The sequence below is a fragment of the Ruditapes philippinarum genome, unplaced genomic scaffold (genome assembly GCF_026571515.1).
Source record: "Ruditapes philippinarum isolate M1 unplaced genomic scaffold, ASM2657151v2 ctg2475_1_1_1_1, whole genome shotgun sequence".
Classification (NCBI taxonomy): domain Eukaryota; kingdom Metazoa; phylum Mollusca; class Bivalvia; order Venerida; family Veneridae; genus Ruditapes; species Ruditapes philippinarum.
The window spans coordinates 1-263327 of NW_026866903.1; the positions used below are offsets into that span (position 1 = coordinate 1).

The 263327-nt window shown below is 32.9% G+C and overlaps 13 protein-coding genes and 1 long non-coding RNA gene across 17 annotated transcripts; 9 read left to right on the forward strand and 5 right to left on the reverse strand.

Annotated features, from left to right (window-relative positions):
• Positions 1 to 73: 73 nt before the first annotated feature.
• Positions 74 to 4355, forward strand: LOC132734166 (uncharacterized). Its single transcript, XM_060720881.1, has one exon. The coding sequence runs from the start codon at positions 2479 to 2481 to the stop codon at positions 4123 to 4125; it is 1647 nt and encodes a 548-aa protein (XP_060576864.1). The 5' UTR covers positions 74 to 2478; the 3' UTR covers positions 4126 to 4355.
• A 2552-nt stretch (positions 4356 to 6907) lies between these two features.
• LOC132734159 (lysosomal Pro-X carboxypeptidase-like) lies at positions 6908 to 13415 on the reverse strand (the record flags this gene model as incomplete). The annotated part of the gene is given in 7 exon segments (XM_060720875.1): positions 6908 to 7069; positions 7755 to 7927; positions 9183 to 9340; positions 10514 to 10695; positions 11938 to 12039; positions 12610 to 12750; positions 13249 to 13415. Coding segments are annotated over 7 exon segments (1062 nt in total), but the record flags the coding sequence as incomplete, so codon positions are not given.
• A 3089-nt stretch (positions 13416 to 16504) lies between these two features.
• Positions 16505 to 37009, reverse strand: LOC132734158 (proteasome maturation protein-like). Its single transcript, XM_060720874.1, has 6 exons — positions 36939 to 37009; positions 23373 to 23458; positions 21994 to 22054; positions 18876 to 18977; positions 18009 to 18102; positions 16505 to 16765 (listed from the first exon to the last, which is right to left on the reverse strand). Exons 1-6 carry the CDS (start codon positions 36939 to 36941, stop codon positions 16698 to 16700), a joined length of 414 nt encoding a protein of 137 aa, XP_060576857.1. The 5' UTR covers positions 36942 to 37009; the 3' UTR covers positions 16505 to 16697.
• Positions 37010 to 37147: 138 nt separating this feature from the next.
• LOC132734157 (vascular endothelial growth factor receptor 1-like) lies at positions 37148 to 126323 on the forward strand. Of its 2 annotated transcripts, XM_060720872.1 has the most exons (24): positions 37148 to 37611; positions 89385 to 89590; positions 93916 to 94102; positions 95138 to 95440; positions 96023 to 96174; positions 100328 to 100342; positions 103937 to 104123; positions 104393 to 104567; positions 106246 to 106367; positions 109342 to 109707; positions 110477 to 110657; positions 111232 to 111371; positions 113398 to 113578; positions 114032 to 114132; positions 115026 to 115162; positions 115711 to 115840; positions 116141 to 116245; positions 116816 to 116935; positions 117282 to 117625; positions 118243 to 118371; positions 119529 to 119599; positions 120208 to 120345; positions 121032 to 121137; positions 121983 to 126323. In XM_060720872.1, the coding sequence occupies exons 1-24, from the start codon at positions 37527 to 37529 to the stop codon at positions 122694 to 122696; spliced, it is 4395 nt and encodes a 1464-aa protein (XP_060576855.1). In that variant the 5' UTR covers positions 37148 to 37526; the 3' UTR covers positions 122697 to 126323. The 2 variants fall into 2 exon arrangements, with proteins under 2 accessions (XP_060576855.1, XP_060576856.1); XM_060720873.1 differs by lacking the exon at positions 100328 to 100342.
• LOC132734160 (uncharacterized) lies at positions 53357 to 59412 on the reverse strand. Its single transcript, XR_009626273.1, has 2 exons — positions 58510 to 59412; positions 53357 to 54331 (listed from the first exon to the last, which is right to left on the reverse strand). It is a non-coding gene; the product is annotated as an uncharacterized LOC132734160 (long non-coding RNA).
• Positions 126324 to 135783: 9460 nt separating the features above from the next.
• On the forward strand, positions 135784 to 139685 carry LOC132734162 (uncharacterized). Its single transcript, XM_060720876.1, has 2 exons — positions 135784 to 135883; positions 137816 to 139685. The coding sequence occupies exon 2, from the start codon at positions 137826 to 137828 to the stop codon at positions 139344 to 139346; it is 1521 nt and encodes a 506-aa protein (XP_060576859.1). The 5' UTR covers positions 135784 to 135883; positions 137816 to 137825; the 3' UTR covers positions 139347 to 139685.
• A 4897-nt stretch (positions 139686 to 144582) lies between these two features.
• LOC132734163 (uncharacterized) lies at positions 144583 to 151418 on the forward strand. Its single transcript, XM_060720877.1, has 2 exons — positions 144583 to 144688; positions 145987 to 151418. Exon 2 carries the CDS (start codon positions 145996 to 145998, stop codon positions 147763 to 147765), a length of 1770 nt encoding a protein of 589 aa, XP_060576860.1. The 5' UTR covers positions 144583 to 144688; positions 145987 to 145995; the 3' UTR covers positions 147766 to 151418.
• Positions 151419 to 155721: 4303 nt separating this feature from the next.
• On the forward strand, positions 155722 to 160418 carry LOC132734165 (uncharacterized). The gene is made up of 2 exons (XM_060720880.1): positions 155722 to 156286; positions 157498 to 160418. The coding sequence occupies exon 2, from the start codon at positions 157506 to 157508 to the stop codon at positions 159255 to 159257; it is 1752 nt and encodes a 583-aa protein (XP_060576863.1). The 5' UTR covers positions 155722 to 156286; positions 157498 to 157505; the 3' UTR covers positions 159258 to 160418.
• An 11866-nt stretch (positions 160419 to 172284) lies between these two features.
• Positions 172285 to 181366, reverse strand: LOC132734155 (vacuolar protein sorting-associated protein 37A-like). The gene is made up of 8 exons (XM_060720869.1): positions 181215 to 181366; positions 178591 to 178732; positions 178109 to 178209; positions 177311 to 177438; positions 174889 to 174947; positions 174325 to 174487; positions 173529 to 173578; positions 172285 to 173105 (listed from the first exon to the last, which is right to left on the reverse strand). The coding sequence occupies exons 1-8, from the start codon at positions 181364 to 181366 to the stop codon at positions 173040 to 173042; spliced, it is 861 nt and encodes a 286-aa protein (XP_060576852.1). The 3' UTR covers positions 172285 to 173039.
• A 6056-nt stretch (positions 181367 to 187422) lies between these two features.
• On the forward strand, positions 187423 to 205762 carry LOC132734154 (CCR4-NOT transcription complex subunit 7-like). Its single transcript, XM_060720867.1, has 7 exons — positions 187423 to 187555; positions 192620 to 192795; positions 193678 to 193871; positions 195436 to 195597; positions 196518 to 196695; positions 197200 to 197277; positions 200216 to 205762. Exons 2-7 carry the CDS (start codon positions 192682 to 192684, stop codon positions 200432 to 200434), a joined length of 945 nt encoding a protein of 314 aa, XP_060576850.1. The 5' UTR covers positions 187423 to 187555; positions 192620 to 192681; the 3' UTR covers positions 200435 to 205762.
• A 2337-nt stretch (positions 205763 to 208099) lies between these two features.
• On the forward strand, positions 208100 to 216452 carry LOC132734151 (uncharacterized). 2 transcript variants are annotated; one of them, XM_060720865.1, is made up of 8 exons: positions 208100 to 208240; positions 209599 to 209679; positions 211012 to 211205; positions 211245 to 211501; positions 211984 to 212106; positions 212366 to 212785; positions 214595 to 214882; positions 215220 to 216452. In XM_060720865.1, exons 1-8 carry the CDS (start codon positions 208190 to 208192, stop codon positions 215750 to 215752), a joined length of 1947 nt encoding a protein of 648 aa, XP_060576848.1. In that variant the 5' UTR covers positions 208100 to 208189; the 3' UTR covers positions 215753 to 216452. The 2 variants fall into 2 exon arrangements, with proteins under 2 accessions (XP_060576848.1, XP_060576847.1); XM_060720864.1 differs by having other exon boundaries at positions 211012 to 211501.
• LOC132734153 (S-acyl fatty acid synthase thioesterase, medium chain-like) lies at positions 216452 to 220463 on the reverse strand. The gene is made up of 7 exons (XM_060720866.1): positions 220228 to 220463; positions 219404 to 219565; positions 218597 to 218835; positions 218067 to 218145; positions 217737 to 217830; positions 217254 to 217339; positions 216452 to 216816 (listed from the first exon to the last, which is right to left on the reverse strand). Exons 2-7 carry the CDS (start codon positions 219543 to 219545, stop codon positions 216683 to 216685), a joined length of 774 nt encoding a protein of 257 aa, XP_060576849.1. The 5' UTR covers positions 219546 to 219565; positions 220228 to 220463; the 3' UTR covers positions 216452 to 216682.
• A 1430-nt stretch (positions 220464 to 221893) lies between these two features.
• On the forward strand, positions 221894 to 244159 carry LOC132734156 (nucleoside diphosphate-linked moiety X motif 6-like). 2 transcript variants are annotated; one of them, XM_060720870.1, is made up of 7 exons: positions 221894 to 221963; positions 222964 to 223203; positions 223709 to 223912; positions 224483 to 224541; positions 225215 to 225269; positions 232577 to 232624; positions 243231 to 244159. In XM_060720870.1, exons 2-7 carry the CDS (start codon positions 223017 to 223019, stop codon positions 243554 to 243556), a joined length of 879 nt encoding a protein of 292 aa, XP_060576853.1. In that variant the 5' UTR covers positions 221894 to 221963; positions 222964 to 223016; the 3' UTR covers positions 243557 to 244159. The 2 variants fall into 2 exon arrangements, with proteins under 2 accessions (XP_060576853.1, XP_060576854.1); XM_060720871.1 differs by lacking the exon at positions 243231 to 244159 and adding an exon at positions 236754 to 237770.
• A 15553-nt stretch (positions 244160 to 259712) lies between these two features.
• Positions 259713 to 261915, forward strand: LOC132734164 (uncharacterized). The gene is made up of 2 exons (XM_060720878.1): positions 259713 to 260105; positions 260438 to 261915. The coding sequence occupies exons 1-2, from the start codon at positions 259902 to 259904 to the stop codon at positions 261623 to 261625; spliced, it is 1392 nt and encodes a 463-aa protein (XP_060576861.1). The 5' UTR covers positions 259713 to 259901; the 3' UTR covers positions 261626 to 261915.
• The last annotated feature ends 1412 nt before the right edge of the window (positions 261916 to 263327 follow it).

Genomic DNA, 263327 nt, shown 5'->3' on the forward strand with positions numbered 1-263327 from the left:
TTTCATACACTGACTGCATGGTTTCATATCTTGTAACTGAGGATTAATATAATGGACTCCGGTTAAATAAGAAGGTGTTTTCAATTCATATATAGTCGAAGTGAACTCATATATTATCCAAATGGTTACATAAATTGAAAAAGAACAATATCAGACAGCCATGGCTTTCCACAATTTGTACAGCATTAATAAAATATATGTATAAATTTGCCTCACAGGTACTATCTTACCCCTGATTGAAGTGTTCCCTGATAACTATCAAGTATGATAAATCATGTACTTAAGAAAATACCTTTTGCTGATCATACTTTAAAACTTATAAAGTATAATCAATAAAACCTCATAAATCAGGCGTTATCTTTTATCCAATTTTAACTTTATAAAATTTAAATATTTGATAGCTAGATAATACATTGTGCAAAATTATACACATCCGACCAATGTAAAGGTGTGCAAATATTAAACAACTAGAGCTATCACTGAAGTTGATTAATACCCCTACCAGCCACTTTGACTTTTTAAAAAATATAACTGGTTTGAAGAAAAATTTGAACTTAACCTATATTTCATGAAGTTTCAACTGTGTACAAAGTAATATTTCAATTAATTACAATACCAACTGGGATCTTCATATAAGCTTGCTATACACCAAGTTTATTCCAAAGTCAAGTGATTGTCATTCTATATCTAGTAACAGTGACCTTGACTTTGACCCCAGGAGGTCCAAATGCAATACCAACAAGTGTCTTCATATAAGCTTGCTATACACCAAGTTTGATTACAATATCTCATTCCTAACTCTAGTTATTGTCCGGGAACCATTTTTCTATTTTCAATAACAATGACATTGACCTTGACACCAGGAAATCTAAACGGAATACCACCCTGGGTTTCCACATTTTAGTTGCTATATACAAAGTTTGATTACAATATCTCATTCCTAACTCAAATTATTGTCCAGAAACCATTCTTCTATCTTTAGTAATGGTGACCTTGACTCCAGGGGCGTTCAAATGCAATACCAAACGGGGTTTCCACATAAGGTTACTATATACCAAGTTTGAATACAATACCTTATTCCAAACTCTAGTTATCATCAGGACACCATGATGTCGACCGACCAATTGACTGACTGGCCAACAAGCTGACTCCTATATACCCCCCTAAACTACGTTTGTGGGGGTATAATTACATAGAGGATTTTGAATGAGTGTAGTTTAATACTTAATTTATTGAACGAGTTGAATAAAATCATATTATGCGAGCTTCTGGCGAGCATAATATTGTTTTATTCAATGAGTTCAATAATTTAGTATTGAATCTTCACGAATATAATATTCTATTTATCACATATATGTAGCAAGAACAGTAAACTGTTAAAATGGTAATTTTTCAATGACGCGCCTATAGTGTAACGCTAACATTAGCGCGCTTTAACGCTATGTTTATATATAAGGAAAATGACGTCACGTCAAAGTGTTATTACACTAGTGTAATATCGTTTTTATAAAATGGCTTGATTACACTCGTGCCCCGCGGTTTATGTGATAAATTGAAATTTAAAATTGCTCTGACACCCAAGATCCAATGCTAGAAATGTCTACCTTTTCTAGAAGCAGAAGTACATTGTAAGTCACTGAGAAGTTAGATTCCCATACAAGTCAACATTACAAAAGTGTAATGTGGCCATCTTTTATATAACTTTTGTAGATGTCCTCTATGTAATGCCACATTATATAGATTTAAACTCTAGGTCAAGTTGTTTCACAATGAATTCAATGACATTTTCTAAGTGATGTAAAGTAAGTAGACATTTTTGAAGCAATGAGCATGATTTTAAGAATCACTTATGTAGAAGGTTTCATCTAAGTTTTGGACATTTCAGTTTCTTATGAGAAACTTTTATTTTCCAGGAAATATTATAGTAGTGAAAATGGGGCATTGTCATTTTTGAATAAAGGGACAGAATTTAAATTTTACTGGTAAAGGTTCACACGGAAAATGCTATATATTTGATATCTTTGCTCTATATCATTGTCCCTTCACAAAATATTTTTTTATATTCTTTCCAATATCAGTCTATGCAACTTGTGTGACCCATGAGTGCAGGGTCAGTTTGATCCTAGGGGTGCTTTATATAACTTGAAAAACAGATGCTAGAGTAACATGTGTACAACATTGTGCATTAATTCTCTCATAACGCTTGGTTAATGTGCCCCTACATTTTGTAAAGAAGTATATTTTTCTATACTGATATCCCATAAACCATTGCTGGATTTCTTATCGCAAATAAACTTTATTTGTAGAGCACTTTACCCACAACAGCCATCATAAACGTTTCTGATTTCAATACGGTCAGCTTTGGAAACATAAAATAAAAATTATATATTAAAATGCGACAGATTCTGCTTCAAATAAAAGTGAATTTTAGATGGAAAATTTAATAGCATATATAAAGAAAGACTTTACATAAACAAGATGGCTGACAGTGTACCTGGGAAACTTGTAGACTTTACAAATCAACCAAACAAGGAAGTAACAAGTGGCTTTATATATTGTGACCCTTGTTACCAAGATGGAGAGGAAAAGGAAGCAGAAGGATTCTGTGTGGAATGTCAGCATTACCTTTGTGATCAATGCTTTAAGTATCATTGCCTTCCGAAACCATCAAGGCATCACAAATTGCTAGGGAAGTCAAAAATGCCAAAGAGAAAGATTGATGAAAGTCTCTCTGAAACCTGTTCACATCATGAGGGAGAGACCATTAAATTTTACTGTAAAACACATGAGACAGATGGCTGCAGCTCTTGTATGATCATACACCACAAACCATGCCTTGAAATCTGCACCCTCACAGATATAGCTAAGGATGTTGAACTATCATCTGCATATAAAGAATTCTGTACAAGAATAAAGACAGCCAAGACCAACCTAAAGGATCAAATAAAAGCTGCAAGAGAAAACATAGCAATAAGTAGATCTTGCAGAGAAATGGCTCTTTCTGAAATCAAAAAGCAACAGCAGAAAATCAACATGCAGTTTGAGTTGCAAAAGCAGGAACTTGCAAAAGAAGCTGAGGAAAAAGAGAACAATGAAACAAAAAAACTGAAAGAAGTTGAAGATGCAGCCAATAATACAAAAAATGTTCTAGATAACCTGAAAGAAAATGTTCATATACTGGAGGAAACTAAACAAAGCAAACAGCTATTCATTGCATTAAAGAAAAATCAAGAAAAACTGAACTCTCTTGAACAAAAAGTGGCAGATATTCAAAAAGAAAACAAAGTGGACAAATATTGTTTTATTCCGAACAAGTTTCTAACAAGTATGCTGAAAAATGTTGATGCTCTTGGTGAACTGCGTGTACAAAATGAAGAAGAGTCAGAGGAGGATCTGAAGGGTTTCTATGGAAACTATCCTGAATATGGAATGACAAGAGGATACTATATATCAGATGAAAATGTAATTGAACTAGATACAATTTACAATCGTATAAGGCTGTTTGCAGCAAATGAACAAACATTCGTAACGGAGAAAGAATTAACATCATGTCCATGGGATATTACAGCTATTGATGAAAGCAAGTTTGCCTTAACATTGCCAAATGAAAATAAAATCAAAATCATGTCTGTTGAAGACAAAGACATTACAGAAGGAGCAGAAATCAGCGTTGATGCTAGATGTGAGGGTATACACTTTGCATTGGACAAGCTATATGTAGCATGCAGTAAACCAGCACAAGTTTTAATTCTGAATACAACAGGAAAAATAATCCAATGTTGTATAAAAGATCAAGCAGGTGAGCAGTTGTTCCAACAACCAGCTTATATATATTTCGATACTGAAAAGCAACTGATTTGTGTCTCTGACAGAAAAGCAAGCTGCATTGTAAGTATGGCAACTGATTGGAAAGTGCAAAATGTCTTCAGAAAGGAAGATTGGAAAATGCCTCTAACAATTATTATAAAAGACGATAAGATCTCAACTTCAGACTTCGAAAAAAGAAACATGTCAACCATAGATTTAACTTCTGGTAAAATTGACATTGATGAAAAACTTGTATTCATGCTTTGTAGTTCTAAAGGAATGTCCAAGTCATTAGTATGTGCAATTGGTGTAAAATGATAAACATTGACATTTATAACATGATGAATAAAATGTAAACTTTGATGTACATCACATGATGACAAATAGAACATATATATTAATTATATTAACTGATGATCAATAAAACATGAACATTGACTTATATAAGAAAAAACCAAGTTTTTTTCTTAAATATACATGTATAAGTAAATTACTGCATATTATTGTTAATATTACTACTTTCTGATAAGTAGTGAAAAAAAAACTTAAATTACTCTAACAAATTATTTTCAACTTAATAAACAGTTTTAATTTGCCTGCTTTTATATTGCTTATATAACACCATTTTTAGTTAAAGTAGACTATTTAATCAATTCAGTTTGTCAAATATTACAAAATCTTTGCATTACAGTAGCTACAAAAACAAGCAAAATTGCTGTATTGATATCAAACACTTAATGCTTTTAAATGCAATATAGCATTATGTACCTCAGTTTTGAGTGAAAATGAATTTGAATTTTATCAGATTTTATTGCTATATATTCATTTTAATATTCACAGAAACAACAGGCTTTCCAAATGATACATAGCAAAAGGGTTAGACCAAATTTCTTTCAACATTAGCGATTGACCCACCCTAAAATGAAAATGAATTTAAAGTCTTTACTTTTAAAATGACAGAAAGCCAAATAGTTGTAACTCCAAATAGTTGTAACTAGAATGCAAATTTATGCTACAGTCATCAAATTCAAGGAATTGATTTAGAAATTAGATTTAGACTAGAAATAAAAATAATCTAACTATTAACTATTGTTTATTTAGTAATGCTTAATGTGAGATATACATGTACATACTGGGTTGGATATCATTAAGAATGAAACGATATAATACCAATACTTGTGAAACAATACTGTATTTTATCGATATCGATACTTGATATATACTTTTTAAGTTGTTTGAGCAGCATTATTCATTATGTCTATATTATTTCTGTGGGAATCCTATTTTGATTTGTTTTATTATTAAATTATCAGCCTAAGATGTTCAACAAATTGCTTTCCACCCTTGTCTAGGAAGGCAGTTTGACAATATATACAAACTCCACCTCTGTCTTGAGGAGTGAAATGAACGCTTTGTTCTAGAACCCATCATCAACAATAAGTATATTATAAAATTCTAATATTCTTATGCAAATTGCAAAAATGTTTAAAAGCATAACACGTAACTATAATTTTTAAAAATAATATATCAGAAAGGTTTCAACAAATGCAGTATCAAGTATGTGAAATTTATACAGCATGTTATTAGTAAAGGTTTTTTTGTAAATACGAATACCGACACTACAGCGAGCACTTGGTAGTAGTAATATCCCTTGACATAGATTACGTACAATTTGGACGACTATGACCATCTCGCTTTCTTTTTGTGATATTACTGACGTAAATAATCATTGATTTTATTTGTTTTCTTTTGTATTTTTGTATATATTCTTTGCTATTAATTTTGAAAATACAGTTTAAAAAACCGGTACTTTAAGAATCGGTATTTACAGATAAATTATGAAACGCTATTCGGGACCGTCTAAGTGCCGGTTATCGGTATCCAACCCTTAGTACATAATACATAAATGAAAGACATATAAAAAATCACAGCATCACAATTAAGTTCCTGAGATGTAAAACATTACAGTTTTATATAGTCATACAAACATTTTGAAAGAAAATTGATATCCACAACTAAGTATTTAAGATTCACCAGGCCCTCATAAAAATATAAATTCATGTCCCATTTGATTAAATAAAGATTTACACTATTGTAAGTTCAAGAACGCATTGTTTATAAAGATTACCGAATTTAACATTTCATGTAAATAAAGGGAGGTAATTAGAAATTAATTTTCTATAAAGTCTAAGTCAAATTTTTCAATAAGAAATGATTGCATATATTTCAATGATTACATATAATGTGCACAAATATTTGCAGTATATATTTTACATATTCTTCGATGTTTGAAAATTGTTTTATAAGCATAATTATATACATATATAAAATTTCAATGAAGTCTGCTATGCAACCTCAATTATAACATACAGGATCTTTAACAACTATAAAACAGTTTAATGTTTTAATCGCACTAAACACAAATTTAGAGCTACAATGTATGGGTAAGTTATATGCTATGCACACAAAATTGAAGTGGGATGGCTTGATCTACTAAGGCTCAAAATCATTTGAATATGACAACAGAATGCGAGCCAGTAAAGTTTGCAACAAAACAGTAAGATGAATAAAATTCAATTTTAATTACGTATTTTTGTTCTTTTATTTTTACTGTTTTCTTTTAATAGCGCTTTAAGAAGCACAAATAACTAATATTGTACATAATGCAGTTTATACATTAAATCCAGCTTCAAAACCACAAGGTATCTCTCTACATGCAATTACATTATAGCTTTATTCAATAAAGATTTATGAAACTTTGGCTTTTAAGCATCTCTATGACCCATAAAGGTCCCTCTAAAATATGTTTTGTGAGGGTATAACCAGCAACACACTTGTAGTCTTACATTATAATGACTGGACCAAAGATTCAACATTGTATAATTATCCTATCAAGGTTTCTTATTATAATAATACAATGGAGAAAGTCGGTGTGTTTTTTTTTCATTTGATAAAACTTGTCCCTCTATTATTTGGTAAAACTTCTATTTGATAAAGAGAGTTAAAGAGAGTTGTCTCCTTTACTTCAAAATATGATTATATCAATTTTACATGATAATTTTCTCAAAACTCTTAAAAAATCTTATAATTAAGAACTTACTTGATAATCCCATCCTAGATCTCCCAGGTCAGATGTGGCTTGTTGTGTGGTATTTAGACAGCTAGCCTGACCACTGTAGTTGAAATATATCTTTACAGCTTCTGATAGATCTGACAATAGCTGCTTACCTTCCACTGGCAGAGTCAACTTACTGCAAACTGCCTGATTAAAAAAAGCACAGATGCAAAATTTACATTTTTTGAAAAATGATCAAATTGAGTAAAGCAAACATGCAATTTCTTTTTTCACAGAAATTGAAAGAATTAAATGCATTGACACTCATATTCATACCAGTGAACATGTACTGGCTACCTTGACATCCACTGGTTCCAAGAGGCTGCAGAAGTCTATTGTCATTGATGTAAGTGGCAAGACCTTGTTTCACAATCAAGCATAAATAAAATTATCACATAAACCGTGGTGCAGTAATGTAGTACAGCCATTTACTAAAATCGATAATACATCTACATTACTGTAATAACTTTGCAACATGACATCATTCGAGTTATACAAACATATCTTAAATGTGTGTTAATGTAAGTAGTGTTCCACTATAAGCACACCAGCATGTCAGTACGACAGCATGCTTGACTATTCCCATAGCTTGATATTGAAACAAAAGTCTGGATGATGTAGAATTTTTCTAAGTTCAAAAAGGGCTACAATAGAATCTTATACTGTATTCATGTAGATTCATTACTTTTTTATTGACCTCACTGAAGAAAAAAAATATCATTCAACACTTTCAATACATTGAGTATTGAACCTACTGTAATTTAATATCCACAATATGTGTTTAAACAAAATAAATATTTAAATACATCAAGTGATATATAGAACTACTCACCTTAACTGGCCATGCTGGAAGAGGTTCAAGGAAATTAGCAGGGTATGGATAGTTGACCATGGACAGGTCAGTCCAGGCATTAGTCAGCCAGGCTTTAAAATTGTCCACATCAGAGCTGTGTGCTAGTGGTTTACATAACTTGAATGTTGTGCTGATAAAATCTCTACCTTCCCCTGTATAATACAATAATTAATATACATGTAATAATAAAATACATGTATAACTTTCAGTATACATTTTGTTTAAATCACTGTAAATTCATTTTATTATACCGTACATGATTTATTTACAATAAAACTTTATTTGACATTCGAGGCTAACAATCCATAATGTGACATTGCAACATTACATGTCATATCCCCAATCCCCACAAAATTCCCCGAGTTTTGACCTTGTTTTCATGATCTTCTACCATGGAATCAAATTCCCTCGATTTTCAAAAATCCAACCAACAAAATATTTAAAACAGTATTTTTAACAGTAAAATATAATTTTATGATACACTTTGTATTACCTATTAGCACATCATCTGAAGTAATGTCTCCCTATAAATCCCCTTATTTTTGGTCCAAATTCCCTGCTTTTTTTTACCAATTCCCCACCTATCTGGGTGGCTGGAAATATGGCATGTATGTGATTACCAAACAGCTATCACACTCAAACTAGAGGCTGGGTTTAAGTTATTATATTTGATATGTCTTTCTAGAATATTGGTAGGATTTGTTTGGTAAAATGAAATGAATTTCACACCATAATGAGGGTCACCTCTAACTAACTATTCTTCCATTACAAGATATGATATCATGCCTTTTCTCAGTGTCACCATGATAACAGACCCATTCCCAATGGCAAATATGCTTATTTTCCAAATCTTAAAATAAAAATCCCAATCAAACTGAAATTCTCAATATCAAAATTGACAAATTTTCTGGAGCTCATTCCAGTTTGGTATCAGACAAACATTTCACTGTCAAATTTTACTGTATTTTTTATGCTTTGAATGTTATTTGCTATTGGCTGGATTAAAAATTTTTGCACAATTCAAGATACTATGCCAAGAGCATGAAAGAGGTTTTAAAAGGTAACAAATATTTTTCCCAATTAAGCAATTTTACAATTCAAAATTTCTCAAACTGGGCATGGTACTTTTTCCCAAAATGACTAGGAAAAGACCTGGATATTTTGTGTTTTTATGTTGTTAAAATGTTGACTGTATAATTATTATATTACATTGTATGTTAATGCTAGGACACACATGGATGACCAGGAAACCAAATGTGTAAGCCTCATCAAATATAAGTTTTTTTACATACTTACTAAACAAACAGCTGCAGAAACATTTATAAGAAACAAAATAAAATCATGTTAGTGCTATTCATTGATAGTATTTCTTTAAAATATCAACTTATCAAAATTTGATTAAATCACCTGTCTGAGCTACTGTTGAAATAATCTCCCACGATTTTTGTATATTTTCGAAACATTCTCTGTTCACTGATGTAAACACATTGGCTATAACTTTGTTGAATGCCTCACATGGTGTTAAACCTGTGAATTGCCAGATTGGTGCAGATGCAGCCAGTGCTCTATAAAATATACAAGTTCTACAATTATACAATATTTATGTCATTTTATTACAAATCAGCAAGTTTTTAAAGAAAATATGATAAATCAACAAGTTTTCTGAAGAAAATACTTAAAATCAGCAAGTTTTCTGAAGAAAATACAATCATTTTCAACTGCAAAAATTCATAAATTTGAAGCCATATTTGTTACTATTGTATTGCTCCAGTCATTGAATCAAAAAGTGTATTGACCTAATATTGATCAAATATTAACATAATCTATTACCAAAACAATTTACAACTGCATCAGCAATATGTTTACTTCAGACTTTTGAAAAGCAGGGCTATAATCTATTTGCAAGTATTATGTCCAACTGGAAATGGAAATGATGTAATTACATTTTCCAAAAGCTATGATGCCATGCATTTCATAATGATATTCTTAGAATTTCTCACATCTTCTGGCAAAAATCTAATAAAGTTCTTCCAAATAAATCTCTAAGAATGTGCATATTGGTTGGTTGGAAAATATCATAAAAGAAAACTTGTAGTTTGTGTGTTCATTTTTATATAGCCAATTGATTGAGCAGCAAAAATGCTATAACTGACATTTTGCACTAATTTTTTTTTGTCACTAGACTGACGTAACTATTCTCCAATAATATAGCTAATGAAACTCTGTCAAACTTTGTATGTATTGCAAAATGTTACTGCAATGATTGCCAAAAAACAAGAACATTTCATGAAAACTAAACACCATTTTTCCTTCTTCCTGAAAAAGTACATTTCTGTATTTACAGAATAGATGTTATCCGAAACTCGGAAAATGTGGGTTTTTCCATGCTAATCCCCCAGTACAAACAAACTTTTATCGTAATCGCTTCATGATGCACTACCAGTCATAATAGATAAGCCGACCTGTTGCGTTTTTTTGGAAGCCATTTTTTTAAACTTTAAAAGTTTCTTTGTACCCCCGGATTTGCTGGGAAAAAACGAATTTTTTCTTAATTCTGAGTAAGTCTTTTCACAACTGAGGGTTACTTTAATAAAGAAATGATATAATTATGTGATTCAATGCATAATAAATCCTACATGTTCAAGTTATTCTTAGCTTGTCATAATGTACATATTTAAACTGAATATACTTGTAACTCAAATAAAAGTACATATCTGTTTTTTCCACGTTCTACCTACCCTACAACAACATTTGGATATTTAATTCTCAGCCAGGCAGAAAGCATTCCCCCATAAGAGCCCCCAAATGCCACAACTAAGCTGTTCTGTGCACCAGGTATAGTCTGTTTTAAATTCTTGATGAGTACTACAAAATCTGCCAACGCTTGTTCTGATGTTAAATAATTCATGTGTTTTGGTGACTGTAAAATAACGTAAACAAAATGAGTACATTTATAATGATTATTATCTTCAACATTGTAGAAGCAAGTACTATCTAGTTTCTATACAGAATTTATTTTCTGCAACATTTTGAAGGATTAAGCCCTTTTTTCCAAAGGGAAACACAAAAGTTTACAAACCACATCATTGTATTTAAACAAAGAAAATGACATCAATGATGTTCACAATTACAATAAGTTGATGTCATAAATATGTTAGCATATTGCCTAATTTTTTTTATATTTTAATTAAATAGTACAATACTATATACAGTACAACTACTACAAAGCATCCTTAAGTAAAGCAATAAAAAACACCCTCTTTATAGTCAGTATCAATTCCCTTTTGCCCAGATTTCTGAAAAATGTGTGGAATTGCAATGTTTTTACTGAAATTTTTATGCAAAAATGAAGAGTATTCAACGCAGAACATTTGATGACTTCAGCAACAATTTCTTGTTTGATGCAAGCAAAATACAGAGTGTTTGACAAAGAAATTTTGCACAAATAAAAATCAGAACATTGCCATGTTTGATGTGGAATTCGGAAAATGTCTGTGATTAATCGGAAATATTGAATGCGGAAATAATTTGCAAAATTCGAAAATCTGGGCTAAAGGCCTTCTAAATGAAAGTCTTAACAATAAATTAACCCCTCAAGTTCAACATCTCTGCAACAACCAAAATCTGTGTCTCACAAAGGGTCTTGCTCTGCAGAGGTTTTACTGTAGTGAACATTGATGCAGAAGGTGTATGGCTGTATGCTACATTCAAAGTATAAATGAGCCGCGTCACGACAAAACCAAAATAGTGCGTTTGCGACCAGCATGGATCCAGACCAGCCTGCTCATCTGCGCAGTCTGATCAGGATCCATGCTGTTCGCTTACCAATTCTATTACAAGTAGAAAAACTGATAGCGAACAGCATGGATCCTGATCAGACTGCGCGGATGCACAGGCTGGTCTGGATCCATGCTGGTCGCAAACCCATTATGTTGGTTTTGTCATGACGCGGCTCAAATGTACATAAATAGAGGATGTTGTATGAGTGTTAATTTAATACTACATTTATTGAACCAGTTGAATAAAATCATATTATGTGAGCCTCTGACGAGCATAATATTGTTTTATTCAACAAGTTCAATAATAATAATATTGTTTTTATTAAATGGCTTTATTACACTCCTGCACCGTGGTTTATGTGATAAAATCTGTGTCAACATACTTTATAAGCATCAGGCCCATATGGAATGGATTCACCATAATATCTGTGTTCTGCAAACACCAACAATGCATTGAATTCACCAGCTATGTCCCACATAAAGCCCTGTCAAATACAAAAGAAGTAGAAAAATAGCTGTCTGATAATAAAATACTCTATAACCCTTTAACTGCAGGAACTGAAGGTATTATCCTTTGCCATCAGTGTAGAGCCAGGCCAGTCTGCACTGCACTACTGTGCAGTCTACCAAGCTCCACACTGTTAACTATTTAAACCAACTTCAAATTTTCACCATGTTACCACCAAGAATGATAATGGACAGTTTCAAAAATAGAAGCTAGACTGGCGTTTGTTAGAAATACATGTACAACAGGTTAAGAGTTAAAATAGACCATTGGCAATAATTTAAAAACAATGTGCATTGGTACCTAGGGTAGAGGGTAGTTATTTTCTGAGTTCCATAAGCAGTAGAGTGAAAGACACTTTGAACAAGGGGATGACAGTTGGACAGTTCTAGAATTTCTAGTAGTCCCATGAACATAGGTAAAGCATGTGCATGAAACCTGAACTTTAAAATGCATTAATTTATTTCAAAATAAGTCTTGTTATTATCAAAACATGTAAACATGAAGTAGTCATACTGTTAACAGAATAATAACATGAATAAAAACATACTGTATTATTACAGAACCAAGCAATGTCCCCTTCATTCCCAGTGTAAAAAAATATTGGCCCACCATTCTTGTTCCAATATTGGTCCGCTATCAGGTACCGTTGCTTGTATGTATCATCATTTTCAAAACCAAAATGGTCAACCTGAAATAAAAGCTAAATTAAAGTAAAGGTTTTACAAATTACAGTTGTAATAGATATTTCATATTTACATTTGTATAGTAAGAGTATTTATCAGTTTAACTTTACTTTTATACAATAAGAAAATTAAAACATTAATCACATACTTTCATTTGCTCACTTTTTAACCATCTTTCATTGTTTGTTTTACTTGCTCATTAGTCTCTTGTTTGTAATTGTTAAAAGAAATAACACTAAATGTATTCTTTTTATCATATGAAACATTTTGATACCAGTACACCTCTAGGTAGGTGGAAAACACTGAAAGTGTCTCTGAAAAATCCCAAAGGTGTAACCCAGGACCTCAGGAGTGATAATCAGTGGTTAACCAACTGAACTATCGCGTCATCTGTTATTGTGGTGAACCGTTACATTGCCACACAATGCCTGGCCCTGGACGAATTATTTGGGTCGAAAATATTCGGCAATAATTTTATTGTTTAAAACTTCTCCAAATATTACCTTTTGAACAAAATATTCGGTGACATAAGTGTAGTTGCTCTGTGCAGCTTGTTTATAACGATGCCGATGAGGAAATCTTACTTTACCAGTCGAAAATCCGACAAAGACTATGCTGACAATCAAGAATAAGTACGATTGCTTCATTTTTATAAATCACATGACAAGCACGTGACCAATCGCAACTTTTCGGCCTTTTCCGTCAGTATTCGGATAGATCCGATTGGCACGTGACATATTATTTTAGTAGTTTAAACAAACGCCACGCTTTTCGCGGAAACCCTTATAAAAGCGGCATTTCAAAACATTTCTCTATTCACTTGATTATCATATCACATGATATTTCATTCATTCCAGGCAATTCAATGGTTATTTAGTTGTCAACAAAGTGAAATGAGACCATTAAATATCATACCCAGTCATTTGCAAATGCACAGATCTAGATCTACACCTATTTCATTAAATGTCTACGTTTAGATTAGTACAGTAGACTAAAAAAACATGTAGATCTACAGTAAATAAAAGTTTGTTTTTTTCCTGGATTTACCTTTTTTAAGGAAAACAACCATGTTGCCTTTATATTATTAGTATATATTGAATTATCTCCCTGAATTGATAAAATACATTTGTTGGACTACCATACACAGTACGTGTCTGATACAGAATTAAACTACTATAAAAGAAATTTAGCCCTGTTCCCATATATATATATATATATATACATGAAAAAAAAGTTTAAGCAATGTGGCAGACCAGACAAAAAAATATCTAAAATATTAAAACACAACATATACGAAACTTTCAGCAATTTGCTGAAGCCCAGTTAATCTCTTATCAATTAAATATTAATTACCAGTTCCTTATTTTTTCAGGTAATCTAGAAAATCTAAATCAACAGATGGTACAATAAGGTTCTGCCATGCAACTATTTCAGCAAGTGTGGGAATATCAAAACATCCAAATCCTATACAAGTGTTTGACAGACAGTCAATTCATTGAATAAATAAAAAAAAATCTTGCAAAGCCACTTTTTTTCTTTAAAATTATTTTTATGTGAAGTTTTAATCATCTTAGAATAAACACTTTGAAAATTATAAAACAACTTATCTTCAATACAGGTGCATCTGTATGTGAGAAAAAACTCGAGTTGGTTTCCTGCACAACTTGAAACCAGCTTGCAATTAGCACTTCAAAAACAAGATCAATTAATTCCTGCTGAAATCCAACTGATTTCAATTTACTTTGAATTTATATATCTTTGTAATGCCAATAATTGGTTTAACAGATTTTTGATGTTGAAGTTTTAAATATCAAGTTATAAGTACCGGTACTTTAAATATAAAGAAAACAAGAGCTTCTTCATGATCTTATATCGCTCACCTGAATTCTAGCATTTGTATAAGTAATTAATTATTATATACATGTAACCTTTGGCTTGCCAGTGAGAACAGATTCAACCTATGCAACTAGTACAGACCAAAATCAGCAGGCACATCAATTAATTATGTATGTGCTATCTGTTCATGGTCTTCACTGTTTGCTATAAAAGTACATACATTGTATATCAACTTTCCTTAAAACTGATGAATTGTTTTATCCAGATTGAAAGATGGTCAATTCTATCTTAGATATTTAGAGTGTTATGGTAGTCTTACTGTAATGCTTTTCTAACATCGGCCAATATCGTAGCAAATTGTGTTTTTTTCTGGAACTTAATTATATATGTCGAATAATATATTTATTATCTATAACTTTATTAGCGGAATATGTATTTATAAGTTGTATTGGATCATGTATCTAACACTTGCCAACAATATCCATAGATAATTCTTTTTTTGGTTTGTTTTCACATATAATAATACTTAATACTATCAATATAATTATTTATGGTATAAGAGATCTTCCATTATAGACTTTTCACTTTATCAATATATCATCAAAATATTTGAAAAATCCAATTGTATGATGTGATGGTTTGTATTGATCTCATTCTTAAATTAAAATTCTATGAATTTTACAGAAATTTATTGTCCTGGCATTATTTTACATAACATTGTATTATCAAGGTTTTTATATTGTAAGTTTTCTTTTCTCCTTTTATGCATATAGCGTCACAACTTCTTTTATAACTTGTTCTTCCCTTAACACATACCGCTATCAAGATGTAATTTTCGTTTTCATCTTAAAACTTCATGCATGTAGGGATGTTTTTTTTTTTTTGTATATATATTATCTCTTACATGCATAATTATGGAGTTGTAAGTTTTCTTGCCATTACCTCCTTTCGTATACATTTTCTTTTTTACTATCTCGTCTTATGTGCAACAACAGTCCTCATCCCTTGTCATCTTCGTTTATGCACATAGGTTTACATTTCATATTATACATAACATAAAACACTTCAGTTTCTTCTCATTCACTATCCATAGACTCTACCATATTATTGCCTCCAATGTCAAAGTATCCAGCAATTATTGTATTCTGTGCATACCAGCAGCTGCAGTGTTGACATATTTATGCGGCCACTATATAGCTGGGCATATCTAGGCATAAATATCCATGTAGTCTGGCTAGGCTTCATACCATTTGCTGTTCACTTTAAGCATTTTGATATCAAAATCCGTTCAACCATTACCATGCCAAATATCTTATATGGACTTGTCCATCTTTCAAGCTGGACTGAACTGTGTATCATATTTAGAGAAAATTTCAAAATATGTATCAACTGAATAATGTACAGCTGATACCATGACCAGACAGACAGACAGTACAGACATGAAAACTGATCTTGGTCTGCACTGGTCACACAAGTAGAATCAGTCACAACCAGCAGGTTCAGTGTGAAATCAACAACACATCGTTTAAGTTTATAGCATGGCAAGTCCATAGAACAGATTTAGCATGGAAGGGTTATGGAACTTTATTTAATAAAGGAAATTTAAGTAAAATATTTCATATTTGATAATACAAACGAGAGCTGTCCATAAGACAGCATGCTCGACTTTTATGTTCTTGTCAAGAAAAGGGGCATATTTCTGTAAAATGAAACTTAAAAAGTATGGGACCTGTGTCCAACATATGAGATGATCACAGAAGACAAGTTTGTGAAGTTTCAACCCATTCCCTTGAATGGTTTTTGGAGATATCAACTCAAAACCTTAACCAAAATGTGATGATAACACCGACACAGATGCTGGGGTGAGTGCAATAGGTCAAACTATTCTTTGAACAATCAAGTTAAAAATAATAAAGTCAAAACAAAGTTTTATTACATTTAATATGCTCCAGACAAATGAGAGAACACATACTAAACACAGGCAACCTCCAATCATTCACAGTTTCATAACAAAGGGAGCTAATCCACTTAATATCAGTCATAATTTTAAGAGTTTACTCCTTTTCATAACTTATGGAAATTAGGTCATGAAATGTATGTAAAAGTTTGATGAAGATCACAGTAACTTCAGATCCTTTTCTATCTGTAAATGAGGCATCTGCATGTTCATTCTCTCATCCCCATCTGAAATGATATACAATTTGAATCAAATGTTTAGGAATATTTATCTTAAAATAGCATAAAATGTAACACAATCCAGAACAACTCTCTTGTAAATCTAATTTCAATCCAACCACGAAAAGTGTGAAAGACTTCTCTTCACATGTAAACCCCCTAGCAAGTCACTTGTCAGAGACCTTTGGTCAACCCTGAACAGTGAGAAACAATCTTACATGTTAATTGGCCGGCGACAGGAAACCAACTCTTACCATATATAGAGCTAATACTCCTTCATAATGAAGAGTTATTGCAAAAACACATATCAATTAACCTTAATTTTCAATAGACCTACTTGAAATGTTTTAAATCTACTTCTTTTATGAACACTTGTAACAACGTATTGTAAAGGAACTATACTCGCTTCCGGGCTTAATTGTTTCATTGTTAGTATTTTCCCGCCGGCTTAAAATAGGTCACTGCTGAAGGATACAATCTGATGATGTATCAACTTGAGCTTAAAAGTATAATAGTGGAACAAATTTATTGACTAAATCCTGTAATTATATAAAATCCTAATGTTAAAATCAAATTCCAAATTTTAAAAATTTTAAGTTGCATCATAAACAAGTGCAAATAGGCAGTGGTAGCCAAATGATTTCAGGTGTCTTGCTACAGTAAATAGACATTGTGAACTCAAGCCAAACTGGGGTCAGAACTATGTTCCTCTTTATGACCCAAGTTATGCTTAAAGGAACTCCACTGAGGTTTTTTGACATGTCGAGACTGGAAGTTGTTTTCTGAGACAAGAGTACTAATTGATGTAGGTGTAGACCAATAGCTTGTGTGCAAATTTTCAGGTCATTTTTTACAAAGAATCATTTGTACTGTGTAAAATGACCCAAAAAATAAAAAGTCTTACAACGCTTTTCACTCTAAACCTGCTAATAATCACACATATACCGATTTTCACTTACATTTCTTTGTTGTCCTTTGTAGATATTCCCATTTTAAATAATACATTAAAATTTTTGATATCTGTAAGTTTTGCAAATTTTATGTTTTTAAGTCTTCGGACCTCAGTGGAGTTCCTTTAATTTTTAAGGAAGCAGACTTGACAGCTGCTTAAATAAACTACTTTTATTCATAATCAAGCTGAACTAAATAAGACCCTGAGTAGAAACAGCAGGACCTTTTATAACCTGGCTGGGTAGCCCAGTTATAAGAAATATACATAACCAAAACTCTTACCAGCATATTGATTACTTACAGTTAAATATATCATCAAACTCTATAAGTTCATCTCTGCCAGTCAAACTATCTTCTAGGATGTTAGAGCTAGGTAGTCCTGGTAACCTCTTCATCTAAATATAATTATATATATGTATATAACAAATCTTTGTTTAGTAGAACTGGGTATATTTTTTTTAATTCAATATATATTTATTCAAAGAAATCTAAACAAATGTAATAATTAAATATAGTTTTTGTTGTCACACAGCATTGTTAGTCATACATGGCAACTTTCCAGCTTTACTGGCAGGATAAAGTCCCTTGCAGGATTTAACCCCACAGTCTTGTGGAGAAAGTGTTTTAAAAATGGCAATCTTAACCAAACAGTTAAACATAACTATAACCCAACCTAATGTGAGTGGTGGTGGTGTTGATAGTTTTCACTCCGGATCACGGCAGTAAGTCACATTGAATTTACCAGATCACGGTTCAGCCACTTCATCGTTCCTGGGCAGGCAGTCAAGCAGTTTACCAGTACTAGTTGCCTTCACTTTTGCAAAGAACTGATAACTTCTGTACATACAAGAGCAGAGGTACAGTGTGAATGACCATAGAAAGGATTTCATGAATCAATCACAATGAAAGTGACCTGCACCATCCAGGAATCGAACCTGGGTCGCCCGATTCACAGTCCAACGCTATAGAGCTAACCGAACGGCTTTACCTAATGTGAAACAGCAACGTTGCAGATTTAAAGGAGAGACATTGCAGACCAGTCTAAATCTAGAGCATCTCAATGGTTGATTCAAATTTGAAATCTTAAATTGACCAATAAAAATGCAGCATTATTTCGACTGGTTCTCCAATTCAAATTTATAATCACAGAACCTAGTCTAAATTTTACCTTTCTAACAATATTGTGCTCCATCTGTAGTTTGAGTGGGGCATGGATACCTTGTGTATTTCTCAGCATACCAAAATCCATGGCCATCTTGTTCTCTTGCCACTGTGAATATACATTATATCAACATTTAGATTGCACCTATGCAATTAGCACCTATGCAATTAGTGCAGACCACGAGTAGTCGACATGGCACATCCATGCCATCTGATCATGGATGCACTGGTTACTATTTAGTTAATAAATGTTATGAAATTTTCTCTGAAAAAGATGATTTTTTCCAAATTGAGGAATGGACTAATCCATTTAAGATATTTAGCTTGGTACAATCACACATCCTACCAATTACTGATGTCCCCGTCAGCTTCAAAGCCTTTGCAGGGATTTTAATATATCATAATGAGAGTACTTTGCCAGTGACTTTAAGCAATTATCCATGAATGCCATAAAAATTTATCAAACCATTTAAATTCTAACTTTGTAATAATAAAATGCAAAGCTAAGTCGAAAATTCATATCCTTTTCATATCAATTAACTTTTAAAATTCTCTTTAAATAATAAGTACTTAAAATTTTAACCTTTGCCCCCACTCTTTAAGTATAATAAACATGACCTGTTCACCTTCACTTAATAATAACACTGACACTGGAGTGTTTATAACAATAACTTCATATTACTTCACCCAATGTCACACATTCTTTATTTTCCTGTTAAGATTTTTTACTTAAGTGAATGACAAAACATCTTAGATTTAATTGTGAATTAAAATTGATATATGCACTCTCTAAATCTTTCAAAGCTAGATCAATACTAGTTTGCTATTAACATTCTGACAATTCTCAAGATTTTTAGGACCAATTGTTTAAAACAAATTATGATTTCTATCAAAGTATAGTCCATAAAATGTCAAATGTAAACAAGAGATCAAAATATCCATATTGAAATACATGTACCAACTTTACAAGTGGTCTGACTGTATACTATTATTTCATTGTATATTTCGTAAGTGAAGAAATGTTGGCAATGATGGTACAAAATATATTATATTATCTTCAGGCTTTCTACTGCCTCTACCAAAAAAACTAGGGAAAAAGTAGGGAATTTTTTTACCAAAAAGTAGGGCAAAGTAGGGATTTCTGATGTTAAAAAGTAGGGATAAAGTAGGAATTTCTTACCGTTTTAGTTAAGACTTACCATCACCAAGACCACATCAGGCTGTGTGTATCTTTAGTTCAGTCCATGCTTGAAAGACAGGCACCTGAAATTGTTTTTTTATTTCTCTTTAAATATAAGTGCACCAATACAAAATGTTATTTACAATGATAAGGACAAATATAATCAGCGAAACAAACATACAATGAGTATATCTAGCACATAGTTTTAAGAACATTCACATTAGTAAGGCGAGAGCCACTAGATCCTAGTCTGTTACATAGTCAAGGTAATTGCAAACAAGCTGTGAATATCAACACCAGGATGTACACTTAAAGCTTTATGAACAGGACTGCATGTTAATGTATGAGCTACATGTACATGTAGGTTAAACTGATGTATATTCATGTTAATATGTTGCATAAAATTATAATATATTGCAAGGGCAAAGACTATGTCAAGCATGCCACAGTGTAGTATTTTAAGGAACAATCTCACTACAACAAGAGGTACAAGTAGGTTACATGTATGCATGCTTTAGTACACTGCCAAATGTTAATGTTAAATGTTACATGTACATATACATACAATTTGTGATTTATTTGCCAAACATGCATAGTTACACCTGTAAATACAATCTAGCTGAGAAACAAGCCTAACCCAAGCTTGCTACCAGATTGTTGTGCATTATTGCCAACAAGACAATGAAATGATTTGAATTTTTAAGACCTGTCATTTTCATGATTAAGTTTAACATTATATCATGTTGTGACAAAATGCACAACCGTCTGATGGATAGTGATGAAGCAATACCAAGGTATTTGCACATGTTAGATTTTTGTTAAGTGGCAATTAAAAGCTTGGAATCTAAATTGATAAGTCACACTGCTGCAACTCTACTCAGACACAAGAGCAATTGGTCAATGCAGTGTTTGATACCCACAGCTGCCAATGCTTTAATCACATTTCAATGTTTTATTTAAACCTTGTAAATTTTTTGATTGATGTCTTTGATTAAAAAATACAAGTAACATGTACATATATGGTCTAACAGACATGGGGAAAATAACACAAATACAAATGAAACCAATAAAAAATATGTTCTTTTGAATCAATACAGCATGGCAACTGTGGAATCCCTCAGCTAATGCATCATTGGTAATATTTATAAACCTAATTAAATTTAGACATTAATAAGCACTTGGCAGTGTCAAACTAGACTGAAGCATGCATTCATTTACAAGAGGAACATGGAAATTATAAAATATTTATCATTTAAACAATCAGTATGGTTTCATGTATTTACCTCATAGCCAGAATGTTGCTGAATGTTTTGCCAAGGCACCATGAGTCTTTCAAGGATGGACATCACAAGGAGACACACACACACACCTGAACTACTCATCAATTGCAACTGAAAATACTACTGAAATACCATTTTAAATATCTTCTTTTTTTTCATTTCATTTCAAAATGAAAAAGTAGGGATAATAGGGCTATTTCAGAAAAAAGTAGGGCAAAGTAGGGATCAAAAGAAAAAAGTAGGGAAAAGTAGGAAAAGTAGGAAAAGTAGGGACCAGTAGAAAGCCTGTATCTTATTTTTCTATTAGAAAATAAATACACTCATATGACCAGTGCAGACCAAGGTCATCTGGCACATCCATGCCATCTGTTTATGACTGTCTGCACTGTTTGTGATTCAGTCTTTACAAATTTTGAAATTTTCCCTTAAGCAATGAATGGTTTTGTCCAGAATCAAAAAATAGACAAGTCCATTTAAGATATTTAAGGAGGTGAATGTTAAGATGAAATGAGAGCACTGACAATAGCTTCAAAACAAATAAATATCCAGTTTTGGTATTTCAGAAAGTCTCTTCATTCAATGTTGCCTAGCAAAGATGAATTGAACTTAAAATATTCACACTTTACTATTTACAATATACTGCAGGTATTTACATTGACACCTACATGTTTTTCTGAGTATTCCAATGGATGGACAGCACTGTTTCCTCTCTGTGCATTCTGAAACCTGCAAAAACAAAAATGCAAATTTTCATGAATCATTACGTCAATAAAATTGTATAATTTTATACTTGACAAGTATTGACAAATAAAAAATATTTATAAATTAAGAAATAAACAGTAAAAGATACAGTTCATCTGCATGGCTGATCCCGCACAATATTTTGTAACTTGTCAGTACCACTTGTCACACCAATGTACACTTCTCAAAATAAATCTAACCTTGGCTGAATGGTTTACAATCTTCGTATTAAGCACTGCAACCTTGGACAAATTGCTGTAAAAAGATTTCAAAGGGAAGCGGCTGCCTTGTGGTAAAGGTGTTTGCCTCTTAAACCCAGGGACCTCGAGTTCACAGGCTGTTCAGATGACTGAATCACAATCATGGTTTCCCATATAAAACTGGCCAAAAATATTTTGTAAATGGGAGAAAAGGTGGAAAACTCTTGTTTGTGTTAAGATCTATAAACTTACAATTAACCTTGCAAATGATTCTGAATATCACTAACAATTCAAAAACAATATTTCTGTACAATGACTATCATTTCCAGCTACTTCACTCAGAAAATTTTTACTTTTCAGATCAGATATTATATAGAAGGGGAAAAACTGTAGGTATTAAAGTTACCACACATAAAGCAGTCGATTCTTTGGATAAACTTTATTGCTAAATTGCATATCAATCATATATAATCATGGGGGGGGGGGGGAGTCTTTTCTGACTATATTTTAATTAACTTCAAATGAACCTGTTTGATAATATGGTTTATATCTCCAACTAAATGATGTGCTGCCAATTTTGTGCTTTCCAACTTTTAGTATCAAGTTTAATGTTTGTAGTAAAAATAAAGATTTCCTTTTCATACAGGTGCATGAAAAGCAATCTTTCTATAAACCAGATGAGAAGGAAAAAACACTTGCCATTAAACAGGATACCAGATTTTAGCATTAAATTTTAAAAGTTGATAGAAGATGCCTAATTCTGTCATCACGACCTTGACATTTGATCTACTGACCTAGAAATTTTTTTTCGAAATCTTTTCTTAATGCAAAATTTGCCAGAGAACACTAAGGGCTATCAATGTCAACAAGTTTCACAATGCAAACTCAACCGAAGATACCTAGTTTTCAGCTAAATCTAAGAAACTGCTTGACCTAATGACCTTGAAAAAAAACCCCAGAAAGTTAATAAATGTATATACATGTAATTTAAATAAAAAAATTTTGTTACACCATTAAATGTCATAGAAAGTAGGTGTGAAAAGTAACCAATACACCATTGTTTTACCATTTTAGGACAATAGTTATGGCTTTTTACTACATACCCATGCAACATCATATCAGGAACACCCATGTTTCCCTCTGGTAACTTTATCTGGAAAGTGCCTTCCATATCTGGTCGTATTGAAGCCTGAAAATAGAATAAAATGTATGTCTAAATGATTTAATAAATTACCTCCCTTTTATATATAAGCTTTATTTATAATCTCCCTTTCATTTAAATACTTTAAAAATTATCTCCTTTTCATTGGAAAGCTGCATATGTTATCTCCATTTCATTTAAAAGTTTCATATATCATCTCCCTTTCATTTAAATTATCTCCCTTTCATTTTAAAGTTTCATATATTATCTCCCTTTCATTTAAAATTTTCATATATTACCTCCCTTTCATTTAAGTTTCATTATCCATAATAGCTCCCTTTCATTTAAAAGTTTCATATATTATCTCCCTTTCATTTCAGCATCACCCATTATCTCCAATGTCTTTAGTTAACCCTTGCATAAAACATTATTCCACTTCTATTATATGAATACTTCTTGAAACTGAGAAACAAATAAAATCCCCTTTGAAACTGGGCACTGCCTCTGACATTGGAACTGAGGCTGCCCCTTGATATCATAACTGAGGATGCACTCTGACATCAAAACTGGGAATCCTTTCTGAAATTAGAATTTTGGACCCCCCTCTGTTTCACACCAGATCTCATTAATGTAAATTGCAATTTTCAATGCATACAATGCCAAAAACATGTTTGCATGTAAGTTTGAAGTTTGTAGGAATTCCAAAATTACAAATATAGCTCAGAAAATTGTTGACACAGCTTGTCTTCAGCAGTTTTCATTGTGTTCAAATGCCGAGAGGTTTGGACCTGCCACAAATATTTCAAATTCAGCAAAACATTGCAATGACATAACCAGACTGGCAGTGCATCTAGAATGAAAATATGTAGAAACAACTTTTTTGAATAATGCTAAAAATTTCTCACAGACTTTTTGTTGAAATTTAATAAAAATCCAAACAAATAGAAATTTTAATCAATTAAATATATGATCAGATGCATTCATACCCCTAAATTAATATACCTTAACCCTGCTCATCCAATATAAGGCATGGTATAACACCAAGGTCAATATGTTTCTGGAGTCTGGGAATCAAGATGTCTCGCTGCAGTCAGTCCTTATTTCATGTGTTTTTTTTTTACTTTTGTTAAATAGTAAAATTTCAGTCACAGTGTCAGGACAATATATACTGAGCTTTGTTCTACGCTTAATTGTTTTGTTATACTATATCAGTAGGTAATTAGATAAATTTTAATTTTCTCGATTTCACACCTGAATACTAATTAACCCGTTTCATGTACCAGTAATTGCCATCTCTACACATGTGTTATTTGGAACAGCCACAAAATACAGACAACATCAAACAAATTTTTTTAACTGGTCAAAAAACATGCCAAACCAAGAACTTAAATTCAAGAATCTTATGTTTGTTGAGCTATTTCCCTTCATACTAACAAGCTTACTTGGGTAGTTGTGTCATAAAAACAGTAGACTGGTTATTATCCAATGTTGCAGTAAGATTTTAACGAACTAACATACATAATTATTGCACCATAAAGCTCATTTTGCAAACAAATTTGAAAATATCCTCATTTATGTAGAATGTCCTACTTTCAAAGAAGTGAGAAGTCCTTCAAACTTGATTTGACCTGGCTCTAAAAGTAAGACCAATCACCATCAGTTTTACCATGTCAGATTAACTAAAGTAATTATTAAACATTTTTACAGGCAAAGAAAAGCAGTCATCGGTGCTTCAATTTGAAATTTTGTGTAAAAAAAGTAAGCCCTGAGGTTATCATATTATTAAGATATAAATAAAATACTAGAATTCAGAGATGAGTTGTATTTTTAGCTTGCTTAATGTATACATATAATATAACACAGGTTTGACTGTGATCATTATATATCATTACCCCTCCCATCTTTGATTTACTTAAAACGTGCCAGGGGTATAAAAACCTACACCCTCAACCGTTAAACAAATAAAATATACAGACAGGAGATGATCCAACATTTATTAACAACCATCTCTGCTGGATGTAAAGTACTAAACCTTTTCTCGGTGGTCTGTTATAGTAATCAAAGATGATTATATTGAAGCTGTATTGGCAGTCATCTACAAGCATTCGGAGTTTTGTTTTACAAACATTATAAGAATTAATGGTAAATTGTTGAAAGATCTTCCATACACTATACACCTATAACACAGGTGTATACAACTGTTGAATTCTGGCAATAAAATAAACTTATCTATTATATATAAACAATTCAGATCCTAATTCTGAAAGAATAGTAGCACAACAAAACAGTGAAAATTTGGCTGACTGTAAAGACAAGGAAGTAGCATATTGTTTAATATCTTCTTTGAAACAGATTACAGTTTCTAATTCACAGGGTTAAAGCCAAAAGTTAAATAGATTTTCAGCAAGAATTTTTTTACTGGAAATTATATGATTAAGTTTTTTTTTAGGATAATGCATACATCCAACTATATTATCATTCCTTAATGTAACAAATTTCTTCTTCTTCATTATTTCAGATTATTAGAAGAAATTTGTTTGACACTGCCTGATTGATTGTTGATCATAAATAAACTTCATTAAAGAAGTCATTACATATATTTTTTTACAGAGAAAATACCTAAAATTATTCTAATTACACTTGCTTATTTTTGCAAATACTAGAAAATTTTCAAAACACAAAGCCCTGTCTTAGAACATGCATAATTTGAAGCATTTTATGTAAAATTTATTGATAAAAGATGTTACTTTGTAAAAATAGATATACATTCTTAAAAATTGATGAAATTAATTTGTGAAGCAACATACTTATTTATATCATACATAAAATTTGCAGTCAAATTTGAGCTGTTCAAATTCAGCTACTGTTACAACCTTTAGACAGCTATCAAATATAACAGCAGTTTTTGAGAAGCTATCTCATGTACTCAAAAAACTGTTTTATATGTAATCTTTGCGAAAAATAATGATACCGAAATACTTGGAAAAAAACATAAAAAAATTGTGAAGTTCTATTACAATGAACTTGATGGGGTATGTATTTCTGCACCTTTACTTAAATGAAAATTAAAATTATTTAATCAACACAGGCATAATAATTGACTTGGTGTACCAACAGGAATATCACTTTCATAACTAAATAAATACAGCATTGACCCCTGACAATTTACAGGGATTTTCCCTTGTTAATCCCCAAAGGGTTTTTTAACAAAATTTTTTGAATTTTTTCTTTTTGGTCAAAAAAAAAATTCTGTAAAAAATTTTAACATTTAAGTGACCAAAAAAACATTTTAATTTTTAAAATGAAAGGAGAGTTCTTTTAAGATTTTGAAAAAAGGAGAAAAAGGTCAAATTTTAAATTTTTTGAAAATTGTTAAAAAAAAAAATAAAAAAATGAAAAAAAAACCTAAAGTTTTAAATTTAAAAAATAATAATTTTTTTTTATAAATACCAGAACTTTTCCAGATCTGATTAAATATTTACAGTGCAAACAGGATATTTCTGTTATAATGTAACAGACACCTGTTAAGCAAGTTGTGCAAGCTGAATTTAACATTAAAAGTACTGCATGCATTCAAATTCCCTTCCAAATACTTAGTCATTTCTTAAATTATATTTATTTACAATAGAAAGATCCAAATTCAAAGTAGTCAAATTGCCAGACAATATTCAATGCCAACAAACAATGATGCCAGACTTGAATTGGGAAAAAACTCACACAAACTAACTTTTACAAACAAACATTATGATGCCAGACTTGCAATATAAGGACCAATAACTTTTACCAACAAACAATGATGCCAAACTTGCCTTTGTAAGGACCAATATCTTTTACCAACAAACAATGATGGCAGACTTGCTTTTGTAAGGACCAATATATTTTACCAACAAACGATGATGCCAGACTTGCAATGAAAGGACCAATATCTTTTACCAACAAACATTGATGCCAGACATGCTTTTGTAAGGACCAATATATTTTACCAACAAACGATGATGCCAGACTTGCTTTTGTAAGGACCAATATATTTTACCAACAAACATTGATGCCAGACTTGCAATGTAAGGACCTATATCTTTTACCAAAAAACACTGATGCCAGACTTGCAATGTAAGGACGAATATCTTTTACCAACAAACATTGATGCCAGACTTGCTTTTGTAAGGACCAATATCTTTTACCAACAAACGATGATGCCAGACTTGCTTTTGTAAGGACCAATATATTTTACCAACAAACGATGATGCCAGACTTGCTTTTGTAAGGACCAATATATTTTACCAACAAACGATGATGCCAGACTTGCAATGTAAGGACCAATATCTTTTACCATCAAACATTGATGCCAGACTTGCAATGTAAGGACCAATATCTTTTACCAACAAACATTGATGCCAGACTTGCTTTTGTAAGGACCAATATATTTTACCAACAAACGATGATGCCAGACTTGCAATGTAAGGACCTATATCTTTTACCAACAAACATTGATGCCAGACTTGCAATGTAAGGACGAATATCTTTTACCAACAAACATTGATGCCAGACTTGCTTTTGTAAGGACCAATATATTTTACCAATAAATGATGATGCCAGACTTGCAATGTATGGCATTATATCTTTTACCAACAACATTGATGCAAGACTTGCAATGTAAGGACCAATATCTTTTACCAAAAAAACATTGATGCCAGACTTGCAATGTAAGGACCAATATATTTTACCAAAAAAACATTGATGTCAGACTTGCAATATAAGGACCATCAAACATTGATTTCCGGCTTGCAATGAAACATGCAATATCTTTAACCAAACTGCACTTGTGGCTCTATCAATGAAGGCCATTTTCATTTTTATTATCTTATATTATCTTTTATATTATCATTAAAAATAAATTGAGCGACACAACATCATATCATTTTAATGAAATTTCATTATACTTCTGACTGAGGCAATAATTTCTTATCACTTTTTTTCCTCTCTAGCAACCTAGTAACCTAGAGAAAACAAAATTCTTTAAAATCAGTTAAAACTTAAAGTACATCTTCAAAGAGCGAATAATTTAGTGCAATTTTGCACAGGGGTTACTTTTTCAAAACTTTTTTTTTATTCCAGAGCAAAATATAATTCATTAAAAAAACAAACAAAAAAAAACAGAAAAAAAACAGCTGTAAAATATTCTGAACTATTTCAAACTAGCCTAGTTACCAACCAAGAGAAAATTTATCATGATCAGATCTTACAAAAAATTTCAATATTCAGATCTCCAGCTTTTTCAATCAGACACTTTAATAAAGCCATAAATTCTGTAACAATCAGAATTTTCGCCTACTTTTCGATGTTATGTTTCAAAATTCTGAAACAGATTTCAGTTTTTTTTGTTTCTTAAGTGAAAGATTTAATTATCTATTTATGCTATTTTCTTTCCAACATTAAAATAATTGAAGATCTGGGATTGTCTGGAGTGCTAAAATTTATGAAGTTAGCAAGACTCTAGAATCTATAGCCTACATTTTGAAATAAGTCTTTACTTTTATTTTTACTGTAAAACAATGATTTTCATTATATAATAAAAGAATCTCTCATTCAGTTTAAAACAGGTAGAAACAAATATTTAAAAGCACTGAGAACTTGGCACAAAGTTACCAAATGATTATTATACTTTAAAAGATCATTAAAATGATCATCCTGCCATATTTTTTGTTTATTAATGGTACAACATGCAAATCTATATATAAATTAAAGCGTGAAGCATTATATTATCTTCTTGTAGTGCAATTTTTTTTTTTCATTAACGTCAGAGCAGTGCTTACAAATACAAAGCTAGGTTAATCTATTTAAGAAATTCAGCAGGTTTAAGAAACTTTATCACTATATTAATGTATGGCTGGCTATGCATCAAACTTGAGGTTATATTCTGAGTTCTGTCTCAAATCCTGGGATTTTCATCCATTGGTCAGTGAGTGTACATTGCAGCAGTTTCTGACCAATCAAATACCTGATTTCAGTTTAAACTCAGAGAATTTCTTTATAACCTTGGAACCTAGACAGCCATTTTGTTAGTGTATGAAAAATCTTCAAAATGTGCCCTCTTGCAGTTTTTTCATGGTTCACTATTTTAGTATCATGTTAATGGAAAGTAGTAAATACAATGTATACTAAATAATCAAGAAATAGGCAATTAAACCAAAGTTAGGGAAATTTTAATAAGGAAAATAACCATTTTATATTTTTTTTCATTTCTCATTAAAATAGAACGTTATTATCTCTATACTAAGTATTTTACTCAATGATTGGCAGCCAGCACATGTTTACTATGATAATGAGAGGCAATCAAAATGTGGCGGGTGGTTACCTGAGGTTTTACACTGAGCTATACCATACTACTAAACTCATGTCTGCCAAAACAATTAAACACCAAAATGATAATTTTCTCAGAAGTATAGATCTAAAGCAATCATTTGACTGCTGTTAAGCCATAATTAAGACTCTAACAAAATCACTTTTTTTTTGGTCGAGTTTTTTTTATATCACATCTAAGCTGTAATGACCATATTGTGACTTAGAGCTGTCATTGATTCTGTGCAAAGCATATCAACGATATATCGATATCAAGTGACTAAAATCAACGATACACCGATATATCGATAATATCCTAAACTCACTTGTCTGTCATTCACTTTCATACCTGTTTCAATGATTTCAGTCAAAAACATGTTCTGTACAGTGTCTTGTCCACTGCATGATTTTTTCCAGACAATATTATTTGTCACCATTGCTATGAAATAATTCCACTATATAACAAAAGCATAACATTAGATATAAATAACTGTTTCTGCATATATTTTGGGTGAATTGTATAATTTCTAGACATTTAATTTATAAGTCAAAAGTATCGATTTTTTAAAATGTGTATCGATTATTGATCGACAAAAAAATATCAACGATACATCGATATTGTCGATATCGATGACAGCTCTATTGTGACTTTCCTGCTTTACTGATGGATGAAGACCTTAGGTGTCACTATGCCCTATTTCAAGCAAAGGCTGTCATCTAACTCTAACCACTGAACTTCTGTAAGCAAACTGAATAGTTTCCTCACATGCTCGTCTCTTATGGGATGAACCACAGCAGTAAAAGCAAGTATGAAGAAGTCGGTATTCTAAACCACTCAGCCTAATATTCACTAATAAGCATTTAATAATGCCCAAATGAAATTCCCCTAACAATGATGAAAAGTTTTGACCAGATTTTCTAAGATATAATATAATTTTAACCCTTACCATGCTAAACATCTTAAATAGACTTGTCCATCTTTCAATCTGGTCTAATTCATCCTTTATTTCCTTTCTTTTTGTTGGATTTTACATCTCACCAACACACAGTATAGGTCATATGGCAACTTCCCAGCATTTACTGGTGGAGGAAGATCTCAGATGCCCTTCTGTTTATGCAACTGAGTAGATTACAAGAACCACACGTGTTCTGAGACTCTTCACCATTTTTAGGGGAATTTCAATATATCTACCAACTGTATAGCAAACAGTGTAATTTGACAGAACACCACAAATATGACAGTAACTGAGTAGATCTTGGTCTGAATTGGTAAAGCCGGGTAAATATAAAAAAGGAAGATAGTACTTTAGATAGTCCAGGAAGAGAAACTAGATATCAAAATATTTTCATTAATAACTCTTCTAACAATTATCAAATTTGGGCCAAATTATCACCATACATCTATACATTTTTACACATTAAGAAAATACTGTTATCTATCATTTGTGTCTAGGGGTAAATGGTGTATCATTTCTAGGAAAAAGGCATGCTGAACAAAATGATTTATTCCATAGGTAGTTCCTGGAGTAAAAATTCTGAGGTAAATAGATTCATGTCAGAAATAAGGTACATAGTAATTTATTTGGAATCTTATCACATAATTTTCTGATGTTATAAAGAGAAATATCTTGCAAGTCCATTAAACAAAGAGGTCCACTTCCAGGAAAGCAAGTCAGGTTTACCAGGAAATTATGTGTAACACTTTGACTTCTTAACACCCCACACCCTATTTTGATAATGCTAATTCTTTGAAAGTTTGTTAAAATTGGGTTCTCATTCTTGATTGTTGTGTGTTGAATTTTTATAAATAATACCTGTTTCTACCTGCTCAATCTGAAACAACACCGCTTCCACTGCCCCTCCCCCTCAAAAAAATAAAAGCCCAGCCCAACCCCATCCCAAGCATAATCATAATATATATTATTTGCAGACCGTTTTATTTGTGTTTTTATCTCATAATGACATGTTTTATTTTATTTTTATGACAATTCATATTCTGGCACAAGTTATTTAAAGTTAAATGCCATGCAGATACATCTAACATCATCATATCATCACTAGGTCATGCATGTAAATCATATTCAAGGTTTTATTAATAGCACGGTATCCAAAACCAACTTTAACTCTTACCCAGCTCACGACCAGAGCCTTTGCCACCAGTATAGAGCCAGGCTAGTCTGCATAACAGTATTGTGTATCCAGGCTCTAGACTGTTGGATGACCAAGTTCAAATCTTCATCATGATATCCCTTAATCCATGCGATGAGATATTGAGCTATTTTGTGTATGGGCACATCTAGAAACCAGATTCTAACCCAGAACGAAAATATATCAGAATCTAGCTTTGGCATGTCAATATATTTTGATTAGATATCCCCAAATTAATAATGGGCTATTAAAAAAAGTGGGACAAGCACATTTAAATAACAGTTCAACATGTTATTATAACTTACATTAAATACAGAAAAAAATCAAAGACACATAATGTTATGACCTATTTAAAAAAAACGCACACATTGATAAGAAGCGCGTGTTTTATGACATTTTAGATCAGCTAATCTAGACGGCACCACACCAGTGCCGATGCCAACAAGACAATTACCCTTTTCATACTGGCGTATAAACTTTAATCATATCTTGACCCGAAAAGTGTATCATAAAAATTACTGTATCACAAAAACCACCATTGAGTGATTTATCTACTAGATTCCAATGCTACTGTTTTCTTTCATCGAATCTCTGAACTTCAAAACCAATGAATCCACCTAAAACTGAAAGAATAGGGATGTGGTGTCTTGGCATAGTGCCAAGTTTGATTAAAGCTAGATAATATAGGTAAATTGAGTATAAAACTTGTGTAACGTCAGGTACAGTCAGGTACGTTTCACAAATAAGCATCCCTTAGCTAATTAAATCATTCAGTTTTTTTTTCTTTGGCGAATATTTCAATTATGCCGATGTTTTGCCAACAAACTTACAACACTCTTCTGACATAACTACAATTTTTTATACTTTAGAAAAGTGATAATGGCCTTTGGATGGTCTGGAGGAACCTATTTAGTCTGTAAGAATCACTTAAATGATTTCTCTACAAACCTCACTTGCCATAAGGCTTCTTTCACAGGAGATTTTAATCATCGTTTCTTCAATTATCATTATAGACAGTGGTTACAAAGGTTATTACAATTTTCGTTATTCCTGGTGAGCTTGTAATTACCAACTTTACCATTATACTGCTGAATTTTTATAATACACTTGTGCTGCTGTAAAATTGGAACAGTCCAATGTGATTTTAAGGTATTCAAATAATTCAAAATACTAAAATTTATATCAAACAGAAGAGAGTCTGGTCAGACAGACTTGAATCAATGCTTGTATCATAGGCTGGCAGTGGTAAGATTATCTGATCACCTCTAGAAGTCCAATGATTAAATGAAAATGAATATCCCTGAAGGTGATGGATGCTCCCCAAACATGCACATTTGTCAATGTATTCAATGTACAATTAAAGAAATGTTCTAAATATTCTGTAATATTTGAAAGATGACATAGTCTTAAAAGGGAAGTTAGTATTGTGGTCAAAAACTACTCTAGTCTCCTTTCTTACTTTCTGAGTAAAACGCTGCTCAGACTCTTTCTCTATACAAACCTCTTGCTGCATACAAGTTCCATTATTCCCACTTTCTTTTTAATGTATTAAGACACTTGCTATTTTGTCTAAAATGTGCCAGAAAAGACATAGATCTTGACTATGGAGAAGTAGAGCCACTCCTTGCATCTTCAGTAAGCACATTGGATACCCCGAAGGAGAAGAAGAATGGTACTTCCCTCTACTTTGTTCTCCATTGCCCCCTCTCTAGATCAAAATAGTCTTTGTAAATTTAAGTTTCAATCACACACTTGTTGTGTCAGATTCTACTGAACAGAGACACCTTGCTCCATCTGTCTGTGACCAATATGCTGAATCAATGTTAGCCAGTCTTTATTCAGGATTTGCAATGAGGATTCAGCTGTCATGAATGCCCTCAAGTGGAAATCTTTTCAACCCCAACACTTTTTATGTTGGCTCTGATCTTGACAATGTGTCTGACTATTTGGGCAAAGTTGGTTTTGAAGGGAGAAACTCAGAAAGAATGAACTCCTCAGCTTTGGCCATTACTCTAGAGCTTTAGGGTCTGGTTCAAGCCCTTATTTCAAACAGTTGCTGATTCTACTAAACATGTCAACAACAAATCAAGTTATCTTGTTGCTGCAGAGGCTGCCCAAAGATTCCTCATTCTGCATGTTTCAACAGCAGCTGACATGAGATGGGCTTCGCCAAATAAAACCAGTTCAACCTAATCAAAACCTCACTCAGAAACTGTCTCTAGAAAATTTTCTTTAACTTTCTGCTGATGGCCTTTCTCTGTCTAACTTTTTATATAAGAGAGCATCAAACAAAATAAATTTCCTAATTCCCTTCCAAATGCTGCCCAAAGCTTGACTGTTACTTCAAACACTTATGTAGAAGTTCCAAGTCCCTTTTCCTGATGCCTTACACAGTCTACTGCATGCACTTCCAGCCACTATTACATTTACATGTATTTGTAAACTGTTAGTAATAATAGCATCATATGATATTGTGAAGCTTTTAATGTAATATTCTGTATGGTGAATGATAATGTGATAGCCTAATGTTCAAATGTAAAACTTGCCCATAAAAATAAATGGTTAAATGTGATATTCTTTGTTTTTGTTGACATCTTAAATGCTTTTTAAAGAGTACTGTGTTCAATGAATATCAGAAATGGACCAATAAATGTAAAGACATGGTAACTTTGTGTGAACATAATGTCAACCACACACCTTGGCCTAAAAGAGGTAGCTAGTGCTAGCCCTGAATTGTGTGAAGTTTGAATTAATTACATGTATCATTGATAGTTTTAATGTTTAGAAGTTATACTCAAGATACGCCCCTCCAGATAAGCAATATTTTACATTTTTCAGTATCATTAAGGGAGACAATTCAAACCTGAAAAAGGTATATTTATGGTTCCTTGACACTGCACTTCCTTATCTATCACTGTGTGAAGTTTTAATCAAATTCCTTCAAGTTATTCACTGAACAAGCATCGTTAAGTATTATAAAGAGAAATAATACAAAAACTAAACAATGTAGAAACTGAGTTATAGTTCTTTAACACTGCACTTCCTCTCTCTACAAGTTACAAATGTGTGTAGTTTCAATGAGATATCATTGATAGTTAAGAAGTTATAATACTCTGGACAAGCATTTTTAACTTAAGGGAGATAATTCAAAAGTTTAGAAAGGTTATGATTCTTAGACACTGCACTAAAGTCTTCCTCTCAATGCATTCTAATCTAACTCCCACCAGATGTTGCAAAATGTAGTCATACAAAGTCTGAGTAGGGCCACAGGCCCGTGAGGGCTGAAGAGCTCTTACTTAGATAACATGTATGACTTGTATTATAAGTTAAATTAATGTATGACTTGTATTAAAAGTTAAAATCAATAAAAATATTTGTCCATGTCCAACAAGTTTGAGAAAGATGCTTCGTTACTAAGGTAGCAGGGCGTCACCATTTTGAAAATCTTGGACTGGTTCTATATTTGCTTATATGACAGTACTTAGGCAAAGCCTATGAATTGGGAAGTGAGATAAAAAAAAATTATTCCTTTTTTTTTTAGATTTAAAAGGAAATTAAATTTTTTTTAAAAAAAAGAAAAAATATATAGAATTCTTTACCTATCAGTGAAATTTTTTCAGTATCATTTCATTTTGGACGCCGTAATGGAATGATAAACGGCGAGTATTTTGATAATGGACCAATAGCAACTAATTGATTTACAAGTAAACAATAATAGCCAAGACATTCTCCTTGAAAAGTTCAAATCAGAAGCATTCTGGTTCCCAAACTATTATGTTCAAGATGAAGTGCGCTGGGGACTTGTCAAAATGGAAGCAGTGCATAAAATTCCGAATGACACTTTCAAAACAGAAAAATATGAAATGAACAATTCGTTTTTTATTTGACATTCCCAATCATAGACTTCACAGACACTTGGAATAGACTCTGCCCTTCTCCCCCCTGAATATAAAAAAACTATAAGTATTATCTTTTACAAGAATTAGTTTTAAATTTTTGTTTATATTGGTATGGACAGTTAAGTGTCTAACACTTGAACAAGTTTGAATAGAATTTCATAAAGTTTTTAAAAAGTCAATTTTTTACCAACGCTTCAATTTCCTGAAGATACCTAGCTTTGAAATGTAAACAAAACTCAGAACTGACCTACATATATTTCAAGTATTTATGTTATCGCATGCCATTTTATGCCTGTGTAAATCAGTTGATGCATATATTCTTTTAATAAATAAATGCATGTTATTATCTGATCATACCTTTCCTCCAAGCTTTGCACATTTAATAACATTTTCCTAACCATGTCACATGCTTCTTTACGAATTCATGACGACTGGAATGTTTCCCCATTACAGCGGAAAAATCGCTGGGAAAAGAAATTCAATCGCAACTATTCGGCCCTTTTCGTCAGTCTTCTTGATTTGGTTTTTTTACCGATTAGGGGATGTAACCGCTGCAGGGATTTTGGTTTTGGCATTAATGAAAGCGCAAAACAGTGCCTAAACTCATTACAGTCGTCTCGCATCAAAGGAAAGCGTACATTGTTATCTTAGATGTGTGACCAGGTCGTAATAATATGCAAAAATATTTTGACATACAGTTTGCCCGATAAAAAAAGACATGGTCTATACAAGTGCGGATCAAGAAGGGGACCACGCACATAACCCCAAGTGTCTGTGATAGATTTTGCCTAATTTCATATTATCATTAATGATAGATAGATATACATGGAGCTGTCTATTTATAAACTGAATAAATAATCACTGAATAATTTCAATCCTAAGACTTATTCTCATTATTACCAATTCAGTTTGTCAGTTACTCATCATGTAGCTGTACCAACAAGCGGGTGGGGTAAGGATGATTAACAAGTATTTTTGGAATTTACAACAAATATAATCTTATGAGTGATTAAAACTCATTCTGTTTCAAACAAATATTTCTGTTTTTGCTTATTCATATCAAAATATTAGAAAATTACAGAAAATAGTCCTTAAATTTAAAGTAAATTTATGCTCTGAATCGGCAAATTTTATTTTCTTACCATGTTGATATCCCTGTTTCCTGTCGCGCATGTGCAAACACAGGTGTTTCCCAAATATGACGTCGGCTGCTAGGATTGGAATAGTCGTTAAAAATTTAGATTTGTGCGCCTAACAATTATTTTAAAATTTCCATTTTCAATGACATCTATACAGTTTTATAATTATACATATGATATATCTTTTTAAATTGGTACAAGTGTTATTTTTTTCATGAAATATTAATTTATATTTAATTTTCGATAATTACCGTTCTGTTTATATCAAGTATTAGATGGAACAGCCAATCTTCATTTTAGAGAGGAGGTGAAGTGACTCAAAGGAGAAAATTACAGGAAACATCGAGCTGTTGAAAAATAAATATTTTGTAAGAATTAGTTACTTCAAAATGGAGTAAGGTGAAACGCAGTTATTGTTGTGAATATTTATTAAAATTTTGTGAAATGACACATTGAGAAAATGGTGTAAACATAATGTGAATGTGCCCTAATTGAAGATTACAGAGGAATTAAATATATTTTACCAATGATTTCAATGAAAATATTGTGATAAAAAAGTATTCTATAAAAAGTGCTTTTTACAGTTTTAATATGGATGTAATTCTCGTTCAAGTTTTAGTATTTTTTGCGTCATTATATGCTAGAATTTTATATATTGGATGTGAAGAAAATGCAGGTAGGTGACTGTCTAATTATAGATAAATACATGTAGCATTTTAGGTTGTCGCAAACTTAATTTAGGTTATTTCAGGTGAAATCTTTATCCACATGAAATTTATATTTTTTGTTTGATTTACATTGCAGTATATGCCAGTCTGAAAAGTTACTTGTTGCATTGTTTTCCCTTTTTACAGTTTAGTCTGAGAATTAAGACGCATTTACACTTTTGTAAATTATAATTATACCCAATTTAACATTATAAATATTGATATTTATTGAAGAAGTATTTATATTTAGATATATTCTTATAATGATTTTTCCCCGTATCAATTTACTGAAGAGAAATTTATGTGTTAAGGTGTTAATTAGTTTCTGTTTCTGTATTTAGTAACAGCCAAAAATATCCTTTGATAATTTGAAAATGTAACGCAGTGCATACTTGAGAGCATGTTAATGTGCAGTCATGCATTTATATTGTTATACATGTAGAGTTGTATAATAGATTTAGGTATATACAGTATGTGTACTATCAAAATAACAAAAATAGGTTAAAAAGTAAATGTCCCTCATTAAAGTTTGAAATTTAGGTCAAGTATTAACTTTTTTTCACATTCCAACTTGACAGTGTTAAGTTAACACCTGTTTGTACTAGAGAGACAGAAATAACAAACAAAAACCCGAGAAACCTTTACACAAATTTGGTGATATCAGTGAAAGGCCAGGTTTTTTCTCCCTAGCAAGGTTGATGGATATTTCAAATTGCAAAATAAAAGATGATACATTTTTTTACTGGCATGGCAAACATTCAACTACATGTACATGTGTGTTATGTACATCAGTTTTTGTTAGACACATTTTTATATGACAACAACAAATGTCATGGAGTTGTGACATGTCTATATTGAAATATGGGTGATATTAACATGTGAAAAATAATTGTGAATTGTGACCAACTCTGGAAACTAAGTTTTATACAAAACTTTTTTTTCTGGTATAGGGAAAACTTCCTTTTACCCAAGATAACTTTACAATGAAAATAAGCCCATACTTGTAATATCTTTCAACCAAACAAGTGTATATTATATTAATTGTTTCCTGCTGAATGTTTTTTTTGTTCAAGTTTAAAGCAGGCATATTTAATTTATAATAAATTTAACTTTAAGAAACTTTAGCGTAATCTGACATTTCTAATAAATCAATAATGAGCTAACACTGATCAATAAGTTATATATAAGCAAGGAAGAAAATGTTTAAAGTTTTTAAAAAGAAATTCATTCTTCATTAATTTTGCTTTGATAGGAAATATTAGGAACCAATCACTATAACCATAAATGTTGCGAATTTTTTTTGAAAAATTATATTTTACTGATGTGCGATAATATATATAGTAAATCATTATAAACATACTTAATGTTGCAAATGTCTTTAAATTATATATCACTGATGTGCGATAATTTATGTTTAAAGTTAAAACAGTTTCAAGATGAGTGTGAGATGTATATTATATAATTTATTCTGATTATTTAATTAGTTTGTAATAAAGTTGTTTAATATGTAGTTCAAAGGGTTGTTCATAGAAGTGATGATATTTTATGATGATGTTAATAGAGAAGTGAGAAATGTAGCGCACAGAGAGAATTTCGTTGATTAATATGATAATAATGATGTATACATATAAACTAAAAAATTATCCCATCAGAGTTTTTAAAAATTTTATTTCGATCAAAAGCAGTTTTGTTTTTTTGTGTGTGTGCGTTTTTTTTTTTTACTTTAAAAAACATTCTTGAATCAGAAAGACTCCTGGAAAATCTTATGAATTCATCTATCTACCAGAGTACTCATAAACACATGCCGCAGCTAAGATAGAGGTTATAGATAAGCCGCTGAAGAATACATATATTTTTTGAGGTCTTTATATACCATCCTTGAAGTTCTTCAAGTACTTTGATTCTGATCATAGGGAAACTGAGAGCACCTGCTGGCATATCTTTTACCAATTTAATGACTATTATCAATGTTTGTCAGTCATCGTTGCCCTTGTTTCTTCTTTTTTTCTTCACCAGACTGCTTGTTTTTTTATCTGGCTGGAAATGTTGGGTTTTTTTGCATAGAAAGATGGCAGTTACAAGTAGCCTTAATTCTACCTATGTTACACTTTAAAAGAAAATCTAGGCATTTCTGTTCCTATGCATAATCTTTTATGTAAGAAATGAAGGACCAGCTTTTGCTTTGGATATAATTAATTAACTCTTTAAATCCTTTGTGATAATGTATATTGAAATTATCCAGAAGGAAGCTGGGTCAGATACAGTTTTGAGGCCTAATAGGCTAGTCAATAATTCACCATCAATATTTTTAACTAATATTTATATAACACTTTTGTCAGATTCTAGTAGGTCAACAATTTAATAGCTTAACATCCTGATTCAAATTATATATAAAGAAGTTTATATAATGTATACAGTGTATTTCTAGTTTCATATTTCATTTTTATTGTAATGTATTCAAGAGTAAAATGATAGATGGCAGATATGCATACTTTATGTCGTTAAAGATTAGCACATTTCAATTCATAACAATTTAAAGTGCTATTTCCTAGTTTGTTTAAGGATTGTATATATATCATTTTGTTTATATACTGTAGTTACAAAAATTGCCTTGACTTGACAACTAGCTTTTTATTGTGCATACAAAGCACAAAAACTGTAGCTACCAGAATATATAATTTTAACGCTTTTCTTTTCCAATAAAATACAACTTTGATTTTTTTTGTGCAAATATTTCACTCATTTCTACTTTAAAGAAAATGGTTTTATAATAAATCTATAAAGATTTTATAATAATGACTGTTGAAGATATTACAGACAATTCGCCAGTCCTTTATTGTGAACAAGTTGGGTTTGTTGAGGTGTCCTATTACCACAACGGAATTCCGCGTTGCTTTGATCAATATTTGAAAAGATGAAGAGACCTTTTTATTTTGCAATAATAAATCACAATCATTGTGAAATGATTACAAGTGTGTTTATTTTATGTCACAGAAGTGTCAATCCAAAATATTTAATTCCCATGAATAATGTAGAAAAAGTTGATACACTTTTTTTTCTTTTTTTTTGCTGAACAATAAATCATATGAAATAGAGTATGTGTAAATTGTTTTCAACCAATAGCTTTTAGCTTCAATAAATTTAATGGAATAAGGTATATGTAATTGTTTTTAATTTAATGTCTATAACAAGTGGCATGTATAATTTGTCTTGTGGACCAGTCTGGTTTAGTCTGCAGAATGAGAGCATCAGACTTGTAATAGATATTTGGCTTTATATCTGATTTCCTTCACATGCCCTTCTTCCTGTTCTTCTTTTTGTCCATGAAATACTGTATTCCTCAATGGACTTTCTTTTATCCATGATATACTGTATTCCTCAATGGATTTCTTTTGTCCATGAAATACTGTATTCCTCAGTGAACTCTTCTTTTGTCCATAAAATACTGTATTCCTCAATGGACTATTCTTTTGTCCATGAAATACTGTATTCCTCAATGGACTTCTTTTGTCCATGAAATACTGTATTCCTCAATGAACTCTTTTGTCCATGAAATACTGTATTCCTCAATGGACTATTCTTTTGTCCATGAAATACTGTATTCCTCAATGGACTTCTTTTGTCCATGAAATACTGTATTCCTCAATGGAACAGAACAGAACAGAACAGAACAGAATTTATTGATTTAGGCCACCAGCCCATAACATATACAATTGTAACATTAAAAAGATACAAAGTTATGTGGATACACTCATCAATACATTATAACAATTCACACAAATTACAACGTTAATGATAAAATATAGACGTATCTAAATCAAAACTGCATAATCATCTTTTTTCGAATTGTTGCATGATAAACATAATTGGCAAGACTTTTTATAACATTTTCATTTTTACACGATAATAATATATTCAATTTGTGCTCTGTTGCACAAGTATAATATTTCTTAGCAATATAGTTTGCTCTTAAATCTGCGTATACAGGACAGACTAGTAGAAAGTGAAATTCATTTTCAAATAATCCTAAGGAACATACTTTACAATTCCAATCATTCGTGTTAATTTTTCTATATGACTTTTTAGTCACTTCTAAATGTGAAAGCCCTGAACGTAATTGAGCGTAGCAATGTCTGAATTTCCTGATATTTAAGATAGATATATAAGTTTCCTGGTCATAATTATTTTTAATACGATTATACAATGAGAGACAATCACTAGAATCTAACTTGCTATACCATCCTTGCAAATAATTATCCTTAAGTCTTTGACAAAACAAATGGAGAAACAATCTTTCATTTTGAACTCCTTGGTTCAACCAAACGTGCCCAAACCCATTACTACATAAAAGATGTTCAATTTCATTTGCCCAATTAAAATATTTAGCACATGTTGTACTTGAAAGCATTCTATAACAAATTTTTACATATCTGTCATTAGGTAATTTCAATAATTTGAACCAGTACTTTATGCAACGCATGGCAGATTCTACATAAATTGGATATATAACGACCACAGTCGCCTAATACTACATTATTACTAGATGTTCTATTTACGCATAAAAATCGTTTACAAGCTAAACGATGAATAAGCTCACAATTTTCACGGGGTTTAAAACCCCATATTTCGGATCCATACAGAAGGATCGGTAATATTTTGGTATCAAATAATTTAAAAAATATGTTTGAAGGCAATTGTCCATAATCATACAAAGAAGAAAGTAAAGAAAATAATACTCGTTTAGCTTTCATTGCAAGTTCACTGCTCATAATATTTAACGACATAGTGGATGTAAATGTTACTCCAACATAGGTAAAAGAATTAACTATTTCAAGTTGCTGATTATTATAATAAAAACATTCATTACGCGCTAATCGACTGCCCTTTTTTAAAAACCATGACTTTTGTTTTTGATATATTTACTTGCAAACAACTAGACTTGCAAAACGTTTCTAATACATTAAGTTGATATTGTAAATCTCTAATTGTTTGTGCAATCAAGGCTACGTCATCCGCAAACATTAGCAGCCATATTGAAATTTCATTTGGCATTATCTGTATACCTTTAATTTTATCGTCATTGTTCATCATAACTGATAATTCATTTATAAAAAATGAGAACAATTTCGGCGAAGCCAAACATCCCTGCTTGAGGCCCATCGGGCAATTAAAATAATCTGAGATTTGACCGTTAGAACGTACACATGCTTTTACATTATGATACATAGCAATAATAGAATTTAAAAGATTTCCCCTTATATTAGCATTGTAAAGTATTTGCCAAAGCTTGTTACGATTGACAGAATCAAATGCTGTTTTGAAATCAACGAATGCAACATATAATTTGCCCCTTTTCTTTGAAAGTGCCTTAGAAATAAGTGATTGCAGAACAAATGCATTATCTGTTGTACTATAACCAGCTCTAAATCCAGATTGGCATTCGTCTATTTTATTAAAACATTGGCATAAAAAGATAGTCGTCTATTTAAAATGGATGTGTATATCTTACTAAAAATATTAAGCAAAGAGATTCCGCGATAATTCGCTGGATCATTACGATTACCCTTTTTGTGCAATGGTATGATAATAGCGGTACTCCATGAATCTGGAAATTCCCCTTTAGCAAATAGTCTGTTAAATAAAGTAACCATTAATGGCATTATTAAATCAAATGTGTATTTAAAGAAATTTGGTGGGAAATCGTCAAGTCCCGGCGCCTTGGCAGATTTCAATGAACGAATGCTCATTAATATTTCTTCTTCTGTGATTTCTGCGTTAATTATTTCATTTTCAATTTCAGTTAAATTTCCATCAACTAACGCAATTTCATCTGCGTCTTCATCAACTAGGCCTTGAAATAATTTCTCAAAATGATCTTTCCAAGAGTCTAAAGGAATACTACTCTGAGCGCTACCATTTGAAGACGGAGACAAAAAATACTTAATTTTTTTCCAAAACGATCTAGGGTTATTTGAATCTTTTACTAAATCATCGAGCTTGTTATTAAAGAAATGTTTCTTTTTATAATCACAAAGATTTTTGAATTGATTTTTAACTTGTATGTAATGCTCGAGGTTAGAATTCGATCTACATTCTCGATAGCGACGTAAATGATAGTATTTACTCTTTTTCAGTACAAAACATTCGTTATCAAACCATTTAGGTTGATGCTTAAGAACAGTACGTTTTGTTTCAGTCACGCATACTTTAGATTTGTTAAAAATATCCATTATGGAATCTAGTACAGAATCTATATCATTTGAGAAATCTGTAATATAACAAATCATGTTATGTAACTTTTCATTATTTAAAGTGTAAGTTAAAGTTTGTCTCAGATCTGCTACAGTCTTATCACTGAAATTATAAACGACACGTTCTTTATTCTTATTATTTCCGGGTAGTATATTTGAGAACACAACAGCACTAGATAGATTTACTTCAATTGGTAAATGACTCGATTCAGTTCTGTCCCCAACTTTAAAATCTGACATAAGATTGAATATAGATTCTGATGCAACTAAATAGTCGATTACGCTGCTGCCATTACTGCTAATGAAAGTTTCATGACCTACTCCACAATCTTGACCACAGCGTCCATTTGCTATATTATAAAGAATATTTTTTACAAAAATCTAATAACTGAACGCCAAACCTATTAATGACTGAGTCACACGAATGTCGCGTCGGTAAAGAATTTGACAAAATGTCATCATAGTCCGATAATATGGGGATGTTTGAAGTATTTTCAATATAATCTTTATGGTTACTAGTTCGTGCATTTAAATCGCCTAGTATGATATAATCAACCTCGGAAAAATTTACATCGAGTTCAAATAGGTAATGTTCTAACAGTTCTAAACCTTTAAATGATTCGTACATATATGCCGGAGAATTTTCCGGGGGTAAATATACAATGCATAAAATAATATCTCGATTTGCATTAAACAATTGCTTACATATTCTCAAGAAAATGCAAAATTTACAATTTGACTGTAATCGTGATATATATCCATTAATAGATTTATGTACATAGACAGCAATACCTGCCATACCTCTTCCTTGAGTATTATACTTAAATGCATTATTGTAATAACAAATATAGTCAGTCAATATATCAACATAATCATCGAAACACAATTCCCAGGTTTCTAATAAACATATAATGGTAAATGTTCTAAAATAGTCTATGATATCCTGATATGAAAATTTATGTTTACACCTTCAATGTTCCAAGATGTTATTCTCAAAACTTTACGATTGTCAACTTGGCCTCGGCCTAACCCCTATTGATGTTCCATTTCTTGACCATAGGATGCTGGATACACTGTTGGTTTCACGGCACGGTGCGCCTGTCTATAAACCCTGTTTATTTTGTCCTCCGTATTATGATTATCCTCCCGCACGCACAGTTTACCTCTAAAGAAATATCCAGATTTCCCCTCATTTGTTTTTAAGCTTTTTGAGCATTTGCCTTTGTTTGTATGTCAAATCATCACCGACACGAATTGAATATTTTCGAAGTAGATCACGACCTTTAAACAACTTGATACTTGTTCATCATCATGTCTAAAAGTAATGATAATAAGGGAAGAAATACTTGTATCAGAACCTGGAATTATGCGAATGTTTTTTATGTCATCTGGTTTCCATTTAAATGTCGGGCAAGCGATGTTCAATACTTTATCAATTACCAATTTAACTAAATCCGGATAAGTTGAGTCATTTCCGACGGATAGACCAAATACCCTCATATTATTTGAGATACTCTTTACGTTTAACTGTTCAACTTCTTCGTTCAATATTGATACGGTGTCATTGTACCTGCCTACAATATTATTAAGATGGTCCGTGTCTAGACGTAAATTTTCTGTGATTTCATTCAAAACATCGACCCTTTTGACTAGTAGACTTAAGGGCTTCCTCATAACTAGCTTGTTTTATCCCAATATCCTTAACTTCAGACCTTAATTTGATATGGTCATTTCTTATGGAGGATATGTCATTCTTGATATCTGATATATCTGTCTTAACCGACATTATTTTGTGTTAAAACTTTATTTTTCTGACTGTTTAATAGCATCCAGTATAGTTTCAAAATCAACAGGTCCAGGATTTAGTTCGACATCCGACGCCAACAACAGCTTAAGTCTGGCTATGTTATAGGTTATGTTAAACGGATTGTAGTGGTCGCTTGTACTTACGCATGTGACACTGGAAGGGTACATCAAACTTATCATTTGACACTCTTCACGATAAACAATATCAAGTGATTTCATCCAGGCATTTACAACTAAAATGCTTTGAACGCATAATAGCATGAACATGATGACGAGACATGGAGCTAATACTCTAAGGTGAATATCCGACTTTGAAGAATAAAGTTTGAATTTACTTTTTGTAGTGTTTCTTCGAATGCCGTTTTCGTGTGGGTATGAATAAACCAATGCGATATCTGTATGTTTCTACGTCAACACCCATAATGAGTGTTGCTTAATTTTTTGTTATACGTAATGTCCTTTACTCGCTTCCGTAGATTTATTAATGCAGCGGGGGTGTACTATATATGTGTATACATCGACTTTACACTTGGTTGAACACTCAGACCACTGGACGATGGTTAGTAATGGCCGCCAAATGTTAGATAATAACACCGAAGTTTTATGCCTACATTTCATCAATATCATATAATCTCAAAATACGACCTTTCCACAATTCAAAAGTTAATATATTCCAATATATTTCCAAACACAAATATTCCTATTCACATGTCCGGGAACGACAAAAACAATCATTTAAACTCAGCCATGTAAAACATGTCCTACTACGTGTATCCACTAATATCATATTTCATAATGGACTATTCTTTTGTCCATGAAATACTGTATTCCTCAATGGACTTTTCTTTTGTCCATGAAATACTGTATTCTTTAATGGACTTTTCTTTTGTCCTGATGAAATACTGTATTCCTCAATGGAATTTTCTTTTGTTCATGAAATACTGTATTTCCCATTGGACTCTTCTTTTGTCCATGAAATACTGTATTCCTCAATGGACTTTTCTTTTGTCCATGAAATACTGTATTCCTCAATGGACCATTCTTTTGTCCATGTAATACTGTATTTCTCAATGGACTCTTCTTAGTTGTCAATGAAATACTGTATTCCTCAGCGGACTCTTCTTTTGTCCATGAAGTACTCTATTCCTCAGTGGACTCTAATATTAATGAAAAACAATTTGAAATTATTATTATTACAATATTGAGTAATGATGTAACTTTTAACTTAAAAGAAAGAATAAGTTAAGCAGTTAGACAGAATTTAAATTGTTTATCACCCGCAAAGCAATACAAAATGTGGAGATTTTATTATCACTCAGATTTTAATTCTAATAATTATGGCTTCTAAATTTATAATCACAATGTTTTTTTGCGATCTTTTTTCAAAAGTCCATGTATATGTAACCAATTTATACCATTTTCTGTAATGTTTTGGCCTTCTTCACATGTTATGCTATTTTGCTTTCAAACTAAACAATACATGCATTATCTCTTCTCCTTTTAAGCTTATTTTAGAAATGAGATAATTTAATTACGTAATTTTACTTACTGGTAACTGAGCGTTTTTATATGTATTTGCGGGTACGGGAAATATGACATTATTTCAAATACTTTAAGATGAAGATAAAAAAATGTAAATAGTATAGATATTGATTTTTTTTGGCAAAAGATCTTTTTCCTGATCAGCTTCAGAAACAATTGTATAAAGGAACAGAAAGGCCGAAGTGATGGGTAAATACAGATTTAGTAAATGAAGATTTTATGAATGAAGTTAAAATGTACAGTATTATACGGATGCATCCCATTTGTTTTAATGGCTGACTCAGTTACACATATACTAGTATGTAATTACTTGACTGTAAATTTTGATGAGGAATGCTCCAGGGATTTTGAAGGTTACAATTTCAACTTTAAAAGGTGATGTCATGTTATGCTTATGGAAATTACGGCCATATAATATATATGCCATCACTCACATAGAGCCATATATATAAGACTATTTACATAATTTTTATGAACCTTGACCAAAACTGAACATAGGCCACCAACCCATAACATAAGGCCCATAAAAAAGGGCTTATATTTACCTTTGACATGAGCTGTTACTACTTCAGTCCAAAGTATATTGACAATATATTGATATTTGGTGATTGGTGACAAATATCGATGATACATTGATATATCATGTATCATTTATCAATTCCACTTTCACACCAGTCTTGTTTTCATGATATCAGTATTAAAAAATACATGTTCTGTGTGTTAAAATTATGATGTGTATAATTTTATTTTTCTGACCTTTTATCAACACTGCTAAGAAGCTATGATCATTCGCCTAAAGAACAACTTAAGACAAGTTTATACATCTGTTTAGTCTGACCAGGTCACCAGGCTTGTTTACGTCTGCCATGTTGAATTATCCAGCTCATAAAACCCTACTGAATTGTCTTATTATATTGTATTATCATTATGTATTGGACTGTACAGTTGCTAAAATTTAGCATTTTGAAATCAGAAACTGGTGGCAGAAGACTGAAGGTGCCCCACCATGACTAAAATATTTCGGGCATGTCAAGGGTGCCTGAGTACATCCATCCCTGATCCGTATTAGCTATCTGGATAGCTTCCTAACATGAAATAAATGTAATTAAAAGTCACAGGTAAGATTCAACAATAGTGAGGGGCAAGTGGATTTAAGACATCAACCGTTACCACTAAGCCACAGATGCACCTAAAAATATACACGGAAGTTTTAAACAAAATACTTTAACAATGAAACAAAATTTGAGATCATGTATTTTTCATGATTTGATGATGATAGGTCTAAATCTTAAACTTTATTTATTTGTGAGATTACGGGATCAAGATCTTAGATTGTGGAATGTACATAATTTTCAGTATTTTTTACTTTGAAGTTGTAGAAATTAACAATATGAAGTTACAGGTATAAAGGTCAGAGTTCACAAGATGACATGAAAGTTAGAAGGTGAAATTGTGCCTTTTAAGAGGCAATAAAAAGGTTGACAGAGAGGCTTGGTTTTCTTTTTAACATTGGTATATTAGGTTTTTGTTTGATATACAATAGGCAGTAAAGATTGTTTATTGCAAATATACATCATATATAAAGTGTTGAATGCTAAAATGATACATAATTTATGCTCACCTGTGAAATATAAGGACTGGTTTCCTGACCTTATGGGTTTTTTGTGAGGCTAAAATTTTTCATGTGTGACCATGTAATTCATTTGTTTGAATTTACATTAATTCAATGTTAAATATATTTTATGTGTGCTATTGTTTTGAATGCATATAATCCATGAATAATTGATCTATCTTCACTTTTTGTCTTAGGAGGGGCAGTTGCCGGGTACTGTTTGATAATGTATATCTGTTTCCACTTTGATGCAATGAGGAGAAGTTGTTGTATTTTTGAGCACTAATATATTTATTCCCACATTTAGGTGATGAAATTACAAGTTGTTATAATTGTGAGTACATTCATCTCAACTGTGGTGCTAAGAGGGGAAGTTATCAAATTTCTGAGTACACCATTTTTATGTTGTGCAAGCTGGGAAATGGTTATACATTTGTTTTCATCTTCTTTGTTAAGATGAGAAGTTGTTAAGCTAAATGTGTTCACTTACTTAATTGCTATATTTTCCCCCCATTTCCCACAGAAGTATTATATTCTTTTCAACAATTTAAAGATATAAGATTGGAAATACAAATGTATAGCATTTTTCCTTGTGTTGGATACACTATAATTGTTCAACAGTAAGAGATGTGCATTACATTTATAATGGAAAAAATTAAGATAATTAACATAAATCTTCTATACAGTAAATCATCTAAAAGCTAATTAATGTAAGGTTCTGCTTCTTTTTGTTTTGTGCTAAATGACAAATGCCAAATCTTAGAGCACCAACATGCATTATCATTTTTGTAAAAGTTTAAATTACGTTAATGCATTGTTATATTGTTCTGGAAGGTTGCATAAAATACTTGAATGGCAAATCTATTTGTTTTCTTTTTTGTGTCGCCTCTACGGAGTAGTGGCTACATATAGGGATCACTTCTCCGTCGTCTGTCTGTCCGTCTGTCTGTCTGTCTGTCCGTCACAAAACTTGTCCGGACTACTCCTCATAAACTACTGGTGCAATTTCATCCAAACTTTACAGGAATGATCAGTACCAAGTCTAGTTGTGCATATTGTCAGCATTTTCCGGTTCAATGATTTTTGTCAGAGTTATGGCCCTTTAATAATTTTTAATTTTAAAGTTTGTCCGGACTACTTCTCTTATACCACTAATGCAATTTCAATGAAACTTTACAGGATTGATCTGTAGCTCAAGTCCTTGCGCATATTGCACGGGTTTTCCGGTTGAATGATTTTTGGCCGAGTTATGGCCCTTTGATAAAAAGGTGTTTTTTTTTTCTGTGTGTTGCCAGATACACAAAAGCTTGTCCGGACTACTCCTCATAAACTACTGGTGCAATTTCATTCAAACTTTACAGGAATGATCAGTACCAAGTCTAGTTGTGCATATTGTCAGCATTTTCCGGTTCAATGATTTTTGTTTGAGTTATGGCCCTTTAATAATTTTTATTTTTAAAGTTTGTCCGGACTACTTCTCTTATACCACTAATGCAATTTCAATGAAACTTTACAGGATTGATCTGTAGCTCAAGTCCTTGCGCATATTGCACGGGTTTTCCGGTTGAATGATTTTTGGCCGAGTTATGGCCCTTTGATAAAAAGGTGTTTTTTTTCTGTGTGTTGCCAGATACGCAAAAGCTTGTCCGGACTACTCCTCATAAACTACTGGTGCAATTTTATCCAAACTTTACAGGAATGATCAGTACCAAGTCTAGTTGTGCACTGTCCGTCTGTCTGTCTGTCTGTCACAAAATTTGTCCCAACATAAAATTGGCCATCATGAGGCGACACATGTGATTACTGATCGCTCTTGTTAAATTGCAGCCATTACTTTTTCTTTTTTTTCATAATTTGTTTCGAAATTTATGTAAAGCCTTGTTACTTAAAGATGAATCATTTTATGTTTGAGGACAAACATTTGACAATGACATATTATGATATTTTCTACAGTTCATTACGGACATTATTAAGTTTTCTTCTCTTCAGGTTGTGCTTCATTTATACTTTAACATTATTATACATACTCTGTGTACATTTGATTATTATACTTGTGGTTAAAGAATATGTTCAATTTGAATATAAAATGCAATTTTTTTTGTGTTTGCGGGTGTTTTGCGGCATTATTTCCTAGCTAGATGTAGAAGATAGCATATCTATTTAAGTAAAATGATATGTATTGCAGGAAATTGATATAAAAGTGTGCATTATCTGCAGGGACAGGGTTGTTTAAATTGCACAAAGAGTGTGCTCATTGGTCAATAAATGCAAAGATATACATTTCTGTCAAAACTCAGTTATTAGAAATGCTTATTACATGCTTTTCGGTGGTTTATAGAAATATATCAGTGAAATAAAAAACTGATAATTTCACAGTTTCAAACAATGAAATTATCAATTTGATAATTTCACTGTTTTGAATTTAAGCCCGTTTCATTGATCCAGTGAAATACCAGCGTACACAATACTGGAAACCAACTTATTGATGTGACGTCATAAATTATGTCACGTTTTATTATTATTTGGCGCGCTTTTCATTTAGTATTAGGTTAAAATGTCTTTTTAAACATTTCTCTGCATATAATAAAAAGAAAATTTGTTTAGTTTAGTGTAAGATCGGAATATATTTTTCCTCAAGAACACCAAAAGTTTATATTTCATTCGTGGCTGCGCCACTTGTGAAATATACCTTTTGGTGCTCACTCGGTGAAATATATTTCGATCTTACACTGAACTAAACAAATACCCTCTATATAAATATTTTGTCAGCCGCCACGTATAAGAATAAATTTTAAAAACCATGGCAGCACACTTTCATATTTTATACAGCTTAGATATTTTCAGTGACAAACTTCAGTATCTTTAAACTGAAGAAACTAGTCTGTCAGTTCATCCAAATGTTAAAGGTCTCATCTTGAAATGATTTTTTTATTGGTTAATTATTAGTGTCATATTCTCTATAGAAACACCTTGGCATTTTAGATACAAGTTTTATCAATTTTAGGTGATTATAAGATTGTTTGAATCTGCAAGCTGATATTGTCTGTTTTGTACAATTGAAAGAAAGGCTGCAATTTGTAGATGGTTCTTGGCATGCAACTTTGCAATAATAATTACATGCTAAAACTGTATGCATATTATGCAGCTATTGAATTTTTTTTTTGTGGTTTTGAAAATTAAAATGAATAATGATTGTCATTGCATTGAATAATCAATACTCAGGCCCTAGCGAAAAAGAAATCATGTTATATGATTAAACATGATAAGATGTGTACAAACATGTTTTTTTCCTCATTAACCATGTTGGTCAATCATGTCTTATAAACATGTTTGACCATCAAACATGATTGTGGATGAAAATTACAATTTGTTCAATAAAACATCTGTATTTATTTCAACTAATATTATAATGACTTTCAGGGAGAGGTAAAAATCATAAAGATTGTTTTTTTTCTGCAAACAATCTTACAAGAAATCAACATATTCAATCATGAATAAACATGATAAATTTATAAAAAAAAAAATCAAACAAATCTCTCTTTTTTCTTGTTACTTTCATCAAATAAGTTATTCTTTTGGATAAAAAAGTATCCATACATTTCAACTTTGTGTATAAATAGCCTTAAACGCTTTAATAATTACTGACACATTGACCCATTTATTACTAAGAGAATAACATAGTCATACATGATCAAACATGGCTGAACATGATAAATTCAAAGTCGATATTTTTTAACAAATAAGCATTTTTTAAATTACATCTTACAACAGGATTTTACTTTCTGTGAAAACATTGATAATAAGAATAGTTTCAGTTGTTTTGTTTACAAATTTTTTTATAGGAAAGCAAACATGTTTAAACATGACAGAATTTTGAATATAACAAAATTTTCAGACAGCTCAGAGCATGATTCAGCATCTCCTTGGTTATTATCCTAGAATCCATCTGCTAGGCCATAAATGGAGGTTAAACATATTGTCCCCATTTTCAACAGTTTTACAGCATTTATCGGAATACAAGATAAGCATTGATATAAAGCATCAAAGGGCACTGGGAAGAAGTACATGTAGCAAAATTAATTAAAATGGTAAATTAAGGTGGGATCTTAATGTCAGAAGCCGGGGATTATGTGCATAAATTGATAGTGGGATATATTACCCTGTATTGTAGCCATAAAAGCTAAATTACTAGGTAAGCTATAAGTTTAGGTACAAAAATCACATAATTATGTTCCTACCAGTTACAAATATACAACAGGCAAAATAAAATATTCCATACAGGACGCTGAACTTCAGTTTGGCCCAAGTAAAAAAAAAAACTCAGTTAAGAATAACCAATTTTTCCATATGAAGGTTATGGTTGCAAAGCAGAGCTCAAACTCGCCATCCACCATTTTTGGCAGACAAGAATTACTGAAAAAACTACTTAAACTTGAAAAAATTTATCAAAACAAAGGAAAATATCTTGGAATAGAAAATATTTTCATGAAATTGGAACACCTATTCAAGAATCTGAATTTATTTGTATCCAAAATCAATGCTTTTTAGTTAACATATCATTTTAGTATCTATTATGAAAGACAGATTTGAAGAAGTGACCCGTAAATCACTCTACCACAGGGATTGTGCCTATAATAATTAACACTAAATGTCACATTAAAGTTGTATTTTGTAATATTAGACTTATATTTTACTGTCTCAAACTGCGATTCAAATGATGTAATCTAAGATACGCCAGTCACTTGAACAAATTTGGAACACAACTAACTTAAAAAAATGTATTTTCAGTTTGAATAACAAACACTTCTTCAATTATCTTATCAACATGAACATCCTCTTCAGTTTTCATTCTTAACAGATGGTATCCAACATCACAAAAAGGATGTACTAGTTCTGTTATTGTACATATATGTCCAACAGCAAACAACTTCTCATCCACAATATTTTCTATGAAATATGATAAAGCTAATATCACACTATCCAGGCACAAAACAGTGTAACAGTTTTTTTCATTTGTTTGTACTTATCGGAATAAAGAAATTTTCCTTTGTCGTAATAATCTGTGTGTTGTTCTATAATCTTTTACATTGTTCAAACCAATCTTAGCAAGAACATAGCATTGTTCTTCTTTAGATGCAAAATTTCCTTTTGAATATTCAGTGCCAGAGGGTTTTTCATCACCTGACATAAGTTGACCAGTATTATTTGGACAGACTCTTGATAGAAAATCTAACCAACAGGGTTCGCATCAGCAATCATTTCAGTACTTTTAGTTCTGATATACAGATCTGTTAACTTGTAGTTTATTGTTTACATCCAAATTTATGTCCGAATTACTCTTCCTTGTATTTTCATGGTCATAGAAATTGTCACACTCATACATGTTTAAGGTAGCACTCTACAGTTAATTTCAAGTTCCTCAGCCGTCAATGTCCTACAAGCAATACGTCTATTTATTCTGATACCAAACTACACAACCTGGAAAAAGAAAACACATTTTGTTGAGAACATATATGACATAAGATTGCAAATCTACAAAGAAATTATCCCATCTGCAATAGGCAGGCAGTAAAAAAAATGCAATTCATTCCGTTAAAGCCCAAAATCTACAGTGGACGGAGACCCAAAACAACACATTTCGTCCCTCTGGCAAATATACAGGCTAAAGGAATACCGTCTCTGCTTTAGCAACTCTCTAAACATGCAAAATATCACAAAGTAACTGGTGCTCAACCTTGTAGAATTTTTGCTACTGCTAAAAGTTGTCCTTATAAAATTATATTAAAAAAAAATAATATGATGGACACTTGTATGAAATAACAACAAAATTATACCCTAAAAATTTAAATGTAGACAAAAATTTTTATCATATCTTTAACGTAAATTGCAAGTATATTAATTAATGAATCTAGATCAGCAAATCAAATGTCACAAGTAAATTTTCTTAAAAATGTAAATGAAAGAAAGTTACAGCCGGCTTAGTCAAGTTATTTTATAGAAAAAAAATTATTTTCTCATTACAAAAATATATGTTAGGCAAACAAAGATGAATATTACTATATTTGCCTTTATTTGGGTATAGACTGGGTACTTCGTGTGGGTCGATTTGTGCCGCCGGTTTCCCATGTTTCCGTAGCCAAATATCCCCATAAATACCCCTCGGAATTAATTTCATTCAAAGACGGCCATCTCCAATTATTTGCAACTTTGCTTTGTTTCTCTAGGACTTTGGTATTTTGCCTCGCGGGCAGAAACTTCATGATGAGAATTACTTTTTTGTTGTTTTTTTTTTTTGTTTTTTACGGAAGTACAAACTAGCCGGTCACTCGTTTTCTATAATCTGATTCGACAATCGAAACTTGTCCGACCAATCAGAAGCGTTGTTTCACGGTACGTTACGATACCGAAATCAACTTGATTTCGGTAAAGTTACCGAAATCAACTTTTCATTACCGAAATCAACTTATAAAATCACAATTAAGCGTTTTATTATATTTTTTTCATTATAATATATTACAATAGGTTAAGTTTGACTTTCATGCAAAAAATCAGTTCGAAATAATTATTAATAATGAAATTAGAAACAAATAACTAAATATCAAGATTATTCCCTGATTTGTCACGAACCGAAATATATGTTACAATACCTAAATCGACTTGTAAAATCATAATTATAAGCGTTCTATTATATTTTTTTTCATTATAATCTATTACAATAGATTTAGTTTAAATTTCATGCAAAAAATCAGTTCGAAATAATTATTAATAATGAAATTATAAACAAATAACTATAAATATCAAGATTATTCCCTGATTTGTCAGGAACCGAAATATATGTTACAATACCGAAATCGACTTGTAAAATCATAATTTAGCGTTCTATTATATTTTTTTCATTATAATCTATTACAATAGATTTAGTTTGACTTTCATGCAAAAAAACAGTTCGAAATAATTATTTATAATGAAATTAGAAACAAATAACTAAATATCAAGATTACTTCCCTGATTTGTCACGAACCGAAATATATGTTACCATACCGAAATCGGCTTGTAAAAGTTAAAATAAACATTTTAATAGATCTTGTTTAATTAATTAATATAAAGTCATTCAAACTGAACCATAAACAAAGTAAAATAATATTTGATTATAAAAATGATGATGTTATACCTCTAAATAATTTGCATGAATTTCAGAAATAGTTGATTGGAAATTATCACAGTATTTAATTTAAATCCAATGATTATGATTTGATTAAAATAAATACAGTTTATATAGTTTATTTTGGCTAAATCGGCATGAGAAAATGCCTTTGGCCATTTACAATAACTTTCATGATGGCCAAGACAACAGAAATATATACAATATAAATATAACATACAAAAACATATATACATCAAACGATTATTTTAACAATATTTCTATATCTTGAAAGTACTTTAAACAGATATTTCAAGAAGATAAAAAGACGTAGCGGTAGCCATTCATCATAACACCTTTACTAATAAGGAGCAAGCATACACGTGCTCGGACAATGGAGGTGTTAGTTGACATAACATACTCGTTCACCGCAATCCTTTAATATACATCGGCGCATGGAAACTTTAAAGTATCCAAACAACATAATTAGACATGATTATTTTTAACATGAAATTAAAGCTGCTTGTCTCCATTAAGACAAAAAGTACATTACAGTTTAATATAAAATGACGTATAGCGACCATCCCTATATAATATATATCAAAAGACTTTCTTTTTATAGTTTTATAGTATAAATATTTCAGATCTAGTAAGCTGGTAAAAATATAATATTATATTAAATAAATTGTCAAAAGATCTGTTTTAACTAACATATAGGGGTGGTCGCTATACGTTTCCGTAGAAAACATTTCGGTATACATTGTATGAGACAAGGTGCTTTGATATTATTGTTACCAAATTGTATCAGTTGTTCCAAAAATGTATGCAAGTTTTGATGTCCCGGATACTTAACTACATATTCTACTTATTGAAAAAGTGTTAAGTCATGATTTTATGTTGATCGATTTAAAATCATTTTAAATTTCATATCTGTAAACAGCATAAATTTATGGAATGACTGGTATATATTTATATGATGGAAAAAATGGAACACTTTATACTGACAAATTTCAATTATGAAATGTTGTAACTTGTACGATTTGACATGTTGTGTATTACTGTATTAAGTAAGGTGTGAAGTAATTAAGACAGGAGGTACAGTTGGCATACAATGTATGTTAAAGATAAAAGATTATAATGAACCATCTGTTTATGTCGTAATAAACATTTAAATAAATGACTAAAATTTAAAAATATTATGATAAAGAGTCCCCATAACATATGTTAGCGATTTGTTAATATATAGTTTAACTGTTCAATAAAAGAAAGACACAAACTTTCCAATTTCCAATTTTACTGCCTGATACATTATACAATTTTTATGGAACATTTTTAGAGCAGTCGAATTATATATCTGTATTCAAATTTATAATAGAAAACCATAAACTTCCGGTTGAAGTTGGATCTTTTTTCTTCATAAAACATAAACATGTACAAAATTTATAAATATCTTTAACTCATATTACAGAGTATTTTATTTAGTCCGATCATAGCTTTTTAAAAATACGATTTGATTAGAAAATTGTTATGCACGACAATCACGTGCATACATATATATAACATGCTAATATGGCGGTATCAGACTTTTTCTTAAATCATTATATACATGGCATTCTAATATGTCATAATGAAATGGTATTCGTCTTCTAAGACATTACATGAAAAGCAATTTCTATCATTAAAATTGTACTATTTGGTTTAGTTCATCTACCTGATTCTATGTGCAATCTATGAGACGATACTCTTAACCTAGTGAGATCTTTACAAAACCGTTCAACATTGATAATATTTAGATATGGTTGAAACTTAAAAACAGAAATATGTCTATAAAATAGAGCTCTACTAGAGTTATCTAATCTATTATCTACTAATTATAGACATAATTTAAACTTCACAGCTGATTTCGGTAATGCTAAACACATAACGGGTTGTTTAGAACAAAGGGAAGTAACTCAATAATTACATTTTTGTTAATAACATCATTAAAATAAAATATTTTCAATAGATTTTTTAACTGAAAGTCTATTTCATTATTTTTCATCAAATAATGAAGAAATAATAGCAATATTTTAACTAGTTTGGTTTTTACGAGTTCATTTCGGTAATGAAAAGTTGATTTCGGTAACTTTACCGAAATCAAGTTGATTTCGGTATCGTAACGTACCCGTTACTTCATACCAAGGTGCGTGATGCACACAATCGCTCATAATGGCATTAATGCACACAAAAAAACTTTTTGAATTTAACGAAACGGACAAAAACATCACCTGTTTATAAAATTAAATGGGCAATAGAGTTCTTTCAGTTCTCACTCGAGATAAGAGGCAACCTATACCCCTCAGAAATCTAAACGGATTTACGCGATTCACAAAAATGATCCTGGAGACTGTCTAAAATCCGGAACTTCCGGACTATTCCGGATGTTATTCTAATAATAAATATACAGCTAGCAAACGGGTTGTAGCACTTGCCGTGGTGTTAGAACAAACATATTGTTAAATATAATGACATTTACCTTCTTCAGCTTCTGAAAACCTCGAAATCCACCAAAATCGCATGTTTACAGTTTCTTCAAGTGTTATCTTTCTATACTTCCGGTTTAGAAAATCACGTTATCTTTAGCGCCACCTAACCCAAAGTTTATATTTAGCAACCAATAGATAACACGAATACATGTGCGGTTAGTTTTAAACGAGGGAAAAATCAAAATGGCTGAAAAGTGAAAGTGCTTGTTTATTGGACTTTGGAGAACAACTGGTCGTTTGTCAGCACTGCCGCTGATCGGGAAGGGTCAATGCCTGGGACAAGAACATTTGCCAAGTTCCAGGAGAAATGGTATCCTGCTATACCCATCGCAAGTAAGTTCTTCATCTGCACGCATGCTTCCGAGCACAAGGACAGTCTTGATAATTAAAATAAGATTTCTCTTGCTTTTAAGGAACAATCGACCATACAGTATATCTGGAGATTTTGGAGGAAATTATTTAAATTCTCATATCCACAAAATTTCCACTTATAAATGAATGAAATTTAACTTAAAAAGAGATTTTAACTGTCAAATTATTAAGTTTTTTTGTCATTTATTAACATTTTTTCGGATAACACGAAGTCCGGATAAGTACAAAAATAAAATGATTTATTTTGCTTGTGTAGCACACGAATTTTGCCCGTTCTAACTTAATACAATTGAAAATACATTCTTATATTAATATGTATTGATTAATGTACCCACTTCTCGAAATCAGCATTTAATTTAAGCACCCACTAATTTCAATTGTCACATGTTGTCGCAATCCGATATTTTGAAGTTAAAACATTTTTTTAAATAATAAAAGGAGAAAAAGTATGTAGGTGAATAAAACTGAATTAGCAGAAAACATTATTCAAAGTCGGTGCTTCTTTTGGCAGGTTTGCAACATTTGATCATCTGGAGAGGTATGTTCTTCACCATCGAAGAAATTCAAAACCATAGTGCAACTGGTAAAAAGGCCAACAAAGATCAAGTTTGATCCTGCCAAATTTAACTTAATCAGCAAGCTCGTTCAGAAACATTTTGATATCACTGACAAGGAAGTGGTCATTAAGACACAAAAAGTGAAGCAGAAGTATTTCAAGTGACAATGTTAATAAAGTATTCATAATGAAAATTACCTTTGTGCTGAAAGAAAAGAAATAAAAAAGAATTGTGTCCAGGGTTCTGATCTCAAAAGGTGTAATTTAAAATTTACCTCATCTGAGCAAACACGAGATGAACTTTTGTAATTGCCTTTGTCTGTTGACCTGTGCTGATGTAAAACAATGTCAGCTCTGTTCCTTTGACCTGTGCTGGTTTAAAACAATGTCAGCTTTGTTCTTTTGGAAATGTTTGAACATGTTTGAAAATGTTAAATGACCCCTTGATTTGGATATATTAACATGTTCGACCATGTTATGGGATCTTGATTTGTATATGTTTAAACATGTTTAGATGTGTTTGGATTGTGGTGCCATTTAATGTGAATGTTTAAACATGTTCCATCATGTTTTGGGGACATTTTTAATCATGTTTAGATGTGTTTGACAGTAAAGTAGTAGTTACATGATCAAACATATTCAAACATGTTCTGTGAACGTTTTCAAACATGTCTAAAGCATGATAGCTGGATAGAACAAAAACATGTCAAAATGTGATTGACCATGTTACTCTTTTTTGATCATCAAACATGACTAATCACGATTGTTGACTGATCCTGTTAGATCATGGTGCCATTTCACGTGCATGTTTAAACATGTTTAAAACATGTTCAAAACATGTTCAAACATTTCGAAATAACATGTAAGAACGTGTTTAAAACATGTTAAGACATGTTTCAATCATGAAATTTTCGCTAGGGGGTTTATCTAGATAAACCAACAGTTGATATACTATCAATATCAGTGCTTATATTATAATACACGATAGTAAAGTTTGATCACTTGCTCTAACTTACCGGTAACTGTCAATACTGAATTTTGGTATCTCTTTTGATAAATAAGTACTTACCAAGCTTAATATCTTATAGATTTTCCATCTTCTATCTGGACAAGATCAATGCATTCATCATTTTCAGGGAAAATTTCATAAAATGTACTGACTGAATAGCAAACAGAGCAGACCTGATGTTCAGATGACACTCGACTTGTGCGTGCTGATCTTGGTCTGCACTGGTTGCCTGTGCTCCAGCTGAGGTTTGGTAAATGTTACCCCTTAATTTTGGCTATCAGAAAATCAAATCAAGTCTTTAAAACTATTAAATTAGCTGAATGAATGTCAAGGTTAATAAAAGCACTTTGTAATGTCAACTTCAGTGTATTAAATGTTATAAATAATAAAACAATTTTCTTGTAAAACAATCATTTAAAGCTTTCTACTTGAAAGTCTTCAATTTGAGACAACAAAGTTATTATTTTGCAATGAAATTTTGCCATTCTCCTGAAAAATGTACATGATAGTATCAATTAATTTATAACAATAGGTACTTGCTCATTCTATTTTGCAATTATCAACTATGTAGGTATTTCAGAATCATAAAAATCAATCTCAATAAATTTCCAGGAAAAATATGCCCAAAATGTATGTATTAATATAACCTTCTAAATCTTGATTTAATCTGAAAATCATGGCTGTAAACATCAATAGATTAAGTTCATAGATACTTCATTAATGAATCCAACATTTTATTAATGTACCTTTGAGGTTTAGAACAGGTACCACCTTGTAGAGAAATTCTATATTTTGATGAAATTTTCAATCAGACTCCAGAACAGCCTTTCTCTGTTTGTACTATATGATACAAAACAAACTGTAAGACAAAACAAACTACAAGCTGATTGAATTGAAGATTTTTGATTCACCTGATGCCATTGAGTATCTAAGTCTTTAATATTATATAAGATCTGAAGAATCATATACTGTGTTCTCTAAAATTAACTATAATATTTGGTATGTTATAACATGGAGGTATTACAGGGGTTTCTGATGTAATTTAACCTTTAGCCAGGCAATGACTAAATCCACCCATGCAACCAGTGCAGGTCAAGCTAAGCTCAGATGTTCATGGTCTGCTATTTTCACTATTGAGACAGTATTTATTTTGAAATTTGGAAAATGATGAATGTTTTTGTTAACATGGACAACAAAGTCCATTTAAGATATTTAGCATGGTAAAGATTTGAGACACATTTAAGATATTTAGCATGGTGAGGATTATAGACAAGACTGATGTGATCTCTACAAATTATAAACTGGTTGGGTTTGAATCTCTGGTGGATATAATGGCTTGATACATCTGCGGATGTTTCAAAATTCTAAATTTTACCAGTTGTTACCATGTTAAATGTTGAATTCTGCTTAACCCTATTCAAATGCTTGCCTGAATGAAGAACAGTGGCACCAATATTAAAATATATTGAAGTGGCGGAAATACACTTATATAGTTGACAGAAGAAAAAAAGGAAATTCTACTTAAGGTCTCAAAAGAAAATATCTTAAGTGTAAAACACTTTTTTTGGAAGTTAATTGTACTTGGTTATGTTTGACAGTCCCATTTATTAACATGCATATTTCTGAATTTGTGTGTTCATAATATTATGTTTTGTTACTTTGTAGCTCATTGTGGTTCTATTTAGGGGAGTGGTGGCCTAGTGGTTAAGGTGTCTGTAAGGCAGCCCATGGATTTATGGGTTCGAATCCAACTTGGATGAATTAGCCATGTTTCTTCATATAACACTCAAGTTAATTGGTGCTATATTCTTAATTTTATGAGGAAGATTTTCAACAAGTTGACATCACAGGTGTTGTGGGCATTAATTGGTCAAAACATTTACCCCTGTGACACACCTTTGCCCCCAAAAAAGTTACATTTACATGTTTAATTTTTAGTTTCAACTTATAAAACTTACATATTTTAATTCAAATATGGTGATGTCAGAAACAAAATTCATAGTTTAATTTAATTATAGGACATTTATAGGCATGCATTATAATACTGAATGCACAGCATGAGTGCCTAATGGTGAAATTTAATATTTTATTATGTCGTTTAAATTGCCTCAAAAACATAACATTTATTATTGTCAAGCATGCCTGATGCTGTATGCATTGAATTTAATGTCCCCCCACAAAAAAACGATGTACATATCCCTGTTAGTGGTTAAGAGAAAACAGTTTTTGTTTTTGCATTGAAAATGCATGTTATAGTTAATTAAAATAATATTTCAAGATCATAGAATATTTTTAGGTGCACTGAAGTGGTTTTCTCGAAGATTTAGATTACAGACCCTCATGAGCAAGATTGAGAACAGACATACTAGAAATTTTCAAATGATAACTTCTTGCAATTGTGACAAAAATTTGCACAAAAAAAAAAAAGAGCCTATAGTTAAAGGGATGTTTGGTCATTTGTTATTTCATAAACGTCAAAACAAAATGTTGAAAACTAGAAAAGCATTTGTTTTTATGGAAGTGATAATATATAATATTCAAATATGTACAAGAAATAGGTCATATGAAATCTGTTAGAAACAAGGCGAGTGCAGCCGAGGGTTTCTGAAATTAGTCAATGTTTACAAATTCACTCTTTAAAACCGATAGATTTTGTCCAATTTTCAATGTAAAGCAGGGTTATCAATTGTAAAAATTGGAAATACTCGTGAGCAACTGTTATAATCCCCTGATAATCATAGAAAAGGGGGGGGGCCTAGTGATTAAGATGCTTTTAAAAACCGGGATCATGGGGTTCGAGCCCCTCAGGTCACGGCGTGATTCCCCAAAATTGACACATGCAGTACTGGTTAGCAGGGAGCAGACCTGAAAGTGATTAATAAAAGTCACAAGAACTTGTTTCACAATCATGGTAAGAAAAATATGTTGAAACTAGGTTTGTAAGACTGCATAGGTGTGTTACTGAAGTGACCATTTTTGTATCCATTTGCATGGTCGCTTGATACAAGTTTGGCTGTTCTTTCTAATATCGGTCCAATATAAACCAAGTTCCATTTTGTCAATGTTTCATATACATGTACCTTGGAAACATTTTGTTACTAGAATTGAACCCATAAATCATGCAAAGACAATAAATTACATAATGAAATAGGACATAGCACTTATATTACAATTTTAGAATTTAATTACTGTATATTGATTATGTTTTCTTGTGCCATCCAGATTGAAACAGAAAGTTATAAAAAATATTACGTTAAAAGTTTAAAACGAAAGGAAAAAAGCAAGAAAAAATAGGTCAGAAATTTTTAATTATACCACACTTAAATATCAGTTTTATCTTTGGTTTGATCAAACTAGGGATGTTAGTCCGTTTCCGATGATAGTTAGATAGGTCCACAGTTATCATTTCTCACTTGAGTGTAATTTTCTAATTAGGGCACCTGCGCAAAATAACGGTCTGACATTTTTTATTTCAATGATTGTGACTGTGAACTACCCAAGATTTCCTATGCAGGTTACAGTTGTGGGTTTGATCCATCAGTCAAAGAACATAATATGTTGCAAGTTATATACCTGTATGTTTCTAATCGTTGAAAGTTGTTTAATCAGTCATCAGTGCTGTGTGACTGGGAGGAGAATCATGCCAATGTACAATCAGCAATCAGAATTTTCACCATTAATTTAGAATGAAAAATGAATATTAAATAAAATCCTGACTTCTGAAGAAACTATTTTTGTGGTCTTTTGATAAGAATGTGTTAATAATTACAAATACAAATGTAAATTGAAATGGGTATGTTAAATAAGTATTTCTATATAAATTCTGTATGTAAATATGATTCACCCAATCTGCTTGTCCTCATTCAGGGTTAAAGTGTTTGTCGCTAACAAGGCCAACCCCTTTGTCTTACCTGAACAAACAGATATTTAAGTGTTTAAGCTTTTGTAACTGTAATATTAGGTTTGGTAGTTACTGTGGCTGCCATGTGGAACTGTTGAGTCATGGTTGTCTGTCTCGATCTCAACCGAGGGGTATTGTAACATATTTTAACATTTTTTTCCTCAGAATTTGAAAGAAATAAAATGATGCCTTTTTAAAAGTGTTTGTTTATTGCTGAATGTGTCAGAACTTCAATCTCTCTGATTCACGTGCTCTGAGTGTTTATGATTGTGATTTTTTCTTTTACATTACATTAAAGCAGAAATGTAAAAAAAGTTTTTTCAATTTTTAGTTTTGGCTTCCTGTTTCACATTATCACAGTTTCATAGATAATATCTTTTCATTATCTCTTTTTATTTCTTTTTGGCACTTGTGTTTTTTGTTCTAAACTGAAATGCACCTGAGTTCTTATGAAAAAGCAGACGTAATTTGAATTACAAGAAACGTGATTTTGATTGGTTAACGCAAGTTGTGACACATACAGTAATTATTTAACATCCTTCTCTAGTATGTTTTGGCAAAAACAAATTATATAATTTACAGAATTTTAACCAGAATAATGTTGACTGTTTTATTTTTTGTTTTGTTTTAAAGAAATATTGTTGGAAAGTTGAACGCTTCGTGCATGAGTAAACAGAATGTTGTTTTTATGTTTTCGCTGAGAAGCTACCTTGCACCAGGTAAACTGGAGAATGTGGAATTACATGCAACTTGGCATGCAGTACAGAAATCATGGTCTATTCGTAGAATTTTTTGTGTAGCTTATGATTATACGTAATAAGTCTGGTATGGAGTAATTGTTATATAGTAATCATTGTTTTGCTCATTTTCTATGTTTCACGCATTTTGCAATTTGTAATACCAATTACTATTACACGGTACTATAAAATCTTTCAGAAAGTGATGCATTACTGTCTAGTTTGTATGATATTTGATATTTTGTATGTTACTATATGTGTTTATGTAAAACATACAGGTGTATATATCTTTCATTTTTGCTGTATTGTTCAACAAATTCAATTTTCTATGGATCTGTTTCATTGATTTCAATTTTATTTACAACAGCCTTTGGTTTGATATAATTATATTGACATATAAGTTTAATATTTTTATTCAATATGTGTATACTTTTAAGTGCTGAGAATTTTTAAAAATCTTTTATATATAAAACTGTTCAACAACTATCCATGATTCACAAAGTTGCAGTCTTGCAATATAATAAGTTAAGCTTGATATGTTTTACAGATCTTATTGATGGAAGCTTGTTTTGGATTTACAAACAGTATAATTATAAAAAAAAGTGTAACTTCCCTTTGTTACCAATAACACCATTTGTAATTTCTTGGAACAGCATTGTAATGCACAATTTATTAGGATCTGAGGACAGTTTGTTCACTCCTTCATATTATACATTCCTTATTACATTATTTGTCACAGGACTGTAGATTTCAGTTGTAAAATACATGGCTCTGACAAATGTAGATTTAGTAATCAGTAAAGATGATAGCATTTAATTGTGGTTTCCTAAAAATAAAAGACTTATGGCAAATGGTACAAGTTTAAGCCAATTAGCATGTCATCTGATTAGGGTATGATATTTTGATAATAAACTTGTTCAAACTATTATTGTGGACTGTTCCAAATTGATTAAAAGCAGGGCAAGTCCATTATACAAAAAATTTCAGGAGGGTACAGTATGGTATGAAGGGGCCTGCAGCTTTTATTTTCTGTTTGAAAAATAATTTTGTGTTGTTTCAAATTGAGTATTTCAGTAATTTTATCTTGGAATAGTGAAATTGTACTCACTGTTTAAGCCTTCTTCAAAGTAGCGTCAGTGACTTTTTTTTGAAAATGAATCATCCGCTTTACTAATTTAGATATAGAGAGCAGTTTACAATTGAGGGGTTTCCTTACTGTTTATGTACTTTATCATCTTAACATAGTTTCAGAGTCAAAGGAAATAAGGTGAAGCTTTTCTCTTTCTGTACAATGATTTCATTATTTCAACTTATCTTTGTAGACAGAAGTCATCATTGAAGTTAACCCAGATAAGTTTACACAAAAAGATATAATTCATCGCCTCAGGTGAATGGCCGAGATATCGTATTGTTGTTTTTCCTTCTGAATCTGAAACCTGTTGCCCTCATTTATTTTTTTCTGTAACATAATTGATATGGTTATAATTTGTTTATGGTTATTGTATTAAAGTTTGATTATTTGAAAATATGTTGCTGTGTTCCTTTAATTATTTGACGTTGTTTAAATAAAAAATAATTTGACTGCATAATTTTTTTATGCAAGCAGTTCTTACATTTTGTAAATTGTAAATTATATTTCATATATTAAATTTCTTTGTAAATTATTTAATTTTAAAGACTTGCAAATAGATACTGTCTGAAATGTGGACACTAAACGATGGGCAGCTGTTTATAATATTTTCAGTCACTCGTGTTCATGAAGTTACATATCATGATATCAATGCATCTAGGTCAGGACAAAACAAAAAGCTATTATTGTATGTTGCACTCTTTACAGACTGGATTAAATAATGTGAAAACTATTTTGCATAAGTGAATGCTTGAATTAAGAGTTATTATCATACATGTACATTTGTTTGCTTAGGTCAGATACACATAGAATTGTTAAGAACTGTTGTTTGAATGACACGCAAGTTACTAAGGTTTAGCTTATTCTAAATCATAAAAACCATTTACCGTTAGTTACCATTTATTAAAGTGTTTTGTTTATACTTTATTAAGATTCATATTTCCTGTCCAATTATTCCTTCCGCAGGACTGGTGTCCAGCATGTTGATTGGTCACATAACCCCGACCACCTCTATAAACTAAAGTACCCAGCCAGCTTTCCCAAGCAATCTAAAGTGCAGTGTTTTATCAATTAAACATTTGTTAAGTATTATATTATATGATTGTAATAATATTTCTTTCATTTAAAATAACAAAAAGATACATATTTATTATATACTTATAAATGAAATATTGAGAAATATTGATGAAATAAAATGCATATTTTCATTTTCCGTATTTTCACTGTAAAATTTATTTTTCATTGCAGTGAAACATATTTTCCATATTTTCACTGGTGTCTTGCCGGACTACTTTCTTTTAAATTCTGCCAGTACACAAAATTTAAGGGAAAGTCTTTCAAATTTTAATGTCAAAAAGAGAAAAATGTATATAATAAACAGAAAATTCAAGTTTTTTCTATAAATACACGATTTATTTTCATCTTTTTCATCCAGCTTTCCCAAGCTACCGCCACTCGTGAAATATTTATTTTCATACCACTTGATGAAAATAAATCATGTATTTATAGAAAAAACTTGAATATCCTCTATATATTTAATAAAGGTTGGAGTTTATTGAGGGTTATGTGAGCTGAACCAGCACTGACCTAACATCTGTGATTCCTATACCATGTTGGTTTCAAGTCAGAGTAACTTGACTTTAATATTATACATGTTTATACCAGTAAATACAATAGTGGAGGCATCTCATTACAATACTGTTTAAAGTATGATGGGTTAGAATTTGACAATTTCCTCCCTAATTAGTGGTTACATGCACGATCGGGGACACCTGTGTCATGTATATATTACCTAGTGTCATACGGGTTGATTTCAGGTAAAATTTTATATTCTGTTTTGATTTTATTTTAAAGGTAGTATAATGTTTTAGAAAGTGTTTAAAGATGTATAAAAAAATCTTTAGGTGCTTGAGTTAAAAAAAAAATGTACCTAGCTAGTGGCAATTAAATTTTTTTCCTGGCTTTGTGAGAAATAAATAATTGCTTAAAACTTTTCCCATGAAATTTAATATGGTGGTGAAAATGTAATTGTTGCTATTTTGTTTGAAGGATTTTTCATATTAGTCCATTATTTGTCCATTATAAATGTAGATATGTTTTTTGTTTTGTATAATGAAATATAATTTTATAAGAATCTGAATGAATCTGGTCTTTGGAAGATTTTGTCAACTGTCATAAAGAAAGAAAAATTGTAGTTATTATTACAGTTATATTGTTATTATTGCTTTTATTACCTTAAAAGTAGGTAGGGTTATGATAATTACCAATTGTCTAAATGCAACCAATTGAATAATATTATAAGCTTTCTTGGATTGGTTGTCACTCACAATTTGGTACAGTCTGACCAAAGTCTGTAACCGCTATTGTTATTTCAAACCCCTTTAAACTTTTGATTTTAGCGTTATGGCTGTTTTTAAACGGTCCTTTAATTCAGTTTGACTAACCACATAAATAAGGATACAGATATTTCTTACTTGTAGTAAATCTGTCTCTGCTGACAGCGTTTCTTTGACTCATGTCTTGTCATTTTAGAACGTGCATGCCATGCAAAAGTTTTTTTTGTTTTTTTTTTTCTTTAAAAAGTTTTGATAAACCCGCAATTCATAAAATTCATGAATGGTGTTTCGGTCCGTGCACGCCATATTGAAGCTTTTATGCAACGTGAAACGATTTTGGCACTCATGCTCGATTTGTTCAGTATCTGCGTGTATTGTGGTTTTTATTCGGTTTACCCGAAAATGTTTTTGTTCAGGTTTGAAGTATCAAATTTTATGTGTCAGTCGAGTAAACGCAGGTATAATTTGAAATTTTCAGTGTCATTTGGTTCAGTGTATTGTTCAAGAGATAAATCTAGCATGAAAACGTACTAATTTTACAGATAGAGAGATTTCTATCTGGGAGATCAGACTGATGATATTATCAGGTTATTAATGACTTATACAGGTTGATGAATTTCTTTATCTTGAAACAGTCCATATTCTTTTAATTGATGTGCTACATGCTCTTTTGAAGTCTTATTGCAATTCAAATTAGGTTGTGACCATAAATCAGTATCCCCCAAGGGACTTTGAATTCATTCATAAACTAGGAAGTTATTTAGAGAGTCAGTCAGGTTTAAGTAAGTTTCAGCCTTTTCACCCACACCTGAAACAATGCACATATGCACAGAGGATCATCTTAGATGTTTCTTTACCAGTCTATAAGCAGGAAAATTTCCTGAGAGATATCATGTGACCTGTCAAACCCAACTAAAACATAATTACAAAGAAAAATAACTTTTGACACCAGATCATGTTTCAGTAGAACTCTTTAAGCACCCAGATTTTCTACGCCTTTTTTCATACATTGGTGAAAAAATGACTTATTTAGAAGCCCCCAACACTTGTTTTTGTTTGAAGAAAATGTTGTTTTTAAAACCAGCATCATCCAAAAGTTACTCACGGGGCGCTTGCAGAGTGGATTGTACCCCCTTCTGTTTTTGTGAAGGGGGGCGGAGTCCCCCTTCATTCGCCAAGAAAATTTGTTAAACTTACTTAATGTGGGAGGCTAAATTAAATGGCCCCTTAGGTCGTCATCAATGGAAAACCGGATGTTAACAATGCTGGAAATTGCCTATTACTGTTTATCTAAAATCCAATACATGCAAACATGTGTCGCATCATTCTAAGCCCGGAGTATATGTAAGTAAAGCCTAAAGGAGGCAGCACCAGTCATTTAAACCCTGGGGAATAATATAAAAAAGCCCATACATGTATGTTAAAATATATGATAAGAAAAAAGACATTTAAATATCTAAGTGTGATATTACCTTTATGATACCTCTATAATAATTATCCTTAACTAAAAATTTGCACTATCTGCAATGTTTATTGAAATTGCTAGAATTAACAACAGGCAGGGTCAAATTGAAAGTACTGGGCACATTTGTTTTCAGATTTAGAGTTTATGATAATTTGATAAACAGGATGACACTAAAATAACATTATAGATCTAAAATACATTTAATAAGCAAAATGTAAATTAAAGTCCCTCTGGAAAAGATCGATGGCAAAATCATCCAGGGTATTAACTACGGGATGGTTAAAACTTGGGGATGGTTAAATTTTTGTGCATGATCAGGGTAGGAAGCTGGTATATTGTAAAATATTAATAGTATCTGTTCCTTTATTAGGTCACATTTCTGGTTTCATATTTATGATAATATTCTCATATTTTATGAATAATATTTCTGGAAATTTATTGAAATCACTTTACTGCGATGCTTGCCTACATTTAAAGCTCCCTAGATGATCAGGTTACGTCACAAGCTTTTAGATTTGAAGAAAACTTTATTTTTCTCTGGCCGATTATTTATATCATGTTATATTGTCTGATACACCATTTGTCTAAGTGGTTTGATGCTATATCATATATCATTGTGGGATATTATTTATATAAAAAAATCTCTTCAAAACATTTTATTAAACAGAATATGATGATAATAATAGTTTGATACTCAATGCTGTGAATTGATGTCATTAGAGTAATTTCATTGTTACGGTGAAATATTGTGGGAAGTAACGCAGAAATTACGCAGAAAAACATAACCGCAGAAATTACGCCCGTCCGACACAAAAGGGAATTTATTTTACACTGATACAGTGATACATTTGTATTAACATCCCCACATTATAATTTGTCTATCTTGGGATTTGAACTGACGAGTGTTCAATGATCGATTAAAGAGTTCTTTCTAAAGCTGCATGGGATTGGCCGAGCTAGCATTCATGGTTATAATATTTATCGAGATTGCTATCAAGCTTTTGTTTTATTTTATGAAGATTAAATTTTTTATCACGCTGTCATTATAATAGTTAGCACTCCTCTAAATTCATGATAATTTTTATAAAAAAAAACAACAAAGAAATCTGCTGCAGAAATATTATTGCTTAATTGTAGCTTTCATTTAATTTAAATGCAAATGTATGAAAGAAAAATGGAAGTATAATGGCATAATTGGCACATGCAAAAATCATTATTAAATGGTTAAAAATTCAGACTACTTGAAATAGTACTGTAATATTTTGTTCCAGAATATTTCATACCTTCTACTAATTGTACATTATTAATGTGAGTTTAATGACAGAAACATTCTATGTTATAACTTTTTCAAAAATCGTTAATGTTGATAAATTTCATAAAAATATTTTGTACTTAGATATAGCTTTATGACCCTTTGATATAAAATATAAGGCACTTTTTATCCCCAGAAATTAAGGATAATTACTCAAAATATGCAGGAATAGCTATGTTAATTAGTTATTAGGTACAATTATGGTAATAAGAATAATAATTTCAGGCATATTTTGCATTAAGAGTTTTAAAAAATGCATGGCGTCTCTTGTAATTCGGAATATTATGTTTACATAATATTATAATTGTAATTGGGAATATTATGTTTACATAATATATTGTAATTGTAATTGTTTACATATTTTAGACTATCTCATAATTTATATAAATAAGTCCTAGTTTTGCCTGTTAATTTGAGCTACATGTAGTTCATAAATGAATTTATTAGTAAAATTTGTATGAAGTTATTTGTAAGACTTTCTCTAGATATACAGTTTGATTTTCATCTAATCCTTTGCGTTCATTAAAAAAATCGTTATTGTTATTAATGAAGGTAAATAATAAACTAATTTGCATAGTAGTTCATAGGAGCGAAATATTTTGCTACAGGAAAAAGAGGAAATAAAGTGAAACACATTTTATGTGGCTTTGTGTTTTAAACGAGAGTTATACATTTTAGCCTTACTTTCTACTTGCTATCACCTGTTGGAACGAAATAATATTGCAGTCCACTTGAAATATATATATTTGATTGTAAAGATTCTTAATGCATATGTTTTTATTAACGCAGGTATTTTACATATTTTTAAGCGAGTATTTTTAAGAGCGTTAAATTATAAAGCTGTTTCCTGTTGTCAGTGTAATTTAAATGATTGTTGATTCGCTGGAGATTTATTGCTTTGAAATTTCGTAGATAATGAAGATTCCATTCTGTAACAGGGAAATACATTATCAGAAAAATTCTCATCTTCTTAAATTATTACGCCCATTCTCATTAGGGTAGGTCGTAATAATGTATTATGGATGTAAAAACATTGGTACATGTACTTTAAAAATGCTTGAAATTATCCGATCATCCAAAGCCGTTCGTTTATTATGAATTCATTGCTGATTATTTTGAAATTAAAAATCAGTACAAAAACTGAGAAACACTGATTGAGTGTTGAACTGGTTTATGATTCCTTAACAATATTTTGTATGAATCAATCAATAGAAAACATTAGCTCACAATGTATTAGCTTCAGAACCAATTAGTTACTTCATTGTTGTAAGAATATATGATATTTTCAAAAATGAATTGACCAATGGTGAATCAGCTTTCATATCATGTATGATCAACACTTGCTTGTACAAAATTTTCAAAGTAGCCTCTAAACCAATTTGTGTGCTATTATAGCAATGATAAACAATTGTATTAGAATTAACCAATGGGATTTCGGCTCTGATATCATGCTTGGCTAAAGCTTATGCTCACAAATTTCAAATTAGCCTCTGATCCCATGTCTGCCTGGACAATGAACAATTGGCTTAGACTCAAAATTGAACTAGCTAAATTTTAGAAAATTGACAGACAAAGCAATATGAACTTATAAATATGCCATTACAGTCTTGAAAGAACCAATAAAGTGCCAATAATTTGAATTGCTTATATATGAACCGACCAATGGGGAAGCAGAACATATAATTATGCATGGTCAATGCTTTAATGCAGTTTTCAAATTAGCCTCTGAACCAAAGTTGGGCCCATTAGCGATATATAATTAAACCTTCAATAACGGATTAATCAATGCTGGCACCTGCTAACCCAAACAGTTTTGGCATTATTGAAGTGTTGGAACAGCCAGCCAAGTTATGTCTGACAGACATTCCATGGTGCTACAAAGAATAAGATATCAAAGTGATAATTTCATAGATTACACACATTTCACAGATAGAACGTGTCAGAATAGAGATTTATCCCCGTGAATATGATATCGTTTATTGCAATATTGCTCCAAATCAAGTCTTGATCTAATTTCAACAGAATTTCAATTGTAGAAAAAAACATGGGATGGGTTTCTAGATTTTTGTGTTAAAATTTTGTGCTTGTTTTTTTTTTATTACTTCTGTTACAACCACAGCTTGGTGTTGATACTTTGATGTGATCTGATGATAAAAGTTTTGTCAAAATAAATATCACTTAATTATTCAGATTTATACAAGACATTGCCATATTTTATGAATCAGTTGTAAATTTTGATATTTCAAAACTTAAGTGTTAATTTGTATAGCGTTTTATTTAAAATAAACTTAATATTCAGTTTTTGTCCTGCTTTGCAAGGACAAGAACTTAAAGGTAGCAAAGAGAACACAAAATAAAACAACAGTAAACAATTACAACAACAAAGTAGCTGGAAAAAATTTGCAAGATGGTAACAAACTGGGTGACTTATTATTTTCTGCAAATGTAAAAAAGACTGTTGGAATCACATGCAGGTGAGATAGTTTGTTTGTACAGATGATTCAGAATGTGCTTTAACAAGATGATCGTGTATTGAGTACAGGGTACTAGCACCGGAGCACCGAAAATAATGCATCTTGTATCAGAGAATGACAGCTGCTACATCCACTTCTATATTTCCATCTCTCTCTCCCCCCCCCCCCCTTCCCTGTCTCTCTAGCTCTCTGGTGGTTTTGTGCAGTTTTTTTTTCATGTGTGTGCAGAATTTACTCATGATTAATGTATTTTATCTCATAATTTTCTAATTGGTTGTTGCACTAAGGTAATGCTGTTGTTTATATAAGGTCTTTCTTTTTGTATTCATTAATATATTACAAAAGTATCAAAGTGGTAGAAGTATCTACTATACAATATACAGATGATAATCTTGTTATTCCAGAATTTAGACTGAAAGTTAGACTGACAATAATTGTGCTATATTCATGTATTATGCAGTATGTTTTAATGAACAGATGATGAAAGATTGCAAGTCTTTTACATAAACATTTGGCTATTTTGTCTTTATTATGATAAAAGGACTGTAAAATAATCTACTATTGAACATCAATAGATTACATATAGTAAATGCAGGTACTGGATTTTAATTTTGCATTTGATGATTAAAAAGGATTTATTGGTTATCAGAGGAAGAAAAAGGGTGTATAGTGCTTGGTTAAAATAATTGGAGGTCTGCTGTATGTTACCTACATTTGTCTAGGTTCCAGACTACTAAATGATGTAATATGGCTAATTGGATAATTGGCAATATTAAGACAGTCTTGTTCACCTGTTCTGTCGGACATTGTTTAGGATAGTTCTTATTGAATTGTAGGATGGGAGATATGGTAATTGCTGTCCATCAAACAAGAAAATCTTGATTGTAACAATTTATCATAGATTACAAATTATTGAACACACACCTTAGGAATTCAGTCTCACAAGGAAAGAGCAATGCCTCGTAGGTACTATTAGTGTGCTATGTGGCAATAATAATTTACCAATGCCACCAGAATAGAATAGAAATATTTCGGAACCCAGCAAATGTTGGTTTTTCCAAAGTAATCCCCGGGCATAAATATTCTTTTACAGTTACAACTAGGTATATAAATATGTCAGCATTATTTTAGTGCAATTTATACAAATTCAGCAGGATAAGTGTTATTAAGATTTCAATGTAGCGATATAGAAAGACAATATTCTCTATACAGAGGTAAATTAATGCACATGTGTAACCGTAGTTTCCAAGAAACTGTTTTATCTTGGAATATAATCAGTACAGTGATTTAAATAAGTTTATAGCTCTCACCACATTGCTGATAAAATGTTTTGCAGGTCCTGTTCTGTTTATATGAAAACTGTTATGTAAATAAACACAAAATATGTTTCAAGAGGATGTGTTAAATTTGAAATCTGAGGTAAAATTGACAATTGTTATAAACACAACTTATCTTTTACATTCAACATTTAACTGTCAAGGGACCAAGTCTGCCAAGCAAACATCACCAAACCTAGTCTACCAAACTTACATTACAAGACCAAGCTTCCAAGCTAATACAGTTACCAAGCTAATACATGTATCACCAAGGTAACATCACCAAATCCAAGCTACCAAGCTAACATCATCAAACCCGGTCTACCAAGCTAACATCATCAAACCCAGTCTACCAACCTAATATCAACAAACCGAGTCTACTAAGCTAACATCATCAAATCCAGTCTACCAAGCTAACATCAACAAACCCAGACTAGTCCAAGCTTACATCATTAAACCCAGTCTACCAAGCTAACATCATCAAATCCAGTCTACCAAGGTAACATCATCAAACCCAGTCTACCAAGCTAACATCATCAAACTCAGTCTACCAAGTTAATATCAACAAACCCAGTCTACCAAGCTAACATCATCAAATCCAGTCTACCAAGGTAACATCATCAAATCCAGTCGACCAAACTTAGGTCAACAAACCCAGACTACCAAGGTAACATCAACAATTTAGTTACCCAGTCTATCAAGCTTGCATCATGTGTTTGCAGGAGCATCCACCTTTGTCAAAATTGAACCATTCTGCCTCTAAGCCAACAAATGTGAGTACATAACTCAGTCTACCAAGTTTATAAATAAATTTGATCAATGTATTACAAACTGATGAGAAATACCACATATTATCTATAGGAGGGCCAATTATTGATGCAACTTTCTATTGTTTCTAATTAGTTGGATGTACCACATTTAATTCTTTCTAATTATTCATGCTACAGATTAGTCAGATAAGAGTCTAGTTGATTCATATCGAAATGAACTGATGTTAATTTATTATCTTAGACTAAATTAACTATGACAAGTTGATGATGTCTGTATCAGCACAGGAAACAAACCATATACTTGTCCATCTTTCATATTTCGAACTTTCCATTAATACCAATTTTGGGGATAAGATGAAAATTTGAAGTTTCCTGGTATTCATGAACCAATTCGTGAAGTTCATGAAGTACTTGAATAAGTTTATGAACTTCATGAACCCCATTTCACAGGGACGGTCAGCCACCAGTATGGAGCTTGTTCAGACTGCAAGGTGGTGGTGCACTGGCTGGCTTGGCCCTATACTGGTGGCTTGATTAATCACTTTCAGTTCAAGCAGGGTAACGGTTAAAAATCAGTTTTGTTATTATCGTTCACTATAATTCTGCAAACGAATGTTTTTATTAAGAAAAAAGTTAAAAATACAGCAGGAATTTAAATTTATGACAGTTGAATTTCATTCAACACATGTCAAATGGGGAAGAAAAAGATTATAAAAATTAAATGGTTTTTGGTACATAAAGTAAATAGAGGATATTGAAAGCCTGTAGGTTCAATACTGAGTTGAATAGAATTATTTTATTGAACAAGTTCAACAAATTTTGTGACAAGCTTAGTTAGACAAAACTAGTGTTCAAATTATTATATAACATTAAAGTAACAACTATTTACATGTTTACAGCAAAATTATAAGGATTGCTATTTTATGCCCTTTATAATAGTGTAACATTAAGCACACGCAATTGATGTCATGTCAAAATATATGTGCCCGGTGCTATGCCATTTTTACTGAGTCACAAAATCGACATGGGGTAATTTTGTGATAAATCCTGTTTCTGAGCTATTGACCTTTATCCAAAAAACAAGTTGAAGTTTCCTGTATTAAAGAAAGAACAAAATGAAGTGAAAAGAACAAGACTTCAGATGTGTTTACTATATTATTGTAGGATCTGTATATGAAGGATATCACATTGATTGTCTTAAACAAAGTTGGACTGTCGTAAAACATAACATTTTTCATAAACTAAAATTCTACCATATTTGTGCAGAAAGAAACAAAGTAAAATCTCAAGTTTATATAGCTATTGCGTCTCTTTGAAAGTAGTTAGCACTAGTGCACTGCATGCAAGCTTTCTATGAATAAAACTGAGTTTTTAGTGAATATAATTCATAACTTGGTGGGAGCCAATTTTGATCTCGGTCGTGGCAGATTGCATTAAGGCAAGAATGTTAATATTTGTTTGATGTTGATTTAATCATGGCAAATTAATTCCATAATTATGTGAACAATATCAAATAATAAGTAAATTGTGCAGTAATTATCGAAATAAAAATTGCATTAGTCTGAGGACTTTTTTTGATGCCTAAAATAGTTCCATCTCGACATGGGAGCTGTATATATATATTTCTGGCTCTACCTCTATCTACAGTTACGATATTGGGTAACACAAAGAACAAATTTCCTTCCATAGTTTATGTCAATCTATTGTGTTTTGATCTGACTGTGCATTGCAAGTTTGACCTGTATGTTAAGTTGATGTCGAACATAAAGATTTTTGTGACAATTTGCATTTTCTTTGTATTATAATAGCCTGATTTGTTGCCAACAGTACAATACTTAAACACTGCTTTGACCAGCCTGTGTTCTTGCTATTTGATCAGCCTCAGTGTCCTTGCTATTTGACCAGCCTCAGTGTCCTTGCTATTTGACCAGCCTCAGTGTTCTTGCTATTTGATCAGCCTGTGTCCTTGCTATTTGATCAGCCTGTGTCCTTGCTATTTGATCAGCCTCTGTCCTTGTTATTTGACCAGCATCAGTGTCCTTGTTATTTGACTAGCCTGTGTCCTTGCTATTTGACTAGCCTGTGTCCTTGCTATTTGATCAGCCTGTGTCCTTGCTATTTGACTAGCCTGTGTCCTTGCTATTTGATCAGCCTGTGTCCTTGCTATTTGATCAGCCTGTGTCCTTGCTATTTGACCAGCCTAAGTGTCCTTGCTATTTGACCAGCCTCAGTGTCCTTGCTATTTATCAGCCTGTGTCCTTGCTATTTGACCAGCCTCAGTGTCCTTGCTATTTTTGACCAGCCTGTGTCCTTGCTATTTGACCAGCCTGTGTCCTTGCTATTTGATCAGCCTGTGTCCTTGCTACTTGACCAGCCTCAGTGTCCTTGCTATTTGACCAGCCTGTGTCCTTGCTATTTGATCAGCCTCTGTCCTTGTTATTTGACCAGCCTCAGTGTCCTTGTTATTTGACTAGCCTGTGTCCTTGCTATTTGACCAGCCTGTGTCCTTGCTATTTGACCAGCCTCAGTGTCCTTGCTATTTGACTAGCCTGTGTCCTTGCTATTTGACTAGCCTGTGTCCTTGCTATTTTATCAGCCTGTGTCCTTGTTATTTGACCAGCCTGTGTCCTTGCTATTTGACTTGCCTGTGTCCTTGCTATTTTATCAGCCTCTGTCCTTGTTATTTGACCAGCCTCAGTGTCCTTGTTATTTGACTAGCCTGTGTCATTGCTATATGACTAGCCTGTGTCCTTGCTATTTTATCAGCCTGTGTCCTTGCTATTTGACTAGCCTGTGTCCTTGCAATTTGACTGGCCTGTGTCCTTGCTATTTGATCAGCGTGTGTCCTTGCTATTTGACTAGCCTGTGTCCTTGCTATTTGACCAGCCTGTGTCCTTGCTATTTGATCAGTCTGTGTCCTTGCTATTTGACCAGCCTGTGTCCTTGCTATTTGACTAGCCTGTGTCCTTGCTATTTGACTAGCCTGTGTCCTTGCAATTTGACTAGCCTGTGCCCTTGCTATTTGATCAGCCTGTGTCCTTGCTATTTGACTAGCCTGTGTCCTTGCTATTTTATCAGCCTGTGTCCTTGCTATTTTATCAGCGTCTGTCCTTGTTATTTGACCAGCCTCAGTGTCCTTGCTATTTTATCAGCCTGTGTCCTTGCTATTTGACTAGCCTGTGTCCTTGCTATTTGACTAGCCTGTGCCCTTGCTATTTGACTAGTCTGTGTCCTTGCTGTTCGACTAGCCTGTGTCCTTGCTATTTGATCAGCCTGTGACAGTGTCCTTGCTATTTGATCAGCCTGTGACAGTGTCCTTGCTATTTGATTAGCCTGTGTCCTTGCTATATGGTCAGCCTGTGTCCTTGCTATTTGATCAGCCTCAGTGTCCTTGCTATTTGATCAGCCTGTGTCCTTGCTATTTGACTAGCCTGTGTCCTTGCTATTTGATCAGCCTCAGTGTCCTTGCTATTTGATCAGCCTCAGTGTCCTTGCTATTTGATCAGCCTCAGTGTCCTTGCTATTTGATCAGTCTCAGTGTCCTTGCTATTTGATCAGCCTGTGTCCTTGCTATTTGATCAGCCTAAGTGTCCTTGCTATTTGATCAGCCTCAGTGTCCTTGCTATTTGACCAGCTTGTGTCCTTGTTATTTGACCAGCCTCAGTGTCCTTGCTATTTGATCAGCCTCAGTGTCCTTGCTATTTGATCAGCCCCTGTCCTTGCTATTTGATCAGTCTCAGTGTCCTTGCTATTTAATCAGCCTGTGTCCTTGCTATTTGACTAGCCTGTGTCCTTGCTAATTGATCAGCCTAAATTTTTCTTGCTTTTCCACCAGCAGCAACCCAGCTTCTTTTAAGCTTTGTCTTTTCCGTATGTCCTATGCACATGTTTTTATATTGCTATGACAGTTCCAAATTCAAAGGAGGACAATTCAGTATAAGTTATTTGGGTAAAAGTCATAAGATTAAAATTAAATTAATTTGATTTAAAGCTCAATGCAAACCAATTTTTTTACATCATCATCACATTGGAATGAGAAAATGTTGGATGACGTTTATGACGTGTGTTCTTTTTTGTGGGTGGAGATAAATATGGAGGAGGGACTTGTCCATTTTCCTGTCGATACAAGTGGCCTGTGTGATCTGTAATGTATAGATTTCCTGGTAATCCAACAAGTAGATTATAAACAACATAATTATATAGAGTTGAATTCTTTAAGAATTATCTAAAAGTTTCAAAATAAAAAAAAAATTCAGTGAGAAAATATGATAATTTATCAAGGAGGAAAATAAAAATATTTAATTTCCAATGTAAATGACAGCTCAATAGTAGTTTGCAAGTCTGAGAAATATGTATCGTGATTTTTCGTTGTTCAGTGCAAATTCTGCACTTCAAAACACCTTGTTTATCAATGTCTGTGAGTTTACAGAAAGAAAACAAAAAAAACAACGTAAACTGCCTGTTTTGAAAATTATGACTTCTGTTGTTTAGCCGGATTTTGATTGTAGATGATTTTGTTGTCATGATTTTAAGGTGTTGGCTGCTATAGTAACAGTTTCTGGTAGATAATGGAAGATAAAACTAAACAATGATGGATGCCTTTACATTCCTACATTATGTCTTAACAAAAACAAAGATTATTGAATTTGAATGAGATGTGAATGGGTGTGGCATGGAATCTTTTAAATATTTCTTCTTTTTTTTTTCTATTTAAAATGATCAGTTAATTCAGCAAAGTAGTATAATTTAATTATATATCTTGTTACAAAAATTAAATTTTTTCTTTGTTGATTAACATGGTATCATACGCAGTGTGTCAGATTGTGAAACTTTTCTGTTTTTAACTTTGCATGTGAATTGAAGATAAAAATAGGTTTATATTTTCAGTCGTAAAGTCAAATTGGATTGCTTGCTGTCTTTGTTTAAAAAAAAAATTGGATAGCCGGAAATTGCTATTTATGGCAATAGTTACGATGTTAGAGATTTCCTGTGTACTTAATGTTTCCGTGATATGTAGTGTTTGATGAAGATATCCTTGATAAATAAAATAAGAAAAAGAAACATTTCACAAAAGGACTTCTGTTCAATTCCCTTCATTGTCATTGATGATCGGACTGATCGCAAGACTTATGTCATCATAATGCTCGAGAAATTACACTAATCTTCTAGAAAACAATACTTGTACGGTATTAAAGTAGCAGTTATTTACAAGGATCAGAACATGATCTGGTACTTGTGGTTTTATGAATAATTAAACAAATATGTTGTGTATACTACCAGACTACAAGTGCTCTTCAGTGATTGATAATTAAATGTAACCTACCGGTGACATTTAAAGTGGTTTCCGGCCCTTAAAACACAGCCATCCCTCACTTAGGTCAATACCAGAGTGTAATGAGTGCACTTGAGATGCTTGTTCAGTTTTCAAGCTTTTCAGTGAGCTTGATCAAACATTGTCATTTGTTACTGGAGTTTTTATTGGTTGAAATTTTTTAAAGTATAAACCAGGATAAAAAATGATATGATTTGCAAATTTTATTCATATTTTCTGAAAAAAAGGAGATTGTATTCAAATAGTCAAAGATAAATTGTTTCATAGGAAATGTCCAAAAATTTATACAGCTTTCTATTTGAGTTTCCATATTTTATAAAACTTCATAATATAGGTGATGGATTGTTGATAACAGTTATTGTACACACACCAGGAAAAACATGGCCAATAAAATATAGGATGCATATCAACGTGCATATAACCTTCATCAAAATATATCTTAATTTGCATTTTTCACAAGTTGTAGACTTCACATTTCCTTTTTTGTGGTTTTGGTGGTTTGGCCTAAGTTTTGGTGCTTCCTTGCGTGATGAGAAAGGGGGTTTATTTGCAGAGGTTTTCCACGGATAATATTTTATCAATGGTAAGAGATTGTGTTACCCCAGACAGACACTGCTAAGTACCTGAATCTCTTTGAGTTGTAGGTGAGTGTGTCAATAGTTCAGCATCTGGTTTGATATATAAATGCTATCTATATCCTACCATTAAAAACATCATGCATTAATAGTGTAAGTCAACTTCTTAACATGTATGATTGATAACCTGAAGGAGGGACTATATAGTACCCCAAAACCGGTAGTTATAATAAATATATAAACCGACCTCGTGTTTTGATGTGTTGTTCTCCTCTCCCAATCTTTTAATTTAATGTATGAAAAAGACTCAGTTTTGTGTATAGGAAAAAATGGAAGTACTTTGTATAGGAAAAAATGGAAGTACTTTAGTGTTGACGGTTTTTCTTATAATTTCCCATGATTTAGACTATGTTGGTCTTTATTGTCAAGTTTGACTGTATTCTCTGTACACTATAATACTGAAAACAGACAAAATGTTTCCTATACAATGGAACGATTTTGTGGATCTATTCAAGATGAAGTTGCTGATGATATGGGCGTATTTCATATTATAATGGATAAATGTCAGTCTATTCTGGTAGAATTTGATAAAGAAAAAAAACCGAGCCAGTAGTAACTTAAGATGATTAATTCCGTGTCTAGAGAATAACGCATTGTTACAAAGGTTTGAGAGAAACAGAGAAGTAAAATTATCCAGTTTATTGTACAGGATATTAAGCTTGAATAGAACAGTTTTTGGTAATGGGTAAATTTGTTCTGTTTGTAAATTTATTTATGATTTTTAACCATTTTACAGCTTAAAGATGGGTATTGTTGTCCCACTCTTATTTTAAATTATCCATTTACCAACAAGACAGGTATACAACAGCTAGAAAATGATTTGTTTAACATATTTTGTGCTCCCCAAAGAGCGAAGCACTGGGAGAAGCATATAACCACAGGAAAGCAGCGTATTAGCCAAAGCAAAGCAGCATGTTAGCCACAGCAAAGCAGCATATTAGCCACAGCGAAGCAGCATATTAGCCACAGCAAAGCAGCATATTAGCCACAGCAAAGCAGCATATAAGCCACAGCAAAGCAGCATATTAGCCACAGCAAAGCAGCATATTATCCACAGCAAAGCAGCGCATTAGCCTTAGTGAAGCAGCGTATAAGCCACAGTGAAGCAGCATATTAGCCACAGCAAAGCAGCATATTAGCCACAGCAAAGCAGCATATTAGCCACAGCGAAGCAGCATATTAGCCACAGCAAAGCAGCATATTAGCCACAGCAAAGCAGCATATTAGCCACAGCGAAAGCAGCATATTAGCCACAGCAAAGCAGCATATTAGCCACAGCAAAGCAGCATATTAGCCACAGCAAAGCAGCATATAGCCACAGCAAAGCAGCATATTAGCCACAGCTAAGCAGCATATTAGCCACAGCAAAAGCAGCATATTAGCCACAGCAAAGCAGCATATTAGCCACAGCGAAGCAGCATATAAGCCACAGCAAAGCACCATATTAGCCACAGCAAAGCACCATATAAGCCACAGCGAAGCAGCATATTAGCCACAGCGAAGCAGCATATTAGCCACAGCAAAGCAGCATATTAGCCACAGCAAAGCAGCATATTAGCCACAGCGTAGCAGCATATTAGCCACAGCAAAGCAGCATATTAGCCACAGCGTAGCAGCGTATATACCTCGGAAACAGCGTATTAGCCACAGCAAAGCAGCGTAGCGAAGCAGCGTATTAGCCACAGCAAAACAGCGTATTAGCCACAGCAAAGCAGCGTATTAGCCACAGTGAAGCATCCGTATTAGATACAGCTAAGCAGCATATAGCCACAGCAAAGCAGCATATAGCCACAGCAAAGCACCATATAACCACAGCTAAGCAGCATAATAGCCACAGCAAAGCAGCATATTAACCACAGCAAAGCAGCATATAAGCCACAGCAAAGCACCATATTAGCTACAGCTAAGCAGTGTATAAGCCACAGCAAAAGCAGCATATTAGCCACAGCAAAGCAGCATATTAGCCACAGCGAAGCAGCATATTAGCCACAGCAAAGCATCATATTAGCCACAGCAAAGCAGCATATTAGCCACAGCAAATTAGCACCATATTGGCCACAACGAAGCAGTGTATTAGCCACAGCAAAGCAGCGTTTAGCCACAGCAAAGCAGTGTATTATCCACAGCAAAGCAGCGTTTAACCACTTCGAAGCAGCATATCAGCCACAGCGAGGCAGTGAATCATAGGCACAGTGAAGCAGCGTATTAGCCACAGCATAGTCTGTTCTTCTGTCCTTCCATCTGTCTGAGTTCACTCACTACAGTGATGATTGTCAGCATTCATGTTTAGATGTTATGAGGTTCATTCAGTATACTCAGAGTGCTCGCCATAACTGGAGGAAATAAAAGAATCAATCAGACCGTTACCTATGAAGTGAAATTTGTTTAACTTGACTCATCCATCTTTTTAGTCTGGACAAAACCATTCATAATTTTGAGGGAAAACGTTTTAAAATATGTACCGAGTTAGGAACCCAATGTTACATGGGTATATTCAGGTGCAGCCTAAGTAGGGTTTTTACACCAGTTTAAAATCAGGCCAGTCTGCTTGATCATCTGTGAGAAAAATTCTTTGAATTTGTAAAGTGCACACAAAAACATTGTTAATAAATGCAGCCTTATTCCATAGATCCTAATGCCTAGACTACATATAGTTTTAGATTACAGTTAAAGATTCTAAATTTCAAATTATCTTCAATTTAGATTTTATCATTACAAGCATATTTTGCAGATGGCAGGCACTTTCTTATAAGTGAATTTTAGTTTAGTGATGATGATATTCATGGTAAATTACTTAGAAATTCTTAAATTAATGAGAAATTATTTTGAGCCAGATCAGTAAATCCAGGGTTTGGTGGTTTGATCCTTGGGCATGGCGAAATTGCTCTGTGACAATTTTAGTTTAACGGTTATTTGTTGCTCAACACGGATTTAGAATTTGATGTGGGATTTGGGCTAGGTCATTTACGGGAATTAAGCAATTACTGTTAGTTATCCTGGAAATCACTGGCTAGAGTGGGAGTCTGGACTGACTGCCAAAGAATGTGTTAAAATCAACTTAAAAATTAAACAAACAGTTAAGTGGTTGAAGCTAAATACAGAATTTGCTGGTACCTTAATCCAGGGTTTGGTTTCAGCCCCCAGGGCCACTCAGATATTGTGTGTTAGATCCTAACTATATTATAGGCTTGCCTTAATATTTTTTCTCAAATGACATCGTTATTCCACCAAGCAAATATGTTAGTTATTCCACCAAGTTAATATGTTACTTATATATCAGTTGTATTTTTAGAAGCTATTCAAAATTTATATATAAATTAGGATTTAACTTATAATAATAAATAGATTAAATATGTTGTAACTTAAAATAGGGAAAGAATGTATAAGGACTGCACACTTTTAGACGGTTTTGAATGATTGGTTCTTCATTAGGGGGTCACAATTAATGTTTGACTTTAAGATATCTCTGATAAAATTTGTAAAACTTCTTTAAGATCAAAATTGATTGTTCTTTAACCAAAAAAAATCTGTTCCAAAATATGACTTGAGTTATTTTATGTTTTTTAGAATCTTGTAAAGTATTTAAATCTTTTAATTATGCTTTTTGTGTACCATTTAATTATAAATTTGCTCTTTAAGTTAGAACTGCGTTTACAAATCAGACATTATTATTTAAACGAAAAAAAACATTAGCAGATTTGTTACAGAAACGTTGTTCACAACTTGATGGAATTTATAACAAGCAGCTATGGATCCAGGTTTTTTTTTTGCATTTTCAAAATAGCATCATATCTTTCGCTACCTATAATATGTTAGCAAACAATCCGAGCTCTGTTAAAGAAATTTATCCCTCCCTAGATATAGGCTACATCTAGGTTTGTTGGAATATTGACATCGAATTTACCTGGCGCCATCCCCAGCATTGAACATGTAATTAAGAGGTTTTACAGGTATTTTAAATTTGATTAGTCGGTCCATTTACAGAATTTACGATTGTTTAATGTGAACAATTACACAGATTTTCTGAGAGGTTCAATTTCTGAAAATGCAATTTTATGTTTAAATTTTAAAAAGATTTTTACTCATAAATTGTATAATATTTTATAAGATTTCACCCCGTTATTCAAATAGAGAGTTATATTTTCATAGAAATGAAAATTGACCAATGACTGAGTAAGTGCATTTTTGGGTGAGATGAATTTTGAAAATTCTATTGTACAAGATAAAATATGAATAGTTTGAGACTGGTAATGTAGTGAAGGGTTACATGTCCTTCATTGTAGAGATACACATTGCCAAGAAATTACAGTAACATGTACCTTAAAATGGAACTTTCATCAAGGGCGTTTTCGGGAGTTTTCATATAGGCAAAATTTAAAAACTGTTCTATAGAATTTCAATTAAATTTGGCATGATAACAGAGTCATTTTCAGCGAAACAAAAATTGGGGTCACTTTTCTCGTTTTTGAGTTATCTGCCACTGAATCAGAATTTTCTACTTATTTGAGGTCATTTAAAGGGCAGATACCTTACATTTTTTGTACGTAAATGAATTCTTGTTTTTACTTCTGGATAATATTTTTCTTTTTATTGTTGAATACAATAAATAATTACATGCAATTCCTTGTATCGTTTCTGTTAATTTTTTTCAATGAAAATAAAGGTACTTTTAATTTTTTTCAATGTTTAAGAAAAAATGCACAGGTTTATTGAAGAAGTGGGAAAAAAAAAACTATTCACTCTAAATTTGTTCTTGAAATTTTGCATATATTGACTAAGATGAAGGTAAGCTTCATGAAAATAAGAAGAAAAAAATGTTTTGTTTTGCTTCATTGTAAATTATCTGCCCTTGAATTTAACGAAAATGTCCAATTCAATGGCAGATAACTAAAAAATAAGAATGATGACCCAAAAAAGTTTCCGTTTAAAATGTTTCTGTTATCATATTCTAATAGCATGCCAAGTTTAAAGAACTTCTATTGAACACTTTTAATTTTATGAAAACTCTGCAAAATGTCTTTAAATCTCTTGCTAATAAAAAAGTGACAATAATGAAGTAGTCTTTATGTGAAAAATAAAAATTTGAATTGCTCATTTCAGTTCAAAGTTACAAAAATAGAAACACAAAAAAAAGGTTTCTCTACAAGAAGAATATTATGTTTGAACCTGGCAAGAGCAAAATTCACCTGTGAAATGCAAAAAAAGGGAACAACAAACATTGCAAATGATATTATAAAACCCTCTTCACCAGAAGCTTGCCATTAATCTTCTAGGCTTTAAGAAATTACCACATATACTCCAGAATGGATTATTGGAAACATCCATACTACATAAACATGATAATTCTAGTTTTTATGATTCAACAAAACCTGGAGAATTTCCAACAGAAATTTCTGTCTACTCGACTTACAGAGCAGAAAATTTCTGATTAAATAATTATTAGCAGTTTTTTTGTGTTTTTCTCTCCCTGTTGCATTTTTTCCCTGTCTTTTTCTCCGACTTTGCTCTAGGATACACATAATTTTTAGTGGAACGATACCTGAATCAGAGCCTTGTTTGTGTAAATATTATGATGTGTAAATATTATGCTAAGAAGTTTGGCTTGATGAGTGTAAATATATCAGAGTGTTTGTTATCTGATGTTTTTCAGACTTTTCACATCTAAATTGCTTGAATTTTGTCATTAATTTGGTAAACCAGAAAGGTTTACAGTTAACTTTTTCTAGAAACATCCTGCAGTTTCCTGATTAAGCTGTATGAGGGAGAGTATTTTGCACAAGGAAATTGTTTCATTGACTTATGCAGCACCCTCCCCCCACACCCCCACCCCAACCCCTCAAAAGGGCAGTGCTTGAGAAATGAGCCAAGTTATTGCCTTCAGTCCACATGATTAGTATAGTTCAATAGGAAGTTACCGGGTATATCAAACAAGTAAATCAGGTTTCACAGGTACGATCCTTAGGTAAAATCTCTCTGTAGACATTGAGTCTTATGGTCATTTGTCTCTCACTGCTGATTCAAACATCATGTAGGATAAGTAAGTGGTCACTTTTGAAGAAATTAGTATTAACTGGTTACTGTACCAGGAGGAAAGCCAATGAAAAAAGTTTTAGTGGGGATTTACAAATTTTCATCAATTTTTCTTTATAAGCTTTTGATTTTTATCAGGGTTTGATCATCCAAATCGAAGTCCCAGCTATTCACTGCAGCTGGGGGAGGAGTTAGGGGCAGGATATAATGACTTACATTTCTTCACCTGTGTTTGAGTCTTTAGCTTTTGTGAAGAAGTACATGTAATCCTTAATTACTAACTATTTAAAGTAATCTATGTCAAGCTGAATTATCCTAAATTATCATTTTAAGTAAGTAAATATAGCCAAGTTATCATGATTTACCTATACTTTCTATGGAAAAAAAATTAGCCAAGTTGGCTTTGCTTATCTGTTTCCTTCAAGAGTAAACATGTTGTATTCAACCTGTGAGGTCAAGCCAGTCATTTCAGACAGAAATTACTTGTTTCTGAAGAAAAAATGCAGTGATTTACCAAATAAACTGTCTGTTGTTTGGTAGTTTAGAGGACTCAAAACATCAGTTATTTACTAACCTTGCCAGTTACTATCAGCTTCTAGTAGAAAGAACCTGTCATCATAAAGCATTACGTTTTTGCTAGCTTTTTCTTAGTTTTTTTTGTCACTAATAACTGTTTCCTTTGCCCAATGTTGAGCACTAATGTTGAGCACTATAAGTTTGATTGAGTATTGTTACTTTAAATAACTTATATTATATTAGCTGCTCTCTTTCAGATTTATAAACTTATTTTTAAAGAAATGCAAAAATAGAAAGACTTAAAGAACTTTATATGTACAATCTATGTTTCATATAGTATGAAATATCATAATTTCATCAACCTAGAAATTCCAATTATTAGAAAATATAGTGGCTACTAATCTTGAACTGTAAAATTGTTTAGAGTAACCAATAATGGCCGCTGATGGATATTGGCATAGGTTTCCTTCTTCCACCTACACTGACACTCCATTAAAACACAACCTGTTATAACATGACCTGTTATAATTAACACGCCTGTTAACACGCTAACCTCACTTTAATTATTAAATTGTTTTAGAAATAAAAATGTTGATATATTAGTAAAGTTGTATGAAATGGTGGTGGGATGGGGTGATGAGGTAATTGCGCAATGAGTGCTTTATATTAGAACTTTGATAGAATGAGGGGTTGAGACCTTGGACCCCAACATGAGCGTTATAATAGGGTTGCCATGTATTGTGTATTATGACCCATTTTTAGTTTTTTAGCAAAAAATTCTAATGTTAGCAAAATTCACTTGTTTCAGATATGTGGCAATAGTTTTACTGCTTAGAAAAACCTGTAAGCTTAACAATAATCAGCATAGATCAGGAATAATTATCATTTATCTTTTAGATTTTAAAATTCAGAACATAAAGCCAAGGTGTGATATGAATGTCAAAATAAACATAAATTTTCTTTATTTCTTTCCAGGACCTTTGGCACATAATTTTTACAAGAAAGAAAAACCAGTGATAGAGTTCAGTAATTCGTCAATCAATGCTTCAAGTGGCGAGGTTGTGTTAAACGCAGGGACTTATGGTTATGAGAGACCATTTCGGCAAGGTGACAGTCTTAATGTTACATGTTACAGCAGTCTACCGGCACTTTGGGTTGTTGTGCAAGGGGAGGAAACTCTAGTAAGTATAGAGTTCTTAGTATAAGAAACCTAAAGTGAAAATGACAAAGAAATGTTTTTACTCTTGCAACTCTCTTCCAGTCATGGACTTTGGGTTTTTAGCTCACCTTGCACAAAGTGCAGGTGAGCTTTTAGGATGGCCAACCAAATGGCGTCCGTCGTCTGTCGTCCGTCCACATTTTAAATATTCTAAGGACATCTTCTATGATACCGCAAGGCCAATGTTAATGAAACTTGGCAGGAATACTCTTTGTATGAAGCTCTATCAAGATTGTTCAAAGAATTCCATTTCATGCAGAACTCTGGTTGCCATGGCAACCGAAAGAAAAATCTTTAAATATCTTCTTTTAAAGAACCGTAAGAGCTAGAGCTTAGATATTTGGCATGAAACATCTTCTAATGAGTGTCTACCAAGTTTGTTCAAATAAAAGCCCTAGGGTCAAAATTGGCCCGGCCCCAGGGGGTCATTGATTTTCCCTATATGCATATAGTAAAAACTTAAAAAATCTTCTTTTAAAGAACCCAAAGAGCTAGAGCTAAGATATTTGGCATGAAACATCTTCTAGTGAGTGTCTACCAAGTTTGTTCAAATAAAAGCCCTGGGGTCAAAATTGGCCCCGGCCCGGGGGGGTCATTGATTTTCCCTATATGCATATAGTAAAACTTAAAAAATCTTCTTTTAAAGAACTGTAAAAGCTAGAGCTTAGATATTTGGCATGAAACATCTTCTAGTGAATGTCTACCAAGTATGTTCAAATAAAAGCCCTGGGGTCAAAATTGGCCCCGCCCCAGGGGTTCATTGATTTTCCCTATATGCATATAGTAAAAACTTAAAAAATCTTCTTTTAAAGAACCCAAAGAGCTAGAGCTAAGATATTTGACATGAAATATCTTCTAGTGAGTGTCTACCAAGTTTGTTCAAATAAAAGCCCTGGGGTCAAAATTGGCCCCGCCCCGGGGAGTCATTGATTTTCCCTATATGCATATAGTAAAAACCTAAAAAATCTTCTTTTAAAGAACCGTAAGAGCTAGAGCTTAGATATTTGACATGAAACATCTTCTAGTGAATGTCTACCAAGTTTGTTCAAATAAAAGCCCTGGCGTCAAAATTGGCCCCGCCCCAGGGGGTCATTGATTTTCCCTATATGCATATAGTAAAAACTTAAAAAATCTTCTTTTAAAGAACTCAAAGAGCTAGAGCTAAGATATTTAGCATGAAACATGTTCTAATGGGTGTCTACCAAGTATGTTCAAATAAAAGCCCTGGGGTCAAAACTGGCCCGCCCCAGGGGTCATTGATTTTCCTTATATGTGTATAGCAAAAACTTAAAAATCTTGTTTGAAAAAACCCAAATAGCTTGAGTTTAGATATTATACATGAAACAGTTTTAAGTAAATATCTACAAAGTTTGTTCAAATAAAAGCCCGGGGGTCAAAACTGGCCCTGCCCCAGTGGTGTCATTGTTTTTAACTATATGTGTATAGTAAAAACTTAAAAAATCTTCTTTTAAAAAACCCAATGAGCTAGAACTTAGATGTTTAGCATGAAACATTTTCTTATGGGTGTCTACCAAGTCTGTTCAAATAAAAGCCCTTGGGTAAAAATTGGCCCGGGGGAGGGGGGGGGGGCTATATACAGGTGAGCGACCTCAGGGCCATCATGGCCCTCTTGTTTCATGTTGAGCAAGCTATCCAGTTAGCTTATTGAAGATTGTGGTTTTCTCAGATTCCCATCTACATTTATGCTTGAAAAAATGCAATAGGAACATCTAAGGTCTACCTCCTCCAGAAAAAAAGCTGGAAAATTATTTTTAGCTCACCTGTCACAAAGTGACAGGGTGAGCTTTTGTGATCGCTTTTCGTCCGGCGTCCGTCCGTCGTCCGTCCGTCGTCCGTCCGTAAACTTTTGCTTTAAATGACATCTCCTCATAAACCACTGAGCCAATTTCATCCAAACTTCACAGGAATGTTCCTTTGGTGGTCACCTTTAAAAATTGTCCAAAGAATTTAATTCCATGCAGAACTCTGGTTGCCATGGCAACCGAAAGAAAAATCTTTAAATATCTTCTTTTAAAGAACCGTAAGAGCTAGAGCTTAGATATTTGGCATGAAACATCTTCTAGTGAGTGTCTACCAAGTTTGTTCAAATAAAAGCCCTGGGGTCAAAATTGGCCCGGCCCCAGGGGGTCATTGATTTTCCCTATATGCATATAGTAAAAACTTAAAAAATCTTCTTTTAAAGAACCGTAAGAGCTAGAGCTAAGATATTTGGCATGAAACATCTTCTAGTGAGTGTCTACCAAGTTTGTTCAAATAAAAGCCCTGGGGTCAAAATTGGGCCCGCCCCTGGGGGTCATTGATTTTCCTTATATGCATATAGTAAAAACTTTAAAAAATCTTCCTTTAAAGAACCGTAAGAGCTAGAGCTAAGATATTTGGCATGAAACATCTTCTAGTGAGTGTCTACCAAGTTTGTTCAAATAAAAGCCCTGGGGTCAAAATTGGCCCCGCCCCGGGGGGTCATTGATTTTCCCTATATGCATATAGTAAAAACTTAAAAAATCTTCTTTTCAAGAACTGTAAGAGCTAGAGCTAAGATATTTGGCATGAAACATCTTCTAGTGAATGTCTACCAAAATTGTTCAAATAAAAGCCCTGGGGTCAAAATTGGCCCCGCCCCAGGGGGTCATTGATTTTCCCTATATGCATAAAGTAAAAACTTGAAAAATCTTCTTTTAAAGAACCCAAAGAGCTAGAGCTAAGATATTTGGCATGAAACATCTTCTAGTGAATGTCTACCAAGTTTGTTCAAATAAAAGCCCTGGGGTCAAAATTGGCCCCGCCCCGGGGGGGTCATTGATTTTCCCTATATGCATATAGTAAAAACTTAAAAAATCTTCTTTTAAAGAACCATATGAGCTAGAGCTTAGATATTTGGCATGAAACATCTTCTAGTGAATGTCTATCAAGTTTGTTCAAATAAAAGCCCTGGGGTCTACAAGCCCTGGGGTCAAAATTGGCCCCGCCCCAGGGGGTCATCGATTTTCCCTATATGCATATAGTAAAAACTTAAAAAATCTTCTTTTAAAGAACCCAAGGAGCTAGAGCTAAGATATTTAGCATGAGACATGTTCTAATGGGTGTCTACCAAGTATGTTCAAATAAAAGCCCTGGGGTCAAAATTGGCCCCGGCCCGGGGACATTTATTTTCCTTATATGTGTATAGCAAAAACTTAAAAATCTTCTTTGAAAAAACCCAAATAGTTAGAGTTTAGATATTAAGCATGAAACATCTTTAAGTAAATATCAACAAAGTTTGTTCAAATAAAAGCGCGGGGGTCAAAACTGGCCCTGCCCGAGGGGTGTCATTGTTTTTAACTATATGTGTATAGTAAAAACTTAAAAATCTTTTTTTAAAAAACCCAATGAGCTAGAACTTAGATTTTTTGCATGAAACATCTTCTTATGGGTGTCTACCAAGTCTGTTCAAATAAACAAATAAAAGCCCTTGGGTAAAAATTGGCCCGGGGGGGGGGGGGGGGCTATAAACAGGTGAGCGACCTCAGGGCCATCATGGCCCTCTTGTTTAGAAATCTTATCACTTGCTTTGTAAGGAATTAAATTGCTCATTTGTCAGGAAACTGTACATCCTTAAATATTTGTCAGGAAACTTTACATCATTAAATATTTGTCAGGAAACTTTACATCATTAAATATTTGTCAGGAAACTTTACATCATTAAATATTTGTGAGGAAACTTTACATACTTATACATTTGTGGGACAACTTGACATAGTTACACATGGGTAATGAAATTTAATATTATTGCTTATGTGTAAGGAACCTTACTTAATTGCGCATTTGTCAGGAAACTTTACATAATTGCTCATGTGTAAGGAAGCTTTACACAATTGCTCATATGTGAGAAAACTTTACATAATTGCTTATGTGTAAAAGGGAACTTTATGTAATTGCTCATGACTGTCAGGAAACTTAACATAATTCCTCATGTGTAAGGAAACTCTACATGCTTGCTAATTTGTGAGGAAATTAAATAATTGCTCATGTGTAAGGAAACTTTACATAATTGCTCATGTGTAAGGAAACTTTACATATTTGCACTTTTGTGAGATAATTAAATAATTGCTCATGTGTAAGGAAACTTTACATTGTTAAACATGGATAAGGAAACTTTATATAATTACTCATTTGTAGGGAAACTTTACATACTTATTATTACTAAGCATTTATAAGGAAACATTTGATACAGCTTATATTATTTAGATATCACTATCATGAAAGGCCTTGTTTTCTCTTTACTTATAGGGTCCAAACTTTGCTCAGAATGATGATTTAAAGGAAATTATTATCACAGAAAGAGAAACAGTACAAGGTTATCGATATGAATCAAATCTCTACATTGAAAACATAAAGTATGATTATACAGGACTTTATGTCTGTCGACTGGAGAATGATCTAAACGTAAATAACAGTGTCTTCATTTTTGCAAAAGGTAAGTTAAAAATTGTGCTGTTTAACTTGTATTGAGTAAATAAAGGCTGATAAATCTGGCCTAAGCTTTCTTAAATTTTAACCTGATGAGTTCCTTAAATAGACTTATTGAGTTTACATTTTTGGAACTGTCCATACTTGAATTGTGACAAAAATTATTCAGCCAACTTTAATAGAGCCTGGTCCAATTACACAGATGTACCTGCAGGCTGTAGAGGTGCTTATGATACAGGTGACAATTGCTTATCATTCATAGTTATAGCAGGTTAAGTGTTAAGAACAATTTGTCACCTTGCTGCAATAACGGGTTAAGTCCTTCTAAATTTAATCGGAGCTAATCATTTATTGCACTTAAATGACAAATTGTTCTATTAACCTGCTAGCTTGTAACTGAAGTAATGCATGCAGAAACAGTAGAATAATAACAAAATATAAGTATTTTGTTCATTATGGATAGAAAATTTTGAAAACTAACAAAGATACTGTACTCAATCTTTGGCATAGGAGATACAAAATAAATTTTTTGTATCAATATTTTGAACATTCACGATCAAGTTACGGTAATCATCTTACTGAGAAAATGAAATGCATAATGCCTGTAACTCTCTTATACCCTTAACAGACAAGCATTGGTATGGCCTGGAGTGCTCTTGTTTATTTTAAAGCTTTTTCAAAAGTGAGATTAGTCAGTTTATAGTGTTTTACATGGACAAAATCTTGTTCAATCCCATCGTCAATTGCCGAAAAAGCTCTAAAAACGTATACTGCATGTTGAAAAGTTAGTGAATTTAAAATACCAGACATTTCACATGAGGAAATATTAGCGAATCATGCAAGGGTAGAATTTAATGACAGGTTGGTTGATATTTACGCTAGAGGAAATTTTAGTCGCAAAAATTCGCCAATATTTCCGCGTTACTAACTTAACCACTTATACAGTGTATTTTGTTCGTAAAGGTAGAGAAATATTTGTATATACGTCATAATTAAAAAACAATAGTACATAATAATTTTCAGAGATATTTTTTCTTTGTAGATATGGAGAGACCATTTACAGATCGACATTATGTAAACATTCCAAACTACCCAAACCATCTGACCTTGTATATGAGTCAAAGCTTCATAGTGCCATGTCAGACAAGTTTTCCTGACATAAACATCACATTTCGCTGTATTTGTCACGATCCTAAAGTATTAGGGCCGGAGCAAGGTGTTGTGTTTGATCCTAAAGAAGGCGTGAAAATAGCATCTGTAGACGGCTCGTTTGATGGGTTGTATGTGTGTGAGACGAAATTAAATAACATAACATATAACAGAACGTTTACATTTTTGATACATGGTAAGTGAAAAGCTATCAATTTATCAGTTGTTCATTAAAAATTACTGGGATGAAAAGTCAGGGGGGGGGGTTATTGAAATTACTTCTTAAAAAGTCCAAAATACAAAAAAAAACCATAGAGAAAATATTGTTTTAAATGACATGAATTATGTTACCTTATGTACAAGGATCTAGCCATTCATTGTCAAAGACTGCAATGGTGAGCTAGTGGTAGGTGCACCTCAGGTGACCTGGTATGTCAGGTGTGACAGGTTTGGACTGTACATAGCATAGAATGTTTACCCTGAATAAATCTACAGAATTTTATGGCCTTACTCTTGGGTAGAGGGGCATATAGATTTGCCATTTATCTGTCCATCACATGAACAAATGCATGGAAAATAATGATTTAACTTGTTTTGGCATTTTATGTCTTCTTTTGTGTGCTATTTTATTTATGAAATGTATAGCATAAATAGCTCTTCTACAATGTTATATAACTGTAATAACATATAAAGAAAAATTACACAATGATTTTATTACATGGAAAATAAGACATCATGTCACATGATATTTTAGTCACAATTTATTTTCTATTTATAGTAACACCAGATGTTCCTCCTATGCCATATTTGGTTCCAACTGACGATATACATAAAACAATCGGAGAGTCGTTTACTTTGTCATGCAAAGTGAAAGTAATGACCGGTGTTCGGCCAATTTTGAAATGGTCATACTCTACATCTGCTAAACAGGTTTGTTGTCTATCTCCCAAACTTCATATTATCATCTGTCTGATTTCCTGAAGATCCCTGCATGTTATTCTGTTTTATTTTTAGGTTTTCAATACATCACAGACTGTCTAAATTTAAAAGATGACCACTATTTGTATTTCAATCATTATGAGGTTAAATAGTGCACTTCAGGGAGACAGAATCATGGTTGTCCCTCTCTGCTATACAGGTTTGAAATGGTACTCAAAAGTTTTAATTAGATCCTGTGAAAAAAACAACATCCAGCTGACTTGAAAAAACCCTGCATGTTTGGCCTGTTGCTGAAACAGTGTATTGAGAGGGGCTTGTCAGTCATCTTCCACAAATAAAGATATAAAGTAACCATACGGTGCCACTGTGGCAGAGGGGTTTGGTTTGGTAACTTAAGGGCACCACTCCCAATGCTTTAGGCTTGAATTGTGCATGGGTCTTTGGATTATTTCATGTGATTAAGGTATCTGGCTACCATATAGAAGGTCAGTAATTCTATCTTAGGTTCTGCTTTGTGTTAGTAATAGTACTTAAGGAGGGCCCCTGAAGTCTTTTACCACTAGTAAAGCTGGAAAGTCCTCATGTAACCTTAAACACTGTTTGTGTGATTTAAAACATATGAATTATTCTTAAACCCCTTAAAATAAAAAAGTAAAGTAAGAATGAACAGTTCAAAATTCAAAGGAGGACAACTTGGCTTTGCAAGTGTAAAAACACATCCAATCTTATAAAAAGAACTGTTCTGGATATTCCTGTTCCAAATTATTATAACCAATAGATAACTAAGAAGGCCTTCACCATGTTTCATCAGGCAGGATATTATTTTTTTACTTGTCAAAATACTGCAGTTCATTGAAATCAACATTATATAAATACTGGTACATTTTGACATTTTGTTTATAAGTTATCAGTGTAAAGCATGTCTTAATGTTAGAGCTGCTGCCAAGCATTAAATGTCCCAAAAAAATTAAAAGTTTATAATACCTACAAAATGTTTATTACAAGGTCACATTGATCTCTATTTCTTAAAAAAATTCTTTATACTTAAAAAGGCCCTCCACTGAGGCCCAAAATACTTAAAAGATATAATTTGAAACTTTTTCATACATTTTCGATCCACAGAGGCACTGTAAAAAGAATAATATTGCAAAGATATTTAGTAAAATAATTATACGAAGAATTAAATGAAATGTCAATGGTTAGTGTGATTCTCTACCCGATTTGAGTTAAAAGTGTAATGCTTTTCTTTTTTTAGCTGGTCATTTGGCACAGTAAAATAATTATTTTAGAAAAACAGTGTGAATGAAAGATTTAAAATTTTGCATTTCATTGGTTTTTTTTTTTTTGTTGTTTTTTTTTTTTTTTAATAAATCAAACTCTGGCCAAACACAAAGCTGCATTCTGGAGACTGGTTATGAACAATTGTTTTTTAAGCTTGGGTGGACAGTCTGTGATGGAATTAATTTATGAATTAATCATGTACTTTATTTCAGCTCAGAGTAAAGAAATAGAAAAAAAATAATCTCAGAAATCCTCTTCATCTAAATTGTGTAGGAAGAGATAAGATGTATGTTTTAAGAATGTATTCTCAATAATTAAACTACTTTAAATACCCATCTTGTTTGAAAGCATGATAGACTGATATCTGTGACAGCTTTAAACTATGTATTGCCAAGATTGAACAGAAAATTTGTTTCTGGTTTCTGCCTCTTAATTCACACCTTTTCTGCCTAGCTTTGAATTTGGAACTGCCCATTGTAATTTGAAACTTCAACTAACATTGACAAGCAAAGGTTCCATAACTCTGAGTTAACTTTTTACAGAGTTATGCCACCTTTGTCTTACTCCCATGCACTGAGGATAATCTAGCACAGACAGCTCTTGATTCAGAAAAAAAGTTTAATAGCCAAATTTTTAGATAGAAACCAGAAACAAAACATCTATTGGTCCTACAATATTGTCTAGTGTTCCTGGAATGTCATAGTAGATTCAGACAGTAAAACTTGTAGTTTTCATAGAAATATTCATCTGTCAATGAATAGGCTGCATAACTGACATTGTTACTGCCCCTCTAGCTTTGATTCTTTTTCAGATAATGGCTGATCATGTTGCATAGAATGGTGCAAAAGTATCTGATATTCTACCCTTAACTGCACTAGTCAGCTTAACAATCCTTGGGATATAGCAGAGGCTTATATTATTGGATTATCAAAAGCGCAACATGTTTGGACAGTTGGTGAAATCCCCACACTATCTTTAGTTTGACAATTCCTTCAATAATACATTGTATGGTTATCACTATACAACATACATTATGTATTGAATGTAAAAACTTGACCAGTTTCCCCAGGCTATCCCCCTGCTGCACTGCTGTGAGGGAGTGGGATGGGGCAACCATTGAGTGACAAGTGAGGGATTAGATGACCTTGTACCATTTGTATAGAACATATCAGTCATATGTAGAAAATTATTGATACACAAAGCTAGAGGCTCAGTCACTGTACAACAAATATTTATATACATGTTGTGGCACTCTCCAGCCTCTGTCCTATTCCATTTAGAACTTTCAAAATGGTTTCAGTAATGTGCCACCAAGGGCATCTTTTTTGCATCATATAATGTCAGTTTTGTAGTTTCTGATTTCTGTCATTTCGTGTTTTCGGGTCTTTGTTTCTCAAAAGTCAAAAGTGAAGACACCATTATATGCTTACTTTTGTGTCTTTGCCTTCTACTTTTGAGGATGCTGACACAAAGACGTAATAGATTTTAGGCAAAATAATGATATTTTGATAGGTGAAGACACAAGATCTTCTGCAGAATCATTGTGTTGGTGGGGTGAAAGGCAAAGACACAATATTTGTCAGAAAAACTCAATAAATTGGCCAATTGGGCGCCAATATGAAGATTTCTACCCCCTGAATGATAATTTCACAGAAAAAAGATTTTGTGTTTTTGCCTATTAAAATATCATTATTTTGAATAAAATCTATCATGTCTTTGTGTTCGCATTCTCAAAAGGCGAAGCCGAACCACAATAAGTCAGCATATTTATCGTGTCTTCGCCTTCAACTTTTTAGGGGTGAAGACACGAAATGCAGTTATGAGCCACCATAGTAGATAAATACACCATGCATTGTTAGATACAAAAATGTATACCATGAATTGTTAGATACAGCATGCATTTTTAGCTCACCTGTCACAAAGTGACAAGGTGAGCTTTTGTGATCGCTTTTCGTCCGGCATCCGTCTGTCCTTAAATTTCTACTTTAAACGATATCTCCTCATAAACTGGTAAGCCAATTTCATCAAAACTTCACAGAAATGTTCCTTTGGTAGTCAACTTGAAAAATTATTCAAAGGATTTAATTCCAAGCAGACCTCTGGTTGCCATGGCAACGGAAAGAAAAAACTTAAAATATCTTCTTTTAAAAAACGTAAGAGCTAAAGCTTAAATATTTGGCACGAAACATCATCTAGTCAGTGTCTGCCAAGTTTTTTTTTTCAAATAAATGCCCTGGGGTCAAAATTGGCCCCGACCCAGGGGGTCATTGATTTTTCTTATTTGTATATAGTAAAAACTTAAAAATCTTATTTAAAAAAAAACAAAATAGCTAGAGCTAAGACATTTAGCATGAAACATCTTCTAATGGATGTCTACCAAGTTTGTTCAAATAAGGAACCTTGGGTTAAAATTGGCTGCGCCCCAGGGGTCATTGATTTTCCTTATATGTGTATAGTAAAAACTTAAAAAATCTTCTTATAAAAAACCCAAAGAGCTAGAGTTTAGATACTAAGCATGAAATATCTTCTAGTGTCAGTGTCTACCAAGTTTGTTCAAATAAAAGCCCTGGGTCAAAATTAGCTCCTCCCAGGGGGAGCTAGATCTTAGACATTTATCATGAAACATCTTCTTGTGGGTGTTTACCAAGTTTGTTCAAATAAAAGCTCTTGGTTTAAAATTGGCCTTGGCTCAGGGACCTAATCTAATACAGGTGAGCGATTTCAGGGCCATCATGGCCCTCTTGTTAGATATACCATGAATTATTAGATATTCCATGAATTGTTAGATACACCATGCATTGTTAGATATACCTTACATTGTTTCAAATCTTTATCCCAAATCTTCTTTTCTTCTTTTCTCTAGGATATTGCATTGGAGGTAAGTGAATCGTTTTTGCATGTTAAAGCTGTAATTGTACCTGAATCTTATATATTTATTTTGATATATATTTATTTATTTGTTTCTATCTTATTTTATTTTGATAAGTTTTATTTCTATTTTAAATTTGTGTATCTGTGATTAATTTTGAAAGTATTTTAGTTAATTTTGTAAAAAAAAATGTATTTTATGTGTTTATTTTGGTTGAATGGGGGTGCTTTTTGGTTGAATTTGTGTGTACTTTGGTAAAAAGTGTGTATTTTGATAAATAGTGTGTGTATTTTAGTATGTACTGTATTCATTTGCTTGACTAGGCTGTTCATAAAGTTAAAAAGTTTGAATTGGTAAAGTGTTAAATGTTATTAGCACTTAGTGTTGCTTTGTAATTATAACTACTATCACTATAAGCGCCTTTGAATTAATGCTACTTTTCCGTGGAAGAAATTGTTATCTCTCAAAAATTTATTCTATATTAAAGTGGCTGATGATCACCCCCCCCCCCCCCCCAAAAAAAAAAAAAAAACACGACAAATCCCCACAGTGTTCTTTGTAAAAAAGTCCCACAAAGAACTTTAGATTCTATCACAAGAGAAAAGTATTTAATCCTTATCTCGCAAAATGTCTCTAATCTGGACAAACAAATCATCATTTTGTGAGAAAATTTTAATAATTATGCAGTTAAAAATGGTAACCATGATCAGCCAATAGGAATGTACCTGTTGACCATGGCATAGGAAGAATCTGTTGCTGCCAGCAGGATATAAGGGTCAGGGTCTAAGCTCTATTATCAAGTTGCAAGCTTGTGCCTGAAATATTGTGTTAAGGGGCACTATAATGATGTTGTCCTCACCAGTAAAGTTTAAAGCTATATTACTTTTATATTGTATGTGAAGTCTAAAAAAGGTACTTAATGTTGAAAATGATTGTTGGGACATAAGTTTTAATGCTTACTATGCAGGAACCAAAAATACAAAGCCTTTGCCAGGGCTGTAAGTTAGCTTCAAAAAATTTAATAGGCCCCTTTCAGAAAGCAAAATAAAGTAAAAAAATCCCTTACATCTTGTCAGAATTATTGAAATGAACTGATCATTCCCAAGTTTAGACTGAAGCATTTGTAGGAGATCAGTCTAACAAGAATACTGTAAAGAATTTAGATTGTCCCCAATTAAGGGTTCATAAGAGGTTAAGAATAGAAATCCCTGTAAATTTATAACTCTTTAGTAATTTGAAGGACTATCTCTGAAATTGGTTCTACTTTATAAAAATATTTTAATCCATGAATAAAGGTAAAAAATGCAGGACCTTTACGAGCATCTTACAATTTTTAGCTTTCACTGTACCAATTTTGTATGAAATGTTAGAAATATAAAAAGAAAAGAAAGTTCTTGAGAAAAGATATCAATCTTAAGGTTTGAAGAGGGTCAAGAGGCTTTATAGTTTAAGAGAAAGATAGAAATTTGCTGCATGTATGTGGTAATTATAGAACTATATGAGCCACGTCACGACAAAACCAACATAATGCGTTTGCGCCCAGCATGGATCCAGACCAGCCTGCGCATCAGTGCAGTCTGATCAGGATCCATGCTGTTTGCTTACCAACCCTTTTACAAATAGAGAAACTGATAGCAAACAGCATGGATCCTGATCAGACTGCGCGGATGCACAGGCTGGTCTGGATCCATGCTGGGCGCAAACACATTATGTTGGTTTTGTTGTGACGCGGCTCATATGTATTTTGTAAAAAAAGGGGGGAGGAAAAGTTGTATGTAACAGTTGTCACTGGGTTGTTGTTTGTGATTTATTTGCTTCTTTAAAACTAAAATGGAAATCTGTCAATGTGTCCATCAGGGGTTATGTTCATAGTCTAGTGACTCTGAGAAGGGCTGTTATCAGTGTCATTAAGAAAGAGTTATTTAAATATCCTCAAAGAACCAAATCTTTATAAAAAGAAAATTAATACAATTTAATTGTATTTGAGTTACTTATTGTTTTTTGGGGGGAGGGGGGATTGGGGATATAAAATTGATAATGTATTCTGTATCATTTTTGATTGTGGAGCTAATTTTAACAAGATTTACTGTTTTATATACATTTAGACACATCATATCTAACATAATACCACTTTCAGGTAAATGTAAATACCAGATGTAACCAAAATTGTCAACATTTATCTCTGTAAATGTTTTAATGGTTTTTGTTGTGTATGACTCATGTTATTGTCTGAAACATTCTACGTAATGCATGTACTGATGATATACATATATAGGTACTGCTGAAAATTGCAACAGTTATCAATTCATTTTAACCTAAATAATTTATGTAATGGCTTTGCCCTTCCTTGGCATGTCTGTGGCGGAATGGTTAAGGTCATTGACTTCAAACCACTTGCAACTCACCGCTGTGGGTTAGAATCCCAACAGGGACTTTGGATTCTTTCATGTGAGGAAGCTTTCCAGCTAGCCTAACGGAACATCGGTGGTCCTACTCAGGTGCCCGTTTATGCCTAAAATAATGCAAGGAAGGGCAACTGAGGTCTTCCACTACCATTAAAGCTGGAATATCGCCAAATGACCTATACTGTGTCGGTGTGGCTTAAGACCCAATCAAACAAACAAATTGCCCTTCATTGAATTTAAAACAATCCATTTGAAGTTTTAAGGATTTTAATATCAAAATAAAACAATTAGAGCTACCAGCAGTATAGGGTCTAGTTGGGGACAACACTAGTCAAAATATACTGACATGCCAAATCGAGATTCTGAGATATGTTTTGTTCTTGGGCAGAATTGCCCATACTCAAAATAGCACAATATCTCATAGCCTATTGCAATTAGTTATATACTTAGGCAGAGACTATAATTACATGCAGTTCCAGCTAGTTAAGGAATGGAAATCATTATCACAAATCAAATATTAACAAGTATATATATAACATGTATATTTTATTTATATTTCACTTGCCTACTAGTTTTTAATGACAATAATATACTATACATCAAATTATAATGAGTGTGGTTCAGTCAATATGAACTCGTCTGTAAAGTTTTGATATACTTGTAATTCTTATTTGCTGCTGTTTTTCCAAGGCAAAATTTAGAATAGTCCAGTAATATAATTGATTTAGACATTTTAAGACAACTATCAAGCCACTGTCATTTTCTAAAAAAAAATTAATTTTTATTTGGTCTTTGTAGAAATTTGCATTTAAGTGCCATATTAAAATACTAACAGGGGCATAAAAATAACACTCACAGGGGCATTACATTTTTAAGGATGAGAGGGTTACATTTCCCTTGTGCATTGTTTGAAAGGGCATCGCATTTTTTGAAGAATTATTATAATTATATTTTTGGGAACTTTTTATTAGAACATTAATGAAATTTAATACAATTCAAAGAAATCTTTTAACTTATATTTTCTGAAGGACATTTCTATTCTGAGGACATTACATTTTTTCAAAAGCATTACATTTTTTGAGAACATTTTTCAAAGACAGTACATTATTTGCTTTTTAATTTAAGGGAAATTAATTTATGATACTTTTAGATAGTAATAAAGCTTATATAAATGACATTGATATTAATGACATTGTAGGATGATAATAATCGAGTGACAATCATGAAACCATATAGAACAGACAATGGTGCCACTGGCCTTGAAGAGTTCCGTGGTGACCTTTCAGTGCGTGGCGTTACGTTAGACGATCAGGGGATCTACAAATGTATTGCATGGTTATCTGATACAAACAAGGGCAGAGTCGAGACCCATGTTTATGTTCATGGTACGTATGAAAATGTAAATTATTTGTGTTTTTTTTTTCAATGCAGTTTGGGGGCCGAACTAGGGCCCCATTCACAAAGCTCAAATTTTGTATTTATTTTTTCGCAATTTGTAATTGATAATTCACAAACACTAAACTTTTCTGTTAAGATAATTTTGTGGTTTGAGTGTGATAAGTAGATCATGAAGCCTGGTATTTAAAGGCAGTTTGTCACATTTTAAGAAGGTTTCTTGACACAGTTTGACTGTATTTTTTTTTGTTCATTTTAGAAAAATCTTTCGTATATCTAATGGCAGCAGAAGAAAATATTACTGTCAGAGAGAACGTTGATCATAAAGCCGATTTTTATATAAAAGTAAACGCCTATCCAGAGCCAACATTCTACTGGAAAAAAGATGGCAGAAATATTACCAAACAGGACACGAAGATTGAGTCACAGAGTTTGTGAGTAATTTTTATGAATAATTCAAATATGACCTTGACCTTTATTTGACCTTGACCATCAAGGTCAAATTATTGATGAAGGACAGGACTTAAAACTCATCAAAATCTCAGTGGCTATAATGATTGGACTTATGTATAGTGCCTGGTCTGTTTTCATAACCATGCTAAGGATACCAATTTAGTTATGTTGAAAAAAAAAGTGAAAAAATGGGGAGTGTTTTTCACAGTGCCAGTGAATCAGGTAATGGTTGTTGACTGATATTCTTATCCCCTTCTTTTATGGATTTGATACCAATTTTGCCCTGGATTATGAATTGTCTGGCAAACACTGACTGAGTGTCAATAGCTCTTACCTGGTATTTTTTAGTGACTGAAAAAACTCACAAAGGTGTTCTTTATGATATCTATATTATATGAGTTAAAATAAAAATAAAAAAACACAGAAAAAAGTAATTGAATGCTTTAAGCAGACCTATGCAACCAATACAGACCAAATACTTATTCATTATTCAGTCTTACCAAAGGTGTGTGTGCTTTAGGTTTGCCCAACCTCACCACCAGAAAAAATTATCACAATTCTGGGTTGCTATGGGTTGCTCAGTTTAAATATTTTTAGAAATAAAGTATGAACTGTTCAAAATTCTAAGCTAGTGGACTTAGTCTATTATAACACTTAAGCAGGGTACGAGGATATGTTTTCTTGAATAGCGTTCTTATTGAAGTCAGCGTTTCAAAACAGGTGTATATGTTAATGTGGTGTATTTCTAACAAACTTTCAAGGTATTTCAAGGTATTTCCAATCAGCTTGCCAATAAATGAAATGTTTGCAGTTTAATTCTTGGGTGTGGTTTTCTGTTGGAATCAATAAATTTCCTGTATTGCACTGAAACCAGAATCTGGTACTTAAAATGACAATAAAATTTCATAGTTTATGAATAAGCATCTAAATGCATGAGGTTGTATTAATTCATTAAATGATTTATTTCTCCTGTGTACTGAAGGGCTAGAATAAATAGAAAATGTTTCCACTAGTGCAGTGAGTCTGTGGTTGGTAATTCCATTAGTATTGGTCAGTTTGAATTTGATTTGAAGGGCCGTCCCTGGTATAGTGTTGGTTCACTCTCAAGATGTCCATTCATAACAGGAATGGAAAGACTAAAGCACAATAAATAAAAGATTGTGCCATTTAAATGATAAAGGTTACCAAAGTTTTTTAGCTATTGTCCTAAATCTCACCCTAGTGTTGGTTTTACATACATCTGTAGATCAGTAACTTACACTTATAGGTCTTAAACTGTAAAATGGATCGCCTTTTTTAACTTTGAAAAAATCTTTGTTAAAGTTTTGATTGTATATTCTTAGGCCACAATCATTGAGAGTTACTTCACTGGAAACTTCACACATGCCTTCAAAAAAAAAAATTCTAGGTCACTTTAAAAGACCCATAACTCTAGCATGGATTTTGACCGAATTATACTTTTTTGAAATGTTTTACATATTTATAATTTATCTGGCAGATCTTGTTTTGGAAAAATGATTATGTAAAATTTTTGTGAATTTAATACCAATGCATTTAATTTTCTATGGTGTAGCAAAAAAGCATTCATATGTTTGAATTTTGTAAGGAATTGAAGATTAAATCTCCAGGTAATTTATGAAGTTTATTTCTTTCTTGCAGGAGTAAAGACGAAATTTTTTTACGAGTCAAGTATCCGAAACGGGAGGATGCTGGAACTTACACCATCATGGCCTATGTGCCGGATATGTCTACATCCCTGGATGTACATCTTATTGTGGAATGTAAGTGTGATGTATTAAATATAAAATCATTATACCCTTCCTAGAACACCAGAAAAAGTGTACCTGCATGTGACAGCAGTTGCAGTTTGTACCAGGAAGCTGACCCAGTAGCAGGCTTTTCCCTTACATGATTGAGGACTAAATTTTAGGCGACTTTAATACCCTTCAGTGACTTTTTCGCCAGATCATCAGCAAATTTCCCAAAATGAAAATGCTACGGCCTCTTCCCATTTTTTGGGAAAAAAGCCTTGGATTAAAACAAGTTCTCTTTAAAATTTTGTTCTTGCCTATTTATAAATTATAAAATAACAAGTGATATTTTTGTTTGTTTTTTTTTAAATTTTGTTCATGTTTTACTCTAGAATCCAAACAGTGTTTGCTGATTTTCACACCTAAACCCATTTGGTCCGAAAACCTTTCTTATTTGAACTTTTCATCTGTTCCAGACAAGTTTGGATTAGACATGTTCTAATGTATATACATGTATTTTTAAGAATCTTTCCATTTTGAGTAAGAGCTTTTGAATCGATTACAAGTAATTATTCTTTATTTTTACAAGATTTGTGGAAAATAATAAAAAAAAATCATAAAATATAATTATATTTGGAGCAACCAGTTCATACCTTTAATTCCATGAGGCCAATATTATTTTATATCAAGTTTTCGTTTTTAATGGCAAAATTTCTCCATGACAACTGATCTAAGATTATGAGTCTAATGGTCATTCATCTGTCGTGGCTGAAGTCATTAGGGATAATTAGTTATTCTGGTATATTATACAGGGCTGTATTTCATAGAAAGCCCTAAGTGTACCATAAAACCAACATTAGGACTTACTTAAGACCATTTCAAAAAACATTTTTATCTTCAGTAAAATACTGTAGACTATAAAATTAATAAAAATCTGGAAACGAAGTGATCCCTCGGAAGCAAGTTAATCACAACAAAATTACATGAAAATTGCAGACTCAGTTTGATTGAGTCTGTACATAAGGGATAATGAATATGTGCAACATCCGTCACGCCCCCTAGCACCGGCTTGAGCGGTAATCAATTCTCAATACTTAATAGTGCTGGCATCAATGATCCCGAAGGCAAAAAAAATATAACAACACTGAAATAAGTTAATTCTCCTGAGAAAAGATAAGAAATACAATGACAGACCCTTTTATTTGCCATGTTTAAATGCCTATCACTATTGCTATTCAGAAATTAAATGCGTCATAACATAGAGGTCATAAGTTAGGACATTTTCTTTGCAACGCAAAATTGTCTCAGGTTTGTTCTTAAGACTGATTTCAGACTAAGGTCACTTTCTATGAAACACAGCCCGGGAATTCAGGTTTTACATGAATTGGAACACCAATGTATGACCAAAAATGTGTTCAAATCGTAATAATTAATTTAAAAAAAAAAAAAAGATTGAAAAATAAATTTTCCTAAAGAACACCAATCTGTAATTTATTGAAATATTAAATTTACTTTATATAAAGATTGCAGTTAGTTTTTTTTCCATGTAACAGAAAACTAAGGAGAGTTCAAACTCATATTTTTGTTTTTTCAAAAACACAAAGAAATAATTAAACAACCAACATTTTGAATTGCCTTAACAGTTGTTAAGATTTAGTTTTAATTAGTTCATTAAAAATAGTTTTGGCAGCTTATGTTTTTCCTATTTTCTTAATTTTCTACCTCTGTAGTTTATGTGTACATGTTGTGCATGGAAAGAAAGATTAGTTTTATATCTTAATATTCATATTCTTGAGAAATTGCCAATTGAATTGTTTTGTTTTAGAGTAGTTTTACAAGGAGCATTGTGAGTTTGGTGGTGTTTTGTCGAGTTTTTTTTTCTTCTCCGTCTCTTGACTGAATTATATATTTAGCAAATATTTTTTGTAGGTTTTAAGACTGTGATTGCTTTTCTTTTGTTTTTTGGTTTTAATTTTTTTTTTGTATAATTTTTCAGTTTCAGAACATTTCTGTTTTGTTTGTTTTGCTATTTTTAGATACATTGTGAGACTGAGTAATGAATTTGTTACAAACTTAGAAACAAGTGCAGTAAACTACGTTTTACACAATCTGGCTTATTGTTTTTATATTTTGTATGCTTTTATCAAAATGAGCCTTCATTAATGTACCCTTCTGCACATTGGTGGAATGTTTCACTATCGCTCACTTTTTGAAGTAATGTGATCGAGTGTATTCAGTGAGCTACGAAGGGAGCATATCATTAATGATATACAGTCTTGTAACCTTTGTATTCTTAGTACACTTGATTCATTTCTTGTGACAAAATTGGACCAAATATTATATAGAGGATATTTGTTTAGTTTAGTGTAAGATCGGAATTTATTTCACCGTGTGAGCACCAAAAGGTATATTTCACGAGTGGCGCAGCCACAAGTGAAATATAAACTTTTGGTGTTCACAAGGTGAAATATATTTCAATCTTACACTAAACTAAACAAATTTTCTTTTTATTATATGCAACGAAACGTTTTAAAAAGACATTAAACCTAATACTGAATGAAAAGCGCACCAAATAATATTGCACATTGACATCATTAACGACGTCACGTCATAAGGTTAGTTCCCAGTATTGTGCACGCTGGTATTTCACTGAAACAACGTAAGGGGCTTAAATTCAAAACAGTAACAGTTAAGATGATAAAATCTAAGAGACATAGAAGTAGAATTTTTATTACATGCATTTCGGTGGTTTATAGAAATATATCAGTGATATATTTTTTTAAACCATCGAAATGCATGTAATAAAAATTCTACTTCTATGTCTCTTAGATTTTATCATCTTAAATGGACTTGTCCATTTTGACGTAACCATTTACATGGGAACATTTCAAAATAAGTTCTAACTGAATAGCAAACAATGCAAACCATGATCATTTTTGCTAATATTAAAAATGAACTGAAAGTAATATTTACGGTTCATAATATTTGACATATATTTTTTCAGATATTCCTGAGGTTAATATTACATCAGATAACAGAGGATCAGAATACTACCTGACCGACTTCGATCACAAAATCAACTGTTCCGTCAAGTCAGTTCCATTCCCTACAAGAATAGACTGGTTTGAACAAACTTGTGAAAGTCCTACAAATTGTACCATTCACAATGATAAATGGCAGCCAGTCAATCTGACAGACTTAACATCAGCAGTATATCCAAAACAAGTCAGTTTTAAAGGTGACGACCAAAAGACAAACATTAGCCAGTTGATCGTAAGGGACACTAGTGTAGGAAGTTTCAAGTATTATAAATGTACAGGACATAATAAAGTTGGTTCGAAGTCATTCAGATTGCCATATGTTGCAACAGGTATGTTACTAAAAATAAATTTTTATCTTGATGAAGAAGACATTTTCAGATTTTGAATAAAATGCTTGCTCTGAAATATTGGATTTTCCTACACCAATAATAGCTGGTGAGTTGCCATTTTACCTGAACCTGCTGGTAACTTGCCATGTCACTTGAACCTGCTGGCAAGTTGCCATGTCACCAGAACCTGCTGGCAACTTGCCATTTTACATAAAACTGCTGGCAAGTTGCCATTTCACCTGAACCTGCTGGCAAGTTGCCATTTTACCTGAACCTGCTGGTAACTTGCCATGTCACTTGAACCTGCTGGCAAGTTGCCATGTCACCAGAACCTGCTGGCAACTTGCCATTTTACATAAAACTGCTGGCAAGTTGCCATGTCACCTGAAACTGCTGGCAACTTGCCATTTCATGTGAACCTGCTGGCAAGTTGCCATTTTACCAGAACCTGCTGGCAAGTTGCCATTTTATTAGAAACTGCTGGCAAGTTGCAATTTCACCTGAAACCATTGCTAAGTTGCCATTTTACTTGAACCCTGTCAAATTAATTTATTATTTAACCAAAGATATGCTTTTGAAATTCCGGAAATTCCGGGTAAAAGAACAATTGTTTTTTGCTTGGGATTTATCCTTCTTTATTTTATTTAGAACCTTTTTTCTATATAGAATATGGTTATAATGAACAAGATTCTGTAGATGGAGTTGTTGCAGTATATGAAGAACTCTGATGTCTTTTTGATATTGTATGATTTTGACATTTAAATTTCAGATGTGAAAAATGGCTTTGACACCTGGGCACTTGACAGGTATCCAGTTGTTGGGGATGTTGTAAAGTTATATTTTAAAGCAAGTGTTTGGAAGTATTCTAACCTGACCGTCATGAACCGGACTAATGCGGCACAAGGTGATCCTGGTTGGGCAGTGAATAGAACTAACATTACTCATGAAAGGTAGGTCAATGTCAAATATGCTGCGACCAAAACGGTTAAAGCAAACCAAAGTTGAGTAATTGAAAGAAAAAAAAAAAAAAAAAAAAACTAAATGATTAAGAAAAAAAAAATACTGTTGCAAAATGAAGATTGACTGATTAATATATTTTTTGTGATCCCTTTTTGGGGAATGACACTAACCCTGTATTTTAATTGGTAATGAGAAGTATCCCAGAATGCAAATCCGACTTTACACAGGTGCCCATCTGAACATTATTTCAGGCGAAAGTTCATGATATTAAACAGAGCAATATTGTCCATCGGAATAACACATTCATGTTGGTTTGATGTACCATCAGTTAAATGCATAAAAATACTAAGAAAAAAGGAGAGAGTTACTTATTATTATAGAAGGTTAATTCACATTTGTGACATAAAAAATTGATCAAATGCTTTTTATGCAATATGGAAAATCCATCTTGATTTATAGTATTTCTTCCCTTGTAAACTTTGGTATCTTTGCTAGATAATTTTGTATGATAATTCATTTTATTTTTACAGGAAGTTTTGTATGATAATTTGTTTTTTTTTACAGGGAGGAGCATGCAATAAAAACCATTGTTACCATAAGCCCTATCACCAAGTATGACAAACATGATTTTGTAAGCTTTGCATATGATGTCTTTGGCAAGAAGATTAATCGACCAATAGGAAAAATATGGTTGTCAGTTCGAGGTAGGTCTGTTTGTGTGATAATTTCTGACATATATGAGCCGCATCACGACAAAACCAACATAGTGCGTTTGCGACCAGCATGGATCCAGACCAGCCTGCGCATCTGCGCAGTCTGATCAGGATCCATGCTGTTCGCTTACCAACTCTATTACAAGTAGAGAAACTGATAGCGAACAGCATGGATCCTGATCAGACTGCGCGGATGCACAGGCTGGTCTGGATCCATGCTGGTCGCAAACACACTATGTTGGTTTTGTCGTGACACATCTCATATCGATTTATTTTCATTAAGGGCAAATTTCATGATTCAATGATTATTTATTTGAACGGATTTATTTATTTTAACACTTGTAATTTAGGTTTGTCACGTTTCGTGTCTAAAATTTTCATGAAACTCTTATGTTAAAGTCTTCATTTTTTTTCTTGCCCAAGCATTGATTTTCAAGATTGAAAGACAATTAATATTTGTCTTGTGACGTTGCATAATGTCATCCCTCTTCTAAAAGCTTGAAGCTATAGACTTCTAACTGTGACTCGTACTTCTTGGGGAAAGCTATATTTCGAAATATTTAAGGTTAACCGTGGTACTAAATTTAGGTTAAGGGCAGGAACCACAACATCTCTTTGTTCTAACTAGATCTTGTGATTCTTTAAATTTGGAATGGCTAAGTCACTGACATTAAGATACTTAATTGCTCCCAACCCTGGGTTCAAATCCTGCTTATGACTTAAGATTCTTTCTTGAGAAAGCTATCCAGATGGCTTTGGGAAAGTTAGTGGTTCTGCTCAAGTACCTATCTGTTTCTGAAATAATGCACAGAGGAACACCTGAGGTCTTCTTCCATCAGTAAAGTTGGAAAATCACCATATTATGACCTTTACAATGTGTGTATGATGTAAAATGCAAGCACTGTAAACATGTAAGGCTGGGCTTAATCTATTTTGCAACTTGATCAATGTGAATGTTAATTGACTAAATACAATGTATAACATATAATTCCAGGTGGAGGAAAAATTAACGTCAGACATGCAAACTCTTCATTAAAATCTATTTCTGCCTAGATTTTTATCTTGCTTTTAATAAATGTTTAAAAGATATTTTGAGAATAGATAAAGATTTGTTTATTTATATACAGAATACACGGATTATTCTGTTCTAAATTTAGGTGAATTCTTTTAAGTGCATATGAGTCATTGATGCACCTTTGGGGTGGTAACAGTTATTTGGGGTGGTATCAGTTATTTGGGAAATTATCTTTAATGTTTACATTGATTTTATGTTATAAGTTCTGAAGATTTTTGATATGTTAAATGATTGTAAGCTTACATAAGCCTTTAGGAACTAGCATTATGTATCAAACAACCTTATATCATATCATGACATTGATTTCTGTTGAAAGTGCATGCCTGATAAATTTAGCTTTATCAGTCACCATTAACTTCATAAGACACCTCATCAATACATATTGTAATAAAATAAAGAGAATAAAATATTATATCTCATACCAGTTTGAAAATATTAGGGAAAATCCTCTCTCCAGAATGAATATGAGTTTCCATTGAAGAAAAAGCAGAAATATGTTTTATAATGTTTTAATAATGGATAAAAAACATCATTATATAAAGAAAGCAGCCTCAAGTTGAATATGAAATCATTAGTTATATAAATAACCAACCTTTAGCAAAATAGTATTTGTATAACATATAAATCACTGTAAATATACTTGGACTCGTCTTATCAAGGATCATACAGTTTTGGAAATCTGTTCATACAATTTAAATCTACAATTGTTGTATGCTCGATCGTAAGACCAATAATCATGCCATTCAAGGAAATCTTCGTCGTTTGTTAAGACACCACCAAAATAGTATGATTGATATATGACAAGCTTACGATAAAAACAGACACTATCATTGATCCGATGGGCCCCTGATGACTAGAAGGCTAAAGATGGTTTTCCTTTATGGTCATTGAGTAATATTTCAGAAGTAAACTGATTAAACTCTTAAATCATTCTGCTTACAGATATTGTGCTTCCTTCATTTTCTACGGAGCCCTCAAAGACTTTCATTGATGATAATTCATTTGCCTACGACTGCGAGGTTGAAGGTCTACCGAAACCAGTGGTTTCCTGGTACAAGGATTTCGAGAAGTTTGACCCACTGAATATGACAGAGGGATATGACATCGTGGATGAGGGACAGAGGTTTGTGTATTAAATCTCTTACCTAATGTAAACACTGATAATAATTTTTTCTATGCAATGAGGATACAACCATCCCAGCTTTTATGTTAGTGATGACTGACTAGATTCTATGAAACTTTAACAGTTTTCTTACGAAATTATCTGCCCGCTTAGTTCAGAAGTGAGAGCATCAGATTTGTAATTCAGGCATTAATGGTTTGATTATTGGATGTGAGTCTAATGTCATTTGTCTCTCACCTTTGATTTATAAATGGCTGGTCAGTTATGGAACTGGGTAGTAATCCTGAAAGCTGATTAGGACTGACCACTGAGACATGACCAAAAATGTGTTAACATTGAAAATTACAGACTCACTTTGGTGAGTCTGTACATGAAAAACAATGAAAAGGTGCAACATCCCTCACGCCCCCTAACACCGAATATATTTTCTGAAAAATAAAATTTTGATTTCAGGTTGAGAATAAATGCAACTGATGCAAGTTTTAGTGGAATATATACATGTGTAGCGGAGAATAGAGGAGGTTTTACAGCCAGAAATTTCACATTTAAATATGGTTTGTTGTCTTCTTTACTTCCAACAATTACAGTTTTAGCCATTAGACTTAACTTATATGTTGAACATGACCACTGGAATGTTTAGCCTGTAAAAACTCTAACATTTACATTGACATTTTTGCTTGATAGACGATATTTCTAAATTGAGAACATGTATTAACATTTTTAGCCTTTGGATATGATAGGTAGATATTTCAAACAGTATCTTTGTCATTTAAATCTTGCATTTGACATTTTTTCAAGCATTTACATTGACATTTTTGCCATTGGAGGTTGTTTCAAACAATTACATTGACATTTTTAGCCATTGGAGGTTGTTTCAAACATTGACATTTTTTGTCATTGGAGGTTGTTTCAAACATTTACATTGACATTTTTTGTCATTGGAGGTTGTTTCAAACATTTACATTGACATCTTTTGCCATTGGAGGTTGTTTCAAATATTTACATTTACATTTTTTAGCCATTGGACATAAATCTTAACATTACCAGTGACATTATTAGCCTTGACATTATTTCATTACTTCTCTTCTACTTTTTAGCCGTTAGATTCTTTTAAACATTTTCATGGGTTATTTTCTTTTTTACAGACAGACATTTATTGTAGACCATACCATGAACATTTGAAGTCTTTTAACATTCTCATCAAATTTAACCTTTCAGAAATGCACAATCATATTTTCATATTGAACCCATTGGACATTATTTCAGATAATGTTATCAACATCTTTAACCATTGTATAATCTTTAACAATTTTAGCCGTTGTACATTACTCTCAACATTTAAATTTACATTTTTAGCCATTGAACATAATCTTGTTGATTCTCATTGACAAAGTTTATGATTTTGTGGTGAAATATAACAATATCTTTATGTATTTTTTCCCCTCAGCAAAACCATCAGACAGGGCACCTGCATTGGCATCATGGGAGACAACTATTATTATTGTATGTTGTATCGTAGTTGCTGCCCTTGTTGTGGCCTTAGTTGGGCTGTATTGTGTAAACAAAAGACGGTCATTAAACCTTGTAAGTATTTTTTGTTTGTTTTTAACTGAATATAAAATACTGTTTTTCACCCAAGTAACCAATTTTGAAATATGAGTATTTGTTTGGACAGGGGCCTCTTGTGGCAAGATTGTAATAGTCACACCTGAGGTCTTCCTCCACCAGTAAAGCTTGAACGTGGCGATATTACCTATACTGTGTCGATGTGACGTAAAACCCAAAAAACAAACAAACCAATTTTGAAATATGAGTATTTGTTTGGACAGGGGCCTCTGTGCTCACTAACGATCGTGTATTGTATGCCTATGGAGGTTTGTTTCCTGCAAGGGACATTGATATTTGTTGCCTCATCTTGTGTGGAAATTTCTTACTAGTGTTTCTGCATAAGTGCCAGTTTAGTTATGTACCTGAAGTTTTCATCAAAATGAAAAGATAGAAAGTTGCAATATTTGGCCTTAAAATTCAGTCACAAATAAAATAATTAAATGCTCTGTTGTGTCTGTATGATCAAGCTTTTAAGACTATAAAGGAATATGAATTATACTACTGTTATATTTTTGTTTTTTCAGCATAAAGAGTTAGAACAATATTTGGTGCACCAAAAGGGCGAATACAATCCTGACCTGCCGATTGATGAACAGACATCATGTATTAGTTACGATGATAAGTGGGAATTTCCAAAAGAGAGGCTTCGTTTAGGTATAGTTTATAATTTATTTTTCAAAATCTATTTTTTTCTTTGATTTTTAAACACTCAGTTATTTCTAATTTATGAGATTTAAATATGGAAGTTTTAAAATACAATAAATATATAGTATAGAGTCAGGTCATTCTTCATGGTATTACAGGTTGGTCTGACCCTATCATATAGGGACATAGTCGTGTCTTTCATTAACTCTTAAGACTTAGTGCTTTTTTTTTTGCTTTTTTTTAAAGGGAACAATTGTCTCCCTATTATCTTTTGTTTGTATATTGATTGAATGTATTTTTGTTGTACAGGAATGGTGTTAGGACATGGAAATTTTGGTCGTGTTGTGAAAGCTGAAGCTATTGGTATAGTGGAGCATGTGGACGTGTTAAGTGTGGCTGTTAAAATGGTTAAAGGTATGTAGGGTTATTTTAAAACTTTCATTTACATTTATTAACGTGTCTGTTTTGAAGAAAAAGTGGAACTAATATGATTGCTGCCTTGCTTTTGTCATTGTCGTCATCATGCAAAAACCATAATGTAGCCTGTTTCTTAAATAATGCTAATGGTATCAAAATAAAACTTTGAGGTAAGACAAGGGGCATAATTCTGAAAGTAATATGTTAGGAGTAATGCCCCTTTTTAACTTTTTGTTGTTGTCAAATTGCCTTTTAAGTAGAATGATTTCAAAACTATCAACATGAAACTTGAAATACTTGTTTATCATGACATACCCATAACCGAGCCTGCACGTCCCTGCAGTACGACCAGGCTATATACAGTTGGAAAGCTCAATGTGTTTCATTATTATTATGAAATCCCTCAATTTTCATATATAGACTATTCCAAAGTCAAAGCTGGGTATTAAACAAATTTAGCATGTTAAGTGTGCAATACCTATATTAAACAATGGAGAGTTCGAGAATCAAAGCAGGACAAGTTCATTATACAAATTTAGGTTAATTTTGTGACTATTTTTATTACAGATTGTACTGACAGACACCAGATTATGACGTTACTATCAGAACTTAAGATTCTTATACATATTGGCCAGCATCTAAATATACTGAATCTGCTAGGAGCTGTTACCAAAAATATGGCCAGAGGTACGAATCAACACTTTCTTTTAAGTTGATAAATTAGAAATTCTGATTTTTTAATTGACTATATTTGAAGATAAAAGTTGTATATCCCTCACAAGATTGGAAAATATTTCCTTAATAATAACTGATGATTATATGTATTTAATCTTCAAAAGATACTTTAAATCAGTTTTAATACAATATCTTAGGAACTTGACATATGAATGAAATGTATGGGGAAAAAAAGAGAATATACACATGAATAAACTTCTGTACTGAACTGATTTATGTCCCTTTGTATCTTTAAAGTAATGTTTCTTTGACAATTTTTGTTTGTTTTGCTAATGCCTTTATTGCTATATCTTTGCAGGTGAACTTTATGTTATAGTAGAGTACTGCCATTTTGGAAGTTTACGTGATTACATATTAAAACACAAGCATGAGTTTCAAGACACCATGAATGACGACTATCTTGACCCAGTGACCCAGAAAATGAAAGAAGCTGGCGATCTTGCACCGGAAGAATCTCCATTGGCCCCGTCAGCAGACCCAGAAATACACAAACCGTTGTCGTCTGCAAAGAAACCATATTATATGAATAAAGCAGCTCCTGACCACACAGGTGCTGCAGTAGGACCACCTCTCACGAAGAAAAATATGATATCGTGGTCATTTCAAGTAGCGAGGGGAATGGAATATCTAGCTTCCAAAAAGGTAGTCAACACATCTTAAATAATACACTATCTATATAATAATACACAGGTTTGAACTGGAAGTGAGACTAGTGGAAATCCAGCATAAGTAGTGTACAGTATAGGTTAGAATTATGCATTGTTTTAATGGATGTTTTTAAGATTTAGTATATGCATAAGGGTAGTCAGAAGAGAATTTTTATCTAGAAAATACATTTTAAAAAAGGTCAATTGATATTTCAATAATTGAAGTAGGATAAGCTAAATATGCTACAGACAATTGTATCCCTGGCTCACCAACCCAATTGAAGTGTGTGGGATAGCAAGGGAAATTAGCCAAGCATTTTCTATAGGTCTGGCACTGTACAGTCATGTCAATGTGCAGTGTTTTTGTTTTGAATTGAAATTAAAATTGAATATGACCAACTGGTATTGTTGGGGCATATAGCAGGAATTTTATCATATGACTATTCCTGCACGACAGGACCTTTACTACAGATTAAATAATAGAATATCAGACTCTGCAATATTCCATGAAGGTGATTAAGTGGGGGTTTTCTATAGACTGGGCATTGTATCAAGGTGAAGGGGTTGAAATGAATATATTACAGGAAGTAAAAACTTGTATTATATTTTCAGTATATACACAGAGATCTGGCTGCCAGAAATGTGTTGCTGGCAGAAGACAATGTTGTCAAGATATGTGACTTTGGTTTGTCAAAAGACTGCTACAAATATGCAAATGAGGAGTACAGGAAGAAAGGAAGTGTAAGTATGGATACGATACTGCAAGTTTGTAACGTCACTTTTCATTGGATAATCATGATGTTTATATATACTATATATACAGCTGTTGTAAGTATGTGTATAGGAACATGCTGTTGGTTCAATTAGAGAAATGACACTAGAAGGTTTATGAGCAAAAGATTTTTTGCATCTGTCTCAGAAACTTAAATGAAGCTTTTTGGGGCTACTGTTGTTAAGTGGTTAATGTCACCGAGTCCATTCAAATTGCTCTAGAGAGTATGGATTTTTTCATACGAGAAATCTCTCCAGCTAGCATACAGGAGGTTAGAGGTGCTTGTGCTTGAAAAAGTACAGAAAAAAAGTACTTCAGGCCTTGATTTTGAGACAGGTCTCACCATTATGACTTTTACAGTACATGTATAAAGCCCCAGTCACATTAGAGTTTAAGACCAGTAAAGACCAGTTCATGATCACCAGTGACCATTGGTCGCGGACAATCTTTAAAACATCTTACGTTGGTTATTGGTGATCTTCGATAGTCGCAGGTTATCTTATTTAGGTCTCACGACCAATTTCAGTTGTAGAGAGGTTTTTGAGCTTGCACAAAAAAAACCTCTCTGCGATAAAACAGGTTGCTTGTGATCTTATAAGGTCTTAGGCTGTCGCACAATCATCGCTGGGAAGTGCGATAATCTTACGACAGTCTTTACAAATTTCCACTAGTCACTAATAATCTTGAGTAGTCTTTAGTAATTGTGTGATGGTCGTACGACAAGTTGTAGGTGATCGCATGACAGGTCACAAGTAGTCGTAAGTAATCCCAGGCAATCTTGAGACCATCGTACGTTTGCTGATGACCTGTCATGCGATTGTCAATGATGATTGTTCATACTATAATCGCAGAAGTAAATTTATCTGTTCAAAGAAGGCTTGGTCGCAGACAATCACCGATGATCGTCGGTTTTACACTTTGCCGGTAGGCGCAAGTAATCATAAGCTCGTGACTGGGGTTTAAGATAAAATAAGATTATTTTTTTAAAAAGGCTCAACAAATATTTCTAATTTTATCTAAATGATACATTCTCTTTGTAACTCTTGTATGCAATTTAACAATCAAAATAATTTTATCTATGCAAGGAAAAAATATTAGTTTTATTTATGCATAAACTGTTTTACAGGGCCCAGAACCATTGAAGTGGATGGCAGTAGAGTCTCTCACACACAAAGTATATACCACTAAAAGTGATGTGTAAGTTTAGCTTAAAATTATATCATTACTCATTTCTATAACTATGTAGTCAGTAATCTTAATGATTATAAAAGGCATGGTCAGTCATATACGATTCTGCTGACTTGTCTGGCTCTATATTGGTTGCAATGGAAATTTTAGATTCTAGCTATGTAAAGGGGAATCTGTAAGAGTACTCATATTTATCAACATATTTATCAAATTTTTTCTAAATGCTGATATAGATAATGGCATTATCATAAAGCTAATTCTTCCAGTTTTCTTATTAGATAGACCACACCAGACTTATACCAATAGTATAAAACACAAGCTTGCTTCTTGAGTAATCTTGCCAGACTGTCCAGCCTGCTGCTCAATATTTTAAGTTGTTTGATTGTATCAGTCCAAGAAGTATCAATTTATATTTGAATGCTTGAATTTAAATCAGAACATACTTGTTACACATTTGCAGTGTGGTTGAGATTTTGATTACTGGTATACTTTTATGTTGTGTTATGAAATGCTTTCTTCAGTAATAAGCTTCAAGTGTGCTGCCATTTTGTATAGATGATAATAGCGTAAAAATTGGTCTATTTCATTTTATATATGTACTTTAACAACTATTTCAGCTGGTCGTATGGTATATTCCTATGGGAAGTTTTCTCTCTAGGAGGAGTGCCGTATCCTGGTATTGACCTGAACAAGATTACTAGGATGATTCAGGACGGGTACCGCATGGAACAGCCCGCCCAGGCCTCCGATGAAATGTACGTAAATTCTGATAGATATTCATCAACTTTTTTTTGTCATCGATTCTGGCATATATTATTTGTGTAATTTTAACATGTATAAATGTTTAGTTTAAAATTTTCTAATTATGTGCAATATTACATTTGTATAAGTTTCCTTCCTAGCTCAATAAGGAGAGCATCTGATTTGTGATACGGGAGTCCCTTGTTTCATCCACAAGTGAGGGAAATTCCTGTCTGTGTAACAATTGTTCCTGAACACCTAATAGTCATTTGTCTCTTACCACTGATTCATAACTCAAGTTTAATTAGTAGTTAGTGTATATAAATTTCATTTAGTTAGATTGTGTTGGAAGCTTAAGGCTTATAGAAACACTCCAATTTGGAATCAACCAGTACTAAGCAATGTGTGTGAAGTTTGTTTCCTAGGAAACAAGAGCTAGCCCCTGATTGGGTTTGAACCAACATGGCAAGCAATCCTTTGATTACTTGTCCAACACTTTTGTCATTGGGCCATGCAGCGACATCAAATTAGTAGTTGGTTGTTTGCATAGAAATTAATAAATACTTGTAAGTTATTTAGCAAAGCTGGCCAGGTAGACAAACCGCCGAGATAGGACCGAATATGTGTCAAAACCGGCCTAAAACCCAGGCATACAAACTTCTGCATATTAGGGTTCTATTGCCTATTGTTTAATATACAGATACAATGTGATGTTGGCTTGTTGGAGGACAGACCCTGAGGAAAGACCAACATTTACTAATCTAGTCAATGACATGGGCGATTTCCTAGAAGATAATGTAAAACAGGTACAGCTTCTTTGTTAATCAAACTGTAGCGCTTGATATAAATAAACAACATGATATGAAGTATGTAAGTCAAGCTAGTAAAAGTACATGTATATAAAAAGTTCCTGGCACTTCCGACTTGATAATAATACACAATGTAGAAAAAGCACATAAGTCTCACCACGGAATACAGCAACAATTATTAAATAATTTTCCTGTTTGTATATGACTGAAAAGTTCTTTAATTATTTGGTTTAGTTTATACTGTTTCTGTTATTTACAACCACTTGCCCCTCACCGCTGTGGGTTGGAATCCCGACAGGGACTTTGGATTCTTTCATGTGAGGAAGCTATCCAGCTAGCTTACGAAACGTCGGTGGTTCTACTCAGGTGCCCGTTTGTGCTTGAAATAATGCAAGGAAGGGGGCCTGAGGTCTTCCTCCACCAGTAAAGCTGGAACGTCGCGATATGACCTAGACTGTGTCGGTGTGACGTAAAACCCAAAACAAACAAACTGTTATTTACAAATAACTCTGATTATATGATGTGTAGCTTACACAACTTTCACACTTTGCTGTGCTGGTACATCATTATCACGGCATGCATTGAATACCCAATAGTGTATGAAATATATTAATTTGGAAAGAAAAAAGATGTGCAGTCATGGTGTGGGAAAATTAAGAAAAATCTGTTACTTATAGGAGCATTAGATTTTATATATTAGTAGCATACATTTAAAAGAAATAAGATTCATGTGTTATTCAAAAGATGTTGATTGAATTCTTCTTTTTTTGAGAAAAAAGGGCATGAATATTGTTATTCATAAAATCTAATGACTTTTATATCTTAATCTGTATATATTTCAGTATTATTTGGATCTTGGTTGCAATTTTGACGGGGATGATGATGCAGGTGCAGAAGGAGCGACAGGTTTTGAGCCTGGATATCTAAGTATGAACTCGATGGCTATAGAAGAGCCTACTGATTATACAAAGATGTCATTAGCCCCGCCCCCACCGACAGATCCTCCCACAACTGTAGACTTGATGAAGTCTAGTGATACTGATAAGTTAATTGTGGATTTAAAGCGAAGTAAGAAAGAGGAGGATGAGGAAGAGAGATATGTGAATTTTGATTTAACTAAAAAAAATGCAGCCAAAGATAGGTTGAAAAATAAGCAACAAGACTTAGAGGTTCAGCCTCTTATTCACAATGTGGATGAAATTCAGACAAGAGATTCTCCCGGGCGGAGAAAACGTCTTGTAAACGGGTCACCGGTTCGGTTAAATACACAGGCAGAAGTTCATGGTAATGATGACAGTGATAGTGGACATGAAAGTTTCGCTCCTGGCAGTTCGCCAGATAAAACTGAGGAAAATGACGGTTATTTGTCACCAAAGAGTTTGACCATGCAGGATGTGCCAATGTTTGAAGTGAATGGCATAACCCCTACAAAGGGGGGAAACTCTAAGAATGTAGGAAACGGGAAAGCTAGATTATTATCTGATGGGTATAATTTCAACGACTTTCCGCCTCCAGATTATAGAGCTGTGATGGAATCCACTGAAACCAATGTCTGAAAGCAAAGGTTGTATGGCCAGTCAAGGTCATTTCTTCATACCAAAAAAAAACTTACATCGCAGCTGTTCCATTTTACTCCCTATGGTAGTTTAATCTTTTAGATCAGTTATTTTGACAAAACGGAAGTGCTACAATCAGAAGTTGTGCAATACTTTGATTTTTATTGTTAATAGAATGGTAAAATTGCTAAACAGTTTAAAATAGTTTTAAGTTTAAAAGTTTTTGTTGTGCATTATAGGTTATCAGTTTTAAAATAAAATAAGAGAAGAGTTATGCATCAAGTTTCATTATGATTATACATGTCAATACTTAACACATGGTTAACACAGCACCAAATGCATATAAGACATGCCTGAATAAGTAGCATAATGTGTTCTGCCTAAATAGGTAGAAAAATGTGCTATTTTGGTACATGTGTTATGCCTAAATAAGTTGCAAAAGTGTGCTATTTTGGCACAAGTGTTTTGCCTAAATAGGTTGAAAATGTGCTGTGTTGGCACATGTGTTATGCCTAAAATTGAAAAATTTTGCTATTTTCGTAAAGGTGTTTTGCCTAAATAAGTAGCAAATTGTGCTATTTTGGCACACATATTGTTAGCTGTCATATTTTTATGATGTCATCATTTCATCAATATTATTGTAATGTTAAGTTGTTAATTTTCATGTCACAAAAAATAGGAACCAAAGAAACTTATGGCTTTTGTTATTTGTTCATCAGATGTTGGTCACATTATATGTATTGTTCTTTAACATTTTCAACTGCTGAATGAAAACTTCATCATTTACCTGTAAACATGTATTACTAATGCTACTTACTTTTTTTATAAGATCTTTGTGATAATTTAGAGGTTGCAATTTGATAGAGGTATGCGTATATGAAGTTGCCATTGTTGGTAGTTCTGTTAAGTTAAAATAAGTAAATAAAAGCACACATTTTCTTTACAAAGGAATCCCAGATTATTCTTTACAAAGGATGACTGTATTTTTCTTTACATAGGATAACTGCATTATTCTTTACAAAGGATAGCTTTTTTATTCTTTACAAAGGTTATCTACATTATTCTTTACACTTTGTGTTATTGCATTATTCTTTACAAAGGATAAAAAGATCCCTGTGTTCTGTACAAAGGTTATCTACATTATTCTGTTCAAAGTGTTACTGCATTATTCTTAATAATGGATAGCTCTCTATTCTTTACAAAGGATAGTTGTATTAGTATTGAAAATTGTTTATTTGGTATATGGAGTCAGCTATAAATGAAGTGTTTTTGTATTAATATAATTTATATTGTTATTAAAATTTGCCCTAAAAATAAGGCAGGACCTCTGCCTTAAGGCATGTTTCTTTAGCATAATGCAACCTCTATTGATCAAAGTAAAAAACATGTGCCTTTAAACTAGGTCTTACTTTAATACTCAAAACTAGTCTTCCAAAATTTGAACAAGTGCCTGTTATTGCAGTGTTTTATTAAGATAGATTTTTCAGGGAATTCCTTGTTTTATTAAGATAGATTTTTCAGGGAATTCCTTTTTTTCTCAAAATTTCCACTTTTGTGCCTTAAAAAGATGTTTCAGGGAATTCCCCTTTTTCTTCAATTTTTTACTTTTGTGCCTTATATTTTTATAGTGTGAAAATGTCACAGGTTTCTGTAATAATTTTGTTCACTATATATCTTCTAACATATGTGAAATGAATTTTCCCTACTTTGAATCTGGAACAGTCCTTTCAAAGTTTTGTATGAAAATACAAAATTGAGCAATCAACAGTACAGCACAGTTTTGCAGGCTGGCCTGGCTCTATACTTGTGGCAAAGGCTGAACGTTTTCAGTTTGAGCAGGATGAATGATATGTATGTTATTTTAATAAAAAGATCATTGTATTGTCCAAGATCTCAACAGTTTAAAAAGATCTGTCTGTTTTTAAGTAAGTAATTGTCAGAAGATACAAAAGACAATTTAAGAGTGCAATCTGAAGTAGATTTTCTGCAAGAAACGAAATGACTTGTAGCAGTGGTAATTTTTCATCATTTTTTTTAAAAAAAATTTTAATATCATGAGGATACATTCATTGTTGCATGAATCATGTGCTTTGAACTCATTATATTTTTGTCCTACTTAAGTGGTTTTTATTCATGAATTCAGAAGTCTGAGAACATGTCATCTATTTATTTGATTAATATATCTCCAAAGAAAATATTTGGAATCTTTATCATGTATCTACTAGTTAATGACCACTACTTATCGAAGTAGAAACAGTAAATGGCATAATCATAGATGTTTATGTTTTTGATGCACTTTGGGTGTTATGTTTTTTTTGTGTGTTTTTTTGGTGTACTTTATTTTTTTGAGAAATTGCTATAGAAACTTGTCCTTGTGCATGAAACTCGTACAATATGTAAGAGAAATTTCACAAGAAGAAAAAGTTAAGGAGTTAAAGTGACATTATGCCAATCCAAGTGTAAAAGATCAGTAAACAGGTAAAAATAAAAATAACTTAACAATTTCCCAATAATTGTGTTCAATTTTGTATTTTGCTATGAAAAAATGATCAATAATTCATTTGACTAACAGAATTTTCCATAAATCTCGTTCAGAATGTATAAGTAATGCTCAACTCTTAAATAGAGTGAGACAGTCTTATTATTACTTAGGTACTTTTTACCTTGTGTGATACACATATTTCATTATCAATTATTGGTCAATCACCATTATAATAGCCAACCTTTAGAAATATATTACTAATTCAACTTAACTTGACCTCAAAAAGTAAGCATAATGTCACTTTAAGTTTATGCAAAATATGCATTTTCTGCCTTATTTAACACAGTTACAGTCCTTTAACTCATTGATTGTGGAATATACATATATAATGCAGTTATTCCCCTTTGTTTTCAATTTAATTGAAAATATTAAATGCAGTTACTGCCCTTGTTTTAAATTGATTGTAATGATTTGATGCAATAATTGCCCTTTGTTTTTAGCTCACCTGTCACAAAGTGACAGGGTGAGCTTTTGTGATCGCTTTTCGTCCGGCGTCCGTCCGGCGTCCGTAAACTTTTACTTTAAATGACATCTCCTCATAAACCACTTGGCCAATTTCATCCAAACTTCACAGGAATGTTCCTTTGGTGGTCACCTTTAAAAATTGTTCAAAGAATTTAATTCCATGCAGAACTCTGGTTGCCATGGCAACCGAAAGAAAAAACTTTAAATATCTTCTTTTAAAAAACCCTAAGAGCTAGAGCTTAGATATTTGGCATGAAACATCTTCTAGTAAGAGTCTACCAAGTTTGTTCAAATAAAAGCCCTGGGGTCAAAATTGGCCCCGCCCCAGGGGGTCATTGATTTTCCCTATATGCATATAGTAAAAACTTACAAAATCTTCTTTTAAAGAACCCAAAGAGCTAGAGCTAAGATATTTAGCTTGAAACATGTTCTAATGAATGTCTACCAAGTTTGTTCAAATAAAAGCCCTGGGGTCAAAATTGGCCCCGCCCCAGGGGGTCATTGATTTTCCCTATATGCATATAGTAAAAACTTACAAAATCTTCTTTTAAAGAACCCAAAGAGCTAGAGCTAAGATATTAAGCATGAAACATCTTCTAGTTAGTGTCTACCAAGTTTGTTCAAATTAAAGCCCTGGGGTCAAAATTGGCCCTGCCCCGGGGGTCATTGATTTTCCCTATATGCATATAGTAAAAACTTAAAAAATCTTCTTTTAAAGAACCATAAGAGCTAGAGCTTAGATATTTGGCATGAAACATCTTCTAGTGAATGTCTACCAAGTTTGTTCAAATAAAAGCCCTGGGGTCAAAATTGACCCCGCCCCAGGGGGTCATAGATTTTCCCTATATGCATATAGTAAAAACTTAAAAAATCTTCTTTTAAAGAACCCAAAGAGCTAGAGCTAAGATATTTAGCATGAAACATCTTCTGATGAGTGTCTACCAAGTTTGTTCAGATAAAAGCTCTGGGGTCAAAATTGGCCCCGCCCCAGGGGGTCATTGATTTTCCCTATATGCATATAGTAAAAACTTAAAAAATCTTCTTTTAAAGAACTCAAAGAGCTAGAGCTGAGATATTTAGCATGAAACATGTTCTAATGGGTGTTTACCAAGTATGTTCAAATAAAAGCCCTAGGGTCAAAACTGGCCCCGCCCGGGGGGTTGGGGGGGGTCATTTATTTTCCTTTTATGTGTATAGCAAAAACTTAAAAATCTTTTTTGGAAAAACCCAAATAGCTAGAGTTAAGATATTAAGCATGAAACATCTTTAAGTAAATATCTACAAAGTTTGTTAAAATAAACGCCCTGGGGTCAAAACTGGCCCTGCCCCAGGGGTGACATTGTTTTTAACTATATGTGTATAGTAAAAACTTTAAAAATCTTCTTTTAAAAAAGCCAATGAGCTAGAACTTAGATGTTTAGCATGAAACATCTTCTTATGGGTGTCTACCAAGTCTGTTCAAATAAACAAATAAAAGCCCTTGGGTAAAAATTGGCCCCGGGGGTGGGGGGGGGGCTATATACAGGTGAGCGACCTCAGGGCCATCATGGCCCTCTTGTTATGTTAGTGATACATCATTTTGAAAAAAAACAACTTTGTTATGTCAATAACTGATTATTTATTAAGATGTCATTTACTTATAATTTGTAATTGGGTTATATATTTTCATATATACATGTATCTGAAGAATATATGAATGAAAAAGACTTTTGAAATTGATGAATAAAAACCCATATGTGATTTCTAGATTGCCAATGTGTTCAGTATTAAAAGCTATACATTTTGTATTGTTTCATAATTAATTGTAAATGGTACATTTTGTGTAATTTCTCTGAAGGTCAACCGGTTCATTTACTTACTGTTTGTATTAACAGCTTTGTATATATGATTTTTTAGCTTTTAAAAAGCATTTCTTGTTTAATATTGGTCTCATTTAATATTTGTTTATTTCTGTCTTATCATTTATTTGTATACTTTACAATATATAATCTTAATATTGCAGTTAATTAACTTTTAGATTTCTTATGCCTTGTTCACTTGCCCACACCTACTCTCATGAGAACCCACCATATTTTATTAGACCACACCTACATCAGTATACCACACCTACTTCATAAGACCACACCTTCTTCATAACACCCCCACTTTATTAAACTTAACCTTCAAGAGACCATGTCTTCTTCACTTAATGAAAACAAACAAAAAGAACAAATCACACCTTCTTTTTAAATACACCTTCCTTCCATGTGCACACCTCTAACTGAACTACCTTAGCCTTGAAATCACTTAAAGTTAAATAATCTTACAACATGTTATACATAACATAAACATTCTTTCTATCATATTTTTTTTAGGTAAAAAGACATTTATAACAAAGCCTTTACTGACATTTAGCAGTTGACAGTTTCTCTCTTCGTAAAAAATTGTTGAAACTATTAAAGATATTACAGAATATTTTCTTGAAATTTATCAGTAGGGTAAAAGAATGGGTAAATAATGGACCTTTCCAGTGTTTTACAGTTTTATGTAAATCGACTAAATTGTTGTCCAGTTGCTACCTTGAGATAATACATAGTCACTGGTTGACCTGGTTTGCACAAAAGAACACATGGTTATGTTTGTGATACTGTTTGTGAGCAGATGACCGAGCAATGAATGGAAAACGTGTGGCTAAATGTTCAGCTAGGAAAAACAGGAAAGGTCCATAATGCATGAAAAATGAACAGTTTATTAAAACGTTTTATGTTAGAGAATGGTATATGATGGTAAATTTTATTGCATAAACATTCCTTTAATAATTTGTTACTTTAAACAAACTCCACTGCGGTCAAAAAGTCTTAAAACATAAAATCTTAATGTCTTCATTTCTTACACAGATCAACTAGTGGACTTAATAAAAGAAATATGCAATATGCTCAGGACTAAATTGAAAATCGTATTTTTTATGCAATTCTTAGCCCATTTTCAGTTATAAGTGTTTGAATGCTTATAGTTCAAAATAATTGTTGTGAAAAATCAGGCTAAGCAAATGATCTTAATATTTAGACATAAGTTATTCCTACAGACCTACATCAAATGGTATATAAATCTTGAAAAATAAAAAACAAATCCTGACATGTCAAAAAAAATCTCAGTGGAGTCCTTTAAACAAGAAAATTAGAACTGTTTATTCATATTATTGATGCTTGAAGTTATATTTATATTTTTTTTTTCATTAATAATGTAACGTCAATATTTTTAAAAAAAAAACACACCTCCATTTTAAAGTGGTTACGGTTAATAACCTATGCACTGCCAGGCTGTCATTTTTATTCTTAGATTTGGGTAGGCTCAGGCTAGTTAACAGAAGGTTGTTGATTTTATATTCGGCTGACCCCTGTACATGACACAGTACAGGCATAGTCTTATTTTATAAAAAGTTCAGATTGTTAAATCATTTTTCTATTGTAGATTGTTATTGTTATGAAGTTCATGTTAAGTCTGAAAAGGTAAAAATGTCTTATTTCTTTGAAGTTTTTGTTAAAAGTTGTTTGGTCCTGTTTTAAGCATATTTTAACTCTTATATCATTTTATAGATTCACTAAAGATTGTGCAAATAGTTATTGCAGTTTATAAACTGTTTGTGTATTTAAACTTCTTACAAGTATTTGAATAAGTTATGTCCCTTTGTTTTTTTTGGTTTTTTTGTACCTAGATTAGAATCCATTATTCTACTCCAACCTTTTAGAAATTTTACATATTTTTACAGTGTTTTGTTTGCTAGCATAATGATCGTATATAGGGGCAAAGTTTGGGGAAACATAGTAAAAAATCTATCATCTTGTTTATATGAGTCATATGGGCTAAATAAGAGGAAGGGTAAAAGCTTGTACCTGTGCCCATGATGGAGATTTATGAGTTTTAAAGGAACTCCACTGAGGTCCATAGGCCTTAAACTATAACATTTGAAAATCTTACAAATATCAAGTTAAGCATTTAAAACAGAAAACAGCAAAGGATGATAAAGAAATATACTCGGAATTAAATTAAAAATTAAATTTTGTTAAATTTTTAGCTGGATTTGAGTGAAAAGCATACAACACCTGTCATTTTTGGGGTCATTCGCCTGACCACTATAGGCAGGTAAGACTGTATTCTTTGTTACAGTGACGGGAATGGGGGTCTACACAAAGGCCACAACATGTTATATATCACCAGCGAGTACTGACCCAGTGTCAACAACATAATAGCCAAAGATAGGAATGTTAAGTTGATTTCTGTTCTAATTACAGAAGTAATTATGTGGGTACTTTCCAACTTTGCCCCAGTGTACTTTGATGGGATCATGTTTTGAACAACTGACCAATTTTTGCCTTATAGAATTTATTTTCTGTTCTTTTGCTGTTGTTGTTAAAACTTTTTCAGTCATGTATTTTTTAGAAAACATTTTGTGATGTCAGTATCATAAATGTACTCCTAGAGGTTTTGTATTAATGTTTTTGCAAGATGTACATTATTTATTTTGGACATAAATTGCCCAAGTTCAGTAAAATGACAGTGGTTCTTTATTGTCCTGAAATTTTAAGATCTGTAATTTTCATAGATTGAACCAGTTCAGTTGTTCTTACCTCCCTTGCTTACTTTGTTTTAATCAAGTTACCTCCCTTGCTTAATTTATGTTTAATCAGTTACCTCCCTGCTAGATTTATGTTTAATCAATAACTAATAAAACAGGTAAATGCAAATCATGATAAAAATAGAAAGAGTCTTTAAAACAAACTTGATCTCACTTGTGTAAAGAGATTATTTGAGATTTTATATCACACCCATTTCTTTTGATTAGCATTTGTTTTTAAAAGTCTTTGCTCTACATATATTGTTAAGTAAAAAAATATATAAAAAAGTAATAAGAGAAGTTAATATCTGTCACCTACTTATTGGCCAAAATTTAATGTAAAATATAGGACTTTTTACTATTTATCTAATGATTCCTAATGAAATTCAGAAATTAGTAAAAACAGTGCTGTAGAGAAAATAACTTGAATAAATCCATGAAAATAACAAAAACAAAAACACAACAGGCTGAAGAGTAAAATAATGATTAAGAAATCTGAATGAAACAAAATATTATTTGGGTATAATTTCTTATATATATTTTTTTCCAATCTAATTGATAATCAGTATTCCTCATATTTAAATGTGTATATATTGTTTGTGTATAATTTATGGAGTTTGTTAAACTTGTTTTTACCTAAATTCCAGAACTGAACAAATGTTTTTGAATCTTTTAGGATCTTTAGATCTTTAAAATTTTATCCTTTTTACTCATATTTGGAACTTTTATTTTTCTACCATTGTTTACTTGAATAGTTGAGTCAGAGGCGAATATAAAGGTTTGACTATAAGTCAACCTCAACTTGACTCTATTATCATTTATTGACCTTCCACAATTAAATTGACCTTGATGCAACATCAGCCTGGAATATTTAACCTTAGTTTGACCGTAATTATTATCATTAATTTACCTTAAAATACCCTTGAAACATTAAATTGACATTTAACAAATATGAAGATTAACTTGTGGTCATAAATGATGGAAACTCATCAAATGCTTTTACCGCTATATCCATTGATAAATTGTTCTTAAACATAATTATTGGAAACTTTTTTAGCAACACACATTGTTAGTCATGCCACACAATCTCATCATTTAACACCATGTGTGTAATTTCATATGCCTGTGTATGTGTTTGGTGCAGTTCCAATTTTGTGTAATTTTCATCGAGAAGGTACTAAAGAGTTTGCACTAAATTCTCGGTAAAGATGTGTTCGTATTTTGTTATATTATGTAACATAAACAGCTGTAATTGTTGTATATTTTCAGAGACTTCAATCTTTTTTGTAGATATAATGTAATTATATAATTAATGTATTATATATATATTGTACATTTTTTAAGACTGCCATATTGTTTATTAGTTGTTATGCCATATTGGATTTTAGATAGTTTTTGACCAATGTCATCATATATAATACAGAAAAATAAAAAAATATTTCAAACTATCAATGTCTTTTTTATGGTTCAGTTTTGTCTGCAACAAGTTAACTTTGTTATTATTGAAATAAAAATGTCCTGGTACAAGATTTTTCAGTTACAAGGGATAAGATTTATCAGCTGTGGAAAGGTATTCTGAGGATCTAAAGTTCTTATCCCTGATATTTTTCTGACCTCACTGTACGAGAGAAAAAAACATATTTAGAAACAGGAACCTCCATGGCCAATTGGTGGAGGTTTGTGATGACCAAGTCGTTGAGGTTTGTGATGGCCGAGTGGTTGAGGTTTCTGATGACCAAAAGGTGGAGACTTCTGATAGCCATGTGGTTGAGGTTTCTGATGGCCAAGTGGTTGAGGTTTCTGATGGCCAAGTGGTTGAGGTTTCTGATGGCCAAGTAGTTGAGGTTTCTGATGGCCAAGTGGTTGAGGTTTCTGATGGCCAAGTGGTTGAGGTTTCTGATGGCCAAGTGGTTGAGGTTTCTGATGGCCAAGTGGTTGAGGTTTCTGATGATCAAGTGGTTGAGGTTTCTGATGGCCGAGTGGTTGAGGTTTTTAATGACCAAGTAGTTGAGGTTTCTGATGGCCAAGTGGTTGAGGTTTCTGATGGCCAAGTGGTTGAGGTTTCTGATGGCCAAGTGGTTGAGGTTTCTGATGGCCAAGTGGTTGAGGTTTCTGATGGCCAAGTGGTTGAGGTTTCTGATGGCCAAGTGGTTGAGATTTCTGATGGCCAAGTGGTTGAGGTTTCTGATGGCCAAGTAGTTGAGGTTTCTGATGGCTAAGTAGTTGAAGTTTCTGATGGCCAAGTGGTTGAGGTTTCTGATGGCCGAGTGGTTGAGGTTTCTGATGGCCAAGTGGTTGAGGTTTTCTGATGGCCAAGTGGTTGCGGTTTCTGATGGCCAAGTGGTTGAGGTTTCTGATGGCCGAGTGGTTGAGGTTTCTGATGGCCAAGTGGTTGCGGTTTCTGATGGCCAAGTGGTTGAGGTTTCTGATGGCCGAGTGGTTGAGGTTTCTGATGGCCAAGTGGTTGAGGTTTCTGATGGCCAAGTGGTTGAGGTTTCTGATGATCAAGTGGTTGCGGTTTCTGATGATCAAGTGGTTGCGGTTTCTGATGGCCGAGTGGTTGAGGCTTTTAATGACCAAGTAGTTTGAGGTTTCTGATGGCCAAGTGGTTGAGGTTTCTGATGGCCAAGTGGTTGAGATTTCTGATGGTCAAGTGGTTGAGGTTTCTGATGGCCAAGTGGTTGAGGTTTCTGATGGCCAAGTGGTTGAGATTTCTGATGGCCAAGTGGTTAAGGTTTCTGATGGCCAAGTGGTTGAGGTTTCTGATGATCAAGTGGTTGAGTTTCTGATGGCCGAGTGGTTGAGGTTTTTAATGACCAAGTAGTTGAGGTTTCTGATGGCCAAGTGGTTGAGGTTTCTTCTGATGGCCAAGTGGTTGAGGTTTCTGATGGCCAAGTGGTTGAGGTTTTTAATGACCAAGTAGTTGAGGTTTCTGATGGCCAAGTGGTTGAGGTTTCTGATGGCCAAGTGGTTGAGATTTCTGATGGCCAAGTGGTTGAGGTTTCTGATGATCAAGTGGTTAAGGTTTATGATGGCCAAGTAATTGAGGTTTCTGATGGCCAAGTGGTTGAGGTTTCTGATGGCCAAGTGGTTGAGGTTTCTGATGGCCAAGTGGTTGAGATTTCTGATGGCCATGTAGTAGAGGTTTCTGAAGGCCAAAAGGTTGCAGTTTTTGATTGCCAAGTAGTTGAGGTTTCTGATGGCCAAGTAATTTAGGTTTCTGATGGCCAAGTGGTTGAGGTTTCTGATGGCCAAGTGGTTGAGGTTTCTGATGGCATGTGGTTGAGGTTTCTGATGGCCAAGTAGTAGAGGTTTCTGAAGGCCAAAAGGTTGCAGTTTTTGATTGCCAAGTAGTTGAGGTTTCTGATGGCCAAGTAATTTAGATTTCTGATGGCCAAGTAGTTAATGTTTTCGATGGCCAAGTAGAGGTTTCTAATGATAGCCAAGCGGTTGTGATTTCTGATGGCCAAAAGGTTGAAGTTCCTGACGGCCATATGGTTGAGGTTTCTGATGGCCAAGTGGTTGAGGTTTCTGATGGCCAAGTGGTTGAGGTTTCTGATGGCCAAGTGGTTGAGGTTTCTGATGGCCAAGTGGTTGAGGTTTCTGATGGCCAAGTGGTTGAGGTTTGTGATGGCCAAGTGGTTGAGGTTTCTGATGGCAAAGTGGTTGAGGTTTCTTGATGGCCAAGTGGTTGAGGTTTCTGATGGCCAAGTGGTTGAGGTTTCTGATGGCAAAGTGGTTGAGGTTTCTGATGGCCAAGTGGTTGAGGTTTCTGATAGCCAAGTAGTTGAGGTTTCTGATGGTCAAGTGGTTGAGGTTTCTGATGGCCAAGTGGTTGAGGTTTCTGATGGCAAAGTGGTTGAGGTTTCTGATGGTCAAGTGGTTGAGGTTTCTGATGGCAAAGTGGTTGAGGTTTCTGATGGCCAAGTTGTTAAGGTTTGTGACTATGAATCATTTGGAACGTGATTTCATGACGCTCACAACCATGAATAACATAATATCAAGCTTTCTAACTTCCTGCATATTTTACATATTTTACACTAGATTTTGATGCTAATTTAAACATGACAATGCAAACCCATTTTAGCTTCTCACACAATGAGAATGTTTATCATTTTACTATTTTGGAGGTTTAAGGTCTGAGATTTTCCATTCTAGGACCACTTATTCCTTAATATACATACATACATGTAAAGTAGAAATACATGGGAGCTTGGATTACAGACTCATCTGAAAGATTTGTAGAAAATTGAAGATGGTATAGAAGGTGATCAACACCCGGATTTATAGCCAGATATAAATACCAGTCATTTGTGTGAGACATAATTTAGTAGTAATATTGGGCTCAGTACATGAACATGTACATTGCTTAAATATTGAGTGATCTGAATTAAAAATTAACCAATGCCAGGGCTGTTAAATTTTTATACAAGCTTCCAAATTACTGTCACAATCAACTTGTCAGCAAAAATTGACACTTACTTCCTGTACTCAATACCCTTTGTAATGATAACAAGAGCACTGCAATTGTAGTGTAATTTGACACACATAGATGTGTTTTACTTTATAAGTATAGATAAACTAGGTGATCCTATAAAAGTGATGCTAAATGAAAATATCTTGAAAAATGTAGCTTAGGAGGAGACTTTTCTTAGATATGTTTACAATATAAGTCTAAATAAATTATGTAGCCATTTTTGGGTAATGATTAATGTAATTTTTAGGTCAAGAAAATGCTACATGCAACATATTCTAATCTTTTGGCATTGTGGTTTCACACAATATAACTAAAATAAGTAAGCCCCGGGGCGGGGCCATTTTCTATCTGTAAAGGTTCAGGTTTTGCACATTGTCTTATCATCATTAACATCTCTGCCCAGTTTTTTTTTATTTCTTTATTTTTATCAGTTAAAAAAAGATATAATTTTGACACAAACTTGAAATACAAATACGTAAGTTTGATGTTGACCGGAGGAAGCTCAAACCTATAATATGTACAGTTTCTATTCCATTCGATCTGTTGAAAAGAGACAGGATGGGCACGAGATTGCTGACGGACAGATGAGCAGGTGCTTTACATGATGCATCAGTTTTTTGGTGTTTATAAAAAGTGAATAACTTTCTCACAAAGTAATAAAGAGTAATAAAACTTTGCGAACTGAGCACACTTAGGGCCCTTAATATTAACATTAAAATTTCTTAATTTAAGAAAAAAACACCCAAGAAAGAAATTTCTATAGAGCCCCCCACTCAAATTTGTTGCTGAGGTAAAAATAGCAATATTTAAATAATTCAACTGGGAAAAAGCTATGAAAACATTCTCAAAACAGTCTAGACACTTAATAGCATCAACCAATCTCATTAAAAACATATCTAAACAGTCGCCCAAATATTCCCCGCTAGACAAATAGCGCGGGTAACATGATCTGATTTATATACATATCACCTTTCAGGTTAAATAATAAAATCAATGTTGCAAGAAAAGGAAGTAAATATCGGTTTGAAATTTTATAAATTCAGTTACGAAATAATTTCATTAGAAAAAAAAATACTGCCTGTGAAAAAAAAAATTGAGGATTACTAAAGGTAAAGTATATTTTATGTAGATATCTAAGTATAAAAACTATACATGAATAACTGTTTGAAAAACATGACGATTTAAGTTTTTAGTTTCCACTTTAAATTTTGTGACTCTTCTTTAAAAACAAAAATGTTTTGACGATAAGAGAAATATTTTATGAACATTCAATCCAATGAAATTTTTTTTAAAAAAAAAAAGGTTCATTTTTTTCTTCGTTTAATCCTTAAGAGATTTGTGTTATCATTTTATCCTGTAATTTCAAAATAAAGGCATGTCAGTATCAAAATAAAATTGAGCTACCAACAATATGGAGCCTGTTCAGAGTGCACGGAAGTGAAGGCTGGCCGGGATTTATACTGACAAAATCACTTTTGGTTACATCATGTTAAGGTTTATAGTCTTAAAATAATTAAGGTCATTAAAAAACTATATTAATAGATTTCAAACGCATGGCATATTTTTAAGTGCTTTATGTACGTACAAAAGGCTACAATAAATGTCTGCACATGCCAAACAAAGACTTGACAAAAACTTTAGGTTGACTGTTCCATTTTATCACATACCCGTCCTGCTTTTGCGACTACGTAAAAATGGAACTGCACGGTCGTGCATATATTTGCGTTATACAAACAAAGCGTTAAGACTCGTTAAATGTTAGTCTGATACCATAGGCGCGTCAATGAAAAATGGTTGTTTTCACTTTAAACGGTCTTTCTTTTGGTATGTGATAGAAAGAATATTAAATTCGTGAAATTTCATCACTGAATTCATTGAACTCATTGAATAAAATAATATTGCGATCGCCATAGATTCTCATAATAAAATTTTATTCAACTCGTTCAATAAATACAAGTATTAAACAAACACTTACTAAATATCCTTTATATCTTATATCTAATATTGTAAGGAGAATGACTTGCTTTAATTGATGTTATTTAATCTCAGGAAGGATTAAATAATGAACCATTTTCAAAGATATGGAGGCACAGCAGCATCGCCTGACTTATAATTGAAACATTCTCATTTGGATAACTAGCAAGTAATTGTTTAGTTAACAGTATTTGTTTAGATATTTTTTTATTTCAAATCCATATATACATTAATACAACAAACTCTGATCATAATTTACACTCAAAACAATTACAGAATTCTGAACATTATATACACCAAAACAAACACACTCCATTCATTAACCACTTGTACAAAATATGTTTTCATGTATACGTTTTTATACTACGAAACAATATTAAACACCTTACGAGCCCAAGCTCTAAACAACTTATGATTAAACAAAACAATAAAATCGACACAAAATAAAGAACACAAAATGAATTATTTTACAACTTAAGATACAGTTTCAACAGCAAACATTTAACCAAAAGTATGAACTTCTAATCAGCATCAGAAAGCAACTTACACCTAAAAAAACAATATTTACAGATATCTTTAAAACCAAAGCATCAACTATGAGATTCTTGACAAGACAAAATCAACCAAATAATTATAAGTCGACAACCAAATATAAGTAAACAACAAAAACAACTTAGTACAACCAATGAACCCTGATCAATTAAGATCAGCGCAATTAATTTCAACCAACTTCAACAAATCAACAAACAACTGTATTCGCTTCTAAAATAATAAGCACTACAGAGAGAGTGCCCATCGCTAGCAAAACGATTTGACATTTACATAATTGTAAAGAGAGTTCATGCGAGTAGCAACCGCTTTAATAATAACTGCACACTTACACTACACCTCAAACAAATCTATCGTTCTAGAAAACAAACTTAACAGATAAAAATGTAAGATTATTCTGATTATTCTTTATATTTGTCAAGAAAAAGTCAGTAAGGAAGTTATTATATATACAAATGTATCTATGTTTTAAACTATTTATGTATTCACAAAACTCCTTATGATTGTATATATTTTAGATAGAAAAAAATGGCTGTCTCAGGAAAGAAAGCATCAGGACAAATTACATCATCTTGTTGCAAACATCAGAAAGAAATGATCAAGTTCTACTGCAATGATCATGAGGAATTACTCTGCAGTGTTTGTGTTACCCTTGAACACCAAGCTACATCCTGCAAAGTTGATTATATACCTGATATATCTGATGATATAATAGGCAGTAAAGAATATCAAGTTATCTTGAAAGCGGTAGATTCTACTTCTGACCAGTATCAACAGATTGTAGAAGATTTCAAAAAGATGACAAACAAATCCAACACCTCTCTGAAAGATGCATTAGCAGACATTTACAAATTTCGGCAAGAATTCAACCAAAAATTAGATGAACTGGAGAAGCAAACTAAAGATGCAGCTAAAGTCATAGAACAAGAAAATAGCAATCACATGAAGGCAGTAGAAACAGCATGTGAAGATATAATCAAATCTCTGAAGACATCAGCAGACACTATCAAACAACTCAACACATCAAAACAAGCTGATAAACTCTTCATGGAACTTAAACTTGCAGAGAAAACATTGAGAGACGTGGAGAGAAAAACACTGCAGCTTTCATCATGTGCTATCAAAGAAATCAAATTTAAAGCAGTACAGGCAACAGCAGATCTCCTTAAAACAGAGAAGTCTATAGATACCCAAAGAACTATCAATATAAAATCCCAATCAGTACAATTAAAGTGCAGACAATTTTTACATCAGGGGAAAATCAGTGTGAAGACATCAAAAGATAAAACAACATGCTGGATTACAGGAATGACTTTGCTAACTCCTGACCTTCTTGTCATCACTGACCACTATAACAATGCTGTAAAGATGGTGGATGGAGGCAGTCAATCCGTGTCTGATCAACTACAACTAAGTTATGAAAAAGATGATGCTCCGTGGAGTATCACCGCAATTACCAGTACTGAGCTTGCTGTCACCTTTCCTTATAAACAAGCAATACAGTTTATATCAATCTCATCAAACAAACTTAAAAGGAAGCACACTATGAAGGTGAATGGACACTGTTATGGAATAAGCTGTAACCAAGATAAACTTGTTGTGACATACCTTTGTCCTACAAAACTCCAGATCCTTGATATGAATGGCACTATACTGGTAACAATTGATGGCAAAAATATTTTCCAAAATCCATGTTTTGTTACAAGTAATAGATGTTCTATCTATGTGTCTGACCGTTTGATGCAATCATTAACAAGATTAAACTGGCAGGGTGATGTGCTTGAAAGCTATGGTGATATGGGTGAGACAAGAGGCATATCACTGTCAGGTGATGGCACTGTCTTTGTGTGTGACAGGAAGAGAAATGTTATAGAAGAAATATCAGGAGACTGCTCAACAGGGAAAATTGTGTTGCAGGGTCTGAATAGACCATATACTGTATGTTGGTCTGAGGAAACAAAAATGGTGTACTACAGCTGTGAAGTTGAAGATGAAAAACATGATAACTTCCTTCACAGCTTTAAACTTTCAGATACTTTAAACATATAATAAAAAATACCTTAAACTTGGAAATTCAATATTCTGCAAAAAGATACAAAAAAGGTTTACAACGAACACAGTGAGATAATGTAAAATCAGACTAAACGTTTTTTTTTTATTTCTTAATGCAAACATATCAGAGAAAGAACATTGCAATTAGAAATGTTGACATAGATACAAATAAACAGACTTTCTAAGCAAAATTAGATAATTTGACCTTGAATAAGGGAATAGCCAGCCTGGTTTTTATGGCGATTTTTATGTGATTTACAAACTTCGTAAGATTTTGGGTCATGATAATTTTTCTGCTGTTTTTACTAAAATCATTAAACGTTTTATTAAAAGAGGTTATGACCGTACTATTTTAAGACATACTGCATGCTTAGTGTTCAACCCTTTTACAGTTGGACACTACGCTCTTCTTTTATAGACTCTATGATGGACAGTTCTTAAAGCCCTTCGGGACCGAATTGTCTTACTGTTCGTCTTCTGCCTTGCTTCGTCGGGCCCTTGTAGGTGATTTTCTTGTTGCTCTGTCTTCCTTTAGGACATTGAGTACTTTTGTTATGGTCATTTGGTTTACTTTTATATGTTTCTACATGATCTTTTTGGTGTTTTACTTATTTAGCCTTTTGTAACCATAACAACTGTTAGAATTTCACTTGGCGCGGATTCATTTTATTTACACTGTCTCGTTTATAGGAACATGGTGGAGCTAAGAGTGAGGTTTGGTGAACCATTAACCGGTTTACACTCCCCAGTGGTTTAACTACCACTGACCGTTCCAAGGCGGTACCCCTCTGTGTTCGGTCACGTGTTGTTCATATCTGTATTGTTACTTATGAGGGATGTTGCACTTATTCACTATCCTTCATGTACAGACTCAATCAAACCGAGTCTGAAATTTTCATGTAATTTTGTTGTGTTTGTTTGTTGTTAATGCTTCCGAGGGATCACTTTGTTTCCAGATGTTTATACTTCACGAAAGCAGATGTCAAGTGCTGTGTGGCAGCTGTAAAAAGTTGCCCCGTACTTCGCTTCAGTGTTGTTGTATTTTTCTGGTCCTTCGGGATCATTGATGCCAGCATTGTTAAGTGTTGAGAATTGAGTAGCGAATTTTAGAATTTCATTTGGCGGGGATTTGTTTTATTTACACTGTCTCGTTTATAGGAACATGGTGGGGCTAAGAGTGAGGTTTATGCACCATTAACCGGTTTAAACTCCCCAGCAGTACTTGTGCTGCTGACCGTTCCAAGGCAGCGCCCCTCTTTGTCCCTCAGATGTAAGTCTATGTTTTTTCACTGTTGACACTTTTGCTTGTGTCCCTTGTTTTCTCGTCTACAGTAAGTATCTTCCCCTTTGCCCCTAGTCTTATTTCTTTAATTTACCTCCCCCTTCCCCGGGTCTCCTGTCCCCTTTCCCTGTGGCCTTTGACTTTGTGGGCCTATTATTCAATCATTGATTTATTTTCTTTGAGTTCCTTATCAGTTACAAATTATTTATTCAATCATTTGTTTGTTTTCTTTTAATTCCTTATTAGTTACAATTTATTTGTCATTTTGGTGATTGGCTTGTCCGTGATCTGCCTTGTGCCCTGTCCTGTTTTTGTTTGGGGTCCGCCTGGGCTCCTTGCCACCGGTTCTTGTTGCTCGGTCGTGTGGGGGTTGCGTTCATTGAACGCCGCCTTTCCTTGTTGATTTTGTTTATCTTTTCTTTTTGAAATTCAAGGTGTTATCTGAATCATTCATAAAAATATTGAAAATATCAAAATGACTAAAAATTGAAAAATAGAAAGGTATTTTCCTGAAAATTATCAGTAGGGTAAAAGTGATGGTTAACAGAAGGTTGTTGGTCTTACCCGACTGACACTTATACATGACATCATGTCATTATTATCTTATTAAATATTATGAATGTTTCGTCATTATTCTATTTTAGATTGTTGACATTTTGTCTGAAGAGCCTGAGGTTAAAATTGCACTGTTTCCTTAACTTTTAATTTTGAATATTTTGTTTAGAGATACTGGGATATGATTTCAGCATATTTTAATTCTGATAGCATTTCATAGATTCATAAAAATGATCCTATCATTTTATAAATAAATGCAACTCAATCCATGAAAAGAAAAGTCAGGAAATGTTGCAATTGAAATCTGAATGAAACAAAAGAAAAAATACTTTAAAAAACCCCAAAATACTGAAACTAATTGATTTCTATTAATCATGTTGAAGTTTAATTGTTCTACCATTATTTACTTAAATGATTTACAGCTGAAGCAGACTGGTCTACTATGTTGACCTTAAACCACCCTTGCAATTGAAACCTCTTTTTCCCATTTATTGATCTTAGAATAGATTTTAAATATCGCATTGACATTTAACATGAATTTAAATTCATGGATAAACAATTTCCCAAATATTATTATTGGAAACCACACAATTTAATCATTAACAACATATGTGTAATTTTATCTGACTGTGTATGTGTTTGATGCTGTCGATCAGTTTTATGTAAAGAGTTTACACCAAATCTTTGGTAAAGATGTGTTCTTATTTTGTTATTATGTAATATAAACAGCAGTACTTATTGCATATTTCAGATATATTACTGTATTGTATCATATATTGTACATTTTTATAACTGTCATATTGTTTAATACTCAAATAAATCTTTTGTCATTGTCATTAATTATGCCATATTGGATTTTAGATATTTTTAGCATTGTCGTCGTATATACTCGTAATATAGAAAAATAAAAAAAAAATATTTTAAACTATCACTGTCTTTTTTCAGTTTTGTCTGCAAAAAGTAAATTTTGTTATTATTGAAATAAAAATGTCCTGGTACAAGATTTTCAGTTACTAAGGATAAGATTTATCCCTGGATAGCTCAGTTGGTACAGCTGCGGAAAAGTATTCCGAGGGTTCATAGTTCTAATCCCTGACATTTTTCTGACCTCACCCTACAAGAAAAAAAATATTTAGAAAATAGATCCTGCAAAGGGAACTTCCATGGCCAAGTGTGGTTGAGGTTTCTGATGGCCAAGTGGTTGATTTTTGTGACTGTGAATCATTTGGAACATACTACAGTTAGTTATAATCTCATCTAGGCATCGAGGGAGCTACATTTTTTGTGCTATGTCGGTGGTTTAAAAGATACTTATACGATGAAGTAATGGGTTCCTTAGGTTATTTTTCGCTTATCATTTGTTCAATGAACTTAACAAAATGAACTTCACATTATATATAAGTCTGTCACCTTCACGTTTTTTAGTGTGTCCGAAAATGTGAGCAAGAAAATAAAAGAAACATCGTTGTTGGAAAATTAGTTATTGAATGAGATCTGGCAAATTTAAGTTGTGTTCATAATGATACTTTGTTTACATTAGCCCTGTGTACAATGATAAATTGTTTACTTTTGTCCAATTTTAATGATACATTATTTACCTGTGTTTTAATATATGTTGTTTACAGGTCTTAATATACTGTGAAACATTGTTTACTTCTGTCCTGTATTTAAGATCAATGTTAATCTTTTTTCCTGAATATTTCATACCATATGTAGATTGTTTACATTTGTCCTTTTCTATTATGATAATCCACCCTTGTCCTGTGTGTAATGATACCTTTTACTTTTGTCCTTTGCATAGTGGTACAATGTTTACCCTTTTTTCTGAATTTTTCATACTACATTGTTTACTTTTTGTCCTTTGTATTTCTTTTTCTTAAGTATTCTTGATCTTGGAGAATATGTCTGGCCAGGTTTCGTTCTGGCATTTGGCTTAAAAAGCAGTATAAGTTTCATTAAACCAATGCCAAAACATCTTTAAATGTTGTCTTATGATAACATTTCTTTATCCTGCCGAGGGTGATCATGATAGTTTTTGCAAGCAGCTTGGTGCCGACTATAACCATGTAATTTATACATACATAAATATTTTTCACAAACGTCTTTGTAATCTAATCGAGGGTCTTTTGCTTCTGGTTTCATGATTCAAGTTTTTAATATTGAAATATCATATTTGAACAGTGTATAATAATTCTACAGGGCAATGTCCTGTTCACAAATATAACATGGTATGGTGTAAATTAAGAACAAACACAAAAACAAAAGTCAGTTTGATTCGAGGTTATCGCAACTTTATTTGTTAAAAGACAACAGAAGATAAAAATAAATTACTGTCACAATCAACTTGTAATCTGTGAATGAAAGTAAAATATTAACAGAAAGAGTCATCAAAAATTGACACTTATTTCCTGTACTCAATGCCCTTAGTAATGATAACAAGAACACTGCAATTGCAGTGTAATTTGACAAATATAGATGTGTTTTACTTTATAAGTATAGATTAACTAGGTGACCCTAAAAAAGTGATGCTAAATAAAAATATCTTGAAAAATGTAGCTTAGAAGGAGAATTTTTTCTAGATAAGTTTACAATATAAGTCTAAATAAATTATGAAGCCATTTTTGGGAATTGATTAATGTAATTTTAGGTCAAGAAAATGCTACATGCAGCATATTCTAATCTTTTGGGATTGTGGTTTCACACAATAAAATTTAAATTATTTTCCTTTTTAAGTCAAACTAAAATAAGTGAGCCCCGGGGCGGGGCCATTTTCTATCTGTTTTTTGCACATTGTCTTATTATCATTAACAATTTTGCCCAGTATTATCTTTATTTTTTAATTTCATCAGTTAAAAAAGATATAGTTTTGACACAAAATTTTGAAATACATAAGTTTGATGTTGAACGGAGGAAGCTCAAACCTATATTATGTAGAGTTTCTATTTGAAAAGAGACAGGATGGACACGACATTGCTGACAGACGGATGAGCAGGTGATGCTTTACATTATGAAGCAGTTTATTTTTGTTGCTTATAAAAAGTGAATATCACAAAGTAATAAAGAGTAATAGAACTTTGCGAACTGAGCACACTTATGGCCCTTAATATGTACTAAAAATTTCTGAATTTAAGAAAAAAACACCCACGACAGGACTGGAGAAAGAAATTTCTACAGAGCCCCCCGCTCTAATTTGTGTAGCAATATTTTAATAATTCAACAGTAAAAGAGCTATTGTAAACATTCTCAAAAAAGTCTAGACACTTTATAGCATCAACAAATCTCATTAAAAACATATCTAAACAGTCGCCCAACTATCCTCCGCTAGACAAATAGCGCGGGTAACATGATCTGAATTTAAGTCACCTTTCAGGTCAAATAATAAAATCAATGTTGCCTGAAAAGGAAGTAAATATCGGTTTAAAATTTTATGAATTCAGTTACGAAATAATTTCATGAGATAAAAAACATACTGCCTGTGAAAAAAAATTAAGGATTACTAAAGGTAATATATATTTTATGTAGTTATATATCTAAGTATAAAAAAATGTTTGAAAAACATGACGATTTAATTTTTTAGTTTCCACTTTAAATTTTGTGACTCTTCTTTAGAAACAAAAATGTTTTGACGATAAAAGAAATATTTTATGAACATTCAATCCAATGAAATTTTTTTAAAAAAAAAAGGTTCTCTTTTTTCTTCTTCTTTTAATCCCTTAAAGATTCGTATAATCATTTTATCCTGCCAATAATTTGGAACAGTTAATTTCAAAATAAAGACATGTCAGTATCAAAATACAAAAATTGAGCTACCAACAATATGGAGCCTGTTCAGAGTGCACGGAAGTGAAGGCTGGCCGGGATTTATACTGTTGGCAAAATCACTTTTGGTTACATCAGATTACTTAAGGATTATAGTCTTAAAATAATTAAGGTCATTAAAAAATGTAGATCAATAGCTTCCAAACGCATGGCAGATTTTTAGTGCTTTATGTACAAAAGGCTACAAAAATGTCTGTAACAATCAAAGACTTGACAAAAACTTTAGATTGAATGTTCCATATTATCACATACCCGTCCTGCTTTTGCGACTCCGTAAAAACGGAACTGAACGGTCGTGCATACCGGTATATTTGCGTTATACAAACAAAGCGTTAAGGCGCGATAAATAAAAAAATGGGACTTTTTCACTTTAAACCGTCCTACTTTTTGGTATGTAATAGAAAGAATATTAGATTCGTGAAAGTTCATTTCTGAAATCATTGAACTCACTGAATAAAATAATATTACGATCGCCATATAGAGTCGCATAAAATAATTTTATTCAACTCGTTAAATAAAATACAGTATTAAACTAACACTCAATATCCTTTATATCTTAATCTAATATTGTAAGGAGAATGACTTGCTTTGATGTTATTTAATCTCAGGAAGGATTAAGTAATGAACCAATTTTAAAGATATGGAGGTACAGCAGCATTGACCTCAACAATCAACAGTATTCGCTTCTAAAAAAAAAACACTCAGAGTGTGCCCATCGCTAGCTTAACGATTTGACATTTACATAATTGTAAAGAGAGTTTATGCGAGTAGCAACAGCTTTAATAATAACTGCACACTTATACATGATATCTACACTACACCTCAAACAAATGTATCGTTCTAGAAAACAAACTTAACAGATATAACTGTATGATTATTCTGACAAATCTTAATATTTGTCAAAATATGTATCTATGTTTTAAACTATTTATGTATTCACAAAATTGCAAAACTCCTTACATTTACATGTATATATTTTAGATAGAAAAAATGGCTGTCTCAGGAAAGAAAGCATCAGGACAATTTACATCATCAACAACCATGGCATCAGATGAAGATCTTAAAGTTTACTGCAAGCCTTGTGATAAGGAAGGAACTAAACTTCCTGCCCATGGTTACTGCACTGACTGCAAGGAACACTTATGTAAGACTTGCTTTAAAGCCCATAAAAAACACAAACATTCTAAACATCATACACTTCTAAAAGGTTCAAATATGCCTAAAGTTTTGCATCAGCCCTCAACAGCCACCCACACAAGCAAGTCTGATCAACTTACCACACCATGTTGCAAACATCAGAAAGAAATGATCAAGTTCTACTGCAATGATCATGAGGAATTACTCTGCAGCGTTTGTGTCACACTTGAACACCAAGCGACGTCCTGCAAAGTTGATTATATACCTGACATATCTGGTGATATTATAGGCAGTAAAGAATATCAAGTTATCTTGAATGCGGTAGATATCACTTCTGGCCAGCATCAACAGATTGTAGAAGATTTCAAAAAGATGACAAACAAATCCAACACCTCTCTGAAAGATGCATTAGCAGACATTAACAAGTTTCGGCAAGAATTCAAAAAAAGATTAGATGAACTGGAGAAGCAAACTAAAAATGCAGCTAAAGTCATAGAACAAGAAAATAGCAATCACCTGAAGGCAGCAGAAGCAACATGTGAAGATATAACTAAATCTCTGAAGACATCAGCAGATACTATCAAACAACTCAACACATCAAAACAAGCTGATAAACTCTTCATGGAACTTAAACTTGCAGAGAAAACATTGAGAGACGTGGAGAGAAAAACACTGCAGCTTTCATCATTTGCTATCAAAGAACTCAAATTTAAAGCAAAACACGCAACAGCAGATCTCCTTAAAACAGAGAAGTCTTTGGATACACAAAGAACTATCAATATAAAATCTCAATCAGTACAATTGAAGTGCAGACAATTTTTACATCAGGGGAAAATCAGTGTGAAGACATCAAAAGATAAAACAACATGCTGGATTACAGGAATGACTCTGCTAACTCCTGACCTTCTTGTCATCACTGACCACTATAACAATGCTGTAAAGATGGTGGATGCTAGCAGTCAATCCGTGTCTGATCAACTACAACTAAGTTATGAAAAAGATGATGCTCCGTGGAGTATTACCACAATTACCAGTACTGAGCTTGCTGTCACCTTTCCTTATAAACAAGCAATACAGTTTATATCAGTCTCATCAAACAAACTTAAAAGGAAGCACACTATGAAGGTGGATGGACACTGTTATGGAATAAGCTGTAACCAAGGTAAACTTGTTGTCACATACCTTGGTCCTGCAAAACTCCAGATCCTTGATATGAATGGCACTATACTGGCAACAATTGATGCTGAAACTATCTTCCAAAATCCATGTTATGTCACATGTAATAGATGTTCTATATACGTGTCTGACCGTTTGATTCAATCATTAACAAGATTAAACTGGCAAGGTGATGTGCTTGAAAGCTATAGTGATATGGGTGAGACAAGAGGAATATCAATGTCTGGTGATGGTACTGTCTTTGTTTGTGACAGGAAGAGAAATGTTATAGAAGAAATATCAGGAGACTGCTCTACAGGAAAAATTGTGTTGCAGGGTCTGAATAGACCATATACTGTATGTTGGTCTGAGGAAACAAAAATGGTGTACTACAGCTGTGAAGTTGAAGATGAAAAACATAATAACCTCCTTTACATATATAAACTTTCAGAGACTTTAAACATGTAATAAAAACACCTTAAATTTGGAAATTCAATATTCTGCAAAAAGATACATAAAAAAGGTTTACAACGAACACAGTGAGATAATGTAAAAATCAGACTTAAGTGGGTTTTTTTTATTTCTTAATGCAAACATATCAGAGAAGAAAATTGCATTTAGAAATGTTGACATATAGACAAATAAAACATACTTTCTAAGAAAAATAAGATAATTTGACCTTGAACAAGGGATTAGCCAGCCTGGTTTTTATGGCGATGTAATTTACAAACTTCGTAAGATTTTGGGTCATGGTAATTTTTCTGCTGTTTTCACTAAAATCATTAAACGTTTTATTAAAAGAGGTTATGACCCTACTATTTTAACACATACCGCACGCTTAGTGTTCAACCCTTTTACAGTTGGACACTACGCTTTCCTCTTTTGATTACATCTCACGGACCAAGTATGAAACTCTATGATGGACAGTTCTTAAAGCATTGTCTTAATGTTCGTCTTCTGCCTTTCTTCGTCGGGCCCTTGTAGGTGATTTTCTTGTTGCTCTTTCTTCCTTTAGGACATTGCATACTTTTGTTATGGTCATTGGGTTTACTTTGATATGTTTCTACATGATCATTTTGGTGTTACACTTATTTAACCTTTTGTAACTATAACAACAATTTCACTTGGCGGGGATTCATTTTTTTACACTGTCTCGTTTATAGGAACATGGTGGGGCTAAGAGTGAGGTTTGGTGCACCATTAACCGGTTTAAACTCCCCAGTGGTTTAACTACCACTGACCGTTCCAAGGCGGTACCCCTCTGTGTTCGTTCACGTGTTGTTCATACCTGTATTGTTACTTGTGAGGGATGTTGCACTTATTCACTATCCTTCATGTGCAGACTCAATAAAACCGTGTCAGAAATTTTCATGTAATTTTGTTATGATTAATGCTTCCGAGGGATCACTTTGTTTCCAGATTTTTATACTTCACAACAGCAGGTGTCAAGTGTTGTGTGGCAGCTGTAAAAAGTTGCCCTGTACTTCACTTCAGTTTATATTTTTCTAGTCCTCCGGGAACATTGATGGCAGCACTGTTAAGTGTTGAGAATTGAGAACCGATATTTAGAATTTCATTTGGCGAGATTTATTTTATTTACACTGTCTCGTTTGTAGGATCATGGTGGGGCTAATAGTGAGGTTTGGTGCACTATTAACCGGTTTTAACTCCCCAGCAGTACTTGTGCTGCTGACCGTTCCAAGGCGGCGCCCCTCTTTGTTCCTCAGATGTATGTCTATGTTTTTCATACTGTTTGGTGACACTTTTTCTTGTGTCCCTTGTTTTCTCGTCTACAGTAAGTATCTTCCCCTTTGCCCCTAGTCTTATTTCTTTAATTTACCTCCCCCCCCTTCCCCGGGTCTCCTGTCCCCTTCCCCTGTGCCCTTTGACTTTGTGGGCCTATTATTCAATCATTTATTTGTTTTCTTTGAGTTCCTTATCAGTTACAAATTAATTGTCATTTTGGTGATTGGCCTGTTCGTGCTCTGCCTTGTGCCCTGTCCTGTTTTTGTTTGGGGTTCGCCTAGGCTCCATGCCACTGATTCGTGTGGGATTGCGTTCATTGAACGTCACCTTTCCTTGTTGTCTTGTGTATCATATTTTTTTGAAATTCAAGGTGATATCTGAATCATTTAACAAGTCAGTTTTATCAGTAATCGTGTTCTGTCCAAGTATCAAATCTGTTATTATTTAACAAAGTAATGGAAATTTTATATGACATTGACGGTCAAGGTCATCACATATATGTATTAATTATTCAACATGTTGGTATGAAGACACGTATATGAGGATATGTGACCAAATAATGTATCAAAGTTAACATGATCATTCAAAGTTTTAATACATTTCGATATTTATTAAGTCGCCCCACTAGTATTATGAAAATAATTTTACATATAAAAACGTATCCTGCTGGTATATCCAATTCCAAAACATAGCCTACTAAATTATCTTAGTACAATTTAACTTCTCTGAATGCTTTCTTATCTCAGGATAAATGTAGCAAATTGCACTATATATCATAGATTATGTAAATAGCAAAAAGGTTTGTCAAAAGTAAATGCCGTTGCAACTAAGGGAAGAGAGAAAATATATAAAAGTTGATTACAATTTAGAGCAAAAAAAATCAACAGGTTTGAACAAACATAAAAAGAAATAAATGGTGTTTTTTTCATAAAGCCCAAACATTCAACAAAAACCAATGAAAGCAATGGTAATATTCATTGATATAACAATTTAAAATGATAATATAATTTTATTCTTAGAACTTGTTACTACTTATAGGAGCTTTATTTGTGCTTATAATTTGTTATAATTAATATGCATTTTATTAACACATAACTTATTATTACTTATATGTAGTTTATGCTTATATAGATATATACATGTGACTGCATCATGAAACAAAGTTTTTATATGAGCTCAACTGTCAGTCCCAAATGCCTAAAAGTAATTTGAAATTTCTACATAGAAAAATTGGAGCACTTGAAATTCAACAATCGTACAAGGTGTTTTAAATACAACTGCTTCCACTTCTGTCGTGATCTTTTCTGATGTAAAAACAACCTTTGTAACAAAATAATTATTTTCTTAGCTTCAAATCTCTATTTTTCACTTCATAAAATATTGTAAATATCAAAATGACTAAAAACTGCAAAATAGAAAGGTATTTATCTGAAAATTATCAGTAGGGTAAAAGTGATGGTTGGTCTTACCCGACTGACACGTATACATGTCATCATGTCATTATTATCTTATTAAATATTACAAACGTTTCGTCAACATTCTATTGTTGATTGTTGACATTTTTTCTAAAGAGGTTAAAATTGCACTGTTTCCTTAACTTTTAATTTTGAATATTTTGTTAAGAGATATTGGGATGTGATTTCAGCATATTTTAATTCTTATAGCATTTCATAGATTCATACAAATGATCCTATCATTTTATAAATAAAAACAACTCGATCCATGAAAAGAAAACAGTCAGGAGAGTAAAATGTTGCAATTGAAATCTGAACAAAACAAAAGAAAAACTACTTTAAAAATCCAAAAATACTGAAACTAATTGAAAATATTTGTTTCCTTTCTATTAATCATGTTGAAGTTTAATTTTTCTACCATTATTGACTTAAATGATTTACAGGTGAAGCAGACTGGTCAACTATGTTGACATTAAACCACCCTTGCAATTGAAACCTTCTTTTCCCATTTATTGATCTTAGAATAGATTTTAAATATCGCATTGACATTTAACATGAATTTGAATTCATGGATAAACAATTCTTAAATATTATTATTGGAAACATTTAAGTCATGACACACAATTTAATCATTAACAACATATGTGTAATTTATCTGGCTGTAAATGTGTTTGATGCTGTCGATCAGTTTTATGTAAAGAGTTTACACCAAATCTTCGGTAAAGATGTGTTCTTATATTATTATTATGTAATATAAACAGCAGTACTTATTGCATATGTCAAACATGTTACTGTATCATATATTGTACATTTTTATAACTGTCATATTGTTTATTATAGTTAATTATGCCATATTGGATTTTAGATAGTTTTTTTACCATTGTCATCATATATACTCGTAATATAGAAAAATAAAAAAGATATTTCACACTATCACTGTCTTTTTTCATGTTTCAGTTTGTCTGCAACAAGTAAAATTTGTTATTATTGAAATAAAACTGTCCTGGTACAAGCTTTTCAGTTACTAAGGATAAGATTTATCCCTGGATAGCTCAGTTGGTACAGCTATTGAAAGGTATTCCGAGGGTCCATAGTTCTAATCCATGACATTTTTCTGACCTCAAGCTACAAGAAAAAATATTTAGATCATGCTTAGGGAACTTCCAGATGTGGTTAAAGTTTTTCTGATGGCCAAGTGGTTGATTATTTGTGACTGTGAATTATTTGGAACATACTACTGTTAGTTATAATCTCATCAAGGCATTGATCGAGGGAGCTATATTGTTTTAGCTACTTCACAGTATGTCAATGGTTTAAAAGATCCTTATACGATGAAGTAATGCGTTCCTCAGGTTATTTTTCGCTTATCATATGTTCAATGAACTTAACAAAATGAACTTAACATTATATACAAGTCTGTCACCTTTACGTTTTTAGTGTGTCTGAAAAGGTTACCAAGAAAAAACGAAAAATCGTAATTATTGAATGAGATCTGATTGGCACTGATACAATAAACTGTATAAGCAAATTTCAGTCATGTTCAATATGATACTGTGTTTACATTTGCCCTGTGTACAATGATTGTCCAGTTTTTATGATACATTATTTTCCTGTGTCCAGTGTTTTATGATATGTTGTTTACAGGCCTGTCTGATACTAGTACATTGTTAACATCTGTCCTGTATTTAAAATCAATGTTTTGTTTTTTTCCTGAATATTTCATACCACATGTACATTGCTTACATTTGTCCTTTATATCATGATACTATTCACCTTTGTCCTATGTGTTATAATACATTTTACTTTTGTCCTTTGTATAGTGATACATTGTTTACCCTTTTTTCTGAATTTTTCATACAACATTTGTTCACTTTTTGTCCTTTGTATTTCTTTTTGTTTTCTTGGTATTTTTGGTCTTGGAGAAGATGTCTGGCAAGGCTTCGTTCTGGCCTATGGCTTAAAAAGCAGTTTAAATTTTCATTAAATCAATGTTAAAACATCTTTAAATTTTGTCTTATAATAACATTTCTTTATCCTGCCGAGGGTGATCATAATAGCTTTTGCAAGCAGCTTGGTGCCGACTATTATTATGCAATTTATACATACATTAACATACTTCACAAACTTCTTTGTAATCTAATCGAGCGTCTTTTGCTACTGGTTTCATGATTTCAGTTTTTTATATTGAAATATCATATATGAACAGTATATAATAACTATACAGGGCAATGTCCTGTTCACAAATATAACATGTAATGGTGTAAATTTAGAACAAAAAAGTCACTCTGATTCAATGTTATCGTCACTTTATTTGTTAAAAGACAACAAAAGATAAAAAAAGAGAGGCAAGCCAGCGCTGTTATAGATATCTGACTAGCATCTATATAACAAATAACATTAAATTAAAAAAATTACAACCATAGTCCTCTCATAAAGTTACAGTTTAAAGAATCTTTCATTCTTGCAACGTTCTTCTATCCACGCTAGCAGTAAGTGTTAGTATAAAGCAAACAATATAAAAACTATCTTCCTTTTGTTAACCATTCTCACTGATAGAACTTTTATGTCTTGTATAAATCATATACACTGGCTTAGATTCCCTTTAGTTCCGTCTTTTTTAAACATAAAAAACGCTACTTGAGCTATTAATTGTTTAAATTTGTCATGTGTTAAATTCTAGAATCACTGTTTAAACACATCTTGCACAATATGTTCATTATCTTATTCCCCTCTGTTCATAGTAATTTAACCATTAATAAAACATGGCTTCCTGCCAACTTCTCATATGTATATGGTCCCTGGTTTTTCACATCATCAGGGTCAGTAGTAAACTGGGTCAAGGTCGTAACTAAGGTAGATACAATCTGACCTTCAGCAACAGTGGCAGTAAAGTTTGTGAATTTAGGTCCGTTGTCATTGACATCATCAAGGTTGATCAGAACAATAGCAGAACCTGAAAGAACAAATGTAAAGACATAAGTTAAATAAAAATACCTAAAACTTTCAATTGAGAGAATTATTTCTTGATCAAAGAAGCTTGATTTAACACATTTTCTATTAAAATTTCAACAATTTTTATCTAATCTCTTAACCTGCAGGGACCTGTGTCGGCTGACCAGTCTCTGTACTCAATGTTTGTATTTTGATATTGTCATCTAATTGACTTAATTTTTCTAAATTCAAATCTGGTCAAATATATTGTGGAGATTAAGGAAGAAGAACTTACATCTCACAATTTTTCTAAAACAAAAAAAAAGAAACGAAAAAGTAAAGCTTTAACATAGCACTGGAATCTCTTATTCAAGTTACTCTTTTCATCCTCTCAAATCATTCACTATTTTTGTGAAAGACGTGAAAAAGATGAAGGACAACATAGTGGTATGAAAGTTGCAGCTCATAGGACAACTATGTTATGACAAAGGTTAAACTTGTCCACGGACGAGACAAAAAAAAGAACATTTTACCCATCTTTCTATCATTATGCTGGGGCATTACAAAATCTTTTCAAAAATATCCTACTAAATTAATACTTACAAATGTACAATTTAATTTTTTCTTAATGTTAGAATGCAAGCTACACACTATCAAATTTAGTTTAATATAAACTGTAATTATTATTATTATCATTTATACATGTTTCATGTGTATTCAAACAAACATAATTATGTTACCTGTAGTATAAAATACAATTGTAAAATGTATAATTTCTACCAAACACTTATGTCGTTAACTAAAATCTATAAAGAAAAATGCACCACACACTTCTATATAATATTTATATCCTAGCAAAAACAACATCGGTCTATCGATGAACTGCTCGATTTATGTAGTGTGTCTGTCCCTTACCAAGAACAATCGAAAACACAGTTGTACAAGGAATTAAACACACATAGAAGAGTTACTGCTCTTAATTAATTATATCACACACAAGCAAAATTATTCAGGGCATTTTCTATTGTCATCCTCATCATCATCATCATCAAAATGTATGCTGCCTTAGAAAATATACCCTAAATAATGAGTTCAGTAGCTGATAAAAAAACAAACCAAGCCAAGTTTTTAATAAATACTGTTGTTGATGTTAATGAAGACAATGATGTGTTGTTGAGCATAAAGGGATAAATGCTGAATATATTGGTTGTTGCTGGAAATATTGGGGGGTAGCCTCGAGTCTGAGGACTCACTGACTGATAGAAGAACAGCAAGAATAATTCTGCAACTTCTACGCAATACTAACAGCAATGCCATAATTTGACATGAACACATTAACTGATGATTTCTTTACCTTCTAACAAATTTCTGTCACAATTAAATATTGTAAAGTGTGAATTAAAACATGTTAACAGAAAGAGCCGCCAGAGGTTGACAATAATCTCCTTTACTCACAGCTCTTGATAGTAACAACGAGGACACTGCAAAGGCATTGTAATTTTACAAAATAAATGTGCTTTACTTTATATTTATATATAAACTAAGTGATCCCATCAATATGATGCTAAATGAACATATCTACTGTGCTCTGGACAATGTAGCTTAGGAGGAGAATTATTTTATGATATGTTTACTATATAAGTATATGTAAACTATGTGACCCGGTATTGGGGCCAATTTTGACCACAGGGTAATGATCAAGGTATATTTAAAAGGTCAAGAAAATGCTACATGCAACATATTCTTATCTCTAGGCATTGTAGTCAAATTTTGGGTAAATTTTTATTCCTGTGAAAGTCAAACTAAAATAATTGAGCTCCGGGGCGGGGTCATTTTCTATCTGTGAAGGTTCATACCTAGGTTCTGCACATTGTCTTAATATCATTAACATTTCTCCCCGGTAATGTGTTATTTTAATTTCATCGGATCAAAAAGATATATAGGTTTGACACAAAATATTCAAATTCCTTCGTCAGTATGATGTTGTTCGTAGGAAGCTCAAACCTATATGAGCCGCGTCACGACAAAACCAACATAATGGGTTTGCGACCAGCATGGATCCAGACCAGCCTGCGCAGTCTGATCAGGATGCATGCTGTTCTCTTACAAACCCTATAACAAGTAGAGAAACCGATAGCGAATAGCATGGATCCTGATCAGACTGCGTGGATGGGCAGGCTGGTCTGGATCCATGCTGGTCGCAAACCCATTATGTTGGTTTTGTCGTGACGCGGCTCATATTATGTACAGTTTCTATTTCATTCGATCTGTTGAATAAAGACAGGATGGACCCGAGATTGCTGACGGGCGGATGAGCAGGTGCTTTACATTATGCATCAGTTTTTTGGTGTTTATAAAATATGAATAACTTTGTCACAAAGCAATAAAGAGTTATAAAACTTCGCCTACTGAGCTCATGACCCTAATTATGTAATTCTTATTTCTGAACTAGTTAAAATAATTTTAAGAAAAACGCTCAAGACAAGAAGAAAAATAAGAAATTTCTATAGAGTTCCCACTCACATATGTGGCCGAGGTAAAAATAGCAATATTTAAATAATTCATCAGGAAGAGCTAAACACACACAAGCTAACATAGAAAACATTCTCTAACAATGTATCAACCAATCTCATAAAAAAACATATCATAACAGTCGCTCATCTACCGTCCGCTTGATAAGTAGCTCGGGTAATACCCGGGTAACAGAGCGTAACTTTAAATAATAAAATCAATGTTGCAAGAAAAGGAAGTAAATATCGGTATAAAAAAATTTTGATTCAGTTACAAAATAATTTCATCAGATAAAAAATGCTGTGGATGAGTTCAAACCTGTGAAGAAATTTTAAGGATTACTAAAGGTAAAATATGTTTCATGTAGATATCTAAGTATAAAAAATATGAATGAATAACTGTTTGAAAACATGACGATCTAAGTTTTAAGTTTCCACTTTAAATTGTGTGACTCTTCATTAATTACAAAAATGCTCTGTTGCCGAGAGAAAAAAATATTATAAGAAAATTTGATCCAATAAATATAGATTTTTTTTAAAGATACACTGTTCTTTCTTCTTTTAATCCTCAAAAAGTTTATGCAATCGTTTTGTGCTGCCTATGTATAATTTCGAGTAGCTCATTTCAAAATATAGGGATTTCGGTATCAAAATACAAACATTTGAGCTACCAACAATACGGAGCCTGTTCAGAGTGCAGGGACGAGATTTATACTGGCGGTAAATGCAAATCACGTTTGGTTACATAAGGTTTAACTACGGATACACATCTACGGATTTTTTACCATTTCATGTGTAAATGTTGAATACTGCAAAAGCCGGTGTTAGGGTGCTTGGACGGTAGTGTGCACTTGACAGTACCGTCCATGAACAGGCTCAATCAAACCGGATCTGCAACATTTTCAGTTTTGACGTGTTGGGGCTTTCTTTAGGGATTCTTATTTTCTCTATTTAAGGCTAATAGTCTTTAAATAGTTAATGCTTTTCAAAAAAACTAGATCAATACTTTTCAAACACATGGCAGATTTTAAGTGCTTTATTTGCTAAAAGCTACACAAAATTTCTTTAGGTGCCAAACAAAGTCTTGAAATAAAACTTTAGGTTGAATATTTCAATGTTTTAAAAATAATCTTAAAATTTGTCAAGACAAACAAGTTCTTTATATAAATTTTGCCGTGTTGGACTTTCTTTGGGGATTCTTTTTTTCTCTATTTTATATAAAGGCTTTTCATCTGAATAGAAAATAATAGTAATTGCTACAGCACTAAAAATATAACATTATTTTTACAAGCGCTATTAGATGAAGATTAAATAGCTATTGAATATATCATACCATGATATCAACTCTTAGCATACATTTAATTAACTCGAGTTACAAATATCCCAGCTACAAGGTATAATTCCTACAAGATATTCACGACTCTAATTTTACCACAGAAAGATATATCAGTAAGGAAGTTGCTAAATGTATCTATGTTTTAGTAGAACTAAACTAGTTAGTTAAGTTTAAACTATTTATGTATTCACAAAATAACAAAACACTTCAATTTACATTTTAGATAAAAAGATGGCTGTCCAAGGAAAGAGAGCATCAGATCAATTTTCATCAAATGAAGATCTTAAAGTTTACTGCCAGCCTTGTGATGAGGAAGGAACTAAACTTCCTGCCCATGGTTATTGCACTGACTGCAAGGAACACTTATGTAAGACTTGCTATAAAGCCCATAAAAAACACAAACATTCCAAACATCATACACTTCTAAAAGGTTCAAATATGCCTAAAGTTTTGCATCAGCCCTCAACAGCTACCCATACAGGCAAGTCTGATCAACTTACCACACCCTGTGGCAAACATCAGAAAGAAATGATAAAGTTCTACTGCAATGATCATGAAGAATTACTCTGCAGCGTTTGTGTTACCCTTGAACACCAAGCTACATCCTGCGAAGTTGATTATATACCTGATATATCTGATGATATAATAGGCAGTAAAGAATATCAAGTTATCTTGAAAGTGGTAGATACCACTTCTGACCAATATCAACAGATTGTAGAAGATGTCAAAAAGATGACAAACAAATCCAACACCTCTGTGAAAGGAGCATTGGCTGACATAAACAAGTTTCGGCAAGAATTCAACCAAAGATTGGATGAACTGGAGAGGCAAACGAAAGATGCAGCTAAAGTCATAGAACAAGAAAATAACAAACAACTTAAAGCAGTAGAAGCAACATGTGAAGAAATAACCAAATCTCTGAAGACATCAGCAGATGCCATCAAACAACTCAACACATCAAAACAAGCTGATAAACTCTTCATGGAACTTAAACTTGCGGAGAAAACATTGAGAGACGTGGAGAGAAAAACACTGCAGCTTTCATCATTTGCTATCAAAGAACTCAAATTTAAAGCAAAGCAGCCAACAGTAGATCTCCTTAAAACAGAGAAGTCTTTGGGTACACAAAGAACAATCAATATAAAATCTCAATCTGCACAATTAAAGTGCAGACAATCTTCACATCAGGGGGAAATCGGCGTGAAGACATCAAAAGATAAAACAACGTGCTGGATTACCGGAATGACTTTGCTGACTCCTGACCTTGTGGTCATCACTGACCACTATAACAAAGCTGTAAAGATTGTGGATACCAGCAGTCAATCCGTGTCTGAACAACTACAACTAGGTTATGAAAAAGATGATGCACCATGGAATATCACCACAGTAACCAGTACTGAGCTTGCTGTCACCCTTCCTTATAAACAAGCAATACAGTTTATATCAGTCTCATCAAACAAACTTAAAAGGAAGAACACTATAATGCTGGATGGACACTGTTATGGAATAAGCTGTAACCAAGGTAAACTTGTTGTGACATACCTTGGTCCTGCAAAACTCCAGATCCTTGATATGAATGGCACTATACTGGCAACAATTGAAGGCGAAACTATCTTCCAAAATCCATGTTATGTCACATGTAATAGATGTTCTATCTATGTGTCTGACCGTTTGATGCAATCAGTAATAAGATTAAACTGGCAAGGTGATGTGATTGAAAGCTATAGTGATATGGGTGAGACAAGAGGAATATCACTGTCAGGTGATGGCACTATCTTTGTGTGTGACAGGAAGAGAAATGTTATAGAAGAAATATCAGGAGACTGCTCAACAGGGAAAATTGTGTTGCAGGGTCTGAATAGACCATATACTGTATGTTGGTCTGAGGAAACAAAAATGGTGTACTACAGTTGTGATGCTGAAGATAAAAGAAATGGTAACTTCCTTCACAGCTATAAACTTTCAGAGACTTTAAACGTGTAATATAAACACCAAAAACTTGGAAATTCAATATTCTGCAAAAAGTGAAAACATTTTTAAATGAACACAGCGAGATAATATAGAAAACAGGCTAAATGTTTTCTTAAATGTCACAGAAAGAAAATTGCATGTAGAAATTTTGAAAGAAAGCAACAAGTTTTTTTTTATTTTGACATGATTTTTTGGTATATTGAATGATATGAGTGCGATGACTTATAGCAACAGTGATTTTGTGCCGTTGTAATATCTATCGACCATCTCTTGTCTATTTCGTTTTCGGACAAGACTGGTTGTCTTTATGGACAAATTTTAAATAAAAACAGCATATATGCTTGCAATATTGTAATATTCACTATATTATTTTATATAATATCTCTTGTTGTTAACCTAAATTATTAGTGTTAAGAAGTTAGTGTACATATTGTATTTTTGTTTATATTGCTTACGTAATTACTTCTTATGTAAAACGGACCTTATAACAAAACAGTTACTTTTTCTTACAAGCTTCAAATCTCTATTTCTCATTTCATAAAGAAAAATATTAAAAATATCAAAATGACCTGCAAAATAAAAAGGTATTTTCCTGAAATTGTCAGTAGGGTATAAGTGTTGTTTAACACAATTGTGTAGATATCTAAGTCTCTGGTTGTTAAAGTTGTTGGTTTTATTCGACTGACACTTGTACATGGCTTATCTTATTAAATGTTACCACTGTTTTGTCATCATTCTATTCTAGAGTGTTGTGAAAAGGTAAAAAATGAACTATTATCTTAACTATGTTCAAACTTGCATTAATCTATGGATAAATAATTCTTAAAATCATTACTGAAAACATTGTTAGTCATGCCATACAATCTCATAATTAACAGCATATATGTTTATTTTATATATCTGTTTATGTGTTTGGTGCAGTTCCATTTTATGTATTTTTTTCATCGAGAAGATAGAAAAGAGTTAGTTAAGATGTGCTCTTATTTTGTTATGCAACATAAAAAAATGTACTTATTGTATATTTCCAGATATAATGTAATTATATTATCAATGTATTGTATCATGTTTCGTATATTGTTGAGACTGCCATATTGTTAATAAGTTGTTAATGCCATATTGGATTTTAGATAGTTTTTGACCAATGTCATAATAATTATATAATACAGAAAAATAAAAAAAAAATATTTCAAATATCAATGTCTTATTTAATGTTAACGTTTTATCTGCAACAAGTAAATTTTGTTATTATTAAAATGAAAATGTCCTGGTACAAGACTTTTTCAATTTTATAAGAGAGAAGGTTTGCAAGCGGTCGGATAGCTCAGTTGGTACAGCTGCGGAAATTTTCCGAGGATCCGCAGTTCTAATCAATGACATTTTTCTGACCTCATCCTGTGAGAAAAACATACATGTATTTAGATAGTAGATTCTTCTAATGGAACTTGCATGGCCAAGTTTAGTTGATATTTCTGATGCCCAGGTGGTTGAGGTTTCTAATAGCCAAGTCGTTTAAGTTTCTGATAGTCAAGTGGTCGAGATTTCTGATTGTCATATGGTTGAGCTTTCTGATGGCCATGTAGTGAAGGTTTCTGATGACCAAGCGGTTGAGGTTTCTGATTGCCAAACGGCTGAGGTTTCTGATGGTCAAGTGGTTACGGTTTCTAATGATCAAGTGGTTAAGGTTTCTGATGGCCAAGTGGTTAAAATTCTGATAGCCGAGTTGTTGAGATTTCTGATGGTCAAGTGGTTGATGTTTCTAATGGCCAAGTGGTTAAGGTTTCTGATGGCCAACTGGTTGAGTTTTGTGAAAGGAAAGTGGTTGGGGTTCAGATAACCGAATAGTTGAGTTTTGCGATGGCCAAGTGGATTAGGTTTGTGATGATCAAGTGGTTGAGGTTTATGATGGTCAAGTGGTTTAGGTTTATGATGGCCGAGAATTTGAGGTTTTTGATGGCCGAGTAGTTGAGGTTTATGATGGCCGAGTAGTTGAGGTTTGTGATGGCCGAGTAGTTGAGGTTTGTGATGGCAAAGTGGTTGAGGTTTGTGATGGTCAAGTGGTTGAGGTTTTTGATGGCCAAGTGGTTGAGGTTTTTGATGGCCAAGTGGTTGAGGTTTTTGATGGCCGAGTAGTTGAGGTTTATGATGGCCGAGTAGTTGAGGTTTGTGATGGCCGAGTAGTTGAGGTTTTTGATGATCAAGTGGTTGAGGTTTTTGATGGCAAAGTAGTTGAGGTTTTCGATGGCAAAGTGGTTGAGGTTTATGATGGTCAAGTGGTTGAGGTTTTTGATGGCCGAGTAGTTGAGGTTTGTGATGGCAAAGTGGTTGAGGTTTGTGATGGTCAAGTGGTTGAGGTTTTTGATGGCCGAGTAGTTGAGGTTTATGATGGCCGAGTAGTTGAGGTTTATGATGGTCAAGTGGTTGAGGTTTTTGATGGCCAAGTAGTTGAGGTTTGTGATGGCAAAGTGGTTGAGGTTTATGATGGTCAAGTGGTTGAGGTTTTTGATGATCGAGAAGTTGAGGTTTGTGATGGCATGTGGTCAGACCTGGGGATGATTACATTGATCAGTAATTGATTTAATTACAATGACTTTCAGATTTTATTGTAATTGATTACAATTGATTTCTCAGACTTGCCTCTGTAATCAATTAAATTACAATTACTTTAAAAAAGTAATTGATTGATAATTGATTACATTCCATGTATAACTATAAACAGAAGTTTCTTAATGCTATTTAATATATACATTATATACACAAAGGATTTCCAGCTCATCAACAGTCATCAATTTAACACACTTTTAGTTACTGTCACATCACTTTGTCATATTTTAGCATTGTACTTTAGCTTCACCGTCTGTCAGTCAAACTGCATCTATCAGGACGGAAAATTTTACCCGCAGCACTAAACAAACGCTCTGCAGAGGCCGATGATGCAGGAATGGTCCTCAGTCTTCTTGGTGTAGGTTTCATAATGAACTCTCTGCAACAGAAATTTTGAAAAGTGTCAATTGTACAGTATGCTGTATACAGGTGTTAAAACATGTGTGAAAACAATACATTTTTATATGGGAATTCAAAGAGACAATAGACTTTACAAAGAAATTATCATTTTTTTTACAAACACTTTAATGATACATCAGTATTCATTATAATATAAACACATTGTCTATCACCTTACAAAATAACTGTTGCATATAATTAAAATATGGTAATATGCATCTGACATAAACTCTAGAATATACAATGTCAAGAAGTTATCTACATTGTTTGAAACTTTTTAAAACATGGTGTAACCAAAATATGTGAAACAAAATTTAACTTACCTTTATGTGGGTAATGAAATTTGAATGTGACTTAGTGTTTCCATTTATCTTCTTAGGGCACAATTTGCACTGTGCTGTCACATTTCCAGATGTTTCTTTAGGAAATTCAAAGACATCATATATCCAATTATTAGACATTTTGGTTAGAATACCAGCCAAACAATGATGTCTATCTTTCAGTTAGAATATGGTTAACTGTATGGATTAAAACTTATTTCTTCATTGTGAGTGATGTCTTAAAATGTCTCACTTGATATTTTACTACCTTAGTTAAACTGGAACATGTGAAATAAATCATTTGAATTTCAATAGTTTCATGTAAAATCTGAAAGTAATCAACATCAATCAAATTGTAATCATAATTACAGACTGAATTTAAGCTGCAATTGATTAATTACAAATAATGTAATCAATTTTGAGCAAGGTAATCAATTACATGATGATTACAGTGTAATCATGTAATCAATTAAAAAATCGATGAATACGATTAGTGATTACCCCAGGCCTGGCCACTTGGCCATTACAAACCTCAACATCTTGGCCATCACAAACCTCAACCACTTTGCCATCACAAACCTCAACTACTCGGCCATCAAAAACCTCAACCACTTGACCATCACAAACCTCAACCACTTTGCCATCACAAACCTCAACTACTCGGCCATCAAAAACCTCAACCACTTGACCATCACAAACCTCAACGACTTTGCCATCACAAACCTCAACTACTCGGCCATCAAAAACCTCAACCACTTGACCATCACAAACCTCAACCACTTTGCCATCACAAACCTCAACTACTAGGCCATCAAAAAACCTCAACTACTCGGCCATCAAAAACCTCAACCACTTGACCATCACAAGCCTCAACCACTTTGCCATCACAAACCTCAACTACTCGGCCATCAAAAACCTCAACTACTCGGCCATCAAAACCTCAACCACTTGACCATCACAAACCTCAACTACTCGGCCATCAAAAACCTCAACTACTCGGCCATCAAAAACCTCAACCACTTTGCCATCACAAACATCAACTACTCGGCCATCAAAAACCTCAACCACTTGACCATCACAAACCTCAACTACTCGGCCATCAAAAAACCTAATCCACTTGACCATCACAAACCTCAACCACTTGACCATCACAAACCTCAACCACTTGGCCATCATAAACCTCAACTACTCGGCCATCAAAAACCTCAACCACTTGACCATCACAAACCTCAACCACTTGACCATCACAAACCTCAACCACTTGACCATCACAAACCTCAACTACTCGGCCATCAAAAACCTCAACCACTTGACCATCAGAAACCTCAACCACTTTGCCATCACAAACCTCAACCACTTGGCCATCATAAACCTCAACTACTCGGCCATCAAAAACCTCAACCACTTGACCATCACAAACCTCAACCACTTTGCCATTCACAAACCTCAACTACTTGGCCATCAAAAACCTCAACCACTTGACCATCACAAACCTCAACCACTTTGCCATCACAAACCTCAACCACTTGGCCATCATAAACCTCAACTACTCGGCCATCACAAACCTCAACCACTTGACCATCATAAACCTCAACTACTCGGCCATCATAAACCTCAACTACTCGGCCATCACAAACCTCAACCACTTGACCATCACAAACCTCAACCACTTGACCATCACAAATCTCAACCACTTGACCATCATAAACCTCAACTACTCGGCCATCAAAAACCTCAACCACTTGACCATCACAAACCTCAACCACTTGACCATCACAAACCTCAACCACTTGACCATCATAAACCTCAACTACTCGGCCATCAAAACCTCAACCACTTGACCATCTAACAACTCAACCACTTTGCCATCACAAACCTCAACTACTCGGCCATCAAAAACCTCAACTACTCGGCCATCAGAAACCTCAACCACTTGACCATCAAAAACCTCAACCACATGCAGGCCTGGGGTAATCACTAATCGTATTCATCGATTTTTTAATTGATTACATGATTACACTGTAATCATCATGTAATTGATTACCTTGCTCAAAACTGATTACATTAATTGTAATTAATCAATTGCAGCTTAAATTCAGTCTGTAATTATGATTACAATTTGATTGATGTTGATTACTTTCAGATTTTACATGAAACTATTGAAATTCAAATGATTTATTTCACATGTTACAGTTTAACTAAGGTAGTAAAATATCAAGTGAGACATTTTAAGACATCACTCACAATGAAGAAATAAGATTTAATCCATACAGTTAACCATATTCTAACTGAAAGATAGACATCATTGTTTGGCTGGTATTCTAACCAAAATGTCTAATAATTGGATATATGATGTCTTTGAATTTCCTAAAGAAACATCTGGAAATGTGACAGCACAGTGCAAATTGTGCCCTAAGAAGATAAATGGAAACACTAAGTCACATTCAAATTTCATTACCCACATAAAGGTAAGTTAAATTTTGTTTCACATATTTTGGTTACACCATGTTTTAAAAAGTTTCAAACAATGTAGATAACTTCTTTACATTGTATATTCTAGAGTTTATGTCAGATGCATATTACCATATTTTAATTATATGCAACAGTTATTTTGTAAGGTGATAGACAATGTGTCTATATTATAATGAATACTGATGTATCATTAAAGTGTTTGTAAAAAAAATGATAATTTCTTTGTAAAGTCTATTGTCTCTTTGAATTCCCATATAAAAATGTATTGTTTTCACACATGTTTTAACACCTGTATACAGCATACTGTACAATTGACACTTTTCAAAATTTCTGTTGCAGAGAGTTCATTATGAAACCTACACCAAGAAGACTGAGGACCATTCCTGCATCATTGGCCCCTGTAGAGCGTTTGTTTAGTATTGCGGGTAAAATTTTCCGTCCTGATAGATGCAGTCTGACTGACAGACGGTTTCATGAACTTATGATGCTAAAGTGCAATGCTAAAATATGATAAAGTGATGTGACAGTAACTAAAAGTGTGTTAAAATAATGACTGTTGATGAGCTGGAAATCCTTTGTGTATATAATGTATATATTAAATAGCATTAAGAAACTTTTGTTTATAGTTATACATGGAATGTAATCAATTATCAATCAATTACTTTTTTAAAGTAATTGTAATTTAATTGATTACAGAGGCAAGTCTGAGTAATCAATTGTAATCAATTACAATAAAATCTGAAAGTCATTGTAATTAAATCAATTACTGATCAATGTTATCATCCCCAGGTCTGCAAGTGGCTGATACTCCTGATGGCAAAATGGTTGAGTTTGTGATGGCCAAGTGGTTGAGATTTCTGATGGCCAAGTGGTTGAGGTTTCTGATGGCCAAGTCGTTTTAGTTTCTGATGGCCAAGTGGTTATAGTTTCTGATGGTCAAGTGGTTGAAATTTCTGATGCCCATGTGGTGAAGGTTCCTGATGATCAAGTGGTTAAGGTTTCTGATGGTCAAATGGTTGAGGTTTGTGATGGCCAAGTGGTTGAGGTTTCTGATGACCAAGTGGTTGAGGTTTCTGATGGACAGGCGGTGAAGAGTTCTGATGATCAAGTGGTTGAGGTTTCTGATGGTCAAATGGCTGATGCTTCTGGTGGTCAAATGGTTGAGGTTTCTTTTGGCAAAGTGGTTGAGATTTCTAATGACTAAGTGGTTGAGGTTTGTGATTGCCAAGTGGATAGGATTTCTGATCGCCAAATGGTTGAGGTTTTTGATGGCAAAGTGGTTGAGATTTCTGATGGCAAAGTGGTTGAGGTTTCTCATGACCAAATGGTTGAGGTTTGTGATAGTCAAGTTGTTGAGGTTTCTAATGGCTAATTGGTTGAGTATTGTGATGGTAAAGTGAATATGATTTCTGATCGCCAAATGGTTGAGGTTTCTAATGGCCAAATAGTTGAGGTTTAAAATAACCAAGTGGTTGGAGGCTTAGATGGCCAAGTGGTTGAGGTTTCTGATTTCCAAGTAGTTGAGGTTTCTGATGGCTAAGGTGTTGAGGTTTCTGATGGCTAAGTGGTTGAGGTTTCTGATGGCCAAGTGGTTGGAGTCTAAGATGGCAAAGTGGTTGAGGTTTCTGATGGCCAAGTAGTTGATGTTTCTGATGGCCAAGTGGTTGAGGTTTCTGATGATCAAGTCGTTTAGATTTCTGATGGCCAAGTGGTTGAGGTTTCTGATGGCTAAGTAGTTGAAGTTTCTGATGGCGAAGTGGTTGAGGTTTCAGATGGCCAAGTGGTTAGAGGCTCAGATGGCCAAGTGGTTGGGGTTTCTGATGACCAAGTGGTTGTGGTTTCTTATGGCCAAGTGGTTGAAGTTTCTGATGGCCAAGTGGTTGGAGTCTAAGATGGCCAGGTGGTTGAGGTTTCTGATGGCCAAGTAGTTGATGTTTCTGATGGCAAAGTAGTTGAAGTTTCTGATGGCCAAGTGGTTGAGGTTTCTGATGGCCAAGTGGTTGAGGTTTCTGATGGCCAAGTGGTTGAGGTTTTTGATGGCCAAGTAGTTGAGGTTTCTGATGGCAAAGTGGTTGGAGTCTGAGATGGCCAAGTGGTTGAGGTTTCTGACGGCCAAGTGGTTGAGGATTCTGATGGCCAAGTGGTTGAGTTTTCTGATGGCCAAGTGGTTGTGGTTTCTTTATGGCCAAGTGGTTGAGGTTTCTGATGGCCAAGTGGTTGGAGTCTAAGATGGCCAGGTGGTTGAGGTTTCTGATGGCCAAGTAGTTGATGTTTCTGATGGCAAAGTAGTTGAGGTTTCTGATGGCCAAGTGGTTGAGGTTTCTGATGGCCAAGTGGTCGAGGTTTCTGATGGCCAAGTGGTTAAGATTCTGATGGCCAAGATGTTGAGGTTTCTGATGGCCGAGTAGTTGAGGTTTCTGATGGCCAAGTGGTTGAGGTTTCTGATGGCAAAGTAGTTGAGGTTTCTGATGGCCAAGTGGTTGAGGTTTCTGATGGCCAAGTGGTTGAGGTTTCTGATGGCCAAGTGGTTGAAGGCTCAGATGGCCAAGTGGTTGAGGTTTCTGATGGCCAAGTAGTTGAGGTTTCTGATGGCTAAGTAGTTGAGGTTTCTGATGGCTAAGTGGTTGTGGTTTCAGATGGCCAAGTGGTTGGAGGCTCAGATGGTCAAGTGGTTGAGGTTTCTGATGGCCAAAAGGTTGAGGTTTCTGATGGCTAAGTGGTTGAGGTTTCTGATGGCCAAGTGGTTTAGTTTTGGGATTGTCAAATGGTTGAGCTTTGAGATGGCCAAATGATTGGAGGCTCAGATGGCAACATGGTTGAGGTTTCTTATGGCCAAGTAGTTGTGGTTTCTGATGGCTAAGTGGTTGAGGTTTCTGATGGCCAAATGGTTAAGATTTCTGATGGCCAAGTTGTTGAGGTTTCTGATAGCCAAGTGGTTGAGGTTTCTGATGGCCAAATGGTTGAGGTTTGTGATTGCAAAGTGGTTGAGTTTTCTGATGGCGAAATAGTTTTGTGATGGTCAAGTGGTTGAGGTTTGTGATGGTCAAGTGTTTGAGGTTTGTGGTGGCTATCTGGTTAAGGTTTCTGATGGCTAAATAGTTGAGGTTTTTGATGGTCAAATGGTTGAGTTTTGTAATGGCTAGGTGGCTGATGCTTCTGATGGTCAAGTGGTTGAGGTTTTTGATGGCCAAATTGTTGAGGTTTCTGATGGCCAAGTGGTTGAGGTTTGTGATAGCAAAGTCGTTTAGATTTCTGATGGTCATGTGGTTGATGTTTCTGATGGCCAAGTAATTGAGGTTTGTGATGGCTAAGTGGTTGAGGTATGTGATGGCCAAGATGTTGAGTTTAGTGATGGCCAAGTGGATGACATTTCTGATTACCCAATGGTCGAGCTTTCTGGTGGCTATATAGGTGAGGTTTCTGGTGGCCAAGTGGTTGAGATTTTTGATGGTCAAGTAGTTGAGATTTCTAATGGCCAAGTGGCTGATGTTTCTGATGACCAAGTTGTTAAGGTTTTTGATGGCCAAGTGGCTAATGTTTCTGATGGCCAAATGGTTGAGGTTTCTGATGGTCAAATGGCTGAGGTTTCTGATGGCCAAGTTTTTGAGGTTTCTGATGGCTAAGTAGTTGAAGTTTCTGATGGCTAAGTGGTTGAGGTTTCTGATGGCCAAGTGGTTGGAGGCTCAGATGGCCAAGTGGTTGAGGTTTCTGATGACCAAGAGGTTGAGGTTTCTGATGGTCAAGTGCTTGAAGTTTCTGATGGCCAAGAGGTTGAGGTTTCTGATGGTCAAGTGGTTGAGGTTTCTGATGACCAAGTGGTTGAGGTTTCTGATGACCAAGTGGTTGAGGTTTCTGATGGCCAAATGGTTGAGGTTTCTTAGGGCCAAGTGGTTGAGGTTTCAGATGGCCATGTGGTTAAGGTTTCTGATGGCCAAGTGGTTAAGGTTTCTGATGATCAAGAGGTTGAGGTTTCTGATGGTCAAGTGCTTGAAGTTTCTGATGGCCAAGAGGTTGAGGTTTCTGATGGTCAAGTGGTTGAGGTTTCTGATGGCCAAGTGGTTGAGGTTTCTGATGGCCGAATGGTTAAGGTTTCTGATGATCAAGTGGTTGAGGTTTGTGACTGTGAATCATTTGGAACATATTATAAAACAAGTCACTCTATGTCAAGGTTATCGTAACTTTATTTCTTAAAAGACAACAGAAGATAAAATAGAGAGGCAAGCCAGCGCTGTTATAGATATCTGACTAGCATCTATATAACAAATAACATAAAATACAAAAAATTACAACCATAGTTTTCTCATAAAATAACAGTTTAAAGAATCTCTCATTCTTTCAACATTCTTCTATCCACACTAGAAGTAAGTGTTAGTATAAAGCACAAAACAAACAAGAACAAGTTTCACTGTAGTAAACCACTCTCACTGGTAGAAAATGTATTGTATGAATCATATACCCTGCACTAGATTCCCAATAGTTCTGTATTTCATTAAAAACAACAAAAACCCTACTCAAGCTACTTATTGTTTGAATCTGTTATGTGGTACATACTTGTAGCACTTTTCAAAAATCCCTTTCACAATAAATCAAATTTTTTATTTACCCTCTTGAAATTAAACAGTTAATAAAATATAATAAAATAGATATCCATAATCAATCCTTTTCTTAAAATAAAAAAGAAACAAAAAAGTAAAGCTTCAAAGTATCACTGAGATCTCTTATTCCAGTTATTCTTTTCATTCCCTAAAATCATTCACCATTTTTTGTGAAAGACGTGAAAAAGATAAAGGATAACATAGTGGTATGAAAGTTGATGCTCATAGGACAACTTTGTCATGACCAAGGTTAAAACTGTCCCCGGACGAGACAGAAAAATATTAGTATACCCATGAATCTATCATTATGCTGGGGCAATAAAAAGGCTTTTCAAAAATACCCTGTTGACTTAATACTTACAAATGTACCTTGTTAAAAAATAAATATTAATATAAAATTATGTAAGCTTAAGACTATCAAATTTAATTCAATATAAACTGTACTTAATTATTATTATTATTTATACATGTTTCATATGTATTCAAACAAACATAATTATATTACCTGTAGTATAAAATACAATCATAAAATGTATATTTTCTACCAAACATTATTGTTGTTAACAAAAAATGTATAAAGAAAAATAATTATATGCACCACACATATGTATATAATATTTATATCCTAGCAAAAACAACAATGTCTATCAATGAACTGTTTATCTAAGAGTGTTTGTCCCTTACCAAGAACAGTATAAAATACATTTTTGTTCAAGGGAAACAACTCACATAGAAGAGTTACTGCTCTTGATTGCTTTACTTGGTCAAATATCACACATAAGCAAAATTATTCTGGACATTTTCTATAATAATCATCAAAATCTGGCTGTCTTAAAAAATATTCCCTGAATAACGAGTTCAATAGCTGACAAAAAAATCAAACCAATCAAGCTTTTAATAAATACTGAGAAACATTTCATAATGCGGGAAAAATTAAAGAAATAATAATCTTCGATAATTAACTCTGCAAATATATTTAATGGAAAAAAATGCCCAATTAAGTAGTTAGTAAGTTAACTTACAAACATGCATGAGATAAATATATCATACTTTTCTTTTACTAGACAAAATAACATTTTTTTCCTTTAGTTCACTACTAAAATCACCGACAAGAAAATGTTCTGCTCCAATGCAAGCATTGTAAATCTACAACTTGCTGAATCTGTGTCATGGATTCACAAAATTTTCAATTTGAAACAGTCCATTAAAGTTAAAGGGATTTCATTATCAAAACATGAAAGTGGAGCTACATGTTCCAACAAAAAAATAGCCTGGTCAGACTGAATGGAAGTTCAGGCTTGGCTGGTCTATACAGGTCACAAAGGCATTATTTTTTAGTTCCAGCAGGGAAAATATTAACAGATTCTAAAATTCACTAAGTAATCATACAAGAATCTAACACAGTATTTTTGCCAATTCCAAATATCAAAGACAAGTTATACATAATTTTTTTAATGTTGGAGGCAGTTGTGACATATCATCAGTATTCAGAGAGTACTGTCAGACCATCTGTAAGTTAACTTATTCTGAAAGTCCTGAAAACTCACAATGGACTCTACCAAATTGAAATCAGAATAAGTTCATTGAACAATAAAGCAGGGCAAGAATAAAATCAGTTTTTAAAGTGCTGAAAGACTGATCATCACAAATATATGTTTGAAGTTCATGTTAGTTGCATTTATTTTTCTCTAGTAAACAAAATATAACTAGAACTCCGCGAGTCAGATGTGTCGCCTGTGAACAATGTAGTTTAGGGGAAATGGCCAGGACAAAAATGAAATATGAAAAATAACAAAGGGCAATAACTAAAAAAATAATAAGTGCAGAGCAGCAGTTTCTGTACACTGCACTTCTTATCAATAAGATCTATCATTCTATGATGTTTCAAGTCCATAGCTTTCATACTTGAGGAAAAATGACCAGGACAAAAATAAAGTAAGAAAGCAACAAAGGGCAATAACTCAAAAATAAGAAATGCTGAGTATCAGTTCTTATGCACTGCACTTCTTTTTAATGAAATCTATCATCCTATGAAGTTTCAAGTCCATAATTTTTTATACTTTCAGAGAAATGGCCTGGACAAAAATTAAGTATGAAAATAAACAAAGGGCAATAACTCAAAAAATAAGAAATGCAGAGTACCAGTTCTTGTGCACTGCACTTCTTTCTTAATGAGACCTATCATCCTATGAAGTTTCAAGTCCATGGCTTTTATACATTAGGAGAAATGGCCTGGACAAAAATAAAGTATGAAAATTAACAAAGGGCAATAACTCAAAAATTAGGAAGTGCAGAGTACTGGTTCTTGTGCACTGCATTTCTTCTTAATGAGATCTATCATCCTATGAAGTTTCAAGTCCATAGCTTTTTTAGTTGAAGAGAAATGGCCCGGACAAAATTAAAGTATGAAAATTAACAAAGGGCAATAACTCAAAAAATAAGAACTGCAGAGTACCGGTCCTTGTGCACTGCACTTTGGGTTATTGAAAAAAGCATGCATACCAAGTTTGAAGTCAATCAGACTTATAGTGACTGAGTTATGCTCCGGACAAGCTTTAGCGGACGCCGACAACGACAACGATGCCGACACAGACGCCGCCGCCGCCGACAAAAATAACCCCTATATGTCACCTTTTGAAGGCGACACAAAAACTGATGCACTTAATCACTTAATTATCTAGCACACAAATGATGGGATTAAACAGCAACAAGTTCAACATCTGCTATTTAAAGAAAGGATGCAAATCTCTCATAATGTAACAGTAAAATATAATACAAAAAAATAAGAATAAAAACAACAAACAAATCTTTGTTATTGTCAAAAACAAAATAATGTGTTTGATTGTCAAACACAAAATGTTGATACATATCTTGCTAAACCTATCGTGCAACTGTATTTTAGAACAATTTGCTATCAAACAAAAATGAATGTAACAAATCTTTGTAGGGTTTTATTTTTAAGATGAAAAATAAATGTTGTATTGTTAAATATATTTAAAACATTTCTGGTTCCCTACTCCAAAACAGAGCACATAAGGGTATATATATTCTGTAAACAAACATATATGTAGTGAAAAGAAGAGATTTTACAAGGTTTGAAGGCAAATTAAAAGTCATCAATTGAAAATAGAAAGTAGTAAGAGAGATACAAAATAGAACTTTTTTGCCTTAACAATAAGTAATGTTTTTACTACCTTACATTCAAAGTTATGTTGAAAAAAACATAACAGACGTTCATTTCAAACATATCATTAGAGCATTGCTAAATACAGAGCTAAAACAAACAAATACATTAAAACTTTGATTTACACTTTATGTCTTTTAAATTTTAATGTGAAACAAAAAAACTGTAACCAAATTGAGATGAGACACTTATATAAATGATATTGAACACATGAAAGACACTTTTAAAATCCTTGGTTTATATTCATTTGGTTCATTTTCTCTTCTTTGGCTCTTCTTGTGTGATATAACTAAAAATAGAAAATAAAGCATCTGATTGATATAGATTTCAGGTATGCCAACACTAAAAGTGCAAATGGTGCAAGAAAATGTATTTTTATGGTACAATTCAACCATAGCCAAATAATTCAAGACAAACTATAGCTCCATGCACTCACAACTAATCAACTAATACCATAAAATGGGCAATGTAGGTATATTACTTAACATTGATTATAATTTAGTAAAGCATATTACTAGATATTTGATGAATTCAATTTTGTATTTTAGTAATTATTCGAGAGCATGTGATAAAAATTGGTAGATCTCTTCCACTGGAAATTTCACTTTCACGGATATCAATATTATACACATTCACATATATATTATTAACTTATTTCTTCTTGTTTTTTGTTTGTTTTTTAAAAAAAGAATAGAAAAAGAAAAATACTTACTGCCCTTTTTTCTAGAAATTTTGAAGTAAATTCTTCTACATCAAGCTTTTCTGTAAAGGAAAATAATATCTTCATATAAAAAAGAAATGAACAAAAGAAAAATACACAGACTAAGATTAAATGTGAAGAAAATTATATTTTATCTTGATGTCTTAACACTTATAATACTCTTTACTACACTGACTAAAATTTTTCATTGAAGTGTTTGTATTTTGTGTATATTAAGTGTATAATTCGAAAAAAATTAATTCCTCACTTTTATAACTGTTCTAGCTGCCCCTTTCTTGGTCCTCAACATGTACAGACAAGAGCTGTTTAAGGAGCAGCACACTCTACTTGGCTCAGTTTGTGATAACATAATAAAGTAAATGATCATAAATGAAAGCTTAACCAAAAGTTTTGACAAACGCATACACTGCTGAATGAGTTATGTCAATAGCTCAGCTATCAACTACGAAAAGTGGAGCTAAAAGTAAAGGCTTCATCTCTTTAATTGTTTGTTTGTTTGATTGGGTTTTACGTCACACCAACACAGTATAGGACATATGGCGACGTTCCAGCTTTACTGGTGGAGAAAGACTTCAGGTGCCCTTCCGTGCATTATTTCAGGCACAAATGGGCACCCGAGTAGAACTGCCAATGTTCCTTAAGGTAGCTGGATAGCTTCCTCACATAAAAGAATCCAAAGTCCCTGTCTGAAAGCGAACCCACAACGATGAGAGGCAAGTGGTTTGAAGCCAAAGACCTTAACCACTTGGCCGTGGACGCCCCTTTTCTCTCTAATAACAGCACTTACTGTCTAAAAAGTCTTCTACAATCTTGTCTGACTCTTCCTCAGCCTCTAAGATAGCAACCTTGAGATTATTCTGTATAACACCAGGATGAAATTGATCCATCAACGAACATTGTCTTTCTTGACGGGTTTCAAACTGAGCACGCAGGGTTTCGAATTCCTGCATCTGAAATTACAACCAAATCTTCAACAAATCATACTTGGATATTTCTGACCTACATACCTTTAGTCAATGTCCTGTTTGACAGCTGCTTCATAAATTTTGCTTATATTAAATAGTGATAAACAAAATGTTTACTGTATGATCCAACAATACTTATGCAAATCAATTACTTACATTGACAATATCAATCTTTAATAAACCTTGTCCTCATAAAACATACTCAAACCTGGATTGGTCTTATATTCTTTTTTGTTACATGAAGGTTCCAGTGTTCTAGTAAGCCTAGTAACACTTAATAAAAATTTGAAAAATTTAGACAAAAAAAACCCCAATAAACTTCTTTCTTTTTTTGCATTCAAATTTTTTTCTTTTCAATTTGCTAAACTATTACATATAAAACTCACCATTTCACTAACTTGATGTTTCAGATCTTCTATCACAGGTTTTTTACTCAAATTCTCTTCTGCAAAAACAAATAAGCTATGTTTTATAGCACAAAAAAAACAAAATTATAAAGTCTTTATTTCAACAGGCAAAGATTCTAAAAATTCCTGATGATTTTTCATCTAATGCTCCATAACAAGATTTTGTTTCTTGTCGTGTAAGACATGCTTACACTGTAAAGGTCATAATGGTGACTTTTAAAGATTACTGGCAGAAGATGTCCCACAAGCCTATATGCATAAAACCAGCACAGGCAGGCATATGAGTAAAACATCTGAACTTTCAAATGCTAGCTGGGTAGCTTTATTACATATAAAAATCTTTAAGTTCTGGTGGAGAGATTTGAAACCAACACTGGACAGGGGCAAGTGGTTCAAAGTCAGCAGCTTACCATTCGAGGAAAAATCTGAGTTTTTTTTAATTTTCCAAATGAATTGTCCTTCACATGCTATATGGTAAAAGATATAAATGAAGCTGGAGTATAGTATAATGTATATTTGTGCTGCAAATTCACGATTTTCAAAGAAGGACTTACAAACATATCATGTCTTGTAAAGAAACTAGAACTATCACTAAATGTGATTAATACCCCCCGCAAGACTGCTTCGGAAATGAGGATGTTACTAGTAACAGAATACCTTGTAAAGAATTGAAATAGAGTTATGGTTGTGGGCAATTAAAGATAGTTGTGGTTCTTGTATGTTGCATTTCCTTTCAATGTGGTTGGCCATTGATGAAGTTTTATTGGATTACTCTGTAATAAGTCCAGAAAGACAAGGAAAAGGAACAAAGGGCAATAACTCTATAAATACTGAAGATTGAGTTATGGTTATTGTACACTGCACTTCCTCTCATTGCGCTTGACCATTGTATGAAGTTGTATTGAATTCCAACTACTAGTTTTCAAGTTATGCACTGGACAAAAAAAAGTAACAAAGGCAATAACTGTAATTAGTCCAAATAGAGTTATTGTTCTTGTGCACTGCACTTCATCTCACTGCCCTTGACCATTGTATAAAGTTTCATTGAATTCCAACCATTAATTTTCAAGTTATGCACTGGACAATAAAAAGTAACAAAGGGCAAAAACTTTTAAATTAGTCAAAAAAGAGTTATGGTTTCTGTGCACTGCACTTCCTCTCAATATACTTGACCATTGTATGAAATAGTTTTGAATTCCAACAAGTAGTTTTCAAGTTATGCTCTGGACAAGAAAAAAAGCACTGGAAAAGTAACAAAGGGCAATAACTCTATAAATACTCTGGACAGAGTTATAGTTCTTGTGCTTGACCAAGTTGTTTTGAATTCCAACCAGTAGTTTTCAAGTTATGCTACGGACAAGGAAAAGTAACAAAGGGCAGTAACTCTGTAATTAGTCAAAATGGAGTTATGATTCTTGTGCACTGCACTTCCTCTTATTGTGCTTGACCATTGTATGAAGTTGTTTTAAATTCCAACCAGTATGTTTTAAGTTATGCTCCGGACAAGGAAAAGTTTCAAAGGGCAATAACTCTGTAATTTGTCAAAATGGAGTTATAATTCTTGTGCACTGGATTTCCTCTTAATGTGCTTAACAACTGCATGAAGTTGTATTGAATTCCAACCGGTAGTTTTCAAGTTATGCTTCAGACAAGGAAAAGTAACAAAGGGCAATAACTCTGTAATTAGTCAAAATGGAGTTATGGAACTCATGCACTGCACTTCCTCTCAATGAGCTTGACCATTGTATATATGCTCTGACAAGGAAAAGTAACAAAGGGCAGTAACTCTGTAATTAGTCAAAATGGAGTTATGGTTCTTGTGCACTGCACTTCCTCTCAATGTGCTTGACCACTGTATGAAGTTATATTGAATTCCAACTATTAGTCTTCAAGTTATAGTCAGGACAAAAGAAAGCAATGGAAAAATAACAAAGGGCAATTACTCTGTAATTACTTTAGATAGAGTTATGCTTCTTGTGCACTGCACTTCCCCTTATTGTGCTTGACAATTGTATGAAGTTGTTTTGAGTTTCAACCATTAGTTTTCAAGTTATGCTCCGGACAAGGAAAAGTAACAAAGGACAATAACTCTGTAATTAGTCAAGATAGAGTTATGGTTCTTGTGCACTGCACTTCCTCTCAATGTGCTTGACCATTGTATGAAGTTATATTGAATTTCAACCATTAGTCTTCAAGTTATGCTCCGGACAAGGAAAATGCAACGGACCGCTGGACCGACCAACCACCGGGTGACTCCTTTAATACCCCTCCAAACTTCGTTTTCGGGGGTATAATAAAAAATTCACATTTAATCAGCTTTAACACCAGCTTTTTCTGGTACAAAAACAAAATTCAAGTAACTGGACAATGTTATAGTTATCTGGAAAAAAACAGAACTTACTGGCTAACTCTGTACATTTACAAGACTGTTTTTCTCTTTCTGTCACAACTTGCTGAACTTCTGGCATGTTTTGAATCAATTCTAGCACCTTTTCTTCCTCATTCAACAGTTCTAACATATCCATACGACTGTAATTAAAACATAAATGCTAACATAAACACTTGTCCTGATAATTAAGCATAATTTGTAATTGTTTTATTGTTACCACTTTTTTAATACTTTCCAATTCTACAGAACTGGGTTGTTTGAAAACAAGATGTGTTTATCAGACAGCATGCTTTGCTATTTTCAGTGCTTGACAACAAAAGGGTCCTAACTCTGTGGTAAGGTAATTTAGAGTTATGGGACCTATGTCTATCATGTTAGATAATCACAGAGAACAAATGTGTGAAGTTTCAACCCAATCCCTTCAGTAGTTCTGGAGATACCAACTTGCAATAAAAACTTAACCAAAGTGTATTGTTTTTGTTTAGTTTTGGTGCACTAACACAATGTAGGTGAAAAGATGATTTTAGCTGACCTCGGGAGTTACAAACACCAGGGGTAAAACCATCTCACCTGCATGAGCTAAGAGATGCATAGACTCCAGTAATTCAAACCCATTTAGTTGCAAGCCTTAAAGGCAACCCCTAAGGTACATGGGGATAACCAAAGTGTGATGGCAACACTGATGCAGCGGTGAGTACAATAGGTCTCCCTATTCTTCAAAAAGTTGAGCTAAAAAAACAAAACAACAACACTAAAGCTTACAGTAACAAAAGATTAATTATAATGATAAAAAGCATTGTAAAAGTTTACCCTTTATCTTTGAGGTCTGGAAATGTTGTTGTCACATTGGTTTGACTAAAATCAGGAATGTTAGTATCACAGTTGGCTTGTGGAGTTTCTGATGATGCATTCTACAAGGAAAAGAAAGAAATGTAAAACACCACAGCTGCATAATAGTTTTTCATATTAACAACAGATACTGTACAGCTTTTTATTTAAACAGCTACTGTATAGCTTTTCATATAAACAACAGATACTTTCCAACTTGGTAACTACTGTGTGAGATTGTATGACCTTGACCTTTTATGTGTGTTAACCAAAAAAATAAAGAATTGAAGTGCAGACTTGTATGTCCTTGACCTTGTCATTATAGAGTAAGATGTAAAAAGTTGAATTACCTTGTCTGTTTCTATGTGGCAAATATTCAAACTCAACATGAAAGAAGATGCAAAAGATTGTAAGGCTTTGACCTTTTACACCGACCTTTCCATACATAATTCAATTACTCTTACCTGACTAGAAGAAGAAGTTAAATCTGTGGTTGATGTTGATGATGAAGGTGATGTGTAGGTTGGCATGGAGGGATAAATGCTGAATATGTTGGTTGTTGTTGGAAACATTGAGGGGTATCCTCGAGCCGGAGGACTCGCTGGACTGAAAAAACAACAACAACAAAATAACATTAATTATAAAACATATATCTAATGTTGACAGCGATTAAGAATTTGATAATTTGAAACATTAACTGATTACTTTTTAACTTAAATATAAATTTTTTGGAATGTTTATTTTACAAATACAATAAAATAAAATATACATCATTGCTAAATAATCATTTTAACAATTGAAACAGAATCACAATCGTGAATGACCTAATGTCAAGATTGCTTTCAATATTCCAGCATTGGCACAGAAACTTTACCAGTGATACTTTATCTATATATAAATATATAAAAATGCCAATGCATACATATAATAAGGACTCACACCAGGTGAATGATTTTCAGTTTACAATTTTTGTAGGTTAGGTCAGAGCCTTTCCATTCTAGAACCACTAACATACATACATGTAAAGAATCAATACATTGGACCTTGAATTAAAAGACTCATGGGCAAGATTTGTAAAACAAGCATTTGATAGTATTGCGGGCAATACAGTAGTCCCCTACCGGTCCCTCAAAAAGTTCTTTAATTGTCATGCACTCCTGTGTATTGCCATTTATAATGAATTTGAGGATGAAGTCTGTATTTGAAAATATCAACCACAAAACATAATAAAATAAGTTTGTCTATATCACAGTAATGTGTTAAGTTTCCATGCTTAGTAAGGAAATTATGTTTATACAACCTTGTCATATTATTACGATGTGGGATTTTAAAGTAAATCCTATAAGGAATGAAGAAGTTGGAGTGAAAATACCAGTTTCTCGAAAAAAATCTAAGTTCAAGGGGGACATAATTCTGGAAATAGTCTTGCTAGAGTATTTAACCTTCTCAAAAATGTCGAGTGATAATAAGAAACATATATATGAAGTTTGAAGTAGATACATTAGGAAATAAAGAAGTTATTTAAAAAAGACAACATTTTTCCCCCTAAAAAATCTAAGTTCAAGGGAGGTAATACTGATATTTTTTGTGCTAGAGTTATAAACCTTGTCACATATGATGTGGTTGATGACCAGAAACTTATATTTAAAGTTTGAAGTAAACACCTTAAGAAATAAAGAACATATAGTGAAAAAGCTGAAAAATTTAAATCAGAAATCTTGAAATTCAGGCTATTTGTTGCCATAGCAACCAGAATTTTCAACATAGGAAGAAAAGAAAAAGATGTGCATAATCTCCAGACTGCCATCTACCCATATTTCAAGTTTCATAAAAATATTTTCAGTACTTTTTGAGTTATCACTGGATCCAGTTTACGTGTTAAATTTGCCATATTTTCAGACTATTTGTTGCCATAGCAACCAGAATTTTCAACATAGGAAGAAAAAAACAAGACGTGCATAATCTCCATACTGCCATCTATCCATGTATCAAGTTTCATAAAAATATTTTCAGTACTTTTTGCGTTATCGCGGGATCCAGTTTTGTGGACGGACGGACTGACGGACTGACAGACAGACAGACAGACAGACGGACAGACGGACAGACAGACAGACGGACAGACGGACGGTAAACCTAAAGTCCCCTCCGGTTAAACCGGTAGGGGACTAATTATAGATTAGGTGGATGCATGTATGGACAAGGGCAAATCTAAAATCCCCCCTCCCATAATAAATGGCAAGTTATCTATCTTTTTAAAAAGTCATAGGGGCTTATAAATTTAACCTGTCACAGAATAGCATAAAGCTTTGTTCAGTATGGACAATTTCTTTGGTGAAAGTAGGTGAAACATTCCCTGGAATCATGTAGACTTGATAACCTGATATTTAATGGTAATTTTCACAGTGTTCTAGCACTAAATTGAAATTATGAATGCCTGAAGGTGGATTAAATTTATGCTGGCCAGTTCTTAATTGCGGTTTTTGAGAGCTTCGCACAGCAAGCCACAGGGGGTAAACAACTAATCTTTTAACTGAATTAAATTATTGCCGATAAGTGTTGGTTGGAATGGGCCATAAAGATTTAACAGAGGATTAGTGCCACCATTTTCAGTATATTGCTATATTGTCTGGGGATAATATAAGTGTTCTAGAATAATTAATAATAACTTGATAATAAGAATGCATAAAAATGAATTATTTCTTGCTATGAAGATTATTTCAGATTTTTCATTTTTACTGGGACATAAATCATCTTTGAAATGCCCCCGTGACAGTCAACTAATTTTAGGACAGTCCCAGACGTCCAGAACGTTATGGCATGTATGAATACATGCAAAGTTGCAAATGAAAATGTATTTGTCTACTATATTAATTTCATATGTGAAAAAATAAAAGGGCCATAATTCTGTCAAAATTGACAAATCACTAAACCTGGATATACATGATTAGGGGGACACTTAATGACAAAACTTCTGTAAAAGCTCGGTTAAAATCCTCTAAGAAATGTATGAGTTGTCCATAGAAGGCATTATTTACGCCTGCAGACATTCAGTGATCTAAATATAAATTTAATAAAATCAATGACTTACTATGGAACATGAGATACAAGTGCTGGTGGATTTGTCCTGAATTCATCAACCACAGATTGGACAGCAGAATTCAGACTAGAATGTACAGAAAACTGGAAAAAAAGCAAAAAATTATTATCCAGAGGATTTCTATTAATTGTTAGCAAAAGCATTTTCTACTATTTCTAAACTCCACTTGCTCTTGCTTGTTGAATATCCTGTAACTCATTTTTTTATGGTTTTATATCAGAAATATAATGCTCAAATAAAGATTTATCAGTATTGTAAGTTCCAAAAAGGATTATTTGTCAAGATAGTACCGAATTTACATTTCATGTAAATAAATGGAGGTAATAAGAATCTATTTTCTATAAAGTCTAAGTCAAATTTTTTCAATAAGAAATGAATGCATATATTTTAATGATTACATATAATGATGACAAATATTTGCAGTACATATTTTACATATTCTTTGATGTTTAAAAATTGTTTTAGAAGCATTATTATATACATACAAAATTTCACTTAAATGTGGTTACAGCCTTAATTACAACATACAGGATCTTTAATTCAATATACATGTACATACATGTATATTTTTATTCTATATTGTTTATATCCTAATTTCATTTAAATTAAATTTTTTTACACCACATCCATAATAAATATAGCAAACATAAACTTAACTTGGTTAACTCTTTATGCTTTCTTATCTAATCCATAATTAATACTTTTTTTACTGAGTTTACTGGTATATCCAATTCTAGAACAGAACTTACTTCATTTTTATACAACTTTGCTCTTGTCTCTATGCTTTTATTTCTTAGGATAAATGTAGCAAATAGCCACTATACATCTTATGAAAAAATTAAAAAACGGGTTTTTCAAAATTTAAAAAAGCCGTGTTTAAATAAGATTTAAAAAAACAAAAGTTTAAGGAAAATATAAAAATTGTTACATATAGAGCAGCAAAAATAAATTTAAAGGGTTTTAACAAAAAAAAGAAAAATTTCCAAAGAATACATTTTTATTATTTGGAAATTTTGAAATTTGAATTTGGCCAATTTACCCCTGGATGTCTTTTACGCTGGTTTTTAAGTTTTATTGGTTTTTCTTGTGGAAAATTTTGGTTGGGGATTTTTTGGGAAAAAACAGTGAACGTTTAAATTTTTTTGGGTTTTGGGTTTTTTTAAATCACTTTACCCTGTCTTTTGATGACTTCCTTTTGGTTTACTCTTCCCGTGCATTTTTTTTCAGGCCCTGGAGGAAATCAATAGGAAAACACCCAAAAATTCTGTTTAAACTAAACTGGAATTTTTCCCCCACGAGAGTCCAAAATCCAAAACAGGTTCAAACCCCCAAAAGGTGAAGTTAGGGGATTTCAAAAAAAGCATTCGTAACAATTTGCCAATTTTTCAGGAGACCCCCCCAAAAAATTACAAAAAATATTAAAAAAATTGCAAAAGGAAAAGCTTTTTTGTTTTTGCTCTCTTTTTGATTTTAAAAATTTTTTGCCCTTTTTTTTTCCCCATTAAAACTTTTTGATCTCAAAATCATTTACAAAGTTATGATTTAAAAATTTTTGTTTGTCTTTTTCAAAGGTAAATGGGTACAGAAAAATGTTTTTTCGTGTTTTATCTTGAACCTTTAAAAAATTTACCCAAGAACCCCCCTAAGTAACCTCAAGGGTTCCAAAAACCCCAATTAAAAGGGTTTTCTTCCCTTTACAAATTAGGGGTTTTAAAAAGGGTTAAAGTTTTGGGCCAATTTTTAATATACTAAATCCTTTAAAGATTAAATTTTCTGCAGTGAAACATAAAATATTTAACTTTAGTCATAATCATATTTCCAACTTTTTTATCAAAAATAAGAATTGATTCAATATATTTCTAGAGAAAAAAAAAAGCGAAAAACAACAACAACTCAGATGCCCCTTTAGTTATCCTATGTACACTACTCAAGCCACCAATGGTTACGTAAGTAGTAGTGTTTATTTCTCACATTTAAGATTTAAAATTTGAAGTCAAAGCTATGTCACTTACATAATTAAAGTTAGAGTGTTGCCAGCTGTCTGGATATTTAATCTGTATTCAACATCTCTTAGAGTTTCTATCACACTGAAAATATAAATAATTTAGCATTATCAATATATGATAACAAATTATGTAAATTCATTTATGTTTTGTTTGAAGTAAATTGCATAATTACCGTGAAATTCCTAATAAACGCCCCTCCCCTAATAAAGGCCCCCCCCAGGCCTTTTGATAAGAAAAACAATCTACTCATCAGTGCTGAACTCATGAGTAAATCCATAATAATTTCATTTAAATTATTCAGAATCCATTTTATTTTATAGTATGAACTTTAAAATCTTAACACTTTTTTATGTTATTACCAACACTTGCTAACACTAAATGTATTTACAATGATTTTTGGATTTAGGAAAAATTGTGTTGAAATAATAGCCCCCCTTTTGGAAAATGTTTAGCCCCCGGGGGCGTTTAATAGGAATTTTACGGTATATAAAATTTGTTAGTTAATAAAGATATACTTTGTTTCCAGACTCATCATGAAATAAATAAGATCAGCTGCAAGAAAAGATCAGTAAAAGTGAACAAAGATGCAACAGTCATTACCAATAAAACAATTAAATGAAAGAATGTCCTTTCCATAATATTATATACAACTTGACAGAAATATTAGGAATAGCAGTACCAAAGGATTTCAAGTCAACACCAAACTGAGATACATGACACCTTTATGCTTGATAAGTCTTTATCATTAAGGTTTCTTAATTTTGCCTTCATTTGTATAACTATTGCATGATTAGTTGCCCCACATTATTATAACCTATAAAAAATATGGAAAGAGACCAAAAATGATATAGTGCTTTAAGTATTCAAAATAAATAGGGGCTTAGAATGGCCTTGCCCTTCCATCAGCGCCCAGAATTATCCATCAGGCATCCTAAAAGAAAGAAAGCTCATATACACTTGATCAGTCCTTAAGATTTGATTAAAAATTGGGTTGTTTTAAACAGTCAAAAAATGAAATGATGTTACACTACCAAATCCAAGCTTAAAAAATTAATTTAATTCTGAGCAAGATGCGTTTTTTTCAGATAATGTAATACAATTCTGAATGATTTTATTTTCGGTCAAAAGAATATTGAGTTTTAAAATAAGTAATGCATGACACAAGTCATTCTGAAATGTCAACCAGTTCAATACAGTAAAGTTAGAAAAAAAACTGTATTGTAAATGTCTTTGCATTAACATAATTTCGCCCTCATGACACAAGTTTACGAAAATTGTATATACTCGGGTTTGATTGAGTCCTTTATCAGCAGTAGCAAGGATACCACCTTTTAATGAAAAATATGGAATTTATTGACTAACAGAGTAATAAACTAATATTTATATGCCTTTAACTTACCTTAATACGCAGAAAGTCCGAGCGGGGCCAAAGGCCCCGCGAGGGCTGTAGCGCTCTTAGATAACATGTATGACGCGTATCAATTTAAATGAAATCAAATTAAAAGTAAATGTAAAATTTAAAAAAAAAACATTTATCCTATACCTAATGAGCTGAGAAAAAATCCTTAGTTAACAGGGCGCCGCCATTTTGAAATCCTTTTAAGCTAAATATAGAAATCAGAGTGCTTTTTTAATGAGCGTCTACATAATTCAGACAATTGCTAGCAGACGCATGCTAAGTAACACTTCCGGTGAAAGAATGATGTACAGAATCAGAAAATAAACCTCCGTTTCATTGATAAGAATTATAGTAACAATTATAAATATAAACAAGATTGCATTTGTAAAAAATGCCATGCAACCGCATAAATACAACACTAAATAGTAATGTAGGAACACATTTTTTTTGTTTCTACACAGATTGCCATAATGCATAGATCACTTACCTATCTGTTATTATAAGATTAGTACCTTCAGACAATAAGATTTTTAATTTTTTACTTTATGACATTGTGACTGAAAATCAATGATCCCCAGGGGCGGGGCCAATTTTGACCCCAGGGCTTTAATTTGAATAATCTTGCTAAAGGTTCACTACACAATGTTTACTGCAAAATGTCTCACCTCTAGCCTTTGTCAATTCGAGAAGATGATTTTTTAAAGTTTTTACTATATACATGTAAGAAAAACCTATGACCCCCGGGGCAGGGCTAATTTTGACACTAGAGGCAAAATTTGAACAACTTTGGTAAAGTACCTTTAGATAATAACACATACCAAATATCAAACCTCTAAGCCGTGTACCTTCAGACAATACGATTTTTTAGATTTTTTACTATATGTACATATTGAAAATCAATGATCCCCAGGGGTGGGGCCAATTTTGACCCCAGGGCTATAATTTGTTCAATCTTGCTAGAGGTTCACTTCACAATGTTTCATGCAAAATATCTAACCTCTAGCCTTTGTCAATTTAGAGAAGATGATTTTTTAAGATTATACTATATACATATGAGGAAAACCTATGACCCCCGGGGCAGGGCTAATTTTGACACTAGAGGCAAAATTTGAACAACTTTGGTAGAGTACCTTTAGATAATAACACATACCAAATATCAAACCTCTAAGCCGTGTACCTTCAGACAATACGATTTTTTAGATTTTTTACTATATGTACATATTGAAAATCAGTGACCCCCAGGGGTGGGGCCAATTTTGACCCCAGGGCTATAATTAGTACAATCTTGCTAAAGGTTCACTACACCATGTTTCATGCAAAGTATCTAACCTCTGGCCTTTGTGAATTTAGAGAAGATGATTTTTTGAAGTTTTTACTATATACATATATGAAAAACCTATGACCCCCTGGGTGGGGCTGACTTTGACACTAGAGGCAAACTTTGAACAACTTTGGTAGAGTACCTTTAGATAATAACACATACCCAAATATCAAACCTCTAAGCCTTGTACCTTCAAACAAGAAGGTATTTTAAGTTTTTACTATATGTACATATAGTGAAAATCAATGACCCCCGGGGCGGGGCCGATTTGGACCCCAGGGCTATAATTTGAACAATCTTGGTAGAGGTCTACCCGACAATGCCTTATGCAAAATATCTAAGCTCTAGGCCTTTTGGGTCTTTACAAGAAGATTTTTTAAATTTATTCTTATAATTCCTTTTGGTTGTCATGGCAACCAGAATTCTGCATGGAATGAAATTCTTTGAACAACTTTGGAAGGCCTTCACCCAAGGATCAATCCTGCCAAGTTTGGTTGAAATTGGACTAGTGGTTTTTCACAAGAAGATTTTTTAAGTTCACTATATAATCTATATAACACACACACACACAAACAAACACACACACAGGTGAATCGCTATATGCCACCGCATCGCAGATGCTGCGGTGGCATAAAAATTACTTTAACATATCCTTTTTGATAAATTAGCACATTATAAATAACGTTAAATCAACAACTGTGATTAGAGATTAACAAAAATGTTGGACGGGATTTTCCAAACGCCGACGCATGCGCAGTGGTCCCCCTTTACGTTCCGATGATAAGTTGAACACCACCTATTTATTTGTTTTGTTTATTGTACAAAATACCTGCAAGAAAGATCTGGTTTACATGTACACTAAACATGTTATGCTAAAATCATAATACATAAGAGCTTTCCGCGCCATAGGTACCACCTAATTTCATATTATGTAAATTGTTATTAATATGATAATACAGTCACAGAAAAATTTCAGTCTGACAGGGACTCACTCCTAATCCAATATATCAGACATTACAGGCTTGTTATAGTTCATGTCTTTCAAGCCTGAAGCAAAAATATCTCAAAGTGGCAACAAATTTATAGGCCAATAGGGCTAACTTGCTCCCTGGTTAGATGACCATCAGAATACCATAATGTGGCTATGAGCTCTCCTATCCCTAACATATTGTCTACCCTTGTTAGTAGAAGATTTCTTTAGTGTGACAATACAAATAAGCTACCCTAAAAAGTCTTTAAAATGAATGAATAATAAAGATTCTTTAGTTATACTTCAAGTTTCCTCTTCTCAAAGACTCAATTTGCTTAGTCCGTTGCATTTGAAGCTCTGTTGAGCCAGGCAATTTGCTTTTCTTCGCTCCTTGGCCAAACCAAGGCATCTTCTTTACTTTGTTTTGAAGTAAAATTACTAAAAGGTAAGTTGGTGAGTAATTTCACTTCCTGGTTTTTTGACCGGAAACCTCAAAACGTCATCAAAAGATGTGCACATCTTTAATTTCCGGTGATGTACGCAACTTCCCGAAATTTTGCAGCAGGTGCATACAAAGAAATGTAGTTAACGAGTAATTTTGGCACTGACCAGTCATAATTCATCAACATTTTCAAAGTATACAGTTTTATTTTATCATATTTTGTTCACGGTTTCGTTTATGATTATTGAAGTGCTTAGTTACTGATTAGAGGCGCAAAAAGTCATTGACCTAATTTCCTTGTCACATATTTTCGCGTCTATATTGGGAATAATAAAATATGTTAGTTTTCAGTCATATTCAATGAAATGGGCTGATATTTAAATAATACAGTTTTTTTCTGTTCAATTCGATTTTTCAAATGGTATTAATCTTTCATTTTGAAATTTTTACATGACAGGGCTTGACACTAACTTTTTTTAGGGGTAGTCAGAAGGACTACCTACTTTGAGGATCAGGTAGTCCTTGGCAAATCTAGGTAGTCCTCATTGTAAGACATAAAAAAAATGTTTTTTATTCTATTTAAATGCATTTTGAGTGTATGTATCTGAAGATAAGAAAACAATAGCATGAGATCTCTCCAAATTTATTGGAAAAAATCACCAATAGATAAATAATATAAGATCTAGTAAAAGTTTGTAAGCTTAATTCTGCATGAGATGTAGGTTCCGGCTAGCCTCTGAGCTCTTCAAAGTCATCATCAACAATTTTTTTTTACATATTTTTGTTATAAAATATGGCAGTGTGACACACAAAAGTCATTAGGTTTTGAAAGGCCAGACATTACCTACAGGTACAGGGTTTTAGCCAGGAATTACTAAGGTGTGTTGCAAATAAAATTGCTAGGCAATCAGCTCAGCTTATATTATTGACAGCTTATAGGGAAGGGGAGAATATATTGGCAATATGAGCTAAATAAGTATCTGTCAGTTTTAAATTTATGTAATACCTGGCTTTTGTATTAAAAAAATATTTCAATAGAGCTTACAAATCTACTTTCATGTATAGATAATGTATGACCTTTTAGATGTGTTTTTAAATTCAAAACAAAAGTAAAAAGCATGGACAAGAACAAAATATGTTTGTCTTTACTCTAATCGATTTATTCTACAAACTTCTACAAACTACAAAATATTGCCATAGTTTTTTATGCGTAGGGTATTAGTATTTGTTAACAATTTTTTTCTTCATATACATGTATTGGCATTATGATTATTGCTTACATTTGCTTGTACATGATTAAGAAGTGCTTACAACATTGTGAAGTTATGGCAAAGACAATTACAAATACTTTAGAATATCTCTTTTCTCTTTTTTTAAAGAGATTTAAACATTTTTCTTCTCTTTTTTATAAAGAGATTTTTTCCCAATCAATAATCTCATGTCCGAATAAATTACATCCGAAATCAGATCTATTTAACGTTTATTTTGGTTATCAATGTCAGTGTGATTTACATCAATCAACAAATCATATTCTTTTAAGTTTAAACCCTTGAATAGGTTCCAATATGAGCAAATATTTTCATTGAAATGTTTAATAGACAAAGAATTCTACTGAAGTAGGCTGGAAAAATCGGCAATTAAGTTGGACTTCCGGTTTCACTTTTCGCAAGTTTATAGAGATTAAATAGAATCTATTATGCGTCTGCTGTGACTGACACTGATTGACAATTATACTGAGACATGCTTGGATAGATAAAATTGGTTTGTTTTATAATGATATTGATTTATTAAGGGATGTCGAGAGATTAATGGATGGCGCAATTATACCTCAGTGCCTGAAGGCACGTCGTGCGCTTAATGTTTACAATCATTAGTGACCCAACGGCTAATTATTTACTAGTAAGATGAATTTATCTTTTGTTTTGGATCATAGCCTAAAAATATTATTTTATTAATTATTTTTAGTGAATTTAGAGACATCATGTCACTGAAATTTTGAGTAGCCCGACGGGATACCCAGCTTGGAAACCCAGGTAGTCCTTGGGGATAATTGGTAGCCTCGGGCTAACGGACCATCGTTAGTGTCGAGCCCTGCATGATATCTTTTTGCAAAATCTTCTTGAAAAAAATGTTGGCAAAATGACTTCAAATGTTCAGCCTGACCAGCTCTCCAACCTAGAAAACTTAGTATGTGACAGTGTTTCACCCCTAGACGTCACAGCCTGCTACCACTTTTAATATGCCACCAAAAACGGGTTAATCAGTTACAGTATGTGGGACATGACCTATGTTCTTTTAGCTTGATTGGTAAACTGATTAGATTATCTTGAGTGTTCTTATAAAAAGACACAGATTAAACCAGGGAAGAGTTCCAGATAGGATGCGTAGCAGCGCAAAATATGCATAGAAAATATAAAATACACATTAGTTCAAGAATTCATGCATCACAGTTATTAGCTAAAGAGACTTCAGCAAACAGGTTTTATAGTACTGCTAGGCCTGTTCACTGAAGCCAATCCCATATTCGCCACCATTGCTGCCCTAATTATCACGTGACTAGCGAGAATTTAGGTTCGGATACCTTTGCATGACATTTGGTGACCCGTGTCCCAAATGCTATTTTTAATTGAAAACATGGCTTTGCAATTATAAATGATGGTGTATTTATTCAATAACAGACATTGTACCTAAAAGATGTTGGATTTATATTGTTTTGAGTGATGATTCATGAATTATTTGTTTGTTATACCCCCAAAAACGAAGTTTGGGGGGGTATATAGGAGTCACCCTGCGGTCGGTCGGTCGGGCGGGCGGTCGGTCGGTCGGTCCAGACGTCCGTTGCATTTTCCTTGTCCGGAGCATAACTTTAAAACTAATGGTTGGAATTCAATATAACTACATACAATGGTCAAGCACATTGAGAGGAAGTGCAGTGCACAAGAATCATAACTCTATCTTGACTAATTACAGAGTTATTGCCCTTTGTTACTTTTCCTTGTCCGGGGCATAACTTGAAAACTACTGGTTGGAATTCAAAACAACTTCATACAATTGTCAAACACAATAAGGGGAAGTGCAGTGCACAAGAACCATAACTCTATCTAAAGTAATTACAGAGTTATTGCCCTTTGTTGCTTTTCCATTGCTTTTTTTTTTGACTGTTGCATTTTCCTTGTCCGGAGCATAACTTTGAAAACTAATGGTTGGAATTCAATATAACTACATACAATGGTCAAGCACATTGAGAGGAAGTGCAGTGCATAAGAAACATAACTCTATCTTGACTAATTACAGAGTTATTGCCCTTTGTTACTTTTCCTTGTCCGTGGCATAACTTGAAAACTACTGCTTGGAATTCAAAACAACTTCATACAATTGTCAAACACAATAAGGGAAAGTGCAGGGCACAAGAACCATAACTCTATTCTAAAGTAATTACAGAGTTATTGCCCTTTGTTGCTTTTCAAATGCCTTCTTTTTTTTGTCCGAAGCATAACTTGAAAGACTAATGGTTGGAATTCAATATAACACATACAATGGTTAAGCACATTGAGAGGAAGTGCAGTGCATAAGAACCATTAACTCTATCTAAAGTAATTACAGAGTTATTGCCCTTTATTACTTTTCCATTGCCTTTCTTTTGTCCGGACCATAACTTGAAGACAAATTGTTGGAATTCATTATAACTTCATACAATGTCCAGCATATTGAGAGGAAGTGCAGTGCACAAGAACCATAACTCCATTTTGACTTATTACAAGAGTTACTGCCCTTTGTTCTTTTCCTTGTCCAGAGCATGACTTTTAAAACTACTGGTTGGAATTCAAAACAACTTCATAGAATGGTCAAGCACAATAAGGGGAAGTGCAGGTGCACAAGAACCATAACTCCATCTTGACTAAGTACAGAGTTATTGCCCTTTGTTACTTTTCCTTTGCTTTCTTTTGTCTGGACCATAACTTGAAGACTTATTGTTGGAATTCATTTTATAACTTCATACAATGGTCAAGCACATTGAGAGGAAGTGCAGTGCATAAGAACCATAACTCCATCTTGACTAATTACAGAGTTACTGCCCTTTGTTACTTTTCCTTGTCCAGAGCATGACTTGGAAAACTACTGGTTGGAATTCAAAACAACTTCATACAATGGTCAAGCACAATAAGGGAAGTGCAGTGCACAAGAACCATAACTCCATTCTTGACTAGTTTTTAGAGTTATTGCCCTTTGTTACTTTTCCTTGTCCAGAGCATAATTTTTTAAAACTACTGTTTGGAATTCAGTACAACTTCATACAGTTGTCAAGGACATTCAAAGGAAGTGCAGTGCACAAGAGCCATAAATCCATTTTGACAAAAATACAGAGTTACTGCCCTTTGATACTTTTCCTTGTCCGGAGCATAACTTAAAACGTACAGGTTGGGAATTCAAAACAACTTCATACAATGGTCAAGCCACAATAAGAGGAAGTGCAGTGCACAAGAACTATGACTCTATCTTAAGTATTTATAGAGTTATTGCCCTTTGTTCTTTTTCTTTGTCTTTCTGGACTTATTACAGAGTAATTCAATTAAACTTCATCAATGGCCAACCACATTGAAAGGAAATGCAACATACATGAACCACAATTATCTTTAATTGCCCACAACCATAACTCTATGTTTCAATTCTTTTACAAGGTATTCTGTTACTAGTAACATCCTCATTTCCGAAGCAGACTTGTGGGGGTATTAATCACATTTAGTGATAGTTCTAGTTTTTATTTAAAGTCGTACACTTACTAAAAAAAGTGTATGGTCTGTTACTAAAAATTAATGCTAGAATTCCCAAAACTTGAAGTCCTGCGAGATTTCATTTGAAAGCAGACTCCATATTGGTAAACATTCTGATTCTCTACATATTTCCCTAACAAATAGTTGAGTACACAATGTCATTGAAGTTATATTTAAAAACAAAACATGAATTTATTCAAAATTGATTTGTTAATCAAATGGTATTATTTTTTTTTACCCAAATTTGATTAATAAGGGTGATTTTAATAGGTAATTTTAATTTTCAAGCGCGCTTCAGAATTTGTGTGGTGGGGGCAATTTCAAGTGTTGTAGGATTATTATTTATTTTCAATCACCGTAGTGTTACAAATTACTTATAGTCATAGTGTCGACAAACTGTCATATTCAACAAGATTTCAACGGGTCTTTCGATTTTTTTGGTGATTTCAACCAAACTTTTATAATGCCTGTTATTATCATTTTTAGGAATCATTAAATACGGTGGAGATAAATTATTCAGCGAGAAGTAGACAGGACATGTTAGAGATATGCCTTCAGTAGCACAGGCAGAGTATGGCATTAAGGATGTGTGGATGACCAATCTTGAAGAAGAGTTCCGGAAAATCAGACAAATTATTCAACGATATAAATATGTTGCAATGGTAGATATAGTTAATGTTTATTTTAACAAACGTGTCAGACAAATTTTCTCTCAAAATATTGTCTTTTATATCTGTTTTTTATCACGACTTTTTGAAAAATAGAGAAAGCTATTGTACTTAGCCAGGTGTTGGCATAGCCGTCACACTTTGGTTAAGATTTTGCTTGCAAATTGGTATCTCCCAAACTACTGAAATGAATTAATTGAAACTTCTCACAGTTATTTGTGAAGATAGGAAGTCGCTATCCAAAGCCCATAACTCTCACATAGACTTTGACAGAATTATGGGTCTCTTTTTTAACTTAGATAATTCTTCATTATCTATGCTCTCGTTTACTATCAAGCACTATGCTGTACCAACAGCTAGAACTGTCATCAATAGAGACAACATCGATGTAGCATTGATATTTTTCTGTTGATCAATAAGCGATACACAATTGAAAAAAAATCAATTATTTTGATTAATTATTTTAATGTCTATGAATTATGAAAATTCACCCAGTGATGACAAGAAATGGTTAGGAAAAAATCATGTAAAGGACATTTATAAACAGGACACAACATATTTGTATGAACAGAACATATATTTTACTAAAATCATTTTAACAGGTTTGAAAGTGAAATATATACAAGAAATAAAGTGAAATATATACAAGAAATTAGAAGTAAATATTAATATATCAGTGTATGACTGATATTGATGTATCATCAATATGCTTTGCAATGAATCTATGACGGCTCAACCGACAGCTAATATTAATTCATATACTGTAACAAAGTTTCTGAAAATTTTACTGATAAAAATGATTTATTAACAAAAAAATAAAATGATATCATCAGCTGCTTGTCCTTCAAAATGCTGAAGTCATATTATTATTTACAGGATACAGAGTTCCCAGGTGTGGTTGCACGACCTATTGGAGAGTTTCGCAGCACTGCAGATTATCAGTACCAGCTTCTCAGGTGTAATGTTGACCTTTTAAAAATAATACAGATTGGCTTCACATTTATGGATGAGAGTGGAAACACGCCATCTCCTATATCAACTTGGCAGTTCAACTTCAAATTTAATCTTACGTAAGGAATTTTTAAATTATCATATTCTGTTGCATTTTATTTATTTGCATTTTATAATAATTTTCAGGCTGATATTGAAGACAGTTTAATATTTTTGTCAGGTTTGATAAGGTACGATATCTTTCATTTATGGCTTGAATACCTTGTCAGAATTCGGTTAATTATTTCAAAAGTTTTTACTTTGAGTGGACAATTTTCAGTTGAAGGTTATTCATGTTGTTCACATGCCCATGTATTATGACTTGGCACCCCCAGAAATATGCATGCTGTTTTCTTGAAGAATAGTTGTTCACTAAATGAGGAAATTTCTAGCTATTCGCTTTGATTAAGAATGAGATTAGAGTTTCATTTTTAGATAGACTATTCTAAGAAAAGTGTTTATATTGGTTTTACATTTGAATGATGGTGTGGATGCAATTTCATATCTAGTTCACCACTGAAGGTATTTACCTAAACGTCATGCAAGCTCTGTGATCAAATACAAGCTCATTGACTAAAACTATTAACATGAATCTTAGTTGAATTATTTCTCCTTGTTGAATAGAAAATTTCTGTGAGGCTTAAAAATCATGTTTTAAGTAAATAAGATAATGAAATACATTACTTATATCCAACAAGATCTGTTAATCATTGCATCAAGTCAGTTTAACAAGGTTGTTATGAATTATTATCCTCCGCCGAAAAGGCGGCGGGGGATATAGAAATAGTCTCCGTCCGTCCTTCCGTCCGACATTTTTGTCCAGAGCATATCTCAAAAAGTATTTGAGATATCAACTTGAAACTTCATAGGTGGATGGATCTCATTGAGGAGGAGTGCAGTGCACAAGAGTGATTACTCTATCCTGCATATTTTTTCAGTTATTTCCCTATGCTTTTTTTCAAAACTTATTTTTTTCCAGAGCATAACTCAAAAAGCCATTGAGATATCAACATGAAACTTCATAGGTGCATAGATCTCACTCAGGAGGTGTGCAGTGCACAAGAATGATAACTCTACTTTTCATAATTTTTGAGTTATTGCCCTTTGTTATTTTTCATACTTAATTTTTCACCTGAGTGGAGCATAGCTCAAAAGTGTTTGAGTTGTCAACATGAAATGTCATAGGTGGATAGATCTTATTGAGGAGGAATGCTGTGCGCAAGAATGATAACTCTTCCCTATTAAATTTTGAGTTATTGCCCTTTGTTCTTTTTCAAACTATTTTGTCCGGAGCTTTTCTCAAAAAGTATTTAAGGTAACAACTTGAAACTTCATAGGTGGATAGATTTTACTGAGGAGGGGTGCAGCACACAAGAATATGAAAACCTACTGTACCCTGCTTTATTTTTCAGTTATTGCCCTTTGTTATTTTCAGCCATCAGTATTCATATAGGTTTCAAATCTGTAATCACTTCAGCCATCAGTTTTCATTACCAAAAGACCTCTAAAAATGGAATTATTCTGCTCTACTACATATACATTCTTTCAATGAGCAAACACATTCGGCAGGGGATGGCCATGTTGACATGGCTCTTGTTTTATCATGAAACCGGTTTTATTATTGGATTATGAATTATATTACAGAGAAGACATGTATGCTCAAGAGTCCATAGATCTCCTAACAAATTCTGGCATACAATTCAAGAAACATGAGGATGAAGGCATAGATATATTCACATTTGCTGAATGTTTGATGACGTCGGGGATTGTATTGTCTGATCAGGTCTTTTGGCTCTCATTCCATAGGTATTGCATATTGTAATTTATTTTAAACATTTAAGCTCGATGGCAAAACAAGTTCTTGCAACTTACATAAATTTCTTTCATTTCCGCTTCTTGAAACCAACCTGTACCAATGTGGTATGAAGAATAATTTTCATGACCCAAGTAGGGCTCAAACCCATGATCCCTGGGTTGAGAGGCAGACACATTAACCTCTAGGGCACCACTTAAAAACCCTTCATAAATGTATTTATTTAGGGTCATAATTAGAGAGATGTAAGTCAGCAGCTGGTGTTTTGTTTAATTTCATTGTTAAATATTGGCTCTATTATATATCCTGTCTGCAGCATATAGTAATGACAGACTTCCCGAAAGTTAAAAAAAACTGTCAGACATTCGGTCTGACAAACCATGAAAACCTGTCGGACCGAAACGAAATCTGTCAGACCAAATAAAATTGATCAAAATCAAAGAAAAACTTGTGTTTGTATTTCTAAGACACTTTTTGTTTTTAATTTTTTCGCCGTAAAAATCGGCACATTCCGTACCGTACAGTGCATTTTGAATTTTTCATCTCCTCCCTGTTATACACCAACGATTCATGGTCCTGCTTCCATTTTTCATTAAATTTTGTCTCAGGTCTATTCTTTTCATCCTTTTATTGCTGTTCTGCGCGCTCCTCTGACGTAGATTTTCGTTTTTCCCAGGTTTGGCAGCTTTAGCGACGCCATTTCGTATACATGTGGCTTGGATAAAAGCCGGACATTCGGACCGATCCGAAATAAAAAATCGTCGGACCTGATCAAAATTTATCGGACATGTCCGTCGGACCGACGTATTTCGGGAAGTCTGTAATGAAGTTGTTATTTCCTTTTAATGTTGCCAGTAGAAAAGTGTTCATGCTCAGCTGATTATTTGTAAATTAAATGACTTGTTTCTTTCAGTGGCTATGATTTTGGTTACCTGTTAAAGGTGCTCACTGATTGTGCACTACCTGAGGAAGAGGAAGAGTTCTTTGCCATGATAAAACTATATTTCCACAATATCTATGATGTGAAGTACCTGATGAAGAGCTGTAAGAACTTGAAAGGTGGTCTCCAGGAAGTTGCTGAGCAACTAGAAGTAGGTTTCTATAGTTATTATCTTCACTTGTAATATTTTATATTTATGATTTTATAGGGATTTTAATGGTATTTTAGAAATTATCTTATAGATTATGTTGGGGTTGTCTTAAATTAGTGATCTTACAGGAGTTGTAAAAGCAAAACCACCAAAATAATGTGAAGGTCATGTTGTTTTTTTTCCAAAATAGCAGGCAATATTTCCAACTTGTAGTATTTAGAGATTTTTTTGGGATTGTACCATTTGTATCAGTTCTATAAGAACCCAGTGTATAGCCAGATGAAAGGTTAAAATTCTTGCTCCTTTCACCTCTCACTTTTTGGGGGCGGGTAGCAGGTGGAGTGGGGGGCTTACTGAAATTAATACATTGTGAACAAAAGTGTCTACAATTTAATTTGTTGATAGAAACACACATGAAACAACTATGTAAACAAACTATATAAGTAATGTATTAATGTATGTAAATTTGATATATATATATATATAAATGTATAATGATTTCAGATTGAAAGAATAGGACCCCAGCATCAAGCTGGAAGTGACAGTCTACTAACTGGAGCAGCTTTCTTTAAGATGAGAGAAGTATGAACCGATTCTGTTTTGGTTCATTAATTTTTAGCTCACCTGTCACAAAGTGACAGGGTGAGCTTTTGTGATCGCTTTTCGTCTGTCGTCCGTAAACTTTTACTTTAAATGACATCTCCTCATAAACCACTAAGCCAATTTCATCCAAACTTCACAGGAATATTTCTTTGGTGGTCACCTTTGAAAATTGTTAAAGAATTTAATTCCATGCAGAACTCTGGTTGCCATCTGGTTGCCATGGCAACCAAAAGAAATAACTTTAAATATCTTCTTCTATAAAACCCAAAGAGCTAGAGCTTAGCTATTTGGCATGAAAAATCTTCTAGTGAGTGTCTACCAAGTTTGTTCAAATAAAAGCCTTGGGGTCAAAATTGGCCCCGCCCCAGGGGGTCATTGATTTTCCCTATATGCATATAGTAAAAACTTAAAAAATCTTCTTTTAAAGAACCCAAAGAGCTAGAGCTAAGATATTTAGCATGAAACATCTTCTAATGGGTGTCTACCAAGTTTGTTCAAATAAAAGCCCTGGGGTCAAAATTGGCCCAGCCCCAGGGGGTCATTGATTTTCCCTATATGCATATAGTAAAAACTTAAAAAATCTTCTTTTAAAGAACTCAAAGAGCTAGAGCTAAGATATTTAGCATGAAACATATTGTAATGGATGTCTACCAAGTTTGTTCAAATAAGAGCCTTGGGTCAAAATTGGCCCCCCCGGGGGTCATTGATTTTCCTTATATGTGTATAGCAAAAACTTAAAAAAAATTTTTGAAAAAAACCAAATAGCTAAAGTTTAGATACTAAGCATGAAACATCTTCTAGTGAGTGTCTACCAAGTTTGTTCAAATAAAAGCCATGGGGTCAAAATTGGCCCTGCCCCGGGGGGTCATTCATTTTCATGATATGTGTATAACAAAAACTTAAAAAATCTTTTTTGAAAAAACTCAAATAGCTAGAGTTTAGATATTAAGCACGAAGCATCTTCTAGTGATTGTCTACAAAGTTTGTTCAAATAAAAGCCCTGGGGTCAAAATTGGCCCCGCCCCGGGGGACATTGATTTTCCTTATATGTGTATAGCAAAAACTTAAAAATATTCTTTGAAAAAACCCGAATAGCTAGAGTTTAGATATTAAGCCTGAAACATTTTCTAGTAAGTGTCTACAAAGATTGTTCAAGTAAAAGCCCTGGGGTCAAAACTGGCCCTGCCCCAGGTGTGTCATTGTTTTTTACTATATGTGTGAAGAAAAAACTTGACCAGCTAGACCTTAGATGTTAAGCATAAAATATCTTCTAATGGGTGTCTACCAAGTTTGTTCAAATAAAAGCCCTGAGGTTTAAACTGGCCCCGCTCCGGGGGCCTATATACAGGTGAGCGACTTCAGGGCCATCATGGCCCTCTTGTTCATTTAAACACCACTGTTTTTCCTAGTTCTATTGATTGCATTGAGTTGAGGTATCAATGTGAAATATAATTTGAGTTAAAGTTAACAAAATAAAGCATTTGCCCATAACAGTAATAATCCTTGTTTTGTATAGTTGGTGGTTCTACTAGGGCTGTGCCTGAAATAATTTATAGAGGGGCACTTATGATCTTGATCTTCCTCCACCAGTAAAAGCTGGAAAGACATATGACCTATACTGTGTTGTTGCGACATAAAATCTAATAAAAAACAACAACAAAACTTGTACTTGAAATAGATCTCTGAGCATGAAACTTGCATCTTTTTGCAACCTGGAATTACTGTACGATTTTAACATTACAACAATGTAGATACATGAAGATCAGCCAACTACATGATACAATTTTTCAAATGGTACAGGGTTGGTCAGGATATGTACCATATGAAGCAAATACAATGTGAAACCATTTAATTACAAGTTATTTGCCAAACAGTTTACACATTTTACAGATTTAAATGGTAGATAAATGAATGCTGAAACATTCTCTTTTCAATATTTGTTTTACTGGTACTTTTATTTTTCAATACATGAGATACTTTGAAGACACTCTACTTATCTTTATCAACAAATATTAAGGCTGTGTATTGCCAGCTTGGAGGGATTCAATCTTATCATTGATTCAGACCTGACGATTTATGAATCAAACCTACATTATCTAATTATTTAAATATGACATTTAAAGAAATTACTATGTTGTTTAAAAGGTATTATAATTATAAATGAAAATGTATGTAAAGAAAGACTGACAGAATTCCTTTAACAACAGATATGTAAGTTTCATTTAAGATGAAAAAGAAGTGATTGAGAACAAAGTGAATGCATGTGAAAGTTTTAAAGGTTGTATATGTGTATTGAAGAGATATTAGAATTTTGTATAAAATGATGTGAATTGTGATCAAGCCATCTTGGGGCTATATGTCAGAACCTTATTGTCTAAGTCTGTATTGTGATTATTGTTACAGCCCTAGAAATTTTGTCACATAATGTAATGTATGATATGGAAAATGCCAGGCATGGCGTACAAGAAGTATGTGAAACTCATTCTGTAAATAAAATAGGGGCCTTACAATGGATGAGATATTCAGTGGGAAAGGGTTGCACTTTTAAGTGTAATTGAAACCTTTAGATCAATACAGGGATTTATGAGTTGCTTTTGTTAAGTGAGAGTGTGATCTCAATAAAAAAATATGTTTATTTATTCAGGAAGCATATAGTTGCCACTTTGTATGCTTTCCTACATTTTTTTCCTAGCCACTTCATTCAATTTGATCATTGTTTTCATTTTCAGTATTCTCTTACCTTTCACGGAGTAAGGAGTAACTTGGGTATAGGTCACTTGTGCTAAAAATAGATTATTATACTTCTCCCTTTATACTTTAGCAAACAGGCAGTTTTAGGGTGCATACATCACCTTAAGAGATGTCTCTTGTTTTGACATTTTCAGTAATGAATTTTGGTTTTTGTCTTATTTTGCAGATGTTTTTTGAGGATAATATTGATGACAACAAATATAGTGGACATTTATATGGACTTGGAACGTCATACGTACAAAACGGTGGCGGATTTGAATCCGTAAACCATTTTATGCCAAATTCACATTCATCCACTCCACCAGCTCAACCAACGGGAAACATTTCAAATGTAGCTAACTCCACGAATGACACGTCATCGTCAGTGCAAGTTACGTCGTCATGAAAACGTAGATATAGAGTTTTAACATTTAGTTTTGTCATCGTTGTAAATTTTCATCAATGTTGAAGCGTCATCAAGGAGTCCTTAAACAGTGGTAATGGAATGTTGCCGCCTTTATTTTAAAGATCTCAGAGATGATTCGAGCGAGGAATGTGTGAAGGAATGGATATATATTGTGTTTTAGAGGATACAAAGAGACGATTTTATCTACACGTGGTATCGGCCATGGATATTCTTAATTCGGACCAAGTTTCTCAGATTGGGAAAATTTTCTAGATTTTTTTTAACTTCTCTTTGTAATGAATCATAAGTTTGTACCTTCAACAGATTAGACTGTGATATTTAACTGTATTTTGTAATTGTTGAAGTTGTCTTTTATTAATGAACAATGCAGAGCAGCTGACTTGATTGATCTCCCCTGTTTGGAGAGCTTGTACTGTAAGGAGAGTTAACTCCCTTGGTTGAGTTTAGTAGAATCATGAATGATAACTTGTGTTGAGGATGTTAATTACAAATGTGTGATGTAATGTGCTTTGTAAACATCAGGTTTATTTGAAAAAGCTCAGGTATCATTTAGATGTATCATTAAATACCATTTTTTCGGATAATCTTAGTTTTTAATTGCTTTTGTTAACTCTGGTTGAATTACCTTTAACAATATTAAGTTTTGAGGATGCCTAAAAATTAACAATTGTGTTCTACTCAAAATATTGTAACATCTTTTTAAGAAATTTATTTTTCATGATAAGTACAGTTGGTCACCTTGTTGAAGAATTACCTTTGCAGTTTTGTGTTTGATTTTAATTAAGCAATATATGTTTGTAAAATGAAGAAGTTTCAGCTATTTGAAGACATTGTGATATGCATGTTTGTGATAGGCAGGTGGACATATAGAAATCTAGTGGTAGAAAAACTTAGTGGACTGTGCTTATTTTAGATTACATGTAGAAGGTTGAGGCGGGGTAGGGTGTTTGTCTGATTAGTAGATGGGGATGAAAAGGGGGATCAATAAAGAAGGTAGAAAAAAGGGGGTGAGCAAGGGATGGGCTTTCTTTTATGTCAGATGTGGGTGGGGATAAGGTGGGTTGGACTTTTGTGTCTGTTCAGGATTTAGGGATGGGCAAAGCTATTGGAATAGGCTTTTATGTCAGATTGAAAGAATCAAGTGGAGATGGGCTAATAGAAGAATATAAGAGTTAATTTTAATTGGAAAAGATTCATTTGTTGTAATAATGCATGTGAATGGTCTTAACATGCTGTGAGAATAATCTGAAAGCTTTTATACTGTTTTAGATTTCTATGTGTACACTTGTTTCTTTTATCAAGATTTGTCAGGTATGGACTCTGTTCATTTTAATTACCACTTCATCAATTTCAAACCAGCAAATGTGTCTTTGAAATTTAATAACCATGATCGTTTAATTTTTTTAATCAGGTTTTCAGATTGGTCATGTCTGGGTTGTTACCTGTTTCATCAATGTAGGATTTCAATCAAACTTTAACAGCATTGTTATCATCAAGTTGTCTAATGCACATTGTTGGAATTTTTTTTATTTGAGAATTATGGCCCTTTGATTTCATTTTGATATGTTATATTTGCAGAAAATCTGGTTTTGTGACGCAATGTCCCATCATTTGTGCTGTCCTACTGATTCTTATTATAAGATTATTTTTTAAAGTAATTCTGTATGTATTTATTTGTCTTTATATTTTTTAACTGTGAAGAAGTTTGAATGAACCATTCAGTTATGTAAAACATTACAATTGTTGAATGAATAATTTCAAAGACACATTTGCCTAAATTCATATTATTTCTGTTGATGTGTTTATACTTATACATTGTCTTTTTTTTAATCACTTTGCTAAATGTATACCTTAGTTTTTTATGATTTTAAAAATTGTTTGCTGCCAAAATATCTTGTGTAAGATTTTGATTTTATCAAAAAGAAATAACCGTCTGCCTATATGCAGATGGTAAAGATTGACATGTGTTTAACTGTGATATATTAAAATTGAATTATTGAAAAGGTAATATTCTTTTTGGATGGTTTAGTTTTTAAAACCTGTTGACCGTAACCTGTTTATTAATAAGGAAGGCTTCTCCTCGTGGGTATATGAGTTGAACCCCTTAGTATTTATGCTAACGGTGACCATCAAGAGATTATGGTACCTGGTTATGGAGGGGTTATTTATTGTAGCAGTTTTATGGTTAATAATTGTGTCTTAATTACCCTTAATATCAATAATGAACCGCCCTGCCTTCAGGCTTGAACTTCCCATTGCTTTTGATTAGAGGTTTCGATATAAAAATGCTAGAATTGAGAAATGAGTTCAGGCTGCTGAGATAATTACACATACTGGCCTTCAATTTTGTGTTTATGGCCTTAATTTTGCTGGAAACAAAAATGAGAAGCCTTTGTCGCCAGTATAGAACCGGGCCAGCCTGCACTTCCGTGCAGTCTTACCAGATAACTCATTTTGTGTATTTTGATATTGAAATCCCTTAAATATTGAATGGACTGTTCCAAATTCAAAGCAGGGCAAATCCATTATACAAATTCAGAAGGTTATGGGTTAAGATGATATGAAACAGGTTTAATATATGCCATCATTAAAAAGTGCAATAATTTTTATTTTACCTATAAAAAAATGAAATGAAAAATAGAATAAATTGTCTGTTTGTATCTTTTTAAACAACAATATTTTTATCTAGATACTATTATTAGGCCTTGATGATGTTTCAACAGAAATGATTTTGTCTATTTGTGTTTTTAACTGACTGAAGTACAGTATTAAATGTTTTTAGATTGCTTAGCAATTTAAGTAGTTCATGAAGATTTGGCTGGAAAAAAAATGTGCTTTGAAATATTTTTCTTCATGATTTTAGAAATTATAAATTATTAGATAGCTTAACAGTTTCAATCATTCTAGAAAATTGTTTCTGTTAAGGAGCATAATTATGTTTGAAATAAATTTTTTCTTGTTTTTAGAATGTTAAAGGTAGTAGATCACTAAATATTTTAAATTTTTTAAAGAATTTTTGATGAAGAAAGTGTGCATTGAAATATTGTTGACATAAAAGACGGAGACACTATTTTGAAGTTGATGTAGAATTCAGAAAAATTCAAATTCATTTAATTCTTTTAAGATTTGTTGGAGGTTTTTTTTATATTCACTACATGAAATGCAAAAATCATTTAAAGATAATATTTTAAGAAACATAGTTTTTCGGATACATGTCTATATATTTGAAATGAATCATACCAAAGAAGTTGACATGAGTTTAGATAGTTTGTAGATTTGTAGTTTTTTTCTTCTTTTAGTTGGATACACAGAATGTTATAAGGAAATACAGTTGTAAAAGTTTGTAAAATTGGAATATGGAAAAAAGTATCATCAAGAATTGGCTGGGGGGTGTTATTTTAATTTTGTACTTCAGTCATAATATTTGTGCTATTTTTCTAAGGATTTTGAAGAGGACCTCATACCTTGGAATGAAATTGGATGTAAAATGCAAGTCATCTTTTATAAGTTTTGTTCAGAAATATTAGGTCTTTCAATTAATGATTAAATAGTCATTTAATTTGGAAAGAATTCCCTGTTTCTAAACAGAAAACAAAATGGGGGGGGGGGGGGGGGTCATTTCGGCTTTTTTTCTTTAGAAAATACCAAAATATTTCAAGTCATTTTGGGATGTTGAATATGATGAGGTTTTTTTTCCTTTGAACATGTTGTAATGTGGCTGTTTTTTATCCTCATATTTAAGTGTACATAAATAACATCTATAAATGGAGTAAAACATTTTCAAATAGAGAATAAACCTACTATTACAGGGATTTTAACCAATTTGGTGAAAGACTTAAGCATTTCATTGGTCTTTTTGGTTTTGTCAAACAGATATCACATTGTGTGTCTTAATTTTAGTGAAACCTTTTAGATAAGACCAACTGTGAACAAAAACTGCCTGTCTTCAAAGACCATGCTTTTATGTCCAATTTCAGCAGGATTTGCATTTTTACCTCTGTATAGGGACCAGCTGTCTATCGCAATATGACTTTCAATGGATAATCTTAGTGCAAATTCTTTCTTTGTAAAGACCACTTGTAAACAAATACCACTATGCTTTTTCACAAGATTGGTTTCAATAGATAAGAGGTTTTTTTTTAATGACATTTTGTGGTAAGTAAACTGTTTACCTCTGAATGTTACTGACAGGGTGGTTTCTATACAGAGGTTAGACTGGGTGCCACTGATCTCACTATATGAATGTAAATGTTGCCATTGTTTTTAATTACAGATCCATTTTCTGCTTGTCATTCATCTGCTTCTATATTTAGAACAAATGTAAACAATTTGTGAAATCTTCAAGGGCACATACTTAAGGGTAAGTGTACATTGCAAATACAGGATAACATTGCATATTCAATTCTGTCACATTACCTAAACATAAGGATGTTTTACAGGCTTTTGAGTGAAGATTAGTGAACTGTGTTATTTTTTAACATTTCATAACATATGATATCACAGTTTGACCTGGGAAGATGCGTTATCTGCTGCAATATTTCTTTTCATTTTTAAAAAAATCTTTCCTTAGTTTTTATCACTTATAAATTAATTGTGATTTTTGTGTGTGTATTTTGTTATCTCCCCTAGGTTTGAGTTTACCTTCATAATGAAGAGTTGTTTTGCGTTGCTATTTTTAGATCTGGTTAAGGTAACCACTATTTGTATCTTCGTGTATGAAGAGTATTTTGAATCAAAGTGCTATTGGTTTTTAAACTCTTTCTTCTTTTTTTCATATAACAATTAGATGTATATTAAGAGTAGAACTTTGTCGTAGATTTTTTTTGTTCACTTTTAAAGGAATGTACTTGATATTTTAAACCATTTAATAATTAATCTCTGTGTTGCTATTCAATTTTCCGAGCTTTAAACAAATATGTTTTCTTCAGCTGCTCTGTGATTGATTTGATTGTCATTGAAGATGTCTTTATGAAATTAAAGTGCATCTCTCTTGATTCATTTTATTTTAAAACAATTAAAGCCATTGCATTATATATTCTGTTTTCAGTGGCCTTATGGTCACAAAATGCTTTCAAGTATGAAAAAAATATGTACTTGTGGGACACACAATATTGTGTGTCACATTCTATTGAGCTAAGTGTATGTTTTACTTTTTTGTGACACTGTGTATATGTTTGTGTCACAGTTTCATAAGCTAACAGTATATTTTATTTTTGTGACACCCTTTACATTAGGGGGATCACAAATTTTACTGTAGTGTTGTAAATAAAGGAAAACTAACTAACTCATTATAAATTCTACAGCATATGTCACGTGTTTGTTGTCATTACGCAGCGTAGAATCAGGAATAAATTAATGTACGTTTATTTGATGGTTCAAGTTAGGTACAATATTGCTTCTCGCATATATAAATGTTACACAGGAATTGAAAGCAGTTTGAATTTAAAGATATTATACTTGGATATAATAGTATGTATATTATTAGTTATAAAGATATATGACAGGTTATATGGCCCTACATAAACGGTTATATTGCAAACAACTGTTTATATATGACCATATAACCTGTCAGAAATATTTATAACGAATTTATAATACAGCTAGCATGTTTTTAAGCAAAAAAGTGAGATTTCTTCATAAATTGACAGCAGCCGTGTAACGATTATCCAATGGAAAGTGACATTACTAACATGCAGTATTATAATGCAACAGAGCCTGTCAAATTTCCCCTGAATGTTTTACTCTTTCTTCTTTGAAGATAGTTGTTGGGTAAGACTTAAGATATACAGAGCTGTGCTTCAAGCCTTTGACAATTTAAAGGACTATTATTCTAAAGTTTCATCAGACATATTTAAACATAATTATTGAAATATTTACATTACAATGTACTTCCATGTATTTAGAGAAAGTAACAACGAAACATGTGAACAACAGAAGCATCATTTAAGTGGGTATGACTTAGTCAACTTTGCATCGGTGAAGATTTTCATTTGAAATTTCACAAATCTTCATGGTCAGTGAACAATCCATCACTGTAGATTGACCCAAGTAAGTTACGTATGGTCGGTTGTTGTACTCTATTGTCCGCTAAATTAATGCACGGAAGGGTACTCGAGGTATTCCTCCACCAGTAAAGATAGGTCGCAATATGACTTACAGATTATCCCTTTTCCTGACCCAAGTTCCGTCTCTACTGAAGGTAAAGAAGCTATACAACATCTTAAATGTCTTTGAAGCCATAATTGTAGACCTTGCATTGTCTTCCTTAATAATTGATAGTTGTTTTGTTCTCGATGATTAACTGGAGATTATTTAATGATGATTTTATGATTATAGCCTAATGTCTGTGAAACGAAAATATTTCATGACTATTCGATAAGAATAAGTAGAGCTATTGTAGTCACCCGTACGTCGGCGTAACCACTTACGTTAAAGTTTTTGTAATACCGCAAATATTTTTAAAGTCCATTGACATGGCTTTGAAACTTAGCACACTTACCCAACCTGTAAACAGGAGGAGGTAACTGTATCACGCATTTTTACAGAATTATGCCCCCTTTTCGACATAGAATTTTCGTTAAAGTTTTTGTAATACCTCAAATATTTTCAAAGTCCATTGACATATGGCTTTGAAACTTTGCACATTTGTTCACCATCATGACCCCAACCTGCAGACAGGAGCAGGTAACTCTATGAAGCATTAGAATTTACATTTAAGTTTGCATACCACCTCAGATATTTTCATATTCTATTGACATCTGGCTTTGAAACAAGTTGAAATTTTATACTTCTCTTTGAGAGCATAATAGGACTCTCTTTAAGACCTATAACTGTAACATGGATTTAAAGACACATTTTGCCGTTTTGTTAACTTAGAAAATTTTACATTTTCAAGGCCTTTTTACTATCAAGCACTAAGAATAGTCGAGCGTTGCTGTCCTACCGACAGCTCTTGTATTACCTGTAATTCAAGATTAAATCAGTCTCTTATCTCCCTATATATAAAAATGCATTTCTGTGACTGATTTATATTGTTTATTATACGAGGGTTGTTCGGGAAGTTCTGGGAATTTTGTCATATCTCCTATATTTTTTGTTTCTAAGACGTAATGTTTTGCACATACTAAGATTAGCATATCACGGAACTATTCCTAAAAATTGAATAGAATCAGACAACAATAGCCGGAAATAGCAGTAACCATAGCAACACTATAACGCCGAACCGGAGCAGTCCGACTCTAAAGAAAGGTATAACGTATCTTTATGCTAAATAAATCCATATTGTGTCAAGTCCCTTTCGCAATATTGACCTGAGGTATAAGAAAAATGTCAGTAATTGTGGATTCTGAAGTTTTAAAGTTTGATATAACATTACCGAGATAAGCAGTTATAAGACTTTTAGTTTCATATTGAATGTTTAGGTTCAATCTTAATGAACTATTTTTATGCAAACATAAAAAAATATGATTTAAGAAATTAAAAATTAAGTATCGAGAACTTTCCCTGTCTTAGTACATCGTAATAAATTACGGAAACTAACGAAAAGGCTTCCGAAAATTGATGCGTCTCAGGTCAATATTGCCAAACAATATGAATGTTAACGTACTCAAAATGTACATGTAAATGAACTGAAGCGTTACATAATTTTGTTAAATCCTAGGGGAATACCCGCTATTCTCCAATGTAAACATCTATCTTGCAGTACATCATAACAAAATAGTGAGTTAAAGAAAAATGGGAGTAATAAACTCGAAGAGAAAGTTCTCAATAAAGAGAATTAAGAAGGTATTTATATATTGAATTAATTTATTTATTAATTTATTTAAAATTAATGTGGAGAAAGTTTATTTTTAAAGTTGATATATATCTGTTAAAAAGTAGTATTTGCAGTCCGATTATATTTAGATAAATCTCCATTCCCGTGAGGGGCGAGGGATGTTAAATTCTTTAATGTGAAAGTTTACCATCGTGTTTCTTACTTTCCAATGTCTCCTTTAAATTGCAATATCGATTTGCAGGATATAGATTGTGGATGTGATAAAAATTTAACCTAATGAAAAATAATGATAAGAATAATTAAATGAACAAAAAATATGAAATAAACAAAAAAAAACACAACAGATTTATCTGAAGATAGGTGTAGGCTTTTGCGAGATAGTCAAAATATATTGACATGCCAAAGTTAGATTCTGGGTCAGAATCTCGCTTCTAGAGGCGTGATATTGGTCCAAAAAAACAAAAATATTTAGAAGAAACAACGACCAAATATGTCTCGCGTCCTTCCGGTCCTTTAGAAGGGACCCGGACCATGGGGCAACCGTCACATGAATTCCCTGCTGAAATTATTCGCACCCTCGGGCCAAACACAAAAGTCTGTTACTCTGTCTGGTTATTTCTATAACTACATCCAAATACAAAAATGCATGACGTTTTTCTTGCCTGACTATACGCATAATCAACTATTTAAATAACTAAAATATTGAAATGATATCCAGCGACTACAATGTTGTTTACTTTTTTAGGTAATGTACAATACGGCGACTTAATACATGATGAAATCTCCCTTATTTATTCTGAATTACTTATGTTCCTTATTGACTTCTAAATTGTATTCTCGTGTAAAAATATCTGTTGTTTTCCATATAATCTTAGTGTAAGCGGCGGTAAAGTCCAAATGTCCAAAGTCCGATGGCATCACTACTAAAATAAATACTATATGTACATTAATAAATATGAAAAATATGAAAACAGTTGTGAAAATGTGTAAATCGCAGTTTGATTGAAGCTGTTAAAAAGTTCATAACATCACGCTACCCACCACCCCCGCACCGTTTTTAGCGATATTCAACTAAACGTAGACTGTAATGTAATGGAATCAAGCAATGCAGAGTCAGAGTCTATACTTTGGTTGCTGAAATTAATCATTTTGACATTAAAATCTTCGTAGTCTTTTGAGAAGTTATTAATTATAATAGCCGAGATGTACCGATTGTAAAATCTCTTAATTTCACAAATCAAAGCAGGAACAACCCATTTTAAGATAATATAAAATTTAATCTTTTTTCATGTTTTGTTTATACAGTTGCCGTGAGTGTTCTGTTACTAGTATTTTCTCAGTAAAATATTGCCAAATTCATTTCTAGAAAAAGGCGCGTAAAGAGCAGACGACCGACACACTAGATGAACCAGTTTACGAAGAGATAGGTCTCGAACGTGAAAATGACGTGAGTATAATTTTTCCTATCACAAGATACTTATAACTGACTTTGTTAATTAGCGAGTACAGTCCGTGGGTAATATCCCTTTCGAGGGATGACGCACAAAAACACACAAAAACGCATGCCATAGGTCGGATAACGCAAACCGAGCCTACCTGCCAATAATACATTACAAAAGTAATAAAGGGGCGAAAAGTTTTGTTATATAGCACTTGGTTATTTTCGGTCGAGCAAAGAGGAGTACAGTGTATTTGTATTGGTAATTTAATTACATTATTTGATAATTTCATTCATTAAATAGCCAGTGCAAGATATTACGTTTGAAGTTTGAACATTATTTACAAACAAAAGCGCATAAGGTGGCACTGGTCTGCTTTGCCTTATTAACCTTGTATTTACAGTCAGTATTAATTAACAGCCCTCAATTGGCATATCCCACCTATATAATTAGAAGCATACCCACTTCCTGTGTTTTATCAACATTTTGCAATATATAGAAACAACCCTAATCCTTACGATGGTCATCAACAAAACAACTTTTATGATAAGTGTATTTACTATATCTATCATATGTTAATCTTCATCTAAATAAACATCTATACAAACGTTTAAGATTACTCATCGGAAAACGTTTTTCCCACTAACTAAGTTAATCTGAAATGCGATTGGTTTGTAAAAATATCAATTTTAGTTATCTTAATTTATTTTTAACTCGATATTTCATCGACCAATCACATTTCACTTGTTTCGTTGTAAACAAGAAAATGATTTCCCCATGTTTATTCTATAGTTACTGAAGCGATATATATATTACGCTTTATCACCTGACCACGGTATATGACACAAAATTTATCGTTTTTTTGTTATATTTATGTTGTTACATTTTAAAATTGTATGATGCTTCGTAACCATTAATTTGTTAGGATCGAAAGTGATAACCCTTTGCCACCAGTACCGAGCCTGGGTGGTTTGCACATCCACGCAATCTATAAAAGCTATATACTGTTGGTAACTCAAGTTTTATATCGCCTTGGACTGGCTGTTTCAAATTTATAGCAGGTCAAATACATTAAACACATTCAGAAGGTCTAAGGTCCAAAGAAAAAAAAGACTACACGGTTTGAGGTTTGTGTTGTGTTGTTTCTTGTAGTCGTTTAAAACCTTCCTTCAAGTGTAAAATGTTTTTCAGTGCGATAGTATCTAAACATTATTTATATATATAGTATAAAGTTTTAACAGCAGTATTTCAAGGAAACACATAGACGCCGATAACATTACAAAAACCACAGTGTCTTTAACTTCACGTTAAAATATACGTCATTTTGCATTGTTATACAGGCTAGAAATGCATCAGATGGAAGCTATATTTCGGTACCATCTTTAGATTCTGCGTTCTATGAAAGAAGTCCGAACACAACTCTAAGAAGCAACAGCTCTCTTTCTTCTTTACTTTACGATGAACCGGAAGTGTCTGTGAGCAGTCGCTCGGCAAGGTTATACGATGGTTACCCCTCTTTAGGGACTATCAAAAGGTTATTCGATGGTTACCCCTCTTTAGGGACTGTCAAAAGAGGTGGTGATGATGACGACGACGACCACGACGATGATGATGCCCATACTTACGTGTCAGATATGTCGCTAAGGGACACAGACAGCGACAGTACCTCGTTAAAGAAATATGTTCCAACTAAAACAAGAAACGGTCTTGGCAGACCATACACATCGTCTGTCCCTCTTGACGATGTACCCTATATGGTTGAGGCTTTTCAACCATTGCTGGAGCACACCATTGATGTGACGGAAGTTGTTCCTCACATTCCATTTATAGGTAAAATCAAGCTTTTCTCAGCACAAGTTATCACATACATGGAGGGTCTCTATTTCTTGAAGTTGAGACCGACCACTATATTGTTTTGACTTTAAAATTGCTATATACATTAAAAACGGCATGCCTTTGCCCAATTTGTTTGTTGAGGAAGGTCGATTTTCTGGAAAACTGAAACGTTATGCGGGAAAACTAAAAACTATCGTCTGCAAGTTGATCTGATAAAAAAGGAGTAATATATACATTTATATTATTAGAGCGTTCCTGATCTCTGATGATATTTATCAATACATATCTATTTTATTTAGGAAGACAATCCCTATTACTTTGTTTCATTTATTTTAGGACAAGAAAATCACCTCTTGAATATACTTTTTTTGTAAAAAAAAGACTGTTATTTTCGACATGTTATTGTCATAACATTAGAACATGCATTCGATGATTTAATACAGATTTGTTTTAGCTCTTTACTCTTTTTTTTGCAGATGCACATGAGTTTTTAGGTGGCGATGACGCAGCAACAAAAGTGAATTTATTGATAAAAAGGATTAAATCTTGTGATGAACCTGGTAAATGGCAAGCGTTTCTTCATGCACTAAATCAAGCAGGTAATGTTGCTTTTTTCTAGTTTCAAAAATTTAGTCACCTACCCTCATGTTCCGTTCACATTGTATTTTCTGTTCACATATGTATCGATTATGAATGTAATCGGATAAAAAAACTTACCATTAACCAGGGATATGTATGTAACTTGGTTTGAATTGTGCCTCCTGTCATTGTAGATGTTGCGTTCACGGAAATTCTGTAATAAATATTTTAATGTGAAATGGCCTATTCTACAATGTAATATCTTATATTATTTTCCAGAGTACGAATATATAGTTAGTTTACTTCGAGGGGAGACAGAAGACGACCATTCTGTTAACAGGCATCTTTTAAAGTTATTTACTCCACAGATCATGAACAGAATAGATCCAGAGGAGTTTATTGACCATCTTTTCGAGAAGGGTGTGATAAATGAACGCGACAAAGAAGAGGTCAGATGTGAAAAGGACAGAAGAGGAGCGATAGCAGCATCGTTTATGTTGTTACATAAAGTACCAAGACGTGTGACTAACTGGTTTGCGGTGTTTCTTAACGTCCTCGAAAATTGCGGAATGGAAGACTTGATCCCACAATTCAATATACCCGAGATTTCTGTCGCTACAATGGATTTAGATCAGGAAAATGAACTACTTGATGAAAACAAGTATTATATCACACCAACAAATGATAATTATGATGAAGGTAAGCTACATATTTCTGAATTTGCAATGTACTAACAACATATTGCCTTTCAAAAAAATCTCTGCTAATGAAATGAAAGCATTATTTCAGTCATTCGTGACTACAAACTTATACTATTGTGATGGTTACTTCAAAAAGTGATGTATCTAAGCTTTTCCTCTGAACTTTTTCATGCCTATTATTACCTTCTCAAATTAGAAAATTAGATTATATTATTATATGATCAAAGATCTTTCTTAATAATATCTGTCATATGTTGCGGTTCGGACCGGAATATCCGTCCCGAGGGGACCCGCCCATTGGGCGGTAACGAGGCTTGCCGAGTTACCGCCCATGGGCGGGTTCCCGAGGGACGGATATTCCGATCCGAACCGCAGACATATGAAAGATATTTTTTCTTGCATATTCTGCCATATTATTTCATATTTAAAATGGTTTACCTCAATATGATATATGTTCATGGAAATTAAAGTCATTTCATCCATAACTATTTTCTTACATTAGCGTATGAACTTACAACGGCGAAATGACGTCATCCTAAGACATATTTCCCTTCTAAAACGACGTCATTTTAACGCGGTTCATTCATAAATGGCGCTAAAATGACGTTGTTGTTTGGCACGCGACTCATCTGGCACCCCCCATGCCAGATGAAATTTCCGGCATGGGTAAAACTCACGGAAACGCCAGTCTGCTATGCAAGAATAATAATATCTGTCATATGTTGCGGTTCGGACCGGAATATCCGTCCCGAGGGGACCCGCCCATGGGCGGGTTCCCGAGGGACGGATATTCCGATCCGAACCGCAAACATATGTCAGATATTTTTTCTTGCATATTCTGCCATATTATTTCATATTTAAAATGGTTTACCTCAATATGATATACGTTCATGGAAATTAAAGTAATTTCATTCATAACTATTTTCTTACAATAGCGTATGAACTTACAACTTAAATAACAACGGCGAAATGACGTCATCCTAAGCACATATTTCCCTTCTAAAACCACGTCATTTTACCGCGGTTCATTCATAAAGTGCGCTAAAATGACGTTGTTGTTTGGCACGCGACTCATCTGGCACCCCCCATGCCAGATGAAATTTCCGGCATGGGTAAAACTCACGGAAACGCCAGTCTGCTATGCAAGAATAATAATATCTGTCATATGTTGCGGTTCGGACCGGAATATCTGTCCCGAGGGGACCCGCCCATTGGGTGGTAACGAGGCTTGCCGAGTTACCGCCCATGGGCGGGTTCCCGAGGGACGGATATTCCGATCCGAACCGCAAACATATGAAAGATATTTTTTCTTGCATATTCTGCCATATTATTTCATATTTAAAATGGTTTACCTCAATATGATATATGTTCATGGAAATTAAAGTCATTTCATCCATAACTATTTTCTTACAATAGCGTATGAACTTACAACTTAAATAACAACGGCGAATTGACGTCATCCTAAGCACATCTTTCTCTTCTAAAACGACGTCATTTTAACGCGGTTCATTCGTAAAATGCGCTAAAATGACGTTTTTGTTTGGCACGCGACTCATCTGGCACCCCCCATGCCAGATGAAATTTCCGGCATGGGTAAAACTCACGGAAACGCCAGTCTGCTATGCAAGAATACTCTACGTCAAAATGTTCCTTTTTATTGCCGTCTGTTTGATATTAGCTACTGAATATCATTTTACTTCTATCATAGTTTCTTGTTTTTAAGACATAGTGACGACCTTGTAGGAAAAAGCAAATGCATTGTAAACATTCTTTTTTAATAACAAGTTTATCGTATTCTCTTTAATAGATATAATGCAGACAAAGGTGCCTTTTAACAGGCCGCTCCAAGATCGTAAGAGGGCTATTAAATCTTCACCTAAACGTACACAGGCGCCTTCCATCAAGCCCCCACCACCCCCGGTGCGTGTTTCTCCTATAGTTGTCCGACCACACAGCCGTCCAAAGACTCAAATTGAACTGCTCAAAGAAAAGAAAGATGCTCTTCAGCGAGAAATAGAAGAAAAGCGCTTGATAAGACTGTATAGGCGGGAAGTTAAAGCACTGCAATACGAGTTGGAAAAGTTAAAAAATTCTGGTGGGTAAATAAATGTAAAAATATACGTCTATTGAAATCGTTTTGTTTCTAATAATTAGTTACTAGTATCAGTTGAATGTGATGGGCATTTTCAAATTTCATCACTTAATGTCTTTAAGTATCTTATTTTATTTGGATTTTGTTTCAGTGTGCATGAATAATGATATATATCTTATTATTAATACAAATGTAGTTAGAAAAGTTTTTCTGCTTGATTAATTCCATTTCTGGTTCATGTATATCTTATTTATTTTTTTTTGTAAAACTTTATATAAAAAATACATATTGAATTGATTTTTATTTAAATATTCAGAATATTAAATGATTTTTATTTTAGATGAAACTGATGGAGAAGAAGATGAAATAGAATCAACAGACGAAATGTCAAGAGAAGAACTTGCAAATGATGTTTCCAACGGATATGTGATCGAGGATATTGAAACGGAGAACCTCAATAACGAGGAAACCAATGATGAAAGAATAACAGAACCACCAATTGACATTGGCCTTGAACAAATTGATATAGAGAATGAACAAGAACAAGTTATAGCTGATCAAATACAACAAATATCTGCACTTTTCACAGAAATGAGACATGAATTAAAGAACGATATTTTAGCGATGAGAGATCACGTAACAGAGACTGTACTGAATTCCGTGTTAGGTTTAATTTCTAAATCCGCTTCTACTGAAGCTGAAGGAAACGGGTACGTGATGGTGGAAAATGAACAAACAGTCCTGCCGTATAAAAGGCAACTATACAGTACTTCAAACAAATATATGCGTGGATTGATGACTCCAAAATCACATTCTATGCAAACAAATATTTCCATGGATTCAGCCATGTTTAGCGATCTATCTTATGTGTAAATAAATTGCATCTTTCTCAGTGAGTTTTTTAAGAGTCTGTCTTGATAAATCAGACTAAAAGATTTTCTAAATTGTTGATACAAGTTTAAAAAGTTCATGAGTGACAGAGTCACGTAGCTACAAAGTATCACAACAATTTGACACCAGTCCTATAGAATGAGCAAAATGGTAATGAGAGTTCAACCCCCGCTACATATGACTAAACTTACTAACAAGTTTTTCGGGTGAGACTTTTAAAAATCGAAGTGCCGTGTAATATATGTTAAAACGCTTGCATTAGTTTTAATAGTCTCCAAAAATAAAATTGCATGGGTTTCAGTTGTGGACTGTTAAATGAAGGTGTGTCATGCATTTCATATAAAGCATTTTGTTCATCAACCTGCGGGGCTTCTTGACTTCACTGTAATGCTTGGGAGATGTGCATCTAATATTCAAACGGAATAAACACGGACATATCGGGGGTGTTCCGGTATTTCAGTAGTGTTTCGGTATTTCGGTTAGTCGTGTGACCCCGGACATATGACCAACCTTTTAGAATGTTTTAAGCATGTGTACTAAGGATGGATCTCTTGCATTTCAGTTCTTCCATTCATATATATTAATCACCTTACTTGATCAGCATTATATTTCTTACTGTCCAGTTCGGTTTATGTTTTCTAATACATATAGAAAATATATCAATAAATTTGAAGCAAGCATTTATATAGTTTTCAGTGAATTTATTTGTATTCAATTTGTATTCAGCATTAAACTGTAAGTTAAAAGAAATGAATATTTTGACATAAATTGCGTCACACATGCCACACATTGCGTATACCAATGCCTCGTAAATATCGTGCAGAATCCAGCTTTTGTTAAAACAAAACATCAGCAACTCTAACGTTACCACTACAGAAGAATTATAAATGTTCTATGAAGAAAATCATGGTGTCACATAGGACATCCAGTTAATGCATTTGTCACGTAGTTACACAATTTCTTCATATTTGCTTCTTCTTTAAGATAAAAATGTCCACCATTTAACATAGTTATAGAAAATAGCCCTGTCGTTATGTCGTTCCAAGCTGTAAAAAAGAAAATATATCAAACACATTCAGACAGATAATAATTTGATGTTAAGTCTAGACAAGAAGCAATTACCATGCACAAATTATTAAAATCCATTTATGATTTTGTTTCATTTGTCATTCAAAATTGAATTAACATTTTGGAAATACCAAAATAATCGTATTCACACAAAATTCTCGTATGCATTTATATCCTAGACACTGGAATTATCCATGTTGGTCGAACTCAGTGAAATAATGGCAAATGGTATACTTTACAAGTTGTTCAGTTATAATTCTATCTCAGCATCATGAAATCTTATTACTCATAAATGGGTATGACTAGTAAATCAGGATCTAGCATTATGCGTCCTGCTAGAATATTATTAAGTGGTATGTCCCTTTGTGTAGATCGTCCTAAGATGGTCAAATAGAAACGTATTTATAATTCATACCTTGTAAATCATGTTCGGCATCGTCTTTACCATCAAACACGTCTACAGGACAACTAAACATCCCTTGTTTTGAAGGCGGCTCTGTGCTGTAAATACAATTTCGTGAAATGGTAAAACTTAACAGGATGAAAGCTTACTTAATAGGATAAAAGCTTTAACAATTAACTTTGTACAATGTACTTAAATCATTCAATTTAAATCTTAACATTTCGACATTTTCGTCAATCTTCGGATAACATTATTTGACGTGTTCTGTGCAATCGGTGAGATGGTCCGAATGTTATAAATCGAGCAATGTATACTGAAACTACGTCTCAGATTAAAGCATTTATTAAAAGAATTATGTCGTAAATGTAAAAATACAATATCTAAAAAGTAACGCTATACTTTCGACATAAATACTGTGACATTTACGAGCCATTTCTTTGTTAAGTTAAGCGCACAATAAAGATAATTGTACGTGATTTGGTTCCCTGTTTTTACCTGATTTGTGGTAAAAGTTCGTAGTCTGCTCGCAAAGATGGTAGGAACAATGCCACAAGTTCTCGGTCTTCTATGATATCTGCGGGTGTACCCCCTTAAAATACAGAACATTAAATCTGTGATATTGAAGGACAGAATAAACAGTATGACATTTAATGAAATTATCATATACCATATTGCTTAATTTAAACTTCAAAACCAATAATTTATATTAATATGAATGTATGCATTAGACGCAATTATTTTTCTTTGTTTTGTGAACGGAACAGAATAGATAATAACTAATTTGGTGATTTTTTTTTATTTTCAATAATGTGGTAATATAGTTACCGAAGTGTTTGAGTAGGCCAATGAATTCTTCGTCTGTATATCCCTTTACATTAATTGTCGTCTGCTTCCTTTTCTCAGACTGAAACGATTTTTTTAAAGGAATAAAAATGATAAGATGACCAGGTATTTCAGGACTTACTACAGTAAGCCACTAGGTTTTATAATAATTATGTTCTCGCGAAAAGCTTAGAAATAATAATCAACGTGAAAAACATAACTTTCTTGGCGTTTTTCCTTGAAACATTCTACCAGAGCTTTTATAAATCCATTTACATAAATAGAACTAAAAATATAAAGGAGAAATGTGGGTAACTGTCTTTACGAATGTTCTATAAGCCGTGTCAATTAACCAGCTAAGAGTTTTGTCGACATCCATATCGGGCGAATTATGCAAAATTTATGAGTCCTTTTCGACCAGGAGGGCCAAACAGTATTAAAACGTTTTAAAAAATACCGCAATCTCGAAGTTCAGCGAAATTCCACAATGTAATGACGAATAGTAAGTCAAAAAAGGTCAAGGTAAAACTTACATGCGGTGCTGATGTGCCGGACACGAATATATGCGTCGGTTCTAAACCGTCACGTTTCTTGAGAAGACAAGCTGCTTCGTACACCAGCAGTGCTCCTAGACTATGTCCCCAGAGTGCAAATGGCTTTCCATTGCTTCTTTCTTTAATCAGGACAGTCATATCGTCCAACAACTTTTCGAGCGTTCCATAGGGAGTTTCATTGAATCGACCCTCTCTACCGGCAAGACATACCCCGTGAACTGTCAATATTTACGAATTAAATTTCATTTATTGTCTCTTAAAAACAGTCAGCTGAGACAATAAAAGAAGAAGACATATAGTTCTAAAAGTTTCCAATTTTGATGATTTCAGGTTAAATCTTTATAAACATTAATGCAAAATAAGACTTTTATAAAAGTGCATCATTTTACAAGCAATTTGGTTATTAGTAGTTGCAAGTACATATACATTTGTAGTTGAAATCGCAAAAAGTTCCGCATGGCCGAAGCCAACCAAACATACATGTATATGTAATAAGGAACTGAAGGCCAACCGAACATTTATTGTGGAACTAAAAAAACAACCGGGCATTAACTACGTAACTAAAAACCAACCGGGCTTAACTTACGGAACTAAACATAATGTAGCTGCTAAACAGTATAAAAAGGTCTTCATCTTTTCTCAGGCAGATGAATATGTCATATATGGGCCTCAGCAATAAGTCTTTAAAACTAAGTAGCGCCATTAAATAACCAAACTAAGCCGCACGCACAACAAAGTACAAAGTATCCAGTTTAAAGAAAGCCCTCTGAAATTGGTGAGAATTACCTTCTATTGTATCCGGTAAATATTTTCCCCAGTTTGAATAAAAATTAGCTCCACCACCGGCCCATGGGAAGCAAAACAATTTTACATTAGCATCTGGGCGTGGGTACCGACATGCCAAATATCTGGAACGGTTATCTGCCATGTTGTTATGTTATTGAAACCCTGGCGAAATAGATAGAAAAATATCTTAATGAAATACAAAATTTTTACTGATTTAATCAATTAAATATGTATATTACGTCTTGTCTCCTTTTTTAAAAAACATATATCGAAAATTATACATACACTGTACATATACCTATTGCCGGAATTATTGATCTAAATCTATGGATACGAGGAAAGGTGGTCTTCCTAAGGAAAGGTGGGCTTGATTAACAGGTAAATAAGGGAAAGGTATGTTAAGGAAAGCTGAATAACAATATGTTAGCACCATAAATTTTCAAAGATGAATAACGGATTTTCTTTGTGTTTTGATTCACATAGTTGTGACTGTATTCGTCAATTTAAAAATGACTTAAATATACGACAGTTACTTTGTACATACAGATCTCGGATATTTACTGACTAATGGGTTTATCTGTATGTTAAAGATAGTTTATTCGTCATTATACGTCTATTTATAGACTACAACCATATATATGTATATGGTTTATAATATACATGCATATATAGTAAACCTGTGAAATATGTATGTTTTTTTTCGACACAGGTAAAACCAAGTTATAGTCATTGCACATAACATTCGTATATTGAAATGAAAGCTTTAAAAGGTATATTTTAATAAACAACTATGTACAAAAGACGAAGAAGAAAAACAACATTACCCTTTGTCTAAGTCCACACAATACAAAAAATCCAACAAAATCGAATGAATTATATGTATTAATGGTTTCTTCAATGTCACAGTATTTTTTTACACAGTACACACTATATCGAGCACGTTTGTTTTATCATGACGTGTTGTATAATTATATAGAATATATATACATACAATATGCTTAATAAATTATCCTGATTGTAGAACACAAGGCTGTCAAGACAATGACATAATTATGTAACTAGTATGACCTTAATACATCAACTGTCTGTTTAATACATGTAAAGTTTTTTCTTCTTCTTAAGACGTTTATCAGAAAATTTACATCATGTATATAACTTGAAAACCGAAAGAACCAGGAACTCTATTTGATAAGGGGACGTTATCAGTTAAAGCTGGTATTAAACTATTATTTGATAAAATTGTCAGGTTATTGTATTAGGTGAACAGCTTAAGATACATTCCGTTCAATTGTGTATCGGCCATGGTTTGTTTTATAGTTGCATATTGTTCTGATTGGCGCATTATAATTTTAACCAGATATTTCAGGCTTTTTGATATTTTTTGTTAACAGTTAGATATATATAATTGTGCCCATTTACTCCTCCTTCTTCTTTTCCTTCTTCTATTTCTTTTTCGAAAAATTACATTCCTTCATGAAAATTAAAGATTATTTGTAGGCGCTGATAATAAATGTTAAAATTTGACGTGCTGTACAAACAGTGAAATGGTTTATGACTTTATATATGTCCTAAAAACACAATTATCCCCCCTTTTCAACTACATTGTAGTTAAGAATGGGATACATGGTTACAACGGGGGTGGGTGCCATATATGAAACTTCATACAAAGAGGCTGAATGTTTATATAGGAGACTGGTAAGTAAAGTGACAACTGCTTCATAGGTTTCCACTTTGTCAGCTTGATTAAGATTTCTATTGGGTTATAGTTCTTAGGTACAATGAGTGTATGTATGAGTTTTAGTCAATATTCCAAAATGCGCAAATAGTGCCGTGTCGATTGTACAAGAATTAACTACAAAATGTTGAACTACTAAAAAACATTTTAAGGCGTGTTCTGCATGTAGTTAATCTAATTTTTGTTTCCCCCCAATTTAAATTATTCAACATATTCAAACTGAGCCTGTATTGTGGTAACGGTTGGTTGCAGCTCTTCTTTGCTCCTTTTCAGTTGGTGATCGGACCATTGCATAGAAACCAGAAACTTTTATTTACAGATGTAATATAAAGCTCGATGTAGACGCCCACCAATTATCTGTGACAACGCATACTTTAAGCGTTCACACATACAAAGTATTAAAAATGTGCCTTCCATAGTGGTAGACCCTTTATATGCTATATATCTAAATAATGTATCTATTAAAAGCTTGAATATTTTCTGACGGGCTATAAAATACCTTAACATGTGCGTTCAATACATCAAAGATAAGCATAAACAATATCATAATAGGTCATATTTGCATTAACAACAATCTAGACCATATCGAATTCTTTAATTTTCTAAAACAAAATAATAAGAACTACAACATTGCATATTTACCAGTCGAACATAACATTGTTTGATGTTGTCGTGTACTTTATATAGTATCTTTTAAGATTTACTAGGCAAAGAACTAACAACAGCGTATATTTCTACCGAGTGCATATATTTCTATTTTATGTCGCTTGATAAACCATTTTGATCCGGAGAGTAACGAATAGTTTCGTAAGAGGAGAAGACGACGTAAGTTTAAATTGAATTTTATAATAATTTACAGATGATTATATCATTTAAATATTAAAAGATTATTCATATCAATTATATCTAATCATAGCAATATGATATATTTATTGTCAATTGCTTATTTTCTCTAAACTTGACATTTCTGACTGGCTATATTTATGGAACATGCCATAATTCGGATATGATCAGATGATTCTTTTAATTTCCGATTTTATGTTTTTATATTTATACATTCTGCATAAATACTCCTATTAATATCTTTCATCGTTTAATTGACAAATTAATGCTGTTTCACATGTACTGTCCTTAAAAAATCCGAATATCGAATGTTTAAAAGTATATTTTGAATTTCTTTAAATCGTCAAAAACGTTGTCACTTTATTTTGTTATCAATTAACTTAACGCTCCAAACATATGCCTTTTGAAATGAATGAACATAATTTCTTGAAATGAATACACATAATTTAGAATATACAAAAATATGGTTACTTGTAATTAAACATGCCTGTGTTAATGCTGAGTGAATAAACTGTTCATTAGTTTCATAAGTCAACAAAAAGTTGTTCTTAGTTACATAGATTTGTAAATGAAGAAAACCACATTTGAAATACAGTGTACCCAAATTTTGAAATGCACCCACAAATGTCAATTACAGGGGGGTACATGTAACTTTACATTTGAAATTGAGTGTGCATTCTGAAAGGGTGTGATGCAGAGTGATATGTAAGTAGTGTATGTAGGTAGGTAACAGGGTTTATTTGTTTAGGGTTATACATGTTAAATATGGCTAACAGCCTTGTTGAACATAGGCCCAACAGGGCAAGGCATTCCAATGAAAAATGGTCTTGGGGAAGAATGCTATAGTTTATAGTTGTTTGTATTTCATGTAATTGATTTAACAATTTACAACATAAGTATTGCCCAAGCTCTTAAACTTTTATCTCTATATAGGTATTTTAATTGGTTGTATATTAAATCAAACCATATGCATTTATTCCAGGTTGTGTGAATCATTGACTGACCAAGAAAGAGAGAATAAATGAAAGATATAAAATGGGTGTTCTTGTGAGAATATGTCAGAAATTATCCAGGAAATTTGCTCAGACCATTCCAGCATGTACTTATAGAAAACTTTCAACTTTTCATGGGAGTATAGACAGATACAATGGTGTAACAATTAAAGTAAAGGATAATATTTCACCATCAATGAGTGTGGAAGATTTTCAAAATTTACTGAAAGGTAATTATATGTTTACATCAATATTTATACACAGTTATACTCTAAGACTAATGTTTTAAAAGAATGTTCCTTCATGGACATTTGTTATTTATGTTGCAAAAAATAATTTTCTTTTAATATTGTAGAATTAATGATATTTTGTTTGCCTATGGCATTGTGATACACATAACAGTTGCACAGTGACATCAAGTTCCAAAACAGGCTTTGGTGGTCAACTTTGATGTCATGTGTACAAAAAAGGCTGACACAATTGGAATAAGATAAACTGAATCTAATCTGAAATATGGTCAACTTTTCACATGCCAATGTTCAAGACGCTACTCTCGAGTTAGCAAAGTGTAGCCTTCTACCTAAAATTGTAAACTTCTTTTAAAGTATGCCATTGTTAACAGGTTACAGGTGTTCAAATAGTTTGTGATATGTTAATAGTCTTAATTATAGAATTATAAAGGTTTTATTCTAGAATCATTATAATATTAAATTATGATATAAGTTTTTGTTCTAGAATCACTAACCAAGTGGAGGTTGGAGGAAAGAACTGCTATATGGTTGGAGATGCCAATAGAATATAGTAGATATGTAGAGGCTGCTGCTGCTGAAGGGTTTGAGTTTCACCATGCTGAACATAGTCAATGCTTGCTTAAACTTTGGTTAAGAGATGGAATAGATGCCTCACCAAGATTTGCGACACATCAACTTGGAGTTTGTGGTAAATATTTATCTATTTGCACCAATATTAAAGGACTTCTAAGCTTTGCAGGATAAAGAAAATCCCAGATGCCACTCTATCCATTATTTCAGTCATTATCAGGTGCCTGAATTAAACTACTTACCTTATTTAAGCATGGTCTATTGATTCAAATTACACTATATTTTTATATAGTTTCATTTTAACATTGATATACAATTGATATAAGGCAAATTTCTCTCACTAGAGTATTTTATTACCATGACATTTTCCCTTTGTGGCTGAGGGGTTGCCATTAAGGGTTGAAGCATCAAAATTGCAGCTACAGATAATCCCTGGGTAATTTTAAGACGCTACTCATTGGGTTCGAATAACTGGAGTATATGCATCATTTAGCTTCAGCATGTGAGGTGGTTTTGATCCCTGGTGTTGCTTTAAGTTTGTAAAGCTTTATTAGCCAAAATCATCATTCTTGTATCATTCTATGCCATATGACCTAAACTGTATTGCTGTGCAGTATAACCAAACAAAACTTAAGTCTTAAAAAGGCATCCTGTCACTATTTGAGAAATGTTGTTCTTGCATTTACAGGAGTTGTTATTAATGAAGAGACAAGGGAAGTTCTAGTCATGCAGGAGAAAAAAAGCCAAGTATGTATTTCAAGTTTTTGTTTTTCTCAAGGCTTATACATGGTGCTAATTTTATGTCTTGAATTGCATTGTAAAACTCTTGGAAAAATTGAAATGGTATATATTGAAGTAAAAAAATGTATTTCAGACTATTCCATACATGAATTTAGATTCTTTCATATGAGAAAGCTATCTTTTTATGTTAATACTTAATTTATGTTTTGTACCCATCTCTTCATGCCAACATCAAACATATGGTTTAATAGTAACAATGTCTGACTAAAAATCCCGCAAGTTAATCCTGCTTTAATGAAAATTACACAAAGACATTCAAATGATACTCACTTGTGAGACTTTGTGAGACTATGTGTTTTCATGCATTACACATTATACTTTAAATAACCAGTTGATATTTATTTTTTTAGGAATACTATTATAGAGAGCTAATGATCTTGCACATTTCACTAAAACTTGAAAGAATTCATTCTCTACTTTAGGTGTCACCCACATGAATTATCTGCGATGATTTTTAATAAATGTAAAACCCTTGATGTGAAAAAAGGCTTAAAGTAAGTATTTGAACCAATAACTTATATTAACAGGCAGTTTGCCATTTGTTTTATTGAAATTTGTAAATTTTGTATAATATTATGTATGCACAGAAAAAAATAGGGAAAAACTCTCCTTTTTTCAGTTCAATAAATTTTGGAAATTTCCTGGTGGATTGGCAGATCTAGGGGAGAATATAGGTGAGTCTAGAATTGGTTCTAATACTACATTATCTAATTATAACACTAGTCTAATTACTTTATTATGTGATGTATAATTTTAGATGATCGAGATATTTATGTTTAAGGGAACATAGATAATTTGTCATTTGAGATATATGTTGTAGGTGTCCTTTGATGTTGATGCCCTAGGCCTTATGTTGTCTATGCTATATGGTGTATGTTTTATATGTTGTTGGAGCCCTATGCCATATGTCACTAGTGTAATATGATGTTGGGACTGTATAATGTTGATGCAAAATTTCTTATGTCACCAGCGTTATATGATGTCAGTTTTATCTGTTGGACACTTGTATATGCTGTATAATTTACATTTTTTTTTTGTTAAATTGGTTTGCACTAGGTTGTTTATATACTTATCTTGTTAGCCATTCTGTGCTTTCTGGAGTTACTTGTTTTGTTTGTAAACCATTTTTTAGCTTGACTATTCGATAAGAATAAGTAGAGCTATTGTAGTCACCCGAGCATCGGCGTAACCACTTATGTTAAAGTTTTTGTAATACCTTAAATATTTTCAAAGTCCATTGACATATGGCTTTGAAACACTTGTTCACCATCATGACCCTAACCTTAAACAGGAGGAGGTAACTCTATCAAGCATTTTGACAGAATTATGCCCCTTTTTCGACTTAGAATTTACGTTAAAGTTTTTGTAATACCTCAAATATTTTCAAAGTCCATTGACATATGGCTTTGAAACTTTGCACACTTATTCACCATCATGACCCCAACCTGTAACAGGAGGAGGTAACTCTATCAAGCATTTTGACAGAATTATGCCCCTTTTTCGACTTAGAATTTACGTTAAAGTTTTTGTAATACCTCAAATATTTTCAAAGTTCATTGACATAAGGCTTTGAAACATGTTGAAATTTCATACTCTTCTTTGAGAGCATAATAGAACTCTCTCCAATGCCTATAACTGTAATATGGATTTAAAGAAAAATTTTGCCTTTTTCTTTACTGAGAAAATTTTACCTTTTAATCAAGGCTTTTTTTACTATCAAGCACTAAGAATAGTTGAGAGTTGCTGTCCTACCGACAGCTCTTGTTGATAACTATAGTTGCCTGTTTATCTTGTGTAGTGTAATTAATCATTCTGTGCTTTCTGGAGTTGCTTGTTTATCTTGTTAACCATTTTCTGCTTTCTGGAGTTACTTGTTTATCTTGTTAACCATTCTCTGCTTTCTGGTGTTATTGGTTTATTTTGTTAACCATTCTATGCATACTGGAGTTACTTGTTTATTCTGTTAACCATTCTGTGCTTACTGGATTTACTTGCTTATCTTGTTAACCATTCTGTGCTTACTGGAGTTACTTGTTTATCTTGTTAACCATTCTGTGCTTACAGGAGTTACTTGTTTATCTTGTTAACCATTCTATGCTTACTGGAGTTACTTGTTTATCTTGTTAACCATTCTGTGCTTACTGGAGTTACTTGCTTATCTTGTTTACCATTCTGTGCTTACTGGAGTTACTTGTTTATCTTGTTAACCATTTTATGCTTACTGGAGTTACTTGTTTATCTTGTTTACCATTTTATGCTTACTGGAGTTACTTGCTTATCTTGTTTACCATTCTGTGCTTACTGGAGTTATTTGTTTATCTTGTTAACCATTTTATGCTTACTGGAGTTACTTGTTTATCTTGTTTACCATTTTATGCTTACTGGAGTTACTTGTTTATCTTGTTAACAGTTCTATGCTTACTGGAGTTACTTGTTTATTTTATTTGCAAATGTATACTTATTGGCACACAGGACAAACATGTTTATCTTGTTACCTTTTTTTTGCTGTTCTATGCTTACTTGAGTAACTTGTTTATCTTATAAGCCATTCTATGCTTACTGGAGATGCTATGCTTACTGATGTAACTTGTTTATTTTGTATATTTAATGCTTACTGTGGTTACTTTATTATATTGTTTACCATTCTTTGCTTTTCTACTCATGTTTTTTGTTTACATGTGTGTGCTTACTGGAGTTACTTTTTTGTTTTCCTGTTTATCATTCTATGCTTAATGTGTTTACAATGTATCCATTTTAGGCTTACTGAATACACTTTTAACTATGTTCCTTACACATATTATGCTTAATGGTCTTATCTTTTACCCATATGTCTGTTTACATTGCAATCTTAAATGTTTTTCATTGTACCTTTTCAATTCTTATGGAACAAGTTAATAATTTATTTAAAGTGGATTGATTTACATTTGTCACATTTTCAATAAGTATTCCAAATATTTATGAAAAAATAAAAATAAATAGAAATATACTATTTGGGTATTCATATAAAATATTGAAAACAAAGTTGATAAAGTTCTAAGTGATGTAGTTTGAGCATTATATATAATGAATAATAAATTAATATTTTGTTGTAGAATATTTTATTATCTGCTATATAAATACATGTATATGCTGGTAGTAGGCTAACCACTACACCACAGTGGCAGTTCTGAAAAAGAATAAAGTAAATATTCTCAGACACTCCACTTCTTCCATAGAAACGTAAATATATCTGTAGCAAAACATTAAAGATAAGATAGTCATGGCTTGCTTACTATTCTGTACACCCAACCACATAAAAAAACAACAACATTTTTTACTAGATTTGTAAAATGAAGGTCAATGGACACATACAGCAGTATAAAATGATTCTATAATCAGTTTCACATACGTGTTAATAGTATCATGATATATTGTTTTCTTAAAAACAACTTAAGATATTCCCCCATGTAGAAATGACTTGATGTAGAAATGACTTTATCGCTTACAAAATTTTAAAAAGCCCGCGCGCACGATGTAAAGGTAGGTAAGTCTGATCCGAATAAGAATATTGTGTAACATTAGGTTGTCTCCCTTTGATAACTAACAAAAGTGTCGACAGACTTATTATGTCACTGATTGGTACTAACGGTATTTCGGAAAGTTGGGGGGCGTGGGGGATGAGAGCAGGTCCATGGATGGTTAGGGTTTCTGCCTTTGATTTGTCTGTATGCTTTAAGTTTGTTAATACTTCCTGTCGTATATGACATAATACTTGCGTTACTGTCAGGTCAGGTGTTGTACCGGCCAACCAATCACCCCTTGTGAGTAAGACGACTTGACCTTGACCTACAGTGTGCCTTCCGCGCGACGTGCACGTCTCGGGTGATTAGGTGAAACTGGCTTTTTGAATACATGCTCATGATTATTACAAGTTAAGTATCGGACGATTTTCTTCTCTTTTTGCTGGTAATGGAGCTTGTAAGATTACATTGCAGAGTTCGCTGCCACGAGGTTGCATTTGCACGTAAAATTTTGTTTAAATACTTAATATCTTCCACTCACACTGAGGCAAGGCATTCCCTTGTCCCCAAAATTGTGATTCCCTAGCATTATAATGAAGTTCACATGATTAACATAAATGATCCATGTGTTTTAGACTGATCACTGTAGGTGTTACTTATAGCCCAACCAGTGTTTTTAATTTATAGATAAATGGCAATTTTTCAGTGATAATTGTTCAAATGAAAAAGTGACGCAATTGTAACCAAGGAATGACATTTAATCATATATAGCTTCTTGGTGTTACACTATTAAGTATTTTATTCATTTATAGTTCGTGTAATTTCGGCCAACGTCGTTGTTCCTCGTTATGTTATATTTATCAGTTATGTTATATTTATCAGCGCAAGATTTTTATTTAAGATACGGAATGTGACGTAATTTGTCGAATTTCCACGAACGATTGCGATTTGTGTTTAGATATAACTCGCTAATTTAGGATGTAAATGTCTAACAAAGAATATGAAGAGAAGCTATACGGATCTATTTGAAATATGATATGTTTGTCTAATAACTGGTTGCCTCTTCGTTCTCCTTCTATAATGTTTTTAACTTACAAGACCACCAAAATGGTTTGTAGTCAACATTGTCTATTGTTGAAGGTTACTTTAACGATAATGCTCAACGCCAATTTCACTAGTATCATTAAACCTAACAGAATAACTGCCTCTCTAATCCAGCCCTATCAGTTTCTACGCGTCTCGTGTAGATCTAGACTTGACTATAGGTAATAATGGTGATTAATTCCCGTCTACTATCTATATTACAGTGAAAATATGCGTAAGATCAAAGAAATGTCTGGGGACATCTACCGTTAGCTTTTATTGCATCGAGTTTTGGGACATGAATAATTGCTTGACGGTTATTTCGTATGTATTTGTCATGCCGGGAAAGAGAGAGTGGAAAAGCTCATCAATTCCGTCTTTGATCGCCGGCGATACTGAAGAATGTGTGATGTGTTCTCTTTGGGGCGGAGATATGAAGTGTTCGAATCTATTTATCCGAGGCTTGATGATATTTTAGCAAATACAAGGGTGGTCCTCTACTGACATTTAGAGATTCATAAATGATCTAAGACCTGTTATGCGCTATTAAAATTTTCAATATACTTCAGAATCTGCTCTCGTATTTTTCTTACAGGTTGCTACACCATACCTGTGAATTCTAGTATCTCCTTGAGCGATTAAAATGATATATTTATAATTATGACAGGTGCAAAAATACATCGTTCCGACCGGCGGTATGTACGCGAGCCTAATGTAAAATACGTTTTTATTTTATTTATTATGTTAGAATTACACTTCCTTTCGTTTAGATTTATTTAATGTCTTTAGGTTAGTTTATATTATTTGGCTTTATTATGATATAACATCACTCATTCTAATTGCCGTAGTTTGGTGTCTTCCGTGTTTGCTGCGTGTCTTGGTTTATTTATGAGTTCTTTGCTATGTTTAATCACAACGTCTGACTGCTTTATTTATAAAACGACTTTCGAATGAACTTCATATCCTGAGGATCTGCCTTATCAAAGCATCATACAGAATAACGGTATCTATGTTCTTCACAACAACATTATATTTAGATATTTTCTTATGTCTCTGTTGATATTTGATTCGTTGTTTTCTAAAAGCGAAAAAGAACTGTGACGTTTCGGGTTTTCATGAAAAAAATTGCACCCGATCAGCACCGCGACGTAATGATATCTTGTCGTAGTTGCTTGTTTAAAGAACATTGCAGTATGCATGTACGACTTGAATGGTTTCACTACCAGAGCTTTTTCAGTCCTTATATTGCCTCCTATGTCATTGTTATGATGGACGTAGATTTCTCTTTATGTATTTGTATCACTGCGTCAAAGACTTAACCATAAAAATATGGTTCAAGGGCTAATAATATGACATTGGTTAAGAACAGGATATGCCAGTTTTAAATGAATGGATAGAAATTTTTTTGGAGTAAGAACTTTTTATATATATTTATGATTATGTAGATAGTGTTCTTTTTTGTTAATTGACGTTAATGTTGACACTGTCTTGATGGTAATGTCAGAACCTTACACTTTGATAAGTATTGTTCCTTGTTGATCCTTGCCTTTCATTAACCATTCCTATAACGCATTACGTATACCTCCCAGTTCATTACCAATCTTTGCAAGCTAGTGATACTATCATTGTCCCTTGCCATTAACTTTCCCTGGCTAAAATAATTATATATTACCCTTTATTACCTTCCCTAGCCTTTTCGTTGTTTCTTGGCATTCGTTGCCCCTTGCAAATGAAATAATCTTGCCAATAATTAGTTATTGCCGTTCATTGCCTATTACCAATTATTAGTTATTGCCGTTCATTGCCTATTGCCAATAATTAGTTATTGCCGTTCATTGCCTATTGCCAATAATTAGTTATTGCCGTTCATTGCCTATTGCCAATCAGTACCGTGCTTGCCAATAATTATTTCGAGCTGTTCATTGCCCCTTTTCAGATCAAAAAGTTTCGTTTTCTGTCTTCTTTTGTCCTCTCCGATTTCTAATCGAATTTGAATTATATTTGTTTAAAGACATATAAATTACTTTAAAACTGGCTCTCGTATAAAATTTAAGCATAAATAAATTGTATTGTCCGACTTAAAGGGGAAAGGTAGTATAAAGTAATGTCATTTGACTGTATATTGACACATGAAATTTTTATTACGTACAAGGGTTGATTTATTTCTTCATACGATCCGAGAGATCAGAGGTGTTTATAGTTAACAGTCTGATCAATTGTGAAATAACCGGACTGTTGATCTCATTTGATTGTCTGCGACCTTAACATTGTCCTGTTCGGATCGGAACGTGTATGATAGATATTCGTGAATTAAGGTGACGACTACTGTAGAATCGCGAATAACAGACCTAAGATTACCCGACCAGTTATTGGTACATATGAACAGTATATGGTCTCAAAAATTATTCCCATTTGGTTGCAACAGAGTAGGGGTTGAAAGTGGAACTAAAATAATTAAAATGTACATGGTTTGGTTATCTCAGTGTTGATGTACTAACAGTCATAAAATACTTTTAACGCAAAAAAAGCATCAAATAGCTAGACCTTTTACACTTGAAGTCCAACTGACCATCCTCTTAAACTCAAAAATGCAAAAATATACTACCGAAGTCTTCATCTGTCAATAAAGCTAAAATATTGTTATAAGAAATCAAAGTACAGCCGGGACCACCTAGACCGAATGGTTAACGTTGCAGAATTCCGATCATTCGCTCTTCTTTGCTGGATCATTTCCTCAAGAGACTTTTTGTCCCTTCCAACAGTAAAGATGTCGCAATATCGATACTGTCGTATTAACAGTACTAATGTGACAAAACACACACTCAAAAATGCTTAAGAAAAATGTGATAAACTACCTTAAATCCATGTCAACGTACTCTTACACTTCATTTGCATTTAATCTGTCTGGAGGAAGAGGACACGGAATAATATCACCGTGACCTGAGTAGATTACTTAGTCAGTATAATGTAGGTATAATTACATGCATCACCCCGCCAAATTATAGGGTCTGCCGAGTTCAGTGAAGTTCAAACCTGGTCAGATAATGCGATGTCATGCACTTATCAAGTATCCCTTCTTCCTTTCTTCTAGAGTAACTGTCTGGTTTAAATGACTTATTGATGCAGTGACAGTTTGATGCAATGTCTCTCCCTATGTCAACTATGACCAGAGAATTAACTTCACATTTTATTTGACCATTTGGTTTGTAAGGCTTCGAAAGTTCAATAATGGAAACTGATAAAATTGTCAATATGTACATTTTGTTTTGGTAAATTACCGAGTGTCTGCCATTTAAGCGCCCGAATATTACCGAAATTGGAAGCAAGATATTGTGATATTTCCCATCATGTTTAAAATACTTGTCTGATTTTAACATTTAACCTATTTGTATTTTCAGGAGATGCTGCAGTTAGGGAAACGTTTGAAGAAACCGGTATTAAATCAGGTAAGTATACTTACGGACGTACATTAGTTTTGATAAACAGGTTATAAAAGCAATATTGATAACAGAACAAATTGTAAGTTATGTTATTTCCAATTCTGGGATGTTGCTTTGCTAAAGTTAAGAATTATTATAATGAACGTCTTAACAAGGTGTTGGGGAGACCGTGACTCGAAATATTTGACGAGAAATAAAAACAAAACAAAAACAAGTTCTTTATAAAAATCATTAACATTTGGACATATTTCACACAATTACATGTATAATGCAGGCAATATTGACGGCGACTTTTATGATATTAATGAAATGATGATAATGACATTGGTTTTGATTACAATAATGTAGATAATGGTGATAATAATTTTGAATACAATGATGATGATAATTATGATAATGACAATTATTTTGATTACAATGATGATGATAATTATGATACAATTATTTTGATTACAATAATGTAGGTAATGGTGATAATTATTTTGAATACAATGATGATGATGATGATGATAAATTTTATGATGATGAGTATGGTGATAAAAACAATGATCATTTATAATTACTGTAAACCTACGTTATGTTCATAGTGTTTTTTATGATTTGATAATTATAGTACCCATGTTTAACACTTGTCAATTCAATAACTGTCAGTAAAAGATAGCAATCTTAAATAAAAAGGCGCAGTGCGAACTTTATTCTATTGGTGCAAGTTGTCATTTTGTCATTTAACAAAAAATTATCTTACTCTGGAAGTTTATTTTTATTTTTTTTGTGGTTGAGGTAGGCTAGATCAGTACTTGTTTATCTGCGAACCATGGGTCACGCCTATTCTGCCAGTATTCAAGTCGGTCAGCCAGCGTCAGTCCGTGCAATGTCTTATCCAAGTTTATTGTGCTTAAAACAAACAATTCTGTGTCTTTTCCCCCGTGAAAAATTAATTTGGCAGTCCAAATTATTAAGCTGGACAACTTCACTAGTCTGTTCGACAAAGTCATTGGAAAAATATATAAATTCAATTAAGTTAAATAGTCCTTTGACAAAAATCCCCCTGTTCATTTACTATGTCTTTCCAGCTTGTAAAATTTATAAGAATCACTTCCATTTAAAGTAATAAATAGTTAAATGTTTGCTATCTTCAAATTGTTATTTTTTAACAAAGATTTAACTTGATGCACTAATATTTCACTATTATATTATTTCTTGGTGCTTTAGAACTGACAAAGAACTGAAAGGTTGTTTATATTTATTACATATTTATTGTTTAGAAAAATATGTTGATTGTTATAAATGCTTTTTGTCATCCTTTTCACCATAAGAGTTCAAATGCACAAGTTTTAATGGGTGAAAAAAAGACATTTCAATAGCTGAATTGGTTATAGTGTTATTTGTAAACCTACCTTGGTCGTTTAAAAAGTCATAAATGCACTGGCGCAAACAACGACGTCTAAATAGATTTATTTATGTGTACTTAGTTTGCACATAGTGTTCCTTTCTCGATGAAAACCGGCATGCAGAATAGAAATCAAATATCCATGTTTTTGGGTGTCCTTACACTGGGTGGTACAAACAAACCGCTTACAGATCTTGTGAAGTGAACGTAATTGAAAACTGATCAAAGTTCACTTTCTCCCATATCTGAGTGATTGATTGTGCTAACCTTGCAGTTTTTTTCCTTAACTGTATGGACCATTCAAAAAAAGTTAACAGGTTGCATTTTTTCTTTGCTTTCTCACTATTGTTCCATTAAGTTGTCGTCACACGTAGAATTTTAGATCAAATATTTGTGTTACTTCAGTAGTCATTGGAAAATAGTCTATGAAAGTATTATCCTTTGATATTGTGACGAACTGAGACAAGTTCATGTCATTTAGGCAGTTTTCTTTAAGCTTTGCGAAATGCCTGTCGTTTGGTATATCGCAAACATTGTGTTAAACGAACACCGAGGAAATGTGTGGTGTATGTGCTCGGAGTTTGTTATTGGCGGATCTTATTCCAAATAATCTTATATCATTGTAGGAAATGGTTTAATGCTAGAGTTCTGGAGTTTTTGCTGAAACAAACATTAACTGAGTCCGTCTCGTTATTGTCCAGCTAGTGAAAATATGTGTGAGGCAGTCTGGTGTTCGTCCCGTTCTTGTACAGATTGTGATTGCATGTTAACTGGTGTCCGTGACGTTATTGTCCAGCTTGTGGAAGTACGTGTTAAGCGGTCTGGTATAGGTGGTCACTGACAAGTTTACAAGCCCTTCCCACCTGAATCGTCATTTTTAAGAGTGATGTCTTTCATCATTAATGTCTTTCATTTCTTTTACTGTCTTGAATTTTGTACTGAAATTAAATTTAAGAAGCAGCAAGTACTATATGTCATTAAAATACTCGTCATAAACAAGCTAACCTTTTCAAATATTGAAACATTTTTTAAAAATTTAATCAATGATTGATACGCCCACTATACGCCCTTACATTTTGTAACCATTGATTAATGTATTGATTGACTCGTGTTGATATGCCTTCCAACTTCAAAAGTAATTATTTCTGATTTTTTACGGCTTTGAAAATATTTGCGTTTTAAACAAACGTCAGCATTTAGAAATGAAACATGAATAAAAAAAAAGGTTTTGGCTTCTGCGCAGTTCTGTGACCTTTCTCTGGTACACGTTATTTCTCATGGTTAAAATTCTGTCGCTTCATTATAAGCTTTATCACCATTTCTGCCTCATTACGCTAATTAGTAACAATTTACGCTTCAAACACCGAAATATACCTTAAAATTAGCAATATGCATTCAGGATTATGGAGCCGAACGTAATGGATGGGTAAAAGCGGCAACAGAAATGTAAATGTGTGTTAGTGGGTCAAACGTGGTTAAAACTCATAAAATGTTGAAATGCCGAGGAGAAAAACGAATTACATAATCTATGGGCATTTGAACACATTGACCTTTGCCGACCTTGCTTCTTGAAGGTCATTGATGCTGGTCCACTTGTGATCGTGCGCATGAATGATGTACAAAGCGGCAATGCTTAATGTCTTCTATTGGAGCTTACTATATGATCAGCATCTACCAAATAAAACGGATATGATATGTTACCTTATAACATAGAACAAAACTTGCTTGTGTCACTTATAAAGTAACAAAATTTATTATTTTTAACTTTCACATGCTTAAAAAAATTAATTAAACAAAAAATTGATTTAAAGATTGCTTTTTTATTTAAAAGCTTTCTAAAAGACCATAGCTTGTGATTCATGTGATACAGAATGAAAAGTAAATTTAAGACATAACTATGTTGTTTATGTACATTGTTACAAATGAAAACTAATGAAGACATATCTACATTTGTTACAAAATAACTGTATACCAATACTTTATTGTCCAGTACAGGAATATAATTTCCAAATTTGTTCTTATAAACCATGCTAATAGTTATTCACGATAGAATTGCTGTAATAATAAATTCGTGTGAAAATTCAGAAAGGCCGTACTAATACACCTACTTGAGTCGCATTCTCTTTGAATATTAGTTAGCGTTTCACATTTGCTAGAACTAAAACTTCTCGGCGTCATTACCAAAAAAATGCTGACATCAAACGGTTCAATCACAGAGCTCAAAAGTTATCTGATCCTACTGCACGCAGCGTTAATTCTATAATTTATTTGTACTTTACTGAAATCATTTACATGTTATCTCAAGATTTTATTAATCAAACTTGCGAATTCACAATTGTTGAATGACAGTTATGAATGACATTGAAGGGTTGTGTTTTTTTTTGTATCTAACTGTCTTATAGAACTTGATACATATTTGTTCTTTTAAAGAATTGGGAAGTAATTTAACACGATATTTATTACATTTTTGTAAAATAAAGAATAAGTAATACAATATATAAAGTGTCAAAATATTAAATTTCAATGTGTTCGAAAATTGTTTAGAGTAAAACAATGTGTTCCGGTGCCAGCAGGGTTGTCAAGTACTATCAAGCTAAACAACTTCATATTCGTAGCTGGCCTTCGTGTTCGCCATTTAAATTCTTTCGGTCACATTTACCAAAACATTACTGTCACTCTTATGTCATCGAACGATTTCAATGATACACAAACACCAATTCATTGTTTATGCTCGACAACTTACAGAAAGAATATATGAGAATAGAATGATTGAAAAAGTGTACATCTGCTAAATCTATTTGACTGAATGGACGGGTCTCTAGGAGGATAAGGATAGGTATGGGCTTTGCTTGTTTTTAATGTAGATGGGCTTTTATTAGGGTAAACACTGTAATCGAAACTCAGACGTAGGTATATCAATACAATACCCACAACGAACAGTTTATTTCAGAATTGAAAAGAGATAGACTGATAAAAGGTGACCTCTTGTCAAAGCTGTCTTTATTTCGTCCCAAACAAGAGCCTGGGAAACCGGTGCGAATGTAATAATTACACTTTGTTAACCTTACTCAAACAATACTGACTACTTACTGATGCATTGTTGGTAATTGTTTCTTTATCATATATCAGTCACACTGTAATCTTAGACCTCTGTGTCGCTGAAAGCAAAATCATGTCAAAGGCCAATAATGCGATTTTGAAGATACTGTTTATAAAGTCGTTTTTAAAATTGACAACCTTTCTTACATATTTATTTCTGCTGTTTTTAAACTGTGACATAATTCAAGGTCTTCGTCTTTTAGTTTTTATTATATCTATTACCTGACACATGAAAGTGTTTAATATCAAGTAATTTCATGAAAACGATATGCAAAACAAGATTTTTGTCCGATTGAAGCTTTGCGAGATTTACTATTTACGATAGTTGTACTTCATGAGGTATTTTTGAACATCATAAGGATTCACACAAATAAATCATTAACATTGTGTACAACAGATATTTGTAATTCTAAATGTGAAGTAAAAAAACCAGGTTGAACTATATGAATAGATTAGAAAGAAATACATATATACTCGTTTTTAATTTCAACCGCAAGATCAGCCCTATACGATGTCTAACATCTGGTAAAAGGCATTGCTTTTTTAGTTTATTAAAGTTCAATTTCATCGTATTCACGCATCATTCTAAATAGCAGCTCTCAAAAGTAGGCCAAACTTTGCACTAACGTGTACACACAATGTGTGTGTTTCTGTATGGTAAAACATTTTTAAAATAAACTTGCTTGCTGATTTTAGTAATTGAGCGACTCTTTGATATGTTTAGTCTCCTTTCCCTATGAATGAAATGCCTCTCCAGTATTTTAACAATGAATGTATTTTGTCGGCAGTCTATTTTAGACACAATGTTTTACAATAACTCTTTAGAGGGCATGTTTTCATAAACCGTGCGAACCCTTCTTCCACATTATTGAAAATGTATCATTTGATTCTTTATTTTAACTCCTTGTCTAATGAATGGAACAACGGTTTGATTTGTCGTGAATCACATTTCATTCGGTATAATCACTATTGCAAGTTAATTGTTTGTTTAAAAACACGGTGGGAATTTTTCAATGAATCAATGGGTAACATTATTTCAAGTCTACATCGAGGTGGTAGACCTCAAAATCAAATTGGTATTTGTAAATAGGACGAGCCTCTTAAACTTGAAAAGGGACAGTAAACTTGCTGAAGGTCCATTCTTCTCTGCGTACGAACTCTTGATTATATGTTTGTATTCTTCTGAATATGTTTGCAAAGACATACTTCAAATGCTAACTAAAGAAGTATATAACGTTTTACTAATTATTTCAAGTATTAAAGTATCTTAACATGTTTGATGACCTTTGAGAATGTGGAGGGTTTATAAAAAATATATTGTCATTTCTTTGTAGTTGTATTTCATTTTGAGGTTAAACATGCCAACAATAATATCTTAGATCAGTAATGAGGTGATGCTTTTTGGCTCTAAGATCACTGGGTGCCCGCATGCTTCCTGGCTGCGTTTATGTCTACAATTTGGCCATGAGCAGGTATTAAACTAAAAAAAACTTTAAGCCTATGAACTCAATGATTTCCTTATTTAACCAGCACAAACATTTCCGGATTCTCTCTTTATAATGTAAATCAGCCGACCACTTCATTATTTGTATTCCACATAGTCCTTCCCTTGTTTTATTATTCCATGTATGTCCTGTTGATTTATCATCAAACTTTCATTGTCCATAATAAGTGATATATTTGCCATTTTGCTGGTTCATAATGATATAATTGTTTTCCGGGAGTCATGTATTCCCGCCAGGAACCTGGCATGATAATTGATATAAATTGTTGTTAAATGGTACAACGTTTTAATAACGTTACATATTTACAACGGTAGCGTAAAACACATGACGGATCTGACATAGAATTAATGATAACGTTTACAAATACCAGAGTTTCATTCATTCTTTTTCGTCATAGTTTTGTAAAATAAATTTCTTTTTTTATTTTTACATCTGGTTTGTGGTTATATAACATGATGAATGGTGAAAATTTGTCATTTGTACTATGCTAGTTTTTACCAAGTTATTATTTATTATGTTATGTCGTGAACGCTACAAATCAACGTACGTATACGGGAGAAATGAGATTTTGTCGTCATTGTGAGATTGTGGGTAAAGATTTATACTGTCGTGATTAAGAAAAGAAATCAGTGACAGTGCAAGTTTTTGATGGTTTCTATTCTTTTTCTTTTTTTTTTGCGGAAGAATACTTCCTATATAGATGCCCCTTTATTTAAAAAAATACCATTTCATTTTTAAAGCCGAATTCTGCTTATGCCGGTGCTAGGGTGCATCAACGGAAGATTGCACTTTCAAGTACTGTCTATGAGTAGGCTTAATAAAACCGAGCCTGCAACATTTCTAATTTTGCTATTTTGGACGTTCTTTATGGAATGCGTTTTTCTCTATTCCGTATAAACGAGAACGAAGGAACCGTCCTTTAAAAAACAAAAACAAACAAACAAAACAACAACTACAAAAACAACAACAAAAACGGAAAGTGTGTTAATGTTTGGGAATTATTCAGGCTTTTAATGCTGGTTGTAAATGCGTGGATAATCCTTTTCTAGAATAAATGGTGTTGTATTTATGACTAGTGAACGGGGGAGTAAGTTTTGACCCAATATGTGGCCGATAGTGAATCATATTCCAAATGGAAAATAGTTTCTTTTACTCACAATTGTTCGGACGAAACTGCCCAATCGAAACACTGTCTGCTAAATGTGTGTGTGTGTGTGTGTGTGTGCGTGTGCGTGTGCGTGTGCGTGTGTGTGTGTGTGTGTGTGTGTTTTAATATATGAGATATTTTCATCTACACTTAATTAAAATTAAATATTTTAATACATGTACTTTGAACAAGTGTTTGCGAATTTTCCCCATGTACATTCCCAATTTAGCAAAATGCCAATAAGATACCGAGGGCAAATTAGTAGAAAAAAATCTAGATAAATACTTGTCTGTGTAAGATGACAAACCAGAATAACATTATCGTATTCATTGAATATGCACGAGATTGCCTTTGCACAGTTTTCTATAATATTTCGATATTCTGGGGAAATATTCCTAAAATGTATTTCTATATTGTGTCACGTGGTTGGATAATATTCCAAACCAAACCTGAGATGTAACTGGTGGTAGATTAAGATGAAATGGAGTAACGAAAAACGTCGTCAATACTGCTAGATGACCCCCTAAAATTAGTAAAGCAAAGTCAACGTTAGCGTAAATTGTGTACTTTTTGATAAAATACATGTATTTTGACAGTGACGTTAGTACTTTAATGAGTTCGTGATCTTTCCCTAAGCAATGTACCAGATTATGTTACCGGAAGAGCATTTTAACCTCAGACGATTCTGTCATAATAACTCTGTTACCGAGACTCATTACTAATTGCTTTCTTATAACTTCCTTATTCAATTTTAACTTGCATTATGGCCTTGGGCATCAATCTTCTTTAATCAATTTAAATGTTCTTGGGGCTTTGTTTAACCGCAAAATATTTTCAAATTTCCGTGTTTCAATCTGTTTTAAGAAAAGCAAAAGGAAACAAGAAGTATCTTTTAAAAAAAGATACTAGGCCGAAGTATAACTGGTTAACTTGATATATGTTAGTTCTTAGTTTTCCATGCAAAGTCATATAGAAATGTTAGCATAGCTTGCATAACAATGACATAATACTTTCTTGTAAGGTAATTAATCTTGAAAAATGGTACATGTATGTGTTTTTTCATAACGGACCTGCCGTGTTTCGGTAAGAGAACTCAATTTCTAACACCACAACTACGCAGTCGGTAGGCTTTCTTATAAATATTTGATAAATATGCAAAAATATATGAAAATTATAAACATTATATCAATTAAAGACATCAATAATCATATAATTTATTAGACAGTTATTGAACATCATAAACTTAGGGTACCTGATAAGTTCTGATATTATTCTCGTTATTTTTTACAAAATTTAAAACTCAGATATTGTGTAAAATGAACGCAGTAAACTCTTACGAAAAATAAACTGTTCACTAGAAAATGTTATGTGATCTGAATGCAGTGTAAATGTTTCGTGGGAGGAAGTATTAATAAACAGAACTTAAATATCTGAGCAATTTAACTAGAAAGTCAAAGAAATACCCTGTATATTTTATTTTAGAACTATGTATCCTTAACGTTTTATTTTATAACGACAAGAACTATTATTTGCATTATTTTAGAACTAACTTAGAATGACAATAATTTCATTTTACTTTCATTTTATTTAAGAATGCCCAATAACGTTTCCAGATTTTATTTTGTAATTTTAAAATGACCACGTGAAGCTCATTGGTCATTCTAAAATAAATTGTAAATAAAATGTAAAGAATAGTTCTTGTCATTGTAAAATAAAATGTAAAGGATATTGCTAAAATGAAATGTACAGGATAGTACTTTAACTTTCTAGTTAAATTGCTGAGATTAACCATGCTTCCTCCCACCAAACATTTGATCTCAAGATATTTTCTAGTGAACAGTTTATTTTACATAAGAACTTACTAAGTTTATTTACTGAGTTATAAATATTGTTTAAAAATAACGAGACCACCAATGACGTTCACTATCCTGTAAGTTTACTAAGTTTACATGAACATCAAAAGCACACCAAACTTTCTAGAACTTTTCAGTGCACCCTCAGGTTATGATGTTCAGTAAGTTGATGTGTTCAATTGATATAATATTTATAATTTCAAATTTTATTATCCTTCTGTTTCTGTTTGCAATATTTCATTTGTGATTCTTTAAATAGTACTGTCAATATTGCATATGATTACAAAATCTATGAAGTCAAATCTTCAAAATAAGTGCAAGTAATAGGGACACTTAAATAAATACTGTAAAATGGAAGTTGTCCTAATTTGAGGAGAAAGCAATATCAATATGCTTATAATCTAATTTCTATGTTTTCAAAATGTGTTTTTCTTACCTACAAAAAATTATCATTGTTATGTTAGCATTGCTAGCAATCGAAAACTAAGAAATAACATCTGCAAGTCTTGTGAATTACAGGGACAGAACCGAAGTTGGATCGAATATTTAAATAAGTGTTATAACATATTCATAATTGACTCGTCGGTAAAATCAGACTTCATAATTAGTTCATGGTAATCAGATTAGGCATTATACAATGCTAAATTTTACACCAGGAGATTGATTATTACGTTACCAAGATCAGCTTAACCTAGTACCTATTCCAAATTAGCAGTTGCTTATCTGGTTTTGTTCCAGACATATAACACATGCTGAGGCTCCCTTGTTTGTAGTGACATTTTCGTGCACACATTTTGTTTCATTCTGGACATTTTTGGCAAATCTATATTTTGTATTGAAAGACTGGCAGGGGTAATTCCAGGATGGACTTGTTTGTATCAGACAATTTGTTTTATGCGAATCTTTCTCGTTTGTGACAGACATTCCATGCATTACTGATGTTTCTGTTCGACACCTTTTCTGTAGCCCTATGTAGCTAGAAGTTTTGGTGGCTTTGCTGCGTGAACACCGCTTTCCGCCGTTGATCATTGCATTCATATTAATCTGTTAAACTTGCACGGGATTCCCGTCAATGCAGTAGCATAGGTAGCATGTGATAGATAACTTTTATTTAGCTTGTAAACCACATGTAATGATATGCATGTCAAAATGTTGATGCATTCAGCCAATTACTGTCTCATTTTTTAATCTTAATTGCATTGAAATTGATTTATTAAATGCAACATGAACATATTTTAACACCAGAGAACTTCCTCTCAGGGAAAGATTTATTCTGACTTATTCTGAAAGTTTAACATTAGACAGGCATTTCATTGACACAGAGACTATATTCAATACGGTCCAGGCAGTGTTTGATATGAAAATATTTTGATGTGAAAATGTGTTTGAATACAAATTGTGCCAGAAATGGATGAATTTGGAAAACAATTTGTATTCGCATGTACATCAAACTTCAATGATTTGAAAAGTACATGATTTAGTTAATATTTAGTTAAAACAAAGACATATTGTAGAAAGATTTAAGACAAAGAGTTGTAACTATTTTTTGAAATTGACTGATCAAAATGTAGATTGTTTTTGTATATATTTTATAACAATTCTCGTTTTCGTTTGACAGAATTTGCATCTGTGATAGCATTTAGACAACAGCACGACCATCCGATGGCGTATGGTCGATCTGACCTATATATTGTATGTCGTCTGCGACCGTTGACTTTTGACGTCGTACCTTGTGACCGCGAAGTTTTAAGATGCCAGTGGATGCCAATTGACGAGTTGCGTGAACATGCTCAGATCACATCTATCACTCATAGACTTACCTCATTGATACTGAAAGGACTCGAGGACGGATTCAGCTCCATCGATTTCACTGCGGAGCAAATGAAGTCTGTGTACAAGGGACAACATTTCACTATATTTCATAGAAATTTAGAACAATCTTGACGCATATCGTGTGATAGTATCTTTAATTGTCCTACAGCTTCATTTTGTGTCAAAAGGCTGCTGTGCTTGGTTTTACATATAGTTGCAGAAGCTATTTTTGCTGAGACTGTAGAAAAGGCTTTAATAATGATATTTTTATATCATTATTTAGTCAGGTTTGGATAAATTATTTTTTCAAAAAATGTTAATGTGGTATAATTTTAAGCATGTTGGTATATAGATATTTGCTATGTGAAAAAAATCTGAAATTATGAAATGAGTCAACACAGGGTCTTTATTTAACACTTTCCCAATCTTATTTAATAGAAATCATTTTGAAAATGCAAGAATGTTAAATTATTGATATATTTCATATGATTTTATAAACCTGTATGCAAAATCACCTTTTGGTGTGCCGTTTTGTATAAAACTTGTGTATAAATAAGAAATACATAATTATTATATCAAAAACAAGCGACGCCATGTGATAAATTAAGTATTACTGTGTATATTATGGTGGTTATTTTGTTACTGTCTTGTATTTTTGTTATAATAACTCAGGAGTTCTTTAATGTGTATATTTGTATATTATTTTTATACATTAAAACAAAAATGAAAGTTGAATTGTAGTTGTTTTATGTTTGGGTTTTCACTTAACCTTTGCGGCGGGTCTGGAGCAGAAATCTACTTAAGCCATTCAGTCGCATATGCAAATAAAGGCAACTATGTCATTCAGTGATAATTGAATGTCTACTGTACAAAAAAATGTTAAAAAGATTTTTGTCCATTGTATGAAATTCAAAAAAGTTATCTTTAATGGATATGACGGAGAAGAAATTAAACGACACTTGAAACCGCTAGGTTATCTGCGGGTCATCGCGGGTAAGTACCGTTATAATTTCTAATTTATATACCATTGTAAAATGCAAGTTTTAAATTCCTACGACCAAACAGAAAAAAATCATATTCAAGGTTTTAATAGGCAGATAATAATCGGTTATATCAGTTTGAGTATGATTTAAATATGTACATACCAAATTGAAATATGACATATGTCAATTTAGGATCGTGCTGCACTCAAAAAAGTAGTTCCCTTTTTAGGCATCAATAAAATTGCTCATTTTAAGCGATTATCTCTATTATAAGATATCATTGCTTTGAAATGAGGGAAATTACGGAACACTAAATATTGATAATTGGATGAATTTAAGATATCATAGGCACGCGAGTCGTATTAAATTGTCAAATTTTGTAACAATGCGATGATTAGACAGGCTTTGACTTTTTGGTTTGATGGACGTTTTACTCTGGGTATCATCAACTATTCTTTGTGTGTTGTCAAATTGCTATAAACATGGGCATAGATTTATGACAATTCAAGGGGGTGGTGGTTCAGGGGACAAATACCAAAAATAATAGATACAAGCTCGGAGGGTATTTATCATATATGATGGAGTCCACTTCTAATTTATGTGTTTCTCCAAAGCATTGTAGAAATAATTTAGAACTTAAAGCCGAATAAAATGAAAAACGATGACTTGGTTGTCTGTCTGTAATACCGGTATATATGGTTATATAATTGAGAACCGAAAGTCTTGGATAAGTCAAGAAATGTGCAATGTTAAAAATTATGATGATTATTATAATTGTGTACAAGGATACTAATTGATTGCCCAGAATTGGATTTTTGGGGGAAAATAATGGAAGGTTTTTCCAACATTAGTTAGTAAATGCATAAATTATTTATTATTGAATTGTGTGGACAAATCGGTTTCTTGGAGATAAAAAGGGAGATACCTCAGTGCAATTAAAGAACATATTCATGTCAGACTTTCACACTGTGGCTGGTTCAATCTGCACAATCAATTACGACCCCAAACACTGTCTTAAGCAGGGCGAGTTTCTACTTGGATGGTATATGTTACAAATTACTTTGTCCTTTTGTGGCTGTTTTACTCTATTTTATAAACAATACGAAATAAAACCTTGAACAGGAATTATTGGTTTTTTTTATGAACTTAGGTCCATGTATCCATTCATAACAAATGTGTTTTCAGCGTGACCCATATCGTGGAAGTATCATTGTCTGCAAAATGGATACATCATGCTCATTTATCAGATATTCTGTTTCGACAAATATTTTCTTTTGTCCTAATTAGATATCTTATCCACTTAAAGCGATAGGCTTTGTCATTCATATGCCTGGCATATCAGGTGTAAACAATTTGTTTCTGATTGATGTTTACAATGAGTCCATTATTTTAATCAAATTAATAATCAATTACAACCGGTTAAAATTTATGAATTAAGGCGACTTGATTCCTCTCTCGTTGCCGTTATCTTCCAATCAAGAACCGCTCGGTAGAATTGTATAATGGTCGATAGGAGTTAAAATGTGCATTGTTTTGAACATGAAACAATTCCCGTGTAATTTGATGAGTTCTAATAGATGCATGACCCCGATGACTCGATGTTTACAGCAGATTATGTATTGATGACAGCAGTTTTTCTTATCTAGTATTTTATTTCATCAATCAAAGAGCTTATATGATGTATGACATTAGTTGATATTGTAAAGTTATACGTTATTTAATTAATTATTTGTGCTGGAGTTTATTTTTAGTCCATGTTTACCTTATAAAACATTTTATAGTACATGATCTGTTCGAACTATATTTATTGTTAAAACATTTTAAAACATGTTTTAAATATAGAACAAAATGATAATGCAAACAATCAGAGACTCGTTTAATGAAGCCTGTTTGTGCTATAAACTGCTTTTCTACGAAGTTGCAATTCTTACAATACTGTTTTTGCATCGAAATGAAAGTCAAAAGAATAAAGTATAAACCACAAGCAATATTTCCAACCGATAGATCAACCAATTTACTTTTAACTGACTTGATAACGTCACAGATATAAATAATGAAAACAAATATCAATTCACAAAACTTAGCCCATGACAAAATCCAGTCAAAGGGAACTCTGGAAAGGCGTCCAATAGGGCACCGAACAAACCGCAGGGCGGACACAAAGGGCAGAACATGGAGGAGGCATAACAATAAAATCATGTTATTTTGTTTCTGATGGAGAAGTTTCACTATCAGTATCTATATTCTTACCAGCTATCGTGTGTCCATTATAAGACGAGTTTGAAGTTTATTTATTTACTCAAATTTAAGCAATTTTGTTAGTATAATTACAAACAATAAATATCCATGAAATTAATAACATTTCGGATAATCAGTACCATCATTATAAATTCATTGATAAGATTAGCTAAGGATTTCTTTTTAACCATTTATGCTATCTCTTTGTTCATCAGTATATCACTACCAAGTCTACCACTCCCCTCTGTTTCGTGAGACACAAACGAACAAACAAGTAAACTTCCTCAGGAAGAATTACTAATTATAACGTTTCTTAAAAGTTCATTAGCAAATCAAGACGATTTTCCCCATAAAAACCTTGACCCGACTAATAACCATTTTTGCAGATACCATCTATATGTTTAGCTATACCGTCCGTTTGAGTCACGACGTCTACTACAGTGGGACATGTGTTAACCCATTGTTACTCATCATTCCATTCTTAATCAGCGATGTTAATTGTAATGGGCAATTAACCACGCTGATCAGGCTACCCGATATCTTATGATTTGTGACAATACAGCAATTACTACATTCCATGGTCCTTGTCGTACACCTACTCACCTGAGAGATATGTTATTTAATGTTTTTGGCTCTCTGACTTATTTTTGTGAATGACTACGGCGGTATCAATGTCAGTTGTCTTTAGCTATTTTTTGCCGTTAATATGAATGAGTAAATTGGTCCAAGTTTCTACTTTAACTATCAATTAGTCTTTAGTAAGTTTAATCTTCCGGTGAAATTCTTTCAGTGTTACTTTGCTCAAATGTTATAAATGAAGTTGCTGACTAAGGGACAATTCAATAACAAGTGCAAATTCCTTTATATGAAATGTGAATCATTAAGCCAATAATTCTGAATGACCGTGAAAATAGTCTGGACTGAAAATAACACTTTAGCACATCGCTTTCTTATTTGCAAGTTTATATTGATCTGTATATTTTGTTTTAACATTCTTTATTAGCAACGTATGTTTGGACAAAATGTTGTTTTAATGACTTCCAAATAAAAACTTCCCCTTGGCAATATTTTCATCTATTTTTTATTAAAATGACATAATTTAAAAGTGAAAATTGCATACTCTGTTTGATTGAGTATGTTTATGAGAGGCAATGGAAAGTGTAACACATCTCACGGACCCTAGCACCGGCTTAAGCAGTATTTAATTTTCGTCGTAAAAATTACAGATCTCGAAAGTCTAGAAAATATAACAACATTGAAGTAAAGTACTAGGCAACTTATTACAGATACCACACGGCACTTGACTGTCTGTCTGTATGTATGTATGTATGTGTCTCTGCTATTGTGTGTATATAAATTTGTGAAAGGTGGGATCCTTCGGAAGCAATGAGCGTGGAAATTGCAAAGTCGAAAGTTTTTTCCCCTGATTAAGAATATAAAAATTAAAGAAAATTTTATATGAAACATTATAAGTAATTGATTTATATAAAGTATGTTAAATTATTGTGAAAAGTAAACTTACATTTGCTTCAAATTTAGGAATATATTATTTCTTTATTTTGGTGGTGTTAGAAAATCATCAATGTACTTTTGTGTTGTTATTGTATTTATAAACCATGCCAAATATCTTAACATTTGTTAGAGTTTTATTACTGTTACGTAGTTCACATTTTATTTATACATACAGTCCAGCTTTCGGTGCAGTTTGTATTATCTTCGGAAAATAACGAGGCGGGTGCCAAGGATTTACAAATAATACTGACTTTGTTTTTGCTCTGAGGTTTGTTCATTAAAGAGGCTTTTGACCTGGATACATGAGAGGAAAGTCTTTGTTCCGAAGTAAACCAAACAACCCGGCTTCTTCAGAACGAACAAAAAATCTTTTGTTTTTAGAGTAAATTAATTTTAATTGTAGGCGGTATTGTCTGACATGCGTTTTTTTTAACAAAAGCAGTCGAAGTCACTTCAATTTGTATTTTCTGGTTAAAAATTAGCATAAGTATTGATGATATTCTAGGTTTGTTTTGTTTGGCTTTACGGCACACCAACACAGTTCAGGGCATATGGCGCCGAAACAGGCAAACCTCAACTGCCGGAGATAAGAGATGCATAGACTCTAATAATATGAACTCTTCTATATGACCACGTAGGGTTTAATGGTGGCTTCAGTTCTGAACCCCTCAGCCAAGGTAATAAACTTATTGTGTATATGGTAAGAAAAGAAAGGAAAAGCATCCGACATTTTATCTGAAATTACATGTTCTAGAAGTTTTGTAGAATTGTTGGTCGATATTTTGTTAATTAAAGCTCGTATAATTTAAGGACAAATGTTTGAAGTTAAACTGGTAAGTCTAATTACAGGTTATTTCTTCACAATATCAAAAATATATGAATTACTGCATTAGAAAAAAAACGTTTGAAACAGCAAAAAAAATTGCAGAATTTTATTACAATTTTAAAACCCCTTTTAACTCTTATATCTTCGTTTTATTTCAAATCTATTCTCCGATAGCACGTTCCTGCACATCCAACCGTTTATTTTATTATAATATATGTATCCACCATTTTGGTTTCTATTTCTCGACCCATGCACTTTGGCACATCATATTTCAATATGTGCTGTTCATCTTTCACAGGTTTCGCTTTTTTATCAGTTTTATTAGCAAATATTGAAATGCTTCAACATCTGTTCTGCCCAACATCTCGTTCCTGATGCATCCACTATAAGATAAACCAGTCTCATGTTACATAAACATAACAAAGGTTTTACTTTCCTGTAGTCACGGACGGAGATAACCGAATCATCCCAAATGTTCTTAAGTAGGATTTGTGAAGGGTGGTCTGGCCCAAGAGGTTCCGGATCAAGTATAAAAATTTGCAATTTAGCTTCTTAGTATAGTAAGGTTAAAACATGTTGATTTCTTTCATTGCTGTTGCTACTGTTTCGGGGGATTATTTTGAAAGCATTTTATGGAATGTTGAAAGACGTTATTTATGTGCGTTGTATTTGAAATAAATGCCATGCTTTTTATTGATACGGGAAACACCAAACATACGAGACAATGCTGTTGAAATCGGGGAAAATACCTGATAAAATGACTGTTAAAATTTATATATACATAATTTGATTGCGAGACGCTGTGTAAGCAACGCACTTTATCTTTTAAAAAAGCATAACTTCTATTCCTATACATTGTATCATTACCAAAACATTAGTTCGCCTACTGTGATATTGTTCAAATATTTTTGAAAACCAACGCCAGACGTAAAATAAACATTTTATCAAATACAGTGTAGTAAAATTAATGTTATCTGTAAATATCAGTATTTATATGAGTTCTCAATTTTATATGGAAGTACTGAAAACATGTTTATTATCACATTGGAATTCATTTATATAGATGCTTTTCACATAGCAGTTATTTACGTCCTGAGGGTCATTCCCAATATATCATATGCTAAAGATTAGATAAAAATCTCTCACAATTCTGTCACCTTCACGAAAATATTAAAATTGGGTTTCCCTGTTATCACAGGTTATCCACTTTCTAAAGCTACGATCTTAATTTATCTTAATTGAAATTTTGAGAAGAAAAAATGAATGACAATCTTGTTATTTCTCCGTCAATATCCTGCTTAGTTCCAATGGAGGATGATTAGTGATGGCCACGGCATTGAAGTGCGTTCGATGTTCTTCTACGAACATGTGATGATAAAGAAAACTTATGAAGTCAGTTGATAAAATTTGATTATTTAATCCTTGTTTCCCTATATTAGAACATGCACGTGTAGACGTGTAGATGATTGTTACCCCAGAAGGTATGCTCATACAGAAGTCATAACCATTACCCCGCTACATATCTTAAATGGGTTTGTCTATCTTTCAACAACCAAATTCAGCATTTTGGATGTGGTTGTTGCATTATCTTAGTCTTCACTGCTCACATAGTTGATTCTGTATATGAATGCCGTTGATTTCCCACCCTTATATCCGATTCTCAACAACTAAATTGCCACTGTCATTTTACTCACTTTAAAATGGTTACTTAACAAAATAAAATGTCCTTCAATAAAATATTCCATTGTTATGTTCAGTAGGGTTTAGAACACACACCATTTGCTCTACAAAGATTTACGAGCATTATTTATATCATTTGGGTATGTTTCACTTTGCATGATATAAATATTAAGTTTTTTTTTCTTGTATACATTGAAGTCAATTATAGTTTTATACCCTTTTAAAGAGTACTAGAGGTGAAACTTGTATTTGTTTCGAGTATTTTCTCTTTTTTAACATATACACGTTACAGATACTGAACTTTGTCTTCTTTTCTTATTTGTTGCTCTTGTTAAAAGTGAGTGAGAAATAAAACATCTTAAGGGACCTAAAAATAACGTCTCTTGAATACTTCGTATCCCAAGTAATGATTGAGACGCACCACATCATGATTAAACATGTTTAAGCATAATTAAAACGAAATACAGCATGGCTTTTACTATACGCACGATAAACTCGTGCTTTCTGTCGAAGATGTTTATATATTCTTTGCGAAATTCGCTTATTTATATAACATTGTAATTGTCCTGAAAAAAGTTCATACCCTGCTTGCGATAGATTTATAGCTAATGATGGTCCGTTAGTTACATAATGTACGCGAGCGGCGTTTCCTTATGTGCAGATATGTATGTCCTGAAAAAAGTTATAATTGAGCCGTGTCATGACAAAACCAACATAATGGGTTTGCGACCAGCATGGATCCAGACCAGCCTGCGCATCCTTTTTTGTTTTTATGACTTTATTCTGAATATTTTTTATTAAGTACTAGTTCCAGAAAACTAGCATAGTACAGTTGAGATACGTTTCATATTGTTGTTTTTAATGCCAAAATGTATGAATAATGATCATCGTGATAAAATTACTCAAATCTTTAAGTATGTTTACATTATTTACACTTTGAAATATAAATAGTCTTACATAAGCAATACATTTTAAACACTAAATGGACACTAAGTGTTCTTCAAATCAGAAAGGTAAAGGTTCCATTAAATTATCCACTAATACGTATATTCATTTTGTTTATCTCGTTAAGCCTTCAAAAAGCGTAATTATAGATTTTCTCATTGTAATACAGTTGTCGGACATTCTGGATTCACGTACAAAATGGCTTACACCGCCTGGCAGACATCTCTTCTAGCTGTCTGTGGAACTATTTGGATGCCGGAGCTTTTCCTTTGATTTAGCTTGTAAACAGCCCTGTAGGTAAAATGATAAACATTGTCGTGTTTACGATAGATGCCTTCGGGGAAAAGAAAGCTGAAAGAAAGCATATGTAATTGGCCAATACTGAAACAAAATACAACTGATCTGTTATATCGGAGTCTAAAATACAAGTGTTTAGTTCACTAGTTCTCGAGTATACTGTGTTAATTGATAATATTTCCGTGGAAAACAGCAGACCTCTTCATTCTTTGTTATTTAAGACCGGGGAGGCGGTGTAGGTTTTGAGTGGTACAAAAGTTCATTGCCTCTATATTGATGAAAAATTATTATTAATATCCCTTACCACGCTAAATATAATAAATTGGCTTCCTCCGTCTTTCATCTGGATAAGAACTTTCATCTTTTTTATGGAAAATTTCAAAATACGTACTTTTTGAAAAAAGAACAGTGCAGCGTTAGCATTGGATCACAAGCATGCAAAGTGTAAAAGCTACTATACAAGAAATGGCGGCAATCATGCCTCTCTCATATCATCTGCTGCGCCTTTGTTCTCACTTTATTATTATTATAATTATTTTAACCGATTTTAATGTGTCAAAATAAATGAATGACATAAAGAGTAAAGGACTAAAAATGAAAAATTTTCATGAATGAACCTTTCCGCTCATTTTGAATGAGTGACGTATTTAAATGTCATATTTATACTTGCGAATTTTACGCACGTGCCTTAGAACGCGCGGCCTAGTTGTTTTGACAAATTGATGATCTGTTGTTTTTGTATGAAAGGGTACGTTGAAAACAATGTCTGATCCGAAAGTATTTTTTTTTACATTTTTACGGAGTATTTTCTTCAGCTGTATTTAATGTGATAGAGTACAGAAATGTTCAATTGTATCATAGTTTGGGGACCTTTCTGTTGAAAATGTGACAGAGTTAAATCGTATACATATACACGCACAGTGCGTTAACAAGAGTGCAGGTATTTGTTACCCGCTCTCCAGAGCATGCCCATTGATTGGATCATTTTGTCCGGGGTTTACATATTGTGACGACAGAGAAAGGGATAACGATCGTAATGTCATATTCAGATGCTCGTTCATAGGTAACTTTTTTGTGGGGTTTCATATCGTGGTAAACGGCTCTTTAAAAATTCTTTATAAATTTACATGTTTGAAAAAATAGCCTCTAAAAGCCCCACTAAGGTCGATCGTATATGTAGTATTTTGACAGGAAATATTCTTCGGTTGTTTTTTTTAAACTTTTTTTTATCAAGTCCTTGTACATGATTATTATCAATGGCCAATAATCTTTAATGCTCATTTGAGTTAAGCTTTTATTGGTGTATATTTTGTCTTGCGGTTTCTGAAACCTCTTTAATTTAATTGCTATCATCATCATAATTAAAGCAATTTACTGGCCCTATCTTGATATAGCTGAAACGCTAAAAAATAAATCCGCATTTTGTTTACCGGTTTATAGCAGACGAGACTTCGTTGATCTATCATGTGCAGATAAAAAGGCTATAAATATAAGAAAAGATACAAGGAACATCAAAAGTTTAATATCTATAAATTAAGGACATAAAATCTACAATAAGTTTCCATCAGTAAGAAAATTAATGAGATATTTATAGGTTTACCTTGTGTTGAAACAATGTCGTAAAATGTGCACGAGATAGGCGTGCTTGCTCCGTACGTTTTCTGGTAATCTACTGCATTTCTAGCGGCATATTTTGAACGAAAAATGTTAAAACTTAAAACGCCACTATAGAAGTATTTTCCACGTGACATTTACACTATTCCTTAAAACGAATTTTCCACTTTACATTTTTGGGAACTGTCAATTATCAATTTCGGTATGGCAAGGTGAAAACACACCAGTGATTACTTATTTCTCCGCAGGTAAGCGACTATTATTCTACATGATTTCTTAATCAGCGATTACATGATTTCTTAATCAGCGGTAAGAGAAAAATGAACATTAGACTCAATGTCCGAGATAAATTGTCACGGAGAAGCCAAATTATCGAACTAGCGACCTCTGGGTTACCATATTTCTTGCTCTCTCTAATGAGCTAAAAGGGCATACTGGTATTATTAGGAGTTACATGCATTGACACGATCTGTTTTACATATAGAAATGTCTCATATGACATTCGTCTTGTACGATATCCGTTTTTAAAGAAAATTCGACTTATCTGACATTCGTCTTATATAGTATTAGCCATATGTGGAATTTGTCTTACAAGGCATTCGACATATTGCACATTGGACATATTTTGTCAATATTTGAAATCCTTACCTTGTTATGTTTTGGGGGTTATGTCTTAAATATTGACTTCTGCCATAACTTATAGATTTTATTTTTTAATATTGCTTATATGAAAATTATAAGCAATATATAAGCAATTGAATTGTTAGCCACGTCAATGTGACGTAGTGTGAATGCACTTTTGATCTGTCTGCTTGTTTTAAGGATATAAATCTTAAAAACAAGTGGCAAAAAACTTAAATTTTCTGACTTTGACATGCAAAAGTTATGCAGCCAATTTGATTCAGTGGATTTGTTCGGAAAGATACATATATTGTATCAAAACATTTTTTACGTAAACACAAAGCATGTTGTCCTTAGCAAAAAAAGAAGTAATTAGACTGATCATTGAAAACGCCAAATAACTGACAAAACATAATTTTACAATGGTTAAACAGTTTCAAATTCATGTCTATCGTCATAGTTAGGGAAAACCTGACTTGTTTTGTCATTCTTTTACCCATATGGCGTCTGAAAACGAGGCTCAGTAATTTGGACAAAAGTTTGGAATGTCACACTACATATCATTGATGCGCAATGTCGTGTAAACGTTCAATTAATTGCTGATTTACGACATATTACAGCATTTTACGGTATTTTACGACACTTGGCTTTGGTAAATACACGCAGGAAATGCTCATTTTGGCGCTGTTGTTTCAACTAAAAAAATAAAATTCCACATACCTTTTGCTCGGCAAAAAAGTAGACGCGCTCGTGATGAAATGTAAGCCTTTTGTAGCGGCTTGTGAGATCACAAAAGTGTAAAATAATAAAATAGCCATATTCATTATTGAAGAAATAAATAGCATGTTCTTTTAAATAGCTTACACAGCAAATCTGCCTGTAGTAAAGTTTCTTATGATATGAAATACGGAAGGACATATGGTAATATTATATCTAACATTTTACAACGTTTATCTTCTTAACTTAGCTTCTGTCTCCCATTTATTGCTTAAAACATACGTCATTTACAGTTTTTAGTCTTGAACAAAAAAACAAAGATTTGTTTTGTTTTTATTTTTGCTTAATCCTGAATTAGGACAACCTCTCTCGCATAAATTATCCTTTTTCAAAAGTGTTTGTTTGTTTGTTAGTTTCATTATACGCATTTCAGTCATATAGGCGGGTAGTTTCCTAACCATCGTTCCTGAAGAATTACATCAGTACTAGACTACCTTCAACCGTGCTAAACTACCAAAGCATCTCCCGGGGATCGAACCCACACCAGAGAGGTTACTGGCTTAGAAATCATTGACTCTAACCCCTCGACCACGGAGGCGGTCCTATTTCAAAATAAAACAATATTAAAGAAACAAATATATTTTTGAATTAACTTTTCAAGTTTCAACGACCCAGTTTTTTGCCAAAAGTATATCCATCTGCCATTTACATAAGCAAATGAAAATCCCGCCAAAATATTTTCCCTGTTTGGATGACCTCTAACATGACATTTCAAAAGACCTTCTTGCCCTGGAAAAAGGGCGAAGCAAAGCATAACATAAGATTACTTGAACCAACTGTTTTGACTAGTCTAATGTAACAGTGTGTTAATTTGTCAAAATATGTGGATAATGATCTTAAAAACAAACTTCAAGAATGACAATGTTGTGATGGCGGACGATCAAAACAGGAAGAGGCACGTGCCTCCGCGTTGAGATGTCAACGACCTTTTGTATGTTTTGTTGTACACTGATATATATTGCAACATCAGCATATTGTCTACCATTATGTATCAAAATAGAATCGAAAACAGACACACTACTTTCTAAATGCCAAAAGATAAATAATGAAAGTTAATAAACAAAATAATATAAAAAGTAAAATCAGTAGTTTGTTATCCAACATATTATTTCTTCGGTGCATACATACAATTTATACTCGAGTTATCAATATATTTATAACATATTTGACTGTATATAAAACAGTAATAATTGTTCCTATATTTAAAACAATCATATTGTATATATATATTTGAAGATATATAATATTTATAGCTTGTACTAGTGCTTGTCGACGAGGTATTCAAGACTAAAGTTTGTACGATACAATGCATAAACATTCTATAATAATCTATCATTTGAATATTCTAGAATATTCTGTTATATAGTCATCAACCACGTAAAATACTTTTTCTTTTTTAGTTTATATTCCATTAAAAACAGTGATAAAATACGATTTTGAATAATATATTAGTTATATATGTTTGTATTTAATAAAATAACATTTTATTTGAATTTCTGAATAAGTACAGATCAGACCTATTTGAAGTGTGTATTCTTTTTTTCTTGGATATGTGATTAAAACACCCACGACGATATGATTCACAAGTTTTCGTTTCGTAATCAAATATTGTGGTCAAAAGTCATCAATTTTCACACTGTCCGGAACCGTTTGAGAAGAACATGCACGGCGTTTAACCACAGCGTTCAAATGTGACAAATATATTTTAACTTGTTATTAAAATCTGTACAGTCATGATTAAAAGGCGTTGATGTGTTTTTCAAGAGTAAAATGTCTGGGAACACCGCTGTTTAATTTATTGACCGCCACATCATTAGTCTGGTTTTTGTAGGGGGCGTTGCATAATTCATAGCTTTGAATTCGAATTCAGGTCATTAGTTTCGAATTCAGATCAAAGCGACCGTGATAAATTTAACAATGCGAAATAAACCACTGCGCACTCATTCTAATCTAATGAATACTTTTCGGCTGCAGCGAAGTGGTTTGAAGTGTGATTCCCTGCAGGTGCAACGTCAATATGTCCACAAAACTGACCATCAATGACCCTTGGAGGATGGACTTTTTTCATGTAACAATGATAAAGAAGTGACCACCAACGCTGAGGACTCGGGTAACATTTTGCACTGAATACATCCGTCTATGAGGATAATTTGATTTTAATTGCACGGTCACATATTTCTAAAGATTTATAGAATGACTTGTTTTCATCCACTTTCAACGATAAGTGTTTGAAGTTCAAAGCAAAGATGAAGACCACCAAATCTGAAAAGGAAGGATTCTTCGTTTCCAAAAAGGTCTAATGCTTATCATAGGAAGTTTATATGATGATATGTCTCAAGTACAACAAAGATGGCACAGGATGAATACTGATAAATCCATAAATGAATATACATGTAGTGAGAGTGGTATTCCTGAAAGAAAGACTCACATTCATTAAGAGTTTTAATAAGACTTACATCTCTTATGTAAGACTTATATATCTTAAGTCAGCTAAGTTAAGTAAGACTACCGTGCCTCTAGTATAGGACTTGCATGTAATTAATAAGACTCAAATACCTTTAGTAAGACTTACTTGTATGTACCTTCAGTAAGACGTAAAACTTAGTAAGACTTAAATGTCTTTAAGTAGACTTCATACATGTACCTATAATAAGACTTACATGCATTTAGTAAGACTGTTATGCCATTAGTAAGACTGGACTGCCATTTGTAAGAGTGATATACATTTAATTTTAGACTTGTATGGCCTTACTAAGACTCGCATCCCAGTAAGACTAACATACCTTTAGTTAGGCTCAAATGGCTTCAGTCGGATTCAGTTGCCTTTAGTAAGACTGATATAGTTTAAGTGACACTCCGGTAGCTTCAGTTTGTCTAAATTCCTGTAGATATAGCAGATGCGTATTTTACAAATAAGTTTACACACACAACTGATCAATGATAAAACGTCCAAATTATGAATTTGAATTACAAAAAGAACTGTCTGTCTGTTCAACAGGTATCACTGATTTTAATAACTGATAACTAAAGTTTAACATTGATTTGAGGAAACAGTGCTATATATTTTGTTATATAAAAATAACCAAGATTACAAAAAAAAACAGTGGCACAAGGTATTACAAAACATAACATCTAAACTTGCTATAGTTTTGTACTATTAAACGTTGTCTTTACTTATTTTATTCATATTTTCCCTCCTCACTAATGAATATATCAGACAGACGTACTTTTAAAAGTCTTATAACATGTTCTTATCAGCTAGAATATATCTACTTTTGTATAACAACAATCTGGGAACCAGACTTGTTGTAGTGTATTTTACAAAAACCAGTCTTTGCTAGTCAATCAGAATAAGTGCATTAACGTCCCTATGATTGTCTAAAAGCTTTGTCTACTTGTTCAATCACAGAATCATCCCGACAAGGCCTCTCCACCATTGTAGACATTTTCTGGTAAATGGTTTCGTGTATTGTCTACGATTTTTCCGGTGATAGTGAGACCAATTAAATATGTAGATTGTCGGTATTGTAGACTGGCATCAATCAGGGATTGCACACATAGTAATGTATGTCTGATTAAGTAGCGTCTGGAGAGACGAGGAATTGTCAATAATTGAACCTTGACAGAGCTACGCGACGCAATCATATAATGATAGTCAATGTGGAAATAGGCGACCTTCAGCAAAATGTCCGAAATCTCACAAATACTCTCGTTTATGTATGAGTAAGCGAAACATTGTTGTGATATTTCTCGTGATAAACAGATGATTCATATAAATTCATTATTATTGTATTTGCTATATTATAGCACAAATACATGTATGATAATATTTCGTACAAATGATGGCCAACATTTCTATTTAATGCCATTTAGTACAACGTACTCACATTTATGCATGTATGTTGAATTGAATGCGGGTTTTAACTTTAAAGTAGTATATTAATTTTTGTCTCCAAATAATATCTGCGAATGTACACCAATAAGTACTAATAAGTACCTTAAACAACCCACTTTCAAACGACACATTAATAAACAACAAACTTTAAACAGAACACTAATAAACAACACCATTCAAACAACACAATAATAAACAACATACTTTCAAACAACACACTGATAATAAACACAACTTCAAGCAACACATTAATAGACAACACAATTTCGAGTAGCACACTCATAAACAACACACTTTCAAACAACACACTGATAATCAACACAACTCCAAGCAACACAGTAATAAACAACACAATTTCGAGTAACACACTCATAAACAACACATTTTCATCATAAACAACACACTTTCAAACAACACACTGATAATCAACACAACTCCAAGCAACACGTTAATAAACAACACAATTTCGAGTACACACTAATAAACACCACAATTTCAAGCAACACACTTATAAACAACACAATTATAAACAATACACTAATAAACACCACAATTCCAAGCAACACACTAATAAACAACACAATACCAAGCAACAGACTAATAAACAGAACATAACAGCAAACAAACAACACAGCGATAAACAACATACTAACAAACAAATAACACATTACAGTGACTTACAGCATGAAACACAAAACAAACAACATTTGGCTTCAAAAAGACACTCTTAAGTAGAAAATAGTTTTTGTTTTGTTTAGATAATTAAAATACTGAAAAAACAACAACCCCAAGATAGGCGTCATATGAATGTGATAACAGGACATCATATATTACAAGTGTCCTTTATTTAGATCACATACATATATCGATAATAAATCGTACGGACAGACACGTTGAACTTTGCCTCTCTATACATATATATGAACTATGATAACAGTATGTAGTTAAAATTTAAATCTTTTATGTTGTTAATATTGTTTGGGTTTAAAACTTTAAGAGTGAAGTGGTTCAATTGTAAGAAAATCAAAAACATTTTCAACAGTATTGACAAAATCTTCTCAAATTTTAGTTAAATTTAAATCTTAATGAATGACGATGACTGTTAAAGCATGTTTTGTGTTATTCGTGTGTGGAATATACATTCTATGGGGGACTAAAGGAGACACTGCATCGTCCGTCTGTACGATGGAAATGTACGGAAACGACAGTGCTGCGTTCTGGGCTTGTAAGATCCAGTTCGCCCATCAGGCAAACTGGTTCCCTTCACCTATAGCTGGACTCTTCAGTTACCAGGTATGGATCGAGTCATAAGTTCGAACATTTCCGGAATATCTTTGATTTTTAAAATACAGTTTAACAACAACAATAACAATAACAGAAAAATGAAGATTATTTAAATGAAAATATTTAAAATGTACATAAAGAGAAAATAAGCTCTTTTCGCCTTAAATTGAACTTCTTTGAAATTTCAAATTAAATTATTAGTGTGTTGCTCGAAATTGTGTTGTTTATTAAATAATTAGCTCATGTTTCCAATATATCTTTACAAAAACGTCTGCGTTAAAATTAGTGTCACGTTTTTATACGATTTCTAGGAATGATTTTATGTGCTTTTATTCATTTAGATATGGAATGGATATGATGGTTTCTGGCAGAATGGCGCTGTGTTGGAAACGTTTACAAACTTTGTTGCCTATACAAATAAAACTCATACAAGATATTCTAATGTTTTAAAAAGTAGCGAACGCGGGCTCTACAGCTTGCTAGAGGCATATGGACCTTATCCTTCTTTTGACGACATGAGTTGGTATGGTTTATCGTACACGAGAATCCACGAGATTCTCGGGTTCGACACGTTCCTTCAAGATGCGACGGACATCTATGATTGGATCTGGAAGACCGGTTGGGATCAGAGCGGTGCATGTGGTGGGGGATTGTGGTTCGATAACACATTTGTTTCCAAGCAAACCATTACGAATGCTCAAATGATACAATTGTCCGGGAGAATGTATCGCCTGACAAAAAAGAAAGAATACCTGACAAAAATGAATCAAATTTACGCATTTGTTATGAATAACACTTTAATAAATGAAACAACTTACCTTGTGGCCGACGGAGCGAATTCCAACTGCACACCGAATGGATTTTATGGGCGGAGCTATAACAGTGGCGTGATGACAGGAGCTTTAGTTGAAATGTACAGATGTTCTAAAAATAGCATTTTCCTTGATCTTGCATTTAAAGTTACAAATGGTTTAATAGAACATGCCAGTAATGCAGACGGTATTTTGGTTGAGTTCTGTGAACCGAATTGCGATGACGACGCGTTAATGTTCAAAGGATTGTTCGCCCGGAACGTGAGGGTTTTAATTAACGAATTAACTGACAGCATAAGGCGCGAGTACCTGCAAAGCTGGCTTAATCTTCAAGTAGAATCAAATTTGAGGAATAATATCTGTGATATGGAACCAATTACGAAATGTAACATATCGTATAAAGACGGGCCGCCGTATTACAACAAATCTGGACCTGTGTTTTCTCCAAATTGGCGGGGGCCGTTTACATATGGTGCGCCAATGCAGCAGACCTCAGTATTGGACCTTTTCGTTTCTGCTATAAAACCCGGAACGGATTGTAGCGGAAAGTTTTGTAATTACGACCCGTACTTCCCACCACCACAATCTTTGACCTGTGGAAGTGAACCATGCCCGGAAGGCGAAGATTGTTGTGAATATAGTCCATATAGTTCATATACTTGTTGTGAAAGCACCCAACATTGCAATAAAACTACTGGTGTATGTGACGGCTTTTGATATACCGGCGCTGAACTCGAAAAAGTTACGCGAAATAAAAGTGCAAAAAAGTCTGTTACTTTAAAACCATCTCTACATGTTATCTAAACTTAAAGGATTAAGAATGTGTACTAGGACTTGTTTCTAATTTGTTTCTTAAAGTGATAATAAAAATAACAACACATTTGTTTTGAAGCCGAAACAATTCTTGAACATACAGCATTAAGGCATCATCTATCTGAGCTTAATACATGTATAGAATATTATAGCATGCGACAAATTTTTGCCCTGTGTTGTCCATTCGTTGTCATTTTTAGCTCGACTTTTCTATGAAAAGGGGAGCTATCCTACTCGCCCCGGCGTCGGCGTCGGCGTCGGCGTTGGAGTTAGCGTTAGCGTTGGCGTCACACCTTGGTTAAGTTTTTCGTACCACCCCACTTTATTTCAGAAGTATTACAAGTATGGCTTTGAAACTTACCATACTTGTTCACCATCATAACCTCCATCTACAGACAAGAGTACATAACTCTGTCAAGGTTTTTGACAGAATTATGGCCCTTTTTTGACTTAGAAAGTGTATTGAGCTTGGTTAAGTTTTTTGTACCACCTCACTTTATTTCAAAACCATTGGAGGTATTGCTTTGAAACTGACCATACTTGTTTACCATCACGACCTTCATCAACAGACAAGAGGACATAACTCTGTCAAGGTTTTTGACAGAATTATGCCCCTTTTTGACTTAGAAAATACATTGAATATGGGTAAAATCCACTTATTGCCTTAACCCTTTGAGATATTGCTTTGAAACTTTTAATGCTATTTCACATCATTACCCCCATCTGTACGCAAGAGAAGGTAACTCTGTCAAGGATTTGTTTTTAAAAATTAAGGCCTTTTATCGACTTAGAATCTTGGTTAAGTTTTTAGTACCAGTCCACTTTTTGACTGAACTGTTTGAGATATTAATTTGAAAGTTGGAATACTTGTTTACAATCATGATTCCCAAACATGTCCAGGAGAAGGTAATTCTGTCAAAGATTTTATTTGAATTATGGCCCTTAACTGTCAATGTTTTGTATTATAGGCAAGCACTAAAAAACTTAAAAAATCTAAAAAAAATTCATTCCTATCCACTTGTTCACTTTACCATAAATTATGTCATATAAACATTGCTGTAATATTCAAGGGTATCAAACAACTAGTTATTTTTCTCTTTTTGTACTTGAAATTAAAATCAGTAGTATATGCATATTTCACATTTTATCTCGCCTATTTGATTGGTGGACAAGTGACCAGCTACGGACAGAACACATAGCTGTAAGTATATTTTCTCGCACTTTCTACTTTAGTCTTCAAATCATATAATTAATACTTTACAAACACATTATTATTTATTTATATTTATACTAGATTTAGGTTGTCAGTCTCTCCATGTATTCATGACATTTTGTAAATGCTAAATCTCAAAAAACTAATAAATACCATACCTAGTACTTATGCCTTCCATAACTACTTTCCATACATTTTGGCTATGGTAACACTAAACATTTTTCTTATTTTTACTTCTTAGAAGTAGATCTTAAAATGTGTAGTGTTAAAGGAATTTGTCACACTCCTTGCCTACCACAGTGACTTAGGGTATCCTTGTTTATAAAATGCCATTATATATAAATTTTTTACTATATTTGGTGTTTTATAAAATTGTGCCCATAATATAAATGC

What these genes read in the sequence shown, in the direction of transcription:
- LOC132734153 (XM_060720866.1), bottom strand. Translation starts at nt 219,545, where the DNA reads ATGGCAGATAACCGTTCCAGATATTTGGCATGTCGGTACCCACGCCCA. An exon ending in GAACTTTTACCACAAATCAG is followed by an intron (nt 217,340 to 217,736) that starts GTAAAAACAGGG and finishes TTGTATTTACAG; the next exon opens with CACAGAGCCGCCTTCAAAAC. An exon ending in TGCCGAACATGATTTACAAG is followed by an intron (nt 216,817 to 217,253) that starts GTATGAATTATA and finishes TCTTTTTTACAG; the next exon opens with CTTGGAACGACATAACGACA.
- LOC132734163 (XM_060720877.1), top strand. Translation starts at nt 145,996, where the DNA reads ATGGCTGTCTCAGGAAAGAAAGCATCAGGACAATTTACATCATCAACA.
- LOC132734157 (XM_060720872.1), top strand. Translation starts at nt 37,527, where the DNA reads ATGGATGTAATTCTCGTTCAAGTTTTAGTATTTTTTGCGTCATTATAT. An exon ending in TGTCTTCATTTTTGCAAAAG is followed by an intron (nt 94,103 to 95,137) that starts GTAAGTTAAAAA and finishes TTTTCTTTGTAG; the next exon opens with ATATGGAGAGACCATTTACA. An exon ending in TACCAAAAATATGGCCAGAG is followed by an intron (nt 116,936 to 117,281) that starts GTACGAATCAAC and finishes ATATCTTTGCAG; the next exon opens with GTGAACTTTATGTTATAGTA.
- LOC132734154 (XM_060720867.1), top strand. Translation starts at nt 192,682, where the DNA reads ATGCCTTCAGTAGCACAGGCAGAGTATGGCATTAAGGATGTGTGGATG. An exon ending in GATATAAATATGTTGCAATG is followed by an intron (nt 192,796 to 193,677) that starts GTAGATATAGTT and finishes TATTATTTACAG; the next exon opens with GATACAGAGTTCCCAGGTGT. An exon ending in CTTTCTTTAAGATGAGAGAA is followed by an intron (nt 197,278 to 200,215) that starts GTATGAACCGAT and finishes CTTATTTTGCAG; the next exon opens with ATGTTTTTTGAGGATAATAT.
- LOC132734156 (XM_060720870.1), top strand. Translation starts at nt 223,017, where the DNA reads ATGGGTGTTCTTGTGAGAATATGTCAGAAATTATCCAGGAAATTTGCT. An exon ending in TTTTCAAAATTTACTGAAAG is followed by an intron (nt 223,204 to 223,708) that starts GTAATTATATGT and finishes TTTTTGTTCTAG; the next exon opens with AATCACTAACCAAGTGGAGG. An exon ending in AGAAACCGGTATTAAATCAG is followed by an intron (nt 232,625 to 243,230) that starts GTAAGTATACTT and finishes TTCGTTTGACAG; the next exon opens with AATTTGCATCTGTGATAGCA.
- LOC132734164 (XM_060720878.1), top strand. Translation starts at nt 259,902, where the DNA reads ATGACGATGACTGTTAAAGCATGTTTTGTGTTATTCGTGTGTGGAATA. An exon ending in CTGGACTCTTCAGTTACCAG is followed by an intron (nt 260,106 to 260,437) that starts GTATGGATCGAG and finishes TTATTCATTTAG; the next exon opens with ATATGGAATGGATATGATGG.
- LOC132734151 (XM_060720864.1), top strand. Translation starts at nt 208,190, where the DNA reads ATGGGAGTAATAAACTCGAAGAGAAAGTTCTCAATAAAGAGAATTAAG. An exon ending in CAATAAAGAGAATTAAGAAG is followed by an intron (nt 208,241 to 209,598) that starts GTATTTATATAT and finishes ATTCATTTCTAG; the next exon opens with AAAAAGGCGCGTAAAGAGCA. An exon ending in GGAAAAGTTAAAAAATTCTG is followed by an intron (nt 214,883 to 215,219) that starts GTGGGTAAATAA and finishes TTTTTATTTTAG; the next exon opens with ATGAAACTGATGGAGAAGAA.
- LOC132734162 (XM_060720876.1), top strand. Translation starts at nt 137,826, where the DNA reads ATGGCTGTCTCAGGAAAGAAAGCATCAGGACAAATTACATCATCTTGT.
- LOC132734165 (XM_060720880.1), top strand. Translation starts at nt 157,506, where the DNA reads ATGGCTGTCCAAGGAAAGAGAGCATCAGATCAATTTTCATCAAATGAA.
- LOC132734166 (XM_060720881.1), top strand. Translation starts at nt 2,479, where the DNA reads ATGGCTGACAGTGTACCTGGGAAACTTGTAGACTTTACAAATCAACCA.
- LOC132734158 (XM_060720874.1), bottom strand. An exon ending in TGGAATACTCAGAAAAACAT is followed by an intron (nt 18,978 to 21,993) that starts GTAGGTGTCAAT and finishes GTATATTCACAG; the next exon opens with TGGCAAGAGAACAAGATGGC. An exon ending in AGCACAATATTGTTAGAAAG is followed by an intron (nt 18,103 to 18,875) that starts GTAAAATTTAGA and finishes AATTATATTTAG; the next exon opens with ATGAAGAGGTTACCAGGACT.
- LOC132734155 (XM_060720869.1), bottom strand. Translation starts at nt 181,366, where the DNA reads ATGCTTTTGCTAACAATTAATAGAAATCCTCTGGATAATAATTTTTTG. An exon ending in TAAATGTACAGAGTTAGCCA is followed by an intron (nt 174,948 to 177,310) that starts GTAAGTTCTGTT and finishes TTGTTTTTGCAG; the next exon opens with AAGAGAATTTGAGTAAAAAA. An exon ending in AACATCAAGTTAGTGAAATG is followed by an intron (nt 174,488 to 174,888) that starts GTGAGTTTTATA and finishes TTGTAATTTCAG; the next exon opens with ATGCAGGAATTCGAAACCCT.